At 43.3% G+C, this 288,358-nt stretch overlaps 1 protein-coding gene across 4 annotated transcripts; it reads left to right on the top strand.

Annotated features, from left to right (window-relative positions):
• Positions 1 to 47,900: 47,900 nt before the first annotated feature.
• Positions 47,901 to 230,608, top strand: ZBBX (zinc finger B-box domain containing). 4 transcript variants are annotated; one of them, XM_030217100.1, is made up of 22 exons: positions 47,901 to 48,265; positions 67,228 to 67,371; positions 70,104 to 70,217; positions 77,160 to 77,253; positions 78,942 to 78,990; positions 96,076 to 96,185; positions 101,328 to 101,423; positions 111,722 to 111,889; positions 116,189 to 116,363; positions 131,463 to 131,501; positions 151,356 to 151,476; positions 162,194 to 162,306; positions 162,446 to 162,555; positions 167,403 to 167,482; positions 177,909 to 178,096; positions 179,139 to 179,221; positions 190,417 to 190,582; positions 193,051 to 193,161; positions 193,427 to 193,588; positions 203,426 to 203,659; positions 228,036 to 228,171; positions 229,978 to 230,608. In XM_030217100.1, exons 2-22 carry the CDS (start codon positions 67,304 to 67,306, stop codon positions 230,051 to 230,053), a joined length of 2,493 nt encoding a protein of 830 aa, XP_030072960.1. In that variant the 5' UTR covers positions 47,901 to 48,265; positions 67,228 to 67,303; the 3' UTR covers positions 230,054 to 230,608. The 4 variants fall into 4 exon arrangements, with proteins under 4 accessions (XP_030072960.1, XP_030072958.1, XP_030072959.1 ...); XM_030217098.1 differs by having other exon boundaries at positions 193,424 to 193,588; XM_030217099.1 differs by having other exon boundaries at positions 67,207 to 67,371; positions 193,424 to 193,588.
• The last annotated feature ends 57,750 nt before the right edge of the window (positions 230,609 to 288,358 follow it).

Raw genomic sequence — 288,358 nt, 5'->3', positions numbered from 1 at the left:
CTACTTTGCACAGCAGCAGTATTCCTGGTGGTAATCGGCAGCGTGGCCACATTGGTGAATGCTGCCTGATTACCACTAGATCACTGGGTGGCGGTAAGGGCTCAAACAGAAAATAGCTATGCGCTACTTTTAATTTTAGCGCACGGCCATTTACTGCCCCAATAAAAAAGTCCTTTTTGTCTAGCTACAGTAAAAAAAAAAAAAGGCCCAGCACATGCCAATTTCACACGTCCAAACCACCGCAGGCTACTTTTTACCGTGTTTTAGTAAAAGGGCCCCTAATATTCTAACACGGCTTAGGTGCATTATAAAATTGACACCAAAAGAAAGAAGAAAAACCAAAAAGTCCTTCAAATCACCAAAATAGCAAAGGCAAAACACAGTGGGATTGACCAAACAACATTCCTACAGTCTTAAGCTTCCCTAGAAAAAAGAAAAAAAAAAACCCCTGTATATCTGCTAATATTGTGATTTACTTGCTGTGTTTTAAACTGGTTTGATATCTGTTTAATCTGAAAACTAGCAAAAGAATTAGATCTTTTGTTTGCTCCCTAAAAGTGTACCCTTCCCCCATCTGGCTTGTAAATCTGTAGGCTAAGCATAGGCGTCCGGTATAAGAGGCTTGGGGAGGCTAAGCCTCCCCAGCCGCAGCAGGAAAGAGTTAGGCGTCGGGCGGGCAGGCGAGCGGCGCCGTGAGTCTCCCCTTTCCCTCCCCTTGTTTACTATCTGCCCCGTGCAATCTTTAATTTACCTGCATCCCAGCGTCGGCCCGCCGCGTCATTTCAAAGCCCGCCCTGCTGCCTGTCTCTATTCTTCCCTCCCTTCGCGACGTGTTCGTTCAGCAGAGTCCCGCCCTCGAGGAAATGATGTCAGAAGGCAGGACTCTGCCGAACGAATCACATCGCGAAGGGAGGGAAGAATAGAGACAGGCAAGGCAGCAGGGCGGGCTTTGAAATGACGCGGCGGGCTGACGCTGGGACGCAGGTAAATTAAAGATAGCGCGGGGTAGATAGTAAACAAGGGGAGGGAAAGGGGAGAGGAGAATCGCGCTGGGTATGGATGGAGGGAGGGCAGGGAACAGAAGGGAATTCAATTGCTGGATATGCATGGAGGGCAGGGGAGAGGAGGGTTGCTGGAATGGGTGGATAGAGGGGATGGCAGGGGAGAGAGGAGGGTTGCTGGAATGGGTGGATAGAGGGGATGGCATGGGAGAGAGGAGGGTTGCTGGAATGGGTGGATAGAGGGGATGGCAGGGGAGAGAGGAGGGTTGCTGGACATGGGTGGAGGGGAGGTCAGGGGAGAGGAGATTTACTGGACATGGGTGGGTGGCTAGAGGGGAGAGGAGGGTTGCTGGACATGGGTGGATGGAGGGGAGGGCAGGGAAGAGAAAGGAGGGTTGCTGGACATGGGTGGCTAGAGGGAGAAGAGGGTTGCTGGACATGGATGGCGAGATGGGAAGACAGGAAGGAGATGCACATGAATGAAGGGGAGAAATTCTGGACATGCATGGAGGGGAGGGAAGACAGAGGAAGGAGATGAGATGAGGGAAAAGGGAGAAAACCTGCACATCGATGGAGAAAATAGGCAGAAGCTGGATCCACTGGACAGCCAAGTCTGCAGAGGACCCAGCTTTTACTTACGGATGTAAGGCAAGAAATGAAGAAGAAAGGCAGAAAGTAAAGAAATAAATGGAAAGGAAGCCCTGGAACCGGAGTTAAGAGGACAGATAGCAGCAGAATCGGATACTTGGCCAGCATGATCAGAAAAACAGTCACCAGACAACAAAGGTAGAAAAGATTATTTTATTTTCATTATAGTGTTTGGAATATGTCCACTTTGAGAATCAGGTGCTCAACATTAAAAGTTTATATTTATTTACTTATTTATGGCATTTTATCCCACATTAAACATGAATTAGGATGTTTTGTGGCTCTACATGAGAATTGTGATGTTATGATCCCTTGTTTCATATTATTGATGGTCTGCATTTTCCGTATGGGTGGTATATTGGTGTATTAGGTTCTGCCCAGTGTAATATTTATAGTACAGTAAGGTTCTGAGTGTGTTTTTGCACAAAGTTGTGTATAGTGTTTTGCAGTTGAGCGATTGTGGTTAGTATATGCTTTGAGCAACCACTTTATTCTTTGACATATGATAGCTAATATCTAAATTTAATAAAAGGTATTAATTGTGACTTTTATTTATTTTTCTGTGTTATCAGACAATTATGGATTTAAGCTCCACCCCTGGCCCCACCCCTAACCCCGCCCCCTTTAGCCTCCCCAAACAGTTGGGCCACCGACCGCCTATGAGGCTAAGGTGAGTTTGTGTTGTAGGAGGTGCAGTTAAACCACATGGTCTTCACTGGCTCCTGCCTGAAAGATACACACAGATAAGAATTGCTCTGCCTTAATTCTGCAAATAGATGGATCACTGTAGGCTCAGGCAGACTTCGTTATGTGACAAGAAAACATCCGACCTCACAAGTGTTACCCCTACAAAATTCTTTTACTCCATTACAGCACTGTGATGTTCTTGAAAACAGAACGGAAGCCAAAGAAAAAATAATAAAAGTGGAACAAAAAGATATGAAGGTACCCAAAGAGAAAAGAAACCCCCAAATCACTAATGTTGAAACGCTTACCAGGAAATGTAGATGGAAAGCGATGACCACAAATACTCGCAGTCTAAGCAATAAAGTTCATGACCTTCAGGCCCTGATGTTGGAGGCAGACTTGGATGTTGTTGCAATCACAGAGACGTGGCTAAATGGTTCCCATGAATGGGATGCAAACATACCAGGCTATAATCTATTTAGGAAGGATAGAGAGGGTCATAAAGGTGGCGTCCCCCACACCTCCCCATCACCCCCCTCCCCTTACTTACTACTGCCCTGGTGGTCTAGTGACCTCTTCTGCCTTTGGGGCAGGAAAGAGCCCCCTCTTTCCTGCCCAGAGCGCTGCCCTGCACGCATCCTTCCTTTTGCTGATCTCGGCGTCGATTCAAAATGGCCGCCAAGAGTTGAAATGATCTCGCGAGACTTCAGCTCTCGGTGGCCATTTTGAATCGGCGCTGAGATCAGCAACAAGAAGGATGCATGCAGGGCAGCGCTCCGGGCAGGAAAGAGGGGGCTCTTTCCTGCCCCAATGGCAGAAGAGGTCACTAGACCACCAGGGCAGTAGTAAGTAAGGGGAGGGGGGTGATCGGGAGGTGTGGGGATGGGGTGTGTGACGGGGAGGGGAAAATGTGACAGGGGGCGGAGCGAGGGCATGACAGGGGGCGGGGTGTGTGGTGGGGGTGGGTCATGTGCCCTCCTTTTGGTGGGACAAAATATGGTAACCTTAGTTACACCTCTCTAGATGCAGTCTAGCATCCTTCTTGCTTTGGAGGGTAGTGTGCGCCAAATCAACACAACCGCCAGAGTAGCACGGGCGCCCAGCGGTAATTCCAAAGTTGGTGTGCACTTCTTCCCGCTGTACAAAATATTTTTCTACTTTGCATAGTAGCAGTATTCCTAGTGGTAATTGGCAGCGTGGCCACATTGGCGAATGCTGCCTGATTACCACTTGATCAATGGGTGGCGGTAAGGGCTCAAGCAGAAAATAGCTATGCGCTACTTTTAATTTTAGCACACGGCCATTTACTGCCCCAATAAAAAAAGTCCTTTTTGTCTAGCTACAGTAAAAAAAAAAAAAAAAAAGGCCCAGCACATGCCAATTTCACACGACCAAACCACCACAGGCTACTTTTTACCGTGTTTTAGTAAAAGGCCCCTAATATTCTAACACGGCTTAGGTGCATTATAAAATTGACACCAAAAGAAAGAAGAAAAACCAAAAAGTCCTCAAATCACCAAAATAGCAAAGGCAAAACACAGTGGGATTGACCAAACAACATAGGAGATTGGCTGCAAATTAACCGCTCTAGGAAAATATACTGCTTTATAAAATTCCTAGACCCCTGATGCAGGCCGGTAGGGTTGAAACACAACTTGTGTCGGGTCGTTTTTTGCTTACTGTTTTGAATAAAGAATTTGCTGAGAGCACCATCTGAGAGAGGTTGTTTTTCTCCACTTTTCTTCGCTTGGCATCTTTCCAGCTGTCAACGGCTCTGCATTGCAATCAGCAATGATTAAGATAGAGAGAGAGCATGGGGTTGAGAGAGGGGTGAGAGACCATGGAGGTGAGTATTAGAGGGGGAAGAGTGAATTCAGAAGAAAGCATGAGGAGGAGTGTGTGGGAGCAAGTGGGGATGGGTTGCATGGAGGATGAGTGCAAAAGCATGAGGGGGAAGGGATGGAAAAAGGATGAGGGGGAGTGAGGGGAGGAAGAGCAAAAACAGATGTGAGGACAGAGGATGGGGTGCGTGAAATAGAGGCTAAGCAAATGAGAGTCTAGGAATGAGGAGGGAAAGTGGTGGCTGAAAAGAGCAAGTGAGGAAGTGACAGGAGGACCTATGGATCTTTTAAGTATCTATCAATATCTCTACCTACATAATATATCACCTAAAACCAACTGTTTAGTTGGTTCTACAATTATTATCTGTTCATCTGTCTTTCTACCTTTTGATTCATTTTAGAGTTTATTTAAAAACAACAGCTTTCTTTATGTGCCTTCAGGTGCCAGCAATGCAACAATTGTGAATACGGCAGCAGTTATGAATACGGAACCTTTGAAGATTGTGTTTAGTCGTCCATTTACACTCATTGTGTACGGGGAGAAACACCAGATGATACTGAAAGCCCAAGAGAGAGGTACGTCTGGCGAAAGCGCAAGCGGAAGAACAAATGGCTAGAAATGTAAGGAGGGGCGACAAAAATTTCTTCAGGTATATTAGTGAAAGAAGAAGGACTAAAGAGGGAATTGTGAGACTAAAAGATACAGCGAACCGCTATGTAGATAATGATGAAGAAAAAGCCAATTTACTAAATAGATACTTTTGTTCGGTTTTCACTGAAGAAAATCCTGGAGAAGGACCGCGAGGGACTGGCAAAAGTACACCTGAGAATGGAATGGATATAGCACCGTTCACGGAACAGAGTGTGTATCAACAACTTGGAAAGCTAAAGGTGGACAAAGCCATGGGACCGGACGGGATCCACCCCAGAATATTGAGGGAGCTCAGAGAGGTCCTGGCGGGTCCTCTTAAAGATTTGTTTAATAAATGCTTGGAGACTGGAGAGGTTCCGAAGGACTGGAGAACGGCAGAGGTGGTACCTCTTCACAAAAGTGGTGATAGGGAAGAAGCTGGAAACTACAGGCCGGTAAGCCTCACTTCGGTTATTGGAAAAGTAATGGAAGCCATGCTGAAGGAAAGGATAGTGAATTTCCTAGAAGCCAACAAGCTGCAAGATCCGAGACAACATGGTTTTACCAGAGGGAAATCGTGCCAAACGAATCTCATTGAATTCTTTGATTGGGTAACTGGAGAATTGAATCATCGACGTGCTATAGATGTAATCTACTTAGATTTTAGCAAAGCTTTTGACACGGTTCCTCACAGGAGGCTCTTAAATAAACTAGATGGGCTGAAGATAGGTCCTGAAGTGGTGAACTGGATTAGGAACTGGTTGACGGACAGACGACAGAGGGTGGTGGTAAATGGAGTTCGCTCGGAGGAGGGAAAGGTGAGTAGCGGAGTGCCTCAGGGATCGGTGCTGGGGCCGATTCTGTTCAATATATTTGTGAGTGACATTGCCGAAGGGTTAGAAGGTAAAGTTTGCCTATTTGCGGATGATACTAAGATTTGCAACAGAGTGGACGCCCGGGAGGGAGTGGAAAGCATGAAAAGGGATCTGAGGAAGCTAGAAGAATGGTCTGAGGTTTGGCAATTAAAATTCAATGCGAAGAAATGCAAAGTGATGCATTTAGGGAGTAGAAACCCACGAGAGACGTATGTGTTAGGCGGGGAGAGTCTGATAGGTACTGAGGGGGAGAGGGATCTTGGGGTGATAGTATCCGAGGATCTGAAGGCGATGAAACAGTGTGACAAGGCGGTGGCCGTAGCGAGAAGGTTGCTAGGCTGTATAGAGAGAGGTGTGATCAGTAGAAGAAAGGAAGTGTTGATGCCCCTGTACAAGTCGTTGGTGAGGCCCCACCTGGAGTATTGTGTTCAGTTTTGGAGGCCGTACCTTGCGAAGGATGTTAAAAAAATGGAAGCGGTGCAAAGAAAAGCTATGAGAATGGTATGGGATTTGCGTTCCAAGACGTATGACCAAAGACTTGCTGACCTGAACATGTATACCCTGGAGGAAAGGAGGAACAGGGGTGATATGATACAGACGTTCAAATACTTGAAAGGTATTAATCCGCAAAAAAATCTTTTCCGGAGATGGGAAGGCGGTAGAACGAGAGGACATGAAATGAGATTGAAGGGGGGCAGACTCAAAAAAGATGTCAGGAAGTATTTTTTCACGGAGAGGGTGGTGGATGCTTGGAATGCCCTCCCGCGGGAGGTGGTGGAGATGAAAACGGTAACGGAATTCAAACATGCGTGGGATATGCATAAAGGAATCCTGTGCAGCAGGAATGGATCCTCAGAAGCTTAGCTGAAATTGGGTGGCGGAGCAGGTGGGGGGAAGAGGGGTTGGTGGTTGGGAGGCTAGGATAGGGGAGGGCAGACTTATACGGTCTGTACCAGAGCCGGTGATGGGAGACGGGACTGGTGGTTGGGAGGCGGGAAATACTGCTGGGCAGACTTATACGGTCTGTGCCCTGAAAAAGACAGGTACAAATTCAAGATATGAGTTTATCTTGGGCAGACTAGATGGACCATGCAGGTCTTTTTCTGCCGTCATCTACTATGTTACTATGTTATGAAAGGGAAAGATCACACCATGGATGTTCTACAATTAGGACTCACAGGTTTGCAAAACAATAAAATAAAGTAAAATAAATTAATAAAAGTATTTTATGCTAGGTGTCCATGAGATACCAGTGCCGCCTAGGGTAACAGAATTGGGAGGCAGTAGCACAGTGCTGGCATTTGTCAGCATATGGCCCTAAGGCCAGCTGTACCCTGCCCTCCCTACAGGAAGTTTGCATTGGAGGAGTAGGTTGTGACAAAACTAGAGCAGGTGCATGTGCTGAAAGCCCATTGCTATGCTGATAGTGACTTTGGAGCTGCAAGAGCCATACAGCCCAGGCAGATGTAGGGGGAAGGGGCCAGCAGCAGAAGAAGGGAGTAAAAAGGGCAGGAGATTATGGTCATGGCAGAAGGAGGTGATAGAGAGGAGGAAATGCTGGGCTATAAGGAAGGAAAGGGGGAGATGCTGTACTACAGGGGTAAGGCCTTGAGCTCAGATAGAGGAGATAGCTGAAGGTTTGCCCGGAGGAGCGCAGCGACGTGAGGAGCGGCTGCAGAGCCAATAGCCAATGCCTGATGGCTGCCTGCGGTGCCGTGCTTGCTTCGTAAAAACAGCTGTTTGTGTTTTTGTAGCGGCCGCTGCTGCTGAACAGGAGAAGCAGCAGTGGCCAGAAATCGGAGTTGGCGCTGCCTGTGTCGCTGGAGACTTGGCAGGTCTGTTGGTTGGGTGGGCAGGCCTGGAGGGAAAGTGGCTGGGTGGACGGAGAGGGGGGAGCGGCGGCGACATTGGGGGGGGGGGGGGGGGGGGGGGGGGGAGCATGGCGGACCCCGGGCCCGGCCCAGTCTGCTCCTGCAACGTTCCAATGTCTCTCACTGCGTTCGTGATGTCAGGAGATGGTTATGATCCCAGTGAGACACATTCAAACGCTGAAGGAGCAAATTATTATATTAGATATGAAGGCAGCATAGGAGGGGGGTGGATATAATGGCCAAAATTCTATACATGAGCTGAAAAATCAGCGCCAATTAAACTTTGTGCTAAGAGTAGGGCGTGAGGATTTACACCAAGTGAAACATGGTGCAAATTCTTGTGCCTAAATTACATGCAGATTGCCCTTATTCTATAAAACTGCATGTAAATTCCAGAAATACCCTGATCTGCCTATGCCCCTCCCACGGCCACGCTCCCTTTGTGGATCCACATGTAAAATTTATGCATGGATTCTGGCACCTAAAAATCTGCGTGTACGTATTAATTAATGGCTGGGTATGGATGGAGGGAGGGCATGGAACAGAAGGGAATTCAATTGCTGGATATGCATGGAGGGCAGGGGAGAGGAGGGTTGCTGGAATGGGTGGATAGAGGGGATGGCAGGGGAGAGAGGAGGGTTGCTGGAATGGGTGGATAGAGGGGATGGCAGGGGAGAGAGGAGGGTTGCTGGAATGGGTGGATAGAGGGGATGGCAGGGGAGAGAGGAGGGTTGCTGAAATGGGTGGATAGAGGGGATGGCAGGGGAGAGAGGAGGGTTGCTGGACATGGGTGGAGGGGAGGTCAGGGGAGAGGAGATTTACTGGACATGGGTGGGTGGCTAGAGGGGAGAGGAGGGTTGCTGGACATGGGTGGAGGGGAGGTCAGGGGAGAGGAGATTTACTGGACATGGGTGGGTGGCTAGAGGGGAGAGGAGGGTTGCTGGACATGGGTGGATGGAGGGGAGGGCAGGGAAGAGAAAGGAGGGTTGCTGGACATGGGTGGCTAGAGGGAGAAGAGGGTTGCTGGACATGGATGGCGAGATGGGAAGACAGGAAGGAGATGCACATGAATGAAGGGGAGAAATTCTGGACATGCATGGAGGGGAGGGAAGACAGAGGAAGGAGATGAGATGAGGGAAAAGGGAGAAAACCTGCACATCGATGGAGAAAATAGGCAGAAGCTGGATCCACTGGACAGTCAAGTCTGCAGAGGACCCAGCTTTTACTTACGGATGTAAGGCAAGAAATGAAGAAGAAAGGCAGAAAGTAAAGAAATAAATGGAAAGGAAGCCCTGGAACCGGAGTTAAGAGGACAGATAGCAGCAGAATTGGATACTTGGCCAGCATGATCAGAAAAACAAAGTCACCAGACAACAAAGGTAGAAAAGATTATTTTATCTTCATTATAGTGTTTGGAATATGTCCACTTTGAGAATCAGGTGCTCAACATTAAAAGTTTATATTTATTTACTTATTTATGGCATTTTATCCCACATTAAACATGAATTAGGATGTTTTGTGGCTCTACATGAGAATTGTGATGTTATGATCCCTTGTTTCATATTATTGATGGTCTGCATTTTCCGTATGGGTGGTATATTGGTGTATTAGGTTCTGCCCAGTGTAATATTTATAGTACAGTAAGGTTCTGAGTGTGTTTTTGCACAAAGTTGTGTATAGTGTTTTGCAGTTGAGCGATTGTGGTTAGTATATGCTTTGAGCAACCACTTTATTCTTTGACATATGATAGCTAATATCTAAATTTAATAAAAGGTATTAATTGTGACTTTTATTTATTTTTTCTGTGTGTTATCAGACAATTATGGATTTAAGCTCCACCCCTGGCCCCACCCCTAACCCCGCCCCCTTTAGCCTCCCCAAACAGTTGGGCCACCGACCGCCTATGAGGCTAAGGTGAGTTTGTGTTGTAGGAGGTGCAGTTAAACCACATGGTCTTCACTGGCTCCTGCCTGAAAGATACACACAGATAAGAATTGCTCTGCCTTAATTCTGCAAATAGATGGATCACTGTAGGCTCAGGCAGACTTCGTTATGTGACAAGAAAACATCCGACCTCACAAGTGTTACCCCTACAAAATTCTTTTACTCCATTACAGCACTGTGATGTTCTTGAAAACAGAACGGAAGCCAAAGAAAAAATAATAAAAGTGGAACAAAAAGATATGAAGGTACCCAAAGAGAAAAGAAACCCCCAAATCACTAATGTTGAAACGCTTACCAGGAAATGTAGATGGAAAGCGATGACCACAAATACTCGCAGTCTAAGCAATAAAGTTCATGACCTTCAGGCCCTGATGTTGGAGGCAGACTTGGATGTTGTTGCAATCACAGAGACGTGGCTAAATGGTTCCCATGAATGGGATGCAAACATACCAGGCTATAATCTATTTAGGAAGGATAGAGAGGGTCATAAAGGTGGCGTCCCCCACACCTCCCCATCACCCCCCTCCCCTTACTTACTACTGCCCTGGTGGTCTAGTGACCTCTTCTGCCTTTGGGGCAGGAAAGAGCCCCCTCTTTCCTGCCCAGAGCGCTGCCCTGCACGCATCCTTCCTTTTGCTGATCTCGGCGTCGATTCAAAATGGCCGCCAAGAGTTGAAATGATCTCGCGAGACTTCAGCTCTCGGTGGCCATTTTGAATCGGCGCTGAGATCAGCAACAAGAAGGATGCATGCAGGGCAGCGCTCCGGGCAGGAAAGAGGGGGCTCTTTCCTGCCCCAATGGCAGAAGAGGTCACTAGACCACCAGGGCAGTAGTAAGTAAGGGGAGGGGGGTGATCGGGAGGTGTGGGGATGGGGTGTGTGACGGGGAGGGGAAAATGTGACAGGGGGCGGAGCGAGGGCATGACAGGGGGCGGGGTGTGTGGTGGGGGTGGGTCATGTGCCCTCCTTTTGGTGGGACAAAATATGGTAACCTTAGTTACACCTCTCTAGATGCAGTCTAGCATCCTTCTTGCTTTGGAGGGTAGTGTGCGCCAAATCAACACAACCGCCAGAGTAGCACGGGCGCCCAGCGGTAATTCCAAAGTTGGTGTGCACTTCTTCCCGCTGTACAAAATATTTTTCTACTTTGCATAGTAGCAGTATTCCTAGTGGTAATTGGCAGCGTGGCCACATTGGCGAATGCTGCCTGATTACCACTTGATCAATGGGTGGCGGTAAGGGCTCAAGCAGAAAATAGCTATGCGCTACTTTTAATTTTAGCACACGGCCATTTACTGCCCCAATAAAAAAAGTCCTTTTTGTCTAGCTACAGTAAAAAAAAAAAAAAAAGGCCCAGCACATGCCAATTTCACACGTCCAAACCACCACAGGCTACTTTTTACCGTGTTTTAGTAAAAGGCCCCTAATATTCTAACACGGCTTAGGTGCATTATAAAATTGACACCAAAAGAAAGAAGAAAAACCAAAAAGTCCTTCAAATCACCAAAATAGCAAAGGCAAAACACAGTGGGATTGACCAAACAACATAGGAGATTGGCTGCAAATTAACCGCTCTAGGAAAATATACTGCTTTATAAAATTCCTAGACCCCTGACGCAGGCCGGTAGGGTTGAAACACAACTTGTGTCGGGTCGTTTTTTGCTTACTGTTTTGAATAAAGAATTTGCTGAGAGCACCATCTGAGAGAGGTTGTTTTTCTCCACTTTTCTTCGCTTGGCATCTTTCCAGCTGTCAACGGCTCTGCATTGCAATCAGCAATGATTAAGATAGAGAGAGAGCATGGGGTTGAGAGAGGGGTGAGAGACCATGGAGGTGAGTATTAGAGGGGGAAGAGTGAATTCAGAAGAAAGCATGAGGAGGAGTGTGTGGGAGCAAGTGGGGATGGGTTGCATGGAGGATGAGTGCAAAAGCATGAGGGGGAAGGGATGGAAAAAGGATGAGGGGGAGTGAGGGGAGGAAGAGCAAAAACAGATGTGAGGACAGAGGATGGGGTGCGTGAAATAGAGGCTAAGCAAATGAGAGTCTAGGAATGAGGAGGGAAAAGTGGTGGCTGAAAAGAGCAAGTGAGGAAGTGACAGGAGGACCTATGGATCTTTTAAGTATCTATCAATATCTCTACCTACATAATATATCACCTAAAACCAACTGTTTAGTTGGTTCTACAATTATTATCTGTTCATCTGTCTTTCTACCTTTTGATTCATTTTAGAGTTTATTTAAAAACAACAGCTTTCTTTATGTGCCTTCAGGTGCCAGCAATGCAACAATTGTGAATACGGCAGCAGTTATGAATACGGAACCTTTGAAGATTGTGTTTAATCGTCCATTTACAATCACTGTGTACGGGGAGAAACACCAGATGATACCGAAAGCCCAAGAGAGAGGTACGTCTGGCGAAGGCGCAAGCGGAAGAACAAATGGCTAGAAATGTAAGGAGGGGCGACAAAAATTTCTTCAGGTATATTAGTGAAAGAAGAAGGACTAAAGAGGGAATTGTGAGACTAAAAGATACAGCGAACCGCTATGTAGATAATGATGAAGAAAAAGCCAATTTACTAAATAGATACTTTTGTTCGGTTTTCACTGAAGAAAATCCTGGAGAAGGACCGCGCCAATGCGGTAAGCCAGGTAAGCAATGCAGGGGGGCGCCTGCCTTCGAGGGGCACTGCTGCCCTGCGGTCCCTTACTTCCACTCACTTGCAAAATCTTTTAGCTGAAGTTGCGATCGCCCCTGCTCTCCTTTTCATGGCAAACCGGAAGTGAAAGCAACAGCAGTATTCACTGAGGCAGGCAGGCTCTTCAAGTTATTTTAAAGAATGCAACCAAATTGCTATATATGCTGTGGTTTGGGGCTAATTCCTCACTCAGGGTGAGCTTTAGAGCTTGAACCGCATTCAAATTAAAGACAACCTGAAATTTTAAAAGTGCTAAAAATAAGTTTTTAAAGTATTTGTATTAAATCTAATTGCAGAATTCAGGTGCTGGGAGTCTGTACTTGGTTGTCATATGCTCAGATTTGTTTAAATCGTATGCAAATTAGTCCGTTTTTGGGAGGTTCTCATTTACATATTTATGAATAAAAAATGATGGAAGTGTTTGCAGCCTTAATGTTAGGGCGTGGCTCTGATCAAAAGTGTGAAGTTTGGTCCAAAAACGAAGGGTTTATCTAGTGTTTTTCACTAAAAATTCCCATTACAGTGTCTGTATGTTAATCTGCATTCAAATAGAGCTCTCTGATTGGATGATCAGCTTTTGTTAGAAATCTGCCCGGAAGGGAACAGAGTGAGACAGCAACTGACCATCGGTTTGGCCAAGAGAGACATGCAGCTGTGAGTTCCTGTGTGTGTTGACTGAAATTATAAAAGACTGCCAGATTATGTGGTAAATGAGAAAATATGAATGAAAAGAGGTTGGTGGAGATTGAAGTTTGAGATTTCTCTAGTGAAAAAGGATCTGAATATTTCAGGATTACTTGAAGTTTATGAAGAATAGAAAAGGGTGAATTTCAGTTTAAGAGTGTTTAAATCCTATAAGCTATATAAAGGCTAGGTAGATTTAAGTGACTGTAAGCAAGGAAACCTTAATATTTAATCTGAAATAAATATTTGATCTGAGATAGTTGATCAGAGACAAATGTTTGATCTGAATTATATCCTTTGGTGCAAAGGAGATTAGAAAAAGAATCTTTGGAAACTAAGAGGACTTTGCTCACATTTTGAATTAGCATTCCTATTTTGAGTTGGAAATCTTTGAAGTGTTATGAAAATACATTTTGCTTTAATGAAATTGCTAAACTTTAGAGTCAGAGACTTATCAATGAGGGATACATACAGTGCTATTTTTTTCCTGAGGTCCAGCTTACTTGCCTGCTCCCTTCTGTTCCTGCTCTGCTAGACTGAGGGGGTGGGGGCGCCAACTGATAGTCTGCAGGGGGGCACCAGAGACCCTAGGCACGGCCCTGACCGCGAGGGACTGGCAAAAGTACACCTGAGAATGGAATGGATATAGCACCGTTCACGGAACAGAGTGTGTATCAACAACTTGGAAAGCTAAAGGTGGACAAAGCCATGGGACCGGACGGGATCCACCCCAGAATATTGAGGGAGCTCAGAGAGGTCCTGGCGGGTCCTCTTAAAGATTTGTTTAATAAATGCTTGGAGACTGGAGAGGTTCCGAGGGACTGGAGAACGGCAGAGGTGGTACCTCTTCACAAAAGTGGTGATAGGGAAGAAGCTGGAAACTACAGGCCGGTAAGCCTCACTTCGGTTATTGGAAAAGTAATGGAAGCCATGCTGAAGGAAAGGATAGTGAATTTCCTAGAAGCCAACAAGCTGCAAGATCCGAGACAACATGGTTTTACCAGAGGGAAATCGTGCCAAACGAATCTCATTGAATTCTTTGATTGGGTAACTGGAGAATTGAATCATCGACGTGCTATAGATGTAATCTACTTAGATTTTAGCAAAGCTTTTGACACGGTTCCTCACAGGAGGCTCTTAAATAAACTAGATGGGCTGAAGATAGGTCCCGAAGTGGTGAACTGGATTAGGAACTGGTTGACGGACAGACGACAGAGGGTGGTGGTAAATGGAGTTCGCTCGGAGGAGGGAAAGGTGAGTAGCGGAGTGCCTCAGGGATCGGTGCTGGGGCCGATTCTGTTCAATATATTTGTGAGTGACATTGCCGAAGGGTTAGAAGGTAAAGTTTGCCTATTTGCGGATGATACTAAGATTTGCAACAGAGTGGACGCCCGGGAGGGAGTGGAAAGCATGAAAAGGGATCTGAGGAAGCTAGAAGAATGGTCTGAGGTTTGGCAATTAAAATTCAATGCGAAGAAATGCAAAGTGATGCATTTAGGGAGTAGAAACCCACGAGAGACGTATGTGTTAGGCGGGGAGAGTCTGATAGGTACTGAGGGGGAGAGGGATCTTGGGGTGATAGTATCCGAGGATCTGAAGGCGATGAAACAGTGTGACAAGGCGGTGGCCGTAGCGAGAAGGTTGCTAGGCTGTATAGAGAGAGGTGTGATCAGTAGAAGAAAGGAAGTGTTGATGCCCCTGTACAAGTCGTTGGTGAGGCCCCACCTGGAGTATTGTGTTCAGTTTTGGAGGCCGTACCTTGCGAAGGATGTTAAAAAAATGGAAGCGGTGCAAAGAAAAGCTATGAGAATGGTATGGGATTTGCGTTCCAAGACGTATGACCAAAGACTTGCTGACCTGAACATGTATACCCTGGAGGAAAGGAGGAACAGGGGTGATATGATACAGACGTTCAAATACTTGAAAGGTATTAATCCGCAAAAAAATCTTTTCCGGAGATGGGAAGGCGGTAGAACGAGAGGACATGAAATGAGATTGAAGGGGGGCAGACTCAAAAAAGATGTCAGGAAGTATTTTTTCACGGAGAGGGTGGTGGATGCTTGGAATGCCCTCCCGCGGGAGGTGGTGGAGATGAAAACGGTAACGGAATTCAAACATGCGTGGGATATGCATAAAGGAATCCTGTGCAGCAGGAATGGATCCTCAGAAGCTTAGCTGAAATTGGGTGGCGGAGCAGGTGGGGGGAAGAGGGGTTGGTGGTTGGGAGGCTAGGATAGGGGAGGGCAGACTTATACGGTCTGTACCAGAGCCGGTGATGGGAGACGGGACTGGTGGTTGGGAGGCGGGAAATACTGCTGGGCAGACTTATACGGTCTGTGCCCTGAAAAAGACAGGTACAAATTCAAGATATGAGTTTATCTTGGGCAGACTAGATGGACCATGCAGGTCTTTTTCTGCCGTCATCTACTATGTTACTATGTTATGAAAGGGAAAGATCACACCATGGATGTTCTACAATTAGGACTCACAGGTTTGCAAAACAATAAAATAAAGTAAAATAAATTAATAAAAGTATTTTATGCTAGGTGTCCATGAGATACCAGTGCCGCCTAGGGTAACAGAATTGGGAGGCAGTAGCACAGTGCTGGCATTTGTCAGCATATGGCCCTAAGGCCAGCTGTACCCTGCCCTCCCTACAGGAAGTTTGCATTGGAGGAGTAGGTTGTGACAAAACTAGAGCAGGTGCATGTGCTGAAAGCCCATTGCTATGCTGATAGTGACTTTTGGAGCTGCAAGAGCCATACAGCCCAGGCAGATGTAGGGGGAAGGGGCCAGCAGCAGAAGAAGGGAGTAAAAAGGGCAGGAGATTATGGTCATGGCAGAAGGAGGTGATAGAGAGGAGGAAATGCTGGGCTATAAGGAAGGAAAGGGGGAGATGCTGTACTACAGGGGTAAGGCCTTGAGCTCAGATAGAGGAGATAGCTGAAGGTTTGCCCGGAGGAGCGCAGCGACGTGAGGAGCGGCTGCAGAGCCAATAGCCAATGCCTGATGGCTGCCTGCGGTGCCGTGCTTGCTTCGTAAAAACAGCTGTTTGTGTTTTTGTAGCGGCCGCTGCTGCTGAACAGGAGAAGCAGCAGTGGCCAGAAATCGGAGTTGGCGCTGCCTGTGTCGCTGGAGACTTGGCAGGTCTGTTGGTTGGGTGGGCAGGCCTGGAGGGAAAGTGGCTGGGTGGACGGAGAGGGGGGAGCGGCGGCGACATTGGGGGGGGGGGGGGGGGGGGGGGGGGGAGCATGGCGGACCCCGGGCCCGGCCCAGTCTGCTCCTGCAACGTTCCAATGTCTCTCACTGCGTTCGTGATGTCAGGAGATGGTTATGATCCCAGTGAGACACATTCAAACGCTGAAGGAGCAAATTATTATATTAGATATGAAGGCAGCATAGGAGGGGGGTGGATATAATGGCCAAAATTCTATACATGAGCTGAAAAATCAGCGCCAATTAAACTTTGTGCTAAGAGTAGGGCGTGAGGATTTACACCAAGTGAAACATGGTGCAAATTCTTGTGCCTAAATTACATGCAGATTGCCCTTATTCTATAAACTGCATGTAAATTCCAGAAATACCCTGATCTGCCTATGCCCCTCCCACGGCCACGCTCCCTTTGTGGATCCACATGTAAAATTTATGCATGGATTCTGGCACCTAAAAATCTGCGTGTACGTATTAATTAATGGCAATTAATGCCAATAATTGATTATTATCATCCAATCAGTAGCGTAGCCAGTCAGCCGATTTAGGGTGGGCCCAAGATCAAAGTGGGTGGGCCAAACATTTCATGTCCACTGCCCCCCTCCTTAAGCAAAACCCAAATTTAAATTCTGCCTCCCCTCCCAGTGCTCTTCCCTCCTATCCAAAGTACCGTATTTTTGCGGACTATAAGACGCACCGGACCATAAGACGCACCTAGGTTTTAGAGGAGGAAAATAGGCAAAAGAATTTTGAAGCAAATAGTGTGGCGGAGATCTGCTGGAGGACCACAGGTTGTGCAACACTCTTGTATGGAGACAGCAGTTTTGCACAACCTGTGTGGCTCTGCAGTGGAATTTGTCCTCCCCTGCCATCCATGTCCAACTTTTCTCCTCTCTTCCCTGCCCTCCCCTCCCCTCCATGTCCAGCAATTCTCCTCCCCTCCCCAGCAATTCGTTCAAACCCCTGCCCGCCCGCCTGCCTGTCCGCCCTCAGCTCCCTGACTTTCCGTTCATGCAACCGTGCTCCCTGCCTTGAAATCGTTAATTTACATACCCGAAGTCGCGGTGAACCAGCAATAAGTAAAAGCAGCAGGCAGGCAGGCTCGCCTCCTCGTCGCTTCCCTTCCCTCTCAGCGCATTCCGCCCTTGCGGAAAGGAAGTTACATCAGAGGAAGGCGGGATGCGCTGAGAGGGAAGGGACGCGACGAGAAGGCGAGCCTGCCTGTTGCTTTTACTTCTGGTTCGCCGCGACTTCGTGTAAATTAAAGATTTCAAAACAGGGAGCACAGGTGCACGAATGGAAGGGAGCGGGCAGGTGAGCCGGACCTCACAAAAAAAGCACTGGGCGGAGTTGAGGTGCGCCGTGCGGGGCCCCTTGGAGTGCGAGGCCCTATGCGGTCGCAGCGGTCGCAACGCTCGCCTCAGCCTAAGACCGGCCCTGGCTGCACCCCCCACCTCACAGCGAGCAGGTACGCTACATTCGGACTATAACACGCACCCACATTTTCCTCCCAAATTTTTTGGGGAAAAAGTGCGTCTTATAGTCCGAAAAATACAGTAAATAAAATACCTGCACTAGCGGGGATCCCCAAGCCCCGCCAGCCAAAGACTTCCTTCCTGCCAAATTTTATTTATTTATTTTGACGTTTACACCCAACTCAAGTTCAATGTGGCTTAAAATAAATAAAACGACAGGCAAGGTTTACAATACCAAAACCAAAATATCAAGTAAGAGCAGAGCAGCACAAATAAGATACAAAATAAGAACTAAATAATATGATTAGTAGTATATTTTAAACTGAATCTCTACACTACTGTCAGTCAGTGTAATGAAATGAATACAGAAGTAATATGGTCATAACACCACACTGCAACAATGACCAACATACTTACTTCATGGGCAGGTGCCAACATGGTCCCCAAACTGCTGTTGCCAGATGCGGACCTCCGCCGCCGCTCAATTTCTTGCATGTGTGAAAACTGAGCATGCGCATGGTGGAGGTGCCTGTTGCTGGCAGCAGTGGCTTGGGGACAGTGCAACCCATGGTACTTTTCAATGTTTTTTCCTATATAATGGATGTTTATGCCACCTGCACTCGGCACATAAATATCAATTTCTCCTGTATTTTAGAACAGCCTGTGTCAGCTGATTCTGTTCTAAAATACTAATGAAGCTTGAGACATACTACTACTACTACTACTACTTATCACTTATATAGCGCTACAAGGCATACGCAGCGCTGTACACCATACACGAAAAGACAGTCCCTGCTCAACGAGCTTACAATCTAAATAAGACAGTTAAACAGACAAAACAATTAGGAGGTAAGGGAATTAAGGAGGTGGGGTACGGGGCAAGTGAGTAGTGGTTAGGAGTCAAAAACAGTGTCAAAGAGGTGGGCTTTTAGCCTGGACTTGAAGATGGCCAAAGATGGGGCTAGACGTACAGGCTGTGGAAGTCGATTCCAGGTGTGAGGTGCAGCGACATAAAAGGAACGGAGTCTGGAATTGGCAGTAGAGGAGAAGGGGACAGTCAAGAGAGATTTATCTACAGAGCGGAGTACCCAAGGGGGGGGCGTAGGGAGATAGAAGAGTGGAGAGGTACAGGGGAAGCAGCAGAATGAATGGACTTATAGGTCAGTAAGAGAAGTTTGAATTTAATGTGGCAACGGATAGTGAGCCAGTGAAGTGTCTTGAGGAGAGGGCTAATGTGAGCATTAGCATCCTGACCTGGACATTTCATTTCTGACTTCTTCGTCCTGTCTAAAATGGAGTTGCCCATCTTCAATTGCTATTTATAGTTGAAGACCTAATGCAGTGTGTACATCTGTTTTCTGAATCACTCTTTTTTTTCTTCTTCTAGTGCTTACTGAAATGTAGCTGATGACAAATCCTGGTAAACAGAACTGACGAGAACGAGTTATGGAATCGCTGTAATTACAGTAGATCAACTTACGGAAAGACATTCTTAACAGTATCATTTATTTTACAAAAAGTTTCTGTTTCAAAATTATTAATCATTAGAAGCGTATGCCTTGTAGCGCTATAGAAATGCTAAATAGTAGTAGTAGTAGTAATTTAGATCTAGAGCCCTAGTTCGCAAACCCGTTCTGGGAAACCCCCAGCCAGTCAGGTTTTCAGGATATCTGCAATGCATAGCCATGAGAAAGATTTGCATGCACTGCCTCCGCTGCATGCAGATTTCTCTTAAGCATATTCGTCACAGATATCCTGAAACCCCCAGGACAGGTTTAGGAGCCAATATGTCCTATAGAAATAATCCTAGAATAGTTGAAAATGAAGATCATAGAATCTGGAGCATAGGTCAAAAAAAAACAGGAAGCCAATGTTCAGCAGTGTGGCCATCATTTATCTTTAAAAGAGATAATTTTATAAAGGTTTTACCCACATTTAAAGCCGGTTTTAGAAAAAGCCTATTACAAAATTGTGAGACTTCTTATGTAGGTGTTCCTGGAGGCATAGTTTGGGCACAGCGGATATGGAGTTGCATTGCACACGTATTATATAAAATACAAGGATATACACTTATCGGTCAATATTCAGCCAGCAATAACCAGTGTGTTTTTTAAATGCTGACGATTGCCTGCTAAATTAGCCCCAGATTTCCAATGTCGGGCCGTATCCAGACATAGCATTGAATGTCTAGGTCTCACCGGACTTCTTGTTGCCAGAACTTATACAGTTCCTCCCTCCTACTCTCTCCCTAGACATAGTCCAATCTCCCCTTCCAGCCCTCCCCTAAGTTGCAGCAAGTCCTCCTGGGCCTTCTAGCAGTAGTACCATGAGACTACTGCTAGAGGTCATGGTGACCATTTTGGACAGGAACCTCGAAGGTTTGCTTCTGCCCTGACCACTACGCCTACTAAGGGAGGCCCAGGGGGCTTGCGATTTGAGGGGAAGGCTGGGAGTGGAAATCAGAATGTATTGGGGGGGGGGGGGCAGGAGTGAGGGTGGAGCAGTTTCATGCTCCACCCATTCCTTAGCGTCCCTCCGGACCGGCCCAGGGTTGGACTGATGGGTTGTGCACGCCTTCCAGCAGGTGGAGAGTTAGAAACTTCTGACTCTAGAGAGCCAATAAGAGCCCTGGCCATGTGACCCTAACCTCAGTATTTTCTCAGTCTCCAGCAGGCGGTAGAAGGTGAGCCCATTAGTCTCTCTTTCTCTACTTAACAACAAGAAAAAAAAAATTACCCTTCTGTGCCTGGGGAATCTAGTATAGAGGCTAGGACCAGTGCAATTTTTTCCTTTTCAGCCTCTGGGGTGCTAAACTCGGGGGTCCCGGGTCCCTCCCCCACTTCTTCTCCATCTCCTTTTGGTGCAGGGAAGGGCTAACCCTTTCGGAGGAATGGTGTTTAGCCTTTGGGAGAGGCAGCCACTTTCTTTTTTGTTACCTTTCCTCTCCCCCAGGCACAAATGAGAAGCGGTTAAAAATATAAAATATTAACATAAAATCAAAGAAAAAAAATGCCATTATCAATAGGAAAGAAGACAATCATCCACACTTAAATAAGATAAAGTAACTATATTTAAAAATTAAAGTTATAGTGTGTGCAATCCAAACAGGAACAGGCAAGGTGAAATTAACAGGAACTAGACTGCAAAGCTAAGTGAAAAAAAAAATGAGTTTTAATTTGTTTTTTTTAATTTTATCAAAGAAAATTCAGACCTAATATCTGAAGGTAAATTATTCCGTAGACAGGAGTTAAAAAAATAAAATGCATAATTCCAGGCTTGTTTAGGGGATGGTAATACAAGGACAAGGGGGCATGCGATGAAGCTGGAGTGCAGTAAGTTTAAAATAGATAAGAGAAAATGTTTCTTTACTCAGCGCGTAATTCGACTCTGGAATTTGTGCTGGAGAATGTGGTTAAGGCGGTTAGCTTAGCAGAGTTTAAGAAAGGTTTGGACGGCTTCCTGAAGGAAAAGGTCATAGAATGTTATTAAATGGACATAGGGAAAAATCCACTATTCCTGGGACAAGCAGTACAAAATGCTTTGCTCCGTGAATCGTCAGGTGATTGTGACCTGGATTGGCCGCTGTCGGAGACAGGGTGCTGGGCTAGATGGACCTTTGGTCTGTCCAGTGTGGTGATGCTTATGTCTTATGACGATTGGTATCAAGTGATCAAAGGGTATGAGATGGGGAGTAGGGAATAATTATATATGCAGGCCTGCCAGAATGTAATGCCTTAAAAGTAAGAAACAAAATTTTAAACCAAATACGATACAGAACAGGTAGCCAATGAAGTTCAAGAAATAATGGAGTTATAGGATCAAAACATTTTGCCCTAAGCAGCATGCAAATTGCAGAATTTTGAAGCGATTGAAGTCGGCGTAATTTAAATTGAGGAAGACCTGTATAGATTGTATTGCAGTAATCTAGATGGAAGATTATGTACATTGCTTCATGCTTTTGTTATGAAATAAAATCTAAATATCATCAAAGTGAATGCAAAGAAACTGGATTTTGCAACATTAGAAACTTGCTTGTCAAATGAAAGCTTAGAATCAATGTATACCCCTAAATAACGAAATGAGTTAGGACTGCTGTTTATGCGGTCCTACATGCCCATTAGCTATGCGGTTACCGGTATTGAATATTGCAAGCACCTGCATAGCTCCCAGCTTCTCCTCCCCTCTTGCAATATGGTTGGTTAGTGCCAAAATTAAGCAGCACTGCCTGGTTAAGTGCTGTTAATGTTAGTGATAACTAGGCGCAGGCAATTTAACCAGGCAGAAGATTCTCCTGCCTGGTCAAATAGCTTTTGAATATCGACCCCTTGGTGTATACCCAGCCATTTCAATTGACTTTGAGCAGGTATAAACATGTGCATTTCAATGTGTGTGCAACTGGAACTCATTTTCAGATCCTATTTTACAAAAGCACACGGACACTTATGTTGCCTTTATAAAATACTAAAGACGGTCAAAAAAAAAATCCCAAATGTATATGGCAGCAGCTTCCAGACTGTGTGCTGCGCCACACCTGGGCGCTGCAGGGAACTTGCAGGAGTGCCGTGGCATATTTTCCGTACCTCTCTCCCGCCACCTCCCAAGCTGCTGCTACTGCTTCTCTAGATAAACGCCAACAGTAGCAAAACAAGCTTGTCCATGGTGTTCCTCTTAAAAGTGTCCCCCCCCCCCCACACCACCGTAATAGGGAACTCAACCTTCATGCTCCGGGTTGCTGGTTGGTTTGGTATGCTGTGGCTCCACATCTCAGTAGCAGTCTAAACGCTGTGCACAGTTTGGGAATCGCTGAGTTAGGCTGTTTTGGCATTACCGCACTGCTAGCTGCTAACGTGGCTTAGTAACTAGGAGGGTAAAGGACAAAACTGTTTATTAGTGACTTGTCCAAGGTTACAAGGAGTGGCAGAGTGGGATGTGAATCCTGGTTTCCTTGATTCTTAGGCTGAGGCATTAACCACTAGGCTAATCCTCCACTCCAGTTGTTGTTTAAGAAAAGCAGAACTGCAAGTCCATGTATGTGATAGGATACCTCACGACTAGATTGTTCTGAAAAAAAAAAAAATCAAATCAATTCTTGTGTACCGCTAATATCCCCTTTCCAGGGTTCAGTGTGGTTTACATTCTAGGCGAGACAAAAGCTGATAATATAAGTGTGTGAAGTATGAGAACAATTAGGGACCATTGGTGTAATGCATGAGACCAAAAACATTATAGGAAAGGATAAAAACACAGTGCACAGCTATGGAATGCACTTCCTAGAGACACCACCAGTCTGTGGGACTACCTGACCTTTGGCAAGGCACTAAAAACACACCTGTTTACCAAAGCATTTTCTCCAGTAACGATGTAGGCCATTGCCTCTGCCAGCTGGCATACGTGGATCCTGTTTCGTCCTGTTCTTTTGTACTGTTATCTGTAACGTTTCCATTCTTTCTTGCCCTTCTACTCTACTATTCTCATTTGTATCTGTTATCCCCGGAGTTCTCTCTCCGGTTTATGTAAGCCACATTGAGCCTGCATGTCTGTGGGGATAATGTGGGGTATAAATACCTTAATAAATAAATAATGGATGATACTAGGAAGTAGAAGACAATGGATTGTTATGAAGCGACCTTTGGGAAGGGAAAGGTTTTTAGCCTCTCCCTGAAGCTAAGGTAGCTTAGACAGGACTTAAGTGCTTAGACTGGACTTAAAGATGCAAGAGATGGGTCATTGGTGTCTGCATGAAACTACATAACAATGGTTAATATCATCTAAGTGTAATCTTTGTCCCATCAGTTACTTTACCAAGATGTTGATTTTTGCTACTGCATTGCATTGTGTTTCTAAACTTTAATTTGTAATCATAAAAGTCAATGTGGGTTAAGATTGGGTGCTGAAAACCAATAAAGGCTTTTTAAACATATGCAGATCATGGCTCATGGAATTCTTTCCAACTCCTTTGTGTGTGTGTGTCCTGTTGAGGAGAAGGATGATTTGAATGGAACATTTCCCAAATATTCTGTTGGTTTAGAAAGAACAATAAAATGAAATCAAGTATGTTAAATATTGTATCGAACCATTAGATGCTACTGTCAACAGATTTCAAAGAATGGATTTTACAGTTTAACTGCAGGGTGTCCCAAGAGAACAGGTATTGTGGTACTTTTCTACTGCTAAGTGAATACAGTGAAACCTCGGGTTTTCGTTGATTTTTTTCAGTGAAAAAGTCGTCTCGGATTTCGTTGGTTGCCTCGGTTTTCGTTGCTAATTTTGCGAAAACAAAGGGCGACCCACACGTTCTCCTGCTCATTGGATTTACATTGATTCATATGGAAATAATTGCCTCGGTTTTCGTCTGTTTCGGTTTTCATTGATTGTTTTCGGACGGATTATCAACGAAAACCGAGGTATCGCTGTAGTACACATAGCAACCGGTAGCAAACTACATGGCTCAGTCAATAGATGTCACTGTATACAGCAACCATAAAGAAGACTCCACAGTTCATTCATTAGGTTTTATAGTAGAATTTACAATGAAGAAACTGAAATACACATCTGAATGACAAAAGGTTTACACAGCATGGATATTTATGTGGCAACAGGGGGATGCATGCCTCATGGAATTATTTATAAACCTGGTGTGCGTGTGTGCACACATCTGTACTATTTAATAGTATTTACCATTTTCAACTGTATTACTAGGTAGACACAGTGTTGTAATGCTGGTAAGTATTAGGTACTTCTACTACTATTTAGCATTTTTATAACGCTACAAAGCGTACGCAGCGCTGCACAAACATAGAAGAAAGACAGTCCCTGCTCAAAGAGCTTACAATCTAATAGACAAAAAATAAAGCAAGCAAATCAATTAATGTGTGGAGGCAAGTGGTTACAAGTCAAAAGCAATGTTAAAGAGGTGGGCTTTCAATCTAGATTTAAAGATGGTCAAGGATGGGGCAAGACGTAGGGGTTCAGGAAGTCTATTCCAGGCGTAGGGTGTAGCGAGACAAAAGGAGCGCAGTCTGCAGTTGGCAGTAGTGGAGAAGGGAACAGATAAGAAGGATTTATCCATGGAACGGAGTGCATGGGAAGGACGAGTGTGGAGAGATACTGGGGAGCAGCAGAGTGAGTACATTTATAGGTTAGTAGAAGAAGTTTGAACAGGATGCGAAAACGGATAGGGAGCCAGTGAAGCGACCTGAGGAGAGGGGTAGTATGAGTAAAGAGACCCTGGCGGAAGACGAAGACGGGCAGCAGGTACAATCTGTCTCTGTCTCAAACAGCTTACAAACTAAGAGGCCCTTTTACCAAACAGCAGTAAAAGGTGGCCCTTGGTGGCACTGGCGTGTGGGATTGCCACACGCCGAGGCCACCTTTTACCACCATGGGTTGATCCCAAGGCAGCAGGAGATGAAGTTTTATGAAGGTGTTTCCAGCTGCCATTGGACAGGGACTATGGGGCACGCAAGGAAGCTACTAAGTAGTAAATATAAAACAAACTGGAAAAATTATTTCTTCACTCGGTGTGTAATTAAACTCTGGAACTTGTTGCCAGAGAATGCGATAAAAAGTTAGTTTAGCTGGGTCTGGATAATTTCCTAAAAGAAAAGTCCATACGATATTATTAAGATGGACTTGGGAAAATCAATACATAATAATACATAACCACCTAAACTTCAGGAAATCATTGAAAACCCACCTCCTCAAAAAAGCTTATCCCACCGATCCAACATAAATCCCCACACCAGCGACACAAGATAATCTATGATTGTACTGGACAACTTACTATCCTCGACCCCATGACGCTTGAAACACTTCTACCTGTGACCATAACACAACCTTGTATTTGTTATCAACCGTAATGGCAATCGCCATTACGATACTTTGTAAGCCACTTTGAGGCTCATTTTCAAAGCACTTAGCATCCCAAAGTTCCATAGAAACCTATGGAACTTAGCCTCCCAAAGTGCTTTGAAAATATGCCTCATTGAGACTGCAAATAGGTGGGAAAATGTGGGGTACAAATGTAACAAATAAATAACTAAATAAAATCCACTACTTTCTTCGATGAAAAGCAACATAAAATCTGTTTTTCTGTTCTGGGATCTTACCAGTTACATGTGACCTGGATTGACCACTATTGGAAACAGGATATAGCAATGCTTTTTCCTCTAGAACAGTGGTTTTCAACCCAGTCCTTGGGATTTACCCACCAGTCAGGATTTCAACAACGAATAATCATGAGATAGATTTGCATAAGAAGGGGTTAGTATATGCACATCTTTCTCAAGTATATTCATTGTGGATATCCTGAAAACCTGATTGGCTGAGTGTATTCCATGGCCTGGATTGAGACCCACTGCTCTAGGAACATGTTGCAAATTGATCACCGAGTGGAAAAAAACCCCATCTTCACTAGTTTGCTTTACATCTTGTACTTGTTAGTTTTGTGGAGTGGCCCCTGATTCTAGAACTAATTGAAGGAATAAATTACTCCTTAACATTTGTTTATTACAGTGCTTAATACACCAGTATTCACAAAGCGTCAAAATGGTTCACAAAAAAATCAAGGCAATAAAAACATACAACAATAGTCTAAAAAAAAGTGAGAGAAAACAGACAAGAATTAAAGTATTCACAGAACATCATAAAAAGGAAGTAATAACAGTAGAATAGTTTCAAAGCTGCAGTAGCCACAGATACTCTCAGACCTCACTCTCCAAATGCAGATGAGACCTGTCTTAAAGTTCAGCACGCAGGTGTTGATGCAGAAAGCAACCGCGGTCTGAAAGCGGAATTGTGCATGGGTGTTAGCTTGTGCAAGAAGACACAGCAAACATTTTAATACAACCTGCACCAGGGGTGTAGCCAGACCTCGCAGTGTGGGGGCATAAATTGGTTTCCCGCCCTGCCACCACCCCCCTGCCTCCTCCTCGCTGCCCTGCTGCTCCCTACCCACTGACGCAGCAAATACTTTGGCTGGCGGGGGTCCCCAACCTCTGCCAGCCGAAGCCTTGTCCAACGCTGCCATGTTGCCTGCTCTGCTCTCTCTTCCCCTCATGTCCTGCATGCTCTTTTTAGTGAAATTGAACATGCTCAGTTTCACTAAAAGGAGGGTGCTGGACGTGAGGGGAAGACAGAGCAGGGCATGCGGCGGCGCCGGAGACTGGTGCTGGACAAGCCTTCAGCTTGCGGGGGTTAGGGACCCCCGCCAGCAAAACCAGGGGCCCAAAGGAAATTTAGGGGGGGGGCCCAGGTCCCCATGGCCTCACGTAGCTACGTCACTGAATCCTGCGCTAATGAGCTAATTAAAGTATTCTGTGCAATGCACAGAGCATGCAGCCCACTTTTGATGCATGCACAATGCTAGAATTTTTCTGCAAGGGGTTGGGGTAATGTAGAAGGTTTTAAGGAGAGGATTTCTTGTCAATCCTTCACAACTAAGTGTGGAAGAAAAGCTGTGCAAGATTTCGAGACAGTTGATAAGCAAAAACGTGTGCTCCTGTCCAAATAAAACTGAAAGTGAAAGTTGGTACCTGTTCTTCTGCACTTAAATATGAGCCTCTCAAAAATTTCAAGGTCAAATAATGTTTGTAAGGCTTGGAACAAGGTGCTGATGTGTACTGACACTTTGGGTTTGGACATGTGCATGAGAAGTCGTGCTTACTGCGAAACCTTGTGGGCATGAATACAGCATATCCCCCCTACATTTGCAGCAGGTTTGCCATGTATAAAATTTGATTGCAGCTTGCTTCTTGCATGCCACGTGTGCGACTCTACCCTGATCCTTTACCGCATCAGGACCTCGATATGCAGAAATGTAGGGAAAGAGTTCCAAAGTAGGAGAAGCCAAAATGTAAAATGCAGAATGATGAGCAACTTGTGCTTTAGAAGGAGGAGGCCTTACACAGTAACATGTTCTTCTGTGAGTGTAGAGGAACAAGGCAGTTGAACAGAGGGGACCAGTATGTGGTATACTAAAATACAAAATAAGAATCTTATATTTCACTCTGTAGGCTACAAGTAAGCAATGGCTCTCCTTCAATAACGTCTAGCTCCATCTCTACCTGCCAGGGGCGTAGCCAGACTTCCGTGGGAGGGGGGGTCCAGAGCTCGAGGGGAGGGGGCACATTTTAGCCCCTCCCGCCACCATTGTCGCCCCCCCCGTCTCTGCCGACCCCCCTCCCGCCGCGAACCCTCCCCCGCCGCCGCCTACCTTCTGTTTTGCTGGCGGGGGACCCCACTCCCCGCCAGCCGACGTCCTCTCCGACCGTTCTGCTGCAGAGAAAAGTCTTCTTCCTTGCATGCAAAATGGAAGGTAGGCGGCGGTGGGTTCGCCAGGAGGGGGGTCCTGACTGAAATCTACGGGGGCCCAGGCCCCCTCAGGCCCCACGTAGCTACGCCACTGCTACCTGCACGTGTAGCTCCATCTCTACCTGTTTTCAAATCTATGCTGAAAACCCACCTTTTCACTGCTGCTTTTGGCTCCTAGTCACTACTCATTTGCCCTCCCCCCTTGTTCCTTCTCACCCAGTACTTCCCTCGCCCTTAATTGTCTTGTCTGTCTGTATTATTTTAGATTGTAAGCTCTATTGAGCAGGGACTGTCTTCTGTGTGTCAGGTGTTCAGCCCTGCGTGTGTCTGGTAGCGCTATACAAATGCTAATAATAATAACAACAACAGTGAAACATGGTCAGTCTTACTAGCATGATAAAGACTCCCTTCTTAGTATGTTTTTTTTATTTTTGTACCCCATGCTTTCCCACTTATGGCAGACTCAATGTGGTACTTATTTGCACCTGGGGCAATGGAGGGTTAAGTGACTTGCCCAGAGTCACAAGGAGCTGCCTGTGCCTGAAGTGGGAATTGAACTCAGTTCCTCAGGACCAGAGTCCACCACCCTAACCACTAGGTCACTCCTCCACTACCTCCTTTTGCTATGAAGTGACCAAAATGACACACAAAGGCACTATTATATTCTCCATGTTATTCTCTTGTTCCTTTCCACATAATTCCTAATATTCCATTTTTATTTTGTCTAGTAGCACAGACTGTGCTAAGGATTTCAAAGTATCATCCGCAATGCCTCCAAGATCATCTCCTGGTTGGTGACTTCATATGAAATGGTACCCAACATTCTGTACCCCTAGTTAGGATTATTTTTCCCTTTGTACATTGCTTTGCACTGGCCCCACGTTAGATTTCATTTGCCATTTAGATGCCCATTTTTCCAGTCCGGCAAGGGCTTTCTTTTTATTTTGCATCCAGTTGTCAATCCATAGTATGATACTGCCTGCTCCACATATAGTGCAATTTTTAATAATAGTAAAACTTTATTTATAGCCCGCTATATCTATAAAAATCTAAGAGGGGAACAAACCACATACACAATATAATAAAATATAACAATAAAAATTATTGTAATTTTTGTAACTTAATTTTGATTAGCACCATAATCATAGTCTACATGAATTATGTGAAGAATACGTGTTAAAAAGAACGCCATCACGTGTAAACAAAGTCATAAATTAGGCGTGGTCTCTGAACCAAAAAGATGTTCCACTGTTCCTGTTCAGCTGTGTGCTAGGCTGTGCACAATTCTGTGCTCCTTATTATCTTGCTAACTAAAACTGCTAATATCGTTGGAATTTAAAGAATAAATACAATCACTTTGTCCATTTAAGAAGACCTCAACCATGCAACTCAATGGGTCAAACTCATACCATCAAGAATTAAGCACCATTCTCTTCACTGGTCTTTTTCAATGTCATTTTTTCATATCTATAGCTAGATAGACCGTCAATAATTGCTTATATGGTCTCTCAATTTATAAATATTTATGAATAATACACTTATCTTTGTCGGCTCAAGGATCAAATGCCCGACATGAGTCATGTTTCGCAATGTACGTTATCAAGCAAGAACTCTCTCCTATTTAACCAGACTCATTTTACCAATATATGTTACTCCATCAAGATCATATTGGTTGCATTAGCCTCATGCACAGGCATAGCTGCGCTAAGTATTCTGGGGTCAATTTGTTGCAGGAATTGAGATAGGAATTTGTGATACTTCAGGAGTCAGACAGCACACACCAGAATGAGGGAGAAATCTTCTTTATTTGCCAGCAAACAAAGCAGGACATCAGTTCTAGCTCTCTTCTCTCTCTCTCAGCTCTCTGGATGTTATGGCTTTTGTCTGTCCTCTTCAGCTCTCTTCTCTTCTGTCTGTTCCTTCTGCTCTCTTTCTCTCCTGTTGTCTTCCAGCTTTCTTTCAGCTCTCCTTCCTTTCTTCTGACGTAAACTGCTTCTGCTCCTACTTAAATACTGTTCTATCCCCCTCCTAGCCTTGCCCCCCCTTACTCTCCAATTGGTTAAGGAATAGATTGATTACCTTGCCTCAACCAATCAGCTCCATACAAATATCAGTTACATAGGTTCCAGACATCCTAAACTGACCTGTGACCTGGGGCCCCTTACACCAGACATTTGGGCTCCAGTCTCTTACATGTTATTATGATTGATTTCTCATATTCCTAGTACTAACTGCTAACTAAACTCTGGCATTCATTAAAGGGGTCAAGGGCCAATCTTACTTAATAGCATACATATCAGGTTATTACTTTCAAGACCATTTCTACATTTTACCTATAATTAATCAAGGAGAAGAGAGCTGACTAGTCCTGACCTCTTTCACCTATCAGCTTATACATTGAACCAGCCAGAACTGCAGATAACTTAAAACACATGTTGGCCTCTTCACTGCAGCCCTACTCAGAACGTCAGACAGAGAGTTGAACAAATATTCTACATAGAAATTACAGAGAATAAAACATATTCTAAAATAAGCATCCTTATAAGACATATTCTAGATATCAAGAACTTCTAAATTCTAATCTATTGCCTCTCTCTAAACAGTATTTCTATCTAATCTTAAACTACAATATATCTGGCTCATTCCTTTGTCCATTCATAATAATATCCCCTCAAGATTTAATAGTATACAGATGTGCCAGCTAGCATTGGCAATTCACAAAGGACAGAGTTTCATTTCTCACTGACCTTTCCTAACCTTTTGCTCAACAGAGTTCTAGTAATTAATTCCAGCCTGCATTCCTCCACTGTACTTGCAAAACTGAGAATTTGCAGAAATAGTATTTTGAGCACCTTTAAACAAAATTAACCCTTAATATAATTTCTTAGAATTATTCTTTGCCCACTGCCTCATTCCCCCCTTTGAGACTAAAATCAGCTTATGCAGAGATAAGTCTCACAACTCAAACTCTGGAGATTATAGTGGTCCTAACTAGGAATAGACTTATGAACCACCATTACTCTACTTGTTAAGGTTCGACGGCATACTGCCGAAGCACATGAGGCCAGGAAACAAAACAACAACCCTGCTAGAACTAAGACTATTAGGGAAATGAACAAGGGACGTATCCAGGAGGTCAATGACCACCACCAGGAGGTAAGGTCTAATCCTCCTCGGTAATCCTCCACATTAAGGCTAGCCAACTGTAGGACTTTATCCATGGCATGCCTAACTACATGCATCCTATTTATGACAATAGTACAGCACTCTGAAGAATTTAACACTGTGCAGAGACCACCCTGGGCTGCAAAGAGATAGTCAAGGCCCATACGATTATACCGAGAAACTATACTTAATTCATTAATTTGATCCTGCAATGCATTGACTACCACGTTCAGCTCATGAACTAAAACATGGAGTAGGGACTGAAGTCTCCGAGTAGCCATACCTAGTTCAGTAATACCCGCTACCGGGCCTCCAATTGGAATCCAGGCCGTGGCAGAAAGGGCTACAAGTCTCTTTTTAGTCAGAGGATAAGTAGAATTGATATACTGGAGGGCTAATTCAATCGCCTCATCCTCTGTGGCAACGGAGGAGGGTAAGGACAAAGCCTCTCGCTTAGAGCGGTGCGGGGATGGTGGCTTGAGAAGAGGAATAACTTTAGGAAAATAATTCAAGGTTACCAATACACAAAAATCATATGTGGAGGGAAGAATCATGTGGAGGACATTATCACAGAGCCAGTAATGACCAAGGAGAGGGTGAGGAAAGTTCCCAATAAATGTTGGCTCAGGCTGGACAAGGTACTTAGGGTGCCCATAATGCGAGCCCCTATCCCAGGGGGAACGAAGACGAAATGGAGACTTTGCACACCATAGGCGCCAATCCCCAATTGTGACAGGCTGCTCATTTGTTAGTAACTCTTCATACCCCGGGGACTTATGAAAGTAGAAAATAAGCTTGGACACTATAGTCTTCTCAGTGGTACGCTTAGGAGCCAGATAATCACCTGGGTCATAATCTGCAGGTACGGTAGTAGGGCACATAGGAGTACCTGGAGAAACTACCCACACAGATTCTCCTTTTTCTGGGAGAACATTAGTATAGTTACAGGGAATGGGAAGAACAGTTGAGATGTTTCTTGTTAAACAAAACACTCCAGAGGCTGGATAGGGAGACGTAAAAACTGGCCTTAGAGAAGATTCAGAGGGGGAGGTAGCATTATAAAAGGACCACCAAGTATAATCCTGGCTCCAAGGGCCTGAACTCGAAAAGTAGGGAGGTATAAGAGCTGGGAGCTGCACAGGGACAGGAACAGCTGGGACATCTGTAGTATAAGGAGAAAATCGGGAACACACAATACAAGGGGAAGTAATCTTTGCCTGACTAATTAGTTCCTGGACAGAGTGTAACCAAAGGTTGGAACGAGTTGGGGTTTTAGGAACAAGGAGGCAAGGAGTAGAAAACAACAAAAGCATCCAAACTACTAACATTTTCTTTCTTCCTAATCTAAAACAAATACAGCAAACTAATTAAGCAATAATATTTCAACAGTCTGTGCTAATCACAGATTACTCTCATATAGTGTTCTCAGTCTTTGAGTTCTTATACCAGTTGGGATAGACCCTCAACTGACAAGGATCAAGCTTTCAAATTCCAAGAAAGCCAGAATCTGGGCAAGAAAGAGTCTCAGTGTGAAGCCGAAGTTCAGCCGCTCCTGCAGTATACAGTTGACCCTTCTTTTCAGCTAGTAGATTCTTTGGTTCGGGTCAGGCGCAACTTCAATGGCTCCGCTGGATCTCTTTCTGCTCTCCACTGTCTAGGCTCCGTCTGATCCGTGCTGGGCTCAGTCTGGTCAGCAGACTTAATTCGAGACCAATGGACCCATGGAGTAATCCCTGCGACCTTCACAGCTGCAGGGGTAGAAAGCAAAACAGTAAAAGGTCCTTTCCATCGGGGCCCCAGAGGCTGAAGCCTCCAATCTTTCACCCAAACTCTATCCCCTGGCAGGAAGGAATGTACCTGAGCCTGGAAGGGGACAGGGTTTATTTCTCTCACATAAGACTGAAGCTCAGAAATTATCTTTCCCAAGAGGGCTACCTGCTCCTGCACCTGGGCAGACCCTAAAATCCCTATGTCTCCCTTAATTCCCTGTAAAATGGCTGGGGGCTTCCCATACACAATTTCAAAGGGAGAGAGGGCTGTTCCTTTAGTTGGGGTGCATCGGAGGCGGAAGAGGGCTAGTGGCAATGCCTGTGGCCATTTCAATTGGGTTTCCTGACAAATCTTTGCTAGGCTATTTTTCAAGGTTCTGTTTGCCCGCTCAACCTGCCCTGAACTCTGGGGACGATAGGCACAATGCAATTTCCAGGTAATGCGCAATGCGCGGGACAGGGCCTGAAGTGTAGCTTCAACAAAGGCGGGACCATTATCTGAACCTATGGCAAGGGGCAATCCATACCTGGGGATGACATCCCTAAGGAGAGCTCGAGCTACTTCTGTGGCTTTCTCAGTGACTGTAGGATATGCTTCCACCCACCCAGAAAAGGTACAGACCATGACCAAGAGGTATCGGAGCCTACCGCTCCTGGGCATTTCTGTGAAGTCTATAACTAGGGACTCAAAGGGTGTTAGTCCTCTAGACTGAACTCCTGGTGGAATACGGGGTCCCTGATGGGCATTATTCTGGGCACAGAGAGTACATCGGGCTGAGGCAGTGGCAACCAGACTATCCAATCCTTCCAGCACCACTACTCGATTGAGTAGGCGGGCTAGTGCTGTTTTCCCTAAGTGTGATAGGTCATGAGCTTGAGACACTACAGGCCAAGCTAGGTGGCGTGGCACCAGAACTCTGGTATCAGGGAGATGTAACCAGCCATCAGGTCTCCTTACTGCACCTTCCTCTTGAGCCCATTTCTCTTCCGTTTGGGTATACATAGGCGTCCATTCTTGCAATCGAATTTGGAACAGGGGAGTCACAGTACTTGCTGGGGGTCCTCGAGCAGCTTCCTTGGCCACCCGATCAGCATGGCGGTTCCCTCGGGCCACTGGAGTATCTATCCTTTGGTGTCCCCTACAGTGAATAACAGCTACCTTCTTAGGTGCCCACACAGCCTCTAGCAGCTGAAGTATTTCAGGTCCATACTTAACAGGTTGGCCTGCAGCATTTATGAGTCCCTTTTCCTTATACAAAGCTCCATGAGCATGTAGAGTTGTGAAGGCATACTTGGAATCAGTATAAATGTTGGTTACCAGTCCTGCTGCTAGCTCCAGAGCTCGTATGAGGGCCACAAGTTCTGCTTTCTGGGCTGAAGTTCCTTGGGGCAGGGCTCTTGCTTCTATCACCTTGTCCTCTGTCACCACAGCATAGCCTGCCAGTCGCTTAGAGTTCTCCACATAACTGCTTCCATCTGTGAAATAAATTACATCTGGGTCCCTCCACGGAACATCTTTAAGATCTGGTCGACTGGAGTACACTTCATCCATAGTTTGGATACAATCATGATCCGGTGGTCCCTCAGATGCTGGCAAAAGAGTAGCAGGATTGAATGTAGCCACTGTTTCCAGGTGTATCCGTGGATTCTCACACAAACTGGCTTGGTACTTAACCATGCGGTTATTTGTAAACCAGTGGTTGCCCTTATACTCCATGAGGGTGAGAACTGCATGGGGGACTTTAACAACCAGTTCTTGCCCCAAAGTCAACTTATCAGCTTCCTGGACCAGTAAGGCTGTTGCTGCAATGGCCCTCATGCAGGCTGGCCATCCTTTAGCCACTCCATCCAGCTGTTTAGACAGGTATGCAACAGGCCTCTGCCAGGATCCCATCATCTGGGTCAGCACACCCAGAGCAACCCCCTGTCGCTCGTGGACATACAATGAGAAAGGTTTCTCCACATCAGGAAGGCCTAACGCAGGGGCTTGGAGTAGGGCTTTCTTTATGGCAATGAAGGATTGTTGAGCTGTAGGTCCCCATTCAAATGGTTCCTTTTCACCCCCCTTTGTGGCTTGGTAAAGGGGTTTCGCCATCAATGCAAAATTTGGAATCCAAATTCTGCAGAATCCGGCTGCTCCCAGAAATTCCCTAACTTCTCTTCTGGACTTGGGTTGGGGAATTGCAGCAACTGCTTGCTTCCTACTGACATCCAGTCTCCGACTTCCCTGGGAAATACAAAAGCCCAGATACTTCACTTCTGACTGACAAAGTTGGGCCTTTGAGCGTGAGACCTTATAGCCTGCATCCAAGAGTAGCTCCAGCAATTCTCTGGTAGCCTCAAAACACTCTTCCTGAGTCACTGCTGCAATCAGGAGGTCATCTACATACTGGAGTAAAACTCGCCTGGAAGGCTCAGATTTAAAAGTCTTAAGGTCTTGCCCTAGGGCTGTCCCAAAAATAGTGGGGGAATTCTTGAACCCCTGTGGCAGGCGGGTCCATGTATACTGAAGCTTCCTTCCTGTTACTGGGTTTTCCCATTGAAAGGCAAAAAGCAATTGACTGGCGGGGGCCACCCGAATACAAAAGAAGGCATCTTTTAGGTCTAGTGTCGTGAAATGGGTAGCTCCAGAAGATATCAATCCTAGCAGGACATATGGATTAGGCACTACAGGGTGTAATGAGATAGTGGATTTGTTGACCACTCGTAAGTCTTGGACTGGCCGGTAGTCCTCAGTCCCTGGCTTCTGAACTGGCAATAGTGGCGTATTCCATGGAGACTGGCAAGGACGAATAATTCCATGGGATAACAAACGATTCAGGTGTGCTTGGATCCCTTCCAGAGCCTTTCTGGGAATTGGGTATTGGCGAAGATGGATTGGCCGGGCATTTGGAAGTAAGTCTACATGGACAGGAGGAATATTTCGGGCCAACCCTGGGGGATTATCTTCTGCCCATACCCCACTGACCTGAAAGCTATCTGCCAGGGGTAGGTCAACTTGGCCATGCGACTGATGCAGCCGCCATTCTTCTTCAAGAGGGCAGCAGAAACTCAATATACCCTTAGGGCTGGATATCGGGGGCCGAAAGGAGACTGAAGTCTGGCCATCAGAATCAAAGGAAATTTGGGCCCTAAGCTTGGACAGCAGGTCTCGGCCTAACAAAGGGATTGGACAGTCTGGCATATACAGGAATTCATGAGTGACTGTGTGTGAGCCTAATTGGCATCTACGGGTTGTCAGGAAGGGCCTCCGGTTCTGCACCCCCGTGGCTCCCACCACTCGGACAGTTTTTCCAGACACAGGCGCTAATCGCTCCGTTACAACAGAATGTTCAGCTCCTGTATCAATCATGAATGGAATTGAGCGGCTCCCTATAGTTAACTTGACCATAGGTTCCTGGGAGCCCAGTTTGTAGGAACCCGGTCTGTCCTATTCGTCCCATTCTGCCATCTCGGCTATCCCGATGATGTCAGATTCAGGAGGCTCATATCTTCCCTCTCGAACTCGGCCTCGGCTTCCTCGATCTCCTGGTCCCCTTCTCAGTCCCTGGCGCCTCTGGGGGCATTCATCTTTCCAGTGCCCTCTTTCCTTACAGTAGGCACACTGATCCCTCTCCAATCTTGGTCTGGGATTCTCCCCCCTTGGCCGGGATTGATTGAAGGAATCTCGGGGCCTGGCTGGCGGTCCGGGGTCCCACTTTGGCTTCCCATTAGCTAGAGGTCGACCTCGATTAAGGGTGGAATTAGTAATGGCTGCCGCTAAGAGGTCGGCCTTCTTCTGCATCTTCCGGTCAGCCTCTCGGCGCACCTCCTGATCTCTATTAATGAAAACCTTGGTTGCGATCTCAATTAGCTGGGTGGTATTCATCCCTGCGAATCCCTCCTGACGCTGCAACTTCTTCCGGATATCTGGCATACTCTGGGCCACCAATGCACTATTCACCATTCTCTGGTTTTCTAGGGCTTCAGGGTCAAAGGGGGTGTATGTTCTGTAGGCTTCAATTAGTCGCTCTAGAAAGGCCCCAGGGGATTCAGCTGCCCCTTGGAGAATTTCAGAGACCTTTGCCAGATTAATGGGCCTCTTTATGCCTTTCCTCATACCTTCCAGCAAGTCCCGGCAATAGCCAGACAACAGTTCATAGTGCTGCCCATTATTTGGATCCCAAACTGGAGCTGCGCGAGGAAACCGAGCTCTAACCCATTCCTCTAGGTTCTGTGTCCCCTCGGGGGCACGCGCTCGCGTGATGGCCTCAGCATTTTGCAAAATCTTCCGCCTCTCCTCAGTTGTGAAGAGGGTCAGGAGAAGTTGTTGACAATCAGTCCAGGTTGGGTTATGGGTGGCCATAATGCTAGCCACTAGGTCCACCACTGCCTGAGGCTTTTCAGTATAAGAGGGGGTAATGCGTCTTCCAATTCAGGAGATCGGTGGTTGTGAAGGGTACATACTGATAGGCCTGTGCCTGTATAACCTGACCCTCATTATTAGGATCCGGTCGAGTGATGGTTACCTGTCGGAGTGGCAGAACTCTCGAGGAGGTGGGAATGGAACCTGAGGTAGAGCTAGGAGCTACCCTCCTATCATGCTCAAAAGTAATTGCAGCGGGTCTAACCCATTCAGTGGAGGTAGGTTGAACCCCTGAGGGATGGGGAGGGGTTCTCATAGACTGAGAGGTGGTCACAGGTGATTCAGTCCATTGAAAGGGATGCCGGGCCCCTAATGAATGGGTAGGGGTATTAGAGGGAGAGGCTGGGCTGTCAGGAGTTGAGGAGTCAGGGAGTGGAACCCAAAGCGGGTCTCAGAGGTTAACAGGAGAGGATGTGGCAGAGAGGGTAGAGGCCAGGTGAAAAGTCCAACCTAGGGTGTGGCAGGTTTGCACAGGAGGGGAAGAACTATCCGGAGAAGCCTGTGCTGGAGAAGCTTGGGCTGGGCGGCGTGGATCTCTAGGGGCGGCACGGAACCCCAACAATGGGCCAATAGGTGGTGGCTCAAGATCTGAGTGGTCATCAGAGAGTATGGGTTTCTCGGACAGGGGTAGGGGCGGAAGCCACCGATTGGGTGGTAGGCTTCCTGGGGCTCTTTCCTCTTCTAGTTTAGATTTTCTAATCTTTCTTTGAACTGGCCTAACATGAATTTTACTGGGGATCCATATAAGTTTTCAACCACAAGGGAGGGTCAGTCACAAGGCTGTCCCAGGAATCTATATAAGGAGTTGTTCAGAATATTCTGGTTCTCCTACAATTATGCTGTAGACCTTCCGGATTACTTCAATATCTAAGCTGCCACTAGGGGGCCACCCCACTCCATAGATGGCCACTCAACTTCACACAAGTTCTTAGAGTACTTGAGCTTAAAGTCTGTCCATAATCATTAATTAAAAATCCTTTCTTGAAATTCTTAAGCATACAGTCTAGGGGAGTATCAATTTGTCTAGACGATTTCCCTCCCATAATGCTTACAGTTACAACACACAAAAGGGAGGGAGTTTTTGGATTTGCGGTAAGGGTGTCCGCAGATCCGGAAACAAAAGGGTAGAACAAAACAACAATCGCTTCCTTCCGTTGCTGGTCAATTGAACTCGCGTTAATTGAAAACGCAGCTATAAGAAGTCCGCACTCAGTTATCATTCACGCATCACACATTCCATACAGAAAATCCCACCCAACAATTTCAGATTTCTCAGATACAGATAAGCTCAAGCGTTTTCGCTTCTAGTCCCCGCGACTAGAAGGTACTAGGGCCTTCGCTGAGAGTTGATCAGGCTCTCCTTCCTCAATTTTTGAGGGGCTGATTTACAATTTTCTAGCTAGAATTACAATACAAAATACAGAATACATACCCGGCGAATGTTCTCCAGTCAGTTGGGTGCTGGGATTAATGCAGGATTCAGGATCCCACCGCTGCCACCAAGAATTGTTGCAGGAATTGAGATAGGAATTTGTGATACTTCAGGAGTCAGACAGCACACACCAGAATGAGGGAGAAATCTTCTTTATTTGCCAGCAAACAAAGCAGGACATCAGTTCTAGCTCTCTTCTCTCTCTCTCAGCTCTCTGGATGTTATGGCTTTTGTCTGTCCTCTTCAGCTCTCTTCTCTTCTGTCTGTTCCTTCTGCTCTCTTTCTCTCCTGTTGTCTTCCAGCTTTCTTTCAGCTCTCCTTCCTTTCTTCTGATGTAAACTGCTTCTGCTCCTACTTAAATACTGTTCTATCCCCCTCCTAGCCTTGCCCCCCCTTACTCTCCAATTGGTTAAGGAATAGATTGATTACCTTGCCTCAACCAATCAGCTCCATACAAATATCAGTTACATAGGTTCCAGACATCCTAAACTGACCTGTGACCTGGGGCCCCTTACACCAGACATTGGGCTCCAGTCTCTTACATGTTATTATGATTGATTTCTCATATTCCTAGTACTAACTGCTAACTAAACTCTGGCATTCATTAAAGGGGTCAAGGGCCAATCTTACTTAATAGCATACATATCAGGTTATTACTTTCAAGACCATTTCTACATTTTACCTATAATTAATCAAGGAGAAGAGAGCTGACTAGTCCTGACCTCTTTCACCTATCAGCTTATACATTGAACCAGCCAGAACTGCAGATAACTTAAACACATGTTGGCCTCTTCACTGCAGCCCTACTCAGAACGTCAGACAGAGAGTTGAACAAATATTCTACATAGAAATTACAGAGAATAAAACATATTCTAAAATAAGCATCCTTATAAGACATATTCTAGATATCAAGAACTTCTAAATTCTAATCTATTGCCTCTCTCTAAACAGTATTTCTATCTAATCTTAAACTACAATATATCTGGCTCATTCCTTTGTCCATTCATAATAATATCCCCTCAAGATTTAATAGTATACAGATGTGCCAGCTAGCATTGGCAATTCACAAAGGACAGAGTTTCATTTCTCACTGACCTTTCCTAACCTTTTGCTCAACAGAGTTCTAGTAATTAATTCCAGCCTGCATTCCTCCACTGTACTTGCAAAACTGAGAATTTGCAGAAATAGTATTTTGAGCACCTTTAAACAAAATTAACCCTTAATATGATTTCTTAGAATTATTCTTTGCCCACTGCCTCAAATTCAGTAAAGGGCGCTAAAGTGCAGCTAGTATCCTATTACAGCGTGTTTGCATGCTAAATCTGGGACAGAATATGCGTCCAACTTCTCCTACATAAGCACACGACTATGGAACGCACTGCCTCAAGCTGTCAAAACAATTCACGACCATCTAAACTTCCGGAAATCACTAAAGACCCACCTGTTCGGAAAGGCATACCCTACCGACCCAACAAAGACGCCTCGACTCTGCAACACAGCAAATCCAAAGATTGTATTGGACACTATTTTCCCCTCCCTATCTTTGACCCTTATGTGCCTAATCTACCTACCTTATTCGACCCCAACATCTAATTGTATTTGTTCCTCTACCGATCCTGGCGATTGCCTCTTGGTACTATGTAAGCCACATTGAGCCTGCAAATGGGTGGGAAAATGTAACACTTTGCACTTATGCATATGAACACTTAGGTGCCTAGTTATAGAATAGAGTGTATGTGCACTCTTGCCTAACTGCTGCTTCAATCCCATTTTAGTGCTTAACTACCATTATTGTGCCGATAGGAATCTAGTAGGCACTATGTAGAATCAGGGCTTTTTTTTTTTGAGGGGGTACTGAGTACCGGCACCTTTTCCATTGTTTGCTAAAATTGACCCATGGTTCCCAAGTTTTAATGAAAGAGCTCAGCCTGTACACAAAAATTCTGCCTTGTCATAGATTCTGTGATTGGTTGCAGGGGGCCTGGCTATTCTGGGGTGGGTCCTCAGTAATCACCCCACCCCTGAAGGGTGGCCTGGCATTTTTCGCTAGAAAAATGCACTCTGTAGAATTATCCCCCTTAACACCAAAAACAGGCAAGTGCATTTGCAACATCATCCCTTCCCTCTCTCCCTCCACCCACTCCACTCTGACACTAGTTCCTCTTTCCACTGCAGCCTGGATGGTAGAAGAAGGCTTTTTATCCACTGATTCCAATCCAGAAAAGGAGAGGCAATAGAGGTCTGTAGATCACAGCAATGAAAGAACGGATCTCAGTCAATGTTCAGAAACCACAAAACTTTATTAAAAATAACCCATGTAAGAAGGAGGAGAAGCTTTGTTTTTGAAACTCTGATTATCAAGAATTTGTGCAGCAGCTGAGAGCAATTCAGTGCTGCTAGGTGACTAACCATTGCAAGGTGTATGTGCCTATAGGACCCCAGTAGTGTAAAGTAAATTCCCTGACGTAGCCTCTTGGGAGGCGAAACGTGGCCATATTGGGTTATTTTTAATACAGTTTTGTGGTTTCTGAATGCTGACTGAGATCCATTCTGTTCTTTGATTTTTATTCATTGATGGCAGGTGCTTGCAGTTCAGTTGATTTTAAACATCCCCTAGGGGCTTTGCACTTTAGGCAACTTTGCCTCTTGCCTACCCTAGTAACATAACATAGTAACATAGTAGATGACGGCAGAAAAAGACCTGCACGGTCCATCCAGTCTGCCCAACAAGATAACTCATATGTGCTACTTTTTGTGTATACCCTACTTTGATTTGCACCTGTGCTCTTCAGGGCACAGACCGTATAAGTCTGCCCAGCACTAGCCCCGCCTCCCAACCACTGGCTCTGGCACAGACCGTACAAGTCTGCCCAGCACTATCCCCGCCTCCCAACCACCAATCCCACTTCCCACCACTGGCTCTGGCACAGACCGTATAAGTCTTCCCAGCACTATCCCCGCCTCCCTACCACCAGCCCCGCCTCCCGATCTTGACTAAGCTCCCGATCTTGACTAGTACATAGACAAAATGCTAAAGTATTGTAAGCAGTAGCTTACATTCGCTTTAAAAAAATCACTGACGGTTTATAGCCTATGGCACAACTCCACCAGATGGATTTTTGCTGAATTTCAGTTTGATTTCTCAAACTCGTTTTATGCTTTTTGCACACAGCACTTACACCCTATACCAGGGCTTCCCACACCTGTACAGTCAGTCGTAGGTACCAACTTTTCAAAACGATTGTGGATGCCAAACACAAATTGCCCCCTCCCTCAGAAACAACGAAAAACTTTGTTCAATATTGGGGTGCTCAGTACCCATTGGCACCCACAGAGTTGGCTTCTGTGGGTGCCAGCCAGGTTTTCAGGATATCCACAATGAGTATGCATGAGAAAAATATCTGTATACAACAGAAACAAGACACACATCTCTCTCTCATATATTTTCTCTGTGGCTATCCTGAAAACCGTGATAGGCTTGGGAAGCCTACCCTAGATAAAAAAAGATATTTTATGCAGTTTCTCAAAATAAAAACATTCCAAGTGTTATTTTTAAGCAACACATCAGCATTCTTTAATAAGTAAGTGTCCTGTTTGCTAAGATGCGCTAGCATTTTTAGCAAACGCTAACACTGGAGACACCCATACGGCTGTTTTAGTACGCACTAATTTTTAGCATGTGCTAAAAATGCTAGCACGCCTACTGGGTCTTAGTAAACAAGGCCCTCGGGGCTTCTTTTACAAAGCCGCGCTAGCGATTCCCACGCGGCAAATGAGAGAAAGCCCACAGGAATTGAATGGGCTTCCTCTTATTTACCGCACCGGGAATCAGTAGCGCAGCTTTGTAAAAGAGGTCCTCAGTTTGGTGTCACTGAGTTCATAGCACAAGCCAAACCTTGGAAGCAGAAAACAACGTGCAGTTTTGCTGTTTTTAAATCTAAACTTTTTAATGTAACTTTATTGAGACAGCAAATTAACAATTCTTGAAGAGATGAAAATCAACAGTAGAAGACAAAGAGCTCTTAAAGGTGTAGCCCTGAAGCTATGGAATAAACAACTAAGTAGGTATTCGTGTGTTTGACAATTATTCAGATTTCAGACACTGAAAAATAAAGTTTTCAATTAACATGGACTAAATTACTATGTTCTACTTAATTTTGAGTGGGATCATCAAGTGCAAGCATTATGTACAGTTGGTGTCATGCGTTGTCCCATGGTGCTTTTTCAGTTTAAATATATTTGCCTAGATTAGGAGCCATTTTACTAAGGCGCGTAGGCGCCTACACGCATGCACAACATGCATCACATTGGAACTACTGCCCGTGTGTTCCCTGGCGGTAATTCCAATTTTGAAGTGCGTCCAAAACACAGTAGGCATTTTCTAGCATGTGGCGCTTAGCTGGCGGTAACCGGCAGGGTACGCGCGCGCTGATTACTGCCCGGTTAACGTGTGAGACCTTACCGCTACGTCAATGGGAGGCGGTAACGTCTCATGCCGAAAAACGGACGCGCGCTGGTTTTAATTTTGCTGCACGTCCATTTTCAGCCACACACACAAAAAAAGGCCTTTTTTGCAGGCGCGCTGAAAAATGGACCTGCTCGTGTCCAAAAACACACCTACACCAGCGCAGGCCATTTTTCCGGTGCGCCTTAGTAAAAGGGCTCCTTAGTGACTAAGCTGGAATAAGGGTGCTGCTATGTATTTTATGTTTGTAGAGACATCTAGTGGATCTACCAGGAATAAGATGAGACAATGTCAAATTCAGACTTTCCAGATTTGGGAGGCTTCCCCATTAGCAAATTCTCTCCCCAAAAAGGGAGGGAATTATGAAGCTAAAAATGGTGCAGCCCAAGGGCTGATTTCTATCTTTGGCAAGTAATATCACCACTCTGCTTTTGTGCTGTGGATGGCTAAGCCAATACTCCACGACAAGGTAACTGAGGAGTCCTTTTACTAAGCTGCGGTAAAAGATGGCTTTATGTCACGTTTTCACAACAGGAAACTGGGTTGTGAGCCCTTTGGCCCCTGCCGAGGAGCGGCAGTGGCAGGCAAAACCACCCCACACTCGAGGCTAGGCAAACCTCAGGCACGCAGTTAGGCTTCACCTGTACCTGGCAACTTTCCACCAGGAGTTGAGCTCCCAGCTTCAGGTGGCCGACAGGACTTTGCAGGACCGGGCAGGACTGGATAACAGCAAGGCAGCACAGGGATTGAGTGTCAGAGGGGAAAGGAAGGAACATGGGCAGCAAGGCAGGAAACTGGGCTAGACAATACAACACAAGGCAGGGACAGGACAAGCTAGGGGACAGAAACTGGAAGCTGCAAACAGCCACTGAAACAGGGAACAAAACACTGACTAACAAGACACAGAACTAAAAGCTGCAAGCAGCCACAAAGCCAGCACACAAACATAAAATAAACACTGAGATACAAACAAGAAACAAGGCTAGGAAAACAAGTAAAACCTAAACTAAACCAAACACAGACTAACTAGAAACAGGCAAGAATCAAGGCAAGAATCTCAGACAAATCACTGGACTAGCAGAAGTGCAACAAGCACCAACATACCAGGGCCTTAGACACAATGCAAAGGCAGAGAGGTTCCAAATGGCTAATAAGCCCAGCAGGCAGCAGAGACTCAGGTGCAACAATCACCAAGCAACTAAGGGTCGGGCAGCCTGGAAGATCCGGACGGGACTCAGTTGAAATCTGGAATGGGTGACAGGAGACAGAGACAGAACTAACTCACAAAGAACAGAAAGAAGCCAGCTCAGAAGCTGACCACAGGAAATAAGGTGAGTCTGAGAGGGGTCATGGCCACAGACGTGACACTTTAGCACACCCTTACGTGGGGGTTTTCCCACACCCTAAGACCATTTTTACCACAGCCAGAAAATTAATGTCCACAAGCTAAGATTGCCTTTAGCTTGCAGCCATTAAAAATAATTACGGAGAGATTACTTACCGATACCCATTTTGTAAGTGGTACGGGCTAATGCGGTAATCCTGTGCAAGGTAACCAGTTAGCATGCAGTAATGCTTCTGCGCTAATCAGCACATCTGTGCCTACAATCTGCCCCCTCCCCAACACACTCCCTCCAACAAAAAATAAAAATCATTTTTTAGCAGATGGGTAGCACGTGCAGATTTGGAACTTACCACAGGACACCTGAGCGTGTCCTGTGGTAAGCACACACTATTGCTTTTTTTTTTTTTTTAATTTATAAGAATTTAAATTTACAAGCAATAAAATAACTTGCCAGAAATACAGAGAAAGTAATACACAAGATTTCAATCAGATAATTCTATACTGTTCCTTAGACCACAAAATAGGGAGAGTGAAAAAAGACGAGATCAATTAAACAACAGTAAACAGAAAAAAACGTGGCATTAACCTGATTATCCCCAGTTATTATTTATCTGAATCATTATTCCACATTGATCGTCTGGTTGGCTTCTTCAAACCCAAAACGGTGTATGTATTATCCAATATTAGTAGAAATAATACACTTAATTTCATTTAGGAGCTTAACCGAGATTGGGTGGCAGAGCCAGTGGTGGGAGGCGGGGCTGGTGGTTGGGAGGCGGGGATAGTGCTGGGCAGACTTATATGGTCTACTACTACTACTACTTAACATTTCTAAAGCGCTACTAGGGTTACGCAGCGCTGTACAGTTTCACAAAGAAGGACAGTCCCTGCTCGAAGGAGTTTACAATCTAAAGGACAAAATGTCAAGTTGGGGCAGTCAAGATTTCCTGAATAGCAGTGTAGTGGTTAGGTGCCGAAGGCGACATTGAAGAGGTGGGCTTTGAACAAGGATTTGAAGATGGGCAGGGAGGGGGCCTGGCGTATGGGCTCAGGGAGTTTATTCCAAGCATGGGGTGAGGCGAGGCAGAAAGGGCGGAGCCTGGAGTTGGCGGTGGTGGAGAAGGGTACTGAGAGGAGGGATGTTTTGAGAGCGGTTTATACGGTCTGTGCCAAGGCTGGTGGTTGGAAGGCGGGGAAAATGCTGGGCAGACTTATACGGTCTGTGCCAGAGCTGGTGGTGGGAGGCGGGGCTGGTGGTTGGGAGGCGGGGATAGTGCTGGGCAGACTTGTACGGTCTGTGCCCTGAAGAGGACAGGTATAAATCAAGGTAGGGTATACACAAAAAGTAGCACATATGAGTTTATCTTGTTGGGCAGACTGGATGGAGCGTGCAGGTCTTTTTCTGCCGTCATCTACTATGTTACTATGTTAATTATTTAACAATGCGAACACTTGAGTCTCTAATCCAATTCCCACTGATTAAGGTAAACCCAGTTTCACAGGCTTCACTCCTTTTGAATTAATATTACTAAGTAATAATTTATATTACTAAGAGGAATCATTACAAAGGAAAATAACAAAATTTTCAGAAATATTTCTGAGGAAATCTTTAGGAGTCATACCCGGAACTCTGGGAAAACAACAATCTCAATACTAATCATCTGTAATAATATTCATTTTGTTCAAATTTCTGGTCTATTATCATTTTCAAAATCTTAACCGTTTCCTACTCCTGTAGAACTTCATTTGCTGTATCAATTTTTCTTTCTCAAACGGTTCGATTAGGTTATCCATGTAGCTCACTAATAAGATTATATTTAAAGCAAAGTTATTTACTACCACCGTTAGGTCCTAGAGCGCCTTCCAGATAATATTCAATGTAACCTCCACGGGAGCAAAAAACTCCAAGCTGATAGCTCTTATGGGTTTAGGAGTGGCACCGCCAACTCGGGTTCAGATGTAAACGACTTCCGTTTCAGCATGGACTCCTAACTCACTCCTGCACTCCTTTGGACATGGTGGTTATATGATTCGGGAGCGATGAAGCTGATATGGGTAACCCTTCAGCATATGCCTCTGAGTCATTGAAACACAGAAGCCCCTCCACCACTGCAGGGTGGTGTCCCTTGGAGGGGCACACACTATTGCTTACCACAGCTTAGTAAAAGGACCCCTCAGTAGGCAGTAAGAGGCTAAAGACACTCAGGTGAAAATGGAAGAAACCAGAAGAAGGGCTGGGATTCTATTCCAGGTACTTCCTTGTGCAAAAGAAAATGGGGAATGCATCCCATCCAGTGGCGTAGCAAGGGGGGGGGGGGGGCGGTCCGCCCCGGGTGTCTGCTCAAGGGGGGTGCTCCCTGCCAGCTCCTCCCCGGGTGCAGCACGATGACACCCCCCCCTCGGCGCATCAACACCCCCAGACTCAGTGCCTACCCTCAGCTCCGTCCAACCAGCTCCCGCACCCTACCTTTAAAGAAATCTCGGAAGCCGTGGCGAGGTACAGTGCCTCGCGCTTGCATGTAAAAGTGTGGATCATCTCATCGGGCCTTCCCTCACTCTGTCTGTCCCGCCCTCCACTGATGCAAATTCCTATTTCCGCAAGGGCGGGACAGAGAATGAGGGAAGGCCCGATGAGTCGATGCACACTTCTTTTACATGCAGGCGTGAGGCGCTGCGCCTCGCCACGGCTTCTGAGATTTCTTTAAAGGTAGGGTGCGAGAGCTGGTTGGACGGAGTTGAGGAGGGTAGGCACTGGGTTGGGGGGGGTGTTGATGTGCCGGGGGGGGATGCCATCGTGCTACAGTGAACCGCCCCAGGTGGCAGCCCCCCTTGCTACGCCACTGATCCCATCCTAGACCTAAGGGCCCTGAACAAATGACTAGTCCGAGAAAAGTTCAGGATGGTTTCCCTGGGCACCCTTCTTCCCATGATTCAGGAAAACGATTCGCTATGCTCTCTGGACTTAAAGGCTGCACATCTCAACTTCCAGCTCACACTGGAAATACCTTCGATTTCGGCTAGGAACACAGCACTTTAAGTACCGTGTACTGCCTTTAAGCCTGGCGGCTGCGCACAGACTGCAGCAGTGCTCCACCTTATTCTACCCGAGCTTTATAGAACACAAACCAAATAAAACACACTCCTCTACTTTAGAACACAAACGCAATCTCCTAAAACGTCAAAACCACCCTGAACTATACAACCGACCTACGGGGGGACACGACGCACCACGTGGAGGCATCGCAGACATGGTACATCCTCCTGGACCGCCACACAACCGCAACCCTTCGCGGGGGTGGGGGAGACTGAGGATTGGATGTGCCCCTGTAGGCTGGAAATGGTACGGTCTCCAGCAGCGGCGGCGGCGGTTGCTGCGGTAACACTGGGAGGGAAGAGGTAGGGCCGTCGCCATGGCAACCAGGGCGCGCGGGCCTTGTTGTGTGAGGCAGCGCCGCCACCAGCTGAGAGACGCGCGAGGTCCCCGAGTAACGCTGGAAACAGGACCGCCAACGCGCGCGCGAGAGGGGGGGTAGATTGGGGGGAAAAAAACAAAAGGTGTCTTCTTTCGTTTCAAGTGGCGCTCGTCCGAGGGCGTGTGGTGGACTTCGACAGAGGCCGCTTGTCCGCTCGCTCCTCACCCCACCCCCTCTCCTCTCTCTACGGTCGGCAAGCGCTGGCGGTCTCCGAGTGGCTTGACACCTGCAGGCTCCGGAGGTGGACGGAGAATGGGCGCCTGCTGCTCGTGAAGGGCCGGCAGTGATGGAACGCTTGCAGGAGGTCTTTGGGTGCTCACTTTATCAATGAACGGAAGGTAAAAAAAAACCACACGCGAGTTTTTCCAAGTCTAAAGCTACTGCTGGTATAACTTGGCCGGGGGGGGGGGGGGGCGTAGATGACAGGTGAAACTCTCCACATATATCCAGAAATGTTTAGTAATGCTTTCTGTTATATTACTATCATGTATTCCATTACCATGCAACCCCAAATCATTCTGGAATACCAAATGTATATTCTCTTTTTATTTCCACTATCCATGATGTATTGTAAACCACATTGAGCCTGCAAAGAGGTGGGAAAATGTGGGATACAAATGCAATAAATAATAATAATAATGATGACAGAGATTTATGCATTACCTGAGAAGCCTCAAGCTCATATTGGGTCTGTGGCCTTAAAGTTAGGACAGGAGGAGGGCATCAGATTATGAAAAGCAAAACTATTTTTCAAACATCAGTGTTTTGCGAGTGCATTTTAACTTTCTCTTAGGATCCACGAGACCCCCAACACACCCAGTGGGGTATGTGGGCCCGTGGAACGATGGTGAATTTGCAAAAAAAAATGAGTGTTCAAATCTCAGAAAAGGAAGAGGCTTCAAAAATTAGGCAAAATAACAGCAAACTGATACTTTTAATTTACAGTGTTATTATTTATTGCATTTGTATCCCACCTCTTTGCAGGCTCAAAGTGGCTTACAATACCAACTATTTTCTAAGGTGGTAAACCTGGTACATAAGTACATAAGTAATGCCATACTGGGAAAAGACCAAGGGTCCATTGAGCCCAGCATCCTGTCCACGACAGCGGCCAATCCAGGCCAAGGGCACCTGGCAAGCTTCCCAAACATACAAACATTCTATACATGTTATTCCTGGAATTTTGGATTTTTCCAAGTCCGTTTAGTAGCGGTTTATGGACTTGTCCTTTAGGAAACCGTCCAACCCCTTTTTAAACTCTGCTAAGCTAACCGCCTTCACCACTTTCTCCGGCAACGAATTCCAGAGTTTAATTACACGTTGGGTGAAGAAAAGTTTTCTCCGATTTGTTTTAAATTTACTACACTGTAGTTTCATCGCATGCCCCCTAGTCCTAGTATTTTTGGAAAGCGTGAACAGACGCTTCACATCCACCTGTTCCACTCCACTCATTATTTTATATACCTCTATCATGTCTCCCCTTAGCCGTCTCTTCTCTAAGCTGTATAGCCCTAGCCTCCTTAGTCTTTCTTCATAGGGAAGTCGTCCCATCCCCATCCCCGCTTTATTCTTCTTACTCTAGTTCAATTGTTATGGATTTTTAATATGCTGTGCTCAGTAACTCTGTGGTGCCCATAAAACCAATTGAATCTGGATAAGGGTACACAGTCTCCAACCATCATCGCACACACCCTTCCTTCCTCTCTACCTGCTTTCACTCTTCAAGCTACTCGCCCGAAGGTCTGTGTAAATAATTGTCTTAAAAGCGGACTTATCTTTATTGGCGTTGTGCGTAGACTGTGATGCTTCCAGATCACCCATAAAACTAGTGCATCGCGATTAAAACCTCTAACTCCATCGTAATCCCCAACGTGGAGCTGCGTTTCACTCTTTTCAAGGGGATTTATCATCAGTCTGTCAAAAAAACTGTAAAGGCATGATGTTAAGCACTGTCAATACATCTAAGAAACATTTTTTTATGTAATTATAAACATACCATTATAAGTCTTTTAAATGGCTTACCAGGGGAGAGTTACTCCACAGAGTTACTGAGCACAGCATATTAAAAATCCATAAAAATTGAATTTGAGTAAGGAGAATAAAGCCTTCTGGTGTTATAGAGAATTGATTGATCACCTGCACCAGTCATATTATTGGTTCCCTCACTTGATTATTGATTTACAATGGTTTTTGCCATGCCTTAGAGTCGGTGTCTCTTTGCAAGGGATAGGCCCTTTGAAAAGTTGCCTGTCCCCTGCACGGAGAAGAGCCAGATCGCAGGGCAAGCTGGTTGAGAATGATAGATGTGAGGATAACATTTTGAAATATTTGAGTGTAGTTATATAACATACATTATTTGAACCTGTAGAATAAGTAGGGTAAAAGAAAATGTCAGTGGTGGTGGTGGAATTTTCAGAGGGTTGGATGTTATGTATTTAGTGGCAGGGCTGGCTCAACCTGTGGGCCTGATAAGACACTGGCTCAGGGTGCCAGTGTTGAACAGTACCAAAATCCTGGTCTGGCATATATTCCCCTCTCTTCCTCTCTCTGTTCCCCCACCCAAGTCTATCTTCAGATTCCTACAGGGCGATGGCAGCGGTTGACTCACGCTGCTGATGCCCAGTCTTCTTCTGGGAGGCGGCATATGGCAGCGGGAAGGCTCTTGGTTGGGCACAGAAAATGTATGTGAATCGCTGCTGTCGCTCTCGAGCAGTCTGAAGGTAGACAGGAGGGAGGGTGTGGGTTTGACAAAGAGGTATGCTGGATTGCATATGTGTGGAGGAAAGGAAGAAAAAGGGAGAGATTCTGGATTGAGATTTTTGTGCCCTTTTTCGTTGAGGGAGGAGAGAGGGACTTAGAGAGAGACAGAGGGGTATGCTGGACTGCATGGAGGGAGGGAGGGAAGAGAAAGGGAGAGATTCTGGTTTTATGGCTGAGGGAGGAGAGAGGGAAGATGTTGGATCACAGGCAGGGAGGGAGAGATACCGGACTGGGGAGAGAAGGGGCATCATCATTGGTAGAAAAGTTGGCTTAGGGTGCCACAGGCCCTTGAGCCAGTCCTGCTTAAAAGATATAAATTAATTGGTGTTCAGGTTGCCTATGTATGAAAGCCACGTAGATGTTTCTCATAGTAGCTGAGTCCCAGCCTCTTCTGTACTCTCCTCCCCCCCAGTTCTCTTGTCACTCATGTCCCCTTTCTGTCTTCTGTTCTGTCCCTTCTCTTTTCCTGGGCCCCAACCATCTTCCGCTCTTCTTTTCCAAGGCCTTGGTTTTTCCTTGTCCCATACATGTGGGCAGGGACTGTGGCTCTGGTTCGTCATGCACTAGTGCCTCTTACCTCCCTTCTTTCTTTGGAGTGGAGGAGTAGCCTAGTGGTTAGTGCAGTGGACTTTAATCCTGGGGAACTGAGTTCGATTCCCACTTCAGCTCCTTGTGTCTCTGGGCAAGTCACTTAACCCTCCATTGCCCCTGGTACAAAATAAGTACCTGAATATATGTAAACTGCTTTGAATGTAGTTGCAAAAACCTCAGAAAGGCGGTATATCAAGTCCCATTTCCCTTCCCTTCCCTTCCCCTTTGGTTGCTGGGCTGTGAGATTGAAACATGTTCTATTTGAACTACAGGGTTCTGTATCTACTGAGCATTTGCGGTTCAAACATGCAGGCCCCACATGCAGTTCTGGATGCTGGTCTTTCAGATTGTGTTTGATTAACTCAGAGGTCCAAAGCCCCATGATTCAAACATAATATGCTTCAATTGCATTTCCCAACAGCCTTAGAAGTAATCTGTGACTGGAACTAGAGCCGCAGTAACTTAAGGTGAGCCTTTTGATATTGTGTAGCAGGATTTTCAGAAAACATTTGGCAAAGTACCTCATGAACAACTCGTGAGGAGATTAAAAGTCATGGTATAGTAGGCAGTGTTCTATTGTGGATTAAGAACTGGTTACAAGATATAGAGTAGGTTTACAGCCAATATTCTCAATGGAGAAGGGTAAATAGTGGGGTTACCCAGAGATCTGTGCTGGGACTGCTGCTTTTTTTTAACATATTTATAAATGATCTGGAAATGAGAATAACAAATGAGGTGATCAGATTTGCAGATGACAAAACGTTAACTCGCAAGAGAATTGTGAAAATTTGCAAGAGGACATTACGAGACAGGGCATCGAAATGGCAGATGATATGTAATGCGTAGGGAAGAGGACCCAAACTATAACTACATGATGTAGTGTTAATTAGAAGTCCACCCCTATGAAAAGGATTTAGGTGTCATCATTGTTGATACGTTGAAACTGTCTGCTTAGTGTGCGGTGGCTAAGAAAGCAAAGAGAATGTTAGGAATGATTAGGAAAGGAATGGAGAACAAAACTGAGAATATTATAATGGCTTTGTATCAGTCCATAGTGCAACTGATCTTCACATATTGTGTGCAATTTTGGTCATTGCATCTCAATAAAAGATATAGCAGAATTAGAAAAGGTACAGAGAAGGGTGATGAAAATAATAAAAGGGATGGGACAACTGACCTATATTCCCTAAATGCAAGGCATAAAATACAAAGCACTGCATGATCAACCTTCGCTTACATGAGCACACAATTCTGGAATGCACTGCCACGCAACCTGAAAACGATCTACGAGCTGACCGACTTCCGCAAACTACTGAAGACTTATCTATTTGAGAAAATCTACTGCAAGGATCAAAACACATGAAGTCTATACACAATTACAGATACGCATCAATACAAAATCTTCTGAACTCTCTTCCCCCGCATCATCACTACTCTTAAAACTCTATCCACAGATAAAATTGTTAGACCTTTATATTCCCTTGATATTGTCTTTCCCCCTCTCAATTCCCCTACCGTTACTTTCCACTGTTCTATCCCCATATGACATCCTGAATTTACTCTGTCTTCCCATAACTCTTCACAATGTAACCCATAATCTTACTGCAACTAATTGTATTACCATCACTCATAATGTATTGTAAGCCACACTGAGCCCGCAAATAGGTGGGAAAATGTGGGATGCAAATAAATAAATAAATAAATAATGAAAGGCTAAGAAGCTAGGGCTTTTCAGCTTGGAGAAGAGGCAGTTTAGGGAAGATGTGATAGAGGCCTATAAAATACTGAGTGGAGTGGAATGGATAGAAATTATTTTTGGAAAGAGTAGACAATCAATTCAAGGACTAGAGGGCACGCAATGAAGTTACTGGGTAGTAAATTTAGAACAATCAGAGAAAATATTTTTTCACTCACATGTAAGTAAACTCATTGCCAGAGAATGTGGTAAAAGTCAGTTAGCAGAGTTTGAAAGTTTATTTTTACAATAAAATATAACTACGCTTCATTGAGGCATGCTTATATGATGTGAGTGACCACTCATAATGCTATTCCTGGTACTCCTCCCACTCCAAATGGATTGACTCATTTGAACAGATAAATGGTGCAGCTGATCCTTGAGCTAGGCTCAGCCCTGGTGGAGGCTACATCAGAAGTACTTCCCATTAACCATCACATACTCTTCAACATAAACACTGTACATTATTTTTTTTATTAGTAAACTCTAGTTTTGATTGTCTAGCAGTTGGGTTGCATTTGTTTGGTGACAAGTGCTAACATATGTGTTTGTAGATATTGGTGAAATGTGAGTGGATTTTATTCCTGTAAATGTTGAATCTGTTGTGCTGAATACCTTTAAGAAGTGAAGTGCTATTAAAAGTTTAACAGGCTCTCACTCGCTCTCTTTCTTTCTCAACCCCTTCTCCCCCAAAACCCACCCGTAGATATGTATGTTACTGTATTGTACATTCTATTGGTACAAATAATATTCTCAGGCAGCATCCAATTTACAAATAATATTAAAACATATGATATTCTTTACTGTAAATTCCAAATGGCCAGTTGATTTTCGCAGAATGCTTTGGTTGGTTTTTACCGCACTCTTGTTTCTGTAGTCAACCTTTGTTTGCTATTCATCCCAGTCTGCTAATTCTTTTCACGATACATTTATTGACATTAAATCTGACATATGATTTACTATCAGACTATTTCTCACCCTATATACCAATATATCCACTAATGGGAAATTGGAACAAGCTGGACTGTTACAGATTCTGACACAAGACACTACGTGCCAGCAGAATCTTTCACCTCAGTCGCAGAATCAGAACATGGACAGACCCTCAACTGAGCCATAAAACATGCAGACAAAAACTGGAGACCCCCCCAAGAATGCCAGATTCTATATGCAGTGAAAATACTGGTAAAAGTAACAGAATTGCATTTTCTTCCATAATCCGCTAAATACAAAATTAGAAAAGATACTTCCAGTAACTGTGATGTTTTTATAACTTTTCTTACATACCATGTAAAACGAGTTTATCTTGTTGGGCAGACTAGATGACTGTTCAGGTCTTTATCTCCCGTCATTTACTATGTTACTATCTGTTTACTGATGTTGGTTATAAGGTTTATGATCAACCAAGCAAGTTTCAGCTCTGGACAACTAATTTCCAAAGTCATATTTTCAATATACTCAATATCTTTTATACTCAAAATGCTAAAACTGCACCATTGTTGTTTTTCCCACTACATCAGCAAATTGTTAATGCACTCCTGGATTTCATTGGGGGAAAACCCCCCTAAAATAACAGAAGTTAATTCTTGCACAAGGTGCATAGTACAAAAACAAGAACAGCAGAGGCATGACAAACTTATTGATGCTGGAACTCTGCTTCTTAAAATTAGATTTCTACATAAAGAAAATAAATTCCAGTATTTTCAGGTAATCAACCTATACCTCTACTACAAGACATATCACAAAACAGAATGGCATTAGGCAGGTTTATAAAATAGCTTTTCTCAACTGGCTATAAAATATTAGCACATAACTTGAGCAATATTGTAAGCCTTTAGCCTATATCTAGGTTTGTTGGTATCAGCAAAATCTTATATTATGAAAAATGCATGAGAAACCTTGATATTTCATATAATTACAATCATTGCATAATCAAATTCATATCAGATTTAAAGTTACTAATGGAACATTACATTTATTTACAGTAACTTAAAAGCCAGGATTCCTCGAAGTATGAAACTACAGGTAAAATTAAGCTTTCAAGAGGAAAAACAAAACCCAAGTACATACGTTCCCTAATCTTACCATTTTTACGCTTTCTAAAGCAGAAAAAAACTGCCTATAGCCAATTAACATCTCCCATATAATCCAACACTTTCTACCCGCTCCCACTCTCAAAACGAAGAGCGAAAACACGAAAAACAAAACTGCGATGTTTATCACCCCATAAGCACCCTGGAGCTACTCACGAAACGATACAAAACCAACTAAGAACCAGGCGGCCTACCAGCTCAGAAAAAAATGGAAGTTCAAAGTAACCAAGTAAAGGAAGAAAACATGTGCCCGATCATATTCCCCCAATGAACTTCAAAGCTAACGATGTCCCACTGCTTCCAGGTACAGAAGCAACTCCTAGCTAAAACTGGCTTAAAACGGTCCCCGCCTAGCCAAAAACTCATCACTCTGCAAAATATGACTAAAGTTCTGCAAATTAAAGCAACAAGGTCACAGGCATGCTACAGCGGATCCTATCCTTTCGTCCACAGCCTCTCGCGCCAGGCTGTGCCTGCTCTTGGACCCACCAACCCATGCTCCTGTGTGAATGAGGAAAAATAAATCTCTTCCTTACCTTCATGGTGGTCCAGTGATCAGCTGGGTCAGGAGCGATCCTCCTGTGCTTCTGCCCATGTATTGAAAATAGCTGCTGTGAGTTCCTGTGGCTGCAGCAGTGGCAATCTCACGAGACTGCCACTGAAACTTATGGCAGTCATTTTTTCAGTATGGAGAGCGGAGACTGCAGATGTGTAGGAGGATCGCTCCCTAGCTGACCTGGCGCAACAGCCGGTTTGCAAAAAAAAAAAAAAAAAAAAAAAAAAAAGACTCTTGCAAGCCAGCTCCAGCACACCACTGCCTCTGTAAGAAGGTATCAGAAGGCTGCCCCAGACACTTTTTCCCGCACTCCACTAGATTGAACTCCTCTTCAGTCCTCATTCCTCTATCCTCATACCAACTAAACTTCCCAAGCCTTTTTCTGCTGATGTGGGCTCTATCCTACACTGCAAGGTTCATGCTGACATTTCTGCCACTGCCTTCTGATCAGTCTGGGCCAGTGCAGATACTGTTGCCTGAACTTGCCTCCCACTGGACAAGGGTGGGGGGCTGATGAAATGTAAGGATCCTGATCCTCTGTCACCTGCCAATCTGCAGTGAACAATTCTAGTCGGAATGACAGGAAGGAAATTGTATGGCAATTTTACATTGCATAATTGTGCTGAATTCCCTAGGAGTATCATTCTATGATATGAACAATAATACGAGAGAGAAATTATATGATACATTGTGGAGTGTGAAGTGGGTTTGAACACAAAACAGGAGTGTCAAAGAAGGAAGGGACAGTAACCAAGTACTATAAGGATAGGTAAAAGTGAAGCTGGGAGGGTGAGTACTAATGTTCAGTTATTTATGCTAGTAACATGTTAGGTTATGGCTAAGTTAGATATACACAAAATATACTTTACTAGTAAAAAAGGCCCATTACTTGAACGAATGAAACGGGCGCTAGCAAGGTTTTCCTGGGAGTGTGTAAGTTTGAGAGAGAGAGCCAGAGTGAATGTGTGGGTGTGTGACAGAGTGAGACTGTCTGTGTGACAGTGTGTTTGTGAGAATGAGTGTGTGTGACAGGGCCCCCTCCCCTGTTCCTAATGCCCCTCACCCCGTTCCCTCCCCTCCTTTTCCTCCTCCTTCCCACACTTTGGGTTCCTTAAGGCTTTCAAAAGTCTATGTACCCCCGTGGCCCTAACGCCCAGTATCCGGATACCCCACCGCTTTCCTCCTCACCCCTCCCCCAAGATGTAATACTTTCATGTCCTTCATTTTTTTTTTTTTAAAGTGTCCTATCTACTCTGTGTACAAATGCCCGGCATTCAGATTGTGTTCCTCTCGTAAATTTTCATTTCTTTCATTCATTCAGAACTTGCCCCCCCCCTGAACACTTTTGGTTCCTTCAGTCTTTTAAAACTCTCCTATCTACCTGTGTGCTAATGGCCAGCATTGAGATTGTTTTCCTGTCCCAAATTTGCTTGTCTTTCAGTCATTCACAACTCCCCCCCCCCCCCTTCTCCAGTTTAACACTTTCGTTTCCTTCAGTCTTTTAAAACTCTCCTATCTACCCTGTGTCCTAATGGCCAGCACTCTGATTGTTTTGCTTTGCCAAATTGTCTGTCACTGATATCACTGAGGTCAGTGCCTGCCTGCCTGGCAGACCACTTCCGGCAGGCACAGTCCCAAGCACATCCTGTTGGAGGTGAGAATTATTATATAGGATATGAAAGGCAGATAACCTTGATGCATTTTCACATTTTTACTATAATTTGTTTTGTATAAATGTTTGGTATTTCAAAGTCTAGTATAGATATGTTGGTTGAATTTTTCAAAAGATAAAATGAGCAATCAAAATTTAGATTCTGATACAAATTATGATTTTGTATTTCAAAGTCTTGTATAGATACGTTGGCTGAATTTTTCAGATGATAAAATAAGCAACCAAAATTTAGACTGTTGCAAATTATGATTTTTTTAACAACTTAGTTCAAATTGCAGGAGGCTGAATGACGACTGACAAAATTATGGTGTGATCTTGGCAAGCTGATTATGTTTGGCATTCATGCATCATATATTTTCACTTAGCTTGACATTCAGAAAAGAATATAATACAGCCATTACATACTGCATTATAGGTTAGTAGCTTATTTCATAAAGGCTAGTTTCTAGTCTTGTAATGTATGTGCATGACATTGAATAGTTTAGAAGAGCAAAGGTCAACCAACAAGTTGTAGGTAATGTTTATTGGACTAACTTATGTTTGTGATTTGTTTTGAAGAATTATGCATTATCAGGTCAGTACAAAATGAGCTCACGGAAGATATTGCTTGAATATACACTTACATTACTACAGCCTACAGTTTATTTGTATGTTCAGGCAGCATCACCCTTAGCTCAGTTTACACTGACTTGGTGAAAGGGGAATAGTTCAGTTAGTCAAAACTGTGTCATGCTAGTCTAGTTAAGATATCGCCTGTTGTCTTGTTGCTTCACCTAATAGAGATGTATAAATCACTAGATAGCCCTAAGTCATTCAGTAATTTAGGTAAAGCTATCCTATATATAAAAATGAGTGGTTGTTGCAATTGTGCAAGTGCATAGACTGTACAGAATGGTGTTGCCAAACATGAGGTGATGTTGGTTTGGGGCACATGCTAGAATTTACATCCTTAACATGAATTCCAAATTGACTTTTGGAACTGGATGTGAGGAGGTGAGATGGCTAATGTGGACTACAGGAGAACTGAGAATGGTGTGGGCTGCTGGTATAGATCAGAGAATCCAAGGAATTTCTGGCTATGGATAGATGGAACAGAGTACTGGCCATGGCGAGGCTCTCATAGCAGGTCTAGGAGGACATAAATCACAGTAAATACTGGACTGTGCTCTAAGAGGTAGGGCAGTATCCACTGCTGTGGCCTGCACAGGTGGGTAGAAATGTTGGGACCAAGCTGGAAAGGGGGCAGAGACAGCTGGAGTTGCAGAAGTAATCTGAACGATGGAAGGAAATAGTCTGGGGTTGGAGAGGTGACGTGAAAGAGCTCAGCTTTTGAAGGTGAGAGTAAAGAGGTCCAGGCATGAGAGGAGGCCTGAAGGGGGATGAGGGAGGATGCCACCTGCTGATCTCTTGGCAGATTCATTTGTCTGGAAGGTGATAGACTTGTGTATTGGTTTGAAATAGATGGCATCAGGGATGGGGCAGGAAATATTGGGGAGACGAGAGGAGGATCCATGGTTGATGGTTGGGGAAAGTTTAGGATGCCCACTTAAGATGAATTTATGTAGAGTTGGAAGGGACTACGGGTGGGAGTGGGTTTGGACCCAATTACCTCCTTATGGGTTAAGCAGCAGCGCCAGGAGTTATTACCACTGGTGTTTGGTCTAATATGTAGGTGTTTAGAAGAAGGAGTAGTTCCGGCTCCCTGGAAGAAAGCAGTGGTGCGTCCCTGTCCTGAATGGATCTTGGAAAGATGTGTTAGATGTAGCTATATCGAACCTGAGTTTAATGGCAAAGTTGGTGGAGAGGGTAGTATTCCAACAGTTGGTCGAGTATGTGGATAAGGTTGGGGTGTTAAAGCCCTTTCCAATTGGGTTTCTGAGCAGGTTATGGAACTGAGATGCTATTAGCTTTATTGCTAAGTGATGTTCGGGTACAGTTGGACAAAGGTAGAGTGGCTCTTGTGGTGTCATTAGATCTTACAGCTGTGTTTGATGTGCTTGATCATTGTTTGTTAGAGCAACAGTAAGCTAGGAATATGAGGTTAGGTATTACAGTGGTTTATGTGTTTTCTGCAGGATCATTCATTTGGATAAACAGCATAAAATCTATTGTACTCTTTTGGGACCTTGCTAGGGACTTGTGACCTGTATCGGCCAATGTTGGAAACAGGATACTGGGCTTGATTGTCCTTTAGGTCTGTTCCAGCATGGCAACACTTATGCTCTCATACCTACCTAACAAGGTAAGGGGCTGGTACTTGGTGTGGAGCTGCATGTCTGCTGATTAAAAGGTCACCAGGATTGTGAGACTGTGAGCAGCCGGGGCTGCTTGTCTGCCAAAGGAGAGGTGTGAGGTGAGCCACCTTTCTTCCTCTGGAGCTCCCTTCCTGGAAACTATACCTGAAAGAAATGTTGGTGGCCATCCTCCTCCTCTTCAGGTCTGCACAGTTAAAAATTTGGAAAGAAAATCCTGTTAGGAGATTCTCTCCCTGTTCCTGCTGCCCATAAAAGAACAGTGATGGCTGTCATACCCCAGACAACATTTGGCGCATGAGAGGCCATGGAGGGAACACATAGAGCAGCTTGCTGGCCAAGGCTGAACCAGGGTATCTATCCCCTGAGAAGCCAGGTTCCTGCATCAACTGAAGAAGCGATCCACCTTCGCATTGGCTTGTGAGGCCATCAAGTCGAACTGAAGAGGGCCCCCAGCAGTCCACTATGAGCTGAAAGACCTGCTGTCCAAGCTCCCACTCTCCCTAATTCAGAAGAGAGCAACCTGAGAAAGTCTGCTTGCACCTTGTCCTTGCCCGCAATATGGACCACTGAAAGAACATGCAGAGGCTTGCCACTTCCAGGGACACTTCCTGACTTTAGGTCTTGGCTCTGCCTGTTGATGTACGCCACTGCTATCATATTGTCTGTTGTCACTCTGACCACTTTCATTTCAAGGAGCGGCTGAAACTCCAGCAGAGCCAACCGGACCGTCCAGGTCTCTGGTCAGTTGCTGGACCTGGTGCCCTGTGCTACTTTCCCCAGAGAGTGAGCTCCCCAGTTGGGGAGACTTGCATCTGTGGTGACTAAGCACTCACTGAGGAGGATCCAGAAGGCCCCCCCCCCCCCACCAATAGATTCACTGAACTGCCCCACCAGGCCAGACTGAGCCTGGCCCTAGGCGTAAGCAGAAAAGTTCTGAGAGACCAGAGCCCACCGTGACAACAGGGCCTGCTGCAGAGGGTGCATATGAGCTCTCGCCCAGGGCACCACCTCCAGAGTTGTTGCTGTGGAGCCCAAGAACTTAAGTAGTCCGAGACCATGGTCCACGGAAACTTGCACAACTAGTGCTTCCTTGCCCGCTCCTCTAGGAGAAACACCATCCCCTGGATCATGTTAAAGCAAACTCCCAGGTACTCCAGAACCTGAGATGGTTATAGATGGCTCTTGAGATGATCTCACCCCAGGGACACCAGAAGGTAGATCTGATCGGTGGCTTGAAGGGTCTCGCTGCTGTGTCCACCTGAATCAGCCAGTCATCCAGGTATAGGTGAACCTGAACCCTCTGACGCCAAAGGTGCAGTGTCACCACCACCACAATGACCTTGGAAAACATTTGTGGTGCCATAGCCAGGCCAAAAAGCAAGGCCTGAAACTGAGAATGCTAGCCCAACACATAGAAGCGTAGACATCACCTGCGATGATCCACAATAGGGATATGGCGATAAGTCTCTGTGAGGTCCAGGGAAGTCAGAAACTCCCCCAGCCATACCGAGGCTATGAGTGTTGGACCCTGAGGCAAACATTGACCTGTTTGAGGTCCAAGATAGGACAGGGGGCGCCACCTTTCTTCAGGGCGACAAAATAAATGGAGTACCATTCCTGGCTGTGCTCTTCTGGAGGCATCAGCTCCATTGTCCTGAGGGTGCACGGTTGCTGCAGAGTGGGCACAGTAGCCTGTTTCTTCAAAGCTGAACTGCAGGGCAAAGCCATGAGGCATCAGACATTGGATGGGCTAACTGTGTCAGGCTCTGGACCCAAAAAGCTCCAAGGTCTCCCCTCCCAAAAAGGCCCCAGGGGGGGTAGGGGAGGTAGGTCCCCCCCACCTACTTGAGCCTCAATGTGGAAGGGACAGGTCATCAGCGGGAGATGAAATCCCCAAGGGAAACAAATGGCAGACGTTCCTGCTGAAATTGGGCCCATTGCAGTGTGTGTAGACTGAACTGGGAGCTGTGCTGAGCTGTCGGTTCCTGCACACAGAGCAGCACTTCCTGGAGGGTATCCCTGGCCACATGCCAGACATGCTTAGGCCTGACTTTCTGGCTGAACCTTGCCTTGACCTGGGGAACTGGGTGCTGTTCCCCTCCGGCTCTGACACTTTCTGGAAGTGCAAATAAAGGGAATTCCTTTAATTACAGCCACAAGTCAAGGGATTTCCCTGTTAAGGGTTGCTCGGCTTCTCTTTTTTTTAATGACAGGAACAGCAAAAAAGCCTTATTCCCTAAAACAGGGAGAAAGGCTTCCCAGGACAATTTGGAGGGGCTGCAGAGGGAGCTTCTGGGGAACACACCCAAATAGGGTGAACGGGCAAGAAGGGTGTGGGGATGAGGACCTGCTCTCCTCAAGTGAGATCTCTTGGTTCCAAGCCAAAGCCAAGAGGCACTAAGAAATACAACTGGGGGCTGCTTAACCAAGGAAGTCCTGAGACTTTGACTTGGGAGCGGCCATTAGGCTCGACCATGCTGTGTGGCTGCAGCCAGCAGAGTGGGAGAACTAGGCCAAGGACAGAACACCATCTGCTGGAAGGTAGAGCAAAATACTGGATTGTTCCAGAGAGCACTACAGATTATAACCGGTGATGTCACTGGTTAAATTCAGTTTTCTGTACCTCCATCTGCTGGTGGGAAGGGATAACATCTGCTAGTTCAGAACAGTGTACGCTGATACTAAGAAAGTTGTTGTCACATTAACCAGCCAAAGTGCCTGCATGCCTTCCCAAGAGAGAAGCAGTGGGAGTCTGACAAGGTTCTCCAGTCTGTGGACATTTGGAGGTTTCTGCTTGATATTTGAAGATCACAGATTCTTTTCGTACGATGGGCAGTCTCAGTTGTATTTAGTGGTCTGCATAGGGGTGAAGCAGCATAGAAGTTGTCTTTGGCCAGGTGAACCAAGGAGGTTGTTGGGTCAGCCTGCATTTTGATTTGCAAAGAAATCCTGCCTGGTCTCTAGGTTCACTTGACTGGGGTACAGGTGACTTGGGTAGGGGTTGGTGTGGTTACGCTAGAGGATGTTTGCAGGGCAATGATGTGGTTATCACTGCCCTCGTTTAAGCATTACAGACTAGATATCTGTGCTGGGAAGGTGATGCCTAAGGGGGCTTTGTCTTCTTCCTTTCTCATTCCTGGAAGCTTGGGTACATCTCATCAGTCTGGGCTGTTCTAGCTGGATGATAAGGAAGGCAAAATTTGTTCTCGTCTGCTAATTTTCTTTTCTTGATTCCTGCTAGACCAGCCCAGGACCTGCCCTGGAAGACTAATTTTCCCTTGGGGAGGATGACCCATCAGCAAGTTTAATCTTAAGAGTTGAAGCATGATCTCAGCTTTGAACTTAGAGGTATACAGGAATTTTTCTTTTCACTTTTTAGGGGGTTTGTTGTTAGGTGGTTTGTTATACAGCTTTGTCAATGATTTACTGCCAAATCCCAGAGCTGCAACACTCATATTTTATTTATTTTAAAAACTTATAGCCTGCCTAACACCTAGGTGGGTTCCGAAATATGCACACATTTAAAAACATAAAACACAAAAATTACACAAATAATGATTTTACCAATATGGTCAACAAAACAATCTACATATACTGCTGCATATCAAAACAGTCAATATGTACTACTGTATAATAAAAACTTCTCTGAATTCTATCTGCTTAACATACAAGCTTTCATAAATGTGTTTCTAAAAATGTAGTAGTAGTAGTAATGTCTTAAACCGTTGCAATCCATTGCTCATCTGCAAATGTCCAGGTAATTAGCTCCAAGGGACAGGACCTGCCACCGAGATAGCTGTGGCCCTTGTGTCCACATTCTGTGTCCTTTAACAACTGATTAATAGAAAGCCGCATGCCTGCCTTAGATCTTGGGGAATGGCGAGGATGGTATGAAACCGAGAATTTGGACAAATACCAAGGTGTTTCTAAATAAATGGCCAGATAAATGTCAAACCTTTAAACAAAATTTGCAATTGTACTGGTAGCCAATATATTTGCTTCAACAGTGGACCAGCACATTCAAATCTAGTTACTCCCCAAATCAATTGTTCGGTAGCATTCTGTATCACATGTAGTGCTTTGCAATGAAAAAAGGCCATCCCCAAGTACAGAGCATTACAATAATTTAGCTTTTGCATCACCAAACATTGCACTAAATTCTAAAATCATAACTTGACAACATTTGGTTTTAATGTACTCAGTAGGTGCATTTGAAAGAATGACTTGACCACAGACATAACTTGTTCTTGCATAGATAATATGGAGTCCAACAAACCTCCTAACACTCTCATCTGCCTGTGAACAGAAATTTTAACATCACCCACAACAATTAGGACTCCCTCCCCTCTCTGCAGGTAAGGCCAAGAAGAATCTACACACCTCCCCACAAGCATCAACTCAAGTTTTTTGCTAAAACTAAGGCTAACTTAAGATGACTCATCCAGTCTTCCACCTTACCTAATCAAAGTGATAACTTGTCTACAAGCACTGTTGTCCAGTTGGCCATATGAAAAAAAAGCTGAACATCGTCCACCTAAAAATGGTAACTGACATTCAAATCCTGAAACACCCTTCCTAGCGATGCTAAATAAAGATTAAAAAGCATCCCATGGCACCCCCTTATGTAGAGGAACAATTTTGGAAACAGAACACCCACTCTTCACCTGCATAAAACAATCATTAAAATATTAAAAAAACCCATCATAAACCGAACCACCAATCCCCATCGAGAACATTTTTTCTAATAAAATTTGAACATCCACAGTGCCAAATGAAGAGGACACATCCGGTGAAACCAAACAAACAAAATTGATTTGATTATTTATTCATTCATTCATTTGCACACTTGATATATTGTCAAAGGCCTACACATACCACACTTGAGTTCATAGAATGTAGAGACCAACAATGACTTAACACTGACCCAGTTGAAATTCATACTGGTAGGGGTCTAACATGTGCTCTCTCCACAAACTGCGTCAACTGTTTCAATACAACTTTTTCAATCACTTTGCCAAAAACGTCAATACTGAAATTGGTCTCTAATTTCTCATAATTGTCTGATCCAAACTATCCTTTTTCAAAAGATTTTTTATTGTTGTTATTTTTAATCATATCTGATATAATGCCTGCATAATGTCACTCAAATCAGTGTTCTCTGCTGCTATCTGTTGGTTGAGGTTCTTAGTCTATCTGTCTGGACCAGGGGGTTCTCAACCCAGTTCATGGGACACACTCTTAGCCAGTTAGACTTTCAGGATGTCTGCTGTGAATATGCATGAGATGGATTTGCATGTCCCTACCTCCATTGTATTCAAGTTTATTTCATGCCATATTCATTGTGGGTATCCTGAAAACCTGATTGGCTAGGTGAGACCCAAGGACTGAGTTGAGAACCCTTGGTCTAGACTACTCTAGCAGGATTCAAAGAAAGGAAATGATCAGGTAAGAACAAATTTCACTTCTTGGTCTCAATAAAGAAATGGGTCCAAAAATCTCCGTAGTTGGTAGAAGGATGAATGATAGGGAATGTGAAGATTTAAGCCCATGCATATTGGATTTTTACTTTCCTTATTGTCTCAGTGTTTTTGTAGTTCTAAGCCAGTTTACAAGTGAGTATAGGCATCTTTTCTAAGCTTTTAGAGCCTCTGTAACTGTCTTTGAGTTCTGTAATTCTTTTTGACACATGGGACGAAACTGAAGATGCTTTGTGAACAGAAACACATAATTGTCTATCCTGCTCATAATGGAGCTATTATAAACTAGAAATAATGTTTTATGCTTAAAATGGATTCCTGAATGCAGTGTACCACAAGGATCCCCCTTTCACCAACCCTCTTCAACCTAATGATGACACCCCAAGCCAAGCTATTAGGTAACCAACAGCTCAACCCATATATATTTGCAGACGATGTCACGATCTACATCCCATTTAAACAAGACCTAAAAGAAATTACTAACGAAATCAACCAAAGCTTCCAAATCATGCACTCCTGGGTGGATGCATTTCAACTGAAACTCAACGCAGAAAAAAACACAATGACTTATAATCACCTCACAATAGAATACACACAAATTCAACACCATAACCACCCCAAACGTTACCCTCCCTGTCTCAGACAACTTGAAAATTCTGGGAGTCACCATTGATTGAAATTTCACACTTGAAAACCATGTGAAGAATACAACTAAAAAAGTGTTCCATGCCATGTGGAAACTCAAAAGAGTAAAGCCCTACTTCCCAAGGGCCATTTTCATGAAACTGGTGCAGTCATTGGTGCTAAGTCATCTAGATTGTTGCAATGCACTCTTTGCTGGCTGCAAAGAACAGATCATCAAAAAAGTTCAAACAGCCCAAAACACAGCAGCCAGACTCATATTTGGGAAAACAAAATATGAAAGCGCTAAACCCCTAAGAAAGAAACTACACTGGCTACCATTGAAAGAACGAACCACATTCAAAATCTGCACAATTGTTCATAAAATCATTTATGGAGATGCCCCGACTTACATGCTAGGCCTCGTAGACCTGCCACCCAGAAATGCTAAGAGATCTACCCGCACCTTTCTTAACCTACACTTCCCCAACTGCAAAGGAATAAAATACAAACTAACACATGCATCTAGCGTCTCTTATATAAGCACGCAGATGTGGAACTCTCTCCCAATAAACCTAAGAACGATCAAAGAACTGACAGATTTCCGCAAATCCCTGAAGACATACCTCTTTAGCAAAGCCTACCACGAAAACCCTTAACTAATGACAACACAATACCTAACCAAAATAGCACAGAATGTATTTTCCAATAATGACTTGTTCAAACCTACCTCTATTCGTTTACCTCTATGTAATACCAATTGTTTTCTCTAACCTGGTATAGTTATGCTATAACAGGTCTCCTGTAAGCCACATTGAGCCTGCAAATAGGTGGGAAAATGTGGGATACAAGTGCAATAAATAAATAAATAAAATTGTACTACTTTTCAGTACTATGTTTCTTCTATCTTGTATTGTGCAAATGTTTTGTATTTACAAACAGGCAGTCATTTACTAAAGATTATTAAATAACCTTTGCACCTTAAATGGATATGCTACCAAAGATATTTACTAGCTGAAAGGGCCCATCATAAATGGGTAGACACTACTTCTCATATACCATACCCTGGCAACACTGTATTGTCTCTTGAGCAGTCCAGTGCTGTACTGTTCCTCCATTGACATGCTGCTGTTTACCAGAGCCTGCTATGCTATGCCACACCACATCTCTCCCAGGCATAAGAGGGTCTACTATGCTGTCTCCTTGCTGTGGCTCTCCTGGGCATTCTGCTGCCACAGGGACCACCTCTTGTGCCATACCATGCCCCACTATGCCACCACTGAATGTCCCTGCACTCTGGCCTCTCTCATTGGCAGCATGCATGCTAGTTGCACAAAGACTGGCTAGTGTACAACACAATATATGCAGGCTGCACATCCACAATGGCCAGCTCAAAGTTGACAAATATGATCGAAAATATATAATATATAGTATATTTGAATTCGATTTGAGATGTATTTTACTCTGAAGATGTTTCTCTTTAACTCCTTTACTTGAAGATATATATTCACTTGTACAGATCTGTCCTTTTCTTTTTCAGTTCAGCAGATGACCTATGCCAATACAGTTTGCCAGAATAAACTTTTCAAGTTTCTGAGGCATATACTTTAAAAACTATGAACACCAGTGACTTTGTAACATGCCCTGGTTCCAAAAGTGGATATGCAGCAAAAATAAAAGCAAAGTAAGTGCATTATCTTTAATTCTAAGTGATTTTGTTAAAAATATATAGAATAGAAAATGATTGTTTTCAATAATGCACTAAAATGAAATCTAAAAATTTACATAGTAACCTATGGAACTTTGTAAGTCTAAGTGCTTTGAAAATGAGCCCCATAGTTTCATAAAAAATAAATAACAAACCAAGCACATAGAAAGGGATCAACAGAGAAAAACTGCCAAGCGATATTTTGGTTATTGTTCCTAAATCTGAGCAAACTTCACCAAGCACTCATGCTCCCATCAGTTAGCCTGGGAAACCAACAGTCAAGTAATTAAAGATAAAGCAGATTCAAAGAATGTTCTGATTTGGAAAATCCACTGGAGAGGACAGGTGACCAGTGCTATCAACAGAATGAGCAGATAAGGGGAATTCAGTTTTCGAAAAAGGTATGTCAGATGGTTTAGCTCTCTTAAATGTAAGTTAGCCAGTAAGAAATAACTGAAAATGGTGGCCAGTTAGCATATATCATGGGGCATATTAACAGATTAAAATGGTCTTGTAATGAGCATACTAATCGTAAGGTCATCATTGGTGCAGTGATCTGACCCTGTAAAATGTTCCTTTACCGAGATGTTTCCTTGCTTTTGTATACATCAGAAAGAAGAGCAACGTAAAGGCCTGTTCAAAAATATTTTTTTTGGGGGGGGGGGGGGGGGGGGGGTGGCAGCAAAGGAATTCATCAGTGACTTTGTGATCAGGGTACGAAAATGAAACTCCAGAACTATTTAAGAATATCAGACATTTGAAATTTTAAAATGATCAAATGCTTCAGAAGGAACCTAAGACTTATGGGGCCGTATGTAATAGACTGTGCTGTCCTTTAGTACAGTGGTTTACTTTTGATTTTCCTGTGCTAGCCTTAATCCTGAGTCAACAAGGGGTTTGGCACAGAAAAATCTGCAGTAAAATCATTGCGCTAAAGACTAGCTCAGGCAGCCTGCATGGAGATACACTGAATTGGGAAAGGGCTTATTTTTGAGGGTGATGGGGGATGGGGATGAGTCCAGTTGTCCTGAATTTATTTTTCTTTAGCACAGAATTTTTGCTTCAGCGCAGGACTGATATAAGAATCGGTATGGGTGGATCAGGGTTATATAAGGTGGTACACCACTTCATCTCGGAGACCTCGTGGCATGTGGGCTAGGTAGCCACCCTTGCCTCAGGCCTACCAGGTCTGGGGCACCATGGGTCAGTGCATCCTGAGCTTGGGCTTCCAGCACAGGTAGGACCTCAGTTACAGAGCCTCCATCCTGCTTGGTCCTCTGTGCACCAAAAGTGCTTCCTTGGTGTGGTGAGGTATCCCGTGGCATCTGTCACCACTGTCATCTTGTAATGCCATTATTTTTTATGCCTTTCTGTCCCCTACCAGTGTGTCTAGATGCACTGCTAGATGTCGGGCATTTCCATTTTACAAGGTACTGGCAGTGCGAGGGATGCTTCTGAAGGCCTCCCCAGACCAGGTAAGTATTATTGGTCCTGGAGGGATCCAGCACCATGAAGGTACTCGTGAGGGTTTTCCTGTGCTGGGTGTCGTGCAAGGATCCTGGAATTTTTGTGATAGGGGTAGGGGGTTGTGAGTGCTTCCAAACTTTTTTTTATTTTCACTTTCTCTGTTCCTGTCAGTGTATGAGCCAGACTCTGCTCATACACTTGACAGGAAGGGAGACATTTTTACTATTTAAATTGAAGTGGCAGTATATACTGTTTGAGTACATGCTTTTTAATGCTGTGGTAAATTTTTATATAAACTAGCAACAAACTGCTACTTTGCCTTTAGGTCCACCGGGAAAAAGGTGTCACTTAATAAAATAGTTACTGTTAAATGAGCCTCAACTGCCCTGGGCTGGCACCAAGCCAAAGCTTGTACACAAACACATAGCTCAATTGTGGATTTCTCTCACAGGCTCTGACCAGTAGATTGCAAAAACATCAGTGGAAAACAACTCTCAGTAACAGAAAAAAAAAACACTAATGAAAAGAACTAATACTCTGGTCATCTTATCAAGAGTAATTTAAAAAAATGTGATGTTCTTTTAACCGTGTCACAAAAAAAATTATAACATTCAAAAATCTAACACTCAATGAATATTGTCCCCCCACAGTCTACCTCGGTATCATCTGATGGAAAACATGGCAGCCAGATATAATCAACTCTTTTTTTCTAATTAGCGTGAGATTGGTTCTTCGGTGTAAATTTTTTCTTTGATTGGGGAAAAACACGCTGGCTTTAATTATATCTGGCTGCTATGTTTTGCTCACCTATTATCAGACATAATTCTGTTGTGTGCATTTGTCAGTTTTATCTCCATTCATACACACCAACCCTTTTTCTCCCCTATCCCCATCTACCCAGGCTTATTTTACGTCACTATTTTAGTGCATCTTGTGATTTACTTCCATATTTAGGCAGTATCTTTTACAGTAGCCAGCTTCTTTTCCCTGAACTTGGTAAATGGAATCAGTCTTTTGAAACCTGGTCAGACATGCATTTAAATAGTCAAATTAAAAGGTATTGCCTACATTTTGTTTTTGTTAACTTTTATATCAATACAGCCAAGTGGACTAACGGAGCAACCACACCACGTTACTTTTAAACAGGTAACACTGAAGGCAACAAGTCCATGTCATTCTTACTGATTTGTCATACTATAGATAAAACTTTATTATTACTGATAGACTTTTAAATTCTGTAGGCACTTAAGAGAACTGCACTTGGAAACGGTACAACTAGAGCTAGAAAACCAGGAAATGGAGGAGAAACTGATACAACTACGTCGAAGTATGAGCAGAGAAAAAGAAGAGAGAGAGTAAGGCTAACTTAATATTTACATTTAAAAAATGATTTATTCTTTTTATAAACTGAAACAAGTAGATTAAGCTATTTATTATAAGTACCATAAAGCCCATTGATGGCTAATAAGTCAGTTTCTTTGGCCCCAATTTGCTGTAAAATTAAAGTAGAACCTACTAGTCCTGCTGTAATGTTACCTTATACTTGGGCAAATATATATGACTAGTAAAAAAGCCCCGTTTCTGATGCAAATGAAACGGGGGCTAGCAAGGTTTTCTTTGTGCATGTGGGAGTGTGTGTGTCCCTGCCCTCTGCCCTCTCTCTCCCTTCCCCTGTGCCGTCTGTCCCCTCCCCCCTCGGAGTCGAGTCCTTCAGTGTTAAGTTTCTTGCTGTGCTGTGTTTGTGTTACAGAGATAGTGAGGGCTTCTGCCCTCTCTCCCCTCCCCCCTCTGAGTCCTTCACTGTTACAGAGAGAGCGATTTGATTTCGTGCTTTGCTGTGTTTTCCTTCACTGTTTGTGTTACAGAGAGAGCAAGGGCGGGGCAGACACTCATGGGGAAACCGGATATCTCTCCCCCTTCACACTTCCAGCTGGAGGCTTCATTTAGAACGTTGGTGGTGCCTTTTATATATAGAGATAATGTACAGGCCTAAAATGCTATTCAAGGTTCTGTGTGTTTTGGATGAGCTAGGATGGGGCAGAGGAGACAGACTTGGGGGCAGAAGCTTTGCTGTTATCAACTCCAAAATGGATTAATGTGGTCTTCCTGATGTCTGTTGTGTGTTGTGCCTGCTTTCTTTGGCTGCTGATGTCAAGCACCCCCCCCCCCCCCATTGTTAGTGATGTTCTCATTAGGGGACACAGCCTAGTTTTTGTTTTGTTTTTATTTTGATTTATAAGAATTTTTAAATTACGTATTTCAAGAGTAACGCTTGACAGAAAACAAAGGTACTATAAAGCAAAACAGGAAAACATTCCCAAGAACAAAACCAAACCCATATTCAGTCCTCAAATCAGAGTGAGGGAGCGAAAGAAAATGGGGGTTCAAATATTGAGCTGGTTGCTGAGTGGTAATAGTAATGCTTATCAATGACAGTAACGCTATATCTGCAGTAAAACACATTTCAAAGAAAATGAACTTTTCTAAACATTCGGCAACGCTGGTAATTGGAGAGTAAAACCAGTACTAGGTGGACTTTTACGGTCTGCGCCCTGATCATGGCTGAATAGATATGGATAGGCTGGCGTGTAAATTTTTAGGGGCTTCGACGTTAGCTTCAGAACTTTTAGTACAAGAACAGTGCTGGGCAGACTTTTACAGTCTGTACCCTGAGAAAGGCAGGGACAAATCAAACTCGGGTATACATTTAAAGTAGCACATACCATGTAAAATGAGTTTATGTTGTTGGGCAGACTGGACGGACCCGTTCAGGTCTTTATCTGCCGTCATTTACTATATGTTATTCCTCTGCCAAACTGACAATATAGAAAAAACTTTGCAAAACAAAATATATTGTCTGGTTGGCAGAGGAATGTTTAGAAAAGTTCATTTTCTTTGAAATGTGGTTCACTGCAGATAGTTCTTGTTTTCTTGAAATGTGATGTCCTGTAGATAGTATTCATGCTTCGCAGGGCAGAGCACTGGTGATGACTGAGCAGGGTAAAGTTAGGGTTTATTGATCCTGGCAATGCAGGGATTCATTATGGACAATTAACAATATCCATTGTAGGTAGGAAGCAAAATTTCATAATTGTTGATGTAGGCCATTAGATGTGGTGGTTGATTGGAGAGGTGGCCCAGCTGATAAGACTCACTGCTCATAGGATTTACCTGCTACATGAGGGGGCTGATGCTGAGTCTATTCAAAAGTCAGCACGTACTATGCCTGATTGAAGTGCTTGATAGAGCTCATACCCAGTATTGGTGGTTGCTGAAGGGTGTGTCAAGGAGTGGCACTGCTATTTAGATGCACTGGGTGAAGACTTTTCTATCAACAGGCAGGGCTTTTTTTGAGGGGGAACTTGGGGGTACTGAGTACCGGCATCTTTTCCATTGTCTGCTAAAATTGACCCATGGTCCCCAAGTTTTAATGAAAGAGCTCAGGCTCTACATACCAATTCTGTCTTGCCATAGATTCTGTGACTGGTTGCAGGGGGCTATTGTGCGGTGGGTTCCTCAGTGATTACCCCACCTCTGAAGGGTGGCCTGACATTTGAGTACCGGCACCGTCAACAGGACAATACTATTGAGGGTACTGCTAGTTGTAAATCAGGTGAATCTTTGCAGGAGGAGACCAACTTCATGGCAATGTCTATTTTTTCAAGGAACTTATGTCAGAATACTGACTGGGTAGGGCCCTCTGTGACTCCTCCTTTTAAGTCTTCTTGGCTGAGCATCTACTTTATGGCCATCTTGGAAGAAGATCTTTGTCTTCTGTATTTGTGGGAATCACTAGGACCAGTGCTAGCTCTGCTGCATAATTCATTCCGACATTGGATCCAGGGTGCATGACTTGGGCATTCTTCCCACAGATGTGGAAGGTGTTCAATGGACAGTTCAGAGGCTCAGGGGCCACACGCGCCTGAAGGTTTGCTCTTCTGACTGCTCCATTAAAGAGCAGCGAGAGTTGGCCCACATGAAGTATAACATTGGCTCCCTTTGCCAGAAATAAGGGACACAAATCACACATTTTTTCGGCTTAGACTAGGGGTGAGCCTGGGGGCATTCTTTAAAATTATTGGTTGTTCTCCCAAGCTAGGTCTGCTAAGCAAGACGGCAATGATGACAATACACAATCCAGAGTGGGTTTTGATCTTCTTGAAAAGAAATCCAGAATACTATGCCTCTGTATGGACAAGAGACAGAGCTTGAATCTGTGGACTAAGGGGCTCATTACAGTCCCTTGTGGTCTTGTAAGGAAGTCTGCCATATGAGAGTCCTAACCGGGTTCCTTAGCCATGGCTGTGGGTTTGGTCAGGGCTTCCTTGGCCTTGCAGGTCAGGGCCTGGATGGCACCCTGTCTTTTGGCAGGGAGTTCCATAATGTGCAGCCCCTTTTGAGATACTCCTTTGCAGATGAAGGAAGATATGCATTGTAAAAGATGTGATTCTAAAAGTATTAAGGACCAGATAAACTATAAATTCTGGTATATCCTATTTTATGCTTATCAAAAAACAATTTCCATTACGTAGCTTGCCACTATTCCAGAACATATGGGATAGTTATGTAACAGCTCAGTTTTTGGTTCTTTATCTCCACCTGCTGGTTGATGGACGCATCTCTCTTGGCATTCAGTCTAGTTCCTGTGTGTGTGTGTGTGTCAGCCTCTGGTTCTGAATGATTTGCTCCTGGTCCCCAGTTGAGCTTTGTGGGTGGCTAGAGACGTGTCTAGAGGTCTTAAGATCCCTGTCTTTGGTGTCCCTCAAGTTTACTTCTCCCCTCCCTTCACCTCTCCCCTGTTTCCTATGGAACTGTCCTTTTCCAGCACAGCAACCTTAAATTAAAAAAAAAGAAAAGAGGTTTGTTGAAGAGCGTGGGACAGAGTATCAGTCCGATTCTTTCTCATGTGGGCTAAGACTTGTGGAGACTGTGAGCTTGGGGGGAGCAGCCAGCAGCAGTAAATCTGACTAAAGTTTGTCTCAAAACTGCTTGGAGGGCTGCAAGTTCTACTAGGTGCAGGGGAGGGATACTGACTTGCCATTTGGGACTACATTGTGTTGTGCATGTTCCAGTCGGGGTGAATGACGACTCCTGCGGAGGCAGTTAAGTGGTTTTCCCCACTGTGGTACTCAATGGCTGGCGGGGTATTGCAGTTCATGCAAACCAGGAATCCTGTGGGATGTGGGGGAAATGGTTGGTGGAGAGGACAGACGAGAAATGCTGGACATGGGTGGTGGGGAGGGGAAAATGCTGGACATGAATGCAAGGGATGTGAGAGAGGAGAAATGCTGGACATGGAGGGGAGGAAAAAGAAAAGAAGATGCACATGGATGGTGATGAGCAAAAGGGAAGAGAGGAGAAAAACTGCACATGGATGGAGAAAATAGGCAAAAGCTGGATCCACGTTATACCTCCTCCAGTCAATTCCACGGAGGAGGACCCAGCTTTTACTTATGGATGTAGGGCAAGAAATGAAGAAGAAAGGAGGAAAGTAAAGAAATAAATGGAGAGCCCTGGAAACGGAGTTAAGAGAACAGATAGAGAGCAGCAGAATCAGAGACTGGGACCAATATGGATAGAAAAACAAAGTCACCAGACAACAAAGGTAGAAAAGATCAACACGAACATACCTAAATCTCCACCACCCAAGCTGCAAAGGATTAAAATACAAATCAACCTATGCATCCAGCTTCTCCTACATAAGCACACAACTATGGAACGCACTACCATACGCCGTGAAAACAACATATGACCACCTAAACTTCAAAAAACTCCTAAAAACTGACCTGTTCAAAAAGGCATACCCCAACGATCCAACTTAAATGCCTTAACCCTGCAACACAGCAAAATAAAAGCTCGTACTGGACATAAAGTAACTCTTCCTTCTTATGATTCCCAATGTGTCTGTCACACATGAACTTTACCATAACCTCACTCTGTATTTGTTCATATCGGTACTGGCGATCGTCTCTACAGTACTATGTAAGCCACATTGAGCCTGCAAATAGGTGGGAAAATGTGGGATACAAATGCAACAAATAAATAAAATTTTATTTTCATTTTAGTGTTTGGAATATGTCCAATTTGAGAATTGACATCTGCTGTCTTATTTTGCACTGGGTATGCTGGAGCTGTAACAGCTTACAGAAATTATTTATGATGAAAATAAAGTACAAGTTATTTTTTTCTCCTATACTGGTATAATATTTTCAGTGATGCCTGTTTATATGCACCATGGCTGGTATAAGGGGTGTGGTTAATGTGGGTGTGGCTATCATGGGGTGGAGCCATAGGTGGTGACCCACTCATAATGAGTACTAGTACCTTTTTTTGTACAAAAAAAGCATTGCAACTATCCTACAGGTTCTGGAATAATGGGAATGGGTAATGGGTAGAAAATTAACAGGTAAGACCTAATTTCTTCTTAATGAACTCTCAGAATGACAAGTTGTTTCTCTAATTTGAAATACCCATTATGACAGTGCAGTTGTTAAGAAGATAAATTTAAAAGTTTTGCTTTGAAGGAAGTTTCTACTGACCATTAGAAGTATTTGAAAAAGTACTTCACAAGTAAGGTGGATTAAAAAGTACCTTGCTGTAGATTAAATAGCAGCAACTGACAAGCGTTCTTACAAAGAGAGCAGTGGTAGCAGTTGATGATTTAGAAAAGATTTTGCTCTGTTAGATTATGTGGGAACAACCTTTTCTAAATCAGATATGTGGATAACATTGATAGTCAAGGACACTAAAGCCCTTTGAAATTGACATAATCTTAGATTCATCTTATCAGTCATACAGTATTTGGAATATAATCTGGCAATGTTCTGTTAGGAGGTTTCCTCAAAAGGTACCTAGAAATAAGGGCCAGCAAGCAAGTTGTAGGTAGTATATTTTTTACTGGACTAGTATATAAGGCATGTGGCAAGATTTAAAGAGTTATTCTTCCTTCTCAAAGCTAATCACAAATGTGTTAAGTTTGGTTTCAACACCCGCCCCCGCCCCCCCCCCCCCCCCCCCCCCCAAACCCTAGCATTTAGTTTGTTGGTATTTTTTCCTCCGTGGCCAAGTAGATTTTAATCCATAGAAAATAAAGAACATTTTTGGAAACATATAGAGGGGCATAATCGAACGAAAACGTCTATCTCCATGGGCGTTTATCTCCGAGAACGGGTCCGTGAAGGGGCGGACCGAACCGTATTTTTGAAAAAAATAGACGTCCATGTTTTATTCGACAATTTGTGAGCTGGGCGTTTTTGTTTTTCAGTGATAATGGAAAATGAAAGCGCCCAGCTCAAAAACGAATAAATCCAAGGCATTTGTTCGTGGGAGGGGCCAGGAGTCGTAGTGCACTGGTCCCCCTCACATACCAGGACACCAACCGGGCACCCTAGGGGGCACTTTTACAAAAACAAAAAAAAAAGGTAAAAGAGCTCCCAGGTGCATAGCACCCTTCCCTTGTGTGTTGAGCCCCTCAAAACCCACTGCCCACAAGTCTACACCATTACTATAGCCCTAAGGGGTGAAGGGGGGCACCTACATGTGGGTACAGTGGGTTTGGGGGGGTTGGATGACTAAGCATTAAGCAGCACAATTGTAACAGGTAGGGGGGGATGGGCCTGGGTCCACCTGCATGAAGTCCACTGCACCCCCTAACAACTGCTCCAGGGACCTGCATACTGCTGCCAGGGAGGTGGGTATGACATTTGAGGGTGAAAATAAAAAGTTGTGAAACATCATTTTTTTGTGGTGGGAGGGGGTTAGTGACCACTGGGGGAGTCAGGGGAGGTCATCCCCGATTCCCTCTGGTGGTCATCTGGTCATTTAGGGCACTTTTTGGGGCCTTAGTCGTGAAAAAACAGGGTCCAGGAAAAGTGCCCTAAATTCTAGCTACAAACGCATACTTTTTTTCCATTATCGGCGAAAGGCGCCCATCTCTGTTCGGGTGATAACCATGCCCCAGTCCCGCCTTCACCACGCCTCTGACACGCCCCCGTCAACTTTGTACGCTTCCGCGATGGAGTGCAGTTGAAAACGTCCAAGTTCGGCTTTCGATTATACCGCGTTATTCGTTTTTGTGAGATAAACGCCTATCTCCCGATTTAGGTCGCAATATAGGCATTTTTGTCTTTCGATTATAAGCTGGACAGTATGTGATGGAAAAAGCTCCGGAGCATGTGTTTATAGCTTAATATTTGAGTTATGAGATCTTGTGTTTCAAGTTGAAAAAGAAAGCATCAATATGTTTTCATTGTCAGAAAACGATTTGAGATCTTGCTTACATTTATTATGCATTTTAGGCGATCAAATGGCTGTCACTGGAAATCTGGACAAGCAGCCAGTGTGAGTAATCAAACTCAAGCACGAATACAAAATAAGGAAAATTCTGGGAAGGTAAGGGAATATGCAGTGTGTTAGAAAGCGTGCTGATATTCAAGGTTTATGCATTAATCTAATCCTTTGAGATTTAAATTTATTTTTAAACTGCATGCATTGTTTTGGTAACAATGTTACAGTATTAAGTATTCTTGTTATTGCATATACATTTTCCTTTTTTGTTGGAATACGAACAGAATGAAATGCATAATGGCTAGACGCAGAATAGCATATATGAAAGTAATGCACACAGCCGCTCAGGTTTAAGAGTGTCAGAAATGTTTAAAATAAATAACAGTACAGTACTGTAAAAAAAGAAAAAATATAGATAATATTTGTTTCTGAATAAACAAAATGTTTGCCCTATTTTCTTAGAATTTTGCTGAGATTGGAATCTGCTATTCTGGTAAAATAAATGTAAATGCAGGTTCAAAATAAAAATGGTTAATTATAGAAATAGAAATAAAAATAAGAGGTAAGGTACAAATATGGTGTTGAGTTATATCATAGTAGTTACATTACATCTTAATTGTCCAAGTGAAATTTAACAAGAAACATTCAAGCGTCCTTAACATCCCAGCCACACCAGTCTGGAGAAGTAGGATATCCTATGAGCATATGCAGGTAGACAGCTGAAATTTTCATTGGTATCTTTGGGATATAGGCTGGTGCTGTTTGGGAATTTTCTAGCGTTTCTCTACTGGAGTAGATAAGGGTATTTTAGGCTGGTGCTAGTCCTAGGCTTAGCTGTCTGGTGCACAGGTCCTTTAGCCTGTGGAACCTTCTACCATGTATTTATAATTTGGGCAGTTCTTTCCAGTGTGCAGCACTTTGCAGTTTTGACATTAAATTATCATCTGCCATCTGGATGCCCAGTCCTCCAGCCTCCCAAGACAGTCCGCATGCAATTTAAAAACTTCTTCAACTTGTTTTGTGATGTGCAGATTTGATCATTTCACTTGCCATTCCCATTTCCACCATTCATACACCTCCCAATACAAATGCATATACAGTCTGTTTTTGCTATCCGCATGTTTGGTACTCACGGATGTGCTTATTCATGCAAAATAAAGAATAACCCATTTTAGCTATTCACGGGCATTTTCACTTATTCACGGCCGTGAACAGTGTAGTGGAAGTGAAAGTGTGTTCCCATGAGGATGAAGATATTCTTAGAGCTGTCTGTGAGTATTATTACACCAAGACTGTATATGCTTTACCTTTATTTATAAAAAGTGTATAAAATACATTTATAAAATGCACAATATAATAAGTAAGCTGTTCTTTGCAAGAAGTGTACAGAAAATGATGAGTTTATTCTGTAAAGTGTACAGTGAACAGGGTTGCACAAGATCAGTGGTACCATATTCGCGTTTTCTAGGAACCTAACCCCAGTGAATAGCAAGAACAGACTGTAGCATTCCACCGTTTACCTTCCTCCATTTAGAGACATGGCCATTAACTCTATTTTCTATCTTTTAACCTGTTCCCAGTCTGCCATAGAACATCGCCTCTTATCTCGTGACTTTTTAATTTTCTCAGGAGTCTCATGAGGGACTTTGTCAAAAGCTTTCTGAAAATCTTGATAACACTACATCAGTGAAAAGGAAATATTGTTACAAGGCAATTGCTGCCATAGATAATTAATAGTACAGTAGTAAATGAGGAACTATCCCCTTGAAAGATTTTATGTATTTTCAATGCAGGCTTCTTCAGGAAGGATCAGACTGAAGATATTCAGAGACCATGTGCAAGGTAAATTAGTGTTTTTTTTCACTCTATTTCCTTATAGTTTATAACTTAACATATTTTGTTTTGCTGAAGACATTTTTATTATATTGCTTTTGAGATGCACTTATTCTTGTGGTGAGTAGTTTCATAACAGTATACCTATGCCAAAATTCCAAAATAGTGTCTCTTTTGTAAAGGCAACTTAGGTGCCTTTGCACATTTTATAAACAAAAACAACTAAGGCACCTTGACTTTAAATGCTGGATATGTACAATGACAATGTAGGGTGTCTACTATACTTCACAGACCTCTTTATACTCCAGAGAAATAAAACACCGTTCAAGGGTTGGCCGATGAACCTCAGCTGTCTCCTTGTACACAGTGTATAGGTCTAGTCAGCATAGGGGTTCTCTTCCGACATGGCACATGTTTCACTGTATTGCTTTATCGAGGAAGCCCCCTAAATATCAGCCAACTAGACCTATACAATAACATTTCAAAGATGAGTATATTAAGAATATAGTAACATAGTGAGATGAAACATTGAAAACGTTTTTCATGATTATCAAGAGTGAGTAAAATTAAATTAACACGGGAAAGTGGTGGTGGCTAAAGAACCGGTGAGGATTGGAATATGTAAGTCACTGTGTATAAGGAGACTAAACACAGTGCGTTATCGCTGAGGTTCATCGGCCAACCCTTCAACGTTGTTTTATTTCTCTGGTGTATAAGGAGGTCTGTGAAGTATGGTAGACACCCTATATTGTTGTCCTGTTATAAAATATGCATGCCAGACTATCTGTAGTAATACACTATTTCTCACACACAGTTTACTTCCAACTCTCTTCCCTCTGCAGAACTTTAAGAACAAAAAAGGAAAAGGAGGGGTGTTTTGTTTTTGGCTGCCTTAACTTTATTCCCTTTCTGAGGAACTAAAGTAACTTAGTAAAAAAAAAAAAAAAAAAAGCAGACTAGAGCAGGGGATTAAATTTCAGTGTCAGCTTTCCCTACCTGGTCAGAACCTGAGGAAATCCAGGTTCTTTTTAATTTGGCTGTGGCGTGGATGGATGAGGGGGGGAGCCTCCTGGAACAGCAGCTGTATTTAGTCATGCTGAGTTTGGCATCCTACTGGCCAGCAGGCACTGTGGGGCTTATGGGAGTCAGTGTTTTAAGTATGGTCACTTGCTATTTCTCCACATGTGATGGCAGAGCTTCGGGGAGCTTTTGGGTGGATTAGGAAATCCCCTATAGCCACCTGCTTTAGAGTGGCAGTTTTCAGGAGATGCCTCTCTTCTGCCTTGGGTTTCTCAGTTTTTGGCAGGAATGGTGACTGTTTTGAAGTCAGACCACAGTTCCTTGATCAGGTGCTCCCTCGTTGCATCATGGGAGAGGTACCTGTAGGGGGGTGGGGTCCACTGGAGGGGGCCCATGTTAGTTTGGAGGCCATAGTTGTTTCAGTCACTCTTGAAGTGTCTTAGATAGGCTCTTATTGGTCAGCAGGCTCTTGCTTTGAATGGGTCCTATGTGTTTTATGGCCTTTTATTAGTGCCCAGGGTCCTATTTATGGACTTTATGCTCAGGGAAAGTGGCCTAGGTCATACAGATGTGGGTCTGGAGGCTGTTGTGCACTCTCTCTCCCTTTGTTGTGCCTGGATGTTAATGGGCTTTCCTTGGGAGATTCCTCACAGGAGTCGGTATAACTGTCACTAGTAGAAGGGGACAACTCCCCAGTAATCTGCTTGTTTCTTCAGGAGGAGTTGCCATCTTATTGATCAGGTTGTCTCCAACCTCATCTCTGTTTTCACAGCGACAGACCTCTGATTGGGATCCTATGTTGGAGGGTTGTGTTTGAGACTTGAGCAAGTCTGCTAAGGCTTTTCCTTTTCAGAGTCATGATGCAGATGGTCTTTGTGGAATGGGAAGTTCTAGATTTGGTCCTGAGGCCTCCAAGTTGTACCTTCTTCCCCAGGCACGCTTAGATTGTTGTTTTAGAGATCCTAAAGTGAATGACTTGACAGAGGTGGTGACCAAAAGAACCACTACTCCAGTAAGAGGGTCTGAGAACAGGAAGATGAACCTGCTCCTTAAATATGCCTTCAGTGCTGTGGCCCTTTGTGTCCAGATGGCTGGCTGTGGAGGCTCTGTAGTATGGGCCATGGTACACTGGGTTCAGCACTCCCAGTCTCACTGGAGGTAACTTCTGGAATCAGATGTGGCTTTTTTCCTGATGTATTTATGATTTGATTCACATTTGCTGTATGGGTTGATGCAAAGTTTGACTCTTAGTTTGCTTAAAGTACAAGTGGCAGTCTCTTGTTTGAGGGACAAGATTCTTAAATTCTCCATAGCATCCCAATCAGATGTATGCTATGTGTGTTTTTTTATTTTTAACAGGTAGTCAAATATTTGTCTTCCTATCAGAATGTCCTTACTACAGTATCTTAATTTGGCATTACCGGCCTTAGCGATACCTCTGTTTGAACCGCTCTGTTGGGCTTCCTTGAAGGATTTTTCTATCAAGATGGTAATACTGGTAGCAATCGGTTCATCTAGGAGGGTTTTGGAGTTGCAAGCCCTTTCATGTAGCTATGCTTAGCTGTCTTAATGTAAGAATAGCTATACTGGGTCAGATCAATGGCCATCTAGCCTAATATCCTGTTTCCAACAGTGGCCAATCCAAGTCACAAGTACCTGGCAGAAATCCAACTAGTAGCAACATTGTATACTATCAAACCCAGGGCGAGCAGTGGCTTTCCCATGTTGTCTCAATAGCAGACTATGGACACTTCCTCCAGGAAATTGCCCTAACCTTTTTAAAATCCAGATAAGCTAATTGCTGTTACCACATCCTCCGGCAATGAATTCCAAAGCTTAACTATTCTCTGAGTGAAGAAAATATTTTCTCCTATTTGTATTAAAAGTGTTTCCTTGTGACTTCATTGAGTGTCTCTTCGTCTTTATACTTTTTGAAAGAGTGAAAAACCGATTCACTTCTACTCTTTCTACACCGCTCAGGATTTTGTAGACCTCAGTCATATCTCCCTTCAGCCATCTCTTTTCCAAGCTGAAGAGCCCTAACCTCTTTAGCCTTTCCTCGTATGAGAGAAGTTCCATCCCCTTTATCATTTTGGTCGCTCTTCTTTGAACCATTTCTAACTGCACTGTATCTTTTTTGAGATAACGGTGACCAGAACTGAATGCAGTACTCAAGGTGAGTTCGCATCACGGAGTGATACAGAGGCATTTTTGGATGCTGCTGCCGCCACACACTAGACAGATTATTTCAGCATATTGTCTACAACGATACCTAGATCTTTTTCTTGGGTGCAGACCCCCAAGGGTGGACCCTTGCATCAGGTAACTATATGATTCGGATTATTCTTCCCAATTTGCATCACTTTGCATTTGTCCACATTAAATTTCATCTGCCATTTGGATTCTGAGCCTTCCAATTTCTTAAGGTTTTCCTGCAATTTTTCACAGTCCCACATATGTGTTAACCTTGAATAGTTTGTCATCTGCAAATTTAATCACCTCACTTGTTCCAATTTCTAGATCATTTATAAATAAGTTAAATAGTACCAAGCACAGTACAGATCTGTGCGGCACTCCACTATTCACCCATTGAGAGAAACGGCCATTTAACCCCTATCCTTTGTTTTCTGTCCAATAACTAAATCTTAATCCACAACAGAACATTGCCTCCTATCCCATGACTCTTTAATTGGCTCACCATTATGTACATGTTTATTCACACCTTCAAAGAAATGAAGCAAATTGGTGAGGCGAGACTTCCCTTGGCTGAATCCATGTTCCATTAAACCATGTTTATCTGTGTTCCATAATGTTATTCTTTATAATAGTTTCCACTATTTTACCTGGCAGTGACTTCCGACTTGCTGTTCTGTAATTTCCCGGATCACCTTTGGAACACTTTTTTAAAACTGGCGTTATATTGGCCACCCTTCAGTCTTCAGGTATTACTGAAGATTTTAATGGCAGGTTAAGGATTACTAACAGCAGAGCAGCAGTTTCATGTTTGAGTTCTGTCAGTACCCTTGGATATATGCCATCCAGTCCCGGTGATTTACTATTCTTACAATCAGATCTCTTACATATTCTTCCATAAAGACTGAAGCAAAGAATTCATTGTCTGTCCGCTATGGCGTTGTCCGCCCTGAGTGTCCCATTTGCTCCTTCATAATCTAACAGTACCATGGATTCTTTCACAGGCTTTCTGCTTTTGATGTACTTAAAAAAGTTATTACTGTGAGTTTTTGCCTTTGCGGCAAGTTTCTCTTCATATTCTCTTCTTTATCAGTGCTTTGCATCTAACTTGCTAGTGCTTATGTTGCTTCTTATTTTCTTCATTTGTGTCCTTTTTCCATTCTTTAAAGGATGTTCTTTCAGCTAAAATAGCCTCTTTCACTTCTCCTTTTAACCATGGGTGTTCTTCGTGGATTTGTATAGTTTGTACTTTGTACCAAAGGTAGTATATCTGTTTCTGTGAATCAAGTGGTTTCTCTTCTTTCCTTCCAGAAGATTTTGAAGCAAGGTCGGGTATGACTCTGCATAAGCCAGTCATTTGTGTGGCTCTCATGTATTATCTGGAGGTTACTAATTGCTTTTTGGAATACAGGAAGCCAATGCTAAACCAGTCAAGATTAGTGGGATATATCAAAGTCTTTTTCTCAGGGTGTGGGAAGACACAGCCCCCTCCAAATGGTCCACTATCACTTCTGGCCCAGATATCAACCATACATGAAAGAATGAAGAAAAGACCAAGTTGCTGCTCTACAAATATCCCCCAGAATCACTACTCAGGCTTCTGTCCAACAAGCTGCATGAGCTTTTGTTGAATGGAGACATTGTGGAAATACCTTCTGGTTAAGAAAATACGCTGCTTCAATTGCTGCCAGCAACACCTTAGAGGCTGCCTGCCCTTTTACATATGGACCATGTATCATGAATTTATGTAACCCACTAAATTGAAGTTGGGGATATAAATCCCTGGCGTATAGCATAGAAGGACAGATTTACTCTTATCTGACAATTTCCTTGAGCCCTGTTATAGCAGTCCAAGACCCACACTGGAAGAGTGAAGGATTCAAGATATCCTTTGGCCTCTGCCTATCACTAAATTATAGTTGAAACTATAGTTGTTCTGCAGAGGTTTCCTGGAAGGGGATGATTGTTTTGTTGTCAAATATTTTCAACTGTTTTGTTTCTACTGTTGATAGGTTTTGCATTACCATACTGACAGGTTCCTGACTGCACCACCACTTTTTACCAGTGATGTTACTAGAATCTTCAACTTCTGTGTCTCCCATCTTCTGGCAAAGGGACATAATCCACTAGTTGGGGCTGGTTGTAGGACACGAGGAAAGGAAATTATCATATAAGAATAAATTTCCCTGTAAAGTCAATCCCCTGGAGTCTAAATTACTGGTTTTTAATCCATTCCATTTTTAATCTAGTAACCTACTCCAGGATTCACTTATACAGTGGTCTACAAAGTCAAAAAAAAAAAAAATGAGGGGGGAAGGGACAAAGAACTCGGGAATACACAAAAGGTTAACTATATTACAATAGATTCCAATAAATACAAAAGTTTACAAATGAAAAATTAATGTATGTAAAACACATTAGAAGAGAAGGGAGTGAGAACACAACACTAGTGAAGCTGCTTCAACAAGGAAATAACTACAATCCAGCCAAAAAATTTAATCTGAACTATGGGGGAAAGCCTGGGAAAAATGAGTTTTGAGTATAGCCTTTAACTTCTTGAGTGAAGGCTCCAACCTAAGGGCGAGAGGAATGGAGTTTCACAGGGTAGAGGCAAGAACATTGAAAGTAGAAGATTTGGCAAAGTGAGACTGGATTTCAGGTTGATAGATTGAACGAACCCTGCACAGTGGAGTATAGGGAGTCAAATGACTCAGAAGAAAATATGGCGAACTAGTCTGCATAATGTGGTGGGCCAAAAATAGGGATTGGAAGGTTATATGAAAAGAATTAGGGAGCCAGTGTTCTACCACAAAAAGCAAGATAACTTGTAATTTTTTGCACCATATATTTCCGAAGTGTTTTGAACAATCTGTAATCTCTGTAGAAATTGGGATAGACCACTAAGAAGGGAATTACAATAATTGATTCTAGAAATCACTAAAGAGTGAACAAAGGGACGAAGTGTCAAACAGTGAGCTTGCTGAAGCATACGGAATGACTTCTGCACTAAAGTAGGAATATGAGTGTCCACGGAGGTGCATGCAAGCTCATACGTCCTTATCATGGTAGAATGGTACATACAAGTGGGTTATGCTCCTCGACCAGCAGATGGAGGCAGAGAACTTTAAATTTTAGTGATGTCATCAGTATGAGGAGTTTTCTGTTGTCAGTTTATCAGGGTCAAAGGGCAACACTGTTGTTCTTCAGAGGTTCGTCAGGTGGTTGTTTACTATCGGGAATGGGTGTTGCTGTGCCAGCAGTGCAGGGATAGCTGCCTTCTCTTCTCTGGTGCTGTTTCGGTGGGGCTTCCATTAGTTCTGTCCATTTTGGCAGGATTATTTTTTGCATCTGCAGCATATGGCCTGGGCATATTTCCTTTTGGTTCTAGAAACTGACTCGGATGAGGTGCATTTCAGGGTTTCAGATCCTTTGGGTCAGAGTCCTTATTGGTGGTACTGCAGATTCGAAGTCCCAGGATCCAGTCCCACATGATCCTGTTTTGGAAGCCTCTTACTATTCCATTAATTGTTTTGGTGAACAGAGTAGTCATGGTAAGTCCTTCTTGTTTTAATCACAGATAAGGGTTGGTTGTAGCCTGGTTCATTACTTTGGATGTGAGCACAGAGGATTTTCCTTAATCCATGTTTTCCCTTAGCATCCCTCTGGACCGTCCCAGAAAAATGCTGATGGGTTCTGCATTCCTTCCAGCAGGTGGAGACCGAGAATTCTGACTCTTGTGAGAACCAGTAAGAGCCCTAGCTAGCTATAGTAAGATCCAGTAGTCTCCAGCAGGTGGAAGGTGGTGAGCCCTTCAGTCTCTTAACTCTTACTTAATATTTCACTATTTTCTACCATATTGTTTCTGCTATGTGTTCTTCTGTGCAACGTTTACAAAAAAAAAGCAAGCTTTATAACAGAGGCTGAGGCCTGTGGGAGTTCTCTATAGCCTCGGGGTGCTACACTCAGGTGGCTGAGTCACTCCTCCCACAACTTCCTCTCAACTTATTGACTTGATGCTCTTTGTAAAAAAAAAAAAAAAACCAACAAAAAAACCCAACAACAACAAAAAAACACACTAACCCCCTTCGAGGGAAGGAGCAGGAGCTCAGTTTTCAGGTTTGCCATATCTTTTATTGCAGCAGTAATTAGTTCTTTTTTGGAGCCATTTTTTTCTTGTGTTTAAAAAAGGGCATGCTCTAAAATCATGGCGAAGTTGTGGCGATGTGTACTATGCCAGTGCAAGGGGCATCTGGCATTTCAGATTTGGTCTGCTAAGGAGGTTCTGCCTACCTTTTCAAAGTCGGGACTGGTATCGGGAGCCGTGTTTCCTCCTCCAGCACAAACAGCTGTTCAGTCTCTGGCTCCAATTTTGGTGGGAAGCGCCACCATTTTGCAGCCACAGTCCTCAACTTCAGACCTCTCATCTGTACTACTACTACTACTTAACATTTCTAGAGCGCTACTAGGGTTATGCAGCGCTGTACAAAATAAACAAAGAAGGACGGTCCCTGCTCAAAGGAGCTTACAATCTAAAGAACGAAATGTCAAGTCGGGCAGTCTAGATTTCCTGGGTAGAGGTGTAGAGGTTAGGTGCCGAAGGCGACGTTGAAGAGGTGGGCTTTAAGCAGAGATTTGAAGATGGGCAGGGAGGGGGCCTGGCGTATGGCCTCGGGGAGTTTGTTCCACGCGTTGGGTGAGGCGAGACAAAGGGCGGAGCCTGGAGTTGGCGGTGGTGGAGAAGGGTACTGAAAGGAGGGATTTGTCTTGAGAGTGGAGGTTACGGGTAGGAACGTAAGGGGAGATGAGGGTTGAGAGGTAAGGAGGGGCTGCAGATCGAGTACATTTGTAGGTTAGTAGCAGAAGCTTGAATTGAATGCGGTACCTGATCGGAAGCCAATGAAGTGACTTGAGGAGAGGGGTGATATGAGTGTATCGGTTCGGGCGGAAGATAAGACGTGCAGCAGAGTTCTGAACGGACTGAAGGGGGGATAGGTGGCTAAGTGGGAGACCAGTGAGGAGTAGGTTGCAGTAGTCAAGGCGAGAGGTAACGAGAGCGTGGATGAGAGTTCGGGTGGTGTGCTCAGAGAGGAAAGGGCGGATTTTGCTAATGTTATAGAGGAAGAAGCGACAGGTCTTGGCTATCTGTTGGATATGCGCAGAGAAGGAGAGGGAGGAGTCGAAGATGACACCGAGGTTGCGGGCAGATGAGACGGGGACGATGAGGGTGTTATCAACCGAAATAAAGAGTGGAGGTAGAGGGGAAGTGGGTTTGGGAGGGAAGACAAGAAGTTCGGTCTTGGCCATGTTCAGTTTCAGGTGGCGGTTGGACATCCATGCAGCAATGTCGGATAAGCAGGCCGATACTTTGGCCTGAGTTTCCGCACTGATGTCAGGTGTGGAGAGATAAAGCTGGGTGTCGTCAGCATAGAGATGATACTGGAAACCATGAGACGAGATCAGGGAGCCCAGGGAAGAAGTGTAGATAGAGAAAAGAAGGGGTCCAAGGACAGAACCCTGAGGGACTCCAACAGAGAGCGGGATAGGGGTGGAGGAAGAACCATGAGAGTGTACTCTGAAGGTACGATGGGAGAGATAAGAGGAGAACCAGGAGATGACAGAGCCCTGGAACCCAAAAGAGGACAGTGTGTCAAGAAGTAAGTTGTGTTTGACAGTGTCAAAAGCGGCAGATAGGTCGAGGAGAATGAGGATGGAGTAATGACCTTTGGATTTGGCGAGGAACAGGTCATTACAGACTTTGGATAATGCCGTTTCTGTCGAGTGAAGTGGGCGAAAGCCAGATTGAAGCGGATCGAGGATGGTATGAGAGGCGAGAAGATCAATGCAACTGCTGTGAACGGCGCGTTCAAGTATTTTGGAGAGGAAGGGTAGGAGGGAGATGGGGCGGTAGTTGGAGGGACAAGTAGGGTCAAGTGAAGGTTTTTTGAGGAGAGGTGCGACAACAGCATGCTTGAAGGTGTCAGGGACAGTTGCGGTGGAGAGAGAGAGGTTGAGGATATGACAGATGGGAAGGGTGATAGTTGGAGAGATGGTGGTAAGTAAGTTGGTGGGGATGGGGTCTGAGGAACAGGTGGTGCATTTCGAGGAGGAGAGAAGATGGGCGGTTTCCTCTTTGGTGATATCAGGAAAAGAGGAGAAGGAGGCCTGGGTTGATTGGTTGAGGGAGTGGGAGATAGGATGAAGGGGAGGAGAAGGTTTAGTGGTGAATTCGAGGTTGATCTTCTGGACCTTGTCGCGGAAGTAGTCAGCCAGTGATTGAGGAGAGAGTGAAGGGGGGGGGGGGGTGGGAGCGGAGGGCACTTTGAGGAGGGAGTTGAGGGTGGCGAAGAGACGACGAGGGTTAGAGCTGAGGGAATTAGTCAAGTGAGTGTAGTAGTCCTGTTTGGCGAGGAATAGGGAGGACTGGAAGGAGGATAGCATGAATTTGTAGTGAATGAAGTTAGTATGGGTGCGAGATTTCCCTCATAGGCGTTCAGCCGATCGGGAGCAGGAGCGAAGGTAACGGGTGCAAGGGTTAAGCCAGGGCTGGGGATTAGTGCGCCTAGTGGGACGGGAAACAGACGGTGCAAGGGTGTCAAGGGTGGAGGAGAGAGTGGCATTGTAGTTGGAGACAGCCTTGTCGACGGACTCGGAGGACGTGATGGACGGGAGGAGGCCAGAGATACTAGCGGATAAGGTGGGGGGGTCAACTGCCTGGAGATTCCTGGAGGTAGTAGTTAGGGTTGGGCGGGACTGAGAGGGAGGGTGATGAAGTGTGAATGTGATCAGGTGATGGTCAGAAATGGGAAGAGCGGAGACGCAGAGATTAGAGGGCGTGCAGGTAGAAGAGAGGACGAGATCAAGACAGTGACCAGACTTGTGAGTAGGGGTGGTGGAGCTCAGTTGGAGGTTGAAGGAGGAGGTTAGGGTGAGGAATTGAGAAGTGTATGAGTCAGATGGGTTATCAGTGTGTATGTTGAAGTCACCAAGAATGAGGGATGGGGATGAGGGCTCGAGGAAAACGGAGAGCTAGGCATCGAAGTCAGTAAGGAAGGAAGGAAGGAAGAGAGGGACTTATCAGGGGGACGGTAGATGACTGCAACACGGAGTGGCAGCGGGTAGAATAGACGAATGGAATGGACTTCAAAGGATGAGAAGCAGTGAGACTGTGGTAGGAGGAGGGGTTGAAAACTGCAGGAGGGCGAAAGTAGTATGCCAACGCCGCCGCCACGGCTAGCTGTGCGGGGCGAATGGGAGAAAAGGTAGCCTCCGTGGCAAAGGGCTGCGACTGAGGCAGAGTTGTCGGGGTTGAGCCAGGTTTTGGTTAGGGCGAGCAGATGGAGGGAATGGGAGATGAAGAGATCATGGGTGAAGATAAGTTTGTTGCAGATTGAGTGGGCATTCCACAGGGCACACGAGAAGGGGAGGGAGGAAGGGGGGAGGAGGGGAATGGAGATGAGATTGGAGATATCGCGGGAACGTTTGCATAGATGAGACGAGGACGAGGACATGTGTGGTGGGCCTGGGTTGGGATTGATGTCTCCCGCAGATAGCAGGAGAAGGAGCAAGAGAGAGCGGAGAAGGGTGGGGGAGGTAGGGCGCCGAAGGCGGGATGCGCTGAGGAGGAATGGGGAAGGGTTCTTGGCAGGAAGGAGGTGTTGGAGGTTGAGAGCTAGGAAGGAGGAGGAGGACAGTAGGGATGGTGAGGTGGTGGGGGTTAGGGGTAGGTAGGGTATAGCAGTAGTGGGCAGGACGGGGGGGATGGGTAGTGAGTTCGTGTGGTAGACAGCGGAGGGAGGGGGAAGAGATTGGGGAGGGATAGGGCGAGAAATAGAATGTGAAAGGGGGCCATAGTAGTGAGAGAGGTACGGAGTGGGTGAGGAGGCAAGTTGGACAAGCTGGTGGGGTGGAGCAAGCTGGTGCAGATGGACTGGAAGCTGGATCAGGCGGGCTGGAGCAAGCAGGTTTAGGCGGGCTGGAGCAGCAGGAGCAGATGGCTGGAGAGCTGGATCAGGCTGACTGGAGCAAGCTGGATTAGGCGGGCTGGGATGGCAGGAGCAGGTGGCTGGAACGGCAGGAGCGGGTGGCTGGAACAAGCAGGAAGAGCTTGATCAGGCTGACTGGAGCAAGCAGGTTTAGGCCGCCTGGAGCAGCAGGAGCAGATGGCTGGAGAGCTGGATCAGGCTGAATGGAGCAAGCTGGAATAGGCGGGCTGGGACGGCAGGAGCAGGTGGCTGGAACAAGCAGGAAGAGCTGGATCTGACGGAGGCTGGAGCAGATGGACTGTAGCTCCACAACAGCCATTAGATTTGTCTTTAGTTCAGGGGACATCTCAGGGGACAGATATTCAAGGAGGTTTTCCTCCAGAATTTGTATTGCAAATGTATAAAGCCTTTTTAATTCACAAATCTAATCCTTCTACAGCTCTCCCTCCTGAGGAGTCAGGGGGTCTCAGGTTTTCTCTCAAACATCCTAGGGTTTCCTGGGCTGTAGATGAGGAAGCTGATTTTGGAGTGTGATCCTGAGATGCCTTTCCTAGAGGGATTTTGCTGTAGATGAGACAGGTTTTCTGAGGAAGCTGTTCCTGCAGATCCAGTCACAGGTTCTCTCATGCCTGGTGAAGATCCTTTCGTTGTAAGGATTTTTCATAAGGAGGATTTACAAGAGCTTATAGATTTGGACACTTCTACATTACATTTTGATGAAGAAACAGGTAATTCAACAGCATAAGTTGGATTTTTACTCAAGGACATTAGGAAGGCTGGTAAGACTTTTCCAGTGCACCAAGATATCAGAGACATTATTCAAACACAGTGGGATGTGCCGGATGCTCCTTTTCATCTTTCCAGGTCCATGATTCACTTATACTCAGTACCGGATCCAATTAAGGCTCTTCTTAAGCCTCCTGTATTTGCCATGGTTTTTGCGGTTACTAAGCGCAATGCTGTCTCTGTTGATGGAGGCACATCTCTGAAATATGTACAAGATAGGCATATGGAGTCTCTTTTAAAATCTTCGTTTGATGTCTCTGCTTTGGTAGTACAAGCAGCTATCTGTGGTTCTTTAGTAGGTAGAGTTTTTTTTAGGTGGTCCGAGAGAGTTTTAGATAGGTCTTCGGATGATTTCTCCTTAGTAGACATGGAGATGGCTAAAATAGACATGGCCTTAGCTTTCTTAGTGGATACCTTGAATGATTTGTTGAGAGCCTTTTCCAAATCTATGGCTTTTGAGTGTTGCAGCCCATCATTCGCTTTGGCTTTGAGGATGTTCAGCTGATGCGACTTCTAAGTCTAAGCTTAGTAAATTTCCCTTTTTGAGGTTATTTTCTTTTTGGGGACAAGTTGGATAAGTTAAAAGTCTAGGGGGTGCTAAAGTTCCTTGGTTGCCTGAGGATCATCCTAGGTCTGCTGGTCGTGGCCTTCTTTCTGGTAGAGGACGTGGCAGAAAATTTCATCGATTTTGACCAGGACGTGTAGCTACTGCTCAAAAGTCTCGCTATTTTCAGAGGCACCAGTTCTTTCTAAGTGCCTGATTCTGAAGTAGAGATGCAGGCTCTTCCTTCCAGTCTCCTGTTCGTCCGTCCCAATGAAGGTTTTAGGGCAAATCTCTTTTCCCAGTGGGAGCTCGGCTAGCTCAGTTTTATGGAAGGTGGGCCCAAATTACCTCTGATCAATGGGTCCTCAAGGTTATTTGTGACGGGTATGCCTTAGAATTTGCGCGGCTGCTGTCGGATGCTTTCCTAGAGTCTCCTTGTCGTTCTCAACTTAAAGGCAGGAGCAGTCAGGGTCACTCTGGAAAGTCTTCTTGTTTTACAGGCAGTCTGTCCTGTTCCTCCTTGAGACATAAGGACAGGTCACTATTCCATTTACATTGTAGTTCCCAAAAAAATAGGGGCACTTTCAATCAATTTTTTGATCTTAAGGCGGTCAACTAGCCACTCAAGGTCCCTAGTTTTCATATGGAAACTCTGCATTTGGTCATTGTGGCTGTTAGATCAGGACAGTTTCTTATGGCTTTAGATTTGACAGAGGCTTATCTGCATATCCTGATTAGTTTGTGGAGGAGTAGCCTAGTGATTAGTGCAGTGGACTTTGTTCCTGGGGAACTGAGTTCGATTCCCACTGCAGCTCCTTGTGACTCTGGGCAAGTCACTTAACCCTCCATTGCCCCTGGTACAAAATAAGTAGCTGAATATATGTAAACCGCTTTGAATGTAGTTGCAAAAACCTCAGAAAGGTGGTATATCAAGTCCCATTTCCCTACCCTTCATTTTGCAGTTTGGGGTCAGCATTTTCAGTTTAGAGCTCTTCCTTTTGGTCTTGCTATGGCTCCTCGTACCTTTACAAAGGTCATGGTGGTGGTTTCAACGGCTCTCAGGAAGGAGGGCATTCTGCTCCACCCTTACCTGGATGATTGGTTGATCAGAGCAAAATTGTATCAAGAAAATGTGCTAGCCACAGAACGAGTAGTTGTTTCTTCAACGGCTTGGTTGGGTAGTAAACCCTCTCAAGAGTTGCCTTGTGCCGTCTCAGACTCTTACTTAGTTAGGAGTTTCCTTTGACACTCTGCAAGGCCGAGTATTTTTGCCTCAGAACAGAATTGTTAAACTTCAGGATCAGGTACAGTCTGTTCTTTGCAAGTTCATGTGCAAGAGATTATCTTCAAGTCTTAGGATCTATGGCGGCAACAATCGAGGTAGTTCCTTGAGCCAGAGCACATATGAGGCCTCTCCAAAAGTCCCTCTTGTCCCGTTGGTCTACACAGACAGAGTATTTGACGGTCAAACTGATTCTCAGGACTTGAGAGCGGGGAAGTCTCTGTTGGTGGCTTCAGACACAAAATCTTGCCAAGAGAGTTCCTTTAGACACTCCTCAGTGGGTTATAGTGACGACAGATGCCAGTCTCAGAGGCTGGGGAACTCACTGTCTGGGACGCGTTGCTCAAGGTTTTTGGTCCCAGGACGAGGCATCCTACTTGATCAATCTTTTGGAAATGAGAGCAGTTCGTCTGGCCCTAGAAGCGTTCTGTCATCTACTCATCCACAGACTCGTGCAAGTTCTTTCAGACAATGCGATGGCAGTGGCGTACATCAATCGTCAAGGAAGAACGAGAAGTCATCTTCTGGAGCAGGAGGCAGCTCTTCTCATGTCTTGGATGGAGCTCTATCTCTCAGATCTGTTGGCCTCTCATGTAGTGGGGACATTGAATGTCCAGGCAGTCTTCCTCAGTCAGCGCACTCTAGACCCGGGAGAATGGGAGCTCAGTGCAACAGTTTTTCAGACGATTCTCAGTTGTTGGGGATTGCCAATCATGGATCTGATGGCTACAGCATACAACTTCAAGATTCCTCAATTCTTCAGTCATCAGAAGGATCTCAGAGCACAAGGAATAGATGCTTTTCTTCAGAAGTGGCCATCAGGCCTTCTTTAGGTGTTTCCTCCGTGGCCCCTCTTAAGGGGCAGTTCATTCAAAGGATAGAGAGACATGAGGGTCTGGTAATTCTGGTAGCACTCAGTTGGCCTCGCAGACCTTGGTATGCCGATCTAGTACGCCTCACATTCTGCTGTCCTCTCAAGCTTCCAGACTCTGTGGACCTTCTAGTTCAAGGGCCAGTAGCTCATCCAGATCCAGCTCAATTTTGTCTTGCAGCTTGTCTCTTGAAAGGGCGCAGTTAATTAAGAGAGGTTATTCCTCTAGTGTCATAGTTACGATGCTTTGCTCATGATGTCTTTCAACTTCTCTGAATTACATTCGCACTTGACGTATTTTTGAGGCTTGGTGTGCCAATTAATCTTTTTCTTCATTTCGTGCGTCTGTGGTCCAGATCTTAGATTTTTTACAGGAAGGTTTTGATACGGGTTGGCAATCGCTTCTGATTGTGACATTGTCTTGTTTTCGAGGTAGAATCAAAGGCAACTCTTTGGCTAGTCCTCCAGATGATCTTCATTTCCTTTGAGGAGCACTTCGTCCTCCATCTAGAGCAATTTTTCCTACTAGGGACCTCAATATAGTTCTCTTAGCCCTTACTAGGGCACCTTTTGAACCTTGGGTGACCTGCTCGCTGAAAGATTTAAAGCTTAAAGTAGTGTTTTTAGTTGCCATTGCCTCAGCTAGGCGAGTGTCAAGTTACAGGCGTTTTCCTGTAGGTCTCCTTTTTTGGAGTTTTCTAAGGGACAAGTAGTTTTGCGTCCTGTTTCTTCCTTTCTTCCTAAAGTTTTATCCAGGTTTCATTTGAACCAGTCAATAGTTTTACGGGTCCTAGGTTCATCTTCAGGGTCTGAAGAACCACGGATTTTGCGGAAGCTTGATGTCAAGAGAGTCCTTAAGCATTATTTGCGAACTATTGAGGATTTCAGACAATTGTCTTTTTCTGCTCATTGCAGGCACCCGCAAAGGTTTAGCGACATCTAAGCCTACTTTTTCAGGATGGCTAAAAGAAACGATTGCTGCTGCTTACCTTCTATCAGGAAAACCTATTCCAAAAGGAGTAAAAGCTCACTGTACTAGAGGACAAGCAGCATTGTGGGCTGAGCGCTTTTTAGTGCTGTCTGTGGACATATGTAAGGCAGCAATGTGATCTTCCTTGCATTCTTTTTCTAAGCATTACAGATTAGATGTACAATGTCGTCAGAATGCAGTTTTTGGAGCAAGGGTCCTTACAGTGGTATTATTAGAGTCCCTCCCTTAGGTGTACTGCTTTGTTACTTCCCATTAATATGTTTCTGGGCCAGTTTAGAGGGACGGTAAGGAAGGAGAAATTAGATCTTAACTGCTAATTTGCTTTCCTTTAGTCCCTCCTGACCCTCCCTGTGATAGGACTTCTTGGCCATTAGTTTCTGTCGGATACCTTAACAAAGATGTAATTTAGTATTGTATATTAGTTTCTTGGGTATTGAGCTGCTTTGAGCATTTGTAGCCTTAAAAAAAAATACACCCACTTACTTGCCTTAACCTCGGTCTTTACGAGGGTCGCATATATATCTATTTTCAAAGCCTGTAAGGCTTCATCTGTTGCCTATTTGGCTTTGCCAGTTGCACAGAAGTTACTTCCTTTCTTTTCTGCTTTATGCTAATACTGGATCTTACTATAGCTAGCTAGGGCTCTTATTGGCTCTTACAAGAGTCATAATTTTCAGTCTCCACCTGCTGGAAGGAATGCACAACCCATCAGTATTTTTCTGGGCTGGTCCGGAGGGACTAAAGGAAAGCAAATTAGCAGGTAAGATCTAATTTCTCCATATTGTAGTAGTAGCTCTTAGCTTGCTTGTCTTATCAGGGGAAGGTCTGGATGGCATTTCAGCTCATATGTTGAGAGCCTTGGTTGCCTTTTGCTGGGAAGTCAGCTTGTTTTTTTTTAATTTTATTTTATTTAGGAGCTTGTTTCAGAATAGTATTATGATCAATGCTTCCTGGGGTTAAGTGCTATATTTTCAAAGATCAAGCTAGTAGAATAAGCCAAGGTGGGTCTCGGTTAAGCCTGGTCTTTTCCTGCCTGGGACCTCAAAACTTTGGTACATCCCACTTGTCTGGACTGGTCTAGCAGGATAAGTAAGGAAAAGTGTTTTTACCTGAAAGTCTTCATCTTTCAACAGGTCTTGGACTAGGTCTAGTAGGAATAAAGGAAAATGTTCAAATATGAACAAATTTTACAGTTAATACATTTTGAATTGTATTTTTTGGACAATGGAATTCACAAAGATGTGAAGGCTTTTACAAAGGCATTGTATTGTTTTACACATCAGGCCTTTGCTTTATGATACTTTTCAAGTAATATTGTTTGGGAATTACAATCAGTGGGCCATACAATCACATTGTAATATGGAATTTAAAACCCTAGAATACATTTTTTTCATTTAACTTTGTCATTTTCTTTTTGTTTCACAGAAACAGTAAAGCAGTCAGTTATATCTAAAACATCAAAACCTGCTATGGGTGAAAGACCTAAAGGGAAGGGAAAAGCATGTGGGCAGTGCGAGACAAAAAGTGCTCTGCTGGTGAGTTTTCTGTGGGATGATGTTTGGGTTTAAAAAGCAGTAGAAATATGCATTATCCATACACTATAACAGTAAGGTAGTAGTATTTTAAGACCCATGACTTGACTTCAAATATTTGAAAATACTTGCTACTTTATGAAAATGAACCATGGACAGGGCTCATTAAATAGCACTCAGTGCTTACCTGTTAAGATTAAAAATTACTCTGCCTCAATTGCTACCTGTTAATTTGCTGTAGCTACTCACCCCTTTCCTTCCCTACAGGCTTTCATTTACCCTCCTATTCTTCCTGCAGCTACTACTACTTCTGCTATACTGTCTCTCCCCCACACCACATCATCCTTCTAAGCTATCGCAGTAATAAAAGAAAAAACTTTATTTATAATGCCCGACACGGCACCGTGTTTTGGCCAAGTGCCTACTTCAGGATCCTTTGTTTAGAGACGGTACCTAATATGAATGAATGGACTTGGTTGTGTTGAACACTTGGTGTATTGAAAAAGGCAGTCAATGTTGTGCATGGGTGAAACGCTGACATTCTGTGATCGCTGCTGAACAGGATATAGTGTCTGCACGGTGGTCAGTAGGGAAGTGTACTTATTTTTCTTTACTGTTGCAACTCTGAGCATTGTGTAACCTCTGTTAACCTTCACTTCCTCTTAATTATGGATCAGCTGAGTTCATCCTGTATTTTCTTACTGTTATATTTATTCAGCAGTTCTTGGCAGGAATGTGTACAGTCAAAATTTGGCTTATTTTCCAAATTTTTCACAGTTTTATTTTTTTGGTTTTTTTTTTCACACATTTGGTTTCTTTTAAATGGACATATTGAATTCACTATAAAGCTTTAAGCATGTAAATCAATTTGTATGTATATTGATTCATAGGTATACATGCATACAGGTTATTTGTATGCACAGATATTTTTTTTGGCACACAAAGAAGCCAAGTACACACTGACGAATGAATACGCTTAGTTTTCTGTTCCATTTCTCAAGTATACCCAGTTAATCAGGCTTTTAGTATATTTGCAACAAATATTATTCAGATGTTTGTATGCAGTTAATTTTCAAATCTTCTTAATTTGGGTACATTGAAAATCGTGCTTGTGACTTACTCCAGGACTAGATTTGAAAATCGTTGGTGTATATGGAAGTGTTTATAGTATTCATTACTTATCTTGTACTAAAAAGCAATGTAACAAATTAATAATGTGCGGCATATTGGTCTCTTGCTATACTATATTAGTTTGAGCTAGATAAGCTCTCGTCTATTTCTATTAAGATAGTAACACTGAAAAAATGTTTTAACAGCCATACAGCCAAAAACTGAAGAAGATGTCTGTAAAATTCATATCCATTTAAAAAAGCACCAAAGATGACATTGTTTAATGAGTGGAGTTGAACGGGTAGATGTGAAGCGTCTGTTTACGCTTTCCAAAAACACTAGGACTAGGGGGCACGCGATGAAGCTACAATGTAATAAATTTAAAACGAATCGGAGAAAACTTTTCTTCACTCAACGTGTAATCAAACTCAAATTCATTGCCAGAGAATGCGGTAAAGACGGTTAGCTTAGCGGAGTTTAAAAAAGGTTTGGACTGCTTCCTAAAGGAAAAGTCCCTTGACCATTATGAAATGGTATAATGTTTTGTACTTTTGGGGATTTTGCCAGATATTTGTGACCTGGATTGGCCACTGTTGGAAACAGGATGCTGGGCTTGATGGACCTTTGTTCTTTCCCAGTATGGCAATACTTATGTACTTATGTAAAGTTGCATACTTGTAGTAGGGTTTTCAGGATAAATCAGCCACACAAAAGTGGATGATGTTATTCAGTGTAGATGATATGGGAAACTGAAGAGGATTTTTTGAGTGTGCACAGGTGTTTCAGCACTATCTGCATCACAAGCTGCCTCAGTCATTATATCTTGCTTGAGCTGTATGGGGAAGGTGGGTGGGTTTATGTAGCTATTGTGGGATGATATCAGCTACAAACTGGGTCTCCCAGGGTTGTGCCTCTGTGAAAGTGTTATATCCCACTCAAATTAGCAGTTTGGGAAAAGGAGCTAAGGGATAGCCAGTACAGTTGAGATTAAACTAGTTTTGGAGAACTACCTGATTTGAGGACACAATAATTTCTGGAATCTTGGTTGAGGTAATAATGCTTGGCGAAGGTATGAATGGAAGACAGTGTGGTTGTTTACATATTTTTGTAAGCGGATAGCATATTGAGGCTCTTAGCTGGTGAGGTTTTGCCCTCTTGTGCTGGCATATCTGTGTTGGTAATAAAAATCAGATGCAGTCTGAATTCTAATTGGATATCATCATCTTAGATACAGAGAGCCAAATATTTTGGACATTAATGAAAAGGAAGAATTGTAAAGCTTTCTGTTGCAGCTTTGATCTATCAATATAGAATAAGATAGTGCTTCTGCAGTTCAGATTATGCAGTTCACTTCTTTAAATATGCAGTCTTGGGGGAAAATGCAGGCAGTGTGGGAACACCCATACATGTTCTGGTAAAACCATGTTGATTTTTCTGAGCTTTTAAAGTGCTAATCTTTTTCGGCAATACCAGATGAGTCTAGGAGAGACAGTTCTTCTCCTTGTTGCTCGGATACAACTGTTGATATGACTGTTGCCTTCCTTCCAAGGGGGGTCCTCTGGCATGAGTATATTTTGCTGCTTCTTTTGCTACTCTCGGGACGGGGGTACATAATTTTTCTTTTGCTCAGGACGTTTGTTTTACGTCCTATGGCTTCAGTTCCTTTTCTAGTATCTAACTCTGTTCCATTTTGGTGGTTCAGATATTCAAATCCTTTTCTGCTGATCAGTTTTTTGCTCTGTGTATAGCTTTGCTGAGTTTTCAACCTTCTGCATTCTTCTTTTCTCCCCTCCTCCCCCTCCCCTTTGGAAAACTGCTTTGCTACATCCCATTAGTCTGGACTGGTCTGGTATAGATGATAAGGAAGGAAAATTATGTTCTTACCTGATAATTTTCTTTCCTTTAATCATACCAGACCAGTCCAGATGCCCTCCCTGGTAAAAGTCTGTCAGAGTGTTGTTTCTTTTAGATACTGGCTGTTCCACAACGCTTCAATACGGTGGGATGTCCTACAGCACTGCCTACTTCATCTTCTCTATTCAATCGCCTGCCACTTGTTGTTGTGCCAGCTCTGTATGATTCCTCTTACTTGGGATCACGGAGTTCTTTCCCCGGATTCAGGGATAGATCTCTGTGTACTTAGAGCTCAGTATGGACCATTCCCCCCCCCCCCCCCCCTGCTTACTTTACTGTGAGGGGAGGTTGCAGTCGCCTTTGGCCGAGCAGGAACAGTGAGGTTCTGCTTATTGGCTCCAAGAGTTTGCCTGTTTGGTATTAACTGTGTTTTCTTCTAGACTTCAGGGCACCCATTGCTTGGCTATTTGAAATACTGAACATTCCAGGCTGCACGATACCCTTAAGGGGCGGTTCACTTGGAACTATTTTCTCTGTTTCCTTCCGCTGGTAGATGGACACAACCCATTGGTCTGGACTGGTCTGGTATGATTAAAGGAAAGAAAATTATCGAATAAGAACATAATTTTTCCATACAATGAACACTGATGAATCTAAATTATTACTTGGTGGTTGATATAATAACAAATACCCCTAAGAACCCAGTGCTAATGCATCAATGGCATTAGGAGTGTGAATCTTTCTGGGATTAATATAGTAAATATAGCAAAACCACCATTTGGCTTACAGTTCCAACACATATTATAGAGAGTAAATGTGAGATGACGAAACTGAATCAGTTGGTAATAACCATAATGCTTTAACACACAGAATATCAGGATCATAGTCTTTGAGTAGATTGCATGGATTGAGTTTAAACCATTAAGAAACTAATTTAGATTATCTTTTTGCCAACATAATTACCATTGAAGTTTGTTTTCTGTATTGGGATTAAACCAGAAGTCCCAAAGATAGTATGACAACAAGCCAGAGGGCGAAAACACCAACTTTGTTTTCAGAAGTAGCCATAATTAGAACAGCTAAACAGAAAAAACATCAGTGCTGTGGTACCTGAGTCAATCATCTTCAACAATCATATGTAAATGATCCAGTAGAGCATAGAAAGTGTGCCCTTTTGAGAATACAATGCCAATTATAGCTCTTACCAAGCTCAGGTGTCCAGCACGTCTGGTGTTACTAAACAGGGCCAAGCAGAGCTCATCACCCTATTCCTCCTCCCCCCCAGTCATTATAGTGCATTAAGAAATAAAGGCATGTTTCAAAATACAGCATATCAAAGATCTAAGTCTGCCTATGTGACTCGTTTGTTTTTGGATCTGCACTGGCTGCCAATCAAAACACAGGTTAAATTCAAATTATATTGTTTAATATTTAAAACACTCTTTGGTGATAATCTGGATAATTTTCTTCTTCTGATTAGTTTGCTGGGTAGTCAGTCCAGAACCTGTAATCATGAGCATTTAATGTTGTCTTTTCCACCTGTTAAAGGTATTAGATAGAAGGAAGTTCATTTAGGATCTTATTATTCTGTGTTTGAGTCCTGGAATTTATTACCCCTGTACGTTTGCCAAAGTCTATCTTATAGTATATTTAGGAAGAGACTGAAAACATGTTTTTTGAACATATTTTTGATTAGGCTGTGTTATGTATTATGAATAATGTATGTTAATTTTGGATGTATTCTTTTGGGCTAATGTAACCCGCTTTGAACCTGCAGTTCTAGGGATTTTGCGGGATATTTTGCGGCATAGCATATTCTCTTCACAGTGCTTTGTTTCAGTAAACTGCTTGGTAATTATTAGTCCTCTGCTCTGCATCTGGTTAAAATTGTGTATTTTGTTGCTATTGTTTTAGATAAAGTAGTTTAGAGGGTCAGTGCTAATCTATACTGTTTGTAGTTCCTGAAAGAAAGTGTATTACAGAATGAATGCTTTTCCTTTTTATTTCTTTCCTATTTATCTAATCTTACAATCTCTTACTACAAGACAATTTCATTAGATTGATTTTCTTGAATATTTTGAAGACTTGCACAAAATAACAGTTGATTTTAGAAGTAGCAGCAATTGAATAATGCTCTCACTTTTTTTTTCTAAGTACACTTTTTGCTTCCTTTACCTGAAGGTATGCTTGGAATGTGGGGAAGATTATTGTACTTTCTGCTATGCCAGGTTTCACCAGAAGGGAGCGCTGAAGCTCCACAGAACCATTCCTTTCCAGGTACATTTTTTTGAAGTACTATATTTTCTTATAGGTGCTTGTTTGTAAAGATAAAATATTTACTTCAACTGGTTTTAGGAATTTTACCTCATTTTTGTGGTCATTTATTTGTCATAACTTCGTATTGGTAATATTTAAGATTGTGTGTGTTACTGGAAAAAAAACTATCGTTCTTTTTTTTTTTTTTTTTGTGGAGCAGTTGTTTATTAATTTTCTTTAACATACCTATGCAGTCATTTAAGATAATTGGTGATCTGAAGGAATACATTTTTCTGTTGAATGTTTATTTACTTAAGTTATTGCTAGTATATACTGCATAACCTGGGTTTTGCTGGCACTTTCTGTTGTGTTAAGAGAATATAATTAGGGAACTACCCATCAAAGGTAAGTGTGCACATTAAAGGATTTAGCATATACTAAAAGTCCTTAGCAGAAGTGATTAAGTAAAAGCGTCAACAGAGAAATTACAATATGAAAATCCAACACAGTAAAGCTAGCACTAGCCAAAAACATGACTATAAAGATAAATGAAGGATATGGGATATAAAGGAATGTTATAAATGTGAAACCGTGGGCATAAGGTTGTACCTTAGAATGTCTCTGTTGCAAACTTTTAGACTTCAAGGTTTAAGTCTCTGTCATTGGAAATAGAAAAACGATAACTAGTTGTATTTGGAGACCCAAATAAGGTGAACATCCATATAGTAAGTAATCCTTATTATATCTACAAGTATCTAACATCCCATTGCTAGGAAGATTTATAGAACAGTCTGTGTACAGCTGAACAAATGACTAGAAGAAAGAAACTGGCTGGATCCATGCCAGTCTGGATTCAGACGTGATGCAAAATGAAGCTAACCTGCTTATGTTACTGAAAATTGAGCTCGCATAGCTGTGCTGGGAATTAGATTTTTCAGAGACCTAGGAGGCTCCATGGATATTCAAGGCCTTCATCTGATCTTGCCTTTGGCCTCACAGGGTGGTCTGTTTTCTCTTATCTAAAACTATTCATTTGCCCATATTTAATATGCCTCGCTTTCTCTACCACAGAATATTTGTTTTTTTTTTATTTCTTCAAGGACTTCACTTATCAGGCCTAATAATAGATAACTTTTTCTTTTCTTTATACGTGCACCAATTCTGGTTGGTTACTCTAGCCAAAGCCCCTCTACACAAGCAAAAGGTATTTTTGAACTAGGTATGGGTACTTTTGTTAGAGAGACATCTCCATATAGAATATTTGTTTGTCCTTCCAGTGCCCACCTTGTCTTGAGTCTTGCTGCCTTAGTGCAGATTTGGCAAGAGTTCTATGTCAGTTGTAGTCCTATCATTGTACTGCTTCTAAGATTTGCAGAGTGCTTGCACCTGATGAATTCTGCACACCAATAAAGGTATATCACTTCTAATTTTGGTGGGTGTTCTGTGTATGTGCTTTGTGTGGTTTATTCATACATGCTGGATTTTTGAGCTGCCTTTAAAGCAATGGACCAAATATAGTAGCATGACTGACAGAAATGATATTGGTGGCACAGTACTTACCTGGTTCAGACCCTATCAGATAGGCAACAGTACTATCTGGCAGCATCACATGAGTGCTGATCTGTGGGGAGCCACGAGGATTGATACTGTCACTTGCTTTAATATCTACCTCAAGCCACCAGCTGAGCTGATTCAGTTGATGGATTTTTACTTCAAACTCTATGCAAATGACATGAAACTACTCGTACATTGAACCAGACTTATCTACAGCTCTAAGTAAAGTGACTGCTTGTTTAACAGAAATTCAAGAATGAGCTAAAACACTTCGCCTGAACCCAAGTAAAACTGAGCTACTGTGGACCCTAACGCAAGCAGTCACACATCTGACAGCTAGAGTCTGCACTCAAGTTGATCCCCCAAATTCAACCTTCAAAAGCTGCCTCTATCATTTGCACCAACTCTCAGATCTTGTCACAGTGGTTCGCGCCATGAGAACATCAAGTTTGGATTACTGAAATTTACTCTACGTTAGTGTGACTACAAAGAGTTTGCATCAACTCTAAATTGGTTCAGAATCCTGCAGCATGACTGATGTAAGTGATGTGATTGTATCACACCATTCCTACAAAAACTTCACTTACCACTGCAATATAGAGCTAAATTTAAAACTCTGATCTCCAAGACCCTTAAAAGAAATGGACCACAGTACTTTAAAGAACAGGATCTCCCTCTACACGTCAGCAAGGTTGCTGAGGTCTTCCCAAGGAATATCCCTAAGTACACACTCCACAGAAAATCACCTAATATGACACTCGTCAACGAGCCTTCTCTGGAGTAGCCCCACACTTCACTTTATGCAAGGCTATCTCTAATTCAGGAAGCAGGTGAAAGCATAGCTCTTTTCACAAGCCTTTAATAGAAGAAGCAATTAGCTAGCTAATCACACACATAAAGGCTGACACCAGCAGCTGCAGGTACTGTAGTAGGACTTAACTTATGCACTCCTATTGACAGCTGAAATCATTTTCTTGTACATTTTCTGACTTCCTATGCAATTTTTTGTTAAGCTAGTCACCTTTATATCTATAAAACTTCTGTTAACTTTTATCTTATACCCTGTTTATACCCTGTGCTGTCTATTTAGATGTTTTATGTTTATTGTGTTGACATTGTTACTAGCATACTTTGCCACAGTGTATTATTTGAATACGTTTACTGCTGTAATTGCCTGTTGCTTGTATTCGGCTTATACTTGCTGTATGCTGCCTTTAGTGAATTTATTCAAAATAGCATGGTCACAAATCGCCTAGCCACCCACCTGGGGTTACCCCACAGCCACTTAGAGGGTCTATCCCCATCACATCCCAGGTCCGCCTGCACCTGCCACTAGTGCTCTAAACTTGCACCCTCCTCCTGCCAACTGAGTCACAACTACCTCTGGGTGTGTCTCTTGCTCTCCAATTATCTATCCCCAGTGATTTCTAGTTACTGGAGCCACACTCCCAGTGGTCCCACAGTTCCCAGAAAGCACTCACAGACCAAACACACAAACCACCAGGATTCTTTATCAATCCAGACAGGCAGATTGAACAAACAATTATGTTTATTCTCAGAACTTGGAACAGTGGACAAAAATGTGCAATTGGCAAACAATAACAGGTACCTGAAATATGGATCAATTAGAAAACTAACTAAAACATTTGTATACTGTCCAAACAGTACCTGGGAAGATTAGGACATATAATTGTTCACAGAGCCTTAGCACAGAGATCTGTCTCCTTCTTCTTCCAGGCTAAGACCTTAAGCAAAATCAGTACACTCTAACGGAAATGAGCTCCTGGACCAATTAGAGCCCAGTCAACAAGATTTCATATATATACATTTTCTTGCTTCCTGTTTGTGTCAAACTAAAGAAAAAAACACTCAGTTCTCTGTAACAGCTTTACAGCAAAGAAACACCACCTCCTGGCCAAATAGGAGAAGTACACTTCAGAACATTATCAATGCAGGAAAATATCCAATACATTTTACAGGCTTAAAACACACTGTTTCTTCACAAGCGTTAAATATGTCCAAATAAATATACTTTCTATAGATTTTATTTTTCAAAATCTGCATATGTTTTTGTATTTTTACTTGAAGAAAGTGCTGTCATTTAAGAAAATGGTTGTGCTCTTGTGGTATAATAGGTTTAAAAAAAGTGCACATTTCATGCATAGAAACATTTGTCCAGTTGATTTGAGAAAAGATGAAGTACTTTGGAAATTGTAACATAGTAACGCAGATGTCGACAGATAAAGACCTGCATAGTCCATCCAGTCTGCCCAGCAAGGTGGCCAGATTTGAATCTGGCACTCTTCACAGGTTCTACTTCTTCATGATTAAACGCTGGCATACTTAATCTCTATCTCTCCTACCAATTCTGGAGCACAAGCCTTAGTAGTCTGCTTGGCATTGGTCCTACTTTCAACTGCTGGAGTTGCTGGTGATACTTTTGTTTATTTGGTCTTGATTTCTTTGTCTTTCAGCTTCATTTGATTCTTTTCTGTGTTTTTCTTGTGATTTGTATTTTGTGAATGCTACAAAAATAAAGGCAAAAAAGGCGAGAACAAGCAAAAGTATACCAGATAAAGCTGACATGGCTAAAGATGTAAAACGAGCAAATAAGACTCTTTTTTTTAGGTATATTGGAGAGAGGAGCAAATGCCAGAGGTGGAATTAGAAGACTCAGATGCTGAGGGGTCAAAGTGTGGAGAATGATGAGTAAAAAATGGAACTGATAAATTTGTTTATATTCACAGAAGAAAATTTTGGAGAAGGACCGCAGATAATGGGCAAAGTTACATATGGGAATGCCATAGATTCTACACCATTCACAAAAGAAAATGTATATGAACAACTTGCAAAACTAAAAATGGGCAAAGCCATGAGGCCAAATGTCATAAATCCTAGGATACTGAGAGAACTGCAAGAGGTTCTGTTGGGTCCTCTAAAGGATTTATTTAATATATCCTTGGAGATGGGAGGTTCCACGGGAATGGAGGAGGCTACTTTGTTTCTTCTTCAAAAAGTGGTACTATAAGAGGTGGGAAACCACAGACTGGTAAGCCTTACCTTGGTGGTGGGAAAGTAATGGAGACTTTACTCAAGGAAAGGGTATTAAACTTCCTAGAATCCATTGGATTACAAGCACTGAGGCAACATGGTTTTACTGAAGGAATATCTTGCCAAATCTAATTTTTTGACTTTGTGACCAGAGAAGTAGATCAAGGGCATGCACTGGATATGGTCTACTTAGATTTCAGCAAAGCCTTTGATACTGAGCTGCACAGGAGGCTTAGGAATAAACTGAGCGGCCTGGCAGTGGATCTGAAGTTGGTGAACTATATTAGAAATTGGTTGACTGACAGACAGAAGGTGGTGGTAAATGGAATTCATTCAGAAGAAAAGCAGGCGAGTAGTGTAGTGTATCGGGGACTGATTTGGTTCAGTGTCATTGTGAGTGATATTGCTGAAGGGTTATAAAGAAAAGTTTGTGTATTTTGCAAATTGCATAAAGATTTGCAACAGTGGACTCCCTGGAGGAAGAGGACAATATGAGAAGTGATCTACAATAATTAGAGGATGTGCTAATGCTTGGGAGTTAAGGTTTAATACGAAGAAATGCAGAGTGATGCATTTCGGGTGTAGAAATCTAAACAAACTATATCTGATTGGAGGAGATAGGCTTATGTGCAGAAACCAGGAGGGACCTTGGGACATAAGAGTCTGAGGATCTCATGATGATAAAACAGTTTTAAGGTAGTGGCTAAAGCCAGAAAGGCATTAAGCTTCATAGAGAGAATGGAGAAGGTTCTTGGACCAAATTTGACAAAATTTCAGTAGATGAACTCTCACAATGGCTTAAAAAATATGGCAAGTCTCAATGCAAACTAGACATTTGCCCTGTTAGCCTAATAAGAGCTGCCCCCAAACAATTCAAGAAAGACCTTACGGACCAAGTAAACCACAGACTCCAAAACGGTTTATTCCCCACGAATAAAGGACACATCCTACTCACTCCTCTGCCAAAAGATGCTAAGAAAAGCACAATGGACCTAACTAATTATCGACCAGTTGCATCTATTCCGCTCATAACCAAAATAATGGAGGGAATAGTTACGAAACAATTCACTGATTATCTAACCAAACACTCAATTCTACATGAGTCACAATCAGGATTTCGATCAAATCACAGCACCGAAACTTTACTAGTGGCGGCAATGAACTCATTCAAAAAAACAATTGCAACCGGGAAGAACCTACTCGTACTACAATTTGACATGTCAAGCGCCTTCGACATGGTTGATCATGGCATATTACTTCATATATTAGAATACTTCGGAGTCAGAGGCCCAGTCCTCAAGTAGTTCGAGGGATTCCTCACCACCAGATCCTACCAAGTAATAACAGACGCCGAAAGATCTCTTCCATGGACACCAGAATGCGGAGTCCCTCAAGGATCCCGCCTCTCACCAACCTAATGATGACACCTCTAGCTAAACTATTAGCCGATCAAAACTTCAATCCTTACATATACGCAGACGATGTCACGATATACATCCCGTTCAAACATAATCTAAACTAAATCACTAACGAGATCAATCAAAGCTTCAGAACCATGCATAGCTGGGCAGATTCATTCCAGCTAAAACTCAACGCAGAAAAAACCCAATGCCTAGTACTCACTTCTCAATACAACACTAACAATTACTCCGCTATAACCACACCATACTGCACCCTTCCTATATCAGAAAACTTGAAGATTCTTGGAGTTATCATCGACTGAAACCTCACACTCGATACCCACGTGAAGAACATGACAAAAAAGATGTTCTACTCGATGTGGAAACTCAAAAGAGTTAAGCCTTTCTTTCCGAGAAACATTTTCCGCACCTTGGTACAATCTATGATAATTAGTCACCTGGACTACTGTAACACTCTGTACGCTGGCTGCAAAGAACAGACTATTAAGAAACTCCAAACAGCCCAATATACCGCAGCTAGACTCATATTTGGAAAGACCAAATACGAAAGTGCAAAACCCTTAAGAGAGAAACTTCACTGGCTACCACTCAAGGAACGGATCGAATTCAAGATCTGCACGATCGTACACAAGATCATTCACGCAGATGCCCCGTTGTACATGCTTAACCTTGTGGACCTACCGCCCAAAAACGCCAAGAGATCAGCTCGCAAATTCCTCAATCTGAACTTCCCCAGTTGTAAAGGACTTAAATATAAGCAAGCATACGCCACTACCTTCTCCTACAGAAGTACACAGATATGGAATGGATTATCCCCAGCCCTAAAAACTATGGACAATCTAACCAACTTTCGCAAATCTTTAAAGACGCATCTCTTCAATAGAGCCTACAAAAAGAACCCTTAAAGTCACGTCACCACTCAACCCACCCTAAACAGCTAAATAAAATACATCTCCTAAACTATCCTATCTAACACCATCTTTTCTAATTCCTCATCCATCTTCTGCCTACTCTTGATTGTATACAAGATCGTGTTATGACCTTGTCATAACAACACTCTGTAAGCCACATTGAGCCTGCAAATAGGTGGGAAAATGTGGGGTACAAATGCAATAAATAAATAAAAATAATGTCGGACAGAGGAGATACTTGAAAAGTTATTAATGAACCAACAAATCTTTTTCAGGATCTCGAACTATAGGACAGGGAGATAAACTTGAGAGAAACATCAGGATATACTTTTTCACCAAAAAGGTGGTGGATGTGTGGAATTCCCTCCCAGTGGAGTTGGCGGAGAGAAAAACTGTGATAAAATTCAAAAAGGTGTTGGACATAGAGGATCTCTATACAGCAAATGGATGCAATCAAAGGAAGAATTATAGATACACCGTACTGTTCTTTATATGCTGCTATCTTAGTTACAATTCCTAGTTCAGTCCATCAAGACTGACCTGTTTCCCACATTAAAGAATTTTTAAGTCTAATTGGACAACTCAGCTTTATCTTAATATCTGAGTGAGGTTGTTGCCATGCCTCTCTCTCAAAGTAGAATGAGTTACTTACTGGGAGTCTGTTTCTTCAAGGACTTTTCTCATAGACAAATAAGGGGTAGTTTAATAATGATTTTTCCATGTATAAAGCTTGTTTGACATATGAAAAATATTTAAAAAATTGTGTGGTAGTACATGCAGTATAGTTACATGCCGTTACAAGATGCATGCTATAGGCAGGAGTAGAGTTGCGACATGTACGTATTTTATAAACTATACAAGTTCATGCATAGAAAACATGTACGTATTTTATAAACTATACAAGTTCATGCATAGAAAACATGTACGTATTTTATAAACTATACAAGTTCATGCATAGAAAACATGCACTCATTTAAACCAACTTTGGAGCGGGTATCAATGTGTGTGCTAGCATTTGCATGCTACAGGGGCTGGTTCTCACATAGGCATTCTGTTTGTAAAATCAGGTCTAGATGAGGCAGAGGAGGAATGGGACTTTATTGAATCAAGTTCTATATTGTTAAAAGTAAAGGAAATTGTAGCACTGGTCATTTGTAAATTACAGCAGAATGAAGATGTTTGCTAACCTTGCTTTTGGATTTTAATTCTGCTTTCAACTGCACAATTTATACTTTAAAAAAGGCATGCATTCTAAATAAATGGGAAGTAGGAATTTGTAGTAGTCTATAGTTTTGCAAGGTTTTAGGTTTTGTCATTATGCACATGTGGGAGTGGTTATTTAAAAACATTAATCTATGTTAGTAAGCATTGTTTCCTACTAAAACATTATGGAGCATATTTTCTGAGCTGCGTTGGATGTTCAACTTTGGAATGACTGCATGCCAACATGCCGTTCTGTGTTAAGTTACCACAGTACTTTAACATTTAGGGGGAAATTATTAAGATGAGCTCCTGTTAAAACAGGTTATTTTACCACAACTTGTGCTATTTTAGCACAGGTCCTATTTTATGCTATGAGACCTAGTTACTAAACAGGGTTAACAGTAAAATCTGTCTTATCGGTAGCCCACATTGATCACTCCCCCCCCCTTAATGTATGGTGATTCCTGCTTTAAATAGCTAATGGAAAAGAGCTTCAGTAGATGGATGTGAACTATTCCTTAGAGTTAATGTCGAAGTAGTTACTCTGCATTAATTGTTAATATAACATGCTCTAAGTTACCTGTTATCTCAAGAGGAGTAGCTACCTGCATTGAATTACCTGCTGTGCAGTTAATGCACGGTAACTACATTTTCTCAATGTTAACTGCATGGGAAGATTCCGGGTACTGACCTAACAGTTGCTTGTCCATTTTGACAGCTTCCACTCTTAACTGTAAACCTTAGCATTGCTTGGCTAATGAAACCCTAAGTATGGACTATAATTGTAAGTAATATAGATATTTGTATAACAGTTCATTGTGTAAAAATAGAATACTGTAACTTTTTTATGAGATAATGAACCAAAAGTTTGACTTTACTTTTGGCTCGGAGTTAAATGTTCCGAGGCATTTTTATATGTTTAAGGGAAGGTAAAAGAGTACGAGAGATTTTTTTTAATGCCTTTTGTCAATAGAGAAAACTATTAGGCATTCCTTTTTACACTGTTTATTTACTTTGAGGATAGGTTTAAAACTTGTCTTTCCTAGGCACTCTTACTCTGAGTCCAGCTAAATAAAATAATTGCTGTGCTCACACTCATCTATACTTATTGTAAGCATTATACTGTTCACAGATGAGACAAGGACATTTTATAAAATAGGCTATGATCCTAATAAATGGTAAAAAGAAAAGAAAAAGAAAACGAAACAAAAAAGGAGGTAAAAACCCTCACGGAACCGTGAGATATAAAAAAGTGAGGAGAGTGAATAAGGATACCAAAAAATTATTTATTCACATGAAAAATACAAAATAATGTAATCTGCATTAAAAATGACCCGACACGGTGTTTCGGCCCAAAGGCCTGCCTCAGGGGTCTTTGTAACCTGAATAGAACAATAAAACAAATGAAGGATATTGTTACAAATATATCGTAGTCATGAATGTGGTGAATGAAACAACAGACATTAGCTAAATGTATAGCATAACTGAACTAACAAACAAACGGAAAATTATCTGTGATTCAATCTAATAACATAACATTGGGTAATAAAAGTCGAATATATGTGTAAAGTTTAAGAAAGTCTCTTTTTTTATATAAAAAATTTTTTTTGAACAATTATGGATTGTTAGAGCACATGGATTATACTTTAAACAATACATCAATCTGTGAAAATGAACATTGTGTTTATATGCAGGCTGTAAGAGAATGAAAAAATGTGTGTTATTTATATAATTAAAATTGTAATTAAAAAATTGAAAAATGTGTGTTGTTTATATAATTAAAAAATAATTAAAAGTATATGGATAAATATATGAATATATGTATTTAAATAAATGAATATAAGAATATTTGTACATTTATAGTAAACATATATTAGTCTAGAATAATCATGACAATGAACCAAATCTTATGTATTTTTTGGTATCCTTATTCACTCTCCTCACTTTTTGATTTATATAAAAAGAAAAGAAATACATGTTGAGATTAAAAAAAAAAAAGACCTATAGGGGCTCATTGTCAAAGGCTACTATGGAACTTCGTAAGCCTAAGTGCTTTGAAAATAAGCCCCTTAGTAAGAATAACCAAAAGAAAAATTAGTATTCAATGAATGGGCAATTGTTTGCAATTTAAATGATATAGCTGCTTTAATATCAATTATTTTTTGACATTTATTGACAGACAAAATCCCAAATGTCTATTGGAAAGTTAGACGTTGCCCATCAGTTCAAAAAAGATGTCAATCCGTGTAAATCAGCAGTAAAGCCTGAGCCGAAGAAGGAAATTAATAAGCATCCATTTTCTAGGAATAGTTCTTCATCTGTATTAGATCAATCAGTTGGTACTGAGGTAAATACAACAATATTATCCATTTATATTTGCAGTTAGAACATGTAATTCACCACCTCATTACAGTCAACTGTTTTACATCTGTTTGGAAAGTATTTAAAAACTGTTTATTTTTAACATTCATACATAGTAGATGACGGCAGAGAAAGACCTGTACGACCCATCTAGTCTGCCCAACAAGATAAACTCATATGTGCTACTTTATGTGTACACCTGACTTTGATTTGTGTCTGCCATTTTCAGGGCACAGACCGTAGAAGTCTGCCCAGCACTAGCCCCAACCACTAGCCCCGCCTCCCCCACCAGCTCTGCCACCCAATCTCGGCTAAGCTTCTGAGGATCCATTCCTTCTGTACAAGGTTCCTTTATGTTTATCCCACACATTTTTGAATTCCGTTACCGTTTTCATCTCCACCACCTCCCGCGGAAGGGCATTCCAAGCATCCACCACTCTCTCCGTGAAAAAATACGTCCTGACATTTTTCTTGAGTCTGCTCCCTTCAATCTCATTTCATGTCCTCTAGTTCTACCGCCTTCCCATCTCCAGAAAAGGTTCGTTTGCAGATTAATACCTTTCAAATATTTGAACGTTTGTATCATATCACCCCTGTTTCTCCTTTCCTCCAGGGTATACATGTTCAGGTCAGCAAGTATCCCATACCTTTTTTGTAGCTTTTCTTTGCACCGCTTCAATTCTTTTTTTCTACTTGGAAATTCAGGTTGGTCATTTGAGTTCTGTGAGGACAAGCAGGACATCACTGTATGTCACATCTGGGTGATATCATCCGACGAAGCCCGAAGTGGAGACACTCTGAAGCAGATGCAGACTCAAGTTTCTCCACAGCAGTACTTCAAGTCTGATTGGGACCCTTCCTGGGAGTGTCTGATCAGGAGTCTGAGGTCCTCATGGAAGAGGGGGGTCCCTTGGCATCCCATAAGATTCCTCTCCCCATCATGAAATCCCATAAGATTCCTCTCCCCATCATGAAAGTAGAAGATCTTCCCTTGAGAAACTCCTATACCGATTTTATTAAGGAGATGTCTAAGCCCATCCTATTTCAGTTGGATGATGAGGATAAGCCCAGGGACAAGGTGTTGGACAACCTTGACTTTGCTGCTCAACCTAGGGAAGCTGTTTTGATGCTCATGCACAGCATCCTTAGGGTAGTACAGATGAAGCATTGGGAGACCTCCCTTCCCTCTGTAGAGCCCATTCACAAGAGAACTGACTATGTATAGAGTCCAGAATACTCCCAGATTTGAGAAACTACAGCTCGCACACAATTCCATGATCATAGAATCTGCTTTTGGAGCTGAGAGCTCCAAGACTCACTCCTTGTTGCCCCCATGGAGGGACGCTCAGACATTAGAGTCTTTTGGGAGGAAGATGTTTCATAATCCTATTCTATCCTCCCAAATACAGTCTTACTAGCTCTTCATGAGCATGCAGTTGTGGAACTTAGTGCTCAGAGTAGCGGAATTTGCAGACACAGCTTGCCAGCTAGTAGCCAAACAGCAGGAGTGTAGAAAGCACATGACCTGGGCAACCTATGATGCTTTTGATGTGGTGTCTAGGGTCTCTGTCATAGGTATCAGGATGTGCAGATTAACCTGGCTACTTGCCTGTTACCTAGAACCAACAGTTAAGGAAAAGCTGGCTGATGTCTCATGCTGCAGAGATGATCTTTGATGATAAAGTGGAGGAAATTGCTGACCATATCAAGAAACATACTGATACCATCAAGTCGCTATCTTGGCCCACTTTTAGCTCAACCTTCTCTTATAAGAGGTACTCATTCGGAGGTCTTCTCTCATAGGAGGGCTTACTACACCCATAGGCATGTTTATCCTCCCTCTTGTCCATCCCAGTCAGCCCAGAGCTCCCACCCCTGACAGTGGCAGCAGAGAGCTCAAATTGACTCCCCAGTCAAGGGTTGGGCTTTTGATTGGCTTCAGGCGAGCATTTCAATAGTAAAGTATCCATCCCGGATGGATGGAGAGAGGCTGTTTCCTCTTCCCAAAAGGTAGACACATATAATCTTAGACCAGTAGGTTCTCAAAATAGTCCATATTAGTAACACTTTTCATTGGTGGAAAATTCCTCCAAATTGCCCACCAAGAATATTGAGGTTAATCTCTCAGCACTGGGAATTGCTTATAAAGGAGTATTCTTCTCTTTTATAGGCCTTTGTGGTCAAATTCATGCCACCAGGGGATTAAGGGAAGGGAATTTTACTCCAAGAACTTCCTGGTCCCCATCAGGACAGGGGGGATTTCGTCTCATCCTATACCTAAGGGCCCTGAACAAATATCTATTAAAACAGAAGTTCAGGATTGTTTTCTGGGCACCTTACTTGCCATGATTCAGAAAAATGATTGGCTATGCTCTTTGAACTTAAAGAATGCCTATACCCACATACAGATAAACACTGCTACCAGCATCACAATTTGCCTTTTGGCCTCACATCTTCTCCCAGAGTGTTGCAGTAGTTGCAACATCGCTACACAGACTTGGAGTGTACATGTTTCTGTACCTGAACGATTGGCTGGTTGAGAGCACATCAAAGAAAGGAGCTGAAGAACTGGTGCAAAGAACAATTCGGTGTTAAATCTACTAGGGTTCGTCTTAACCTATCCCAAGTCCCATCGCCTTCCTACACAACAGTTGGGAGTTCATAGGAGCCTTACTAGACATGGTTCATGCCTGAGCTTTTACAGACGTTCAGTTTATCCAATATATACGTACCTTCTGACCCTCTGATTGTGAAAACGCTTCTGAAACTCATGCAGAACCAGGGAACCATCTTCCACATCGTGCCTTATTGACCGAGACAGATTTGGTTCCCTCTACTTCTGGAGTTAGCCTCCAGAGACCTGTGGAGACTGGAATGTTTTCTGACTGTCATCACTCAGAACGAGACAGATTTGGTTCCCTCTACTTCTGGAGTTAGCCTCCAGAGACCTGTGGAGACTGGAATGTTTTCTGACTGTCATCACTCAGAACGAGGGGTCTCTTCTGCATCTGAGCCTTCAATCCCTAGCCCTCACTGTCTGTATGTTGAGAGGTTAGAAGACTCTCTCCAACTGAATGAGGGTGTCTCCCGTGTCCTGCTCACTTCTAGGAAAGATTCTACTAAGAGATTATTTAATTCCAAGTGGAGGTTTGCCATCTGGTGTGAGAACAAGGCCATAGAGCCTTTCTCCCGTAACCACACAAACTGCTTCAACTTGGTAAGGGTTCTCCTTGGTGAAAATGGCACTTACGTCTGCATGTGGATGGTAAGCCCATAACTACTATACATTTCTGAGCATCCACAGCTCTTCCCATGACAGTGATTCCGCATTCCTTCAGTTATGTTTTTCTGCTATGCTGAGCAGATGTAAAATCAGAGCTTCCCATCCTGGTGGGATTGGGCTTGAGCAGTTATTCACTGTTCTTATTATGGTTTTTTTGTTTGTTTTTGTTTAAATTTTTTAAAAAGATGCCTTAGACAAAGTCAGGGTTCAAACCTCAGTGTGGTGTAAAGATTCAGAATTGAGGCATTAATTCCAGGTGCTTGATTTGTTTGGGCTGAGAGCATAACTATGCTGACTGCAAATAGAGTATCTGAAAGCAAAAAAAAAAAAAATGCAGGGAATATTCTTATGCCACTTGGGAAAGATACCAGACCCTTAGACCACTTAGCTTTTGCATCCTAGAATACTTTGCCTATCTGCCCAAATTGCTGCTCCTATATATACCATCTTCTGAAGGAAGCAGTGATTCTCATCCATCTTTTCAAAAGTGTATTCTATAATTGGAGCCTAAATCTAGGCACCGATTATAGAATATGCTTGGTAATGATTTCGGTGCCAATTTTTAAGGTGCCATATATAGAATCCTCTCCCTTAATGTGTAATGTTTGTGCAAAAGGTATATTTTTATAGTATTTTCAGATAGTAGCTATATATGCTACTTAATTGTATTTAATTGGCTTGCAGCTTTTAACAAACATATCATCAACATAAAACAATGTTCTTTATTTAAAATGCAAAATACCATTTAAATGAATAATTTGGTTTCGTTTTTATAAACTGGTGATTAGAACACTTTTTCATCTCCTCCAGTAATGGCCATTCTTACTTATTTTTAATTTGTTGTGTCTAGTTATTCTATTGCAAGATAACCGGATATAATGTTCCAAGTTGGTTCAAAAGCCAAAATCATGTAGCTTTTGCTAATCCTGAAAGAAAATTGAGATACTTTAATACTGATAATGGTATAAATTTGATAACTATCATTTTGTGACTTTTAATTAGACAGTTTCTTCTGTGTCACCAAGAACTGAATCTAGAAATGAATCAGGTGGATTGCTATTAAATGGTGTCTTTGATGAGACAGAATCTGCAGGGTCCTTTAAAGAAATCTTAATGGATTGGAGAAAAGAAAATGAAGGACACAAAGAGAGAGAAAATTCACAGGAATCTGAACCAGGTATGATTTTTTTTCCCTATATACATTTTTCTCATTTATTTGCCTTTCCTTTAGGACGCCAAGGAATAATACAGTAAATGCAGACATTTTTAAACCTGTTAAATAAAATATTTAAAATCATAAATAAGAATCCACAACCAGCACAAATGTTAGCATTTACCACCCTTCTATAAAACTGCTAGAACTTAGGAATCTGGGAATGCTAAAGTGAAAAGCCATGTTTTTTGTCAGCTCCCTAAATAAATCTTAATTTATTTATCTTGCAAGACATAATAGTGGTTGTTTTTAGAAGCATCTCAATATGTAAATAGCAGCATCTGCATTTGTAAATCATGGGTGTAGTTTGTTTCGTTTGGGGGGGGGGGGCAAAAGGGTAGTGTTTGCCGTGTTTTCATATTCATTTGCATACAAACATCTCATACATATTCATGATTATTCCAAAGGAAAAAACAAACAGGCTAAGACTGAATATGAAGCAGCATACCAAAATAGTGAAGATAAATTTTTTTTAAACTGAAATGAGACAGCATCATGGAACATTTCTCTTATAAAGCCCCCTCTTGCAGTCACATGAATTGGCACAGAAAGAGCACACTTTCTCTTTTCTCTAGGCCTGACACTCAACACCTTCCTCTTTTCTCCTTTTCCAAATTCCCAACTTTCTCCCTTCCTCTCCTATCTCTCTCTCTCTCCTTACCAGCACTTCCCCATTTTATTTGTTTACAAAACTTACATTCCACAATATCTACCATTCTATGTGGTGTACAAACTAACATACACATTTTTATAAAAAAGCATAACATAACAATGGTCATTAACAAAACATTGCTTCCTGTTTAGTTCTTCTAATTTTAAAACAGCCAGATTCTGTTACATGGATAGAAAAGAATAGCACCCCCCTCCAGTCACCCCATAAGGCAGCCCTTTTTTTCTGGGGCCATCCACAGGCAGCATTTTATCCTGTCCTCTATCCCTACAGGCAGTACTTGACAGCACTTACCCCCAGGGGCGGCTCAAGGCAGTCTGGTTCCTGATGTGAGAGATGAGGTGGAATCTCCCTCCCAAGGATCCCAAAAGAGAAGGCCCTCTGAAAACTCTGGTTAGGAAGGAGAGTGAGGAGGTCCCCTTACTAGTCAGGAAGTTGTCCCAAGGAAAAAAAAAATTAATGCAATTTTTTTCCTAAGCTTTACTTAAAAAAAAGTAAACTTTATTAGCAAAAATTGTTTGAGATAAATTATGTTGCCTGGAACTGTAATATAAAAAATACAGACCCAGTGTTAAAAGCAAACATACATTTTGCATCCACAGAAGTCTTTCTCACATGCAATGTGTGCAGAGCAGAACTAGGGTATGTTCTTATAGAATTCACCATACCCCCCCCCCCCCAAAAAAAAAAAAAAATAATAAATAAATAAATAAATAATAATCTGATTCTAGTTTCATCTCAGTAGCAGCAACATAACCCCACTCCAACAGCAGACCTATTATGAATGAATATAAAACCCTACAAAAGTCAAATCTGTTATTCCATATCAGCACCAACAAGGACCTTCTTAGGAAAAGGAAGCATCTTAAATATCACAGTGATTCCTATTGAGATAACTGAACAAGCTGGAATACTATATCAGAATAACTGTCCCCAGTCACATATGCAGAACACAAATAGACCTTCTATAAATACAGAATGTGACCACAAACTAAAAGTAAAAATATGTAGACAAAATTAGTATGTTGCACATTACAGGAGCAAATGTATCTCTTTCTATTTCTCTGGTGTTGTGCTGCATGCAGAATCTGCCTCTTTGACATTTCACATTTGCTCCTGTAATGTGCAAACATATAAAGATAGCAGATGCCAGTTACCAAAACTGATACATTCTAATCAATAAATGGAAAATAAAATTATTTTTCTATCTTTATTTGGTCTGGTGTTTTTTCTTCTAAGCATATTGGTCCTAGTTTCTGTTTCTTCTTTCTTCTATCCTCTTAGTGTGCTGTCCAGGGCCTCCTGACCATTTGCCATTTCTTTTCTGTATTCCTATCTTCTTCATTTCCTCATTGATTTTTTACACTCAGCTGTCTCCAATTTATTTTCTGCCTCTCAAATTTTATGTCTCCTCATCCTCCAATATTCATGCTCTCTCTTTTTACTGTTTCTGTCTAGCTCTCCATCTCTCCAACACCCTTGTCAAACATCTCTCCTCTCTTCCCTTCTCCAGCCATATCAGGCATCTCTCCTGTCTTTCCTTTCCTCATGTCCAGTTATCTCTCACTGATCTTCCCTTTCACCTACCTCTATGTTCAGTACGTCCTCCTATCTCCCTTTCCACTATGTCCAGCATGCCCCCATGATTTCCTATGTTCCTCCATTTCCAGGATCTCCCCCTAATCTTCCATTCTACCTTCCTCTATGTCCAGTACATCCTCCCATCTACTGTTTCACCATGTCCAGTGTCTCCCCCTGATCTCTCCTTCCACTTGGCCTCCTCTCCAGCATCTGATGTCTATTTTCACATGGCCTCCTCTCCAGCATCTTCCACCGATCGCTCCTTCCATCCACCTCTCTCTAGCGTCTTCCCAATCTCTCCTTCCACTCACCTCCTTTCCAGCGCCTCCCCTATTCTCTCCTTCCACCCGCTATTCTGTTTGAGTAGAGGGTGGGATGGGGGAAGGAAGGAGGTGTTAGCTGCTTGTGTCCCAGATACCGGGTTGAGGTGGAACATTGTGGCAGCTGTGACGGGCCATTCAAGTGCGGCAAGCTTTAGGTGCCCCTACACTTGAGCTCTCTGAACCCATGTCTTGCTGGCTCTGGTTTCCCCTATTTTTTTTCCCTCCAGTATCCAGCATATCCCCTTTCCTAACCGAAGAAAGACTGTCATTTTTCTTCTCCCCTCCCCTTTCCCATTTGTTCCTGCATTTCCCCCCATCTCTCTCTCTCTTGCTTCCCCATCCAGCATTGTCCCTTCTTGCCCCCCCCCCCCCACACCCGGTCCACCACCTCCCCTCAAAACTACCCTTTGTCTCCCAATACCCTTCTTCCTGGTGACCAGCATATCTCCTCTCCCAACCTAGAACTGTGTGCCATCTTACTTCTCCCTCCCTTGCCCCACATGTTCCAGCATCCCTCCCCTCTCTCCTTCCGTGTCCAGCTTTATCCATTTTTGTCTCCCCTCCCCCAATCCGATCCCATCCCTCAAGCCTGTTCTCATCCTGCGGCTGGAATGAGTGCCTTACTGTCCCTCCCCTGCTTGACGTATCCCTTGGGCAGCACAAAAATCTACACTTGTGTACCTCATTTTACAAAAGGAATAGATGTTTATGGGAAAGAAAGTTCCCTGTCAGGTTTTCCACCAGCTCCAGGTCATTCACAGATTTTAAAAAAGTGCTTGTTCGGCCAGGGCTTTCCATGGGGGATTAAGAGAGGCATTCTCCTTAGTTCCTCATTGTATCTCAAAAATGAAGGAAAATAAAAATTGCAGCCTTAGCACTTAAATTGATGGCAGTTATGGAATGGCAGCACTGACACAAGAACGTTGCTAGATTGCAGCTTTAAAGTGAAAGTACTGGGGGGCCCTTTTACAAAGGCGTAAAAGGTCCTATGCGTACTCAGCATGCGCCAAATCAGCATTACCGCCCAGCTACCATGTGCCCCTGGTGGTAATTCTGAAATTGGTGTGCGTAGAACCCACACAGTAGAAAATATTTTCTATTTTCCATATCATCAAGCTGATCAATCCATAGACTGGTGGGTTGTGTCCATCTACCAGCAGGTGGAGATAGAGAGCAAACTTTTGCCTCCCTATATGTGGTCATGTGCTGCCGGAAACTCCCCAGTATGTTCTCTATCTCAGCAGGTGGTGGTCACACACAGCAGCAGCTCTGGCTAGGCCTCCAAGCCTAATTTTTAGGTTTTGTTGAGTGCCTGGGGTTGAGGGCTCTTTTGAGCAAGTGCAAACCTGGTGGTGCCAGGTCCCTCCTTTTCTCCCCCCTCCCGCTGGCTCCGTTAAGAAAAAAAAAAAGAAAAAATTTTGAACGTCCTTAAAGGCGTTTATTTCGACGTTTATTTAAACGTTTATTGCAGCTACTCACTGGGACACCAGGTCGTTACAGCTCGGAGCGGACAGCAGGTAATTTTTACCTTTTTATAGCGGGCAGGGGGTTCCCCGATTTATCTCCACGTGGCATATGGCGTCGGAGGGCGAGGGCGTAAAGAGTCGCTCCCCGGATCGCTTGGGCGCTTCTAGAGGGGATGCGGGGGTCTTAAAGCCTGATTCGCCCTTGTTGGGTGACAGTTTCGTGGCCGATGAATGTCCCGGTCCTTCCTCCGGCGTGGCGTTTTTTCCTGCCATAAACGCCCATCCCCCGCTCCTCGCCTCCGCCATCTTGGCCAGCCACGCAGCTCGGATGGCTTCTTCTTGGGCCGCCCTTGAGGTTGGAGACATTAATGCCATGAACGCCCTTAATTTGGGCGACGGCACAAAAGCGGCTAAAGTTAAGCGCCGTTCTTCCCGCGCGGCTCCTTCGCGGAGTGTCGCGCCGGACGCCATTTTGGATGCGCAGCATGTCTCTCCCCCGCTCTTGCGAGCGCCGGTTGAGGATGCGTCTAGGGCTGTTGCCCAGGCTGCGGAAGTACACAGTCTGGGGGGTTTCTCCCCCGAGTTTGTTTTGCTGCTGCATCAGGCCTTCCTTATGCAATACGCTGCCCCGGCTCCCTCGTCTGGTAAAGAGGTTGAGGTTCCCAGAGGTAAACGCCCTCGGGTTGATTCCCAGGCCTTGGAGGACTTTGTCTCCTCCGATGTAGATGAGGGCAGCGTGTCTGAGGTCTCCCAACGGTCCTTTGCGGATTCCTTGGAGGAGACGGATCCCCGCTCGGATGGAGCGGATGACCCCTCTGCAGCGCGGCTTTTTAGCTCAGAGGATTTGTCCAACCTGTTGGTACAGGCCATGGACACTTTGAAGATTTCCTCTCCGGAGGACGTCTCTCCCTCAGCCCCTCTTGGCTCTGCCATTATGCTGGGGACGAAGCGCCCGCCTAGAACCTTCCACGTGCATGATGGGCTAGGGCTATGTCCCGCCTCTATCCTTTGACTGAAAGTGAACGTGAGGCCTATCTGTGGCCTACCGTGGATTCTTTAATCACTGCGGTGACTAAGAAAACGGCGTTGCCGGTGGAAGGTGGCACGGCCCTAAAGGACACCCAAGACAGGAGGCGGCCTTAAGGTCGTCCTTTGAGGCAGCTGCTTTAAGTTTGCAGGCCTCAATTTGCGGCTCCTATGGGGCCAGGGCGTGCCTGACTATGGTGCAGCGGGCTTTACCCTCGGATCTTTCCTTGAGGGCTGATTGGCCGGCCCTGGAATCGGGCTTAGCCTATTTGGCAGACTTGCTGTATGATGTCTTGAGGGCCTCAGCGAAAGGCATGGCTCAGACAATCTCTGCGCGGCGGTGGCTTTGGCTGAAACATTGGTCTGCTGACCACGCCTCTAAATCCCGCCTGGCTAGATTGCCTTTTAAAGGCAAGCTGCTCTTTGGGGTCGAGCTGGACAAAATCGTGACCGATCTCGGCACGTCTAAGGGCAAGAAGTTACCAGAGGTCAGGGCTCGGGCTAGTACTCGCCCTGGTACCTCCAGAGGACGGTTTCAGGAAGCCCGTCGGTACCGCCCGGGCAGGTCGGGCTCCTCTGCCCCCTCTTCCTTCAAGAGGAACTTCTCCCCCAAGCAGCATTCCTTTCGCAGAGACCGCCGTCCCGGAGGTGTCCCCTCCGGTCCTCCCCCAGGGTCTCGTACCCAATGACGGGGCCTTGGTCCACGCCCCAGGGCAGATTGGAGGACGGCTGTCCTCGTTTCTGGGCGAGTGGACCACAATAACTTCAGACGCTTGGGTGCTGGAAGTCATCAGAGACGGCTACAAGCTAGAGTTCTGCCGACCCTTAAAAGACGGGTTTGTACTCTCTCCCTGCAAGTCTCCGGTTAAGCTGTGGTAGTGCAGCAGACCTTGAACAATCTGATCTGCCTGGGGGCGGTCGTTCCGGTGCCAGAAAATCAGCTTGGCAAGGGATGTTACTCCTTTTTCTTTGTGATACCAAAGAAAGGAGGTTCTGTACGGCCTATCCTCGACCTCAAAGGTCAATTGGGCCTTGAAAGTTCGGTACTTTCGCATGGAGACCCTCCGCTCTGTTATAGCGGCAGTGAAGGCAGGAGAGTTCCTGGCATCCTCGGACATCAAGGAAGCGTACTTGCATATTCCCATCTGGCCTCCTCATCAACGCTTTCTGCGTTTTGCAGTACTGGGCCGACACTTCCAGTTCAGAGCCCTCCCGTTCGGGTTGGCTACTGCTCCGCGGACCTTCTCCAAAGTAATGGTGGTCATCGCGGCCTTCCTGAGGAAGGAAGGAGTTCAAGTCCATCCTTTTCTGGACGACTGGTTGATCCAAGCCCCCTCTTATGCAGAGTGCGGCAAAGCTGTGAACCGGGTGGTTGCTCTTTTGAGCTCCCTGGGGTGGATCATCAACTGGGAGTAAAGCCAGCTGCGCCCGACTCAGTCCCTGGAGTATCTGGGAGTTCGATTCGACACCCAAGTGGGCAGAATGTTCCTGCCAGACAATCGGATTGTCAAGCTTCAGGCTCAGGTGGACTAGTTCCTAGTAGCCTCTCCTATTCGGGCTTGGGACTACGTGCAGCTGTTGGGCTCTATGACGGCCACGATGGAAGTAGTGCCCTGGTCCAGGGCTCATATGAGACCACTACAACAATCTCTGCTGCTGCGCTGGACTCCGATGTCGGAGGATTATGCTGTGCGCCTTCCCTTGGACCCAGCAGTGCGCAAGGCGCTGAGCTGGTGGACGCAGACAGACAAGTTGTCTGCAGGAATGCCTCTGGTGACCCCGGAGTGGATTGTCGTCACGACAGACGCCTCTTTGATGGGCTGGGGAGCCCACTGCTTGGGAAGGACAGCGCAGGGGCTCTGGTCTCCTGCAGAGGCAAGTGGTCTATCAACCTCCTGGAACTCAGAGCCATTCGGTTGGTGTTGTTGGAGTTCATCCCGGTACTGGTGTTGAAGCCTGTACGGGTCCTGTCGGACAATGCCACGGCTGTGGCCTATGTCAACCGCCAGGGAGGTACCAAGAGCGCCCCTCTAGCCAAGGTGGCCATGAATCTATGCCAGTGGGCGGAAGCGAACCTGGAACAGCTGTCAGCGGCCCACATTGCCGGAGTCATGAATGTCAAGGCGGACTTTCTCAGTCGCCATACCTTGGAGCCCGGAGAGTGGCAGCTATCTGCTCAGGCGTTCTTGGGCATCACGAAGCGCTGGGGCCAGCCGAGCCTATATCTGATGGCGTCATCGGCCAATTGCCAAGTGCCGCGCTTTTTCAGCAGAGGACGGGACCCTCGATCCCTGGGAGTAGATGCTCTTCTCCAACAGTGGCCGACACAAGAGCTTCTCTATGTGTTCCCGCCCTGGCCCAGGTTGGGCAGGGTGCTAGACCGGGTGGCAAAGCATCCCGGCAGGGTAATCCTGGTGGGTCCGGATTGGCCCAGATGTCCCTGGTATGCGGACTTGATCAGGCTCTCAGTCGGCGATCCTCTGCGGCTGCCAGTGGAGCAGGGCCTGTTACATCAGGGTCCCGTGGTGATGAAGGATCCCTCCCCCTTTGGTCTTCCGGCCTGGCTATTGAGCGGCAGCGTCTGAGAAAGAAGGGCTTCTCAGACAAGGTCATCGCCACTATGCTGAGAGCGAGGAAGCGCTCTACTTCTACTACTTACGCCAGGGTTTGGCGTATCTTTGCAGCGTGGTGTGAAGCAGGCTCACTTTCTCCCTTCACTGCTCCAATTTCTTCAGTGTTGGCGTTCCTGCAAGAAGGTCTGGACAAAGGCCTGTCGCTCAGTTCCCTGAAAGTTCAGGTAGCGGCTCTGGCTTGCTTCAGGGGCCGCCTGAAGGGTGCTTCCCTGGCTTCGCAGCCAGATGTGGTGCGCTTTCTCAAGGGAGTTAATCACCTGCGCCCTCCTCTGCACTCAGTGGTGCCTGCGTGGAATCTCAACCTGGTGCTAAGAGCATTGCAGAAGCCGCTTTTTGAACCCTTGTCGAGGGCATCTCTGAAAGACCTGACGTTGAGAGCAGTCCTTTTGGTGGCTATCACTTCAGCCAGAAGAGTTTCCGAGCTCCAGGCACTCTCATGTCGAGAGCTTTTTCTGCAGTTCACTGAGGCAGGAGTGACTATTCGCACAGTGCCTTCCTTCCTGCCCAAGATTGTTTTTCGCTTCCATGTGATTCAGCAGCTCTGTCTCCCTTCCTTTCGTAGGGAGGTCTACCCAGAGGAATACTCTGCTCTCAATTTTCTGGATGTGAGACGAGTCATCATCAGATACTTGGAAGTGACCAATGATTTCCGGAAATCGGATCATCTGTTTGTCCTGTTTACAGGTCCTCGTAAGGGTCTGCAGGCTTCTAAGCCTACAGTGGCAAGATGGGCAAGGAAGCCATTGCAGCAGCTTAGGTGGCCGCGGGGAAGGCCCATACCTTTGCCAGGCATTACCGCTTGACTGTGGCTGCTCGGGCGGAGGCCCGGTTTGGAGCTTCAGTGTTGCGGTCAGGGATTTCTATGTCCCGCCCTGGGTGAGTACTGCTTCGGTACATCCCACCAGTCTATGGATTGATCAGCTTGATGATATGGAAGGTAAAATTATGTATCATACCTGATAATTTTCTTTCCATTAATCATAGCTGATCAATCCATAGCCCCTCCCAGATATCTGTACTGTTTATATTCTGGTTGAATTTTAGGTTCAAGTTTAGCCTTCAGTTACTTCAGGAGGACTTCGTGTTCAAGTTCTTCTTTCACTTGGATTCTTCAAGAGTTGAGACGAGTTTGTGTTACAGTGAGCTGCTGCATTCCTCTCCCCTCCGTTTTACGGGGCTGGATTGAGATTTAAATTCTGCCGGCACTCCCTCCCGCTTCGTGCGGCTGTAGGGCAGCTTTGTACCCCTCCCGCTTCGGCGGTGTTAGGGTCAGTCGGCTCCTCCCGCGGTTGCGGTTGCAGGATAAGCCAGATCCCCCCGCATCGGCGGGTGTGGTGTCCCTCCCCCGCTCCGCGGGGATGAGCTGGACGGATTCCCCTCCCCCACGTGTGGGGATGAGCTGGGTTAATTCCCCTCCCCCGTTTCGGCGGTGGTGAGCTGGGCAGAGTGTCCCTTCGTGGGTGTAATTCTCTAAGTGCTGAGTCCTGCGGATGGAGCTTTGATATCGACATACTGAGGAGTTTCCGGCAGCACATGACCACATATAGGGAGGCAAAAGTTTGCTCTCTATCTCCACCTGCTGGTAGATGGACACAACCCACCAGTCTATGGATTGATCAGCTATGATTAATGGAAAGAAAATTATCAGGTATGATACATAATTTTACCTTCTACCATGTGGCACCTGATGGTTAAACGGCAGTGTGTGCGCTGCATGCCTATCGCCCAGGTACCACATGAGACCTTACCATAAATCCTGGAGAAGGACCGCGATGGACTGGAAATAGTACAAATGAAAATGAAGTGGATAGAGCACCGTTCACGGAAGAAAGTGTATATCAACAACTTGAAAAGCTAAAGGTGGACAAAGCCATGGGACTGGACGGGATCCACCCCAGGATATTGAGAGAGCTCAGAGAGGTTTTGGCAGGTCCTCTTAAAGATTTGTTTAATATATCTTTGCAGACGGGAAAGGTTCCGAGGGATTGGAGAACGGCAGAGGTGGTCCCTCTTCACAAAAGTGGTGATAGGGAAGAAGCTGGAAACTACAGGCCGGTAAGCCTCACTTCGGTTATTGGAAAAGTAATGGAAGCGATGCTGAAGGAAAGGATAGTGAATTTCCTGGAAGCGAATAAGTTGCAAGATCCGAGACAACATGGTTTTACCAGAGGGAAATCGTGCCAAACGAATCTCATTGAGTTCTTTGATTGGGTGACAGGAGAATTGAATCAGGGACGAGCTATGGACATAATCTACTTAGATTTCAGCAAAGCTTTTGACACGGTTCCCCACAGGAGGCTCTTAAATAAACTGGATGGGCTGAAGATAGGACCTGAAGTGGTGAACTGGATTAGGAACTGGTTGACAGACAGACGCCAGAGGGTGGTGGTTAATGGAATTTGCTCGGAAGAGAGAAAGGTGAGTAGTGGAGTGCCTCAGGGATCGGTGCTGGGGCCGATTCTGTTCAATATATTTGTGAGTGACATTGCCGAAGGGTTAGAAGGTAAAGTTTGCCTATTTGCGGATGATACTAAGATCTGTAACAGAGTGGACACCCGGGAGGGAGTGGAAAACATGAAAAAGGATCTGAGGAAGCTAGAAGAATGGTCTAAGGTTTGGCAATTAAAATTCAATGCGAAGAAATGCAAAGTGATGCACTTAGGGAATAGAAATCCACGGGAGACGTATGTGTTAGGCGGGGAGAGTCTGATAGGTACGGGCGGAGAGAGGGATCTTGGGGTGATAGTATCTGAGGATTTGAAGGCGATGAAACAATGTGACAAGGCGGTGGCCGTAGCTAGAAGGTTGTTAGGCTGTATAGAGAGAGGTGTGACCATGAGAAGAAAGGGGGTGTTGATGCCCCTGTATAAGTCGTTGGTGAGGCCCCACCTGGAGTATTGTGTTCAGTTTTGGAGGCTGTATCTTGTTAAGGATGTAAAAAGAATTGAAGCGGTGCAAAGAAAAGCTACGAGAATGGTATGGGATTTGCGCTACAAGACGTATGAGGAGAGACTTGCTGAACTAAACATGTATACTCTGGAGGAAAGGAGAAACAGGGGTGATATGATACAGACGTTCAAATATTTGAAAGGTATTAATCCGCAAACGAACCTTTTCCGGAGACGGGAAGATGGTAGAACGAGAGGACATGAAATGAGATTGAAGGGGGGCAGACTCAAGAAAAATGTCAGGAAGTATTTTTTCACGGAGAGAGTAGTGGATGCTTGGAATGCCCTCCTGTGGGAAGTGGTGGAAATGAAAACGGTAACGGAATTCAAACATGCATGGGATAAGCATAAAGGAATCCTGTGCCGAAGGAATGGATCCTCAGGAGCTTAGTCGAGATCGAGAGGCGGGGCTGGTGGTTGGGAGGCGGGGATAGTGCTGGGTAGACTTATACGGTCTGTGCCAGAGTTGGTGGTGGGAAGCGGGACTAGTGGTTGGGAGGCGGGGATAGTGTTGGGCAGACTTATACAATCTGTGCCAGAGCCGGTGGTTGGGAGGCGGGGCTGGTGGTTGGGAGGCGGGGCTGGTGGTTGGGAGGCGGGGATAGTGCTGGGCAGACTTATACGGTCTGTGCCCTGAGAAGCACAGGTACAAATCAAAGTAGGGTATACACAGAAAGTAGCAAATATGAGTTATCTTGTTGGGCAGACTGGATGGACCGTGCAGGTCTTTTTCTGCCGTCATCTACTATGTTACTATGTACCACTAAATCAGTGGGTGGTGATAAGGTCTCAGACTGAAAATGGATGCGCACTGTTTATTTTGATGCACGTCCATTTTCCATCCCCTTAAAAAGAAGGAAAAAAAAGACCTTTTCCAGGACGCGGCAAAAAAATGGCTCAGTGCGTGCCCAAAAGATGCGATCACACTGCTGCATGACACTTTTTGCCATGGCTTAGTTAAAGGGCCCCTGAGTTTAGGTTTCATATTTTTTTAAATATATATATTTGTAAAATGGCAAATACACATTGACTCCTGCATGTTCTTATAGGTATGCTGTAAAAGGCTCTGTGTTTGACAGAGCCTTTTGTAAAGTACCACCAGAGTTGAGCACATCCTAACCTGGACATCTGATTTCAGTGTTCTATGTGAAATAGCCATTCACACATTAAAGCTAATCTTTGTATTTTGCTCTGTATTAGTTGTGAGCCTGGGCTGAGAATTTATACAGGATTTTCTATCCAGTCACTTGGGAAACATGCTAATATTCTGAAACTGCATAGTGATAATTTTAGAATAGTTTCTACTCTCACTTGCAGTTTGGGGGGAAAATGAAAGGTCTGAGAATGCCTTCCCCAAATTAATAGTTGTTGACATTGTACTTGTTTCATTGCACTCAGCAATTATATGCGGAATTCTAAAATGAATGTTTCAAAAATATATTGTACCCGAAGGACTAGTAAGTTAGCATGTTGAAATTTGTTGTATAGGTTTCTGAAAATATTTCTGAAACAAAACGTTCGCATTTATTAACAAACTAGTAAACAAAGGCCCGTTTCTGAGCGCAATGAAACGGGCGCTAGCAAGGGTTTCATGGCTGCATGGCTCGTCGCGGTTTTACCTGGTTCGTGGCATGCAGCCCTGCTGTTTCCGTTGTAGCTCTATGAGGATGGCGGTTTTCGTGCCCCGCCCTCAACGTCATCGCGTTTTGACGTGAGGGCGGAGCAGAGCTACAGTATGGAAATCCGGAGTTTGTGGCTTGAGTAGATCGTTGGAGGTGAGAATCTGCTCCGCCCTCAACGTCATAACGTTTGACGCGAGGGCGGGGCCCAAAGACTGTGATTTTCGTGGCTTCAGAGCTTTGAACATACGAACTGGCTTCAGTGACGTCAGCAGACAATAGAACATTGAGGGTGAGTTTTATATATATAGATGTGGCCTAAGTGTTTGCTGCTGTCTTTATCAGTTTTCTTTGAATGTAGTAGGACTTCATTGTTCCATCATGGACTCTTGAGTACAAGTCAGAGTGCTTTCAAAGAGATAACCAGTTTTCAGTGAAAAACAATTTGCAGTTTCTTCATGTATAATTTTGTAATGCCCTTAAAAACAAGCTTACCAAGACTGTGGATGTACTTTGAGTCTGAAATCCAGCTTGATATCCATTTCACTCTTGCTTCTCTCAGGGCCTGGCCCGTTCAATTACTTGGGCTTTCTTTCAGTCTAATGTTGAAGTAAATTTGTAGTGTGACAGTGTGCTAAAACCTCAAAGCTGTGAACATGATATATAATTCATTGTGTATGAAATGTAAATCATATTTTACTTTTGTAGGGCACTTAACAGTAGGAATTGTTAAAATGTGGGTAGTTTGGGAAAAGGAACACATACCTTCTGAGGAGGTGTAAATTGGGAACAGACTTCATGAGCCCCAACATAATGAGATGCTTTCTAGTTTCCTCAGCTAGCAGAGATACAAATCAGATACTGAGTGCGATCAGAGAAGAGTAAGGATTCTAGAGTTTATCATTTATTATTTTTACTATACCGTAACTTACTGCAAAGCAAATCAGAACAGTTTACAAAGTATTAAGAACTCTAAATTAAAAATAGGAAAGGAGACCGATATACTTTTCATACAAGAAAACCAAATTAAAAAAACATTGAAACAATCATGTTTACCAATCATGCCAAAGCATACAAATATTGAAATTTCAAATCTAGCTGCAATGATTCCGTGGAAAAAAATTTGAAGGGAGACTAAATAGTCAACAAAGATCAAATGCTAATTTAAAATAATACATCAGTACAGTGGCACGATAAAGGGGATAAGATTTTTTCAATCTGACTTGTTGTGACAATAAATTCCACAGCGCTGATGAATGGAAGTAAAAAGCTGAAGCGCGAGTACATTCACATTTTGCATTGGAGGGTGATGGAACAAATGACCTGGCCAGGGATATCATACTTTTAGCGTAGAGACCTTTCCCAGAAGGTGGGGGAGGGGTGATGTCCTTGGTAAACTGTAGCTTTTTCGGAAATACCACCTGGCTATGGAAAGGATCAGGAAAGACTATATAATGCAGAGAACTTCAATAGATGGCTTAAAACCTGGTACCAAAAAGAGGGTTTTAGACACATAGGAGGAGGGACAATATATATATATATTTAAAAAAGGCTATTCTGTAATGATGGACTACATCTTTCTGTGACAAGAAAAGGGATCATTAATGAAAAATGTAGACAATATATTTCGGGGCATGCTCATTTTTAGTGAAATTGAGCCATGTGCATGCTTTACTCATGCTCAGTTTCAGTAAAAACGAGCATGCACACCGGGGTGTGAAAGCAGGGCAGGCAGAGTGGCAGTGAATATCGCCGCAGCAAAGCTGCTGCTGGTGAGGCTTGGGGACCCTCACCAGCCCAGGTATGTGGGATTATAGCGGGGTGAATCAAAATGTGCCCCCCCCCCCCCCAACACACACTTTGGGCTCATGCCCTTTCCCAAATCGTGGTCTTGCCATGCCTTTGCTCTGCTTATACAAATGGTGTGGAACCCATAAGGGATGGGGGCAATGCTGGATATTGTGCTCACAATTGGACATGGTGTTTCTAATGTCTTGGTGGGTTCCTACCTGGGTAGTAGTGATCATCACACTTTATGGTTTGATATAGGATCTAAAGCAAAGTGCAGCCGCACAGAACTCAAAGTCCTGAATTTTAAACATGCTGTCTTTAGTAAGATGGGGGGAGTACCTGAAGAAAGAGCTGATGGAATGGGAGGACGTTAAGAAAAATGGACTATCAGTGGTCCAAACTGAAAGGAGCTATAAAAAACAACAAATCTTTATATAAAGAAAGTAAACAAAAGAAAAAGGAAACCAATAAGTTTCTCAAAACAAGTGGCTGGAAAAATACAGGCAAAAGAGGTGTTTTTTTTATGAAATAAAAAAATAATGCAAGAAGAACACATAAAAGAATACTGGATAAAACTGAAAGAAGTAACAAGAAAAATAGGGCTGGGGAAAGCTCATATTTTTTTGTTGTTGTTACATTTGTACCCTGCACTTTCCCACTCATGGCAGGCTCAATGCGGCTTACAGGTACTTATTTGTACCTGGGGCAGTGGAGGGTTAAGTGACTTGCCCAGAGTCACAAGGAGCTGCCTGTGCCTAAAGTGGGAATCAAACTCAGTTCCTCAGTTCCCCAGGACCAGAGTCCACCACCCTAACCACTAGGCCACTCCTCCACTCATATGGAAGAACAAATGGCTAGAGATGTAAAGAATGGTGACAAGACTTTTTTTCAGGTATATTAGTGAACAGAGAAAGGGTAGAAATAGAATTGTAAGGGTGAAAGATGCTATGAACTGTTAGGTAGTGTGATGAGGACACATGCTAAACAAACATTTTTGTCTTCACAGAAGAAAATCCTGGAAAAGGACCTCTATCAGCTGACAAAGGTGCATATGTGAATGGAGTAGATATTGCAGCATTCATGGAAGAAAGTGTTTATGAAATAATTGAAAAATTGAGCTTTGTTTAGGTTTAAGTTTATTCATACTTGATATATTGCCAATCACAAACAGGTCTTAGTGGATTAGAAGCAATAAAATTAAAAGAAAAGAACTCATCATTGAATAGGATAGGTTCTTGGTATGAGTGGACGGGTCTGTCACACCACATAACTGAAAGTGTACAAACCCATGGGGCTGGATGAGATCCATCCCAGAATTTAAGAAATGGGAAAGAAACTGGATTGGAGAAGAGTGGATGTGCTTCCTTTTCACAAACCTGAGGACAGAATAGAAGTAGGTAACTGTAGGCTGGTAAGCTTTAATTGATGGTTGGAAAGGTTAGAGAATTTTCTGGAAACCAACGGGTTATAAGATCCATGGCAATGTGGTAAAAAAAGAAAAATTGTGCCACGATTGATTTCTTCGACTAGGTGACTAGAGAATTGCATCATGGACATGAGCTAGATGGTAGTTTACTTGGATTTCAGCAAAGCCTTTGACACAGTTCCTCATAGGAGGCACATGGATAAATTGGATTGGAAACTAGTTGACTGACAGACAGTCGTGTGTGGTGGTAATTGGAATTTTCTCAGACAATAGAAAGGTAAGTAGTGGGGATCGGTACTGGGGCCAATTCTGTTAAATATATGTGTGAGCAATATTGCTGAAGGGTTAGAAGGAAAAGTTTGCTTTTTTACAGATGAAACCAAGATTTCCAACAGTGGATAGGGAGTGAAAAATATGAGACGGGATCTTCAAAATTAGAAGAATGCCAAGTCTAATATTTGGCAGTTAAAATTTAATGCAAAATGCAAAGTGATGCCACTTGAGGTGTGGAAATCCAAAAGAGAAGTAAGTATACACTAGGAGGCAAGAGACTGATGGGTACTGATCAGGAGAGAGACTTTGGGGAGAGAGTGTCTGAGGATCTTAAGCCGGTAAAACAATATGAAAAGTCAATGGCTTTAGCCAGAAGGATACTAGGCTGCATATAGAATTGTAACCAGTAGAAGAAAGGAGGTGTTGATGCTCATTGGTGAGGCCCCACATGGTGTATTGTATTCAGTTTTGGAGGGTGTATTTCTTCAAGGACATAAAGACTTAAATTGGTTCAGAGGAAGGTGATAAAAATGATACAGAATTTATGCCAAAAGACACTTGAGAAAAGACTGGAAGATCTGAATAAGTATACCCTAGAGGAAAGGAGAGATGGGGAGATATGATTCAGACATTTAAGCACTTGAAAGGTGATGTTTCTATACAAACACATTTCTTCCAGAGATGGGGAAACAGTAGAACTAGAGGACATGAATTGAGGTTGCAGGGTGGTGAACTTGAGTAATGTCAGGAAATGCTTTTTTACAGAGTGGGTGATGGATGCATGGAATGCCTTCCTGGTAGAAGTGGTGGAGACAAAAATGCTGATAAAATAAAAAAAATGCATGGGATAAATGCAGAGAATCTCTAAATAGAAAGAGGATGGAATCAAAACATGACTGTTGAGATGTTATGATAGGTAAAAGTGGTGCCTATTCAGCAACTCTATTAGTTGGGATCTAAGGCCAGTGCCGGACAGACATCTTTGGTTTGTGTCCCATAAATAGCAAAAGATAGATGACAGTGATGTGTGCGTATTTTATATCACAATAATATCTTATGCAATGAGTGAGTGTGTTGTGCATTTCAAAGGGGGGGAGGGGAAGACATCTTAATGTTGAAATTAGCAAGTTAAATGCTGTTAGCAATATTATTGGTATACACATATACTGCACCCAGACAACATCATATTTAACTGCCTATATGTGTTTGGCATGATGGAAAATTGCTAACTACTGTTTAATCATGAATGACTGTAACAAGCATGGAGTGGTAGATGTGGCTCTCGCCACCTTCTTGACAGACTGGATGGACCATGCAGTTCTTTTCTGTTGTAATATCCTATTGTGAAGAAACAGGGTGTTTTAAGCCTGTAAAATGTATTGGATATTTTCCTACGTTAATTGTCTTGAAGTGTATTTCTCCTGTTTGGCCAGCAGGAGGTGTTTCTTTGTTATAAGCTGTTACAGAGTTTTAAAAAAAAAATGGGGTTAATTGGGACTTGGCACCAATTTGGATTTGTGTATGCATCTGTCCCAGTCACTATTCATCTGCACCTACATTTCATAGCGCGCAACTCAAAAGGGCATAGCTGTAGGAGGAGTATGGGCGGATCAGTTGGTGTTGCCAGACGTTAGGCCTGATGTTGTAAAATAATGTCATATCCTCAACTAAGTTGGGTGTGCAGATGCAAATATAGTAACAGAAAATTACTCTGCGAGTAATACTCTGGACTCATTTCATATACACACACATACCATGCTCCTGAGAAGAGATTACAAGTTACCAGATATTAGGCTATAGATCATGTGTCTGAGTAATAACCAGTCCTTGGCAAGCAGAAGACAAGTAACTGGCTAATCTTGAACCATAGAAGAAATCCCTTTCTCTCAACCTTAGAGGTCCACATCTTCAGCATCAGATACCATAGAAGAATCCCTTTCTCTCACCCTTAGAAGTCTACAGGTTCAGCATCAGATGGGTAATGAATTGTTTCCTCTTGAGGGCTGTAGCTGTTCCTCAGTGATTCCCCACTGTGTAAGTATCGGGTATAGTCCGACGAGTCCTTGCCCTGCACAGGAAACTGGATTCTGAGTCTGGTAGAAGCCATAAATAATCAGCTCCTGAATCTTTACTTGTGCTGAACTCAGCACAGAAAGATACCGTTCATTGGTGATACTGACAGTTCAGTCACTCTCCTCAGAGAGATGCGTATGTCTTCTTCTCTCTCATTCCGATCCAAATCTCTTTCCCAAGCCCAGTGTTGGCTCTTCCCTGATGGTCCACAGGTGACAATCCAGGACCAATCTGGCACCGTATACATCAGTCCAGCAGTTGATATACAATCACAAAATGAGGGGCCCTTGGAATGCTACAGGATGTCTAGCTAACGAGGATGACTTCATTCCCAAGTTTCTGTGAAACTCTCTGCCACAGCTTCACACGAGACAGAGCTAGTGCAGGTGGACAGCATGTCCTTGGATGATGTCAGCTAGCACAGTGCTTCCAGGAAATTATGCAGAATCCATGACGGTATTGTTCACAAAAGATGGTTCATGGCCTGTCCAGGCCTCAGGCCTACAAAAGGTGAGATACAGGGTATTGGCATTAAACCAGATTTCAGCAGGTATAAATCTAGTTCTCGTGCTAGTTGTGAGATCTGCACTAAGCAAGTATTCTGCCATGGGTGCATGCCATTTGTAAAATACTGATTTAGAGCAGCTGTTTGCAGTGGCCTAACTTTGGGCACTGTTTACTGAATCCAGTGCTAAGCTTATAGAATAGTGCCTAAGTGAAATTACTTACATAACTACAAATTATAGTGGAGGGGTGGCCTAGTAGTTAGAGCACCAGGAGAGTGGAGGAGTGGCCTAGTGGTTAGAGCACCAGTCTTGATATCCAGAGGTGGCCAGTTCAAATCCCACTGCTGCTTCTTTTTATTTATTTTATTTAGTATTACATTTGTACCCCGCGCTTTCCCACTCAAAGCAGGTTCAATGCGGCTTACATAATAATATGGATTACAGAATATTGATAGAGAAAATATAAGTTAATTATAGCAGACTAATAAAAGAGATAGGTAGGTAGAGATGGGCAAGGGTGAAGGAAGTAGGAGAGGTATGAGCAAAGGGTAGGAGGTCATTGGAGGGGGGGTAGAGAGGCGGGAGGGGGGATGGGACACGGGATAAGCATAGGGAAATTTGGGTCATTGTTGTCGTCGTCTCCTGGATATGTGTTGGGTAGATGGGTTCATAGGATTAGTTTGGGTCTGCTTGAACAGATGGGGTTTTTAGTGATTTTCGGAAGGCTAGATTAGATAGTCGCTGATAGATCGGATGGGTCTGGGGAGGGCATTCCAGAGTTGGCTGCCTAAGAAGGAGAAGTTGGATCCATAGTAGGTTTTGTACTTGATTCCTTTGTAATTGGGGTAATGCAGGTTATGGTAAGTTCGCAAAGTTTCATGTTTCTGGTTTGAAGGTCAACCAGATTGAGCATATAGCCTGGAGATTCACTGTGGGTAATCCTGTGGATCAATGTGCAGACATTGATGTTGATTCGTTCTCCGATAGGGAGCCAGTGAAGTTTTTCACGAAGAGGTGTTGCGCATTCAAATAGTGATTTGCCAAAAATGAGTCTTGCTGCTTTGTTTTGGGCGGTCTGAAGTTTTTTCAGGATTTAGTTCTTACAGCCTAAGAAAATACTATTACAGTAGTTGGCATGGGTAAGTACCATGGATTGCACCAAGTTCCGGAATGTTTTCTGGGGGAGATATGGTTTTACGTGTTTCAGTATCCACATCATGTTGAACATTTTCTTTGTAATGAATTTTGCGTGATCTTCAAGCGAGAGATGATTGTCTAATGTCACTCCAAGGATTTTCAGGTTGTCAGATATGGGGATTGTGATGTCAGAAGTGTTAAGATTAGTTGGGAGGAGTGTGGAGGCATTGCGTTTTCTCTTTGTTCATTTTCATCATAAAGGCATTGGCCCAACAGGTTAAGATGTTCATGCCCAAGGATATTTTGTCAGAGATTTCTGTTAGATCTTGGGCAAGTCACTTAACCCTCCATTGCCTCAGTTACAAAATTAGATTATGAGCCCTCTAGGGACAGGGAAATACCCAGTGTAACTAAAAAGGTGTAAGCAAAACCCAAATAAATAAATAAAATAAACAATCACCAATTAACTCCAGTTAGTCTGTTATTGGTACTTAATTCCAATTGGCACCTAATTTAACAATTTAGATGTGCAACAGGCACCATTCTATAACTTGCATGCCCAAATTTGCACACTAGTTAGAAATTTGGGTTCCCAGCTTTATAGAATTCGGGGGGGGGGGGGGGGGGGGGGGGGTGTCAATGTGATGTGCATTTTCCCTTCCTCAGTTTGCAAACTCATGCATGTGTGGAAAGACATGGTAAAATGTGTCTTATTAGGGCAGTGCTTGTCTATCTTTCTGTGGCTGGAACCCATGATGATGGCCAAATAAAATTGTGTAATCCTCCCCCCCTCTCCAGAGATGCAGAATAATGATGCACTTAATGGAGAGCTCACCCAGGTCATTTATTTATTTATTATCTCATTTGTACCCCACATTTTCTCAACAGATCAGGCTCAATGTGGCTTACAGTGCACCGCAGATGCCGATGCAGTAATATTAAGCTAATATATCAGAAAACCTGCATAAGTAATAATGGGGGGAGGATGGGGAAGGGACAAAAAGGGAAACCAGGAAGGAGGAGGGAAGGGTGGATGTGTCCAAAATTGTCACTAGATTCATGTGTATCAAGCAGAGGAGACACATGCTGAGTCCTTGGGATAAGCTCAAATGTAGGTTTTGTGACCCTATTTGAGGTCCTGACCCACAAATTGGGAAGCTTTGCATTAGGGTGACGGAGGCTGTATGAAACATGTATTTGTGTATGTCTTTGTGCCTATGTGCATGTACGACAAACAGATGGAGTCTCCCCAATAGGTGCTATTGCTTGGGCAAAGCATGTCTTTAAAAAAAAAAAAAAAGCTATTCTCTGTTTCTGAGAAAAATTATGCCCAGCGTATTTGAGAAGAAAATGATAGATCCTTAGTAGAAAATACTGCAAATAATAGCTGAGGCATCTGTAGGCAAAGAAAAACTGTTTGGGTCTGTGTTAAGACTAGTACAGTTTGGGTACAAGCCTTGAAATGATCCACTTACTCCCAAATATGATCTAAATAAGATCATGTGTTGTGGTGATTTGAAATAGGGTCGCCATGATGTTCAAATCTGGAGAAAAAGGGGAAGCTAACAGTGAGAAGTCATTCCCAAGAAACAGGAAGTGTGAATTTTTTTTTTTTTTTTACTATGATATTGCTTTTTTGGGGACCACCTGCAAGTGGAATGATTTGAGAGGTAGGAATAGATGAACTATATGAAAGCCAGAACAACTTGGGTAAGTTAAGTCAAAAATTTGTGAATTAAAAACAAACCAAAATTACTTTGAGCTTCATATAAATCTTTCCTATGTAAATCATTTTGGGGTAGTGGAAACATTGTTCTTCATAACTGCTATTTTTGTAATTTTTTTTTTTCACTCAGCATTGTCTTCATCAGTCGACCAGAACGGAGGCCTAGATTCCAGTCGGGGGACCTTACAGTTTAGTCCTTTGGTAGGAGAGGAAAAGTTGCCTGAAGGGGGTGAGGCGGCCGAATTAAATGTGGACCCTGAATCAACCATCCAGACTCAGCCTAGTAGTCAGTCAAGTCAGAAAATTAAAGACCCAGAGAAAGAACTTCTTTTGGCCCAGCAGCAGCAGTGCAGTCTAGTGGCATCTGGAATAGCTTCTAGAAACAAACATTTGAAAAGGATTTACTATGCTGTTCTCAGAGCCAATTCTGGAGTGCTTTCTTTGACTCGTAATATTGACATTCTAGCTAATCGTACCCTGACTTTGCATGCTGAACAAGTAAATGCCAATCATACAATGGCCTTAAGTATGCAATATTTCACAGAGCTCATGAAGAGACTGGAGTTTGCAATTAATAAATTTGGATTCAGATTGTTACCCACTGATGGCACGCTGACTCATGATTTGTCACACAATACTGGATACCCCATGTCAAGAACAAAATCTGCACCTAGCCATGGGAAAGCCTGTACCAGAGAAGGATGTCTCAGATCATCAAGAGCAGCTGCAGCACTTTAAGATCTTGTATAACAAAAGCAGTAGACACAGATAGTAGCTACTACTCTGTGTTTCTGTGAAAAATTAAAATGTTGAGTTTAACTTACAGTTCTAGTGTTGCTTTATTTTTGTGCACCAAGAAGCATAAGCATAATGAATCCATGTTACTATTATGTGTGACTGAATGCAAAAGATTTGCCTAAATTTTATTTTCTCCCCCAAATCTCAGCATATCAGTCTATGAATTGGGATCTAGCTCAAGTGTTAGCTGAAATTTTTAAAGAGTCACTTCCTGTTGGATTGCATCTTTTGAAGATTGTGCCATATGTAGGAATTTTGTACTATATATATTTGGGGATACAATAACAGATCCTTGCTGAAGAGAGCAAGGGCTCTTTCCTGATGTGAAGTAGTATTCAAACCTAATTGTCAATGTTGAAATTCTCTGCCATGGGCATATGGTATTCTGATATGGTCCTGAGAGAAAATGAATTTTGTTTAAATTTGAAGTTATGTGCTTCATGATTATGAGGGTAATTTAAATGCCAGGGACTCTTTTTTCCTGTGTTGGTAAATAGCATTTGGAGCTCTTTTGGAACTGTGCATCATGAACATCTCTCTGCTAGAAGTCAGAATGGATTTTAAAACTTTTAGGTGTAGTACTTGGAGCCTCTTCCAAAAGTTAGGAATTTACTTGATAATGGAAAGTTAATATATCCTTGGAATGGTTCACAAAACTACTACAAACCTCAGGGCATTGGTCTAGGAGGGAAAAGGAAAGTATATTTTGTGTTTTGACATAAGTTACACCTAACATTTCTTCAGAAATGCATTTATTTTAGAAGTAAATTGAGCATTCAGAAGTTTCTAAGCAACTTCTACGATTTAGTTGAAAGATATATATATATATACACACTCTCTCTCTCTCTCTCTCTCTCTCTCACTCAATTATAGGGACTTTTATTTACATGATTGTCACTATGGCAGTTTATCACAACATACGCTGGATGTCCCGAATAGAGGCAAAGACATTTGGCAGCAGAGTCAGTTGCAAGTAGATAACCTCCTTCAGTGACCTTCCTCATAGGAAATATATGCTATCCATGGAATGTGATAGGATACATACACATCTCTCCGTTATTTTGGAGGCATATACTTGAAGCCTTCAGCCTATGCAAAGTGGATATAATTCTTTGTACAGCTTGGCATATGCTGTGGAGGAGTAGCCTAGTGGTTAGTGCAGTGGACTTTGATCCTGGGGCTGCAGCTCCTTGTGACTCTGGGCAGGTCACTTAACCCTCCATTGCCCCTGGTACAAAATAAGTACCTGAATATATGTAAACCACTTTGAATGTAGTTGCAAAAACCTCAGAAAAGAGGTATATCAAGTCCCATTTCCCTTTTCCCCCTTATCCAGTCAGTTAGTTACTAGTAAATAGTTTTCTAAAGCATGATACTACACATTTAGAAGGTAATTTTGTAACCATTTGGATGCATAAATGCTATATATAATTTTTCTAAGTTTAATTTACACACAACAGGTGCATATTTTATAAAGGTATGTATATATATATATATATATATATATATATAAATTGCTAACCCCATCCTCATCCTTGTCTGTGAGAACACCTTTGTTCAGATAACTTTGTGCATAAAGACTAGTTGCATTTATCTTTTCATGCATATCGTGAAGACAAATTTCTGTCCAGCATAAATACTTTTGAAAATTATTCTCTTGGGTTTGATTTTAAAAAAAATAGCAATTTGTGTTCTGCATTTTAGGAATTTCAGGAGGCACCACTCTGAAAAGAAGTGATGCCTTCTACTGACTACCTACACTTATTAGATAATTAAAAATTGTGAATAATTAAAAATTAAAACAAGTATATACTTTAAAAATGAATAAATACATTGACATAATGTAAACATTTTGACAGATTTTGCTTTACTCCTTTGATGTTTAAATCCAAACCATAGCTTTCTTTTGTTTTGCTCTTTTTAATGAAGGTGTCATTATTTATTTGGATTTATTAACTGCCTTTATGAAGAGATTTACGCAAGGCAGTGTACAGCAGGTACAGTTTAACATAAAACTTACAATTTTGTTAACAGCATAACAATAGAAAAAAATGACTAAATACAAACACAGATACAATAAATGAGGTAAACTTGAGAACAGCAAATTAAAACCTAATAATCGGACTACCATGAAACAGTATAAAAACTATACACATTTAACAGCACTGAAATTCAAATAAGAGATATATGATGTCAGCATAATACTAATTAAACATCTGATAAGCATGAATTAGAATATTCAAATAGATATGATGCTAATGCTTTTCTACAATACAGCTTACCATATAGCCGAGGGGCCAAGTTCAGATATGTAGATGGGGACAAGATGGATGGTACAGAGTCAGTTGAGATAAATAGATGGGTGACTAAACTCAAGGCAAGTTCTTTGTACAGTTAAACAACATATAAGGAACTTGTCTAAGTTATAGTATGTGTAGTAATCTAGACCAGGTGCAGAGTGGAGTATATATAGTCAGTCATCCTGGGCCAAATTCTATAAATGGCGCCTTAAAAATCGGTGTTGAAAAACCACGTGGTTAGCGTGATTCTATAAACTACGCCTAAAGTTTAGGTGTTGTTTATAAAATATGCTTAACAGCTGTCCTTTTGACTAAAATTTAGGTGCACCCACTTAGGCCACCTAAAACCAGGCCTAAATACCTGCACCTAATTTAGGTGCAGATTGGGTGTATTCTATAATAGTGCTCATAGTTTTTTTTTTTTTTTTTAATTGCCCATGACCCACCCATTCCATACCCATGCCCCCTTTTTGGCTTCGTGCTTTAGAATTTATGTGCACCACGTTATAGAATACACTTAGAAAGTTGTTCACCTAAATTCTAATTTAAAGCCAATTAGTGGCACTAATTGGTTGTTAGGTACCATTATTGGCGCTGATTGGCTTGGTAATTAAGTTTGCATAATTTGGCCATGCAGCCAATTAATGCGCATAACTTAAGGCGCCATTTATAGAATTTGGGGGCCTATGTATTATAGGCTTGGGAGAAGAGCCAGACTTTGACCTGCTTTCCGAAGTACACATAGCCCGTCTGGGAGTAAATGAAATGATACTGAAAAATGGAATAATAAAGTGTGAAAAATGGTGTGCGCAAAGGACTTAAAAATAATTTGTTTATAGTTTATTAAAAATTTGCTATACCACTTTACCTTAATAAGAACACAGTGGTTTACAATACTAAATTAAAAAGGAAAAGGAAAGGTGCTCCATTAGATTGATAGGACAGCAAATGCACATACTACTAAGTAAACATAAAATCTATATATATAAAAGGCACTTTGAAGCCTCAAGCCGGAAACTTGAGGCGCCCGAGATATCCGGTTTGGCCTGCAGGCTCCAGTCACTGTAGCTCCGCCCTCGCGTCAAAACGCGATGATGTTGAGGGCGGGGCGGCCCTCACGTCAAAACGCGATGACGTTGAGGGCGGGGCGGCCCTCGCAACCACGTCACTGAGGGACGAAGAGGAGAGGTGTGCAACTCGGAACGGAGGCGGTGTCTGCAACTCAGGAGGGAGGACGGGGGGGGGGGGGATTACCCTGCTAGCGCCCGTTTCATTTTTGCCAGAAACGGGCATTTCTTACTAGTATAAAAGGCCCGTTTCAGTAGGCGATGAAACGGGCGCTAGCAAGATAATCCCCCCCCCTCCCGAGTGCCAGATCCCCCCTCCCTCCGTTCCGAGTTCCAGACCCCCCTCCCCAGACCCCTCCCTCCCTTCTTTCCTTCCTTCCTTTCCTTCCTTCTGAGTTCCAGACCCCCCTGCCTCCCTCCCTTCTGAGTTCCACACCCTCCCTCCTAGTTCAAGGCCCCCTCACGCCCCTACCTCCCTCCCAGTTCAAGACCCCCTCACGCCTCTCCCACCGAGTTCCAGACTCCCCCTCCGATTTCAACATCCCCCCTCCGCGTTACTGACCCCTGGACCCCTGTGCCGCGACCCTCTCGACCCCCTCTTCCTGCAGAAAACCCTCCCCCGCTGCCGTCGCGAACCTGTGCTGAAGACAGCCAAAGTTCTCTTCTCGTCTGCGCCGGCGATGCTTGTTGAATGATCATCTGTTGAAGTTTCTGTGTGTGCGTCTGATGTCAGACGCATGCACAGAAACTTGAACAGATGATCATCAAGCAACGCCCTGGCGCAGCCGAGAAGAGAAGTTTGGTTGTCGTCAGCACAGGAACGCGACAACCAAACTGGGAATCAGCTGTCAGTGACGTTACTGATGTCATTGCGTTCTAAGCGGCTTAGCGCAGACCACATCCGAGGGGTCCACGGTCCCAGGCAGGTTAGAACGTTGGAGGTGAGTATTATTATATAGGAAAAGAAGGCATTAAATAAACATACCACTTGAAGTATAGCTGTGTCTGAACAGACAGTTTACATCACACATTTTTGAAGTTTTCACAATTTATAACAAGTGTTTTAAAGTATGAGCAGCAACTAGGGATGTGCATTTGTGAGTGTGCATTTAATTTGTATGGGTGCCTAAAAATTTAAAGTGCATTCAAATATCTGCCAGGTGCTGGTCTCTAAACTAGAGGGTGGGGATGACAAATGAAAGCAGGGGGATTCAGCAAGGCATCACCAGCAAAAGCAAAAAAACATGACAGCAGTGAGGAGAATAATAAAACTATCTTAGTTAACACATCAGCAACAAAGTAGAAGGGAAGATGAGGTGAAATGCTATACAGGAGATGAGTGTCAATAAAATATATCCAAGTACAAACACTTGTAGTCTAAACAAAAAAATTCAGGATCTGTAAGCCCCGGTATTAAGGGCAGACTTGGATATTGTTGCTGTCATAGAGACATGGTTCATTGACTCCTATCCATGGGATACATATTTTAGAATAATAGATGTGGCTAAAAAGGTGGAGTAACAACACTGTATGTGAAAAGCAATATTAGAGAGGCTTGGTGAGGCTCCACTTAGGATGTTGTGTTCACTTTTGCAGGCCGTATCTCACTAAGGACGTAAAAAGACTTGAGGCAGTTCAGAAAAAGACAGCACAAACAGTATGGGCTTTGTGCCAAAAGACATATGAGAAGAAGACCTGAATATGTATACGCTAGAGAATAGGAGGGACAGGGAAGATACTAAAGGTTTAAATACTCAAAAAGAGATTAATATACAACCAAATCTTTTTCAGAGGTAGGGAGGTGGAAGAACTAGAGGGCATGAATTGAGGTTGCAGGGTAGTAGACTTAGGAATAACATCAGCAAATACTTTTCACAGAGACTGTGTGGTGGATGCCTGAAATATCTTCCCTGTGGAGGTGGATGGGCATAGTGATAGAATTCAGAAAAGCTTGAGATAAACCCACAGAATCCCTATATGGAAAGAGGAGGAAATCAAAACAAAATGTAAATGTCCTTCATACTGTAAACATAGCATAGAGGGGGGTAACTTCCATAGTGTGACAGGTACAGCTCTGGCACCTTGTTGGGTAGACTGGATGGACAATACAAGTCTTTATCTCCTATCACTTTCTTACTTTGTAAATGTACATGTCATGACATGATGGTGTGTACTTTGCCAGTAGGCGTGTACAGGGATGGAGTTCACAAATATGTGCGTAGATTATAACATAGTTAATCCAGCCATGTACATTTATACCTGCACCAAGAACAATAATAAGTGTGTACTCTTGGTAAATAAGCACAACTTCTACTGCTTAGGCTAGTATTTTATAAAGACTATCACGTAACTTTGTAAGTCTGTGTGCTTTGAAAATGAGTTTCTTTGTGTCTTGATAAAAAAACACTTAAGTAGGTGCCTACTGTCCCTTTTAAACCAGGCGCCCTGTTATTGTTCTCAGTAAGCGTGATTATGCATGTACATTATTCCCTGTAAGCAGGAGCACATTCAAGGTTTCTTGCTTTACTCCATCATTGTTCACCACAATGTACCTGTTGCTTCAACTTGCGTAAACTTTGATGGAACCATAGGGCAGGCTGTTAAGTAATAATGGTCTGTTCTTACAAGTCTGCTATTCCATGTAATGGCCTGAGATTCCACTGTGCAGGTAGAAAACTCAGCCAGTACTAAATTACAGGCTGTAGCAAGGCCTTCTTTGTTCATGCTATGCACATTTCCGAATTGCTTAGTAAGCTTTGTACTATCTTGAATATATAGATAGCATGTTATAGAAAATTAACACCAGCATCTGATTAGACTGAGGTAATGGAAGATAGGAATTAAAAACCAGATAAACAATAAGCTGCACACGCTTTATGTCAGGGACACAAATCTAGAAGGGCCTACAGCTCACAGTTCTTTGCAAGATTCTTCTGCAAGGAGCAAACAAACCCACTCAAATATCCTAAAATAGGTATAATAATATACTAGCTCTCTATTTTCTGTAGGTGATAAATCTGGAATCATAGGGATCTGGCACAGCTGCTATTCAACAGATGGTAATCACAGAGCAATTAGAAGAGAAGCAATTAGATCTGGTAAAGCTAAAAGGTAGATGGTGCAGAAACAGCAGGGACATTCCTCAACCCGCAGATCATGAACACTAGCTCCGTTACAAGGCCCTGCACAAACTTTGGCAGCAGCGTCTGCACACAAGATGTTTCAGCAAATTGTCCCAAAACAGTGAAAATGTATTGTAAGCATTATACTTTCTGCATCCAAGTGGTGGGTAGTTTTTGTAGCTAATCAGGAAGCAAAATATATATATTTTTTAAATGGGCTTGAATCTTCAAAATAACTTAAATGGTCAGGAGAAGCTCCTGCCCGTTTAATCACCTGGTCAGGGCTAACCAGCAATATTCAGTGGTATGTTAAATGTCCAACTCCTAATTGGTGAGATTAGGAGTGGGCCAGGAGGGTGAAGAATGGGGAAACTTTGGCTCTAGCCAGTTAGCAGATATTCAGACCACTAACTGACTTATTAAGCATATTAAGGTAGGACAAAAAAAAAAACACTGCCCTAACTTTATGCACTAGTCATTTGAAAATCTTGCTGTGGTAAAAAAAAATTATATATATATATATAATTTTTTTGCTTTTTTGTACACATTTAGCTTCTCCAGAATATTTGCTAGAAATATTTCAAAAAGGTTCTTGCTCTTTCTGATACAGATGGTGTAGGACTCTTTAAGGGGAGAAATTAACACAAGCTATTGTTAAAAATGTTATTTTTACTGTTAACCCAGTTATTAGGTCTTATTATATAAACTAGGACCTTTGCAAAAATTCTTTCACCTGAAGAAAATTATTTAAATTCTGGGATTAAAGTTGCACCAGATCAATTTTCTGGTTTTGTCTTTAAAAAAGATACTCAGCCTACACAGCTTATCTGATTGTTCCTCACTATTTTGCTTCGCTGCCTCTTTTGGGTAACACTCAGAATAGTCAAGGGAATAGCTCTTTGATTCGTGTATGCTCCCATTTTACTCCATTATCTTTAATGTTGGGCAATTTGCTTTCATCAGTTAATTGTCATTCATCTTTGTCAGATATAATTCCCCAGAAATTGATCAAGGAATCCTGGTGTAGGTTTTCCCTCGTTTAATTGAGGGATTAGTCCCTGACCTTTTGGAAAAGGTAAGTGGCTAGACCACTGCTAAAAAAAAAGGTCAACTTTACTAAAATCTGTCCTAGCAAGTTTTCACCAAGTGTCAAACCTTCCTTTTCGTTCACAATTATTAGAAAAGGCAGTTGCAGAACAAGTTCTACACTTTTGAGACATGAGTAATGCTTTTTATCCTTTTCAGTCAGGATTTTGTAGTGGAAACAGTTCAGAAACTTTATTAGTAAGAATGTTGAGTGAGATTGTCATTCAAAGAAACAATCAAAAAGATGTCCTAATAATCCAACTAGACTTGACGGCTGCATTCGATGTTATTGATTATACACTGTTCCTAACAAGAAGAGACAGGGCTCTCAGGAACAGTACTAAATTGGTTCAGGTCTTATTTTTAAGGAAGGACTTTTCAGGTTTCAATTGATGAAAAAGTAGACTCTTTATTGGAATAGACTGACATGGCCATGTTTCATCAAATAGGCTGCATCAGGGGTTACCAAACCCTATGTAATATACATACAAAGATACAAAAAAAAATACAATCTAAATTGTTGCACATGAACATGCATAAATAATTAAAAATAAAAACATGTAAAAATAAAATACTCAAAAGATAAAAATTAGAAAAGTCAAAAAGTGACATACTTAAAAAAAAAAAAAAAAAAGAAAGAGGACTTTCCACCAACAGATGTCATACTTACAAATATGCAACCAAGAATTTTGGCTTCTTATTCTTGGTTACTTTTTTAGTAGATCTTCATACTCTCTCTCATAGCAAATTCAAATTAGCTCCATTTCCACAAATTGCCTTAATGAGGACCATGATAAGTAAAATGGGTCCAGATTTGTCCGATTATAGTAGTTTTGCTGATTTTGAAAATGCCTAAAAAATCAATCTGTTTTTATTCTGTGAATTGACTTTGAAGCAAAGGTCTAAACATGTTGAACACAGTGCTGCTGATGAGCTCCAGTATGAAGTAACCCAAAAGTATAGATTGAGAGTGAGTTTTAAGAAAATTATGATGTGTTTGAATACCCCTTCGTCGTCATAAATTGGAAACACTTTGTCATTACTTTTAACTGTTTAAAGAAACAACTGAAACAAGCTACTATGAGGATGGACTTTTACAAAGCTAGAGGAATGGTCTGGAATTTGGTAGCTTAGATTTACTGCTAAAAAACCCCAAAGTTATGCATTTGGTCTGCAAAAACACAAGGGAACGGTAGAGTTTAGAGGGTGAAGAATTTTTGTGCATGAAAGAGGAGCAGGACTTGGATGTGATTGTATGTGATGATTTTAAGGTGGTCAAACAGGTAGAAAAGGTGACAGCGAAAGCTAGAAGGAAGCTTGTTTGCATAAGGAGAGGAATAACCAATAGGAAAAAGGAGGTGATGATGCCCCTGTATAAGACTCTAGTAAGACCACATTTAATATATTATGCACAATTTTGGAGACTGCACCTTCAAAAAGATATAAACAGGATGGAGTTGGTCCAGAGGGCGGCTACGTATGAGGACAGACTTAAAGATCTCAATTTGTGCACTTTGGAAGAAAGATGGGAGAGGGAAGATATGTGGACCATATACGTATGCACAGGAGGCGAGTCTCTTTCAATTGAAAGGAAGCTCTGGAATGAGAGGGCAAAGGATGAAGGTGAAAGATTAGATTCAGAAGTGACCTGAGAAAATACTACTTCACGGAAAGTGTGGTGAATTCGTGGATCAGCCTCCCGGTAGAAATGGTGGAGATGAAAACAGTATCTGAATTCAAGAGAGCTTGGGACAAGTACATAGGATCTCTAAGGGAGTGATAGGGAGAGTTGATGGCATGGATGGGCAGACTGGATAGACCATATGGAGGCATATTTTCAAAGCACTTTGGGAGGCTAAATTCCATAGGTTTCTATGGAACTTTGGGAGGCTAAGTGCATTGAAAATGAGCTTGATGGTCTTTATCTGCTTACATTTTTCTCTGTTTCTATGTTTATTTCAAAAGCACTACAGATGAGTTTGGTCAAGACTAGGAAAAATATTGACTGTTCAGCAATTTAAGATTGCTTCATAAACATGACCTATATAGGAGGGTGGTAAGAAAGAATCTACTGTATGCATGAGGGAGAATGTTATGTGGTTTGATGAGGTAAAAGTGAAACTTGTTTTGGTCTCAATGCTGACGTGTGTTGCATAAAACAAACACTAAATCTCTTTAACACCAAACCTACAATAAAGGATGGTGGTGGCAGCATTCTGTTCTAGGGACAGGGAACTTGTGAAGGTAGAGTGAAAGACTGGATGATGCAAAGAGTAGTTGGCAAAACAAGAGAAGTTTGTTTGATCCACAAACAGTATGGATATGTAAAGAGAGCAGATCACAAGGTGGTGATTTATTATTCCTTTGATAAAATGTTAGAGAACATCACCTTGCAATCTGCTCTCTTTTTTATATAGATGCAAAGTGCAAGTCGGATCCTGATGGGAAAAATGTTCTGTAGTGGAATGTGCTTAGGAAAATACAGCTAATTGCAGAACTAGTAATATTCTGCCAGTCAGAAATTCAACCAGCCTAGCAATTCTCTGGACTCATGTGACTAGGGAATGGTACTACAGGATATCAAATAGGATTCATTTCCCACTGGTAGTACCCAATGAAGATATATGCCAAAGTGGAAATTAAAAAAAAATATATATATATATTCTTCATTATATAATAGTAATTAGCAAAATGGCAAACAAGCACACACAATAAATACTGCTAGGATACACAAAAATATCTAAGAATTTCACAGAAGTAAAAATCTGCATATATATTCTGTTAAGTACTATGAATTATTCCTGAGAAGAGAATACTAAAAGCCAAATATAGCCCTGAGCTAACACAGCCTTTGGCAAACTAGGAACATTAACTATCCCCAAACTATAGGAATGAACTCCGGATTCTCACCATCACAGACCATTTGCCTTGTAGCAGAATCTCTCTGGATGAAAGGCAGAATCTTTCCTTTTGGTTAGTGCAGAGGTACGTAACGTTACTGATCTTGCCAGCACCAATTGCTGGTCATTTGCACCAAGTTAGAAGCAGTAATTATCAGCTTACACTTTTTTGTAATGTTATACAGAGATGCTCAGTACATAGAAGGCACAGAGACAGTCTATCCAGAGCTATTAGCTGTGTGCTTGCTCTGGTGCCATGCCAAAAACTCTTCTCCCTTTGTTCTTCTTCAAGTCCGGTCCCAGACTTTGGTCCAATGTCCTCAGGTGACCATTTTGGCCATACATACAGTCCTCCTGTCCAGGAGATGAAATGCAGGCCTGGAGAACAATGATGTCCATAGTTGATTGAGACACATTCCCTGTTGGTGCTGACACTGACCAAGGGGCCCACAAGCCTTATCTGTAAATCTGTCTTATCAACTTCATCCCCAATGATGTAGTACAGATGTTCTCTGTAATGTTATTGTGTCCTCAGCTGGCAGGCAGTGTAGAAATGCAGGAAATGTTGCAGCCATGACAGTTTTGCTCTGAAAAGATAGTTCCAGGCCTGGTCAGAGTTTGGTTCATAGGCCTCAGTACACAAAAAGCGATACACTGGGAACACTCCTACAGGTCCAATCTGACATAGATCCTGCAGTGGGAGAAAGATTTGCCTTTCAGCAAGATAATGATCCTAAGCAAAAGCAACAATGGAGTGGCTTCGCAAGGAGAAAGTGAATGACCTTGAATGGCCCGATCAAAGTCTACGCCTGCATCCAATAGAAAATCTGTGTGAAGACATGAAGGCTTCATGCCACAGATGATTCCAAGCCAAGTTGAAAGAATTTGAGCCATGGGCAAAAACCTGGATCATCTTACTGTGCAAAGTTGATAGACATTTATCCTATAAGACTTAGGGTGACTGTTGCTGCAGAAATGGGCTTCCACCGAGCACTGAGCTTAGGGACATGTGCAATCAGGACTTCTTGATTTCCTGATGTTAATTGTTCATTCACATTGAATGTATAGTATATATGAACATAAGAATATCTATACTGGGTCAGACCAGTGGTCCCATCTAGTCCAGTATCCTGTTTCCAACAGTGGCCAATCCAGGTCACAAGTACTGGCAGAACCCAATTAGTAGCAGCATTCCATGCTACCAATCCTGGGTCAAACAGTGGCTTCCCCTATGTCCATCTCAATAACAGACTATGAACTTTTCCTCCAGGAACTTGTCCAAACCTTTTTAAAACCCAGATATACTAACCACTGTTACTACATCCTCTGGCAGTGAGTTTCAGAGCTTAACTATTCTTTGATGAAAAAAGTATTTCCATGCAATTTCATTGAATGGCCCATGATCTTTGTATTTAATGGAAGAGTGAGAAATTCACTTCTACCCGTTCTATACCACTCAGGATTTTATAGAGCTCAATCATATCCTCCTTCAGCCGTCTTTTTTCCAAGCTGAAGAGCCCTACCTCTTTAGCCTTTCCCTATATGGGAGGAGTTCATCCCCTTTATCATTTTGGTTGCTCTTCTTTGAACCTTTTCAAATTCCTCTATCTTTTTTGAGATACGATGACCAGAATTGAACACAATACTCAAGGCATTATAATATTCTTGTCTTATTTTGCATCCCTTTCCTAATTATTCCTTATATCCTTTTTGCTTTTTTGGCCACCACCGCACACTGGGCAGAAGATTTCAGCATATTGTCTACAAATTATTTATTTTGAATTTTGCTTACACCTTTTTCAGTAGTAGCTCAAGGTGAGTTACATTCAGATACACTGGGTATTTCTCTGTCCCTGGAGGGCTCACAATCTAATTTTGTACCTGAGGCAATGGAGGATTAAGTAACTTGACCAAGATCACAAAGAGCAACAGTGGGATTTGAACAGGGCACTTCTGGATGTTAAGGCTGATGCTCTAACCACTAGGCTACAGTGCTGACTCCTAAGATGCGCACCCTAGGATCAGGTAACTATGATTCTGGTAATTCTTCCCAATGTACATCACTTTGGCATTTGTCCACATTAAATTTCATCTGCCATTTGGATGCCCTGTCGTCCTGCAATTTTTCACAATCTGCATGTGTTGTGACAAATTTGAATAGTTTTATGTTATCTGCAAATTTAATCACCTTGTTCGTTGTGTTTCCAGACCATTTATAAATATGTTAAATAACACCGATCCCTGCGGCACTCCACAAACACCTGCTTTAATTCATTTTGAGTTTAGGATTCTGGGCAGCAGAATGCAAAAAAGCATGAGTTTATAAAACACTTTTATTCAATACTATGTAATTTCTGCAAAACATTAATAAATGTTACCAAAAAATGCTAGTAGTGTTTAATAGCTTCTGTTCAGAGTCTATTAAATGTATCATGCAGGTGAGGATAGCTAATAAGTTTTCTGTTTTCTTTTTTTTTTTTTACAGAAAATGTTGGAAATTCGGAGGTACAAACTATATTGACGCTTGTGAAAAAAACAGTTGACATCGATTTTAAAGAAAATGGCCTAACTTATTTGGAGAAACTATTGCTTAAGAAGCACAGAAGGTATTCAGTACATTATTATTGAAGGAAGTGAAACTAGGAAATCAAGTACGCTAGCGTTTAACTATAGAAAAGGTGATTACGACAAAATGAGAAAAATGGTGAAAAAAAGACTGAAAGGAGCAGCTCGCAGAGTAAAAAACTTGCATCAGGCGTGGATGCTGTTTAAAAACGCCATCCTGGAGGTTCAGGACAAATATATTCCACGTATTAGAAAAAAGGGAAAAAAGACTAAACGTCAGCCGGCGTGGCTAAACAGTAAGATAAAGGAAATCATTAGAGCCAAAAAACAATCCTTCAGAAAGTGGAGAAGAGAACCAACTGAAAGTAACAGGATAGATCATAAGGAATGCCAAGCCAAATGCAAAGCGGAGATAAGGAGGGCAAAAAAGGACTTTGAGAAGAAATTAGCGTTGGAAGCAAAAATACATAGTAAAAACTTTTTTAGATACATTAAAAGCAGGAAACCGGCCAAAGAGTCGGTTGGGCCGCTGGACGAAAATGGTGTTAAAGGGGCGATCAAGGAGGACAAAGCCGTAGCGGAGAAATTAAACGAATTCTTTGCTTCGGTCTTCACCGAGGAGGATTTGGGGGGGACACCGGTGCCGGAAAGAATATTTGAAGCGGGGGAATCGGAGAAACTAAACAAATTCTCTGTAACCTTGGAGGATGTAATGGGTCAGTTCAGCAAGCTGAAGAGTAGTAAATCACCGGGACCTGATGGTATTCATCCCAGAGTATTAATAGAACTAAAAAATGAACTTGCGGAGCTACTGTTAGAAATATGCAATCTGTCCCTAAAATCGAGTGTAATACCGGAAGACTGGAGGGTAGCCAATGTTACTCCGATTTTTAAGAAGGGTTCCAGAGGAGATCCGGGAAATTATAGACCGGTGAGTCTGACGTCGGTGCCGGGCAAGATGGTGGAGGCTATTATTAAGAATAAAATTGCAGAGCATATACAAAAACATGGACTGATGAGACAAAGTCAGCACGGATTTAGTGAAGGGAAGTCTTGCCTCACCAATCTAATGCATTTTTTTGAGGGGGTAAGCAAACATGTGGACAATGGGGAGCCGGTTGATATTGTATATCTGGATTTTCAGAAGGCGTTTGACAAAGTGCCGCACGAAAGACTCCTGAAGAAATTGCAGAGTCATGGAATCGGAGGTAGGGTATTATTATGGATTAAGAACTGGTTGAAAGATAGGAAGCAGAGAGTAGGATTGCGTGGCCAGTATTCTCAGTGGAGGAGGGTAGTTAGTGGGGTCCCGCAGGGGTCTGTGCTGGGTCCGTTGCTTTTTAATGTATTTATAAATGACCTAGAGATGGGAATAACTAGTGAGGTAATTAAATTCGCCGATGACACAAAATTATTCAGGGTCGTCAAGTCGCAGGAGGAATGTGAACGATTACAGGAGGACCTTGCGAGACTGGGAGAATGGGCGTGCAAGTGGCAGATGAAGTTCAATGTTGACAAGTGCAAAGTGATGCATGTGGGTAAGAGGAACCCGAATTATAGCTACGTCTTGCAAGGTTCCGCGTTAGGAGTTACGGATCAAGAAAGGGATCTGGGTGTCGTCGTCGATGATACGCTGAAACCTTCTGCTCAGTGTGCTGCTGCGGCTAGGAAAGCGAATAGAATGTTGGGTGTTATTAAGAAGGGTATGGAGTCCAGGTGTGCGGATGTTATAATGCCGTTGTATCGCTCCATGGTGCGACCGCACCTGGAGTATTGTGTTCAGTACTGGTCTCCGTATCTCAAAAAAGATATAGTAGAATTGGAAAAGGTACAGCGAAGGGCGACGAAAATGATAGTGGGGATGGGACGACTTTCCTATGAAGAGAGGCTGAGAAGGCTAGGGCTTTTCAGCTTGGAGAAGAGACGGCTGAGGGGAGATATGATAGAAGTGTATAAAATAATGAGTGGAATGGATCGGGTGGATGTGAAGCGACTGTTCACGCTATCCAAAAATACTAGGACTAGAGGGCATGAGTTGAAGCTACAGTGTGGTAAATTTAAAACGAATCGGAGAAAATTTTTCTTCACCCAACGTGTAATTAGACTCTGGAATTCATTGCCGGAGAACGTGGTACGGGCGGTTAGCTTGACGGAGTTTAAAAAGGGGTTAGATAGATTCCTAAAGGACAAGTCCATAGACCGCTATTAAATGGACTGGAAAAATTCCTCATTTTTAGGTACAACTTGTCTGGAATGTTTTTACGTTTGGGGAGCGTGCCAGGTGCCCTTGACCTGGATTGGCCACTGTCGGTGACAGGATGCTGGGCTAGATGGACCTTTGGTCTTTCCCAGTATGGCACTACTTATGTACTTATGTACTTATATTATTGCAGTTTTAGAACAGAAGGAACATTTACAATTTCTATAAGTGTGAACATCTGCCTGAAGTTATTTGATTTGTATCCTTCATACTCTTTAAAAAAGACTAGGTCAGTGTAAGGTCTTCCTTACCAATGAGAACTGTAGTAATTTCATCTCTCTCTTCTATTATTTAGTACTTCCTTTTTACAGGAGACTTTGATATACCATCAAAAATTAAAATAGACATCCTGTACAGTACATTATTTGAAGTTTTCAAAAGCTTGCTAAAAGAATGTTATAGAGTTGTGCAAACTCTATTGCTTCTCTCTTTTGTATAAAATAGTAGCACAAAGCCACATTTGTGCACTGAAAGTTAAGTGCACCTACTTAGGATAGATCAATGGTCAAAATTAGAAGAATGATCAAAGGTCTGGCAGTTCAAATTTAATGTGAAGAAGTTCAGAGTGCTGCAGTTGAGTCGTAGAAATCCAAAGGAGATGTACCAGATAGGAGGAGAGAGATTGACAGCTCAGGAGAAGGACTTTGGGGTGATGGTGTCTGAGGATGTCAAGGTGACGAAACAGTTTACAAGATGGTGACCATGGCCAGAAGGATGCTAGAGTGCATAGAGAGGGGTATAACCAGCAGAAGGAGGGGGGGGGGGGGGGATGCCCCTGTACAAGTCGTTGGTGAGGCCTGTAAAAAGACAAAGCAGTTCAGAGAAAAGTGATGAAAATTGCATGTTATGTGTCACAAACCCCATATGAGGAAAGACTTGAAGATGTATACCCTGGAGGAAAGGAAAGATGAGGGTGATGTGATACAGATGTTCAAATATTTGAAAGGTGTTAATCTACAAACAAACTTTTTCCAGAGATGGGAAGGTGATAGAACTAGAGGACATGAGTTTGCAGGGGAGACTTTCTCAGCAATAATGTCAGGAAGTATTTTTTCATGGAGAAGGGTGATAGATACCTGGAATGCTGTCTTGCGGGAGGTGATTCACGCAGACGCCCCAATCTACATGCTAAACCTCGTGGACCTACCTCCCAGAAACGCCTCAAGATCATCCTGCACATTTCTCAATCTGCACTTCCCCAGCTGTAAGGGACTAAAATACAAGCTGATGCATGCCACTACCTTCTCCTACATGAGCATGCAGCTATGGAATGCATTACCTACAGACCTGAAAACAATTGACAAAATAACAAACTTTCGCAAATCTCTGAAGACATATTTCTTCAACAAGGCCTACAAAGAGAACCTATAGCCTCACTAATCCACCTCACTAACCCATCCAGTTATGAAAGTCCACCTTCTATACTTACCCGCCTAATCACTTCCTTCTTCCTCCCCTTACTTATTCTCTGCACATTACTAATTGTATCAGATATCCTGGAATGACAATGTCATAACTAAACTATGTAAGCCACATTGAGCCTGCAAATAGGTGGGAAAATGTGGGATACAAATGCAATAAATAAATAAATAAAACAGTAACAGAATTCAAAAATGCATGGGATGAACACAAAAGAATCCTATATGGAAAGCATGGAACCAAAGAAGCTTAGTGGTGATTAGATGGTAACACCAGTAATTGAGAAGCAAAGCCAGTGCTGGGAAGACTTCTGTGGTCTGTGCCCTGATCATGGTTGGAAAGATTCAGCTTCAGTAATAGGAGAAAAAGGTCAGTGCCAGTCTGTAGACTCTATAGAGATTACACACTTTTGGGTGTTATTAGAGTACCTGACACTTAGCTTAGATCTCTAGCGATATCAGCCTTAGTGAGTGAAGTATCAGAAGCAAATGTAATCCTTCTTATGCTTAGATCCAAGCTCACTGTGCCCTAGACAATAAAAGAACTAATGACACACCAAGGGTATTATGAAAATAAGGCAATTATTTTATTTACAATAGCAGCAAAGATAATGTGCAAAGAAAGCAAAAATAAAGACATAGGAAGTCTGATTATAGAAACAGCTTGGAGTAAATGTACATAACTAGACTTCTAAGTAAAACAGTCACTATGAACCCATGGCACATGTACAAAGGTACATAGCAAACATACAACCTGATGCAGTTTAGGCTGCGTGCACCCAGCTGCAGAAGGTTTGGAACTCTTCACAGGCTGTGTTATCTTTGACCTGCGCCCTGATCGTGGCTGGACAGATTTGGATGGGCTGGAGTGGGCTTTGATAACAATTTAATTAGTTGGAGAATAAGGCCAGTTCCAGGCAGACTTCTGTGGTCTGTGCCCTGAAAACGGCAAGCACAAATCAAGATCGAGTATGCATATATAGCATCACATCATACTTTATGCTATGAATTTATCCTGTTGGGCTAACTGGATGGACTGTCTTTATCTGCCATCATCTACTGTGTAGGTGGTCGAGCCTAAGTGTGCTATAACATATTACACTCCCTGAGACAAGGCAAGAGAGGAGGCAGCCTTGCTCTCATTCATAAGTTTCCTTTGAATCTCACTTGTCACCTCACATCTTTCTCCTGCATTGGAATGCATGATGTGCACATTTGAAAATGACTCAAAAACAGTAGGTCAGATTGGACAACTTCTCATATATCAGCCCCCGGCTTCTGGACTAAGACAGTACACAAGGTAACTGAAATTATCTCGGCTAAACTATCACAATTTTTAAGAATAGTCATTTTAGGCAATCTCAATTTATACGTTGATGATGACGCTGATACCAATGTACATAACTTCATATCTTTTCTAGACATGAGTGGTCTCACCCTATTCAACAACAGTTCCACTCATGAGCAAGGACACTCCCTCGACTTTCTCACCTCCTACCCTTTTAATTTGATCAGATCGTTCAGATGGCAGGCAATTCCACTACCAGCGAGACCATCCATTGACAGTTGCCTATCATGACCATCCAGACACAAACCCTACAAGCTGGTACATAGAAGAGGAAGAATAAATGAAACTAGCTTCTGGTTCGAGTTAACAAAGGCTACCAATACCTGCTACCCAACTCAAGTCTCAAATGAAATCCTTCTGGGACACCGCCATAACCAAGGTCTTAGACAAGATTGCTCCACTCTCCATCAAAAAAGGTTTAGACAATCAAACACTCCCCATAGTTTTCAGACTACTTATCCAAACCCAAACTAAAATGCTGTGAACTAGAAAAACTGTGGAGAAAAAGCCATTTGTCCACGAACAAAGCAAACTGGAAAAGAGTTTCAGTACTATAAACAAAAGGTAACAGCAGCCAAACGCACCTAGTACACCTTACTAGTAGGCCAAGACCAATTAGACAACAAGACGTTATTCGCGTTATTAAGGAGTCTAACGACCACCATTACGCTAGACAGCACACAGTAAGTCTCCCGCTCAAGAATTAGCAGACTATTTTGCCAATAAGGTCATCCTGTGAGCTGATATCCTGAAGACTAACACTAAGATTAACAAAACCACTGACCAGAACAAGAGCATAACAGCAGCATCATACCTTATTCACACATTCTACTCTGACCAAAACTGGGCCACATTTCAACTACTGCCACAGGACAAAATAAAAACTCTAGTAATGAAATGCTCATGCTCTTACTACAGTCTTGACAGCTGTCCTACATCTCCCCTCTCATCGATCCCATCAGAGATAATTCAGTGTCTAACTGCGAGACTCGATGAGCTTCTTGAGACTGGTTTCCTCCCTTCAAACATGGGTAAACTTGTTCTCACGCCACTGCTGAAAGTCTCTGGCCTAGATACAACTCTAGCAGCAAACTATTGTCCTGTTGCCAACATACCCCTGTTCACAAAGATGCTGGAATCCTATGTCAGCAAACAACTGTCCTCTTACCTGGAACGATTTTCAATTCTACACCGCTCGCAGTTCAGTTTCAGATTGGCACACAATACGGAATCCCTACTGCTTATACTAACCACTTACCTAAAACAACACATCTGCAGGGATGCCCAGGTAATTCTCTTCCAGTTTGACATATCAGCAGTCTTTGACACAGTTGAACAGTTTACTATGGGAAAGACGGGACTAAACAGGCATCTCCGGACTGATTCTCAAATGATTCAATGAATTACTGGCTAGTAGAAGTTACTCAGCTAATGAAATCAACTCCTCTCCCGCTATTGGTACTCTGAATGGTGTTCCACAAGGATCGCTCCTCTCTTATTTTATTTAACTTCTTCATGTCCTCGCTCAGATCAATTAACCTAGGCCTAGGTGAATTATTACTGTCTTACGCCGATGATATCCTACTTCTACTACTGATACTCCAACCTGGACACAACCCTACCCAGACCATATCCATTGAGATGGACTCTGTCCAAAACTGGGAACAAAGAACAAATTAAAGCTGAATCCTCAAAAAACTAAAATCCTTTAGTTCCAGAATCCAGAGATCCAGATTCCATCCTCAATCATGATGCACAGTGGCGAGTCATTTACGGTCAAATCTGAAGCAAAAGTGCTCGGAGTACTCCTAGACTTCTCCCTAACATACTGCTGTCAGGAAGAAAACACTATTAAAATGAGACAGCTCTGACTTGGACGGCCATTCTTTGACCAAAAAGCTATTGGTACAAATGTTGATCCTACCACATCTGGACTATTGCAACCTCCTATTCCTGGGAATAAAAGCTAAATATATAAAGAAACTGCAATTAATCCAGAACACAGCAGCCAGACTAATCTTTAAACTGAACAGGTATGACAGTATCTCACCATACCTGGCCAAACTACATCAATGAAAGGATCAGGTTTAAAGCTGCCTGTACAGTCACCTCCTGCTTGCTGACTGATATCGCTACACCTACCCAATCTAAAAGACTGAAGGATTAACTGTTCCTATCCTCTATATCCTGCAAGGGGACTAGATTCCTGAATACATTCAACTCACTCTTCCCAGTGGTAGGCACCTCCCTATGGAACTCCCTTCTTATCGCAATCAGAACAGAGCAAAATTACACCAGCTTTAGAAAGACTAAAAACCTATTTCTTCCCCACATCTCACTCACCTCCCTCTCAGTCACAGTCATTCTTTCTAAGATCCGGATCACGTTCCTTCTTCCTCTCAAGCTATCAGCAATCCCTTCCTGAGGCATCTCATCATTCTGCCCTAATCGTTGTAAACCACACTGAACCCTGAAAAGGGGATTTTAGTGGTATAAAAGTTCCAAATTTGATTTGATATTCTAGATGTTGCACACATCGCTTGGTGACATGCCCATGCTCCACGCATATGTATGCCCCCCCCAACATTTGCGCTCTAAGGGGGTCTTTTACAAAGCTGCGCTAGAGCTTTTAGCTAGCTGAAAATGCTGGAATGCCCACTATATTCCTTTGGGCATTTCAGTTTATACCATGAGCTAAAAACGCTAGTGCGGCTTTACAAAAGGTCCACTAAGTGATCTAGGTGAATTGTTTATAGATTAGCACCCATCACGTATGGGCCTAGCTGCCTGTTATTGGCACCAATCATGTGCATAAGCACAACTATTCTATAAACTAGGTGCCAGTTTATAGAGCTGGCTTTTAAGAAAGTAGAGGGTAGAACTGCTACCTTTTGGTTTATAAGTTTCATGATGACTGTTATTTTTTTTTTCAAGATTATTTGCCCTAATACTTTTTGTTTTCTTTAAAGTATTTTGTTTATATTTTGTTATAAATGTATTCCCTTTTTGGTTTATCATATGTCCCTGCCTTTAAAATCAGCTTTTCACATTTCTTTTTCTTTTTTTTTTACTGTGCAATATGTGAAAAGCAAACATGTCCACTTTCTGAGCAGTCAATTACATAGGATTTTGTTTTGAAAGGAATGATAATATATCATTGGATCCATACCTTTCAGATTGCCTTGTAATCCTGGCATAGAAAAGAGATATGATCCAAACAAAACCAAAATTTTATATTGTAAGCCGTTATGTAATTTCCTGATGTTTTATATACAGTTTGCATATTTTCCCTTAGAAAGGCATATAATGAAACTAGCTATGTATATAAATTGTCACTAAATGAAGGCACATCTGGAATTAAAACAGAACCATAGGATGTTTCTGCAGACATTTTCTGCATAAATTTAATCTCTTCTTTTATCAAAGAGGTCATATCAAAAGTATTTGTCTTATTGATTTCACTTCCAATCCTAACAAAGCCTTTGTTCTGCTTATGACAATAGTGACGACTGTCTTTGTTCCACATGTTTGTGTTGCTAATGAACATCATAGGAGAAGAGTACTGCACAGATTCTACATTAGTACAGATGTAACAAGTTGTTGCAAAGATATTTCAGTTGAATATAGATGAAAAGGTGATGCTGCTTACAAGAGTAAAGGGTCAAAAGTTGTAGTGAGAGAGCTTCTATGCTTAAAATGGAGATTTCAGACCCTGGAGGAACAATAGCATACCTTCAATGACTGGGGTGGGTGTTAGGGGGAAAAGGAACAATAGTGTTAAAAGCTCATTCAGAGCTTGGGAATATGAGCAGAGAGATTCCAGTTGAACTAGAGCCAATAAGTCAAATATAGTATTTGGACCTGTGAGATTAAAGATTATCCCCCAGATTCTATATAGGTTTCTCAAAGTTGGGCATGCAAATTTAGGTGTGGATCCCAGATCAGCACATATACTAGTTAATGAGCTGTTAATAATTGCTGTTGATTGGCAGTCATTTGGTTTTACGCACCCAGTGCTCTATTCCATAAAATGCATGTCAAAAGTTTATAGCACAAAGCAGGGAGTAAGAAAGGTAGGCTCTTCCAAAACAACTGGAGACAGCGTACGTAGAAAATCAAATCTTTATTCAACTGAAAAAACTGTGACACACTTGACTCTGACTTGACACAGCTGTGTTTCGGCGCAAAAACGTGCCTTCATCAGGAGTCTATAAAATGAGATATATAATTATTTTTAAAAAATCATAATAATATAATAAAACATCTGTACAATAATATCACATATATAAAAAATGCATATTTATAAAAGAATGGTCACATTTATAAAGAATATTCAATTATTTAAAAAAAGTTATATGTAAAATACCGCATAATATCTATATCTATCTATCTACCTATCTATATATATATATACGTATATTTGAAACACAAGTATATTTAAAAATTGGTCTGTCTGTTTGCCTGTCCTATTTAGATTGTGAGCTCTTTGAGCAGGGACTGTCTTTTGTGTATGGTGTACAGCGCTGCGTATGCCTTGTAGCGCTATAGAAGTGATAAGTAGTAGTAGTAGTAAAAATATATATATACACACATACATATATATGCATACATATACATCAATTCACAAAACGGAGTTGTTTATAATTAAAAGCTATACAATCCCATATATAAACTCGTTTAGGTCTCTAGCAGAAACAAAAAACATAATTACTGAATAAGTATATATAGACATAAAGAGAACAAATTCAAATCAGATAGACAATAAAAACAAAAAAACAATAGTGTCTAAATGAAGTGCATATAGATGAGCCTACTGACCTTATAAGATGATAGTCGATGGTGTATATTCGATCATTAATTCTGTGATAATTGTTGTATCAGATATGGCTATCATCCTATAGATAATGGCAAATAAGCATTTAATCATATAACCATCTAGACAGACAGCGCTCTTAGGTATAAAGGTATGTAAGGATATGTATGGATAGAGTGATGCTGTGGATAGAAGGTATTTGTGTTCACATGCTTATGATAGAATAAAATCCTCAAAGGACATCCTCTCTGTGTATGTGTCATTATTTCTCAAAAATATATAGAGAATATAGAGCTGATCGAATATACACCATCGACTATATCTTATAAGGTCAGTAAGCTCGTCTATATTCACTTCATTTTCTACATACGCCGTCTCCGGTTGTTTTGGAAGAGCCTACCTTTCCTACTCCCTGCTTTGTGCATATGTTTGCGTAGGATTTTAGTGTACCTTCACCCTTGTGGTGGTTTTTTCCCCCTCTAAAAATTTATAGCGCACAACTCAAAAGGGGACATGGCCATGGGAGAGGCATGGGCGAATCAAGGGCATTTCCAGAAATTAAGCGTGATATTGTAGAATAGAGTCATTTACATGCCCAACTGCCATTAGTTGCATGCCAGCACTTACACCAGGATTTAGTAAGTTAGGTGTGAAATCCACGCTAAGCTGGTGTTCTGTAAAGGGTTCCCTACACAGAACGCCCTTTACAGAATACTAGTGTAATGTGGATCTTGGATCTTCTTGGCGGCTAACTTTGGGCGCCATTTATAGAATTCCCTCTATATGAAATTTATGGATGCCTGCGCTACACAGGTCATAGGGTGTCATCATAGCATAACATATGGAAACATAAGTTGTGTAAACAAAACAGTGGTGGTAGTTCCGCGATTGTTTTATCTATTTCTCCTTTATGTTTTAGAACTTCAGTGGGTCCTATGCCTACAATGCATCACCAGGTTGAATTCAAATGTTCTCATTCCCTAATGGATGAGTCACAGTATGAAATGAACGAAGAGGAAGATGGTTTAACAGGTTGGCTGGCTTTTTTTTAAAATGTGTTTATTTTTTTCTTAATTATTTTTTCCTACCAGAGTAGCTAGTTAATTGTATCATTGATTCCCTTAATGTCAGGTGAATTTTAACTGATATAGTTTGTTTACTTTCTGTCTAGCTGAGGAGATCGAAGCTCATGAACAGTATGCAGCTCTTTTTAAAACTGAAGAATCTGACAAAGATCCCGAGAGACAAGAATCATCTTTGAAAATTGTTATACTGGATGATGTACAGTATACATTTGCTAAGTCTAAAACAACTAACAAGTCAGATATTTCTTTTCCATAAGCAAGTGGTGTAGCTTAAAAGTCTTTGACAAATTAAAAATGAATATTTAGGGATCATTTTAAAAAGCAATGTTATGGCAATTAATGCATATTAAAGCATGGCCCAGTACACATTGAAACATAAAGAGGGGCATAATTGAACAAAAACGTCTATTTCCATGGGCGGTTATCTCCGAGTACGGGTCCGTGAAGGGGCGGACCGAACCGTATTTTCGAAAAAAAATAGACGTCCATGTTTTATTCGACAATTTGTGAGCTGGGCGTTTTTGTTTTTCAGTGATAATGGAAAATGAAAGCGCCCAGCTCAAAAACGAATAAATCCAAGGCATTTGTTCGTGGGAGGGGCCAGGAGTTGTAGTGCACTGGTCCCCCTCACATGCCAGGACACCAACCGGGCACCCTAGGGGGCACTTTTACAAAAACAAAAAAAAAAGGTAAAAGAGCTCCCAGGTGCATAGCACCCTTCCCTTGGGTGTTGAGCCCCCCCAAATCCCCCTCAAAACCCACCGCCCTCAAGTCTACACCATTACTATAGCCCTAAGGGGTGAAGGGGGGCACCTACATGTGGGTACAGTGGGTTTGGGGGGGGGCGGTTTGGAGGGCTCCCATTTACCACCACAAGTGTAACAGGTGGGGGGGGATGGGCCTGGGTCCACTTGCCTGAAGTCCACTGCACCCCCTAATAACTGCTCCAGTGACCTGCATACTGCTGCCAGGGAGGTGGGTATGACATTTGAGGGTGAACATAAAAAGTTGTGAAACGGCATATTTTTGTGGTGGGAGGGGGTTTGTGACCACTGGGGGAGTCAGGGGAGGTCATCCCCGACTCCCTCCAGTGGTCATCTGGTCATTTAGGGCACTTTTTGGGGCCCTATTCGTGGAAAAACAGGGTCCAGGAAAAGTGCCCTAAATTATCGCTAAAAACGCATATTTGTTTTCCATTATCGGCGAAAGGCGCCTATCTCTGATCGGCCGATAACCACACCCCAGTTCCGCCTTCACCACGCCTTCGACACACCCCCATCAACTTTGTCCGCATCCGCGACGGAGTGCAGTTGAAAACGTCCAAATTCGGCTTTCGATTATACCGCTTTATTCGTTTTTGTGAGATAAACGTCTATCTCCCGATTTGGGTCACAATATAGGCGTTTTACTATTTCGATTATAAGATGGAAAGTGTGTCACATACAAATGCTTGCAGAGAAGCTCATAATTATGTTAAATGGAGAGGTTAACACAAGCTTTATTATTCAAGTTGTACTATTTATGGAAAGTTACCACTGCCTAAAGAGGAGCATCTTTAAGGGACTCGCCTGTTGCTTTAAAAATATGCTCATCCCCTCTGGCCAGAATAGATATGAGCTAGTGGTGAGGACCATTGTATCCTGTTCATGCCCTTCCACCCCCCCCCCCCCCCCCCGATCTGCTAATTTTTAAAGTTAACTGTAGCCTTCAAGCCCCACCCCTATTTTTATATATTAAAATAAATCGTACCATAGTTGATTTAGCTATGAGAAGACTAAAAAGTGCATTCTGATATCCTACCTGGAAGAGATCCAAAACTCATAGACTATTTGGGGGGAAAAGATCTTTCATAGCTCTTTGCTCTCTACAAGAATTGCATTCCTGCAGCACTATATGGTAGAGATATCCATGCTGGAAATGGTATTCAACGGTGACAATTTGAAGGAATGGAATTAGATCTGTGAAACTGGAAGATATATTAGGGAAAATCAACAAACTAAGAAGTAGCAAATCATTTAGAGTGGCCCTCAGAGTACTGAAGAAATTCAAAAATGAAATTCCGGATCTGCTATTAATAATTTGTAACCTATCACTAAGTTTGTAAAATCCTGAGTTGATTGGAATGGGTAAACATAATTTGGTTGTTTACTCTTGCAAAAAGTAAAGTCTATGGAACATACTGTGACTTTACTAAATACCATATTTAGAAACAACTTGGAGAAAATATTTTTCACACAGTGCATGATTAAGCTTTGGAATTAATTGCCAGAGGTTGTGGTAAAGGGTTGGACAAGTTCCTGGAGGAAAAGTCCAAACTGTTATTAACAAGTTAAAACTGTGGAAAGATACTGTTTATCCCTGTGGGTAAGCAGCATGTAATCTGTCTACTGGGATTCTGCCCATACTTGTGACTGGGATTTGTTATTGTTGGAAATAGTATACTGAGCTTGATGGACCTTTGGTCTAATCTAGTATGGCAGTTCTTATGTTCGTATGTATGTGTGCACATTGATCCAAAATATACAGAAGGTATCTAAACACTGTTTGTTCCCAAGCTCAGGATGAGCTCAATACTGTAATATTAGAAGCTTATGAATGTGGTACTCATTCATATTCTGCATATGATGCATTCAAGACATTTTGCAAGTTTCTGTCTTGGGCATTCCTGCCCAAAGACTTGCCTGGTTAAGGACCTCAGGGCTTAGAGAAGATATCCGTATCAAAACTGACTTGACACTCCTTGCATATGTGATAATCATTTCAAAGAAATTGGTTCATAGTATCAAAAAAACATTGCACTACTATTTAGGATTTGTCTGCTCTGGTCTCAGAGCCTGCATCATCCTTTAGACATATAAGTACCACTCAATATAGAAGTTTGCTTTTGTACGAAAGAGCTTCACCCCCTTTGTACAAGTCCATCATCCCTAGTACCAGGCTTATTTTAGGCCTCATCAGAGAGTCAAGAGGCCACCAAACAGATGGCTCTCACTCAGTCTAGTTTTGACGGAAACATCTAAACACTGTCACCTCAGTACAATTCATTATTGAGGAATGGGAAAATATGACAGACACTCCTGGGTGCTCAGCATCAAGTCAAGATATCACTTATGGTTTCTCCATTCCTCTGAGAAGAATGCTCAGCTGGGCTCAACCATTGCAGTCTCTCATACCCAGCTTCAAGAGAAGGGCCATACACTTTTTCAAAACAATACAATAGCTCCTATTCCATCTCACAGTATGAATGAGGTTTTTCTTCTAGATATTTCCTCCTCCCAGAGTTCCTTATAAACTTCAAAAATTCCAATTTCTTACCAATACAGAGATGTCCTCATTGGGGTCCTTTGAACACAGATGAAGTGAAAGCTTTTCTTCAGTAAGACGGACCACAGTGATTTGCCCAACTGTTTAAATGGTGCAGTGCTCTCCCTGGTTTATATTCGGAACCTACTTTAAAATGCTGGGTCATATGGCTTCCATAATGCATATAGTCCTGCTGGCTCATCTCAAAATGTGAAGACCCCATGGGACCTAAAGTTTCAGTGGAATTAAACTCTCTAGCCCTCATCCTGTGAGGTCTTTCCTTTTGCTTGTCTATGAACTACACTCCAGTGGTAGATAGTTGAAACCAACCTCCTCAAGTTTCTTCCCTTTGTGCTTCAGTAGCAACATTGTATACTCACTATAGAGGTTTCAAACATTGGTTGGGGAGCCCACCTTACAGGTTATCTGTTCATGGGCCAAAATAACTAGAACTAAATGGAATATTTCACAATCTTTGACGCTGACACAAATGGACAAATACGTGACAGTATTCTGTGTCAGCAAATAAGGGATGAGGAGGTTGGATTCCTTCAATTACGTTGAGAGGCAGGATGAACATAGGATTGCGAGATTTTGCAATTCTCAATCACACATCTATTCAAGCCAAAACCTGCTAGCAGAGAGACTTATCAGTGTTCTTCAACCCCCACAAGTAGTCACATGATCCAGAAGTGATACAATTTCATTTTCCAGCAGTGGAGACCTTCTTAGACTGATTAAGGTGGACATCTCTAAGTTGTCCTATACAAGATGCACTCACCATAGACTGGGTTGATTCTTTCTCTGTGTATATTCTACCGTAGCCTTAATATCTAAAGCTTTACAGAAATTCTAAATAAGGCCAAGTGTGATTATTTTTAATGTGGCGCAAGCTTTGGCAAAATTGGTTTCTTTCTACCCCCCCACTCCACCAAGAGGCTATCAGTTCACCCTCTTCTCAGATTTCATGTTTCCAGCCCAAATAATGTCAGACTGAAGGTGTTCTTCTGCATCCCAACCTCAAGTTGCTGGCTTTGATGGCCTAAAAATCGTGCAGTGCCTAATTGCTTCTTTGGGACTACCACTTCCAATTCAAGAAATTCTAGTGACAGCAAGAAAACCTTCCATAAGAAAATCCTATGACTCTAGTGTTCTATCAAAGGCCAAGATCTCTTGTCCATTAAATAGAACACTCAAATACTTCCATTATTTCTTTATCAGTTTGGTGTTTAGGTGTTATTTTCTTTTTTGTATCCTCCACTGTATTATGCCTTTTCTGCACTGAAGATGGTGCTAAACAAATGTATGTTAATTGATCCCTCCAGGAGAGGTACCTAGCAAGAATATCTGTGGTGTGAAAATACCAAAGAACATTATTTTTTGCATCCTTAAAGAACTTTTGATTAGCTTGAAACTAACCACCTAAATTTACAATTTATAGACACCTAAAAATATGAGCCCTAAATATGTTTATATAACATAGTTTTGTTCTCTCAAAATGAAATAGTTAATCAGATGGGCACTTTAAGTGAACTGATTCATACATTGTTTAGCTCTGTTATGTGTTTGAGAGAAAAATGAATTATATTGAGCAATTTATATTTTAAGTGATGCAAATTCTACAGATCATATTACATAATGGCTAACTCGGCTATTTTCTTACAGAGAATTCTACTGAGCTTTGTCTTGATTTCACAATCTGTATTCCAATATGATACTAAGAATATTTTTCTGAATTAGGTTTGTGAGCATGATCTGGAAGAATCCAGGATCTTTACAGTAGATGAAACAGAGTGTAGTGATTCAGACATTGATCAAAGGTACTTGAAAAAATGGCTTATTTTTATGTTGGTAGAATAAGAAGCAATGAAATTGCTACTGATTTACTGTTGTGCAAATATTTAACAAAACCTTTATATCTTGTAAACATAATTAGTTTATGATACTTACATTCTGTTTGACTAAGTGTGCAAGTCTAATGTTCATCTAACGTCATATTTATTACAACTGAATAACTTCAAATAATATGTATAAATTAGCTATTATTTAAATTTTAATGAAAAATACCTGATTTACAAAACATTTAGTGGGTCTTTTACAAAGGCATGATGGCGTTTTTAGCACACGCTAAATGTTAGAGACGCTCATAAGAATATATGGGTGTCTCTAGTGTTTAGTGCACGCTTATTTTTAGTGTGTGCCAAAAACACCGGCATGCCTTTGTAAAAGGCCCACTTAGTCTTGCGGCGAGCAATTCTAAACAAATTGATCGGAAAAGAAAAGTTAGTGCTAGGTAGGGATCCAGTCTCCACATTTTCTGATTTAAGGGACTATTAAACTCAGTATCAATGTCATCCTTTCTCACACACGCCTCGCCAAAAACACCCCACTCACACTCACCCATTCTAATACAGCACTCAGCAAAACACCCCACTCGTACTCACCCGTTCTCACACACCCATCAGCAAAACAACCCCAGTCATATACCCCAGAATAGCACCCCCCTCCCACTCACTCCTCTACCACACCCCCACTGATACTCGCCCGTTCTCACGTACCCCAGAGTAGCACATCTCAACACACACTTACCGCTCAGCATACTTAGACAGTATTATTACATACAAATAAACCTTGTTTTTCTCAGTTACAAAGTACTAACCTATCGCTGAGCAGTGCCACCAGGGACAGCTTGTGAATTTACATTCCACTTAAATACTAAGTGGATCACAGTAAAACATCCATAAAAACTTTACATATACACAACACAAAATGTATTTATTTTTAAAAATTGTATTTTCATTTCACAGATCATGGCAGAACAATTAAAACATACATAATTGAAATTAAAATGACAAAACATGATTAAATGAACAGCATAACATAAAACAAAACAACATGAGAGCTTTGTCGATTTCACAATCTGAATCATATTAAGTTGTTCTGTGCTGAAATAAAAACCATCACAGGTATGTCTTGTGAAACAAACAGGTCTTGAGTTGTTTTCTAAAAAAACATGAGAGAGTCAATTTTATGTAAATTCAAAGGTAGTGAATTCCATAAATGTGGGTCAGGAAAGGAGCCTGAAATTATTTGTTTTTCCTGTGTCGAAAATATTGGGTACTGTTTGTGAAGAGGGTAGACTATACTTTCTGAAGAGTGCACATTGGGCCCCATTTACTAAACTGCGTAAGGCTCTATGCATGCCCAACGCATGCCAAAATGAACTTACTACCCAAGTACCGCGTGCCTCTTGCGGTAATTTCATTTTTGACGCGCGGCCGGAAAATATATTTTATTTTTGGATGCATGCAGGTTGTTACCATGCAAATTCCTTACCGCTAGGTCTATAGCTGGCGGTAAGGTCAGACACCTGCCCAGTGTAAGCTTAGGTTGAGGACTGTGGGTTCCCTAGTTGGGGTATTTGTGTTCAACGGCAGTGGTTATTTTTCTGGATGAGATGTCCCTGAAGAAAAACCCTAGCAGCTTAAAAACGTGCACCTGGTGCAACAGGACCATATCCATTACAGTTACCCATATCTGGTGCCAGCAGTGCCTGGAACCCAGTCATGATCTCTCTCGTTGTAAATTGTGGTCACAGATGGCAAGGAGAGAGGTCTTTGTGGTCAAGAAAAACAGCACAAATGGATTTTTGGTGCTGAGAAGTCTGACCCATCGATTTTGGCTTTGGAAACCTTGTTCTCCATGAGCCCCAGAGCTACATCAGATGCTGGGGAGATTTAAACATCAAGAGTGCACCTTTTATCCTCAACACTGAGCATTGATAAAGGCTGTTGGGACCAGTCATCATCCAAGTCATGGCCAGTGAAGAGGAATGATTCATCCTCAACTATGATACCTATTCTCCATTCTAACATTTAACTCTTAATACTCCCTTCTGTACCAGGAGGCACCATTCTTATAGATGTTCTCAGCATCATCATCCTCAGAGAAAATCCAGTTACCTGTAGCAGGTGTTATCCATGGACAGCAGGATATGAGTTCTCACATACACACCAATCTCCCCAAGGAGTTGTATTCAACTTAAGCTGAATAAATAAATAAATAACTCAAAACACAATCTAGAAAACTTGAATGAGTATGGAGAAAGACAAAAGATGAACACATACTCAACGCATGGAAACAAATACATAGAAAATACAAATACGCAATAAAACAAACCAAAAGGTCCTACTACAAAACCAAATTAGGACTGGGCTGCAAAGATATGAAGAAACTATTCCAACTCGTAAATAAGTTGCTAGACACCACCCCTATCACCACAACCAACACAGACATCCCACCCGCAGACAAACTTGCTAACTACTTTAACGAAAAAATAATAAAACTACGCAGCACACTTCCTTATCACAATACCGACATCGAAATCTTCAACGATCTGGACCCATCCTCTGAAGGATACCCAGCTGACCGCATTTGGATAACATTTAATCTCCTCAGCACCGAATCAGTTACACAAGCGACTCACAGGTTCGCCAAGACCCACTGCAAACTGGATACATGTCCCAGTCATCTACTCAAGTCTGCCCCAGACCGCTTCATAGCAGACTTTACATCCCATCTAATCTTACAACAAGGTCTCTTCCCTGAGGAACATGGCAACATCCTACTCACCCCAGTACCAAAAGATGCCAAGAAAAGCACAAACGATATCACCAATTATCGCCCAGTTGCGTCTATCCCATTAGTAGTAAAAATGATGGAGAGCTTCGTGACTAAACAGCTTACGGAATATCTGGACAAGTTCTCAATACTACATAATTCACAATCAGGATTCCAATCCCACCATAGCACCGAAACTGCCCTAGTCACCCTCCTGGTCAAATTCAAGCAGGAGATTGCCACAGGCAAAAGCATACGCCTCCTCCAGTTCGACATGTTGAGCGTATTCGACATGGTAAACCACAACGTACTACTAAGAATACTAGGCCACTTCGGGATTGAAGGAAACGTACTTAACTGCATCAAAGGCTTTCTAACCACCAGAACTTATCAAGTAAAATCAAAGTCAAACATATCACCACCGTGGAAAGCAGTCTGCAGAGTACCTCAAGGATCACCATTATCACCAATACTCTTCAACATGATGATAATTCCACTGGCACAATCCTTATCCAACCGAGGTCTTAACCCATTCATTTACGCAGATGATGTTACAATATACATCCCCTTCAGACAGGATCTGACAGAAATAACCAACAAAATCAACGATAGTCTGAACATCATGGGCTCCTGGGGAAACTCATTTCAACTGAAACTGAACACCGAAAAAACACATTGCCTCATCCTCTCCATATAACAAATACAAACCCTCAACCATAAATATTCCAGGGCATACCCTCCCTACCTCAGTCAGTTTGAAAATACTCGGTGTCACACTCGATCGCAACCTTACCCTCGAGAGCCAAGTAAACTCTGTAACAAAGAAAATGTTCTATTCAATGTGGAAGCTCAAACGATTAAAACCTTTCTTCCCAAGAGCAACTTTTAGATACCTAATACAATCAATGGTCCTAAGCCATGTAGATTATTGCAACAGAATCTACTCGGGCTGCAAAGAACAATTCATAAACTCCAGACCACCCAAAATACAGCAGCCAGGCTGATATTCAGCAAAACATGCTTTGAAAGTGCCAAACCCCTCCAAGAAAAGTTGCATTGGCTCCCAATCAAAGAACGGATCATCTTCAAAATCTGCACCTTAGTCCACAAAATCATATACGGCATAGTCCCAGAATACATGACAGACCTCATAGACTTACCAATAAGAAACAAAGTCAGATCATCAAGATCCTATCTAAACCTACAATACCCAAATTGCAAAGGACTGAAATACAAAACAACTTACGCAGCCGGCTTCTCCGACATAAGCACATAACTATGGAATGGGCTTCCAAAAGCTGTGAAAACAATCACAGGTTAATTTTTGCTTCTAACATGCAGAAAATGCAAAACTTTACCTCACTTAACTGAAAGGGCTTTTAATGTAATAAAGTATGCCCAGAAAACTATGAATTCTCTGAAATTGCATATTACACAAGAACGTTTGTGATTTTGAAGGGGTATGTGTGTATTCTTTTGTGTCTCTTTGTGAACGATTTTGCTTTTGTGCTGCCTTGTGTTTATGACTGTGTACTAATTAGATTGTAAGCTCTGTCGAGCAGGGACTGTTTTTCATGTTCCAAGTGTACAGCGCTGCGTAACATAGTAACATAGTAGATGACGGCAGAAAAAGACCTGCACGGTCCATCCAGTCTGCCCAACAAGATAACTCATATTTGCTGCTTTTTGTGTATACCCTACTTTGATTTGTACCTGTGCTCTTCAGGGCACAGACCGTATAAGTCTTCCCAGCACTATCCTCACCTCCCAACCACCAGCCCTGCCTCCCAACCACCGACTCTGGCACAGACCGTACAAGTCTGTCCAGCACTATCCCTGCCTCCCAACCACCAGTCCCGCTTCCCACCACCGGCTCTGGCACAGACCGTATAAGTCTGCCCAGCACTATCCCCGCCTCCCAACCACCAGCCCCGCCTCCCGATCTTGACTAAGCTCCTGAGGATCCATTCCTTCGGCACAGGATTCCTTTATGCTTATCCCACGCATGTTTGAATTCCGTTACCGTTTTCATTTCCACCACCTCCCGCGGGAGGGCATTCCAAGCATCCACTACTCTCTCCGCGTACATCTAGTAGCGCTTTAGAAATGATAAGTAGTAGTAGTAGTACGTCTCTGCATATATTATGTTCTTGTATATGCCTTTGTGTTTGTGTGCATATGTGTTTCTACTGAGAATTAGAAGGCAGAGGGAAGGGTTGGAGCATGTGTTGCTCCTGGTCCCATTAGTGTCTCACTGACTAATTAATATGAGGGCCCATCCAATGCTCACACTGATTGGTTGGTAAGACTTCATGATATCACAAACCTTCTAGTATGATGTCAGGCTGGAAAGCCAGCCATACCACCCGTCTTATTTGTTTTATATAGAGAGAAGCTCATGGACGAGGGGTTATCTGTCATGTGAAGCTGAAAGGAGAGAAACTCAGAAAAACCTGAAATGGACTTTCAGCAGAGGTGGTAGGAGCTAAAGTAGTGGCAAAATTCAGGCGTATATGGGACAAACAGAAGGGGACTTCAGTAGTGAGAGAGAAAGACGATGTTAACTTGAATAAAACATACAAAATTGTAGCAGACAGACACAGATGACTAAACCGGGTAGACCAAATAGCCTACCCAAAAAACTCAACACAAACTGTTCAGCCAGTTCTTCCCTTAGACACTTTGCAGAGACTCTTTCTCATTATTTTCCCATTAACTCCCAGCTCATGTAACAATATTTCTTTCTCCGTGGTTCGCCTTTATTCTAAGTTTTTATCACTCTCCAAATTAAATGCACAAGCAAACAGAGGCTAATCCCACTGAAGCCAGCAGAACAGAATAATACAAAAGTAAGGGGGACACAAGCCCATAAATAGAACAAACAAGCTAGGAAAAACTTTAATTGAAAACCATTATTAAAACCACAAATCAAACACTATATACAGCATTTAATTAAAGATATTCATTTATGAATCAACAAGCCTTCCTCATGGGAAGTGACTTTTGCACAGTTGATGCCCAACAGGGACAGGAAAATAGAGTAGAAATATAGTGGGTGGTGGAACCCTTTAAGGATTGCCCCTTTTTAGATATACTATGCCAATGACTTGGAGAGTATCAGGAGCTCATCACTTTTCAAAGACTTAATGTCTGGATGCATTTTCCAATGAATTTCAGTTATCAGTATGGCAATAACTTTTTTGTTTTGTTTTTATAACATCCATCAGTGAAAAATGAAATCATCAGTAAGATAGGAATTGGGATTAAGGTAGGAATATTTTTAATGTAAATGTATTCTATGATTTAAAGGGTAGTTGTACAAGACGGCATCTAGTGCAAGCCCATTTTCAGGCACCTCTTTTCAGTCAACTTTATAAAGGCAAATAGACACCTAATTTTTCTTTATTGAATACTAGCGGAAATGGCAGAAAATGTGCTTCAGAGCAGTCGTAAATGTCCACCCCTAGATTATTTAAGTACATGTGTAAATTAACTTAGTTTATAAGAACATAAGAAGTAGTCATACTGGGTCAGACCAATGGTCCATCTAGCCCAGTATCCTGTTTCCAGCAGTGGCCAATCCAGGTCACAAATAACTGGCAGAAACCCAAATAGTAGCAACATTCCATGCTATCAATCCCAGGGACACAGTGGCTTCCCCATATCTGTCTCAATAGCAGACTATTGACTTTCCTCCAGGAACGTGTCCAAACCTTTTTTAAACCCAGATCTACGCACACCACTGTTACTACATCCTCTGGCAAAGAGTTCCAGAGCTTCTAATATTCGTTGAGTGAACAAAAAATATTTCCTCCTATTTGCTTTAAAAGTGTTTCCATGTAACTAGTGTCCCCTAGTTTTTGTACTTTTTGAAAGAGTAAAAAATCGATTCCATCCTACTCGTTCTACACCACTCAGGATTTTGTAGACCTCAATCATATTTCCCCTCAGCCATCTATTTTCCATGGTCATTTTTCAGCAGGTGGCATTCAGCATTTCCTTAAACACTGACTACTGTGGACTGAATTAGTTCTGATATTTAGTTCCAGCATCCACCTGAGTACCAGCACAGACTATTGAGATATTTGGCACGGCACAAAAATTATGCGAGTGTGGCCGATGTTCATTACTAACTGGGCAATTAGGACCACACTATATGTGATCCATCATATACCAGGTTAGTTATCTGGGCACCGCTATTGAATATCTGCAGTGCGTGGATAATCTCTGAGTTTGCCCTTATTTCACCCCCGAACTGCCTTGGCACTAATCAAATAGTGCCACAATAAATAAATAAAATCATACATACAAAATATACTATAGATAAATATATTTAAAAAACTATGACTATAAATAAAAAAATTCAAACTCAATTAAAAAAATAATAAAACATAAAAAAACAAGATGGCAGCATGAGAGAATATCTGTAGCGGCTGCTCATGTAGTGTCCTCTTGACTTGGCATGCTATGGGAAAAAGGAAGGTGAAACCATGAACCTACCCCTCTGGTTCTGGTAAGCCCCCCCAGGATGGTCTAGTCGACATTGGATTTTGTGGCCGTCCGCTCCAATCCGGCGAATTAGGCGACTTTGGGCAGCCCCAGCATCTCTCCTGGGCATAGCTTGGAAGGGGCTTTCTTTAGCCCCATACAACGCACTGCACTGCTTCAACCCAGAAGTGTTTCCACGGAGAGATCGGAGGAACACTGGAGGAACCCTGTTGGCTGTGTCTTCCCTGAGAGATGATAATGCTTCAGGAGAGGTAGAACAGAGGGAAGGTTCCCTCACCAAAGTAAAGAATACTCAACCTTCCTGTGAGCTGGAGCTTTTGCCTAAGAAAACAGTGCAAGTGATATTGGATTCAGTCCGGGAAGCTCTTAAAATGCTGCACAACTAGGTACAGGTTTGTGCTTCACATTTTTCTGGTAAATTTGACTTAAGTTCTCAGTTGTCAGTCCAGTCTATAGCGCAGGTTGGAGAGTCAAATGCAAGAACTGAAAGTGGTAAATGTGCAACAGATTAAAGAGTGTGATTTGTTGCTAAGAAGGATGGAATATCTTGAAAATCAGGGAAGAAGAAACAATCTCCGTTTTTTTAACTTTCCCAGGTCTCCGCTGATATCATCAATTGACATGGTTAGGAGATATCTAAAGGAAGTATTAAAGTTTTCAGATGATAATTTACCACTCATTACAAGGGCTATATATTTATTATCACCTGGTAGAGAAGCATCTAGTAGTAAAGCATGTGAGCAACCACAAGAAGAAAATTTGAATTTAACTGACCACCTTGAGTCCATCTATGGAATTGGTAACTGGAAAATCAACTGTGTTAGTTAAACTTGTGCTAGAACCAGACCGTAATACTATATTTGAATGAGCAATTCTTAGGGTCTTATGTTCATTATATTTCCTGATTTGTCTAGGAGGAAGGAGTTCTTGTTTATGAAACCAAGAGTTATAGCTCTGGGGGAAACTTTATATTAAAATTTCCTTGTAGTTGTTTTTTTGAATATTGATGATGTTAGTTACTTATTCTCAGGCCCTAAGTTGCTCAGGGATTTTCTTATAATGACAGAGGCCAACATTAATTAAAGGACTTCTACAGACTTTTCCAAGTTCACTGGTAGACTTCCTGAAGATATTTTGACTATATTTTCCTTATTTATTATTCGTTGTTGGTTTCCCTGTTTGGTGGGCTAAAGTATTTAGTAGTAAATTGTTTGATATTATGTCAATGCCGTATTTCTAATTTGCATTCAGGTGTATGTAATAAGTGTAAATTCATAAATAAAATAATTAAAAAAAATGATAAAACATGCAATCGAAAACCTACTACTCATGAAACTGTAAACACCAGGCGAAATCAATACATACCAATAACGGCAATTACACAATGGTTATAGTCGTGTAATGAGAATAAAGAACTGCACTAAAAAGACTCTTTTTGCTCCAGTCTTGACTGGATGGAATAAGCTTCACCAGGCAGCTGGCGCTCTATTTGGAGTGGATGCATCCTTGAGACAGCTCTTGCAAAACATGAATCATGTCCGATTATTGGTCCCTGACCCAACATTGAAACAGAGATCTCTTTAAGATGAGCAATTTTAACAGCGCATTTTGAATAGTGTAAAACAGAGAGAATTTTGCATACAAGCTTTAAGAAGAGGGATATATATATGAGTATTTTTGAGCTAGAAAAATGTTAGGAGTCTATTGGTCAATGAGGAGGTGGGTGTTGTAGATCTTGCAGTGTAAAGTTGACACTCCAGCAAGTTACATCCCTGAGGCCACTAAACCAAGTTAGATACATCTGTGTAAAGAAATATACTGTAATGCGTTTGAGATAAATTTCTACAGTGACTAATTTGCCATTTTTAGTGTGGTAATACTGAAATATATACGTACCATGGGCAAACTTATGGCTATGCATTTGAAGGCTTTGATGAAACGGGAAAAGTCGTGGGGTCCCCTAGCTCAATTATGTTTGTAAGAGAACACTCTCACCTTATCTTGTTCTGGGGCGTGGAGGAAGAAGTTTGTACAACCCTGGTGGATTGGGGGGGGGGGGGAGAGTTGGGGGGAGAGGGCATTTAACATAAAACATATAAAGTGAGGTTAAACTGAGCTTTCTTTTTGTAATACTAAACTGTTTGCTATAAGTGCGCTGTATTTCTTGGATCTGTGTGGCCATAACAGATAGCACACATAGGAACACTTCCTCTGTAGCCTAGGTGCTCTAAAGCCTGAAGCACAAGCCTTCTAAGAATTCTGTTCCTGTGTTTAAAGATTGGATTGCTTTTATTTTGTTATGATGTTTATTTATTTATTTACTTCATTTGTACCCCGCGCTTTCCCACACACAGCAGGTTCAATGCGGCTTACATAGTAAAAAGAATTACAAGGTTCTTGTAAGGAGAAATATTAACAGACTATAGTAAACACAGTAAAGGCCTTAAGAATATATGAATTGATACGGAAAAGTGCAACAAAGAAAGTGTAAGTAGAAGAAAAGGGAATGGGGGGGGGGGGGGGTATGGTGCAGGGAAGATGGTGAAGGACTATGGGATAAGCATGAAGGAAAATTGGGAGATATGGTCTAAGATATCATCATGTTATGTTGTCAGTCTGGTTTGTTCTTATATTATAAATGTAACTGTGATCCGCTAAGAATTATGGATTAAGTGGAATAATAATTTTGTAGTAAATATGTTTATGATTGCTTGTTTGTTTACTGGTTCTTAGTATTGTAATTTTTTTTTTGTTTGTTTTGTTACATTTGTACCCCGCGCTTTCCCACTCATGGCAGGCTCAATGCGGCGGGCAATGGAGGGTTAAGTGACTTGCCCAGAGTCACAAGGAGCTGCCTGTGCCGGGAGTCAAACTCAGTTCCTCAGTTCCCCAGGACCAAAATCCACCACCCTAACCACTAGGCCACTCCTCCACAGGAAAAGCCATGCTGCCCTTATTTCAATAAAAGACCTTGATAAATTACAAAAAAACAATGTATTTCATAAAATACTATATACTGTTTAGTTAGTTTGCTAATTTTCAGTTAGGGGGTCTAATTTCTTTATGTGTTCTGCTTCTTCCCATCTTTTTTTTTTTTTTTTTTGCTTTTGAACACAGGAATGGTCCACTGACAGAAAATCAGACTTCAACATTATGGCTTGAAGAAAAGTCAGAATATACACCTATCCAGCCTAATGACAATGCGTACCAATTTCCTCCTCCCTCCACGTCCATATTTGAAATTGAAGATCTTTCACCTGGTTCTCTTGATAAAATTACCACATCTCTTGAAGTTATTGCTGATGGTAAGATAGCATAATGTTCAGCTGGCTGCGGTCAGTGTTTCTTTAAACCTTGACCATTGCTGGCTAATTAGGCCTGGGTATTCAGTGCCAGGTCATATTCAGTCACTGGAAGTGAATAACAACATATTATGAACAAAGTGTAATTTGTAGTTATATATAGCAGATCCCGTAGTCATTAATGTGGCATATGAGGGGAGGGGTTACTAAACCTCACTAAATAGCTAGGGTTTTAGCATGCGGTAGCCATTAGCACAGGTTCACATGAACATCTATCACATGTTAAAACTAGCCAGCGTGCAAAAGTTTTGTGATATTTAGTACGGGTAGGGGTGGAACTTGCTGAGTCTTCGACGAATGTGGGTGGTGCAAACTCTGACAGAATGCAAGATGTTACTGCACACTGGGGGGTCTTTTACAAAACGTCAGTAAGCCCAACACGGGCTTACCAAACACTAAATCGGAACAACCGCCTGCCCAACACGGCTGCCGGCGGTAGTTCCGGAAATGGCTTGCGTGGCGGTAGCCCAGCAGTATCGGGCAGGTTACCGTGGGAGCCCTTATCGCCACCTCAGTGGGTGGCGGTAAGGGCTCCCTGCAGCATGACCACGCGGTAAGAGTTCTCTTACCACATGGCCATGTTTGGAGGCTTTTTAACCACTGCAGTAAAAATTTTTACCGACTATGATGACGACTTCACCCAAAATTGCTTCCGACTCTGACTTCACAGTCCTGGTTCTGGCATATGCCAGTGTATTAACTAATTTGCTCTTTAGTGTTAAACTGCTAAAGAGCATCAGAAGTAGGTTGAATTCTTTGGCCCTCTTGCTGCTTTCTAGCCTAGGCAGAATGTGTGATGCAAAAAGATGTTTAAATGAAGATACAATGGGGCTCATTTTCAAAGCACTTAGCCTTACAAAGTAACCTATGGAACTTTGTAAGGCTAAGTGCTTTGAAAATATGCCTCAATGTGAATTAACTCTTCTGTGTTAATTTGGATAGCTGCTTGCAAAATGAACACCAATGTTTTTTTATCATTCATCAGAATGTACGGGGCATTCACTAGAAGAGAGATGGTCACGTGACATGTTATGTTTGGATAGAGCGGCAAGTGCAGATTCATTAACGGTAAAACATAGTTTTGTGCATATTCAGACTAAGTGGCCGTTTTGCTGCTGTTTTCCTATTTTAGGAGCGCTTTTACTAATGTTCGGTATTTATTGCAGTTACTGCATAGTTAACGCAAATTGTAATAAGCAGTAAGTAAATGCTTGGGGTGTGCCCTGGATCTGCCCTGCAGTTAGTGCAGGGCTACTACATTACAGGTATAACAGAGAAGAGACGCATGGCACCCCCTTCCGCATACTTCCTCCTAATTTCTTCTCCAACACCATCATACCCATGACCACATCCCCCATATCTAGTAACCCCTTCCCCCTGATCACCTCCCTGAAAACGAGTCATATCCCCCAACCTAAGGAAACCCCACCCCACAGTCTCGTTCCTTACCACAGGAATCTTCCCCTGGTCTCACTCCTACACCAAGACACTCCCTAATCCTACCCTGACTACAGGCTCTGCCCCTGACATCAAAAGGCCCCCTCCCCTCCAAGCCTCTACCAACCCTCTTCCCCCCACCCCAGAGCTTCAGGGGTGCCATGCAGCAGCAGTTATCCTCTGCTGCAACCTAGGTTAGTGTCATCATCTAAAATAGTGCCCATTGACCCCTAGCAATAGTTTTTTTTTGGGGGGGGCATCTACTGCTGGGGGTAATTGGGTGCCATTTTGGATGACACAACTGGCAGCAGAGTGTGACCACAGTTTCATGTGGTTGTGGGTGGGGCTTGTCGGGGATGATTGGGTAGTGGGGGAGAGTTACTTTGATAGAGTACCTAAGCACTGTCAGCCTTTTTGGACATGTCTCTTATGCTGAAACACAATTTGAATTAATCAACTAAAATTTTCTTGTTAAAGAACTTAGATAAAATACATTCATGAAGAACTATGTATGCGAGTGCTAAATAAATTCATAGTATTAAGTATTTACATGCTGTCATTTAAAAATGCTTACTGTACCTTTTAGACAGAAAACTGTTACACTATGTTAAGAATGAAATCAAATACTCATGAAATCCTGAAATCTTGGTTGTTTGCCAAAGAGGAAGATCTCCCTGACTTATCTGCTTGGAACTAGGTGTTATCTGATCTTCATAATAATGCATGTTCTATTATTGTAAACCACTTTGAGCTAATAGTCCAGGTAGTGTAAAAGCATTGATTATTATGTTAAATAATTTGCATCTATTGAGTTCAGCTTTCCTATAGTTGTCTATAGCAGTGGATCTCATTTAGTATTATATAATATCACATTTTGCAATGCTTCAGCTGCTTATGAAATTCAGTTAACTCTTAAAACTATCCAGTAATTTTTCACGCACAGCAGAAAATTCACCTAATTAGCATACTGATACTATGACTTATTTTTACATTGATCTTAGAATACATGCAGTGCTGTAGAAAATGGTGGATTGCATTTTTTACATGACCATATTACAAGTGGTATATTTCTCTCAATCCCCCTCATCATCCCCAACACTCTTTCCTCTCATCCTGTTCTGACCCCCACTATAAATCCCAGCAGTCTCTCTTTCTCAGTCCACCATCTCAACAGTCTCCCCTTCATCATCATGCAGTATTAATACAGAGAAAGAGGGCGTGAGGCATGGACATACAGTAAAAGATAGAAATACATTGACACAACTGAAAAACTGGAGAAAGAGTGAGAGAGAGAGAGTTATACAGGCACAGAGACACTATGCACATGTTATTTATTTTATTTTAAAACATTTATGTTCTGCTTATTCCACTGCTACTACTACTACTACTACTATTTAGCATTTCTATAGCGCTTCAAGGCATACGCAGCGCTGCACAAACATAGAAGAAAGACAGTCCCTGCTCAAAGAGCTTACAATCTAATAGACAAAAAATAAATGTCTATTTATAATAAATGTGTACAGGAAGGAGGAGAGGAGGATAGGTGGAGGCGAGTGGTTACAAGTGGTTACGAGTCAAAAGCAATGTTAAAGAGGTGGGCTTTCAGTCTAGATTTAAAGGTGGCCAAGGATGGGGCAAGACGTAGGAGCTCAAGAAGTTTATTACAGGCGTAGGGTGCAGTGAGACAGAAGGCGCGAAGTCTGGAGTTGGCAGTAGTGGAGAAGGGAACAGATAAGAAGGATTTATCCATGGAGCGGAGTGCACGGGAAGGACGAGTGTGGAGAGATACTGGGGAGCAGCAGAGTGAGTACATTTATAGGTTAGTAGAAGAAGTTTGAACAGGATGTGAAAACGGATAGGGAGCCAGTGAAGCGACTCGAGGAGAGGGGTGTTATGAGTAAAGCGACCCTGGCAGAAGACGACACGGGCAGCAGAGTTTTGAACCAATTGGAGAGGGGAGAGGTGACTAAGTGGGAGGCCAGCAAGAAGCAGATTGCAGTAGTCTAAACGAGAGGTGACAAGGGTGTGGATGAGGGTTTTGGTAGAGTGCTCGGAAAGAAAGGGGCGGATTTTACGGATGTTGTAAAGAAAGAAACGACAGGTCTTGGCGATCTGCTGGATATGAGCAGAGAAGGAGAGAGAAGAGTCAAAGATGACCCCAAGGTTTCGAGCTGAGGAGACAGGGAGAATGAGAGAGCCATCAACGGAAATAGAAAACGGGGGAAGTGGGGAGGTGGGTTTGTGGGGGAAAAAATGAGAAGCTCGGTTTTGGTCATGTTTAATTTCAGGTGGCGTTGAGACATCCAGACAGCAATTACAATAAAACATACTGAATTAAGAATAACAACAGGTTCAAAAAGTTTACAATGTTAAAATGTTTGTGCATTTAGTTTCTCCCCTCTCCTCACTCATGAGTGATATTGCGGAAGGACTGTCTGGTAAGGTTTGTCTCTTTGAGGATGATACCAAACTGTATAATAGGGTGGACACCCCTGAGGGTGTGATTGGTATGAGTAAGGATCTAGCGAAGCTTGAAGAATGGTCCAATAATTGGCAACTAAGATTTAATGCTAAGAAATGCAGGGTCATGCACTTGATGTACAAGAATCCAAAGAAATGGTACATTATAGGGGGTGAAGTGCTTCTGTGTACAAAAGAAGAGCGGGAATTGGGGGTGATTGTGTCTGATGACCTTAAGGTAGACAAACAGGTAGAAAAGGCAACGGCCAAAGCCAGAAAGATGTTTGGTTGCTTAAGGAGAGGAATGACTAGCAGGAAACAAGAGGTGATAATGCCCCATTTAGAGTACTGCGTGCAGTTCTGGAGACAGCACCTACGGAAAGATATAAACAGGATGGAGTCGGTCCAGAGGGCAGCTACCAAATTGGTAAACAGTCTCTGTTGTAAAACATATAGGGACAGACTTAGAAACCTCAACAAGTATACGCTGGAAGAGAGGCGAGAGAGAGGAGATATGATAGACGTTTAAATACCTCAGTGGCGTCAATATACAGGTGGCGAGCGTTTTTTCAAATGCAGGAAAACTCTGGAATGAGGGGCATACAATGAAGTTAAGAGGAACTGGACAGGAGGAATTTAAGAAAATACTCAATGGATGTGCCATTTGGCCCCCGTCATGCTTCTATGTTTCTGTCCTGCAATGTTCTTCTTGAAAGAGAGGAGGCTTTTTTTGTTTTGTTTTTAGCAGGACTACAGCTTTCTCCTGCTCTTTGTAGCAGCAGCTGAGGCTGCCCCTTTCTTATGTTCAGCACAACCATGCCTTATCATGCTCTGCACAGAGGGACAGCAGCTGCTTTCGCTTAGCGTATAAATGCAAAGGGTGTATGCGTAGATAGAGCATGGGCAGAGCTCCCACTTACAGAATACTGTAAATTACCTGCTAATGTGCCGCATGTAGGCACACATTTACATTTGCTATTAACATGGCATAAGCAGGCACACCTAATTGTAGCACTTATATTCTATAAACGTGTCTCGGCTCCTAGATGCTGTTATAGAGCACACTGCATTTGGCGCCCAGTTACAGAATTTCCCCCTAAGGGAGTAATTCTGAAAACATAGCTGAAATTTAGGCACTTGAGGATGCTGCAAGCTAAGTGCAAATTCTATATTGATGATTATGCATGTTAATTGCCATTGTAGAATAGTAGCATAAGTGGGCATTTACATGCCAACACTTAGGTGCAGCCATACCATGTCGATGGCTAGGGTAAATGACTAAATGTTGCAGTTCCGTGCGTAACTGACAGTACTCTAAAATCATAGCATGTAAGTGCTGGACGTGCCCCTCCCACATCCATACCTATCCTTGCATTTAATTGCTATAGTTTTTAGAATAGTGACTAAGTGTAGTTACGTGCATAACTGCACATTAGTGCTTATTAACACTAATTAACTCCAATTATCAGTTATTGTCAGTTTCAATTAGTGGTTAATTTGCCAATTAACTTATGCAGGTAACTAGCACTAATCTGTAACATGAATGGGACTGGGAGTCAAGGTTGGCTGCATCGATTTCCATTTTCAGTACATCAGGAAAGAAACTTCAGTGAGGCACCAGGAATCATTGGTGTCTCAGCCGGATGCACTAACTCCACGGAAAGAGCCCTTCCCTTACCGATCCCTTAGCGAATCGGTAAAAACCGGCATACATGAAGGAAATCTCATGCAAATGAGCTGCTCGCTGTTAGCTCATTTGCACGCGATTTCCTTCCTAAGCAGGGGAAGCCAGTCGGCCAGCTGAGCATGCGCAGAGCAGCCAGTCGTTAAGCTGGCTGCTGTGCGCATGCCAAAGACGACTTCATACAGGTCCTTCACTCAAAAAAGGATGTCCCTGACGAGCACTTGGACGTTTTTCCCATCAGATTTTGCGATGGGCGTCCTTCTCTTGGACGTGTTTTTCTTATGTTCCCGAAATGACCATGCCGGAGAGAATCGGAGATCGGGACGTGCGAGGACGTCCAAATCAAATCTATTTGGACGTCCCTTTCGATTATGCCCCTCCAGGTCTCTCTCAGCCAATCACAGCACGTTTAGCTGTCACTGGTGTCAGCTAAACGCGCTGTGATTGGCTGAGAGAGACCTGGAGGGGCATAATCGAAAGGGAGTCCAAATACTTTTGATTTGGGTGTCCTCGCACGTCCCGATCCCCGATTCTTCTCTCCGGTGGTTTTCGGGCACGTAAGAAAAACACGTCCAAGAGAAGGACGCCCATCATAAAATCTGAAGAAAAAAATGTCCAAAGTGTTCATCAGGGATGTCCTTTTTTTTTTTTTTTTTTTGAGTGAAGGACGTCCAAGTGTTAGGCCCTTGAAAGGACATCCCTGACGAGCACTTTTCTTCCGATTTTTGTGAAGGGCGTCCTCCTCTGCATGGGTCCGGCTCACAGCAGCCCCAACGAGAGGTGCAGACCTCCCGTTAGGTTTTCCACGGTGCATGGGGTCGGAAACATTAGTGCATCGCATTCACGTTATAATAGTAATTAGCTCATTTGCATTCCGTTTTTGTTAGCTGCTACCATGACAGGAAAATGGCTCGAAGAACCCTTTTGTGCATGTCCTGGTTTAGTACTTTGCGCGCTAAACTGGCTAGAACCAGTTTAAAAACCACGTTGCTGGCTCGTTAAGTTTAGTGCATCTGGCCCTCAATACCACAGAAAGGCTGACAATTCTGTGAGTAGTGCTAGACAGGCAGAAACAAACTTCACCAGCTGATGTTTTCTATGAGTCTCCTAGGAAGCTGACGAGCTTAGGGAACTTCTCAGAGGAGGTGAGAGATCCACTGGTCTCCTGTCAGATCCTTTCCCACCATATGAGAGACACACATTAGCTGTTTTTCATTAACATATGTGAGATGGCTCAGTCTGTCCCATTTCAGTTATAGATGGAGAAAGGAGCCCAGGGCAGAAGCATTGGTTCTCTGAGGACAAGCAGGCTTACAGTTCTTACAAGCGGGTGACTCTGATCTGCGTCACCTGGTCCGGCATTTACCATAGCTAAATGAGAGCTTTGTGGAGTGTGAGACATGCTCCATTGTTCAAGTGCGAGTGCCTTCCCGCCCACTGTGAGAACACGGTCTCCTCAAAAGGTATTAATCCGCAAACGAACCTTTTCCGGAGATGGGAAGGCGGTAAAACTAGAGGACATGAAATGAGATTGAAGGGGGGCAGACTCAAGAAAAATGTCAGGAAGTATTTTTTCACGGAGAGAGTGGTGGATGCTTGGAATGCCCTCCCGCGGGAGGTCGTGGAGATGAAAACAGTAACGGAATTCAAACATGCGTGGGATAAACATAAAGGAATCCTGTTCAGAAGGAATGGATCCTCAGGAGCTTAGCTGAGATTGGATGGCAGAGCCGGTGATGGGAGGCGGGGCTGGTGGTTAGGAGGCGGGGCAAGTGCAGGGCAGACTTCTACGGTCTGTGCCCTGAAAAAGACAGATACAAATCAAGGTAAGGTATACACAAAAAGTAGCACATATGAGTTATATTGTTGGGCAGACTGGATGCACTGTGCAGGTCTTTTTCTGCTGTCATCTACTATGTTACTAGTTCTTCTTTTTCCACTTGAGAAGGTGTTTTTATCATCTCCTCACGTTGCTGGGCCCTAGAGAGGTAGTTTTGTGCCTTTTCGGATATTTTTTCATTTATATTTCACCCTATTGTGTTCCTATTGTTGAAACCTCCATCTTTTTCTTTCCATTTCCACGAAGATCCTCAATGGCTTCAAACGCTGTACCCGGTGCAATCGGATAATCTCCGGGAAAGACACCCATTCTTGGTGTCTTGGGCCCGACCGTAGCCCTGCTAAGTATGTTCTCTGTCTTCACATGAAGAAGAGGACCCAGGTTTCCAGAGAGGCTTAATGAGAGAGGGTTTTTGGAGCCAAGTCCAGATCGTCGGCATCAAAGTCGGAGGTATCGACATAGACGTCGAGCATTGCATCGGTATTGGGAGTGTTGGTAAGCATGGCTGCTACTAGACCCTTAGACACTGGGAGCAGTGAAGCATTGAGTGGGTCTCCACTTGCCTTGAGCCCTCCTGCTGTGCAGGGCCCCCAGGACCGTCATCGTCGGACCCGACGCCGAGGCAACGTGTGGATTCAATGTTGTTCTAGTTGGCACCGAGGAGCCTCGGTGACATGCTTTGGGCAAAGGCCAAGAAGCATCCTCATCGATCACCCTCGACACATGGTGCCCGGAGCTCTGGGGCATCAAAGGATTCAGAACCCGAGAAGCGTCTGCACCAGGAGGACTTCTCCCCTCCATACAGGAGGGTACCGATGCACCTATCTCCTACGAGCCAAAATCCAGCTCGTGCATCGAACCCAGCGGTTCTGCTTACAGGACCAGCTCAATAGGTTATAGTGCAAAAAAAAAAAAAGGCATAGGTCACTATAACCTATTGAGCTGGTCCTGTAAGCACGGGTCCCAGTATAGATCCAAAGGGCACACCATACCATATGTGCAATTGGCCATATGCAGGACTGGTATATTTGATTGTTAGTGACCACTATTGCCATGCGGCTTCATTGCTGTTAACTCTTGCAGCAGATCTTGTGTTTAATTGAGAACTATATCTAAATTTGCGCCTCTCTCAATTCTAGGACCAACTGATCCATGAAACAGTCATTTATGGCATCTATAGGTTTAACTTGCTTGGTATGACCCAATAAAACATTAATATCGATTAGGTATATAATCAAAATCTTCTTTTATGACTGTGTTTCAACTTCTAGTAACTTGTCTATTCTCTGTTTCATTTCTATTTTAGCAAACACCCACAGAAGGTGAACTCTCCACAGGAAAACCAATGAAAGGCAAAACACACAGTGGATCCAAAAAAGTCCTCTCACAATGAGTGTCTTCCTGAACAAGGTCTTTATTGACAGTAGCAGAAATGACCCGACACGTGACGTGTTTCGGCCGTGAGGCCTGCGTCAGGGGTCTATAAAATAATATAATATACAAAGACATGCATAAAAATACAATTATAATTAAAAACATGAATAAAAACTTGAACATCCATATACAATTTCTTGTACAAATTTAGACAAATAAAACATCAGAATGAAAGATGCAAAGTATATATAATAAAAAATATATGATAAAAATATAAGAGTATATGACTTTAAAAGAATAAAGAATATTGAATTCTATTGAATTTCTATTTTACCATCTTGATCAGGTGGTCACTAGTAAACTGTTGTACTCCTTTTCCATCAACATGGAATTTCTGTTTATAGAGATTTCAGATTATACTTTGTTTCCTATAGAATTTCTCTCCTCCTTGACAATTTGACTGTTCAGTTTCCAGTACTATCTCACAATCTCTGGTGGCCACTCTGTCATTGTGATATATTTTGTTCTTTATCACTGAGTCCCACTGGTTTCCCTTTTTCTGCCAAGATGTCTTAGAATTCCTATTCTGTCTATATCTTCATTTAATGCTATTTTCTTTTACTTCCCAATATTATTTTTTAGGTTTCCTTGTTCCATTATACAATTTGCTTATTAGAAGTTGATTCAGATATCTCAGAACTGTTCATATTTGTTTATTTATTTAAATCTACCGTGAATTTTCTTACTCTTATTATCAGGATGCTCTAACTTCTCTATTTTAGCAATATCCTTTGCTACAACTTCAGTCTGAACCATGAATTCCGGAGCACCTGCCAGCTTCTCTTCCCTCCCCCTCCCTCCAGTTATCTAGTTCAAAAGCTGATCTGTAATTGTTAGCACTAGCAGCGTCTTTTCATTTTGGTTAAGGTGGAGCCCATCTAGTCAGAATAGGCTTCTTTCTTCCCAAAAGGTTTCCCAGTTCCTAATGAATTTAAAGCTTTTTTTTCCTTCACCATCATGTCAGACACACATTGAGTTGAAGAAGATCAGTCTTGGAATGTTTGGGAATGCTAATGGGGGAAAGGGAAGAAATAGATTCTTGGTGTTTAGTTTTCTACCTTAAGCTAGCCCTCAGAACCTTCTTCCTGCAACTTCCTCTGGTTGGTATCCACATAGACCACAACAGCCGACTCTTCCTCAGCATTCTTTAAAATTCTGTCCAGCTGATGTGTGGTCTGATACCTTCACACCAGGCCGTCTAGTAACCAGGTGATTTTCGTGGCCAACAGTTACATAGCGATCTGTTTTCCTAATGGTGGACTCACCAATAACAACTACAGTCCTACTCCTCCATATGGCCTTAGAGTGCCTCCTTAGTGCCAGAGGAGAGCATGACAGCTAGAAAGGATTTTCCAGCCACAGAATGAATTCTTGCCACTTCAGGAAGGAGAGCATCACCTTGTTGACCTTGCTCCTTCAAAGCAGCACAGAGTGCAGGTAGGCCTGCTCTGTGTCTTGAAGGTTTCCTCTTGGCTGCTGTTCTGTTTCAGCTCTTCTGACTCTGGAGATGTTTCGCTTGATGGAGTTCAACATTCTGTTTTGTAAGCCTCACCAAATTTCTTAGATCCATGTTCAGTATATTTTATAAAAGTAGGTTTACAGCCCAGATACTGGAGGTGAACATTTTAAACAGCTGAAGTGGATTTATTTGAACAGAGGTACTTCTGATCTGTTTTGAAGTTAGAGCTTTGAGTATGGCCACATTACCAGTGCTACTGTACATCATTTATGAAATTAGCCCCTGATGATATAACCTATTAAAATAATGCCTTGGTGTCTAAATCACTGGAATACAGTGAAAGAGCTCCATAGCATGTGAGTAGGGGTGACCAACCAAAGCAGAAGGACTATCAAGCAGGACCATCCAGCCACTCTATGAGAAGGCTCTAAGATCAAGTAAGGCAAGCGCCAAAGGATCCGTCCCTGGGCACTGGCGCTGATCTGGGTTCAGAGGCAGATGCGCTGTTAAGGATGTCTGACGCTGACATCAGCCAGCCACTCCCTGCACTTAAGGATGTCTGACGCTGACATCAGCCAGCCACTCCCTGCACCATACATATAAAAATGAAAGGTAATTTCCTTTAAATCCCTACACCTACCCCTTCCCAAAATCACAGGAATATTAGCACACACTTTGCAGAAACCTCACCCCAGTCCACCCTACATAAGCATCCAACCATCCACACATGCCTACACAACCCAAATTATATAACACAACCAAGCAGACTGTAATACAACAAATCACTCATAATGCCCCCAATGTAATCAACCTCACGAGCCGCCCACAAAGGTGTACACTAAGATGCGTGACATGCCCCTTAAGCATGCCCCTTCAGCAACATGCCTCAGACTGGGCTCGCTGTTAAAACCCCACCAACTGGAGGAGTTATGTTGATGATATCACTGGTGGGTATGGCTTTGTGCTGCTCTGCCAAAAGATGCAAGCTGCTGCAGTGATGATAGAAACAAATTCCTACTGCAGCCAGCAGATGCTCACTGTAGTTAAAGTAGAACAGACTCCGTCTATGTACAAGCTTCTTAATTTCTTCCTTTGTTGACATTAATGCTTAATCTATTTGTATTAAACCTTCTGCTCAGTGTGCTGCTGTGGCTAGGAAAGCTAATAATGTTGGGTATTATTAGGAAAGGTATGGAAAACAGGTGTGAGGATGTTATAATGCCGTAGTATCGCTCCATAGTGCGACCGCACCTTGAGTATTGTGTTCAATTCTGGTTGCCGCATCTCAAGAAAGATATAGTAGAATTGGAAAAGGTGCAGTGAAGGATGACTAAAATGATAGCGGGGATGGGACGACTTCCCTATGAAGAAAGACTAAGGAGGCTAGGGCTTTTCAGTTGGCTGAGGGGAGACATGATAGAGGCATATAAAATAATGAGTGGAGTGGAACAGGTGGATGTGAAGCGTCTGTTCACGCTTTCCAAAAATACTAGGACTAGGGGGCATGCGATGAAACTACAGTGTAGTAAATTTAAAACAAATCGGAGAAAATTTTTCTTCACCCAACACATAATTAAACCCTGGAATTCATTGCCGAAGAACGTGGTGAAGGCGGTTAGCTTGGCAGAGTTTAAAAAGGGGTTAGACAGTTTCCTAAAGGACAAGTCCATAAGCCACTACTAAATAGACTTGGGAAAAATCCACAGTTCCAGGAATAACATGTATAGAATGTTTGTACGTTTGGGAAGCTTGCCAGGTGCCCTTGGCCTGGATTGGCCGCTGTCATGGACAGGATGCTGGGCTCGATGGACCCTTGGTCTTTTCCCAGTGTGGCATTACTTATGTACTTATGTAATTTCAGTTTTTGTATGATAAACATTTATAGTTATTTGGGTATAATATTTAATGAGATGATCAGCAATGGTACATGTTTTTTTCTTTTCAATAAGGGATTACAAAGAATTGCCCTTCGAGATAAGAAAAGTTCTACCTCAAAGTATCTTGGACTTGAGAGATTCTTCATCATAGGACTGGATCCTGGACATGCAGTTCCCAGTTCAGTTCATTCACAAAACTCCACTCTTAGCCTTAAGAAAAATGAGATTTCATTAGCAGGTAAAATGTTAAAAGGACTACAAATTGTGAAAGGTGATGTCACTTGAAGACTGAATTTTAGAAAGCACAAATACATTAAAGTACATTAAATACTGCTAATAATTATCTGATTGCATTTTATCCAATGCTTCTTATTAATTAGCTGTATGAAATGAGTAGCATATTGTCCTTGAGAATAACCTGTTTCAAAGTGTTCAGAACAGGGGCGTAGTCAGACCTTGCCGGGAGGGGGGGCCAGAGCCCGAGGTGGGGGGGCACTGTTTAGCCGCCCCCCCCCCCGAGCCGCTGCCGCCAAATTGGACCCCCCTGCCGGCCTGCCAACGATCCCCTTGAACCCCCCTCCCGCCACAAACTCTCCCCCGCCGTCGCCGCCCGCCCCGCCGCTGCATCAGATACCTTTTTTTTCTGGCAGGGGTCCCCGAACCCCGCCAGCCGAAGAGAGTCTTCTTCAGCGCCGGAGTAGCGCCTTCGTTCAACGAAGTTCCTGGGCGATCAGCTGTTTCGACGCCTTACGTCCTGCACCGTGCATGTAGCCCCGTACAGGACGTAAGGTGTCGAAACAGCTGATCGCCCAGGAACTTCGTTGAACGAAGGCGCTACTCTGGCATTGAAGAAGACTCTCTTCGGCTGGCAGGGTTCGGGGACCCCCGCCAGCTAAAAAGGTATCTGATGCATCAGCGGGGCGAGCGGCGATGGCGGGGGAGAGTTGGTAGTGGGAGGGGGGTTCAAGGGGATCGTCGGCAGGGGGGGCCAGGGCCAAATCTACGGGGGCCAGGCCCCCCAGGCCCCACGTAGCTACGCCACTGGTTCAGAAAGACTAAATAATGTAACGTGCATGGATAGAAGGAAATCTTCACTTGGGCTCACATTGTTATAAACGCAATATCAATTCTTGAGGGAAAATGCACATAAGGGAAAACATAAGGGAAATTAAGTCTATGAAAGCTCAGATTTAGATATAGGATTTTAAAAACAAAATTGGTACTTTTGATGCTCATTTACATATAATTTCCATAATACTTTTAGACTCATGCACCTGCCTCAAAGTTGCATGTTCAAAGTAAACAATGTGTTTAGCAAACATGTTTTCATTTGTTATTTGTGTTTTGCAAACTTGATTATTTAGACAGTAAGACATAAACTTGTGTGACTCAAGCTAGTTTTTCCAGTAAGAAATCCAGTACGCCCATGCACTGCAAAATGCTTTGACTTTTCACATAACTGTGATATTTAATATTCAATACCCTTTATTATAATCTGTGCTGTCTGAATATTTTGTTTTCTTTTGTACTGTTGTGAATCTCATCTGGTAGAGGGTGATTTTCAAAGCCAATTTATATTGGTAAATAGTGGCTCAGCGAATTGGCTGTCTGAAAATTACTTTCACTCAGTCCATCTATAGTCTGCGTACTTTTAGGAGAAGGGTAGAAATAGTTTTTTTAAAAATGGACTAACAAGCCCTAGGTAGTTGTGATTGAGTGTTCTTTGTGCAGTAGACCCAACAGAATTTTATTCCCACTAAACACGTCTGAAGGAGCAGAATGGAACTGTTGTGCATTCTATCAAATACATACTGCGGCAAATAAGAATTATCCCTACAGTATTCAACTTACTGTATCTGTGCCAGAGCCAGTGGTGGGAGGTGGGACTGGAGGTTGGGAGGCAGGGATAGCGCTGGGCAGACTTATACGGTCTGTGCCAGAGCCGGTGGTGGGAGGTGGGGATAGTGCTGGGCAGACTTATACGGTCTGTGCCAGAGCCGGTGGTTGGGAGGCGGGGATAGTGCTGGGCAGACTTATACGGTCTGTGCCAGAGCCGGTGGTTGGGAGGCGGGGATAGTGCTGGGCAGACTTATACGGTCTGTGCCAGAGCCGGTGGTTGGGAGGCGGGGCTGGTGGTTGGGAGGCGGGGCTAGTACTGGGCAGACTTATACGGTCTGTGCCCTGAAGAGCACAGGTACAAATCAAAGTAGGGTATACACAAAAGTAGCACACATGAGTTGTCTTGTTGGGCAGACTGGATGGACCGTGCAGGTCTTTTTCTGCCGTCATCTACTATGTTACTATGCTAGATTATAAACCTATTTGAGTATAAACAGAGAAGTTTTCCCCCCCTTTTTTTTGGGGGGGGGGGAGCTGTAAACTCGAATAAACTGGGGGGAGGGTGTATAGTAACTTCTCCACACACCCACCCCTTATGATGTTCATTTCTTCCTCCTCAACCTCCTCCATTCAGTTTTACCAGCACTTTATTTCATTGGCTCTGAAAGGTCTCTTCTAAATGTCCATCTAGTGGCAGCGTGGTGGCTTTCATTTTTCACCAGGAGCCCTGATCCTTGATTATATGTTCTGCCAAATATCAGCATTTCTTTCTTCCCCTCCCCCTGCCTCACCTCAGGGTTGTCAGCATTTATTCCTCCACACCATCCGCCACCGATTCCTCACGATTGCCGATATTTATTCCTCCAGGTCCTGCCCCCCTCTCAGAGAGGACGGAAGCCAGCAGATCTTGGGCATGTGCAGATGATGAAGGCTCTGCACCAACCAACATACGACTTCCTTTGTCAGCGTTTGCCAGAGGTAGGAACCGTTGCAATGCCAGTAACTGGAGGGGGGGGTAGGGAGGGGGAGGGGGGACTTAGGGGGTGGAGGAAGAAATGAGGCAATTGCCGGGGGTGGGAGAATGAAAAGAGACTCGAATATAAACCGAGATCCCCATCTTTGGGCCATTTTATTTGCTCAAAAATGTCAGTTTATATTCGAATATATATGGTATTAATTTTAACAACTTGCTAGTTAACTATGATCAATAAGGCCTGCCCAACCTGTGGTTTTGTTTCAGCAGATGAAGAATGGAGACCAAACAGTAGTTTGAGTGAAAATGCAGATGATTTAATTGTACAGCATATATTGTTAGATTCAGTCAAGAGATCCTCAGAAAGTTTGGGACCTCAGAATTTAAATAAAAGAGTTGCTGTCTTGTCCTCAGTTCACAAAACATCAGTTGGTAAGAGCGTTTGTGCCATTGCTTTTATTTATTTTATCTTTGTGTTCATTGCATTCTGAATATTCCTTTTTACTAAAGTGCGCTGAAAAATGGGCTGCGCTAGTGTAGGCGCGTGTTTTGGGCGTGCGCAGATCTATTGTTCAGCACGCCTGTTAAAAAGGCCTTTTTTAAATTTTTGACGAATATGGACGTATGGCAAAATAAAAATTGGTGCGCATCCGTTTTGGGTCTGAGACCTTACCTCCAGCCATTGACTTAGTGGTAAGGTCTCTCACGTTAACCGTGGGTAATTCATGAGTACACCTTAGTAAAAGGACCCCTGTGTCTGTTAAGATTCAAACCATGCTGAAAACCTTAGGGGCCAATACAATAAAATTCACACTATATGATAAAGTAACATGATAATTCAAAAATCTTTAATCAGTGTGAAGAAATTCTACTTGTTATACAAATTATTTTTGTGTCAGCATATTACATTTGGCAGCTCTATGAAACTACAGTAATAGTATGCATGTTACCCCCCCCCCCCCCCCCAAAAAAAAAAAAACGAGTATCATTTCAAATCTCCCATGTTAACTGGCCCAGAATGGAAGGTCTGTTTAGGACTCTCCCTCCTATCTGCAGCAGAAATATTCTCTCCTTTCCCCTACACAGATAATTCTCCTTCATAGTAACATAGTAGATGACGGCAGAAAAAGACCTGCACGGTCCATCTAGTCTGCCCACGATAAACTCATATGTGTATACCTTACCTTGATTTGTACCTGTCTTTTTCAGGGCACAGACCGTATAAGTCTGTCCAGCAGTATTTCCCGCCTCCCAACCACCAGTCCCACCTCCCACCACCGGCTCCGGCACAGACCTCGTATAAGTCTGCCCTCCCCTATCCTAGCCTCTCAACCACCAACCCCTCTTCACCCCGCCACCCAATTTCAGCTAAGCTTCTGTGGATCCATTCCTTCTGCACAGGATTCCTTTATGCCTGTCCCACGCATGTTTGAATTACGTTACCGTTTTCATCTCCACCACCTCCCGCGGGAGGGCATTCCAAGCGTTCTCCTTCATCTGCCCCTTGGGAGGAGAATTTCACCATCATGGCACCCACAGAATAGGGACTTTCCTGATGAGGCAGATTAAGCAGCGTCTTCTCTCTGTAGGATAGGGAATACCACTTTAGCAAAAACAGCTTCTCTATATGCCACCAGAATCTGGATCCTTCACCTCCTATCTCCCCTCCCCCTCCAAGGTACTCATCTAATGCAAATAACCCCCTCTCTTTCACTTCTGGAACTATTTTGGAAGGTCTAAAGTTCTCACATGCAGAATGGATAACAAAACCTTCATGCTAGCCGCACCACTCTTGGCCAAGTGGCAATAATAGCTGGGTGAAGGTTAGGTCATTTCCAGTCAATTTACCTAGGTGAGTAGCTATTCGCCAGAGAAAATGCCCTTTAGAGGATGGTCTCAAGGCAACTCTGAGGCTGGGTAGTTGTGGTTATAGCAGTCACAGGGGTAGAGAGGCAGCAGTAGTGGCAGCAGCAAGCCCAAGCGGGGGTTGCTGGCCAATATATACACACACACACTGAAATATTAAAAACATTTTTAAAAAATTTAAATTGGACTACACTTATATGTTTTAAATATAAATAACAAAATTAATGAACATTATAAAATCCAGTAAAAACATTTAAAAATGAATGTGCACAAATGGCTAAATTTGGAATTAAGGTATTGCAATACATACAACATGTAATAAAGCAACATCTCTCTATATAAAAAAGGCAACACCAACGTTCTATGAAGCCTCCAGCCGGAAGTGTGAAGGGGGCGAGAGATCCGGTTTCCCTATGAGTGTCTGCCCCGCCCTCTCTATAACACAGTCAGTGAAGGAAAACAGCAGAGCACGAAATCAAATCGCTGGCTCTGTAACAGTGAAGGGCTCAGAGGGGGGAGGGGAGAGAGGCCAGAGGGCAGGGACACACACACTCCCACATGCACACAGAAGAAAACATTGCTAGCCCCCCGTTTCATTTGCATCAGAAACGGGGCTTTTTAGAGCACGAAATCAAATCGCTGGCTCTGTAACACTGAAGGACTCAGAGGGGGGAGGGGAGAGAGGCCAGAGGGCAGGGACACACACACTCCCACATGCACACAGAAGAAAACATTGCTAGCCCCCGTTTCATTTGCATCAGAAACGGGGCTTTTTTACTAGTTGCATATATTTAAAATGAGGTTCAAAGATAAAGGAATTGGTGTGCATGTATAATTTAAAAATGAATATATATATAAATATATAAAAACCTGACTGATTAGGTGTGCCCCCAGGAGAGAAGGCTGAGAAATACTGTTCTAGTAGATAAGATTCTTTATTTTTGTAATTGGTAAAAACACAGATCTAGGCAGCATTTTTAGCTTCAAGACATTTAAGTTATCTAAGTAAAAATGTGCCCCACTGGATGCCTAAATTTAATCATAGTGCTGCTGCTTCTTCAGTGGATAATTTTTTTTTTCTCTCTGAGTTTAGATTATCTCTCAGCACAACTCTGTTGTCTCTCTCCAGTCATACTTTCATTCCCATCCCATGCCCCTCTTTCACCTTAATAGACCTTATCAAAAAGTCTACATCCATGACTGTTCCCCCATGAGTCTCACAAAAGTTTAGAGAACAAGCAGGAACATGACTTTCTTTTTATTAAAAAGTATATTAAAGTTAATTTCTGATCTGAAGGGCATATAATATCGGAGGACCACAAGGAGGAGAACACAGAATTGCTTTTCTGTTGGTTAGGGATGAAATTGAGCTGTAAGCGATAGGACAGTTTCCATTCTTTATCTTGTTTTTTCTTTCTTATAACTTATTCCAGAATTTCCTAGGTGCACCTGCATTAAAGGCAGTTATATACTCTGATAATTAGACACTGAATCCTTTGCATAATGGCACAGACTATAGCATGCTTAAGCTGTACCTGTCACGCCTCGTTTGGTTAAATGTATATTTATTTCAAGGCTTTAAATTTAAAATATACCTTTCAATCTTTGTAAGAAAAATTTTGGTCTCCCTTATTAACTGGTGTAGATCAAACTTCCGATAGAGAATCTAATAGGATACTCTGATTTATAATGAATTAGAAGTTAATTTCAGGAAGCAGGTGAAAGCTTGGCTGTTCAACCAGGCCTTTAATGGAAGAAGTAGCTAAAGTGTTAGTCTCACTCACACACACAAGGAGTGACTCAGGCTGCACATACTGCAGCAGGACATGTTTATCCACTCTTACTCTAGCTGAGATAATATTTAACCATCTCTCTGATCTCATGTGCAGCTTTCTCTAGATCAGTCACTAGCTTTTTAACTCTTCTTATTCTCGTACCTATATATATGTTCCGTCTTTGCTTTACCCTTCACTATCATTTATAATGTTCTATTACATAATGTGTTGACGTAAGTAGTATACTATGCCATACTTTGTATTGTTATTTCAGTATTTTGACTGCTGTAATTGCCTATTGCTCATGCTTGATCTATTCTTACTGTACACCACCTTGAGTGAATTCCTTCAAAAAGGCATTAAATAAATCCAAATAAATAAATAAATAAATAATGCGGGTGCTTCATCTTAGCCAAGTTGTATTCCGAAAGTTTGGTATCTAAGCCTGAATCTCAGCATAATGCAGATCTGAGAACATTGATAGCAATTGGAAACTGCTTATTTGAAAGACTACTGTGGTCAGGGTTTTCTTCTGTGAACTCCGAAGAGAAGTAATTGTTCAGCACGTTTGCTTTATCTTCACCACTCTCCACATAGCCATTCTCATTATCTTTCAGTCTTGCAATTCCATTCCTATCTTTTCTCCTTTCTGCAATATATCTGAAAAAGGTCTTGTCACCTCTCTTTACATCTGTAGCCAATTTTTCTTCCGCTCGCACTTTCGCTAGCCGTATTTCCCTCTTCGCTTCTTTGAGTTTAATCCGATAATCTTTGCCGTGATCCTCTCGCGTTCTTTTGTATTTCTTGAACAAAGCCTCTTTTGCTGTTATTTTTTCAGCTACTTGTTTGGAGAACCATATAGGCTTCCTGCTTCTCTTGTTTTTGTTTACTTTCCTAGCATAAAGATCAGTTGCCATATTTATAGCAGCCTTTAGCTTTGACCACATCTCATACGCCTTCCCATGCTAACAGCTCCTTCTTCAGGTATTCCCCCATTTTATCAAAATCAGTACATCTGAAATCCAGTCCGCATTGTGCCTTTGCCCTTATATCAAACCATATGGTGTGATGATCACTATTGCATAGGTGTGCAGCCACCCGGGTACTGCAAATACTTCCTCCATTTGTGAGCACTAGATACAGCATCGACCCTTCCCTCGTGGGTTCCATCACCATTTGTCTGAGCAAGGCACTTTGACAGGTCTCCTCAATCTCCCTACTTCTTTCTGATTCTGCAGACGGGATGTTCCAATCCATGTCAGACAAATTGAAGTCTCCCAACAGTAGCACCTCCCCTTTCATACAAATCTTTTGAATATCTTCTATCAGATCCTCGTTTAACTTTGTCTGTGTCAGAGGTCTGTAGATAACCCCTGTGTTCCATCTTCTCTTTCCAGGACGATCCATAAAGCTTCTTCCTTTCCCCGGGTTCCCCGCATTTCAGCCGCTCTGATATTGTCTTTCACATACAGCGCCACTCCTCCACCTCTTCGGCTCTCTCTATCCTTCTTAAAAAGATTATAGCCTGGTATGGTCACATCCCATTCATGGGAATCATTGAACCATGTCTCTGTAATAGCAACAATATCCAAGTTTTCTTCAAACATCAGGGCTTGCAAATCTTGAACCTTTTTACTTAGACTACGAGCATTTGTGCTCATTGCTTTCTATGTGCTTAGTGAGTTTAGGTGGGTTTCTATATTTACATGACCTTTCCTTCTGCCATAATGTTTATTCGGGGGGGGGGGGGGTGACTTTCCGAATTCCCTTGTTTCCTTTTGTCACCCCCGCCCTCTAGTTTAATGTCTAGAAACATACTGTCTGAATTTCTCCTCAAGGATCCTTTTTCCCATCACAGAAAGATGTAGCCCATCATTACAGTACAACCTGTTATTTTTCCACATATTACCCCAATTCTCCTATGTATCTGAAACCTTCTTCTTTACACCAAGACTCAAGTCACTTATTGAATTCCACTGTCTTGCGTAGTCTTTCCTCTCCGTTCCCCCATGTAGGAATTACTTCAGAAAAAGCCACAGTCCGAACCAAAGATTTCAGTCCCTCCCCAAGCTTCTGGAATGCTCTCTGTGCTGTAAACTTGCTATTGTTGGCCAGGTCATTTGTCCCCAGGTGAATTACAACATCAATGTTTAAAGCTTTGCTCGCTTCTCGGATCACTTTCAGTATTTGGTCTGTATGTCTTGTAGCTGAAGATCCTGAAAGACATTTCACTAGATTGGAACCTTTGAACTTCGTTCCTAAGTTAATGCCTCTGATAATGGAGTCTCCGAGCAGTAAGATTTTTCTGCTTTTCACCAATCTGTCATTATTTGGGGGATGTTTCTTGGGTTGTGCTTCTTTCACTGCCTCTGGTTCCACCACAGCACATCTTTTTTTCAGCATCATAATGATGCAATGCAGCAAAAGAATTTTGACAGGGGCAAAGTTTGGGAGGGTGAGTGTTTCTGTGTCACAGATCTTAGTCTACCAGAGCCTACTGTGATCTGTATAGCAGGTGCCGTTATCCAGAAAGTGCTTTTGAATATTGACGCATTGATTGTTTCTACATTTTTGTGGGGATGAAGTGGCTATTTGATGTACACCACGTTGAATTAGGTTTGGTTACAGAAAGTGACGTACAAATGATGTCAATAAAATAAAACAAATTAACTGAAGTCTGCTTTTATAAAGTGAAAAGGTTTCTCGTAACTGTATTCTAATGGAAAAGTGGTGACCAGTACTTCTAGGTTGTGCATAACTAGTCTGTAGAAAGAGAAGTTTTTTCAAAGTATAGTTAAAAGCCTGTTTTTATAAGTTCAACAAAAACGCTTCTAGAGATCTAGTTGTGCGTTGGTGCTGTAGCATATATGAATTTCCAAAGGTGAAAAGCAGATGATGTATCTCTTGATGCTCCCTGCAGAGCTGTCAGAGGGGATAGGTGAGCTAGAAGACTGCATGTGGCATTCATTCCCTGCAGCTGCTTGGAGGTGTTCACTGAGAGGCCAATGCAGAAATTAAGAGTCGCTTACCGCCCACGGGGTTATCACAAAAAATTGCATCAGCGTGCAGTAATCAATGAGCAAGCATATGACTTTCCTTGTTAAAATTGTGCTAGTAATCTGCTGCTCATTGCCAAATGTCACCCTTCCTGTCAGTGCCAAGCCGCGACTGGCTTAGGGATTGACAGGGTGACATTAAAAAAAAAGTCATTTAAGTTGCTGAGACGCTCACAGAGGGTCCTGTGCTGGACTCATGATTCCTAAGGGAAATGTTCCTCCTGAAGAAGGAGTGTTCGAAATGCGGTCTCCCATGGAGGAACAAAAGAGAGAAGGTGTGAAGAGTTAGAAGGTGCTTAAAGTCTGGAAACAGTATGTAAATTCCAGGAAGCCCTTGACACACTGCACCGATTCACTCTGCTGAACTAACACTACTCCAAGAAGAGTGCTGGAGAGACTTTGTTGTGAACACTGTGCTCCTGCTTGATGTGATTTAGAAGATTTTTATGATTTATAAGGACTATAATTTGAACCTTTAAGGACAGTATCTAAGACACAAGTGGAAGATTTGAAATTGAGGAAACAACAATTGGGGAGCATGTACACAGATTGTGGATATATAGAAATGTGCCCACACAAGGTTTATGTGAATGGGTGGTGAAGTGAAGGGTGTGACTGGGCAAGTTCCAGAACTTACACAGCATAAGTGGTTTTATGTGATATATGTATTGTAATAAAAGAAATTAAATATTTTAAAGGAAGAACGTTTTTTGTGATATAGATATAAAAAAAAGGCCAGCGATCTGCACCTGCCCCTGACTGATCTCCCTTCCCCCTTTACTTAGCTTGTTTCCTTCCACCCTGCCAATATTTATTTAAAAAAAAAGCAAACCCCTGGTGATTAGTGGCCATGCCCCCCTACCCCTAAAGTGACCAGCAACAGTTGACCTCACTCCCCCTCCCATTAAAAACTGCCCTTATATATAGTGGCACCCCTCCCTTACAGACCTTATTTAAAAATTTATATCCCTGGTGCCTTGTGGCTCCTTCCCACCCCCCAATCCCTCCCAATATACCTAATCGGAGAGGCAGGAGTGATGCCCACTCTCTGCCTCCAGCGTTGCCATTTTTTCAAGATGGCGACGCCTTGTCTTGCGCAGTGCATCCTGCCATAAACAGGAAAATTCCCTTATATGACAGCAGGCCCCACCAGGTGCATCTCCAGGATGCACTAAACAGGGCAAGATAGAGCTAAAGGCAGGAGTGAGTGGCATTGCTCCAGCCTTTCCTATTAGGTACATCAGGAGGGTCGGGGTGGGAGGGTGTCACTAGACACCAAGGATTTAATTTTTTTACTTGAGGCAAGGGGTTTGGGTCCAGCGTAAGGAAGGGGTTTGGGGCAGGGGGGAAGGGGTGGGCCACTAGACCGCCAGGGAAATCTTTTAAACTGGGGAGGGGGGTTACTCGGGTCATATCAAGGTCATTGGGAGGGAGCCTGCTAGACCTCCAGGAGGGCTGATACAGGCATCTGGGGGCAAAATAGTTGGGTCAGGGGAATAGTGAGGGTGCCGGTAGAAATCCACTGCTCTCAACCAACCCTTCTACACTCCCCTGGACCCTGGCATAATTTTTTCTGGAGGAGTGGCCTAGTGGTTAGGGTGGTGGACTTTGGTCCTGGGGAACTGAGGAACGGAGTTAGATTCCCACTTCAGGCACAGGCAGCTCCTTGTGACTCTGGGCAAGTCACTTAACCCTCCATTGCCTCATGTAAGCCGCATTGAGCCTGCCATGAGTGGGAAAGCGCAGGGTACAAATGTAACAAAAATAAATTAGATACTATTGGAGATTCTACATGGAATGTTGCTACTATTGGAGATTCTACATGGAATGTTGCTATTCCACTAGCAACATTCCATGTAGAAGTCGGCCCTTGCAGACCACCAATGTGGCCGCGCAGGCTTCTGCTTCTGTGAGTCTGACAACGTCAGACTCACAGAAGCAGAAGCCTGCGCGGCCACATTGGTGGTCTGCAAGGGCCAGGCACAGGCAGCCCCTTGTGACTCTGGGCAAGTCACTTAACCCTCCATTGCCCCATGTAAGCCGCATTGAGCCTGCCATGAGTGGGAAAGCGCGGGGTACAAATGAAACAAAATAATAGTACTGCCAGAGCTTCTTTTTTTTTTTTTTTTTTTGCGTGCCTCGGGATAGCAAGTGCACCACGTTTGCATTAATTTCAGTGCAATTAGTGTTTCTGTGGGTTAACACCCACGCTGAAATCCTTTCTGCATTGCTATTCTGTTATAAAACTGTTAAATCTGCAGTAACCATGTAGGAAGCTTTCTGTATTGGCCTCTGAAATGCCTGTGCAGCTGCTAGGGGAGGGGGGCAGGACCTGGAGCACCCTGCTGGATCAACTGAGTGCTCATGGACTGCCTGTGGTATCCTGTTGACAGGTGATAGGCCTGGCTCCAAGGCATCTATATAAATAAAATCCCCCCTCAAACGTTCTGAAGCTCACTCCGTGGCAGTGAAGTACTGAACTCCTGTAGTCTGTGTAGGCTAGGCTATGTGGACCACTCACCCTCACTCATAGACCCGCCCTCAGCCACGCCCCATGTGCACATAAAAAGCAACCTCAACGTTCTAAACTTTGTGGCTTCAGGGTTCGTAAGTTCGAAGCTCTGTAACCACTTTTACAAACCATCTAACTCTGCCCCGCCCTCACATCAAAATGTTATGACGTTGGGGGCGGGTCATAATGAACACAACTACACTAAGCTAGGAAGCCCATTGCTTGATCTGTCTTTTCACTCCCCAACGCAGCCGTCATTTCCATACACTGTAAACGAAGCACGCGTCGCCCCCCCCCCAAAATCCAAACCCCCCTCTCTCACAGATGCCCGTGCACATCACCCCCCTCCAAAAACGCCAAACCACTCCCATGCCTCCACCTGCCCAACGCCCCTCCGCTCCCCGACATACACTCCGCCCATCCCCAGTATGTGCATGTCAGCCCCCCTCCAAAATCGGCAACCAACCTCTACTACCCTCCCCTCCTCTTACTGGAGTCCCAGCCGCAGAACTGAAGGGCAACGTACTTCGGAGATTCTGCTGCCTTCCGTTCTGTTTGCTATGAGCTCTGTGCCCTGATTGACTGGTCCCGCCCTCATTTCCTGTTTCTGCAAGGGCGGGACCAGCCAATCAGGGCACACAGCTCATAGCGAACAGAACGGATTAAGGCACCAGAATCTCCGAACTACCTTGCCCTTCACTTCTGCGGCTGGGACTCCGGTAAGAAGAGGGGAGGGTAGTAGAGGGGGGTTGCCGATTTTGGAGGGGGGGCCAATGTGCACGTACCGGGGATGGGCGGGGCGTATGTCGGGGGGCGGGGGGGGGATCGGAGGACTTTGCTAGCGCCCGTTTCATTTGTGCCAGAAACGGGCCTTCATTTCTAGTCTAAATATATTGTGTGATTGAACAAGCATAGGTATTTGCCATTAACTACTTGCTTCATTAATGGGTAGATAATACCTGTGGTAAATGCCCATATACATTAGATTATTTAACAAGCTTTAAGTCTAGCAATTAGATTGGATAAATCTTTCTTTCTTTTTTTTCAATACTAATATCAGGATACAGCCATCCACGATGTTTGTCAGCAAATCCTGGTAGGCGAAGTTCCATAAGTTTTCTAAGCCCTCGACCAAAGACAGCTGTTCCACGGCCATTATCTAGAGCTGCTTCTGAAATTTCAGAAATTGAATACATTGATGTAACACAACCTGATAATTCCTTATTTGATGAGGCTGATCAACAAACACTAACTGGGTTGGAAAAAGAATTAAATATATTAAACATTCATGCAGGTAAATATAATCAAAATGTCTTTCTTCTTTAAGGTTATAATATACTGAAATATAAATTTTATATTTTGCATGGATATTTGTCAGGTAAATGACTTCAAGAAATACTATATAAGTCTAATGTTCTTCTACAGTGCATTCAAACGAAGCTTGCTGTAAACAAGTGAAAGTATATATTAGTGTTTCAGGGTCTAAATTAGCACACGTGAAACAATAATATTGATGGATTACAGAAGCTACTATAATTTAATTGCAATGGCATCCAGAACAAATGTACCATAATATTAAAAGCTTACTATCAGGTCACACAATTTTTGAGCTGCCAGCTAAAACGTCAGAACTGACAATAAGTTTCACACAGGTACTCCATCTAATTACTGATATGTAGGAATGAAATGAGTTTCTTCACTGATTTTGCCTACCATTTACTCACAGAAAAGACTGTATTTTCATACAACGGAGACTTTAACTATTAAGAAATATTCTCAGAACAACCTGGATTTGCCAGCTTCTGCCAGTAGACACAGAAGAGATTAGCATAATTGCCCCCTGAATCACTGTCAGAAACCCCATAGCATAGCAGCTGCAATGTACTAGGTAGGTGTATATGACATGCTGGGCACTTTTCTATTGGTTATGAGCTGTCCAAAGGGTTTCCCCCTCCCCACTTCCTTTTCATGTCATCTAATAGGTTGGGGGTTGGCTGCAACACATTCTAGTAGATATGGGAGTTGTGGACACACTGTAATGAGGGTAGCTGCATACTCGGGCCTTGATCAGGGACAAAGCTTTTATAAGGATCCTGATGTAAGTACCCCAGACAGCACCCTTATAAAAACTCCCTTGTGCACCTAATTAGAGCAGAGGTATTCTTGTCAGACACACGTGTACCAGCGCTGGAGCAACTCAAGGTCCCGATGTATCCCAAAGTGTCTGCAAAACACAAGTTGGTAGAGACAGGGTTCAGGTGATGGGCTTCACTCACCTTTCCAAGCTGCTCCTTATTGATCTCCATGCCTTCATAGAGACATTGTGTGCAGGCAGGTAGTGGTAGTACTTCATGGTTTGTCAGGCACAAGAGGACCAGGAGCTCTGACAACTGCATGGAGAAATTGGACTCCCTTCCTTCTCAGAGACATAACTATGGTCACTGAGGAACGTGCCTCCACATGCAGAGGTATATATGCACGTTTTGCATGTGGAGGGAACGTCCTGCCGTTGGTGTGGACATTTTCTCGACACAGGGACCGGTACCGCCACTGGGACCACTATTGCATATTTTGCGTAGTGTATTTTCGAATGGCAGAAACGTTTATCTCTGAATGTCTATGACATTTTTGATAAGCCCTCTTTCAAAATAGTTTTTTTGTGTGTTTTCAAATATTGGAAAACCTTTAGGGCCCTGTTTACTAAGGCGCACTTTCGTTTTTAGCACAGTCTAATGCTAGAGACACCCATAGGAATATATGGTGTCTCTAGCATTAGCACGCACTAAAAACGATAGCACGCCTACACCGCAGCTTAATAAACATGGCCCTTAGTTTTTTTTTCTCTGTTATGGACTTCAGCTTTTAAACCTTTTCAAATAAACGTTTATTTCACCATTTGAATGCTGTATCAAAAATGCCCCTCTAAATCATACAGTTTTCCTATTTGTTACTATCAGGCTTATTTTCGAAAGAGAAGGTCGGCCATATGCCGACCCAAATCGGGAGATGGCCGCCCTTCTCCCGTGGGAGCCCAAATCAGTATAATCGAAAGCCCGATTTTGGGCACCCCCAACTGCAGTCCGTCGCGGAGACGAACAAAGTTCCCAGGGGCGTGTCAGAAGGGTATCAAAGGCGGGACAGGGACGTGCCGGGGCGTGCTTAAGAGATGGCCACCCTCGGCCGATAACCGAAAAAAGAAGGGCGGCCGTAGCGAAAATTTGGTCCACTTTTTTTGGACCCTTTTTTTTCACGACCAAGTCCCAAAAAAGTGCCCGAACTGCCCAGATGACCACCGGAGGGAATCAGGTATGACCTGCCCTGACTCCCCCAGTGGTCACCAACCCCCCTCCCACCAAAAAAAGAAAACAACTTTAAAAACATTTTTTGCCAGCCTGTATGCCAGCCTCAAATGTCATACCCAGCTCCATCACAGCAGTATGCAGGTCCCTGGAGCAGTTTTTAGTGAGTGCAGTGCACGTCAGGCAGGTGGACCCAGGCCCAACCCCCCCCCCCCCCCTACCTGTTACACTTGTGGTAGTAAATGGGAGCCCTCCAAACCCCCACCAAAACCCACTGTACCCACATCTAGGTGTCCCCCTTCACCCATAAGTGCTATGGTAATGGTGTAGAGTTGTGGGGAGTGGGTTATGGTGAGGATTTGGGGGGCTCAGCACCCAAGGTAAGGGAGCTATGCACCTGGGAGGTATTTTAATGTTTTGTTTTATTTTTAAAAGTGCCCCCTAGGGTGCATGGTTGGTGTCCTGGCATGTGAGAGGGACCAGTGCACTACGAATCCTGGCTCCTCCCACAACCAAATGCCTTGGATGTGTTCGTTTTTGAGATGGCCGCCTTCGGTTTCCATTATCACCGAAAACCGAGGCCAGCCATCTCAAATCCGCCCAAATCCTAGGCGTTTGGCCATGGCCACCCATCCTTTTCGATAATACGGTTGGGACTGCCTCTTCTCGTAGCTGTTCCCGGAGATGGGCACCCTTAGAGATGGGCGGCCCCTTTCGATTATGCCCCTCTATGTGGAAAGGGGGAGTAGGAGGAGTAGGCTCTTGAACAACACTAGTAGGCGACGTAGGTTAGGAACAATCTCTTTATTTAAATATACACTCGACTCAACACAGCTGTCTTTTGGCGCTACAGATGCCTTCTTCAGGAGTCTTGTGATATATAAATATATAAATATTAAGCTCAAAAAGAATGAAAGCCAGGCTTCTGCTACAATTGTAATCCACTGCCGATGCAGGAAAAACAGCTCCATTTCTGCTACAATTGTAATCCACTGCCGATGCAGGAAAAACAGCTCCTCTATGCAGAGCCTCTATGTGTACTGCCAACCAGTATGTGTTGCCATGAGCATGGTCAGAATAATACCTTTCTAAAATAGCCCCAGTAGCGTACAGATCCTCATGTACAAATTTACACCTGTTCTGAAAGTGTACATTTGTATGTTATGTCACATATTTTATGAAATAAATGCATACGTTGCATGTTCGCCCATACTCCCCCCCCCCCCCCCCCCCCCCCCCAAATTACAGCTATGGAAATGCCTATCTGCAGATCGTGTAAAAGTGGACTCACACTTTCTATTCACTTATTCATTGCTTGCTTATACTCCTGCAGGTTTTATATAATGAGTCCTTTTTTTGATATAAAACTTGATTTACATACAGAGCACTTTATAAAATTATTCCATAATATTAATGTAGATATGAAATTCCTGCAGTGCCATTGCTATAGTTTCATATACAGATCTACATTGACAGTGAAATGAGAAACTAGTCCCCACTAGTGCAATTAAACTTATTAGAAGATTAAAACATTTATTGTGTGATTCTAATTTTAGACTTGTTCAGAGTGTTATTTTCCCCTGCTTTGACTATTGTAACTCTTTGTTAATTGGACTACCTAAAAATTGTTTCAAAGTGTTTAAGTCGCACAGAATGCCACTGCAAGAGTGTTAACTAATACTCCTCGGTTTCTTTGTATTACTCCAGTCTTAAAGATGTTGCATTGGTTGCCAATTGAATTAAGAATTTCATTTAAGGTGCTTTGTTTAGTTTTTAAAACATTGAATAAATGCAATCTCTCCAAATGTTGCAGCTAATCTAAAAATATATCAACCAGTGAGGACTTTATGGCCCGCAGATAGAGTGGTGTTGGCGACTCCATCGTATCATATTGTTGGTTTGGAAGAATATCGAACCTAGGGCTCTGTTTACTAAGCCGCGCTGTAGGTGCACAAACATTTTAGCGCGCAATAAAATTTTGTGTGTATTAATGCTAGACACCCATAGGAATAGAATGGGTATCTCTATCGTTAGTGCATGTTAAAAAGTTAGCATGCCAGCGCAGCTTAGTAAACAGGGCCCTAAGTGTTAAAAATTAAAGGACCAAGGGCCCTGTTTACTAAAGTGCGCTAGTGTTTTTAGTGCATGTTAAAAATTAGCACGCACTAACGCTAGACACCCATAAGAATATATGGGTGTCTCTAGCATTAGCACGCCTACAGCGCAGCTTAGTAAACAGGCCCCCTAAACTTTGAAATGCTTTGCCCCTTGAGATGAGGAAACTGACGAATCTTGACTGATTTAAGAAAGAGCTAAAAACACGACTGTTTCAGCAATATTATGGAAATGACCAGGAGTAATGAGATCTGGTAAATGGAAGCAATTCCTAGATTTAATTGTTGGGAGATCACATGGAATGAAGTTAATTGAAGATGTTATGCAGCTCTTGACTTAAGTGTTGGAATGTCTTGTAATATATTGTTGTTACTTTTATATTATGTATATTTTTATTGTGAGCCACCTAGGATTGTTAGATTGGGCAGGATATAAATCTTGAAAAATAAATACTGAGGGCAACAATTTGAAGCGCCATATAAATACAAAAAAAAAAAAAAAGGACTGCCAGTTGAAATGCATGTTTCCAAAATCATACCTTTCTACACTGGCAAATAATCACTAGGATTGTTTTATAGCAACATTTTAACAAAATGCATGTAGTACCCCTTAAGCATATGGCCACGTTAGTTCTAAGTCACTGGATTTATTAATGCTGAACAGATTGGTTCAAATCTTAGCACATTTTAAGCTGCATTTCTACATGACAAATGTTTCTTGAGTATGCTTTTCTTGCCTTGTTCCCATATGTTACAGCTTCATTTTTCTTTATTATGTTTTACAAGCTGAGCACATGGTTGTTTGCAAACTGGGCTGGCTATGCACGATTTAAACTTGTGATTTAAACTTGCACGATTTAAACTGTGTGATACTTTGTGTGCCATTTGTAGGTGTTTCTACTAGTGTGTTTAGAACATTACTTCATTGTGCTGCAATACTCAAGAAACAAAAGCGTGTCATGATGTAGTAATATCAACCAGATTTAACTGGAAGCTGATGGTTTATAGGAGCTGAGTGGGCATCAGTTATCTGATGATTCCATTGATAGAAAAGATACATTTTATTGAGATGAGAGCTTTATTTTTCTCTCTGGCTGGTCCATTTATGGAACAAGTTACCAGCTGATTTAAGAACAATAGCCGATATGATGAATTTTAAGAAACTTTTAAAAATTCACCTATTTAAAACAAGATTTTGAATGCGGAAGGTTTCATACTTAAAAAATAAGAAAAACCCCACAGGGGATAAGGGAACCACCTGGCCCAACAATTTAGTAAGATAAATAGATATGTCATTCCAAAAACTCCTAATCTTCAGACAACCCCAAAATGTGTGAAAAAAGGAATTTTGACCTTGCCTGCACTTTTGACAAATCGGAGAATCTATTGCCCCCACCTTAGAGTTGTTCCTCCGTGAAATATGCTCTTTGTAGTGTACGAAATTGACATTCCCTCAGCTCCACACTCACCGACATCTCCGGGATACGCTTAATAAGCTTATACGGATCTACGGATGTGTCTGACAACCCCAGATCTCAACCCCATTTAGCACTCAGATCCACAAATTTCTGAGGTGGTAAGATAGATTGCAATTCTTCATATAAACCAGACACTGACAGCTCTCCATCCTGAAACTTATCAAAAAACGTCTGTAAACATGTGGCCAGAGAAAATGATAAAGCGGACATATCCAAGGAGCGTATATAATACCTCAACTGATTATATGCCATAAAATCATTAGTCTCTACTACCCCCCATTCACGCAATATATTCCAAGAGAGCATCCTGCCTTGCCCATCCAACACATGTTGTAACAGAAAATAACCCCTATCTGCCCATCATCTAAAACTCACATTATCAAGCCCTGGTGAGAACTGCAAATTACCCAAAATCGGTAACTGATCTGAGATCTCAGGCTGGCCCCCCAAAAGTGGAATCAAATAATACCACACCTGTCTCAATGACAGAAATATTACACTGAGGCGGACACTTGAGGGCAAACAGCCCGTTGGGGAATGCAAGAGAGAATGGACATGCCACGGAGAATAAAAGGCTGCCTCGTACCTACGCGGCATATAACTTTGCTCCTCCAATATCCAATCCCCCAGGTGTCGAAGAAGACAAGCGTAATTATATAAGCGTAATTTTAGAAGACCTAATCCTCTGTATCTCCAAGAACCAAGTAGATATTTAAAAGACAGTTTCGGTTTCCGCCCGACCCAGCAAAAACGAGACAGCAATTTCTGTAACGTGACCAAATCTCTTTTCAACAACTTGAGGGGCAATAATTGAAGAACATACAACCACTTAGGAAATAATACCATATTAAAAAGTTGGATTCTACCGTGGATCATCAGCGGAAGATGTATCCACTTAGCCAACTGGGCACCAGTGTGATCCAGTAATGCTGTAAAATTCACCTTATAAAGAGTGGTTGTATTTTTAGGGAGCTGAATACCCAAATAACGAAAGGAGTTAACCTCCCATTTATTTATTTATTTATTGTATTTGTACCCCACATTTTCCCACCTTTTTGCAGGTTCAATGTGGCTTACAGAGTATGGAAATGAGAACGTCATTACATGATTTAAGAAAACAGTCAATCATAAGCTGAGGTGAAAGAGGAATTTAGGTAGAAGGTGTTAGGTAAGGTCGTGTGAGAGGTGTTTTGGTGTACTTGGGTGGTTTAAGGAATGATTTGTTTCATTGAGGGTGACTTTTGTAGGCTCTGTTGAAGAGATGTGTTTTCAAAGCTTTGCGAAAGCTGGTTAGATTGGTCATGGTTTTTAGGGCCATGGGTAGTGTGTTCCAAAACTGTGTACTTTTGTACGCAAAGGTAGTAGCATAAGCCTGTTTGTATTTCATTCCTTTGCAGCTGGAAAAGTTCAGGTTGAGGAATTTGCGGGCCGATCTTTTGGCATTCCTGGGCGATAAGTCCACTAAGTTTAACATATAGAGTGGGCATCTGCGTGAATGATTTTGTGTACAGTCGTGCAGATCTTGAACTCAATTCGTTCCTTGAGCAGGAGCCAGTGGAGTTTCTCTCTGAGGGGTTTCGCACTTTCATATTTAGGTGTTCCAAAAATGAGTCTGGCTGCAGTGTTCTGGGCTGTTTGGAGTTTTTTGATGGTCTGTTCTTTGCAGCCTGCGTACAGAGCGTTACAGTAGTCCAAGTGGCTTAATACCAATGACTGTACTAGGGTGCGGAAGATGTTTCTTGGGAAAAAAGGTTTTATTCTTTTGAGTTTCCACATCGATTGGAACATTTTTTTTCATCGTGTTCTTTGTGTGGGTGTCGAGAGTGAGGTTTCGATCAATAGTGACTCCAAGGATTTTCAGATTTTCTGAGATAGGAAGTGTGCAGTAGGGTGTGGTTATTGTGGGGTATTTGTTTGTATTGTATTGGGGAGGTGAGAACTAGACACTGAGTTTTTTCTGCGTTGAATTTTAACTTGAATGAGTCCGCCCAAGAGTGCATTGTCTGGAAGCTCTGGTTGATCTCGTTGGTTATTTCGTTTAAGTCACTTTTGAACGGGATATGGATCGTAACGTCATCGGCATATATGTAAGGGTTAAGGTTTTGATTGGCTAGGAGTTTGGCTAATGGTATCAGCATTAGGTTGAAGATAGTTGGTGAGAGGGGGGATCCTTGAGGAACTCTGCATTCTGGTGGTGAGGAATCCTTCAAACCATTTGAGAACTTGGCCTCCGATTCCAAAGTACTCTAGTAGGTGTAATAGTATTTCATGATCCACCATGTCGAATTGTAGTTTGAATATGTTCTTGCCGGTTGCGATCGTTTTTTTGAATGTGTTCATTGTCGACACTAGTACAGTTTCAGTACTATGATTTGATCGAAATTCTGATTGAGACTCGTGTAAAATTGAGTGTTTGGTCAGGTATTCCGTGAGTTGTTTCGTCACTATGCCTTCCATCAATTTTGTTGTGAGTGGGATAGAAGCGACTGGTCGGTAGTTGGTTAAGTCCATTGTGCTTTTCTTGGCATCTTTAGGCAGTGGAGTGAGTAGGATATTTCCATTTTCCGTGGGGAAGAGTCCATTTATGAGTCTATAGTTTACTTGGTTCGTGAGGTCTTGTTTGAATTGTTTGGGTGCGGATCTTATTAGGCTGGTAGGGCAAATGTCAACTTTGCATTGAGATTTGGCATATTTACTGAGCCAGTGTGTGAGTTCATTTATTGAAATCAGGTCAAAATTGGTCCATGATCGATCGGCTGGGTATTCCCCAGGATTTGGGTCTAAGCATTCAAGGATGCTTGTATACTCAATGGTATTGCTTGGTATCATACGTCGGAGCTTTGTGATTTTTTCATTGAAATATTTCGCTAAGTTGGTGGCCGATGGGGTGTCTGTGCTATTCGAGGTGACCCGTGTGGTGTTTAGGAGGTTGTTTACAAGTGAAAAGTTTGTGCGTGTCCTTGTAGTTTGGTCCTATTATAGTTTTGTAGTGCATTCTTTTGGTATGTCTGATTTTGTATTTGTATTTTCTTTGTACCTGTTTCCACTCTGAGTGTGTGATCATCTTTTTTTTTGCTCCATGCCCTTTCTAGTCTTCTGACCTGTGTTTTTAGTTCTTGGCCCCTCCAGTTCTCCTTGACCGAAAGCCTGGTAGGCAACACCAGGGACTTATTCAAATTCAATTTAAAGCCTGAGAAATCCCCATATTCACCAAAACTCTCCATCAACGTTTCCAAAGGATCCATGGGGGTTGACAATGGGGCTGATTTTCAAAGCATTTAGACTTACAAAGTTCCATAGGTGACAATGTTCCATAGGTTACAATGGAACTTTGTAAGTCTATGTGCTTTGGAAATACCATATGTACCAATAAATCATCTGCAAATGCGGAATGTTTAAACTCTTGGGAACTTATACTGACCCCTTGTATATCTGGATTGCTAACAATTTCCCTAATCAACGGGTCTAAAGATAGGAGAAAGAGCGGGGGTGACGGGACAGGCTTGACGAGTACCCCGACGAATCTCAAATTCCGAGGAAAAGACATCGTTAATCTGTAATCTTGCTTTAGGAGCTTTATAGAGAGTTCACACAGCATCCAATAAAAAAACAGTTACCCCATATTGTGAAGAAGGGGATAAGGGAACAGAGAGGGGGGTACCGGCGGAGGGGAAGATAAGGCCCAGAGGGAGGGGACAACCCAGATTCTTAGCTCAGGGAGTTCCACATGTCAGGAGAAGGCATAGATCATTTTCCCCAGAGGGCTGGAGGCAGGGTAAAAACTATGATTCCCAGCAGCCCTTGAGGAGGTCTTACAACAGAATCAAAGACTTCCTATCCTAGCAGCCCCCAGTGGAGCCCAAGGGAAAGGCAGGTAAAGGTGAAACCCAAGACGCGGTCGGGAGGCCAGGAATGGAGGGGGAGCCTCTAAGCAGAACTGATCAGGGGGAGGAGGATCAGCTGGAGAAAGGGTGGGGCGAGGAGCCTATGGAATGGAAGGGGGAAGAAGTGAGGCAAGAGGAGCCGATGGATATTGCAGCTCTGGCAAGATCCAAAGGTGGAAAGTTCAAACAGCAGGTGACCGCTTGGTGTGGGGTCTGGGTAAAAAAAGGAAGACAGTGGCTATCGTGGAGGAGCCAGGAAGCGAAAGGGTCAAGTGGGAGGAAGCCAGGAGATAGAGCTGGCCAGAGAAGGGTGGGTCCCCTGGAGGCTCTCTCCCTCTGAACTGCTGGGGAGGGGATTTTTAAACTGCTTGTTTTTGAACTGCCTGTTTGGACGTGCTTGTTTTCTTTGAACTGCTTGTTTTTGGGGGACGGTTTTTGTTTTTGGAATCGCTTATTTTGAATTGCATCATTGTAACTGCTGAGATTCATGCGCTGTTTGTGTTGAACTGCGTTATTGAAACTGATGGGGGATTTCTGAGCTAGGTGTTTATGAACTGCATTTTTTGAAGCTGTTGAGATTCCTGAACTGTTTTGCTTTTGGAACTGCATTATTGAAACTACTGGGTTTTTTTTTTTTTGAACTGTTTGTTTTTGGAATTACATTCTTGAAACTGCTGGAGTTATTTTCCTGACTGTATATTTCGGGAGCTGTGCTGAAATAGTGCTGCTGACGTACCCCAGGTCGAAGGGCACATCTGGGGATTACAGGGTGTTGTATCTCAGTGGATTATCATATATAAAACTTGGGCCGGAGGCCAGAATTTTCCTTAAAGGAGCGGAGGGATTCTTCACAATATCTAGGAAGCACCGCAAAAAGAAATCCCCAAACCACTTGATAAAACACCTTCTCTGCGTCAAAACTGACAAAGAAGGCTGACCTACCCTCTCCTTATGTTCCATCGACAGTAAAAGCTTTCGCATATTATGAGTTATTGGCCTTCCACGGACAAATCCCACCTGTGGTTCTGCTATTAAGTCCGGAAGCACCCGCGCCAATCTATTCGCCAATATTTTTGCGTATAGTTTAGCCTCTATTCAAAAGAGAGATAGGCCTATAGGAAGAAGGCTGCGTAGGGTCCCTTCCGGTTTTCAACAGTAGTACAATGTGTGCCAATTGAAGAGATTGTGGGATGTCCCCCGAAGCTACAAATTGGGTAAAAAAAAAAAAAGATTGCAAAGTGGGAACAATCGATGGGGAAAGCAATTTATAAAATTCAGCTCTAAATCCATCCGGACCTGGCATCTTACCCAGGGTGCTTTGGATTACCAAAGCCATCTTCTGAAATGGGGGCATTGAGCTTAGCCAAATCTGCTGCATCACAGCAAGGCAAATCCAAACTACCCAAATATATGTCCCCCTCCAAAGTATTCTTTTCCGGGTATGCTTTCAGCAATCTCCCGATCCGTACGTACCTTCGTACCATCGCCCCTGTCAATCTGAGGTATAACCCAAGACCCCCTAGACTGCCTAATCAAATGAGACTTGAGCTTCCCAGCTTTATTCCTGTGAAGATACAACTGATATTTGTAGTACTTAAATAATTTCAGCGCCCTCTGATGAAGAAGTTCATTGAGGGAAGATTGAAACGCAATTAGGGAACTTCTCAATCCAGGGTCGTGGCTACCCCATATTGACGTCGGACCTGCACTAGTTGTTTTTCTAGTTTCAAAATTTCTGTATCTTGAGCCTTACGCATGAAGGAAGAATAAGCCATTATCTCCCCTCTCAACACAGCTTTAGCTGCCTCCCAATACAAGATTGGCTGATCCCTATGACCTGCATTATGAAGCTAATCCATCCATTTCTGCATCAAAAAAATCTTGAAATGCTGGGTCTCAATATAACTGTGGAGGGAAATGCCAAACAAACTGTGCACCATCAGGGCCTTTTAGATCAATGGAACACCAAACACATGCATAATCTGAAACACTATAGGCTCCAATCCCTGTCGAGACCACTGAGGAAAACAACCCCGTGGACAAAAGCCAGTAGTCAATCGGAGATTGTGAACTATGTGCCCTCGACAAGTGTGTATAATCTCTTTCCAGGGGGTGCAGCGTACTCCAAACATCCAATAAATCCAAATTTGAACACAATAAAGGAATACCTTTAGCTGGGGATCCCCCTCCCCCACAGCCACGAGATCTATCCAGAACAGGATCATGAACCATATTGAAGTCACCCCCCATAATGATGGGTATATCCACAACCCCGATCACCTTACGTATAATAGTTTTAACCTAGGTATGGTCATAGACATTCGGTCCATATACATTACACAGTAGTAGGGGGTTTTTGTTAACAGAAACCTTGACCAAAAGAAATCTACTTTGGGGATCTCTCCATGTCTGATGGATCACTTAACCATCCATTGTCCCAGGTACAAAATAAGTACCCGTATATAATATGTAGCTTTGATTGTAACCATAGAAAGGCGGTATATCAAAGACCATCCTCTTCCCCTTTCGAGAGTGTGCCCTATTGCATACTATTGATGGCACTGCCCCCAAAATGAAAAAAAATTAGGGAATGAAATGAAAAATAGAAAATAGAAGATTGTGGAATAATTTCTATCAAACTCTGCTAAACAAATTCCACTTAAATCAGTTCTACTGAAAATTAGAATGTGGATATTAGTGACTCAGATGGAAGGAAAAAGCCTCAGAACCCAAGTCAGGAATAAAACTGAAATACCTGACATTAAAGGGTGCTCACCTCATTGACTGAAAAAAGCTTTCACTTTATATTTAAGGGCCCTGTTTACTAAACTGCGTTAGAAGCACGCTAATGTTTTTAGCACTAAAAACGTTAACACATCTTGGTAAACAAGGCCCTAAATGATTACTTCACAGTCTGTGCAACCCTCAGTGCAATAACCTTTAAAGACATATCTGTATTTCAAAGAGAGCGACTGCAAATGGGAAAAAAAAAGACAGGGTCCCACAGACGTGGCCAATGTTTGCTAGTAAGCTGCATCAGAGTTTATAGGACCTTGCTTCCTAAAAATAGAACAAACGTGTAAGCAACATTAAAAACAAAATGTACTATTTCACCCACAACCTGCTCACTGACTCTCAAAGATGGCCATGAGTCACTCAACTTGCTCTTTATAAATGCGGGTGATTTCATAATTGTGTCACTTCCGCTAAAACGCTGAAATTTCTCAGTGACACCCATTAATTAAAGTAAAAAATAAAATGTATATATTAATAAAAATGTTGCCATTCATTTATGAATAATCAGTTGTGAAGATTTTTAAGCATATTCATATTTCATATCCATATGTAATTTTTCAAAATGTAAATTGTGATTAAAATGTGGTTTTTCGCTATAACATAGGAATTCATTCTTTTGATCTTCCTTAAGTCTACCCATTATTATTAAATAAAGCTATTTAATAATGTATATTTCAGATGAGTGGAAAGATAAACATTACAAATTAAAGCAAAGGTTCCTTTTTTCTAAGTGGACCTACAGATGCGTGACAGCTATTTTAATTACCTTGGAGCTGAAAGAACTCTTCATAGCCTCTCTCTCTCTTCCTCCTTCTGCTGCTGTAACACTCATGCATTCTGTACCAATTCAGATAGGCATGCACACACACTACATTCACGTTGAGAATCTCCTCTTTATTGCAGACCTCTCAGGTTCTATGAGCTTGATCAAATTCCAGGCTTCATAATTTTTGCTCTTCGTGCTCACTGTTAGGAGTTAATACCTCAGCACTATAAACTTGAGTTAAGAGCCAGTATGGTTCAGAAGTTTTACAGAAGTAGAAGTTCTAAGGAGCAATGAGGAGCACAATTAGCTACAGTTTTTGTTGCAGGTTGATATGTACAGTGCACTCCATTTAAGTTCATGTCGGATAAGCACATGCTCTGTTTAACTGCATGCTGTACTTCGGTCCTGTTTTTGGCACCATCAGTTTCTTTGGGGACAGACTTCGGTTTTGCACACCACTGATAAGTGCAAGATTCACTATGCATGGTTCAAGACCACTCCTCTGCAGGAAAGACTCCGCATAAGCATGTGCATGGAATATGGAAGCTGATTGGCGCGTGACAACCAACGAGATTTCAAATTTACTGCCTCTTTGCCACAGGCAGTATAAGCGTACACCGGGGTCGTTGTCGCGGCGGAACTGTAAGACTTTAACAATGGCTGAACGAACAGAAGTTCTTAAAATTAGAAAACAAAGTCAAGCATCTATTGCTAAAGAATATGGTGTCAATCCCAGTCAAATTTCACGTGTCTTGAAGCAGAAACACCAGCTTCTGGAAGACTGGCAAAACAATACAAATCCACAAAGGAAACGAAAATGGGCGGTAAAAGCTGAGGAGGTAGAAGATGCTCTTCTTCGGTGGTGTTCTCGAGTCAGGAGCAGACAGTTTCCTGTCAGTGGTCCACTGCTTATGGAGAAAGCTAACCAGCTAGCTGAAAGTCTTGGACTAACTGAATTCAAAACCACTGTTGGATGGTTGGAAAGATGGAAGGAGAGGAACAGCATAAAATTCAAGAAACAGCATGGTGAGAAACAAGACGCTGATGACTTTGGTGCTGAAAATTGGGTTGTTTCATTTCTTCCTACCATCTTGAACGAGTTTGCACCTCATGACATTTTCAATGCTGATGAAAACGGTCCCTACTGGCGAGCGATTCCTGATGGAACACTTACATTCAAACATGCCGAAACTACTGGAGGTAAAACGTCGAAGGACCGACTGACGATCCTCCTTTGCTGCAATATGGATAGGTGTGAGAAGTTGGAACCCTTCATCATTGGAAAGCGCAAACAGCCCCGTTGCTTCAAGAATGTTAAGCGACTTCCTGTGTCATATGAGGCTATCGCAAATTCATGGATGACTGGGGAAATTTGGAAGCAATGGCTAAAGAAGTTAGACACTAGAATTCGGACACAAAGCGTCTGATTTTGCTGCTTTGTGATAACTGTGCTGCACACAGGGATGATGTCAGGCTGTCTAATGTCAAGGTGGTGTTCCTGCCACCAAACACTACCTCTCTGATCCAACCTATGAGTCGGCATAATAGCCAATTTCAAACAACATTATCGGGCTCTTGTGCTACGTCATCTGATGAGCGTTATGGATGACCAGACTGGCAAGGATAAAGGTGCTGTTGAACTGACTCGTAATCTATCACTGTTGGATTCCCTACATATGCAGAAAGAAGCCTGGAATCATGTTACACAGGCAAACATTGTGAACTGCTACAAGCGGGCAAGCTTTTTTATGGATGTGGAGAGGGACAAAACAGATGTAGCTGTTTCAAAACGCGTCAGATGAACAGGTTATTGACATCCCAGCCGGTGTTACTGAAGACAGCACTGATGTCGAGATATGCACCTACACGCAGGCAACAACGGCTGATGATGGAACAGATGAAAAAATGAGCAGCGAGGCACATGCTGACAAAATTCAACAACCTCCTCCTGTCACTTTTGCAAGAGCGCTGGAGAGTCTCAACACCATGCGGGCCTATCTGGAGGCCACTGGATGCAAGTGCTATGACAGTTTTTACCGTCTGGCAGACGTAGTGTATGGAACTCACAGACCCAAGATTGTACAGAGGACTGTGATTACTTCAAGTAAGCCTAATGTCAGTTAACGGAGACTGTCTACTGTATGTATAATAAACAGTACTGTCCATGTTTATCAGATGTCAAGCTTATTTGGGTCACAACAGTTAAGTGCACGCTCTGGTTAACTGCATGCATTTCTTTGGTCCTAGACCCTTGCACTTAAGCGTATTGCACTGTATTTGCTCACACCTTTTTTCAGTAGTAGCTCAAGGTGAGTTACATTCAGGTACACTGGATATTTCTCTTTCCCAGGAGGGTTTATAAATCTAAGTTTGTACCTGAGGCAATGGAGGGTTAAGTGACTTGCCCAAGATCACAAGGAGCAGCAGCGGGATTTGAATTGGCCACCTCTGGATTGCAAGACCGGTGCTCTAACCACTAGACCACTCCTCCAACCAATGCTTTGTAACAATAGATGAGCCATTTTGAAATTGCTTCAAATTCTTTCTGAGTTAAGGAAAGGGGAAGGGGTCAACTTAACTTAGTTTGTGACCTGGTTTGGCTGACTTGTAGAAGAAATGTTATTCGCAGATCTAATTTTGATCTTTACATGGTATTAATATTTCTACTTGGTGAGCTGGGCAATACAATAGTTTGCATTGAAGTTTAAGCATAGCTGCTTAACAAATTCTAAGTTGAATATAAGAATTTGAGGGGGGGGGGGGCAAAATTCAGAGCCACATCTGCTACATGAAGATAAGCAAATGTTGACTCTGCTTATCTTTATGCCCAGTATTCAGTGTCCTTAAACTGATCACTTAACTATTCAGGTTATGACTACTCTTTGCACAGTACCCTTAAGCCTTTGGCTTTTCTTAAAGCAAAAGATCTATTGTGGCCAGACACTGAGTTGTCTAGCCGAAAGTGGTCTGTTAGCTGGCACAGATTTTTTTTTCTGAAAGCACTTATGTGATTAGCATCAGGTTCTGAATACATAAGTGTTTTCAAATATCAACCTGTTAGTTTTTAGTTCAAATGAGGTTACATTTGGTTTGGAAATCTAGAAGAGATTTCTACTGGACTGAGTACATACTACTACTACTACTACTAACTAGCGTTTCCATATCATCATGCTGATCAATCCATAGACTGGTGGGTTGTGTCCATCTACCAGCAGGTGGAGATAGAGAGCAATCCTTTTGCCTCCCTATATGTGGTCATGTGCTGTCGGAAACTCCCCAGTATGTTCTCTATCTCAGCAGGTGGTGGTCACACACAGCAGCAGCTCTGGCTAGGTCTCCAAGCCTAATTTTTAGGTTTTGTTGAGTACCTGGGGTTGAGGGCTCTTCTTGAGCAAGTGCAAACCTGGTGGCGCCAGGTCCCTCCTTTTCTCCCCCCTCCCGCTGGCTCCGTTAAAAAAAAAAAAATTTTGGACGTCCTTAAGGGCGTTTATTTCGACGTTTATTTAAACGTTTATTGCAGCTACTCACTGGGACACCAGGTCGTTACAGCTCGGAGCGAGAAGCAGGTAATTTTTACCTTTTTATAGCGGGCAGGGGGTTCCCCGATCGATCTCCACGTGGCCTATGGCGTCGGAGGGCGAGGGCGCGAAGGATCGCTCCCCGGACCGCGTGTGCGCTTCTAGCGGGGATGCGGGGGTCTTAAAGTCTGATTCGCCCTTGTTGGTTGTCAGTTCGGAGGCCGGTCAGTGTCCCGGGTCTTCCTCCGGTGCGGCGGTTTTTCCCGCCATAAGCGCCCATCCCCTGCTGCTCGCCTCCGCCATCCTGGCCGGCCACTCTGCTCGGACGGCTTCTTCTTGGGCCGCCCTTGAGCTGGGAGACGTTAATGCCATGGCCGCCCTTGATTTGGGCGACGGCAAAAAAGCGGCTAAAGTTAAGCGCCGTTCTTCCCGCGCGGCTCCTTCGCGGAGTGTTGCGCCGGACGCCATCTTGGATGCGCAGCATGCTTCTCCCCCGCTCTTGCGAGCGCCGGTTGAGGGTGCATCTAGGGCTGTGGCCCAGGCTGCTGAAGTGCACAGTCTGGGTGGTTTCTCCCCCGAGTTTATTTTGCTGCTGCATCAGGCCTTCCTTATGCAAAACGCTGCCCCTTCTCCCTTGTCCGATAAAGGGGTTGAGGCCCCCAGAAGTAAACGCCCTCGGGTGGATTCCCAGGCCTTAGAGGACTCTGTTTCCTCTGATGTAGATGAGGGCAGCGTATCTGAGTTCTCCCAACGGTCCTTTGGGGATTCCTTGGAGGAGACGGATTCCCGCTCGGATGGAGCGGATGACCCCTCTGCAGCGCGGATCTTTCGCTCTGAGGATTTGCCCAACCTGTTAGTGCAGGCCATGAGCATTTTGAAGATTTCCTCTCCAGAGGACGTCTCTCCCTGAGCCCCTGTTGGCTCCGCCATTATGCTGGGGACGAAGCGCCCGCCTAGAACCTTCCACGTGCATGATGCCATGCACACCTTAATTTCAGCTCAATGGGATGTCCCGGAAGCGAGCCTCAAAGTGGCTAGGGCTATGTCCCGCCTCTATCCTTTGCCTGAAAGTGAACGGGAGGCCTTTCTTTGGCCTACCGTGGATTCTTTAATCACTGCGGTGACTAAGAAAACGGCGTTGCCGGTGGAAGGTGGCACGGCCCTAAAGGACGCCCAAGACAGAAGATTGGAGGCGGCCTTAAGGTCGTCCTTCGAGTCGGCTGCCTTAAGTTTGCAGGCCTCAGTTTGCGGCTCCTACGTGGCCAGGGCGTGCCTGACGATTGTGCAGCGGGCTTCCCCCTCGGATCCTTCCTTGAGGGCTGATTGGCCGGCCCTGGAATCGGGCTTGGCTTATTTGGCAGACTTGCTGTATGATGTCTTGAGAGCCTCGGCTAAAGGTATGGCTCAGACAGTCTCTGCGCGGCGCTGGCTTTGGCTGAAACATTGGTCTGCGGACCACGCCTCTAAGTCCCGCCTGGCTAAGTTGCCTTTTAAAGGCAAGCTGCTCTTTGGGATCGAGCTGGACAAAATTGTGACCGATCTTGGCACGTCTAAGGGCAAGAGGTTACCAGAGGTCAGGGCTCGGGCCAGTGCTCGCCCTGGTATCTCCAGAGGACGTTTTCAGGAAGCCCGTCGGTACCGCCCGGGCAAGTCGAGCTCCTCTGCCCCCTCTTCCTTCAAGAGGAACTTCTCCCCCAAGCAGCATTCCTTTCGCAGAGACCGCCATCCCGGAGGTGCGCCCTCCGGTCCTCCCCCAGGGTCTCGTACCCAATGACGGGGTCCTGGTCCATGGCCCAGTGCAGATTGGAGGACGCCTGTCCTCGTTTCTGGGCGAGTGGACCAGGGTAACTTCAGACGCTTGGGTGCTGGAAGTCATCAGAGACGGCTACAAGCTAGAGTTCTGCCGACCCTTAAGAGATGGGTTTGTACTCTCTCCCTGCAAGTCTCCGGTCAAAGCTGTGGCAGTGCAGCAGACCTTGGACAATCTGATCCGCCTGGGTACGGTCGTTCCGGTGCCAGAAAATCAGCTTGGCAAGGGACGTTACTCCATTTACTTTGTGGTACCAAAGAAAGGAGGTTCTGTACGGCCTATCCTCGACCTCAAAGGGGTCAATCGGGCCTTGAAAGTTCGGCACTTTCGCATGGAGACTCTCCGCTCTGTTATAGCGGCAGTGAAGGCAGGGGAGTTCCTGGCATCCTTGGACATCAAGGAAGCGTACTTGCATATTCCCATCTGGCCTCCTCATCAACGCTTTCTGCGTTTTGCAGTACTGGGCCGACACTTCCAGTTCAGAGCCCTCCCGTTCGGGTTGGCTACTGCTCTGCGGACCTTCTCCAAAGTAATGGTGGTCATCGCGGCCTTCCTGCGAAAGGAAGGAGTACAAGTCCATCCTTATCTGGACGACTGGTTGATCCGAGCCCCCTCTTATGCAGAGTGCAGCAAAGCTGTGGACCGGGTGATTGCTCTTTTGAGCTCCCTGGGGTGGATCATCAACTGGGAGAAAAGCCAGCTGCGCCCGACTCAGTCCCTGGAGTATCTGGGAGTTCGATTCGACACCCAAGTAGGCAGAGTGTTCCTGCCGGACAATCGGATTGTCAAACTTCAGGCTCAGGTGGACCAGTTCCTAGTAGCCTCTCCGCTTCGGGCTTGGGACTATGTGCAGCTGTTGGGCTCTATGAAGGCCACGATGGAAGTAGTGCCCTGGGCCAGGGCTCATATGAGACCACTACAACACTCTCTGCTGCAGCGCTGGACTCCTGTGTCGGAGGATTATGCTGTGCGCCTTCCCTTGGACCCAGCAGTGCGCAAGGCGCTGAGCTGGTGGCTGAAGACAGACAAGTTGTCTGCAGGGATGCCTCTTGTGACCCCGGAGTGGATTGTCGTCACGACGGACGCCTCTTTGACGGGCTGGGGAGCCCACTGCTTGGGAAGGACAGTGCAGGGGCTCTGGTCTTCTGCAGAGGCAAAGTGGTCTATCAACCTCCTGGAACTCAGAGCCATTCGGTTGGCGCTTTTGGAGTTCCTCCCGGTACTGGCGTTGAAGCCAGTACGGGTCCTGTCGGACAATGCCACGGCTGTGGCCTATGTCAACCGCCAGGGAGGTACCAAGAGCGCCCCTCTAGCCAAGGAAGCCATGAATCTATGCCAGTGGGCGGAAGCGAACCTGGAACAGCTGTCAGCGGCCCACATTGCCGGAGTCATGAATGTCAAGGCGGACTTTCTCAGTCGCCATACCTTGGATCCCGGAGAGTGGCAGTTATCGGCTCAGGCGTTCTTGGACATCACGAAGCGCTGGGGCCAGCCGAGCCTAGATCTGATGGCGTCATCGGCCAATTGCCAAGTGCCGCGCTTTTTCAGCAGAGGACGGGACCCTCGATCTCTGGGAGTAGATGCTCTTCTCCAACAGTGGCCGACACAGGAGCTTCTCTATGTGTTCCCGCCCTGCCCCATGTTGGGCAGGGTACTAGATCGGGTGGCAAAGCATCCGGGCCGAATAATCCTGGTGGGTCCGGACTGGCCCAGACGTCCCTGGTATGCGGACTTGATCAGGCTCTCAGTGGACGACCCTCTGCGGCTGCCAGTGGAGCAGGGCCTGTTGCATCAGGGTCCCGTGGTGATGGAGGATCCCTCCCCCTTTGGTCTTACGGCCTGGCTATTGAGCGGCAGCGTCTGAGGAAGAAGGGCTTCTCAGACAAGGTCATCGCCACTATGCTGAGAGCGAGGAAGCGCTCTACTTCTACTGCTTACGCCAGGGTTTGGCGTACCTTTGCAGCGTGGTGTGAAGCAGGCTCACTTTCTCCCTTCACTGCTCCAATTTCTTCAGTGCTGGCGTTCCTGCAAGAAGGTCTGGAGAAAGGCCTGTCGCTCAGTTCCCTTAAAGTCCAGGTAGCGGCTCTGGCTTGCTTCAGGGGCCGCCTGAAGGGTGCTTCCCTGGCTTCGCAGCCAGATGTGGTACGTTTCCTCAAGGGAGTTAATCACCTGCGCCCTCCTCTGCACTCAGTGGTGCCTGCGTGGAATCTCAACCTGGAGCTAAGAGCCTTGCAGAAGCCGCCTTTTGAACCCTTGTCGAGGGCATCTCTGAAAGACCTGACGTTGAAAGCAGTCTTTTTGGTGGCTATCACTTCAGCCAGAAGAGTTTCCGAGCTCCAGGCGCTCTCATGTTGAGAGCCTTTTCTGCAGTTCACTGAGGCAGGAGTGACTATTCGCACAGTGCCTTCCTTCCTGCCCAAGATTGTTTCTCGCTTCCATGTGAATCAGCAGCTCTGTCTCCCTTCCTTTCGTAGGGAGGACTACCCAGAGGAATACTCTGCTCTCAAATTTCTGGATGTGAGATGAGTCATCATCAGATACTTGGAAGTGACCAATGATTTCCGGAAATCGGATCATCTGTTTGTCCTGTTTGCAGGTCCTCGTAAGGGTCTGCAGGCTGCTAAGCCTACAGTGGCAAGATGGGTCAAGGAAGCCATTGCAGCGGCTTATGTGGCCGCGGGGAAGGTGCCGCCTATTCAGCTGAAGGCTCACTCCACTAGAGCTCAGGCGGCCTCGATGGCAGAGGCCGGGTCCGTCTCCTTGGAAGAGATATGCAAGGCGGCAACTTGGGCATCGGCCCATACCTTCTCCAGGCATTACCGCTTGACTGTGGCTGCTCGGGCGGAGGCCCGGTTTGGAGCTTCAGTGTTGCGGTCAGGGATTTCTATGTCCCGCCCTGGGTGAGTACTGCTTCGGTACATCCCACCAGTCTATGGATTGATCAGCATGATGATATGGAAGGTAAAATTATGTATCATACCTGATAATTTTCTTTCCATTAATCATAGCTGATCAATCCATAGCCCCTCCCAGATATCTGTACTGTTTATATTCTGGTTGCATTTCAGGTTCAAGTTTAGTCTTCAGTTCCTTCAGGAGGATTTTTTTGTTCAAGTTTTTCAATTGGATTCTTCAAGAGTTGAGACAAGTTTGTGTTACAGTGAGCTGCTGCATTCCTCTCCCCTCCGTTTTACGGGGCTGGATTGAGACATAAATTCTGCCGGCGCTCCCTCCCGCTTCGTGCGGCTGTAGGGCAGCTTTGTACCCTTCCCGCTTCGGCAGTGTTAGGGTCAGTCAGCTCCTCCCGCGGTTGCGGTTGCAGGATAAGCCAGATCCCCCCGCATCGGCGGGGTGGTGTCCCTCCCCCGCTCCGCGGGGATGAGCTGGACGGATTCCCCTCCCCCACTTGTGTGGGGCTGAGCTGGGTTAATTCCCCTCCCCCGTTTCGGCGGTGGTGAGCTGGGCAGAGTGTCCCTTTGTGGGTGTAATTCTCTAAGTGCTGAGTCCTGCGGATGGAGCTTGGATATCGACATACTGAGGAGTTTCCGGCAGCACATGACCACATATAGGGAGGCAAAAGGATTGCTCTCTATCTCCACCTGCTGGTAGATGGACACAACCCACCAGTCTATGGATTGATCAGCTATGATTAATGGAAAGAAAATTTATCAGGTATGATACATAATTTTACCTTCTAAAGCGCTACTAGGGTTACGCAGCGCTGTACAATTTAAACATAGAAGGACAGTCCCTGCTCTAAGAGCTTACAATCTAAAGACAAGTGAACAATCTAGAGGACGAGTGAACAGTTAATCATTCAATTCAGAATTTGAACTGGGACAAACTCTGTCTTTAAAACTTGAGATCAGTGTCCAGCTGAAATTCAAAAAGATATCTTATTGAGTCTGGCTGTTTCAAAATACTCAAAAGTTAACCAGATATTTAGGGATAGATTTAACAGGCTAAACTTAAACGAATAGTATTGAACATCAGCACTACCGCGTTAATTTTTAGTTATACCCTCAGTGGCGTGAAGTGACATTTATAGCAGGGGATTCATGAGGTGTGCATGTACTCACTGTTTGTGCTGAACAAGGTCTCATCTTCGTCTCTTTCTGAGAGTCATAACATTCGCCACTTCTCATTTTGACTTCTGTGTTGATCTGAAGAAACTTAAATTCTGTATCACCATCACCTTTCCGAAATCTGTCCTTCATAGTTATACACAGATTGCCGTTTCTCACAAAAATTAAAAATATTATCCCATTATATCTCAGGATGTAGAAATGGTGAGGGTACTGGGCTATATGAGCCTAAAGAAGTAGCACAGTAGGAGCAGGAAGAGGTGGCAGGAGACCATTGATAAACTTGGAGGGAGGGGAGAAGGGACATATAGAGGGGCATAATCGAAGGGGACGCCCAAGTTTTGCTGAGGACGTCCTCAGCAAAATGTCCCGATGTAGGGGCTGGGAAACCCGTATTTTCGAAACAAGAGGAACGCCCATCTTTCGTTTTGATAATACGGTCGGGGACGCCCAAATCTTGAAATTTAGGTCGTCCTTAGAGATGGTTGTCCCTAGACTTGGTCGTTTCTGATTTTTGGCGATAATGGAAACTAAGGACACCCATCTCAGAAACGACCAAATGTAAGCCCTTTGGTCGTGGGAGGAGCTAGCATTCGTAGTGCACTGGTCCCCCTGACATGTCAGGACACCAACCACTACCATAGCCCTTACGGGTGAAGGGGGGCACCTTGATGTGGGTACAGGGGGTTTGTGGTGGGTTTTGGAGGGCTCACATTTACCACCACAAGTGTAACAGGTAGGGGGGGATGAGCCTGGGTCCGCCTGCCTGAAGTGCACTGTACCCACTAACACTGTTCCAGGGACCTGCATAAAGCTGTGATGGACCTAAGTATGACATTTGAGGATGGCACAAAAGATTTTTAAAGATTTGTTTTGAGGGTGGGAGGAGGTTAATGACCACTGGGGGAGTAAGAGGAAGTGATCCCCGATTCTCTCCGATGGTCATCTGGTCAGTGTGGGCACCTTTTTGTGCCTTGGTCGTAAGAAAAACAGGACCAGGTAAAGGCGTCCAAGTGCTCGTCAGGGACGCCCTTTTTTTTTTCCATTTTATGGATCGAGGACACCCATGTGTTAGGCACACCCAAGTCCCGCCTTTGCTACGCCACCGACACACCCTCGTAAACTTTGGTCGTCCCCCGATGGAAAGCAGTTGGGGACGCCCAAAGTCGACTTTCGATTACGCCGATTTGGGCAACACTGTGAGAAGGACGTCCATCTTCCGATTTGTGTCGAAAGATGGGCGTCCTCTTTTGAAAATAAGCTTGATAGTCTCACAAACTGTGTGTTTCTTGGTTTGGCTCCTTAGGTGAACATATTTGTGGGCTTCCCCCCATCTCCAGAGATCCCTACCCCCCACCATCATGTCACCTCTCCAGAAGTAGCCTTGCCCAGCTTCCCTGGTTGGGGATGGGGCCCCATCAAATTGGTCTGCACAGGGCCCAATACTTGCTAAGACCGGCCCTGCATGTACCTACAACAGCGCAGGCCATTTTTCAGCGCACTTTAGTAAAAGGACCCCAATATGTGTTATGAGATCCATATGTGCTTTTTAGCATCTCTGAGGAAGGCAGTTCAGAGACAGGAAAATTACTTGGGTAACTTATTTATTAGGCATGTGCACAGGGAACTTTTAGTCCATTTTTGAAGTTGTGATCCTTTGTTCATGATTCATACCTTTTTATTCTTCATTTCATTTAATGTGTATAAGAATATTTCAGTACGTACAAATTGATTTTATGTGTGTCAGTTTGTAAGTTACCATGTTAAATTGATTTTTTATGCATTACATTTTTAAGGTGCACTAATGAACCAAATACATGCTAATAAATGCATATCCCTACTGTATACCTTAAGAATTGTCCTTGCCATGACAGAAAAGTGTCTACAATACAAAAAATGACATATACTAAATTGTTTCAGATTCCCAGAAAAATCTTTACAGTTTAACAGCTGGAGATTTATCAGGCCACAACAGATGTTTAAAGAATAAAAGTGAGACTACTGAAGTTAATGAGAGGCCAGGAGATAAAGATCACATCATTGCAATTGCGGCAAGGTAAGTTGAACTTCCTGATTAAATTGAGGGCATGGAGCAGTGAAACATATGATGTAGAAAAGTTTGAAGGTGGGATACTACAGTACTGATCTTCTATAAATGTATATACATTTTACTTGCCAGACTATACATTATTGAATTCCCATAATGTCATTCTGTTATATCAATTAATAATTTTGTCTGAAAGTAAACTAGTCATTGAAATGTTGGCTTAGTTTATTCAGGTGTATAGGATAGTCTGTTGATAGAGTGGACAGAATCAGGGACTGAAGGATTTCCAAATTCAATTCAGTCTTATTCTGTTAAAATCACTTCAAGAGCTTGGTTCAGTTCTTGATACTGGTGGAACCGTAACAGATAAAATCAACATGCATGCAGTCATGATCTGTATGGTAGCCATATCGCTAAGGTTCTTTTTGACCCTTTTGCGTATAAATGGATCCTCTATTGTGATCCACCAGGTATATAAAATGGGGACATAAACAAGAGTCACTGTATCTCAACTGTAGTATATTTATTTATCCCTATTGTCATGGTTAGCCCTTGTGGTCTCCTTATCCAAGTTCACTGCACAGGTGGGGACCTTCCACCCTGGCTTACTGATTCACAATTCCCCATGGCTCAAATCTTTCCTTTGGGCAGCTTAAACATCACTCCCACGAGATAGCCATGTATGCTTCCCTGTAGAAAGTTCTAGAAATGCTTGTTAGTGGTTTCAGCTCAGAAAGGCCATTATAGAAGAGTATTATTAATTAATAGCAGACTCAAATTAAAAAGCAAAGTTCAAAAGTATATTGCTTTTGCTAGCCACTCTTGAGTAGCACAACTGAAACAACTCCATTGGCAAACTCAAGTTATTCCACGCTCAAATTTATAATAGTTCTATCTTGCTTTAGCATTTTCACTCTTCTCTTCAGGGGTTCTTGGCCCATGCATCAACGTCCAGATTCACTGGGTATGAATCAAACTTACTTAGTTTGCGGCCTTTCCTCTCAACCACTGTATGTGTGTATATCCCATATTAGCACAATCTGCCATCAGTTCCTCCATTTCAGGGTAACTACAGTTCCAGGTTCCAACTGATCCTTAGCGGCTTGAGACACTCCTTTATAGCAGCTGACAGTTGCAGGGCTCCACTCGCCCCTCAGAGCCCAGTTGTCTTCTCCAGTTGTCACTCAGTCATCATTAGTTATCCTGCTCTGTGTTTCTCTTGTGTTTCCTCCTTATAGCCCACATACTTTGTGCTCTCAACTTCAACTCTATCATATATAATGGCATCTTAAAATGAGTGGAAGTATATATTTACTTCACCATTTGCAAATGATATGACCAGTGCGTTTTTTTCGAGTGAAAAAAGTGCCGGTACTCAAATGCCAGGCCACCCTTCAGGGGTGGGGTGATCATTGAGGGACCACCCCAAAATAACCAGACCCCCTGCAACCAGTCTCAGAATCTATGACAAGGCAGAATTGGTGTGTAGGAGGTCTTTCATTAAAACTTGGGTACTGTGGATCAATTTTAGCAGATAATGGAAAAGTACTACTACTACTTATCATTTCTACAGCGCTACTAGATGTGCGCAGCGCTGGGTTCTGGTACTCAGTACCCCCAAGTACCCCCTCAAAAAAAGCCCTGGATATGACAAAAAAAGCAGTGGATTATTTCTTAGAGCAAATTATGCTACTTATATTATTATTTTTATTAGTGATTCATTATAATCTAGCTGAATTCTAGTCTGTGTATTGTTTGTTCATGTTGTCTATGACCCAGCCAAGCTATTGAATATCATGCTGTCTTGTCTTGCAGAAGCTCAGATGAAGAATGTGAGAGAGAGAAATATGAGATTCTTTGGGACAAAGAAAGTGTTAAATCACTACAGTAACACTCGGGGAAGTGGATCAATAAGCAAATCATCAATTAGCTTACCTGTTATGTAGCAAGTCAAAATATTTGCACACACTGGTGGGGAATTCAACAATCGTTCTACATTAAATTTAATTTTGCATAGCCTTTTTCTTTGAATTACTGTATGTATTGTAAACTTGGGTTATGAGTAGTTTAATCAGATTGATGGCCATTACCAAAGATATGTGGTATGTTTATTAAATGTCTGTTTTCTTATGAATTGTGTCGTAAGTAGTTTTTGTGTTTCAAATAGAGGAAGGCATATTTTATTAATAATGTACAATAAATATATGTTCCCATTTAATTATTCTTATAGAAACATAGACAAAATGTAGGCAGATAAAGACCATATGGCCTAGCCAGTCTGCCCATCCATGCCATCTACTCTCCCTATCACTCCCTTAGAGATCTTATGTACGTGTCCGAAGTTCTCTTGAATTCAGATACCATTTTTGCCTCCACCACTTCTACTGGGAGACCATTCCATGAATTCACCACCTTTTCCGTGAAGAAGTACCGTATTTTTCGGACTATAAAGACGCACTTTTCTCCCCCCAAATTTGGGAGGAAAATGGGGGGTGCGTCTTATAGTCTGAAGGTAGAGATTTAGCAGGCCGCCAGTCCTCCGAGTTCGGGATCGCCCTCCCTAGGGTTACCTCCCCTCCCCCCGGCCCTGTCACCACCTCTCCCCTTACTCACGTGATCTTCCCTGGTGGTCTAGTGACGTCAGGGCAGGAAAGAGCCCCCTCTTTCCTGCCCAGCGCGCTGCTCTGCATCCTCCTGTATGCTGCCTGTGATGGTCTCGGCGAGATTCAAAATGGCCGCCAAAAATTGAAGTGGCCTTGCGAGACTTCAATTCTCGGCGGCCATTTTGAATCTCGCCGAGACCGTCACAGGCAGCATACAGGAGGATGCAGAGCAGCGCGCTGGGCAGGAAAGAGGGGGCTCTTTCCTTCCCCCGACGTCACTAGACCACCAGGGAAGATCGCGTGAGTAAGGGGAGAGGTGGTGACAGAGCCGGGGGGGAGGGGAGGTAACCCTAGGGAGGGCGATCCCGAACTTGGAGGGAGGGATTCGGACAAGACGCACTGGAGCACCTAGGTTTTAGAGGAGGGAAAAAGTGCGTCTTGTAGTCCGAATTTTTTTTTCCTATTTCCCTCCTCTAAAACCTAGGTGCGTCTTATGGTCCGGTGCGTCTTATAGTCCGAAAAATATGGTATTTCCTTAGGTTACTTCTGAATCTATTCCCTTTCACCTTTATCCTATGTCCCCTCGTTCTACAGCTTCCTTTTATTGAAAGAGACTCTCCTCCTGTGCATTTATGCCGCGTAGGTATTGAAACATCTCTATTATATTTCCCCTTTCCCGCCTTTCTTCCAAAGTGTACATATTGAGATCTTTAAGTCTTTCCCCATATGCTTTATACCGAAGACCAATGACCATTTTAGTAGCCACCCTATGAACCCACTCCATCCTTTTTGAAGGTGGTGTCTCCAGAATTGTACGCAATATTCTAAATGAGGTCTCACCAGTGTCCCCAACAGGGGCATCATCACCTTTTTCCTACTGACCATTTTTCTCCCTTTGCGCTCCAGCATCCTTCTAGCTTTCGCCGTTGCTTTGTCACACACGATCATACCCAAGTCCTGCTGCTCTTTTGTGCACAAAAGTTCTTCACCCCCTAAACTGTACCATTTCCTTGATTTTTAGCAGCCCAAATGCATGACCTAGCATTCTTTAGTATTAAATCTAAGCTGCCAAATTCCAGACTATTCCTCTAGCTTGTGACTTGGCATTGAGGGAAAGTTTATATTTTCAAAAAATATTGAGAATATTGATCATTGATATAGTTCAGGCAGTGAAATGTTAGACACTATTATGTTACATTGGTGTACCTGAGCAAAGGGGGTAGATAATGGAGCTCAATTTACCCTACAAGACACTAGCCTGTGGGACTCTAATACCGCAGGTTAATAACTTGCACATTCTGGCTGCAGTAATGCAAAAATGGCAGCACCTAAGGTGAACCTGATTTCTTTTAAATGGGCCAATGTGAAGTAACCCCCCAGGTGCCCACAATTTACTTTCTACCATCCCATGATATGTCCCCACCTCCAACATCCCATAGAGGCCAAGCCATCCACCTCCCTGACATCCCATAGATGGCAATTCCCAACCCCTTTCCTCCAGTCTCGCCTTTAGCGATAGTACTGCAAGAATACTGCAGTGGTAGATCAATGTCATTTTGAAACCAGCAGGTAATGGGGCAGGAGTGACTTGGAATTGCTCCTGCTCACCCACTAGATGAGGGAAATTCCGAGTAAATATCAAGGGTCGCAAGCAAATCCTGTATGGGATGTCGGGAGTATGGAATGGGATTTATTTATTTTTATGATAGTAGAATATTTAAGATGCTCCTCAGCGACAGGGAAGAAAGATGAACCCAGTTGAAAGTTGATATTATTTTTCCACAAATAATGTAGCTTGCAAGGTTAAACACAAAACTACATGATTCAATATTTATAATAATGAGGTACATTGCATGCATTTGCATACTTTGTATCTCATTATTATTTAGCTTGCATCACACTAGCAAAACATGCATTAAGGGCAAATAATGCTTGCTTGTGTTAAGGGAATAACGCATATTAGTAACTTATCCGCTTGGTTAGACAAAGTCCACCTGGCTCGGCATCTCATCTTTCACAGTGGCAAGCAGCAGCTGCCAACAGGAAGGTATATAAGGAACAAAATATGTAACGTGGAACTGCATAAACTGCAGGATCAAGAATTTAAAATAAATGGTGTAAAAAAATTGTAATCAACTGTGCAGGATTTTGTGTTGTAATGTTCTTTGCCATGAATTTAAGTCTATGGTGCACTTCAAAATTCCTTGCAGTCGACTTGTAAAATTGTTTTCTAAATTCTTTGTCTTCTGATTATTTCTAGATGTATTTCATAAATTGCTCTGTGCCTCCGGGTTAATAAAAACCTATTTTTCCATATCCAAAGAGCATGCTTTTCTTAAACACTTTGTGAGAGGTGTAATACTGATTCATAATATATGGATGGGTAGGAACTGACAAGTCTTTATCAACCAGATATTACAGGAATAGCGTATGTTATTTAAAAAAAAAAAAACCCAACCCTAAAGAAAATTAGTTAATGGGATCTGGCTTGTTTTGCAAAGAATACGTTACCCATTACAACCCAGTAATGCCATAGGCCTTATCCATGAAAAACTAGTGCCATACGATATTCTTTGCAACTTTAATAGAAACTGTAACATAACGTTTCTCATTGAAATTCAAAACAGGTCGATCTATCTATCTATCTATCTATCTATCTATCTATCTATCTATAGTGTGTGTGTGCAAGGGGAAAAAATCAACCTGTTTTGAATTTAGGATGCATCCTAGTGGAAGTAGAGAAAGACTGCAGTCATCAGTGCCATTTATGTTCCTGGTACCAACCCAGGCAGCAGTGGAGGGGAATTCCTACCGCTGGGGACCACCGAATCACCAATGCTGACCCTTGAGTAGGCCCAGAAGGGTGAGGGTTTTGAGGTGTGGGGGTTACATGTCTTATCAGTGGGACATCTGATCTTAGGTGGAGATTAGGAACAAGATCCAGTCTTATGGGGGAGTTTTAGGAGGGTGATCTGACCTCTGGAAGGTGGGGATCGGGAACGAGTGGGGACAACCCCAGGGAGTTGCCATTTTCACTGCACTGGGGCTGCACAGGCTTTGCACATATGCACACTAATCTTTGCTGTTAATATGCAGTAAGTACTAAATCTACCACACTTCAGTAAACGGGCCTCTATCATGCTAGAAGAAATTTGTGTACTGTTAGTGAAGCATCTCATGCAGTTTCCTGGTGGGCCTTATATGCAAAGATATGCATATGATTTTTCTACCAGGCTTTTTTTGTTGTTGTTGTTAAGGAAATGTATCGGGTGTGGTTATTTATTTCTTTGTTTTACAAAGTTGGCTTCGTAAAACAAATTTCATGCTTAGAACTACTACTATGCCTTCCTAGCTAATGAGCTACTTTGTGTAAGTTTTCATTGCATTAACTCAACCATTAAATAATATTTTGCAAGTGTAAGCTATATTGGAAATTATACCATTTGTAAAGTTTGCTTCACACACTTTAAAAGCAAGTAGTGCACAGTATCACTAATAACAAGCACTATTTGCCATTTTTGTTCCTGAAACAGACTTTCCAACATTTTTCTAACAATTTATTGTCCTCTGTCTCTCTAATGAAAGTTCATTGAAACGAGCAGCACGTTACATTGTTACCCTAACTAGCGCTGATTCCTTTAAATTGTAAATGTAAGTTAAAAAATAGCAAAAATAAAAGTGAACTGTACTCTTCATTGGTTTATACTAAAATAAGATATAATGTACACGGGACATTTTCAATATGGCATGTAAGTCAGACTTTGGACGTTTTGCGCTAAATGTCCAAAATCTGAATAGGAAATATGGCCATTTTTGAAACCACAAAACGTCTATTTTTAAAAAAATACCATTTGTAACAAGGTTTTGTGCTCTGTGTTTTTATTTTCAGGCCATTACAAAAAAAAAACAGACAAGTGAAAAATGTAGAAAATCAAGCTTTTGGGATGTAGGAAGGACCAGCATTTTTAGCAGACTGGTCCCCCAGACATTCCAGGAGTGCAATGGGGTGCCCTAGGGGGGCACTGCTGTGAACCTGATGTAAATGCTCCCAGGTATACTTCTCACTGTTGCTCCCTTATCTTGTCCGCTAAGCCCTCCAAAACTCACTATCCCCCAACTGTACACCACTACAATAGCCCTTATAGGTGAAGGGAGCACCTGTATATGGGTACAGTGGGTTTCTGGTGAGTTTTGGAGGGCTCACAGTTTCCACCACAAGTGTATCAGGTGTGTGTGTGGGGGGGGGGGGGGGTCCTCCTGTCTATAGTGCACTACACTACTCCAGGGATCTGCATTCTGCTCTTATGGACCTGGCTATAACATCCGAGGCTGTCATAGAGGCTGGTGAGAACTATTTTTATTCACATTTTATGGGGTGTGTGGAGGGAGTAAGGGGAGGGGTCATCTTTAATTTCCTCCACTGGTCACCTGGTCAAGTAGGGCACCCTTTTATGCCTTATCTCTCTATATAAAAGGCAAAACCAACGTTCTATGAAGCCTCCAGCCGGAAGTGTGAAGGGGGCGAGATATCCGGTTTCCCTATGAGTGTCTGCCCCGCCCCCTCTGTAACACAGTCAGTGAAGGAAAACAGCAGAGCACAAAATCAAATCGCTGGCTCTGTAACAGTGAAGGACTCAGAGGGGAGAGAGGCCAGAGGGCAGGGACACACACACTCCCACATGCACACAGAAGAAAACATTGCTAGCCCCCGTTTCATTTGCATCAGAAACGGGGCTTTTTAGAGCACGAAATCAAATCGCTGGCTCTGTAACACTGAAGGACTCAGAGAGGGGAGGGGAGAGAGGCCAGAGGGCAGGGACACACACACTCCCACATGCACACAGAAGAAAACATTGCTAGCCCCCGTTTCATTTGCATCAGAAACGGGGCTTTTTTACTAGTTCTTTATAAAAACAGGTCTAGCCCAAAAGACGTTTTCATCCTAGAAGTTTTGTTCCATTATGGCTATAAAATGTCCAAGTGTTAAGAACACCCTAATCCCACTTCCACAACGCCCCAGCAATACCCCCTTTTGATTTGGATGCACTGCAGAAGAAATACATAGATAAACGTCTGCAAAACAGGTTTCGAAAATACCAATTTGGATGTTTTGAGAAAAAAATCTGGCCAAATGGTTCTTTATGACACTTTCTGGGCGTTTTTCTCTTTCAAAAATTAGCCCCATTGTCCCTGAGATTTCTGATAAACTTTCTTTCTCCACATAAACCAGAAAGTACTACATACCGTGTTTCCCCGAAAATAAGACAGTGTCTTATATTAATTTTTGCTCTCAAAGATGCGCTAGGTCTTATTTTCAGGGGATGTCTTATTCGGGAGTAGTAGGGGGACAGTGGCGGTCGGGAACAGCATTGAAGTGGGGGGCGGTATCCTGCAGGAGTAGGCCGTGGCTCGCCTATCTGCCCACAGTGACCGCAGGACTCGAGCGGAGCAGAGCCGCCCTGGCCGGGCTGGGAATGGAGGAGGGGAACTAGGGAAGGTAATGGAATGTGGGGCCGGGCTGCTCTGGCTGGGGTTCTCGGGAGGTTGTGAGAGGGCTTAGGGCACAGGATCATCCCTAACATATTACAAATGTTAAAAAAAAAATTCTACGGTAGCTCCGTTCCCCGTTGGTGGTGATTTATGCACTCCTCCTGTACATTTGCAACACTTTCCATCCTTCTAGTCTGACTTAGCCCTTGGGCGATGGAGCAGCGCCGAAAGGGCTCAGTTACTCATTTTCTTTTCTTTTATTATTTCTGCAAGGGGGATGTTTCTTTTCTTTCCGGGCTCACTTACCGGTAGTTGATCTTCACAAAAACGTGAAGGAGGATGGTAGGAGTCCGCTGGATGATAGATTTTCCAACTCAGTCTTGTTTCTTGCATTTCTTTTATGTTATTTCGTCTTTGGGTTGCAGCAAAAAAAATTAAGGTTTCTGTGTCCATGTCCCATCGGTGCCAAACAAAAACTTTGCTAGGTCTTTCTTTCGGGGGAGGCCTTATATTTAGCAATTCAGCAAAACCTCTACTAGGTCTTATTTTCAGGGGATCTCTTATTTTCGGGGAAACAGGGTAATAATCTTCAAAATAGAAAATGTGTTTAATTCTATTGCACTTTTATGTTCATATTGCTTTCTACTATGTATGTTTTATAGCATGGCTAGATGGCAGTTATTTAAAATTCTGCTTAGCCATTTTATTCATGTTTGATTTAAAAAGCTCGGATGCTCATGCTGTCACAGCCAGCATATTTAAGACTAAATGAGGTTTTCAGCTTTTGAAAGGTAAGCATTCATCTTTAATACATTCTATAATGATTCTGTTTAGGTTGTTTTAAAACCTCTGCGTACAGTTTTTGGGGTTTAATTGAAGAGTGGCAAATGCTACTGTAGAAATAAGCAATTTGATGAAATATTGCAAATTTCTGTTAACTCTTTGATTGCAATCTCTTGATGTTTGATTTATAGCAGCCCATTCTTGATTTCTAACATAACATTTTAAACTTGTTTACCATAATTATATATTTTTAAAAGCGGTCTTCTCTCTTCTACAGACTGTCAGGAATACAGTAGATCAGCATCTCTGTGGTTTCTTAAAACCCTGAAATTTGAATATATTAACTTGTCATAAAAGTTAGGTTGTTGCTTAGGTGAGAACTGCTAACCTAAATCTCAGAAGAGGGCGGTGTTTACTGGGTCACCCCTGACCTTTGTCTTAACAAAGGCAACTAGACAACAAATAAAAGAAAATTAAAGTAGTACTTTTCAACCTTCTCCTAGGGCACATCTGGGTAATCAGGTTTTCAGGATCACTGCAATAAATATGCATGAGGTAAATGTGCATATAGCAGAGACCCATTGTGGCTCATTTTCAAAAGAGAAAAGCATCCAAAAAGTGTCATAAAGCATCGTTTGGGCTTTTTTCTTCTCAAAAAAAATCCAAATCAGTATTTTTGAAACCTATTTTGCAGATGTTTATCTATAACTTTATACCTGGTACTTGTCAGCTATCGTTGTCTAGGGTGGTCCCGGAGTCCACTTCACAGAGGCAGTGGGTTCCCAAAGAATACGCAATCCACACAGATTTGGATATATAAAGTATATTATATTTGCATATATGTATTGGCTCACAGCACTTAGTACAGGAAAAAAGGGTACAAGCTGTCTTGGGGTGTGTATTTAGAGGGAGGGAGAAAGAAAGGATAGGGTGTTTGTTCATAGGGAGAAAGAAACCTTGGACTAGAGTTGTCTGAGAAGGGGGGGAGCAGAGCCAGGTGCTCTGGTGGCTAAAGATGGAGGTGTGCAGAGAAAGAAGAAGAAACAAAGACAGCCCAGCAGAGTCCCATGCCCTCTGCTGCAGGGAGAAAGAAAGAGGGGAGAGCTAGTGCCCTGGACACAGAGAAGTGCCCGGGGACAGAGAAAGGGGGGGCAGTAGACCCCAAGCTGAGCTCTGTGCTCTGCTGCACAGAGAAAGACAGAGAGAGCAGGAGAGCCCTAGTGAGCTCTGCTTTATACCTAATAAGAACTGAGAGGGAACAGGAGCAGGGTTGCCAGGTAGAAATTTTTTTTCCAGCCCAATCCAGGCCAGAAACCAGCCCAAAACCCGCCCAAACACAAACCCCGCCCCTGACACCCCCACCCCCGCGTCACCGGCCCCGCCCCCGCCATCACCGGCCCCGCCCCCGCCGTCACCGGCCCGCCTCCCCGTCATCAGCCCCGCCTCCCCATCATCGGCCCCGCCTCCCCATCATCGGCCCCGCCTCCCACGTCATCGGCCCCACCCAAAACGTCACTAACCCCGCCCAAAAACGTCACTAACCCCGCCCCCCGCGGCCGAAAAAAATCAAAAAGCCGCCCAAAAAGCCGCCCGGAAGTCCAAAAAACCGCCCAAAAAACCGCAACCCGCCGCGGCCACATTGGTGATCCGCAAGGGCCGACTTCTACATGGAATGTTGCTAGTGGAATAGCAACATTCCATGTAGAATCTCCAATAGTAGCAACATTCCATGTAGAATCTCCAATGGTATCTATTTTACTGTCATAGTAATGCTTGAATGTTTTCACTTATATACACTGTCAGCTAGCACATTTGCTTATTTCCGATCTGACGAAGAAGGGCAACCTTCGAAAGCTAATCAAGAAATGTATTAAGTTATGTCCAATAAAAAAGGTATCATCTTATTTTCTTTTCCATGTTTTATTTTGTTTGATTTATATTAATATAAGTATGTCCAGCAATAATTTTGACCTCCTGCAATCCTGACAGTACTTGCTTGAAACAAGATAATGTTAAGTCCACTGCTAGCAAGTGAATCTCTCTGCTTGATATTTTATATGCTTCGAGGAAAAGACTTCAGATACTCCACTGTTGCTGATATAACTAGCTCAGTGGATCACTTCTTCGCTCAGCGTATACCAGTGGCGTAGCTATCTGGGGCCTGAGTAGATTTGGTCCTGGCCCCCCTGCCGATGATCCCCTTGAACCCCCCTCCCGCCACCAACTCTTCCCCCGCCGTTGCCACCCGCCCCGCTGCCGCATCAGATACCTTTTTTTGCTGGCAGGAGTCCCCGAACCCCACCAGCCGAAGAGAGTCTTCTTCAGCGCCGGAGTAGCGCCTTAGTTCAACGAAGTTCCTGGTGCGATCAGCTGTTTCGACGCCTTACGTCCTGCACCGTGCATGTAGCTCCGTCCAGGACGTAAGGCGTTGAAACAGCTGATCGCACCAGGAACTTCGTTGAACGAAGGCGCTACTCCGACGCTGAAGAAGACTCTCTTTGGCTGGTGGGGTTCGGGGACCCCGCCAGCAAACAAGGTATCCGATGCAGCAGCGGGGTGGGCGGCGACGGTGGGGGAGGGATGATGGCGGGAGGGGGGGTTCAAGGGGGTCGTCGGCAGGGGGTCCAATGTGGCGGTGGCGGCTCTGGGGGGGGCAGCTAAACAGTGCCCCCCCCCCCACCTTGGGCTCTGACCCCCCCTCCCGGCGAGGTCTGGCTATGCCCCTGGCGTATACTTTGAAATATTTCTTTTCATGAGGTAAGTCCACTGGCGAGTATCGTCATGAGTCAAAAAACCTCTTTATTCAAACCATTAATTCAAACTTTATTAAACTTTTTTTTAGTTGTATTTAATAATGTAAATAAACTAATACTTAGCTGCTGCACGCTCTGAAACTTATGGGTACGCCTGACAGCGAGCTCCTGTTTCGCAGCATGCAGGTCCCTGGGGGGGGGGGAGGTATGTGTGTGTCGGCGAAGGCATAACGAGGGCGTGGAAATTTTGGATGTCCTCAACTGCCCCTCCCCACAGGGATGGCCAAATTTCAAGGGAGTGAAGTGGAGGAGTGGCCTAATGGTTAGAGCACTGGTCTTGCCATCCAGACGTGGCTGGTTCAAATCCCACTGTTGCTACTTCTGATCCAAAATACAAATAAATAAAGGGGGTGTCAGAGGCATAGCAGGCATGGACATCCTTCTCAGAGAAACATCCAGGCATGGACATCCTTCTCACAAACATCCACATTTTGGACATCTTCAACTGCCGTCGCAGGGACAGAGGCATCAAAGGACATCCTCAACTGCCGTTGCAGGGACGGAGGCATAGAAATATCCAGTGTACCTGAATGTAACTCACTTTGAGCTACTACTGAAAAAGGTATGAGCAAAATCTAAATAAATAAATAGCGAAGGACATCCTTCACCCATACTCTAAAAAAAAAAAAAAAAAAAGACAAAGGTTTTTAAAGATGTTTTTTTCGGGGTGGGAGTTGGTTAGTGACCACTGCATGCCTTTTTCCATTCAGTTAGTGCATCAGTTAGTCCACTACAGTGACCCCTAGGGTGCCCGGTTGGTGTCCTGGCATGTCAGGAGGACCAGTGCACTACAAATGCTGGCTCCTCCCACGACCAAATGACTTGGATTTGGTCGTTTTTGAGATGGGCGTCCTCGGTTTCTATTATCGCCAAAAACCGGGGATGACCATCTCTAAGGTCAACCTAAATGTTGAGATTTGGGCATCTCCGACTGTATTATCGAAACAAAAGATGGATGCCCATCTTGTTTCAATAATACGGGTTTCCCCGCCCCTTCACCGGGATGTCCTTAGAGATGGGCACCCTTAGAGATGGTTGTCCCCGTTCAATTATGCCCCTCCATGCCAGCCATCAGGGAAGTAGCTCTTCTTTGCTGTTTCTGAGGCCCACTAGGCTCCAGCGGCCCTTCTGCCACTCCTCTAAAATGCACAATACCACTCAAAACCACTTCCTGCAGCCTGGTTATGCAGGGCATTTTATAGTTCCTTCCAAGCTACAGGAAGAGACACCCCTTGGCCAATGATGGTCCAAGCTCTATTACCTCACTGTACATAGGGTCATATAATAACTGCTAATTGGAGTTAACAAATTATTGCCTATAATTGGTGTTAATTGGCACTAATTAGCAGTTACATATGAAACTGCCCTTAGTATTCTGGAAATTGAGAGTGCAAAATCCATAGCATGCAGTTAACTGAAAGCAGTTAGGCGTGGGCATCTACACCAGTCATTGAGCTAGTGTAAGTACTCGTGCTTAAAGTTAGGTGCATAACGGCAGACTTAAGCTAGCATTCTTTACGCACACAGTTGGCAATATGGAATTCATGCTTGTGGGGAATGTCTATAAATGGTGCTAAAGTTAGGCACTAAGGGCTAGAGTCTATATATGGTGCCTGAAAATTACGCATTGGAAAAATACGCCTAGGTGTATTCTTTAAAGCATGCCTATATTTTAAAGAATAGGCTTAAATTTCTACATGGTATATAGAATATGCCGCGCGCTGGTCCATGCCACTAAATTTTAGTCACTGTCGGTTACGCCAACAAAAACCTGGTGTAATTCCCAAAAGCTACATTATGCGTAGAGCGGGTGTATTTTATAACAACACATACAGATTTTAGACATGCCCATGACCTGCCCACTTTTCAACTATGTGACTTAGAATTTACACACTATGTTAACAGAATATATTGACAGTAGTGCACCTAAATTCTAAGTAATGCCAATTAGTGCTGATAATTGCTTGTTAACATCCAATTATCAGTGCTAATAGGCATCTTAACTAATTAAGTTATGTGCATTGTTATGGAATATGCTCTGATTTCCATGCAGAAATCTGGGTGCGATATATAGAATCCGGGGCTAATTTTGTGTCCAAATTTCAGAACGAAAATGCATTCCAACGGATACAAGGTACAAAAGCAGGGCTCAAATGGCAGACTGGCAAAGAAATATCCTTATGCACCCAGTTATAGGTTAGCGCCTAAGTGTATCTGGTGTAAATGCAAAGGGGGCATTCCCATGAGAGGGGAATGGGCAGGTTAGGGGCATTCCAGAAAATTGTGCACAGTATTATAGAATACCATGGCTGTGCGCTCAATGTGTGCACCAGGATTTATACCTGGTTTCAGTTGGTGTAACTCCTCACGTCCAATGTTCGGCGTAGAATTCAGCGCCCAGTACTATTCTATAAAGAGCGCTCATCCCAGAGCACCCTTTATAGAATAGTGGTGGGTGCCAACTGTTTTGGCATCCATATTTGGGTGGCATTTACTGAAGCTATCCCTTAGGGTTCCTTTTACGAAGGTGCGCTAACTGATTTAGCGCACACTAAATGATGATACCCATGGAATAAAAGGACCCCTTAGTGCGCATCATCCCAGTGTCGAACTTTAAGTGACCTCTTGATAATTACTCCCTTATTGAAAATAGTCCCTGAGCTGTTTCACTCCATACTGAAATGCATATACCAGTCTAATCCCTCCTCACTCAACTAGAACAACAATTAGAATCACCCTGATTTTAATTACAATTTGTTCTTTTCAGTTTCAGTAATAACTTGTATAATATCAGACTAATTAGTATGAGCTAATTCAGCCCCTATAGGCACATGGAAAGATGAATTTCTGTTTTTGTTTTGTAATGAACATTGCCAATTAGAGGCCATCAAGAAAAGGGCATTTGTAAATTACTTTGGTCACAGTAGAAGTTTTTTTCCTAACTTTCCTTTTAAGTACATTTGCTTTTTAATTAGGCTGCTGAAATTCTTTGCTTATAGGATTGCTGAGCTTGGAAGTGTGGAGGAGCATTTTCGATAAGCCATCTAAATCCGATTTTGGACGTTTTGTGAAAACGTCCAAAAATCCAATAGCGAACATAGACATTAAAAGGCATTTTCGAAAGAAATGTCCAAGTTGCGATTTGGCTGTCTTTGAAAAACGTCAAAATTCAGGGGCGGGGAAACCCGTATTTTAGATAAAAGATGGACGTCCATCTTTCAGTTTGAAAATACCGTCGGAGATGTCCAAATCCTGAAATTTGGATGTCCTTGGATCAGGACATTTCTGACTTTCGGCGATTTTCGAAAACAAAGACATCCATGTCAAAAACATCCAAATGCAAGCCATTTGGATGTGGGAGGAGCCAGCATTTGTAGTGCACTGGTCCCCATGACATGCCAGGACATCAACCGGGCACCCTAGGGGGCACTGCAGTGGACTTCATAAATTGGTCCCAGGAACATAGCTCTCTTACCTTGTGTGCTGAGCCCCCAAAACCCACTATCCACAACTGTACACCACTACCAAAGCCCTTACGGGTGAAGGGGGGCACGTATATATGGGTACAGTGGGTTTGTGGTGGGTTTTGGAGAGCTCACTGTTTCCTCCACAAATGTAACAGGTAGGGGGGGTATGGGTCTGGGTCCGCCTGTCTGAAGTGCACTGCAGTACCCACTGAAACTGCTCCGGGGACCTGCATGCGCTGTCATGGACCTGAGTATGACATCTGAGTATGACATCTGAGGCTGGCAGGAGATATTTTTAAAGATGTTTTTTGATGGTGGGAGGGGGGTTAATGTCCACTGGGAGAGTAACGGGAGGTTGTCCCCGATTCCCTCCAGTGGTCATCTGTTCATTTCGGGCACCTTTTTGTGCCTTATTCAAAAAAAGAAAACATCCAAGTGTTCGTCATGGACGTCCTTGCTTTTTTCGTTTATGGATCAAAGACATCCAAGTGTTAGGGATGCCCGAATCCCGCCTCCCGCCTCCGACACGCCCCCTTGAAATTTGGACGTCCTTGCGATGGACTGCAGTTGGAGACGTCCAAAATCGGGTTTCGATTATACCAATTTGGACGTCTCTGTGAAAAGGACGTCCATCTTCTGTTTTATGTCGAAAGATGGACGTCCTTCTCTTTCGAAAATGAGCCTGATTATCAAAACAGAAAAACATCCAACTTTTTTTTTTTACAAACATGGCCATTTGCTAGATGTTTTTGTGCTCAGTCTTTCTATCTTTTATGACCATTAAAAAAAAAGGCCAAGGGAAAAACGCACAAAAGCAAGTCATTAAGGCATATGTGGGGCCAACATTCTTAGTAGACTGGCCACACAAACCTTCCAGCAGAGCAGTGGGGCACCCTAGGGGGGCGCTGCAGTGGACTTCACATAAAAGGTCTCGGGTACACATCTCACTGTTACTGCCTTATATTGTATGGTGGGCCCTCGAAAAACCTACTGTACTCAACTGTACACTATTACAATAGTCCTTATGTCTCTAGATGTCATATATGGGTACAGTAGGACTCTAATAGGACTGGTCATAACATCTGAAGCTGTTATAGAGGCTGGTATGTACTATTATTTTCACATCTATGGAGGGGAGGGGTGGAGGGTCAGTCACCACTGGGGGAGTAAGGAGGTGGGGGTCGTGCTTTAATCCCTCCAGTGTTCATCTTGTCATTTAGGGCATCTTTTTGTGAGGGGCATGATTGAAACAGGTCTAGACCAAAATGTTTTTGCTGGCAGAAAAATGTCCAAGTTTTGGGTACGCCTGAATCCCACCCCAACACGCCCCCTCATGATTTGGACGCACCAGAGAGAATAATGACAAATCTGAGTTTTGAAAATCGCAATTTGGACGTTTTTCTCTGAAAATCATCCAAATGCCACTTTATGCTATTGTTCAGATGTTTCCTCTTTCGAAAATGAGCCCCATCGTTATTGTAAAGGAATTGATTTTGAACAAGTGAGAAACGAATCTTAAAAGCACACGTTGAATATGTTTTCACAGTGAATTTTATGTTTTATTTTTACTTATTAGCTGCTTTATGAAAGGTGTAGACTCTTTATAGAACAGTGCTTAAGCCCGGATCTTGGGCCTAACTTCGGGTGCCAGACATACGATTGCTAAAACCTGATGTAAATGCTGGTGCTCAAGTTAGGTGCACCGACCTAGTATTCTATAACTATACATGCAAATTTTCAGAATGCCCTGGCATGCCCATTCTACTCCTGTGGCCATGCCCCCTTTCAAGACACATGTGATGGGAGTTAAGGCCCTGATGCTCAAAACTCTGGCACTGTTCTGAGTAGCACCGTAAAAATACCGCTGGAACAGCGCAGAAGAACACCCTAATGCTCAACATTAATGAGATGTAAATATAGGCAAGCTTATAGCATTCAGCATTAGGGAATTTGGCAGGAGAATTGTACTTTGCACATGCGCAAAAGAGTTCCATGATAAGCTCGGCTCTTGTGCGCATGCGCCTGGTAAAACCTAAGCATGAAACACATGTTGGCATCTGTTTTCTGCACTGCATTATAGAATAGCGCACAGCCCTCACATGGACCAAGGGCAGGGCGGTGGGGGTGGTCCATTCCAGGTGCAAGTATCAAGGGGGTGCGTGGAGCAAGCGAGCGGCTGTCAGCTCAGCCAGTCCACTGCCCCCTCTGACATCAATTTCCTGTTCTGGGGCAGGAGACTGGTAGAACCAACAGCCGCACACCTGCTCCATGCTCCCCCTTGCTCGGAGGAGGGGGTGCCCTACCCAGGGGGGTAGTCTGCCCCGAGTGGCATCTGAGGTAGGTATGCTACTGGCACAGTCAGCTGTGCTTGCAAATATTGAGTGCCAATCAACAGCAATAATTGTTAGGACTCAATTATTGATACCATTGAGCTCATTAAGCAATTAATTGATGTGTGCACGCTAACAAATTTGGGTTTGCACATCTGGTTGCTATATATACAATCTGAGGGCTTATCTCCACTAATCCAGGTCACAAATACCTGGCAAGATCCTGAAAAAGTTCAATACATTTTATGTGGCTTATCCCAGAAATAGCAGTGGATTTTTCCCAAGTCAATTTAATAATGGTCTATGGACTTTTCCTTTAGGAAGCCGTCCAGACCTTTTTTAAACCCAGCTAAGATAACTGCCTTTACCACATTCTATGGCAACGAATTCCAGAGTTTAATTCCAAGTTGAGTGAAGAAATATTTTCTACAATTCGTATGAAATGTACTACTTTGTAGTTTCATCGCATGCCCCTAGTCCTAGTCACTACCAGTTCTCTCCCAGCCAATCCCTAATTTTCCCCAGCCAGTTCCCTCTCTGATTTCCCCAGCCTCATCGATCCCCTCTCTTACCACATCAAATGCCATCTCCTCTTGCTTGTACACCTCTCAGAGCCCTTGACACCACTCCATGGCACACTAACCAAGAGATCAGACTGTTCCTCAAGTAAAATGTGGCTAATGTCCTGGTTTTCATTGCTTCACCTCAGCTCCTACCAGGACACTAAGCCCTTCTACTATCACTGCCCCCCTACAGGTACACTTGAGGTAACATATGCCTCTGTTAATACTTAAAGTTGCTGCCACCAGTGCAGCCTACATGGGCATCACTGGCTTTTACTATCCCACAATGATCCTCCCTCTGAAAGTCTTCTCCAGTGCCATGATCCTACAATCCTACAATGTAGCTAGACCTCTCATCCCTACTCATGTGTTTGCAGCCCAAACTGGCTATTTCAATAATAACAAATAGTGACACTTTGTGGCCACTGCTGGTACTGCAGCCTCTCAAATTCCCCAGACAGACAAAACCAAAGGTTAATAAGCGATGACAAAAATATAAAGCAAAAAGTGAGTGATATTTGCTAGTAGTTGTTTGTAAAAGTTTTAGTTCAGTTAAGTAAACTAATTTTGCTTTATTTTTATTATACCACATACCACTCATGTACTTCGCATCTTACTCTCCAGTTATCACTTATTGTGTCCCATGTTCCACTTTGTCCTGAACAATGTCTCCTATGGTGATAGGATTGTCTTTCTCTGATGGTTCTGCAGTATTTTAAGCAGGCGCTTAAGTTCCAATTGTTTTTCCTACAGAAGCCTGACATCGTTGCCAAATTCAGCCCCTTGTCTATTATAATCCCTGGGTTCTTTTGTTCCTAGTAATTAGTGATTTCACGCTCACGAAGGCATAATGCTTAAATGCATCATAATCTACATTACTCTTATTTAGTTAATGTGCATTTAACTGTTCAACAACTTTAATTTATGAGTGCTAATCTACTTTGTACTTTTATATTATTTATTACTCCAGTGATCTTAAAATTTAACTACTTTGTTTTCATAATACCTTGATAACGTTTCTCCTATCGACTGTACCTGCCTCACCACCGATTACATCAACCTTGTCATGCTCCCTTATTTATTTATTTTTGTTACATTTGTACCTCATGCTTTCCCACTCGTGACAGGCTCAATGCAGCAGGCAATGGAGGGTTAAGTGACTTGCCCAGAGTCACAAGGAGCTGCCTGTGCCAGGAATCGAACTCAGTTCCTCAGTTCCTCAGGACCAAAGTCCACCACCCTAACCACTAGGCCAATCCTCCACTCCTTGTCTTATCCTCATGATCTTGTCCCTCCCTGAACTGTACCCTTTTGTAACATTGTAAGCCACATTGAGCCCGCTGTTGTGGGATAATGCGGGGTATAAATGTACCTAAATAAATAAATAAATACATAACATTGAAATTATTAATTGTATTTAACACGTTAAGGGCTAGATTCTATATAAGGCATTGTATGTAGCACATGTCAAATTGTGTGTGTGGCCAATTTACATGCACTAGTCAATTGAGTAACAAGACAATCGGTGATTGATAATTGGCCGATAATCAATTATCATTTGCGTGCGCTTCTTTTTAGTTGTACTCTAAAAAGAGGCGCGCACAAATTCCAATGCGTCTAGCTATAAAGGGGGTATGGCCGTGCGAGGAGTGGGGGCGTGTTGGGGCGTTATTAGAATTTATATGCATTGTTATAAAATGTGTTTTCCATATGCCAGATGGGGAAATACACACATATGGGTCAATATTCAGCCTAGGGCGGTGAGCAGCTGATAAGCCACTTCCAGCAGTGGACTAACCTAACTCTGGATATTCAATGCTGGGGCTTGTGTGGATCCTGGCATTGAACATTTGAGCATGTCCGCTGACCTGGAAGTTAACTGGGCATTGACAGAAATTCAGGCTAGTGCCCGGTTAACTGGCCACATAAAATTAAGACTGCTGTTTTTCTGTCCTATCTTTATGCAGTTACTTAGGGGTCCTTTTTCTAAGGTGCTCTGAAAAGTGTCCTGTGCTGGCATAGACATGTTTATTGGATACACGCAGGGCCATTTTTCAGCGCACCTGCAAAAAATGCCTTTTTGGGGTGGCCGATAATGGACAAGCAGTGAAATGAATATTGGCGCGCGTTCATTTTGAGCCTGAGACCTACTGCCATCCATTCACTTAGCAGTAAGGTCTTAACCGGGCGGTAAGCATCAGCAGCTTAGTAAAAGGGTCCCTTAGCCAGTTAGCAGACTGAAAATTGCTGTATAATTTTCCTCTCCACCCTACGTCTGCCCCTGGACCGCCCACAACCTAGCTGGTTTTGGCATAGCACCACTGAATATCCCTGGATAGCCCTATACAAATGATTTAAACATCCGAGCCTCTCCAGGCTGTTTTAATTGCTTTGAATATTGACCCCGACGATTTTAAGCCCACCCAAGCCGTGCCCACACTATACCTCTTTAAAATCTATGCATTGTGTTGCTATATAGTGGTTTTTGAGAACTGCCATTTACATGTATGTAATCTACATGTGTAAATGCTGCTATGTACATGAGGAGGTGCTTCTGAAATAATCTCCAAAATCTTCAGGTGCTTATTTTAGTGATGATACTGAATCGTATGACTCTGGATGAATTTCTTCTCTATCTGTTTTGGATGTCTCCACTGTAGTCAGATTCACTCCCTCTTCAAAAACTTTATTTCTCCAACTTCTTGATACATAAATATTAATGGAATTGCCAACACAGAGAAGATCAATAGAATATAGATCTCTGTTAGAACCTTCATGGCTATCTTACCTGCTTTATTGCCCATTGGATATGATTTGGGTAATTAAACTCTTGCTGTTCGATAGTTTTCAGTAACCTAGTCAGAAGCTTTCCGGCTTTATTTCCCTATTGATATAGTCTGAACTGAAACTACTGTATGTTTTGCATAGCTCTATATTCCAGTAAAGCATTCAAAAAATGTAATGCTTATTGTCCTTATCTTTCATTATCTGTCTCACATTTTAAGATTTTTAAATTTGCCATTTTTATAGAAGATATTTATTTCTGGAAGCATGGCCCCCTTTTGGTAGTACTGTAAGAATTCTGCTAGGAGGCTTTGGTGGCCATTTTAAATGTGGGAGCTGTCAAGGCAAGGGCACTCAAGCCACTAGCTGAGCTGATTCGGTTGATGGACACTCAGTTCTTCATTTACGAGGATGATGTGCAGCTACTCATACCCATTGAACCTGACTTACCCACAGCCCTAAATAAACTGACTACCTGTTTAACATCAGTTTAAGAATGGGCTAAAAACAGCAAACATTACTTGAACCCAAGTAAAACCAAGCTTCTCCGGGTCCTTGATACAGGTGCGCATATACAGTGATACTTCGGTTTTCGTTGATAATCCGTCTGAAAACAATCAATGAAAATCGAAACAGACGAAAACCGAGGCAATTATTTCCATATGAATCAATGTAAATCCAATTAATTCGTTCTAGACACTCCAAAATACATACCAAAACCACATTTTATAGAGAATAAATATAGTCCCGTGATGGAGCTAAAGGGAAAGGGTTAACTTATTAGCAAGGGAAACACTTAACAGGGAAAATCAGATTTGAGCACATGTGATTTTATCTTGCGTGCGTTCCGTTAGACGCAGCGGGGTGATGCTCATACAATGAGAAACAATGCCACAATGAGCAGGAGAAAGCGTGGGTTGCCCTTTGTTTTTGCAAAATTAGCAGCGAGGTCACGTGGGCACATCAACGAAATCAACTAAATCCAAGGCAACCAAAGAAATCCGAGACAAACTTTTCACTGAAAAAAATCAACAAAAACCGAAACCGACGATAACCGATGTCAACGAAAACCGAGGTTTCACTGTACCTGACATCAAAATCCCCCTCAACACTTACTCTGATCCCCCAAATCCAAGCAACCTTCAAGAGCTGTTTCTACCATTACGCTGACTCTCCCCTTACATTGAGAAGGCAAATCTTGTCTCAGTTGTGCATGCCATGATAACATCAAGGCTGGATTAGTGTAAAGCACTCTACACTGCTATGATTACAAAAGGTCTGCACCAGCTCCAGTTGATTCAGAATGCTGCAACAAGACTAATAGGTTGTAAGCAGTGTGACCACATCACACCATTTTTGCAAGAACTTCACTGGCTACTAGTACAACGCAGAGCTAAGTTTAAACCACTCTGCTTGACCTTCAAAGCTCTTAAAGGAAATGGCCTGGAGTGCTTGAAGAACAGGATCTCCCTCTACACACCTGCAAGATACTAAGGTCTTCCCAAGGAGTTTCCCTAACCACACATCTCCAAAGAACATTACACGATGTGATATCTGCAACTGAGCTTTCTCCAGAGTAGCCCCCACACTCTGGAATGCACTCCCTAAAAGGCTTTGCTTAACACAAGACTTTCTCCACTTGAGGAAGCAGGTGAAAGCTTGGCTCTTCAACCAGGTCTTTAGTTGTAAATATTTCTATTGAGCAAATAAAAGACAGTCAAAATACAATACAAGGCTAAGAAACAATTGAACATAGGTAACCCTCATGAAACCCCCACCCATCCTCCCCAACCGAATTCCATAACAAAGAATGATAGAGCTGCAACAATGCAGAGTATCAACCAAATGTGGGGAGCCTGGAGTCTAGTGACTCTCCACCAGGTGATAGTAACACGAGAACAACTATATGTGGTAATGGGATAATATCTAACTTCTCTTACTCTCTTACACATCTATATGTTCCATCTTCGCTTATTCCCCACGCTGTCTAATGTTTTATTACATATTGTGTTGACATTGTAAGTAGTAAACTATGCCATACTTTGTATTTTAATTCAATATTTTTACTGCTGTAATTGTCTGTTGCTTATGTTTTACTAGTAAAAAAGGCCCGTTTCTGTTTGAAAGGAAACGGGCGCTAGCAATGGTTTATTTTTGTTTGTTTGTTTTTGGTAACTACAGAGTTGTTAGAAAAGTATTATAATGTCTCCATATTCTTCTCCTTCCAGCAAGCCCTTGCAGGAGTACGGGGGTGGGCAGTGAATCAAAGTGTATATGTGTGTGAGAGTGTGGGTGTGACAAAGAGACTAATTGTGTGTGTGTGTTTGAGTGTGTGTCACAGTGACACACAGCGAGTGGAAAAGTGTGAGTTTGTGTGTGAGAGAGAGTCTGTGTGTGACACTGAGGTACAGTGTGCCATAGTATGTGTGTATGTGTGTGCATGACCCCCTAATACTGTCAGAAGTGCAGGTACCCCCACCCTTTGTGTTTTAAGTTCTGGGACCATAGCAGCGAGCAGTGAGTCTGAGTGTATGTGTGAGTGTGTGTGAGAGAGTGTGTGTGACAGTGAGACACAGAGAGTGAAAGACTGGTTGCAAGTGAGAGAGAGCGGTTATGTGTGTGTGTATGTGTGTGTGTGTGTGTGTGTGTGTGCGTGACCCCTTTCTTCTGTCCGAGGTGCAGGGTCGTTCCCCCCCCCCCCCCCCCCCGTGTTTGGTTTTTCAGTTCCTTTTCCTTTTTTTAATCCAGCAATTGTGTGTGTGTTTGAAAGAGTGTGTGTCACAGTCAGACACAGAGAGTGAAAGACTGTATGTGAGACAGAGATTGTGTCTGTGTATGACACTGTGCTACAGTGTGCCAGAGTATGTGTCTGTGTGTGTTCATGACTCCCTCATTCCTTCGAAAGTGCAGGTACCCGCACCCTTTGTGTCTGAAGTTCTGTCACCAGAAGGGCGGGACTGAGACAGAGTGTATGTGTATGTGTGAGACATAGTGTGTGTGACAGTGAGAAACAGAGATTTGTAGAGTGGTTGTGTGTGAGAGAGAGCGTGAGTGTGTGTCTCCATATCCTTCCTTTAAGCTGTTGCAGGACCACAGGGGTGGGCATTGAAACAGTGTATGCCTGTGTGAGAATGTGGGTGTGACAGTGAGACTGTGTGTGTGTGTGTTCGAGAGAGTGTGTGTCACAGTGACACAGAGAGTGAAAGACTGTGTGTATGTGTGCATGGCCCCCTCCTTCTGTGTGAAGTGCAGTCCCCCCCTTTCTGTTAGTTTTCCCCCCTTCCCTCCTGTGAGTGGCAATGTAAGGGTGCCCCCCCCCCCCATGTTTCTGTTTTGAATTCTTTCTTTTATCCAGGGATTGTGCTCTCTTTACCATGCCCTCCATCTGCATAATTTTTCCTCTCCCCTTCCCTCCCATTCTGTTCTCTCACCCCCTCTCCATGTGTTTGTCTGTCTCCCCTTCAAGTTCCATGCCCCCTCCCTTAAAGTTTCTGCCCCCTTAATTGTACCTATTGGTTTACACGTTGCACTGCTGTCTGCAGGATCGGTGTCTGTGAACCTCATCCAGCTTGCCCTGTTAGTGCTGCAGCATCAGGGCGGTTCAGGGCGGCTGTGAACCTCGTCCAGAGAAGACTGCAGTTGGTTTTATCTTCTTGCTTTGCTTTTTGTGAAGTCCCCTGTTGAGGCGGCTGGAGGCTGTTTCTTCACCTTTTTTTTTTTTGTTTTGTTAGTGTGGGTCCCGAAGGCTGCTGGAGGCTGTTTCTTCACGGGGTTTTTTTTGTTTGGGTTAGTGTGGGTCCCGAAGGCTGCTGGAGGCTGTTTCTTCACGGGGTTTTTTTTTTTGGGTTAGTGTGGGTCCCGAAGGCTGCTGGAGGCTGTTTCTTCACGGGGTTTTTTTTGTTTGGGTTAGTGTGGGTCCCGAAGGCTGCTGGAGGCTGTTTCTTCACGGGGTTTTTTTTGTTTGGGTTAGTGTGGGTCCCGAAGGCTGCTGGAGGCTGTTTCTTCACGGGGTTTTTTTTTGTTTGGGTTAGTGTGGGTCCCGAAGGCTGCTGGAGGCTGTTTCTTCACGGGGTTTTTTTTTTGTTTGGGTTAGTGTGGGTCCCGAAGGCTGCTGGAGGCTGTTTCTTCACGGGGTTTTTTTTTTGGGGTTAGTGTGGGTCCCGAAGGCTGCTGGAGGCTGTTTCTTCACGGGGTTTTTTTTTTTTGGGGTTAGTGTGGGTCCCGAAGGCTGCTGGAGGCTGTTTCTTCACGGGGTTTTTTTTTTTTTTGGGTTAGTGTGGGTCCCGAAGGCTGCTGGAGGCTGTTTCTTCACGGGGTTTTTTTTGTTTGGGGTTAGTGTGGGTCCCGAAGGCTGCTGGAGGCTGTTTCTTCACGGGGTTTTTTTTGTTTGGGTTAGTGTGGGTCCCGAAGGCTGCTGGAGGCTGTTTCTTCACGGGGTTTTTTTTGTTTGGGTTAGTGTGGGTCCCGAAGGCTGCTGGAGGCTGTTTCTTCACGGGGTTTTTTTTGTTTGGGTTAGTGTGGGTCCCGAAGGCTGCTGGAGGCTGTTTCTTCACGGGGTTTTTTTTGTTTGGGTTAGTGTGGGTCCCGAAGGCTGCTGGAGGCTGTTTCTTCACGGGGGTTTTTTTTTTGTTTGGGTTAGTGTGGGTCCCGAAGGCTGCTGGAGGCTGTTTCTTCACGGGGTTTTTTTTGTTTGGGTTAGTGTGGGTCCCGAAGGCTGCTGGAGGCTGTTTCTTCACGGGGTTTTTTTTGTTTGGGTTAGTGTGGGTCCCGAAGGCTGCTGGAGGCTGTTTCTTCACGGGGTTTTTTTTGTTTGGGTTAGTGTGGGTCCCGAAGGCTGCTGGAGGCTGTTTCTTCACGGGGTTTTTTTTGTTTGGGTTAGTGTGGGTCCCGAAGGCTGCTGGAGGCTGTTTCTTCATGGGGTTTTTTTTGTTTGGGTTAGTGTGGGTCCCGAAGGCTGCTGGAGGCTGTTTCTTCACGGGGTTTTTTTTGTTTGGGTTAGTGTGGGTCCCGAAGGCTGCTGGAGGCTGTTTCTTCACGGGGGTTTTTTTGTTTGGGTTAGTGTGGGTCCCGAAGGCTGCTGGAGGCTGTTTCTTCACGGGGTTTTTTTTGTTTGGGTTAGTGTGGGTCCCGAAGGCTGCTGGAGGCTGTTTCTTCACGGGGTTTTTTTTGTTTGGGTTAGTGTGGGTCCCGAAGGCTGCTGGAGGCTGTTTCTTCACGGGGTTTTTTTTGTTTGGGTTAGTGTGGGTCCCGAAGGCTGCTGGAGGCTGTTTCTTCACGGGGTTTTTTTTGTTTGGGTTAGTGTGGGTCCCGAAGGCTGCTGGAGGCTGTTTCTTCACGGGGTTTTTTTTGTTTGGGTTAGTGTGGGTCCCGAAGGCTGCTGGAGGCTGTTTCTTCACGGGGTTTTTTTTGTTTGGGTTAGTGTGGGTCCCGAAGGCTGCTGGAGGCTGTTTCTTCACGGGGTTTTTTTTGTTTGGGTTAGTGTGGGTCCCGAAGGCTGCTGGAGGCTGTTTCTTCACGGGGTTTTTTTTGTTTGGGTTAGTGTGGGTCCCGAAGGCTGCTGGAGGCTGTTTCTTCACGGGGTTTTTTTTGTTTGGGTTAGTGTGGGTCCCGAAGGCTGCTGGAGGCTGTTTCTTCACGGGGTTTTTTTTGTTTGGGTTAGTGTGGGTCCCGAAGGCTGCTGGAGGCTGTTTCTTCACGGGGTTTTTTTTGTTTGGGTTAGTGTGGGTCCCGAAGGCTGCTGGAGGCTGTTTCTTCACGGGGTTTTTTTTGTTTGGGTTAGTGTGGGTCCCGAAGGCTGCTGGAGGCTGTTTCTTCACGGGGTTTTTTTTGTTTGGGTTAGTGTGGGTCCCGAAGGCTGCTGGAGGCTGTTTCTTCACGGGGTTTTTTTTGTTTGGGTTAGTGTGGGTCCCGAAGGCTGCTGGAGGCTGTTTCTTCACGGGGTTTTTTTTGTTTGGGTTAGTGTGGGTCCCGAAGGCTGCTGGAGGCTGTTTCTTCACGGGGTTTTTTTTTTTTTTGGGTTAGTGTGGGTCCCGAAGGCTGCTGGAGGCTGTTTCTTCACGGGGGGTTTTTTTTTTTTGGGTTAGTGTGGGTCCCGAAGGCTGCTGGAGGCTGTTTCTTCACGGGTTTTTTTTTTTTTGGGTTAGTGTGGGTCCCGAAGGCTGCTGGAGGCTGTTTCTTCATGGGGGTTTTTTTTTTTGGGTTAGTGTGGGTCCCGAAGGCTGCTGGAGGCTGTTTCTTCACGGGGTTTTTTTTGTTTGGGTTAGTGTGGGTCCCGAAGGCTGCTGGAGGCTGTTTCTTCACGGGGTTTTTTTTTTGTTTGGGTTAGTGTGGGTCCCGAAGGCTGCTGGAGGCTGTTTCTTCACGGGGTTTTTTTTGTTTGGGTTAGTGTGGGTCCCGAAGGCTGCTGGAGGCTGTTTCTTCACGGGGGTTTTTTTTTTTTGGGTTAGTGTGGGTCCCGAAGGCTGCTGGAGGCTGTCTGTTCACTTTTTTTGTTTGTTGGTGCGGGTTCGGATGGCAGTTCGGAGCGGCAGGTTCTGCAGGATAGCACTGTCACAGTCTGTCAGGGCAGTGGTATTCTCCTCAGCTGGCCGGCAGTCTCGTGCTGTGCGAGCCGTAGGTCCGCCCCTTCTTTTGTTTGAGTTGTTTGATAGGTGCATGGCGCGTGATTGCATTCCGTTGCATGGCAACGGCGACTGACGCCTTCGCCTCAGACGCTCCTCCCTTGTTGTATTCCTATTGGTGTGACGCTCATCCGTGTGTGTTAAAGCTGTGACGCTCGTTCAGATCATGGCGGCGCACAGATGTAGTGTGCTTAAAAGTGGTTACAGAGCTTCGAACATACGAACTTTTGAAGCCTCAGAGTGTGGTTCAGAATGTTCATGGTGCTTTTTATGTCCAGTTGGGGCGTGGCGTAGGTCGCAGATGGGGCGTGGCTGAGGGCGGTGGTGAGTAGTCCGAATAGCCAGGAGGACTACAGCAGTTCAGGACTTCACTGCCACAGTTGGAGGGAGTTTCAGAACGTTCAAGGTGGGATTTATTTATATAGATTTATTCTTGTTGTACTCTGCCTTGAGTAAATTCCTTCATAAAGGTGGTAAATAAATCCTAACAAACAAATGTGTGTATATATATATATATATATGAGGTTTGCTGTTGTCTTCCCTGCTAGACACAGTTTTACAACTGTAGCCTTCTTTGTATTAGTTGATTCGATATATTTTTGCCTGTATTTATTTGTCCTTTTATAGACACTAGTCCACAAAGACTAGCCCTAGCAAGTAACAAGATAAGGCACTGATACAATAATACACAGAACAGCAACAGACAAACAAATAACGAACCATAAAATAAAATCAGGGTCAAAACCATAAATTTGCATCGCTAGGCAAAAGAATTCCAAATTTGAAAGTTTGCATGTTTTTAGGCATTCAGATTACTGTGGTTTTTGCCAACTGTTAAGAGTGAGGGAATGAATGAAGAGGAAACCAAAGCTAATCCAGATAACCAGGTCTTTATTGCTTCTAAAATGATGTAAGCCAATTATCGAAAGGCTCGACATGGCCATGTTTTAGCAGACATGCCTTTGTCAGAAGCCTTATCCTATTAACCATAGAAACAAATGATTAACAGTGAAGACTGGTACAAATAATAGTACACATTAGACTAAGATATGACGAGCAGTAACACCCAGCATCAGTCTCGCAGTGTTTCACATCCTGAAACCCTATGTCCAAAGGATTGTATTGTGAAATTACTGGCGTAGCCCATTTTTTGAATTTGTCTCCGTCTTACCAATATCTTTTGCAGATGCAGTCTCCCAAAATGCACACAGTACTCAAGATGTTGACAGGTCAGACCTTGCATACATAAAATTCTGTCTTTTTATGCACTTAGTTATACTCAGGGCTTAAGTGAGACAAAAAGGAAATGGAACTATGGAGCCAGGTGAAAGGTAGGCAGGCCAAGTGCAGGAATGACAGAAGAGGAGCTATATTAGGCAGTAGACGGATCCTTTTACAAAGGCGTGCAAGTGTTTTTAGCATGCGCTAAACATTAGAGTCGCAAGAAAGAGCACCAAGGGCCTCCAGGAATGAGATAGCAAGAAGATCTTTATTATGAGACCTGACATGGGCTGTATTTTGGCATCTGTTAAAATAAAAGCTATGTGAACATACAGAAACAAATCACCAAAAACCATTACATATATAGAGATTGAATGCGGAAACATGCATTTTTTGCTAAATTTTAACATTTTTATTAAGTTGAGGTTAGCGTGCGCTTACCACAGCTTAAAAAAGCAGGACATGCTGAGGTGTTCTGCAGTAAAATCCCAATGTGCATGCGCAAACCACACGCAGAAAAATTTCTGAATTTTTCTCAATGGTGGCATGTCTGAGAACGAAGAATGGATGTGACAATATGAATCAGTTAGCTCAGCCACATCACTACACGCTGATTAGTGTGGGATTACAGCCTACAAAATGGGTAACGATACGGGCTCATGCACTAATTTTTATCAATAGCCACATACTAACACGACATTAGGCTTCCTGACTGAAAGATCCTATCAAGTGAAGACAATTTCCTCTCTCTCTCTTCCTTGGAAAGCAGAAAGTGGGACTCGTCGCTCTCACCACTGTTATTCAATCTGATGATGCCCCCCCCTTACCCAAACACTATCCAATCAAGGCTTCAACCCCTCGTATATGCTGATGATGTGTCAGTTTACATCCCCTTCAAAAAGAATTTGAATGAAATCACAATCAGGATCATGGACGGGGTAAACATAATGGAATCTTGGGCATCATTGCTCAAGCTTAAGCTGAACAAGGAAAAAACACACTGCCTGATACTGACATCATTACGCAACACCAAACACTTCCCAAACATCAACGCTATGGGCATATCACTCTCAATATCTGACAACTTAAAAATCCTAGGAGTCACTATTGACCACTATCTATCCTTCAATATACAAATCTCAAACACTACGAAGAAAATGTTCCAAACCATGTGGAATTTATTTCCCACATTAGTCCAATCCTTGGCCCTCGTTCATGCAGACTACTGCAACGGAATTTATGCCGGCACAAAATACAGCTGCTAGACTAATATTCGGAACAAATCGATTTGAAAACACAAGACCACTGCTCCAAAAACTACACTGGCTACCCATCAAAGCACGTATATCATTCAAGATCTGCTCCATCGCCTATAAAAAAATTTTCGGCCTTGTACCAGAATACATGACAAACCTAATCAAACTACCTATATGCAACGCAATAGTAGGTACAAGAACCTACCTCACCCTACATTTCCCAAGATGTCAAGGCCTAAAATACAAATCTTCATACTCAACCAGCTTCATATACATTTGTCCCCAAGATATGGAACACAATACCAAAAGTCCTAACATGCACGACCGACTACCTAACTTTTCCGAAAACATTGAAAGCTCACTTCTGCTCTATTAGATGATCCCGCACAGCAAAACTGAGCATGAAACTTGAATCACGAACAGAAACTGAACAAAACACACGTTGACTTTTAATGACAATGTAAAATGCTTTCATTATTGTAAACTGTACATTGAACCAACACTTAGACTGGAAAATGTGGGGTACAAATGCAGTAAATAAATATATTGGGAAAATGGAAAATTGGCCATTTTCCGGCTGCAGTAAAAATGGCCTTAGCACATGGGAAAGACCCACGTAAGGGCCACGTAAGGACACTTTTTACCATAGCCTAGTAAAAGGAACCCTTAAGCCTGCAGATCCTTTTCTAAAATACTATCAGAACTGACCCGAACGTCTCAATTCCAATATCTACATACATTCTATGCAAAATTTGGTTCCACGTTAAATGCTTCCACTGTCTGAGCGGTTTGCAAAGCATGCTTCTCATGCATTTCCAATTCTAGTTATTTTATTAGCATGTTGTAAGACATTTTTCTGATAAACTAATTTTCTGTCTAGACTTTATTGTGCTCCTTTTCTGGAGATTTGGAGGTTTTATCTACCTGCTCTATTTCACACGGTTTAAACAAAACTAGAACACCACAAGATGCTTTAGAGCAAATAGAAAAAGCACATAGCCAACAGTGAACCACCATAAAAAGCACTCATTAAAATCATCAATTTCCACCTGGCACTCAGTAGCTACTCTCAGTACTGCTGGTTTGCAGTTAACGTTTCTGTTAAACTTGTGCTTGTACAGAATGACATTTTAAACACATATTAGTGTGAATAAAATGCTGCCCTATATTCCCGCCAATAAGTATTCTTTTCAAAACATTTCTGTAGCATTTCTGCTTTCACTCAGGTCTAGCTTATAGGTTGGTACTATGATAACATTGGTATGGGTCATAGTCTGCCATTTTTAACCCTGTCCTTAATCTCTAGATTGCTTCAGGTAGGCTTTGAGTGGGGGGAGGGTCTATGGGATCTTGAGGTGGGTCTAGGGGAAACCAACAGGTAGTAGGATGGAGTCAGGGCTTGAACCCTTTGCGTCTGATGTGTTTTTGGTGGGGTGGGAGTCCTGGAAGGCTGAGGGTATGTTTGGGGGTTTGTTGCTGGCGGAAGGGGGGGGACCACTGGAATATACATCTTTTTGTTCCATGCTGACCCTTTTACAAAGGTGCCTGGGAGCGTTGAGCTGTTTGTTAATAGCCTGATGATCTCAGGCAAGAAAAATAATACCAGCTGTGAGCAAAATGTAGACACTGAGGAGAAGATTCTATATATGGGGGTAATGAGAAGTTCATAATCCTGCTTAGAAGGTGATGATCTTCTTTTTACATAGGTACAGTAATCAGATGATATCACATAAAGGGGCCCTTTAACTAAGATGCATAGGCACCTACATGAACCCAATGTGCGTCAATTATGAGCTACCGCCCAACTACCGTGTGGCCCGTGCAGTAAGGTCTCAGACCCAAAATGGACGCGCAGCAATTTTCATTTTGCCGCACGTCCATTTTTGGCAAAAATTTTAAAAAGTCATTTTTTTTACAGGTGCGTTAAAAAATGATTCTGCGCGCGCCCAAAGCACATGTCTACACTACTGCAGGCCATTTTTCAGCGAGCCTTTGTAAAAGGGCGCCAAATAGCCTTAAAGAACAAATATAAAACTTTAAATACAATTCTACAAGCTTCCATTGGTAACCACTGTAGGACAAGAAGCAATGACATGATTCTATCCCATTTTTTCTTACATGTTACTATTTGGTTGCAATATTTTGAATTGATTGCAATTTTATTTCTCACTTTTTTGAGGAGGCAATCCTATGGATGCAAGCATGGCCTCAGTTGTAATGGTAAATTTAATTTGATGATTTCTAGATCATTTTATCAATTTGAGATTCCCATGTAAGTTGAGAGGAGGCTCGTTTTCGAAAGAAAAGGGCGTCCAAAAAGCGACACAAAAGGTACATGGGCGTCCCCGTGAAAGAAGGTCGCCCAAATCCAATAATCGAAACACGGCCGTAAGGGCGTCCTCAGCACAAGGACACCCATCTATGGTCGTCCCCACAGGGGGCGTGTTAGGGGCGTGTTATGGGCGGCGTTACGAGATGGGCACCCCCAGCGTATAACGGCTAGCAAAATGGTTTCGCATGGGTCGGAACATGGGCGACCAGGGTAAGGGGGAAGAATTCTTTTGACTCATTAGCGATTTTGTGCAGTTGGAGAGTGGCGACAGCGTTGTTGGGAGAGAAAGCTGAGAGTTTGTTGAGTACCTGTTACCCTTTGTCTGTGTGTCGTAGTCGGAACGTTTTCACCCTCACCTGCCTCATTTTTGTTTTACCTTTTCAGCTTTCCCTACCCCTTCTAGCCCCCAAACACAGACACCACTACTCCTTCCTCTATCTCCATCCCCTCTCCCTATCCCTCTCCATCCACTGTCCCCAAGTTCATAATTCATTCCCTTACCTGTTTGTAGTCTCTGTTTGTCTCTTTGTCCTGTGTACTGCTGCAGCCTGTTTGTGAAGACTGTTGTTTGCTGCTTGGAGAGTGAATGGCTAGAGGGTATGGCAGGAGAGTTTGTAGTGGGTCAGAGAGTGCTTGCAGTGTGGCTCTGCTGTGTGTGACCGCATTGTTTGTCGGTGGTGGGAGAGTGAGTGTCAGCTTCTGTTTGTTGCTGCTGTGTTTCACCAAGTTGGTAGGGAGAGGTGAGCACTGGTGTCACTGCATTGCACCTGTAGTGTGGGGAAACGGAGGCACTAAATGCACAGGTGGCTTACATGTTGGAGGAAGAGAGGAGGCACCGCAGGAGGTACTCACGCCCCAGAGTTTTCGGGCCCCATAGCAGTTTCCTAGACTTCACTGACCTGCAGTATCTCACTAGGTACTGCTTTGATAGGGCTGCCATTCAGCACCTTTGTGGCCAGCTCAAACTCATCCTGCAGCCTAGGACCCATAGGAACAACCCCTTCTCTGTGCACCTAAAGATCACTGCTTCTCTATCTTTTCTGGCCACTTGGAGTTTCCCTCATGGGAGAGTAGCTGCAACCTCAGGCCTTGATCTTGGACAGAGGTGTTATGACTTACTATTTGCCTATTAGCCACATGGAAACTGAACATGAAATTTGCAGGTGCCCTGTTTATAATACTTATGTTGAGCCCTGAGGTGCCATCACACGCTCCTGATGAGCCAAGGGTTCTCCCTCCGTATCTGACGGTACCTCCTTCGCAGGGACTCAAGGTCCCTGTGTATGCCAAAACGTCTGCAAGATACAATTTTTCCCCTTTCTTCCCTTTCTTAATTTTCCCCTTTATCCCTAGTCTTTCCTTTTAAGTTATCATTTCTTTTTATACAACTTCCATTTTTGTATACCTGTTGTATACTTCGAATTTTTGAACTATCTTTCGAAAATTGCTGAAAACATTCCTCTTCAACTAGGCCTACAATGAGCACCCACAACCTCATTAACTCACCTCACCAACCCTCTCAACTATGAAAGCTTACCTTATACAGCTATCCAATTCACTCCCTCCTTTCTTCCCTCTTCCCTTCTTGATCGCTACACACTACTAACTGTATCTGATATCCTGATATGACAATGTCAACAAATCTATGTAAGCCACATTGAGCCTGCAAATAGGTGGGGGAATGTGGGATACAAATGCGATAAATAATAATAATAACTTTGACAGTAATCTAGTTATATGTTTGTTATCATATGGTTCTTCTCACGGAATGGAAGTTTACTATATTCTGTACTGTATTTGGATGGATGTTATATTTAAAATTAATAAAAAATAATGAAACTGAAAAAAAGGGGTTAGATGGTTTCCTAAAGGACAAATCCATAGACCGCTACTAAATGGACTTAGGAAAAATCCACAATTTTCGGGAATAACTTGTATAAAATGTTTGTACGTTTGGGTAGCTTGCCAGGTGCCCTTGGCCTGGATTGGCCGCTGTCAGGGACAGGATGCTGGGCTCGATGGACATTTGATATTTTCCCAATATGGCATTACTTATGTACTTATCTATTTTTGTTTACACTTTTCTCAAACCTTCATTTAGTTTTCATCAGATTTAGTGCAAGCTGTTTACTACACCAGTCTGAGTACGTAATATTCCATCTGGGTGTCCTTGTGTGAATTGTTTTGCTTCTAATATTGCAGCCAAATGGTAATATGTAAGAAAAAATGGGATACAATCATGTCATTGCTTCTTGTCCTACAGTGGTTACCTATGAGGAAAGGCTAAAGCGGCTAAGGCTCTTCAGCTTGGAGAAAAGACGGCTGAGGGGAGATAAGATAGAGGTCTATAAAATAATGAGTGGAGTGGATCAGGTAGACGTGAAGCGTCTGTTTACTCTTTCCAAAAATACTAGGACTAGGGAGCAATGAAGCTACAAAGTAGTAAATTTAAAATGAATCAGAGAAAATGTTTCTTCACTCAACGTGCAATTAAACTCTGGAATTCGTTGCCAGAGAATGTAGTAAAGGCGGTTAGCTTAGCGGAGTTTAAGAAAGGTTTGGATGGCTTCCTAAAGGAAAAGTCCCTAGACCATTATTAAAATGGACTTGGGGGAAAATCCACTGCTTATTTCTGGGATAAGCAGCATAAAATGTTTTGTACTTTTTTGGGATCTTGACAGGTATTTGTGACCTGGATTGTCCACTGTTGGAAACAGGATGCTGGGCTTGATGGGCCTTTGATCTATCCCAGTATGGCCAGGGCTTTTTTTGAGGGGGTACTGAGTACCGGCACCTTTTCCACTGTCTGCTAAAATTGACCCATGGATCCCATGTTTTAATGAAAGAGCTCAGGCTCTACACTACACACCAATTCTGCCTTGCCATCGATTCTGTGACTGATTGCAGGAGGCCTGGCTATTGTGGGGTGGGTCCCTCAGTAAGTACCCCATCCCTGAAGGGTGGCCTGGCATTTGAGTATGGCAATACTTATGTACTAAAGAATTCATGTTCAAAGTAAACATACTTTTAGCTGCACTGATAAGGAATCTTCCTTTGAGTGTTTTTAGGTCAGGGGAGTAAAATATCATATGTACTTCACATTTTGAAAAGTATACTGCTAATGTCTACATCTTACACCAGAATAAACAACGCGGGCAGTCGGCACATACTCATATATACTTCTTGTTAACTAATCATATATACTGGAGTCCATTTCAGATATCATTTGGAGTTTATTTGGCCGCAGCCAGGTGCATTAACATTTACCATCTTAATCCAACACATAACACATATCATTTCTAATACTTCACATTATAACTAGTAACATATGGGTACACAGCTTCCTTTGTCCGACAGGTCGTGCCGTTAGTGCAGCCTGTTCTCCCGCTGTAGTGCCTCTTGCGGCACCAATTGTCTCTCAGGTGTATCCCGTTAGAGGACACACCCACAATCCTTTTCTTCGGCGCATCCCGTTGAAGGAAGCACCCCGGCCTCTCTCTCTTGATCTGATGATGTGGGCCTCCTGGCCGTCCGAGCCAGAAGACAAGCTGTGACTCAGCTACCATGCGGCATATGCCTCTTGTTTACATTTCAACTTTACACTCAGCTGTTTCACTTAACAGTATCACATTTTTTATCGTTTTGTCTGTCCGTCGGCTGTGTACCCGTCGCTGTGCCCGTATCACTGCTGTAACTTTACGCTTGCCTAGCTGCGACAGCGCCCCCCCCCCCCCCCATGCTGGGTGGGTGGGTTGGGTCAGCGTTGCTTCCTGCACTGGCTGGATGAAAGGGGGCTGCCTGTTCCCTCCCCGTGCCTTTTATATCCTTCACGCCCTTCCTCTTCATCCCTGTCCCTCTCCTTTTTAACCCTTTCCTTCCTTTTACCTGCCCTCTTCCCTAACTCTATCTCTGTCTATCCCTTCCTTCTTCTGCCCCTCCCTCCCTTCCCTCCTCTGCTCCCCTGGCCTTCCGCCCGTTTGTGTACGGCATTCCCTTAAAGGGGTCTGCCTTCTTCTCAACAGGTGCAAGGTGGTTTGTGGCTGCTAATTCTTAAAGTTCTACAATGTACGTACGTTGTTTCTTTTTAGAAACTGACGGTGATGTACATGGGATCAACTTGCCTGTGTAGACGGCAAGTAATACAGGCAATCCTTCAAAATTGCCTCTTCAAGTGTGCAGTAAAACAAGTTATTTATTTATTGCATTTGTATCCCACATTTCCCCACCTATTTGCGGGCTCAGTGTGGCTTACAATACATTAAGGGGCATAATCGAACGGAAACGTCTATCTCCATGGGCGTTTATCTCCGAGAACGGGTCCGTGAAGGGGCGGACCGAAGCGTATTTTCGAAAAACATGGATGTTTATCTTTTTTTGAGCTGGGCGTTTTTGTTTTTCAGTGATAATGGAAACCAAAAGCGCCCAGCTCAAAAACGAATAACTCCAAGTCATTTATTCGTGGAAGGGGCCAGGATTCGTAGTGCACTGGTCCCCCTCACATGCCAGGACACCTAGGGGGCACTTTTACAAAAAAAAAAACAAGGTAAAACAGCTCCCAGGTGCATAGCACCCTTCCCTTGGGTGTTGAGCCAGCCAAATCCCCCTCAAAACCCACTGCCCACAAGTCTACACCATTACTATAGCCCTAAGGGGTGAAGGGGGGCACCTACATGTGGGTACAGTGGGTTTGGGGGGCGGTTTGGAGGGCTCCCATTTACCAGCACAAGTGTAACAGGTGGGGGGGGGATGGGCCTGGGTCCACCTGCCTGAAGTCCACTGCACCCCCTAATAACTGCTCCAGTGACCTGCATACTGCTGCCAGGGAGGTGGGTATGACATTTGAGGGTGAAAATAAAAAGTTGTGAAACGGCACATTTTGTGGTGGGAGGGGGTTTGTGACCACTGGGGGAGCCAGGGGAGGTCATCCCCGATTCCCTCCAGTGGTCATCTGGTCATTTAGGGCACTTTTTGGGGCCTTATTCGTGGAAAAACAGGGTCCAGGAAAAGTGCCCTAAATTCTAGCTAAAAACGCATATTTTTTTCCATTATCAGCGAAAGGCGCCCATCTCTGATCGCCCGATAACCACGCCCCAGTTCCGCCTTCACCACGCCTTCGACACGCCCCCATCAACTTTGTCCGCATCCGCGATGGAGTGCAGTTGAAAACGTCCAAATTCGGCTTTCAATTATACCGCTTTATTCGTTTTTGTGAGATAAATGTCTATCTCCCGATTTGGGTCACAATATAGGCGTTTTTCTATTTCGATTATAAGCAGGATTGTGAGTTATCCAGACTGATCTTAAGAAGTCTGTAATTTCTGTCTTTTCTTTTCTGCAGGTGTCACTGCAGTACAGCAGATACAAAAATCATCTACTTTGCAGTGTGAAGATCAAGATCACTGCGTGAGAAAAATACAGGAAAGCTAGAGTGACTCAATTTTGTTGGCATATCAACCGTGAGGTTTTCCAGCAGTAAGTACCCCCTATTTATTTTATATATTATCTGTCCTTTGCAAAAAATGCAAGATGTATATTTTTCATCGTGGCTATAAATAGCATGTCTAAAGATGCCTACATTACAAGGGCATCAGTTTTGAGAATTCATTATAAGTAATGTTCATGTAATTAACAACAAAGGAATTAATAATAAGTTTTTACTTATAATGTGTTAGGGATCAGCGTTTTACTAACCTTCTGATAATTGATTTCTGAGATGCAGGCATAATATAGGCTAGTCTTGTCTTGAAAAAACCTGCTGATTAAGTTATTCTAGGTTATGAACTGTAAAAAAAAAAAAAAAAGAGAGAGAGATAGATATTCAGATTTGGAAATTAACCACAAAAATTTTGATCTAAAAACTACTCTGTTGCTGACCAGATACAACATTTAACCAGATGTTTCAGTTTAGGCATTCTGAGGCCTAAAATTTTACTTTAGGTGGATAACACAGACTAACAGCCCTATCTAGCTATATAGTAACATAGTAGATGACTGCAGAAAAAGACCTGCACGGTCCATCCAGTCTGCCCAACAAAATAACTCATATGTGCTAATTTTGTGTATACCCTACTTTGATTTGTACCTGTGTTCTTCAGGGCACAGACCGTATAAGTCTGCCCAGCACTATCCCCGCCTCCCAACCACCAGCCCCGCCTCCCAACCACCTGCTCTGGCACAGACCGTATAAGTCTGCCCAGCACTATCCCTGCCTCCCACCACTGGATCCCTGCCTCCCACCACTGGTATGTTACCTTATAACTAGTCACACCTGAGGGATGCCTTATTTTAATTAAATACTAGCCGTTAAGCCCGTAACAATGGGCTAGTGTTTTGTTTTCCTATGGCTTCCCCCGTCCACCAACCCTGCTGTCTCCCCTGCCCTCCCCCATATCCAGCAACCCTCCTCTCCCCCCTCCCATCTGCTCCATCCACCTGTGACCATCGTCTGTATCCCTCAGTTCCGCCCCCTCCTTCCCTCCCTGCTCCCTCCTCCTCCGATTTCCACGCCCATGTCCAAGCCCTCCTCCCTATTGGGCTGTACTGCTGGTGGAGGCGGGGCTTGGACTTCTACACGCTCAGCGTTCCGACTCTACTGGGCATTTGCAGGTGAATCGGTCACTTGCCGTTTATATGTTTGATTGCTTCTCCAAAAAAAAAAAAAGCTACCTGCCCCATGCCCCATTTTGCCCTTTCTCCCAATATGCTTTAAAAAGAAAAAGAACCCCACTGCCCCATCCCCCTTAGGTCTCAGGGTCTGGATTATGGATTTGATATACCACCTTCCTGTGGTTCAACTAATGTGAATTGCATTTATTATATGTAGATACTTTCTCTGTCCCTAGTGGACTCACAATCTTAAGTTTTGTACTTGAGGCAATGGAGGGTTAAGTGATTTGGCCAGAGTCACAAAAAAGTGTACAATGCGTAGAAGTGAATTGATTTTTGACTCTTTCAAAAAGTACAAAGACTAGGGGACACTCAATAAAGATATATGAAAATATATTTAAAGCACATAGGGGAAAATATTTTTTTCTCTCAATGAATAATTAAGCTCTGGAACTTGTTGCTGGAGGATGTGGTAACAGTGGTTAGTGTATCTTGGTTCAAAAAAGGTTTGGACAAGTTCCTGGAGGAAAGGTCCATAGTCTGCTATTGAGATAGACATGGGGAAGTCACTGCTTGCCCTGGGATTGGTAACATGGAATGTTGCTACTATTTGTGATTTTGCCAGGTACTTGTGACCTGGAATGGCCACTGTTGGAAGCAGGATACTGGGCTAGATGGACCATTGGTCTGACCCAGTATGCCTATTCATATGTTCCAGAAAGATTTGGACAAGTTCTTGGAGGAAAAGTCCATAGTCTGCTATTGAGACTGACATAGGGGAAGCCACTGTTGTTCCTAGGTTTGGCAGCATGGAATGTTGCTACTATTTGGGATTCTGCTAGGCACTTGTGACCTGGATTGGCCACTGGTCCAAGTCCAAATGTCACTAGAAGTGTAGACTGCACACTTTCCTCTTCTAATGATGGCTCCAACAATTTAAACTGTCTTCTGATAGGTCTTCCCGTTTGATATCCGACATCTCTTATCTGGTAAGAAGTATACTCGTAATGTTGGTGGTAGTGCTTCTTTTGCAACCTCCATATAAATTTTTTTTGAACATCTCTATTGGCACAATATTTTGTGATTTCGGAAAGTTGACAAATCACAAGTTTAATCTTCTAGATAGGTTTTCAAACTTTTCCATTTTATTGGCCTGCCTAACAATCTTTACTTGCATATCCACTAAATTATGTTGAAAGCTGTCCAGTACTACTACTACTACTTATCACTTCTATAGCGCTACAAGGCATGCGCAGCGCTGTACACCATACATGAAAAGACAGTCCCTGCTCAAAGAGCTCACAATCTAAAAAGACAGGTAAACAGAACAACTAAGAATTAAACAGAATTAAAGGGAGGCCCTTGACCAGAAAGCCCCTATGATGTGGCATCCCCAGATCAATAACACTTACCTGGTCTAAGGAGGTGTCCAGTGGTATCTTGCTTCTCCCACCATCTTGAAAAATGTTGCCACCAAAACTCCAATGGTGCATCAGGATGTACCACTAGGGGTCAGTAAGAGGTACATTCTGACCTTCACTCCAGATATCATGCACTGAGATACATTCTCAAAGATGAGGATTTGCCCACCAAGAAAAAAAAGCAGACCTATGGATATTTCTAATTCTTCACCTCTTCAATGCTAGAAAAACCCAGTTAAGCAGATGGATTTTGAATGTCCGGGTTTATCAGAGTTAAAAATCAGTGAAGCTTCTAAGAGCAGTTAGTAGCTTCTCTGATTTTCCATACTCATGATTTTCTAGTGATGCTGGGATCCAGCAGCGAAACCAATAGCTTCCTCAACAAAATTTTTAGTGACTCAGTAGCTATGAAGAAATGTGCTGGAGTTTGGTGCTAGCAAACTTGCAGCATGCACACATATTTGTAAGTATCCTTATTTCAGATTTAATTATGACTGCCCTGGTAGTGTGTCGCCAGTATAATCTTAATTTATAATCTTATAAACTTTTTTTTTTTACATAGGGACAGAATGGGAAGATGTCCTTATTGAATATGGCCCCATGCTGCTTGTTGTTTCTATTCCTTAATTGTCCTCGCTATTTTGTTTATTTTCTCTAGCACATTTTACTGATGACTCAGTTTCTATAAAACATAGAAACACTGCCTAACGTTTTGAGGGGCCATTTTACTAAGCCACTATGGGCTTACCATGTGGCAATCCGGAACTACTGTCGGCCCAAGGCGGGCACCAGTGGTAGTTTCACCCCCAGCGTACGCCATTTCTAGTGCTAGGGAAAATAGCTCCCTATTTTGTACTGCAGTAGTTACTTGGTGGTAATTGGGCAGCGCTGCAAGCTGCCTGGTTACCGCTGGGTTAGCACCAGGGGCGTAGCTAGACTTTGGCGGGAGGGGGGTCCAGAGCCCGAGATGAGGGGGCACATTTTAGCCCCCCCCCCCGGTGCCGCCGACCCCCCCCCCCCCCCCCCGCCAATGCCGACCGCCACCACCACCAACAACTTTGACCCCCCCGCCACCAACCCTCCCCCGCTGCCGCCATTGCCTACCTTTGCTGGTGGGGGACCCCAACCCCCGCCTGCCAAGGTCCTCTTCTTTTTTTGTTCTGTTTCTGAGTCTGACGAAGGAAAAAGAGGACCTTGGCTGGCAGGGGTTGGGGTTCCCCGCCAGCAAAGGTAGGCGATGGGGGCTTGGCGGCAGGAGGGGGGGGTTGAGAGGGTCATCGGAAGGGGGTCCAGGGCCAAATCTATGGGGGCTCAGGCCCCCGTTGCCCCACGTAGCTACGCCACTGGTTAGCACAGGAGTCCTTACCGCCACCTCAGTGGGTGGCGGTAAGTTCTCCCCGCCGCATGGAAAATTTTCCAATGCACACTCTTATTGAATAACAGACTCTGGAACAGAAGTTCTATGCATATGGTCCCCCCCCCCCCCCCCCCCCATATTCAGCCGGCATCAGGCTGCATAGTGATTGCCCAATGTCGGCGCTCAGACCAGATATTCAATGCCGGTCCATATCTGGCAACCAGCGTTGAATATCCTGTTTCAGTTTTGACCGCGGCAGCTTAACCAGTTAAGATGATATTCAGTGCTAACCGGTTAAGTCCTTAGTGGTTAAAGATAGGCCTGCTATTATACGGCATATTTTAACCACTAAACATAGCTGGTTTGGTGCTGAATATCTGTGCCTAACTGGCTAACCGTGAATATTTAGCAGAGATACCCAGTTATCTCCTACTGAATATCCATGGTTAGGTGCTAAAATACTATTTAACCAGCATTCCTGGCCGGTTAAATAGTTTTGAATATTGGCCAGGGTATGGTCACAATAAAAGATATACAAATGAAACATAGGGTATCTAATGGAGGGAGAGAGAGAGAGAGAGATTCCAGTTTGACATCAAACATTGGTTTAAATTTTCATTGATGAAGTTAAATCTTTCGTACCAAAAAAGTAAAGATACACTGGAATAAGTGTGATGGAAAATATCTTAAGAAGTTAATATTTATAGCAATATAGATAGTACTTCTTCTACTTTTGTATTTGTCCTCGGACAAAAAAAAAATGATAGAAAAAATTTTCTCAGTTCCCTTTGTGTGGTATGCACTTTGTATTATATTGATTGAATGAAAGAATTCCAGCTACTTTTTTTTTTGAACTATGACAAAATTATCAAAGAGTTGCTTTTTATTCTTTTTTTTCTATTAACAAGACTTCATCCTTTATTGACTCACTTTTCAGAGTTTTAGAAAGCCAACAATGCCCCCAACCTTGTGATTCATTAGATGTATCCACATAGCATGATTTACTACACATGCAGCTTGACCTGAGTTGAATTGATCAAAGATTGTTGAATAGACTCCAAAAAATAGTCTGAGTCGGTTTCTAGATATTCAATATAGTAGAAAGGGAAGAGCCTATTCTTCTGCTATAAAATTGAAATGTTAGTTACTTTTTTCTATCCATTGGATTTCCCATGTTCTAAAGTTGTTTAAAAATATATCTTGTGATCAAACAAGAATATCTGTTGTCTGTGAATGATAAATTCAAGACTGTGTTGTTTCTACCTCTTCCCTGACTTTGAAACTTTGGGATATGTGGAAGGGTATTTTAGAAAGGATGTCCAACTCAGAATATCGATGTACCAGAAATAGTTTTCAAGAGTGATGATACGGAGGAACTGAAAGAAATCTTGGTGAACCTGGAAGTCATACTGAGTCAAATTGACAAATTAAAGAGAAGTAAATCACCTGGACTGGATGGCATGCATCCAAGGGTACTGAAAGAACTCAAACATGAAATTGCTGATCTGTTAGTAATCTGTAACCTGTTATTAAAATCATCCATAGAACCTGAAAATTGGAGAGTGGCCAGTGTAACAACGATTTTTCCAGAGTGATCCAGAAAATTACAGACCTGTAAGCCTGACGTCAGTGTCGGGTAAATAGGTGGAATCTATTATAAAGAATAAAAATGTTTTCATTATTTTTTTCATTGTTTTTCAGATCCAGAAGCAGGTTCTGTGGAACTGAAATGCCATGCCTTTTTTGTAATGGGCGTCAGGAGCTTTGCTTACCTTCAGCGCTGTGCCAGCTTTGTGTCAGTTAAGTACTGGGTTTGCTGATGTTGACTTTTAAAATTGCGTTAAAGACTGTTAATAATTAAAAAAAATGTAAAAGACATTATACCATTGGAGGCAGATGATTAGTACGTATGAAGTGCTGTAGATCTGGAATAGCTTTGGGTATAGGAGATTTTATAGCTGATATAGGGGTCCTTTCACAAAGGTGTGCTGAGAAATGGATTGCGGTAGTGTAGGCGCGGGTTTTAGGTGCATGCCGATCCATTTTTTAGCACGCCTGTAAAAAGGGCCTCTTTTTTTTTTTGCTGAAAATGAATGTGCGACAAAATTAAAATTGCCATGCGTCCATTTTGGGTCTGAGGCCTTAGTGCCAGCCATAGACCTAGCAGTAAAGAATCTGGGTGGTAATGATTTACGTGCATCAAATGCCACTTGGCTCGCATCCGTTACGCACGGCCGAAAATAAAACAATATTTTTCAGATGCGCGTAGTGGACGTGCGCCAAAATTGAAATTACCGCAAGGGCCACGCGGTAACCGGGCGGAAACTCCAATTTGGCGCACATTTGGCATTCGTAGGCGCTTATGCGGCTTAGTAAAAGGGGGCCCTCAATTGCTATGTGATGCCTCCAAGCTAGATTTACTTCAGCAAGTTTTCCCTGTTGATATTTAGGATTTTTGAGTAGTCTTATTGTTACGTCTGTGCTTTCCTCACCCTCTGGTGGCCAGAACAGGTGGCTGCTATGGACCATCACCCATTCCAGATTTTAGCTGAGTCCGGTCCGGATCTTCCAGGCTGCCAGGTTTGCTTGCTTGGATTGAGCGTGCACAGCTACCATAGCTTCCTGGTGATTGCTGCAGCTGAGTCTTACCTGTCTGGGCTTATTAGCCATTTTGAAACTTTCTGGCTTTGCCTTTGCATTGCGTCTAAGGCCCTGGTATGTTGGTGCTTGTTGCACTTCTGCTAGTCCAGTGATTTGTCTGAGATTCTTGCCTTGATTCTTGCCTGTTTCTAGTTAGTCTGTGTTTGGTTTAGTTTAGGTTTTACTTGTTTTCCTAGCCTTGTTTCTTGTTTGTATCTCAGTGTTTAGTTTCTGTTTGTGTGCTGGCTTTGTGGCTGCTTGCAGCTTTTAGTTCTGTGTCTTGTTAGTCAGTGTTTTGTTCCCTGTTTCAGTGGCTGTTTGCAGCTTCCAGTTTCTGTCCCCTAGCTTGTCCTGTCCCTGCCTTGTGTTGTATTGTCTAGCCCAGTTTCCTGCCTTGCTGCCCATGTTCCTTCCTTTCCCCTCTGATACTCAGTCCCTGTGCTGCCTTGCTGTTATCCAGCTCCTGCCCTGTCCTGCAAAGTCCTGTCGGCCACCTGAAGCTGGGAGCTCAACTCCTGGTGGAAAGTGGCCAGGTACAGGTGAAGCCTGTTGTCAGAGTTCTGCCTTGCCCCTGGTGTGGGGTGGTTTTGCCTGCCACTGCCGCTCCTCGGCAGTGGCCCAAGGGCTCACAACCCAGTTCCAGCTTTGAAAGCGTGACACTTATATGGTTTCCACTACTTTTGCTCGATTAGAACACTCTTTTTCATTGTTTCAATTTCACTATTTTGGTTTCTGCCAGGTACTTGTGACCTGGATTGACCACTGTTGGAAGCAGGATACTGTGCTAGATGGAATATTGGAGTGACCCAGTATGGCTATTCTTTTCCGGAGATGGGAAGGAGGTAGAACGAGAGGACATGAAAGGAGATTGAAGGGGGCCAGACTCAGGAAAAATGTCAGGAAGTATTTTTCCACGGAGAGAGTGGTGGATACTTGGAATGCCCTCCCGCGGGAGGTGGTGGAGATGAAAACGGTAAAGGAATTCAAACATGTGTGGGATAAACATAAAGGAATCCTGTTCAGCAGGAAGGGATCCTCAGAAGCTTAGCCGAGATTGGGTGGCAGTATAGCGCTGCGTGAGTCTGGTAGCGCCTTGGAAATGTTGAGTAGTAGTAGTAGTAGAGCCGGTGGGGGGAGGCGGGGCTAGTGCTGGGCAGACTTATACGGTCTGTGCCCTGACAATGGCAGATATAAATCAAGGTAAGGTATACACAAAACGTAAGCACATATGAGTTTATCTTGTTGGGCAGACTGGATGGACCGTGCAGGTCTTTTTCTGCCGTCATCTAATATGTTACTATGTTATGTTCTTAAGTTCTGCATGCCACATACGGACATCCATTTCTCATGTATTATAGAATAGGATATTCCCAGTTACAATCTGTTCTGGCTCTTTCTGCTGCTTGCTTTCTTAACATGCATTAGTCTAGAGCTCTTCATTGTCCCCTTAATATCTCCAGCAGTTACATTCTCCCTATTTCTAGAATATTCCTAAAGTGATCAACATTCACCCTTAATGCATGTTAATTAGCATACATTAACTCATTTAAATTATTTTGAAATGAGTTTTGCATTAATGTAGTAGCTTTAAAGTCAGTGCCTTAACTACAGATACTCAGGGAGTGGTTAGTTATTCACATCAAACAGCTCTATATCTGTTTTGGAAGTTTTTTTTAATGCAAGTCATTCTTTTGTGTGCTATTAGGTCATGAATGCATTTGTAAAGTTTTGGATCTGATTAGCTCAGCAGAGGTTTTGCATTAAAAAAAAATCGCATGAGTTAAATCATACGCATTGAAAGTGCCGTTAATGTTTATAAACTAGATTGTCAGGCCCATTTTAGATAGAACGTAGAAATCAGAATTGATAAATTCAGGCTTTATTTTAGAAAAGGATCTGATGACGTACAGCCTTTTGTGTAATACCGGCAGGAGCGCATGAATATCTGCCTGCCAGTGGCGTAGCCACAGGTGGGCCTGGGTAGACCGGGGCCCACCCATTTAATGCTCATGCCCACCCAACAGTAGCACACATTTAGCGGTAGCTGATGGGGATCTCAAGCTCGGCCAGCTGAAGACTTGCCCCCTGTTGGTGACAAAAACACTACTCTCCACGATACTGGCACCTGCACACGCTCAGTTTTCAGCGCATGCCTGCTGCATACTGCCAAGGTGGAAAGAAGCATTTTCCCGCCAGTTGAAATATATTTTTTTGGTGGTGGTTGGAAGGGGGAGAACACTTGGTGCCCACCCACTTCTTGCCTAGGCCCACCCAAAATTTGTTGTCCGGCTATGCCCCTGCTGCCTGCACATGCAAGGGGAATAGCAGCCATTTTACAAAGATACACTTGAAAAACTGAATGGAGGAACTCACACAGGCAAGCTGGTGTATATAACTTACATTTAAGGGGAAAGGGAGTGGGATTTGATATACTGCCTATACTGAATTTTGAAAAATGTTGAAGACTCAATTGATTATATAAGCATACATGTGACATAATGTTGAGGAAACGACATCACAGGAGGATATTAATTTGCGCTATGTATGTCTAATTTACTTTAAGGTATGCTTACTTGTACAGTTGTACCCCCCACCTAAGTGATAGGCAGGCTATAAATATAGCAAATAAATAAATAAAATGGCTTACATATTATGTATAGGTATTTATTTTGTACCTGGGGCAATGGAAGGTTAAGTGACTTATCCAGAGTCACAAGGAGCTGCTGGGGGAATCAAACCTGATTATGCTGATTCTTAGGCGACTCCTCCACTTCTGTATAATTTATTGGTGCAATTCTATAACTTGGCTCCAAGATGTATGCATCCAAGTGGGGCATGTTTAGCGCCAATTCCTTAACAGCTTCTGAATGTGGTTAAACCATTATAGAATACTAGCACAATGTCGCTGTGGTATGCCGAAAGTTTGCCAAGCCAGCATGTCATGTCAATGGCTTGTGTAACTTGGCATGCCTGTATGCATCATAGACCATTATTAAATGGACTTGGGAAAAATCCACTAGAATGTTTTGTACTTTTTTGGGATCTTGCCAGGTATTTGTGACCTGGATTGGCCACTGTTGGAAACAGGATGCTGGGCTTGATGGACCTTTGGTCTTTCCCAGTATGGCAATACTTATGTACTTATGCTGCTTTTTGAGATTCTGAATGGAATGTTGCTACTCTTTGGGGTTCTACATGGAATGTTGCTATTGTTTAGGTTTCTGCCAGGTACTTGTGACCTGGATTGGCCACTGTTGGAAACAGGATGCTGGGCTCAATGGACCTTTGGTCTTTCCCAGTTTGGCAATACTTATGTACTTATGTTATGTACTTATGAATGCAACTGATATGCCCATTCTCCATGACACACCCATTCTCCACCCACAGTGGCACACGTTGAGCACCCAAATTAGGGCGTGGAGGGCAGATGCACGTGCAAATTAATTAGTTAAGGAGTTGCTGACAATCAAATGGGGAATATGCATGTAGATCTTATTTCTGCCCAAGCCCCCTCCCACTGTAATTTACACATTTAGAAGGACATTTTCAAAAGGACATCCAAGTTAGAATGGTGACAACCAAGAACGTCTCAAATGGATGTCCATCTCGCATGCATTTTTGAACAGAAAATATGTCAAGATTTCCTGTTTGAAAATATGTGAGACAGACATCCATACACTGGAAACATCCAGCATGAACATCCAAACAAGGGACATTGACATCTGTCTGGCAGCATTCTTTGAAAATGGTCACACAGTCATCCACGCAGTGCAAAGGGGCAGACTTGCGATTACTGCAGTGGACTGTAAACCAATGGACCCAGATTCAAATCCCACTATAACTCTCTGTTTTTTTTTTTTTTGAGGGGGTCTTTTACAAAGCGGTGGTAAACCCAACACAGGCTCAATGTGGCCACCAGTGGTAGTTCTGGCTGGAGCCCCTGCCATTTCCAGTGCTCCGGAAAATTTTTTTTCTGGCGGTAATTGGGCATTGCTACGTGCTGCCCGGTTACCGCCAAGTTACCATGGGAGTTCTTACCGCCACTTCAATGGGTTGGCGGTAAGTGATCTCCACCGCATGGCCATGTGGTAACGGCTGTGTGGCCATTTTTTGGGGTATTGTACCTGCTGCGGTAAAAAGGGCTCTAGTGTGCTGGAAAAACAGCCCCCGCCACTACCGCAGGGCCCCTTTTCCCACAGCTTAGTAAATTGTGAACCCTGCAGGACGAGAAAAAATTCTTACTGTACCTGAATGTACACCACCTCAGCAGTCTTTGGGCTTGCAGGTGTCCCTCAGGGCTCTCCACTATCACCCGTACTGTTTAAAGTAATGATGTCACTACTCGGTAACAGACTAGTAATCGCAGGATTCAAAGCATTCATATATGCTGAGGATGTTACCATATACATAACTTCAAAAAGAACATTAAAAACATCTTACAAAGCTTGGCTTAAATTAAACCTGGGCCTCACAATCCAAACTAAAGCTAAATAAAGAAAAAAAATAAATTCATGGTCATTACCAGCCTACGGGGTCTGTTTACTAAGCCGCTAATGCCGGCAGAGCCCATTCGCTTTGAATGGGCTCTGTCGGCATTAGCGCCGGGACAGCCGCTAGCGCAGCTTAGTAAACAGGAGCGTATTTGACCAAAATGACTTCAACAGTTTCACAACTGATAACCCTTCATTCCCCATTGACAATAATCTGAAAATTCTAGGTATAATTATAGACAAGCATTTAACGTTTGATACTCAAGTTTCCTCAGTGATCACAAAAGCTTTCAGTTTGTTGGGCATGACTTATTGACCTTTATATGATGGTCCCACCATACTAAAAAAAAAATGAAAAATATTCATATGAATTATCATCATTAAGAGTCTATTTTTTTGAATAGTTCAAGTTTTTTTTTTTAATTTAAAGGCAACATAAATGCCTACATGTCTCTATTTTTCTAAAATAGGCAGTGGCGATCCTAGGTCGGCTGCCACCCGGGGCGGATCGCCGCTGCGCACCCCCCCGCCCGGGTGGAGGACGACACCCCCCTCCCCGGCACATCAAGCCCCCCTCCACGGCGCATCAAGCCCCCCCAGATGCATTCTTGGGTGCTGGAGGGTGCAGAGAGCAGCCGCGTGCCTGTCGGCTCCACTGACTCCCTGCTCCCTCTGCCCCGGTACAGGAAGTAACCTGTTCCGGGGCAGAGGGAGCAGGGAACCAGCGGAGCTGACAGGCACACGGCTGCTCTCTGCACCCTCCAGCCGTGCACCCGGGGTGGACCACCCCCACCACCCCGCCCTTGCTACGTCGCTGAAAATAGGCACTCAGAACCAACTCAAATAACATGTAAGTGCTCACCTACAAATTTACACCTCCTCTTTTCTCTGTTTATACTGGTTCTCTGTTCAGTTTAGAGTGTAGTTTAAAATTTTTACTTTAACCTTTAAGTCTCTCCATGATATTATCTAGCTAATCTCACCAAACTTTGGGCCCTGTTTACTAAGCTGCACTAAAGGTATGCTAGCATTTTTAGTGCATGCTAATGATTAGTGCATGCTAAATGCTAGAGACACTCATAGGAATACATTTGTGTCTCCAGCGTTTAGTGTGTGCTAATGTTTATCACGCACTAAAAATGCTAGCACACTTTAGTAAACAGGGCCATTTATGTTCCTTCTCGAATTGTTCGATCTTTAAACGATTATCAATTAGTTCTTCTGTCTCCATCGTTAGCTCACTGGGAAAATCTCTCTTATCTGCACCCTTCTCCTCCACCGCTAACTCTAGACTCCGTTCCTTTTATCTTGCTGCGCCATATGCCTGCAATAGACTTCCTGAGCTGGTACGTCAAGCTCCATCTCTGGCCGTCTTCAAATCTAAGCTAAAAGCCCACCTTTTTGATGCTGCTTTTAACTCCTAACCCTTATTCACTTGTTCAGAACCCTTATTTCATCATCCTCACTTTAATATTCCCTTATCTCTTATTTGTCCTGTTTATCTGTCCTAATTAGATTGTAAGCTCTGTCGAGCAGGGACTGTCTCTTCATGTTCAAGTGTACAGCGCTGCGTATGTCTAGTAGCGCTTTAGAAATGATAAGTAGTAGTCTTTGGGATTCCGGAATCTTGCTGCTCTTTGGGATTCCGCACAGAATGTTGCTACAGTGGGATTCCAGAATCTTGCTACTCTTTGGGTTTCTGCACGGAATCTTGCTACTCTTTGTCCTTATCCCTTATTTGTCCTGTTTGTCTGTCCTAATTAGATTGTAAGCTCTGTCGAGCAGGGATTGTCTCTTCATGTTCAAGTGTACAGCGCTGCGTACATCTAGTAGCGCTTTAGAAATGATTAGTAGTAGTCTTTGGGATTCCGGAATCTTGCTGCTCTTTGGGTTTCTGCACGGAATCTTGCTACTCTTTGTCCTTATCCCTTATTTGTCCTGTTTATCTGTCCTAATTAGATTGTAAGCTCTGTCGAGCAGGGACTGTCTCTTCATGTTCAAGTGTACAGCACTGCGTACGTCTAGTAGCGCTTTAGAAATGATAAGTAGTAGTAGTAGTAGCTCATTGGGAACCCACAAGAATGGGTGCTTTTTACTTTTTAGCGCCTTTTCTTTGGAACAATTTGCCTCTGAGACTTTGTGTTGAAACCTCTTATAAGAATTTAAAAACTGGTTTAAAAATACACGTACTTTCTGTAGCTTTTAACCTTCCTTAATGCTGGTGGATCTAGAACAAGAGCAAACATGATGATGTTTTTATCTATTGGTAGATTGTATACATTTTTTTTAATGTAAGATTGGATGCTTCTTTGTGTGCAGGGGAGTACTTTCCTATCATCAGTTGGAGTTGCTCTCTCTCTTTTTCTGTAGATTGTATATCGCTTAGGCTTAACTTGTCCAAAATTTGGCAATTCATCAAAATCATAAATAAACATAAACAAAAACATACCGGCACTGAAAAGGCACAAACGTGTGCATAAACCTGCACATTTTATAGAATACCCATAATCAGTGGCTAAGTTTCATTCAATGAAATTCGATACAAATCCCAAAGGTACATAAACTAAAATATTATTCTTATGGGATCCAGTAGATATTCAGTAAAGTAACTTTTTATTCAAAACCACAGATTCTTCAGCAGAATATTCTCACTTTCACTTTTACCCAATTTTGGTGACCTCAGCGGTGCTCATTGCTCAAGATGTACATATAGCAATGTCATTAGCACCAACGTCTTCATCGTCACACCCGATTATTCAATTTTTATACGATTTTTATATATTTTCACTACTTATTTGTACTTATCTTTTTATATCAGACCCAGGGGCTCTGTTGCCCGACATGCATGTTTCGCTCAAGTGTGAGCTGTATCAAGGACATTCCCCTATAACAAAGAGAAAATAACATGAGGATTTTATCTCCCATTGCTAGACAAACCAACATTAACGGCTTCTCAAGCAGGGGTAGCTTTGAGCTTAATCTATTAAAGTTCTTACCTCAAGTCTACCTTAGTGCCAGCTCTGCTATTATTTTTCGGGACCAAACCCTTTTCAAAGATGGTGCCGGCGTTCCTTATACCCCATTTAAATGTACTAACTGTCAATGACATAATGGAACCTCCCCTTGACTCCTATTGGACCTAAGAGCTGAATTTGCTCAAATCAATGATACCCATTCTAACTCTGCATTTAAGCCGGCCGGCACCACTGTTCCCTGTAATTTAGTAACTTTTTAACCGATCCCCCATCCTCCCCTGGGCCCACATGTTCTATTATTCTCCATCTTATATCCTCAACAGTATGGTGGTACTGTAACCAGTAGTCCACTAATGGTGCTTGAGCAGTCTGAGTGGTAATTCTAGATTTGTTCCCAGTTAGACGCACCTTAATAGGTCGGGCGCTCCTCCCTACGTAAATCAACCCACATGGGCATATTATACAATAGACTAAATCACTCGTATCACAAGTGACTATATCACTAATTTTCACAATCCTATACTCTGCCTGGAACATGCCAGGCATAACCTGTAATCCCTGTTTTGCACCATTGACAGTGGCCACATATGCACATACACTGCAATTATACCTCCATTCTATCCAGACTGTGCTTCTGTGAACTCCTAGGGGCCAATTGAGTAAAAGCAGGCACACTGTAGGGAATTCTATAATTGGGGCTCCAAAATGGGCACTGAAAAAAATAGGTTCTAAGCACTATTCTATAAAGGGCACACGCTTAGCGCCAATCCCCACTTAAACCTGGTATAAATGATGTTGCCCAAGTTAGGTGCACTGAGGGGTCCTTTTACTAAGCTGACACACCCATGGCCACCCCTCCCTTTTGAATTACACACTGGTACCATGCCTTATAGAATAGCGGGCAGTCAGATGCATGCACAAATCCTAATTGGTGCCAATTAACTTCAATAATTGGTTGTTAGCATCCATTTTTGGTAGTTAAGGGTCATTGCTGAATTAGGAGCCCTTTTACCAAGACTCATAGGTGCCTACGTGTGTACAACATGCGTCAAATTAGAATTACCATCCAGCTACTGCATGCTCCGAGTGGTAATTCTAATTTTCAAAGTACCACTTTATTCAATGACTCGACACAGAAACTGTGTTTCGGCCACAGGCCTGCCTCAGGAGTCTTGGATGATCTTTATAGTTCGAAAAGAAAATCTTGAAATTGAGTGGTCTTAGCTGATCTTTATGGTTCCAAAAAATGGATCTTGAGGTCAACTGGTCTTAATAAAGACCTTTGTGATTCTCTGCTGGCGTAGCGTCTCAATATGCCTGTATACTCAGTTTTGTCCTATACTGAGTATACAGGCATATTGAGACGCTACGCCAGCAGAGAATCACAAAGGTCTTTATTAAGACCACTTGACCTCAATATCAATTTTTTTGGAACCATAAAGATCAGCTAAGACCACTCAATTTCAAGATTTTCTTTTCGAACTATAAAGATCAACCAAGACTCTTATATCCCATTTCCCTGGAGTCATTGGTCCACTTCCCACTCCTTTTACGCTGTTACATTTACGTGGGAGTTAGCGTTCATCCACTTAGGTGGATTATCTTCTCTCTGTAATTCTAATTTTGCCATGTGTCCAAAACATGTGGCAGAAAATAATTTCTATTTTCTACCGCATGACGCTAACTGGGTGGTAATTGCCAGTGTACACACGCTGATGATTACTGCCCAATTAATGCATGAGACCTTACCACTTAGTCAGTGGGTGGGGGTAAGGTCTCAGGCCCCAAATGGACATGTGCTGATTTTTATTTTGCCGCATGTTCATTTTTGGGGAAAAAAAGGCCTTTTTTGTAGGCTCGTTGAAAAATGGATCTACGCACGTCCAATACATGCGCTTACACCAGCGCAGACCATTTTTCGGCGCGCCTTAGTAAAAGGGCCCCTTAATTTGCATGCACATCTTGGGCACGTGCCCACATTTGGGTGTGGAAATCTGGGCATTTAGGGGACTCTGTGTGCACCTACTTTTTACATGTGTATGCAGTCACACAATTTTATAAAACACTTTCACATGTAAAACAGGCTCTACACATATAAAAAAAACTTTATAAAATTACCCCTTATAAGTGAACTTTTAAGACTTACATAATGCACTGAGCAGTAGACCATTGTGACTCACTTTTGCTTTTCTATATATGCAGTTTTAATTAAAATGATTTTATACATCAATTTTCATGATTTTCAAGCCAAAATAGTTAACTAATATTATTTCTGAGATTAAATTTATGGATTTTTCTCCAGTTCCTTTATTACATATTCCTTCCGTTATGCCTTATAAACAAAAGAGTGAGGTGACTCTGCAAAAGTACACTTTGTAGAAAAAAAATAGCACAACATGCTAGAAAACACAAAAATGTCAAATTTCAGGAACAGTCAGAAACATACTTCAAGGGGGTCAGTAATTTGACAAGATGGCCGCCATGGAATCACTCCTTCCCCCTTCCACCCAGACACTTCTAGGGAGAGTCATGGTTGTCAGGGGGCTGAGGAGTTTCCAGAGGGAGCGAAGCTTAGGAAGGTAAGAGGGGTTTGAATATTTTAGCCCCATACTGGGGATGGTGGGGAGTTAGGGGTTCTACCAGGCTATTAAAGAACTTGAAGGGGTTCGGGGAATTCTTTTTAACATTTATGCCTTGAGTCAGGGTTGACAAGTGGGTTGGGGGAACTGTTCACCAAGCATCTTAGACACTCCCCCCCCCCCCCTCCCCAGGTAGCTGGGGGCAATTAAGAGCCTCTGATTCAAGCCATATGGGCTCTTTAAATCCTGATGCTGCCATATCAAGGGTGAAACATTTTTAAAAACATGTTTTGCATGTTGCCACAGCCGGGAATGTGTGGAGGTCCAGCCATTGTAATATGAGAGCATTTTTTTGTGTGAAATGTAGCTGCGGATGTGGAGGACTCATAAGCTAATTTCCATCCTTTAGCTAAATTTCTCTAAAATGGGCACTGACCCACAAAAATATTCATAGCTTAGTACGCGAGGCCCTTTGTCCTTGCTATTTTTTTATGCATTAATCATGGTTCTTTTTCTGTTCAATAAGCTTAATGTGTGTAGTTCTAATAGTCTATTGATCCTGAAGGAAATTAGACTCTGCAGGTTGTGATAACTTGGCTTTGACCAGCATAAGAGTTATGCAAAAATGATGTTATTCATGAGTTAAAGACTACATAGGTCCGCTCTTTAGATTTGACTGCGTTTACAGATTAAAAGTAATGTTCAGTTTGTATTCCTGTCTAATTATTGTTTTTGTTTTGCTTGTTGAGTGTTTACGTTTGCAGATAATTCTATGCTGGCGTAATAAAAAGTTTCATAACCTGCAAGCATCCAACAGTATGTGTCATCTAAGATAGCGCACATTGCAAATAATAGCTCATGCCAAAAAACTAAGGGGTCCTTTCAGTAAGCTGCAGTAAGCGCTAGCATGCTCAGACATCCTTGGGTACGTTCTCAATCTGCGCATTAAAAATGTTTTAATTTCTCCATGGAGGGGGTGTGTCATGGGATAGAGAGTAGGCTCACATGTAAAGTTTTGTTAATGGCCACATGCTAATGGCCCAAAAAGAACCACAAAGGGCCCTCAAGAATGGATCAAGCACTGTGTATTAATGACCCGACACGGGCCGTGTGTACTAACACCTGCCTCAGGGGTCAGTTCTTCAATCAAGCACCACTAAAAGTGTTTGAGTGGTTACTCGCATTTCAGTGATACGTAACCATGAAAATCCACTCGAAAGACAGGGGTCAATTCTTCAATCAAGCGCATTTTTTTGGCGTCTTGAATCGTTACAGGAACTTTTTTTCCTGTCCTGCGAATGGATTTTCAATGTGATGTATCATTGAAACGCGAGTAACCACTCACTTAGTGGTGCTTGATTGAAGCATTGACCCCTAAGGCAGGCGTTAGTACACACGGACCGTGTTGGGTCATTACTACTACCACTACTTATCATTTCTAAAGCGCTGCTAGACGTACGCAGCGCTGTACACTTGAACATGAAGAGACAGTCCCTGCTTGACAGAGCTTACAATCTAATAAAGAGTGTTTATTCCATTCTTGAGGTCCCTTTGTGCTTCTTTTTGGACTATTGTGTTGTGTACTTTTGACCCTCTCCATGCTAACATTTTTTTTTTTTGGGGGGGGGGGGGGTAAATATTCTATTGCAGACTGTGTGCTAATGTTGTCATTAACACATGGTACCTGTCTAGAACAGGGGCGTAGCCAGACACCCAATTTTGGGTTGGCCTGGGCCCAAGATGGGTGGGCAGAAGAATCCCGCCCCATTCTACAGGTGATATGGTCTCTCCTTCTCTCACCTGCATGCCATATGGTCTCTCAAACATCCCCCCTCTCCCGCATATCTTTTAAATAACAGATTTTCACTGGTAGCGAGCAGCAACTAATACACACTGCTCATGTTGGCCCCACAGCCTTCCCAATGATGCAAGTTCCTATTTCCACATAGGCAGGAATATGTCAGAGGGAAGGCTGTGGGGCCGGTGCAAGCGCTATGTATCAGTCGTTGCTTGCTGCAGGCGAAGATCTGCTATTTACAAGGTATACAGGAGGGACAGTCGTTGGGAGTTTTCAGCTGGTGGGGCGTGGGAATCCCTGCCAGCCACACAGTGTGCTGCTACTGGATGGGCCTGAGCCCAAAGTGGGTGGGTCTGGGCCCACCTGGGCCCACCCTTGGCTACACCACTGGTCTAGAATCAACATGAGAGCCTCCTACTAGGCCAACTTTCTTTCCCTTATCCCTAACTGACTGCCTGGGGATGTGGGGGGGGGGGGGAGTGTTTATTGTTCTACAAACTATTCTATATTGTTTGAATGCTTTTTATGAGTCATTTAGATTTATTTTGCCATCTTTTCTTTATTCTGTTCTGATTTGAGGAAGGGGATGTTACCTTCCTAAATAATGACTTTCAGCTTTCTTTTCATGTTTGGCTGTCTATTAAACACATGTGTTTATGCCTGGGTATATTTTATTACATTTGTCAACCAGATGCTATATACCATTAGAGTTTCATAAGTAAATTCCCACTGTATAATAATCCTGCTAATTATATTTACAATTTAGATGAATAGATGTACATTATTATGAGCAATAATCATTTTACTCATTGCATGATGTATCTTTGTTCATGTCTAGAGGTACATCAATTAATTTAATTTTACTATGGAAACAGTAGGATATATCCTTTAAGGAATTGCAGGACATCTGCTATTCATTATATGATACTAAAGAAGGTTAACAAGAGTAAAATCGCAGCTCACCATGAGAGAACTAGAACAAAGTAATCAGCATTACTGTGTAAGCAAGCTACTGTGCACACAAGGTAGAAACTCGTTGCCAGAGGATATGGTAACAGCACATAATGTATGTGGGTTTAAAAAAGGTATGGATAAGTTCCCGGAGGAAAAGTCCATAGTCTGCTATTGAGACAGACATGGGGAAGACACTGCTTGCCCTGGGATTGGTGGAATGGAATGTTGCTACTATTTGAGATTCTGATTGGAATGTTGATACTATCTGGGGTTCTGCCAGGTACTTATGACCTGGATTGGCCACTGTTGGAAAGTAGGATATTGGGCTAGATGGACCATTGGTCTGACCCAGTATGTCTGCTTTTATGCTCTTATGTAAACATTTTGCTTTTTGGCAGGGAGTTCCTAAATTGCCATGGAATGTTTACGATTAGACAAGCCCTCTAATTTTAGCCAGGATGTTGAACTGATTGACAAACCAATTTTGTATTTCATGTTTATTACATAAGGGCCCGTTTTACCGAGCTGCGACAAAAGGGGGCTTGTGTTGGCGTCAAGGCCCCCTTTTACCACAGTGGGTAAAAAGGAAGTGTTTCCTTCTTGCAGGAAATGGCCATGCGGCAATTAAAGCACTTGCCGAGTGGCCATTTGAGGGTGGCGCCCTTACTTGTCACCTATTGAGGTAGCAGTAAGGGCTCCTGTGCTAACCTTGACATTTCGTCCTTTAGATTGTAAGCTCCTTTGAGCAGGGACTGTCCTTCTTTGTTAAACTGTACAGCGCTGCGTAACCCTAGTAGCGCTCTAGAAATGTTCAGTAGTAGCAGTAACTAGGCAGCTTGCGGCACTGCCCGATTACTGCTGGGTACACCAGGGGCGTAGTCAGACTTCGGCAGGGGGGGGGTGTTCCAGAGGTGAGGGGGCACATTTTAGCCCCCCTGGCGCTGCAGGACGTCAGACTCAGAAACTGAATGAAGCCTTGCGCCGGAATAACAGGACCGGCTGGCGGGAGTTGGGGTCCCCCGCCAGCAAAGGTAGGCGACGGTGGGTTGGCAGCGGGGGGGGGGGGGGGGGGGTCGAGAGGGTCGTTGGAGGGGGGTCCAGGCCCCTGTGGCCCCACGTAGCTATGCCACTGGGGTACACTCTGGCACTACAAAAATAAATATATTTTTGTAGATATGACAGAGCGCTAGGGATGAGCAGTACCACCTGGAAGCTGCGGTAGCCCGGTGATACTTCCTGTTTAGCGAGCGGTAAGTCCTTAGTAAGTTACCTTAGGTAGATGGCTTCATCACATTTTGGGGTCCGTTCAATTCCTATGGGCTTCCTCTCATTTGCTGCACAGGAATCGCTTCCACAGCTTTGTAAAAGAAACTTTAAGGTTTGTTTGTTTTTTTTTTCAGATTATCTCTACTGCAGTTTAAATCTCAGTTGTTCTATTGGTTAATGAGTTTTTCCTAAATCTCACCTGCCAACTGACATCTGAAACTCAGAAGAATATTAGGCAAATGAGAGAGGATAATATTCAAAACCAGGTTATTTATTTATGTATACCTAGTTGTTCGGAAACCTACAGGAAAGTTATAGAATTGAAACAGTGCATTCCAAGAACACAAGAACAAGTCTAATATATGAAGTGAGATAACAAGAAAATATATTCAGTCAGTGCTCATAATGGTGTGTCAGGATAATACGAAATGGATAATCTTGAGACAGGCATGTTCTAAGTACAAATGACAAACTGGTTGATATATTTTTTTATTGCTGTCACTGCTCTCTTGCAAAAGAGGAAATAATTTCAAAGATGTACACATGAATGTAGAGTGCAGAATAAGCCAACGTTGGTGCTCCCTGTTAAAGAGAAAATCTGTGATATTTCTCCATATGGTAGAATAAAGTATTATAAGGACAGATTGGATTATAGTAGAATTTATTTAATTGTCATTGACTATCAAAGCAGTCTTATGCATATGTGTCAAGCTGACTGCATTGTAAGCGTGATGAAATGATAGCGTAGTGTATTTTTCTTCATCCAGAGCTGGACAAATGGTAATCGGATGCTGCAACTATTGCGCTGGTAAGGCCACTTTATAAATAGGGTGTCAGGCAACCAGTGCTGCTGAGTCAAGATACTTTATTTTAATGGCATCCTAAATTTGTATGGGTTATCAAGATTGAAAAACAAGACATTTAGGTCCATACATGTAAAACTGCAATAGTATTTTATGATAAGAATAGTTTAATAGTTTAAAACACTCGATATATCACTTTTCTAATACAAGCCAGAGTGGTTTACCATCCTAGTATACAAGGCAGAAAGGAATGCTAATATAGTACCCATTCATTAAATCATTGATCCAAGAATTAACAAATTTCAACCATCCTCAACAATCCTGCAGGCCTCTAAGCAGCGGTAGGGCTAACGCACCGGTAGAGTGTGCCAAATCGACCCTACCGCTGGGGTAGTGCAGGCGCCCTGTGGTAGATTTGTAGCTGGTATGCACTGTTTCCCACGGTAAGAAATATTTTTCTATTTTCCACCACAGGGGGGGGGGCAGGGGCATAGCTACAGGCGGGCCTGGGTGGGCCCAGGCCCACCCAAACTTAGCTGAGGCCTGCTCAGTTTGTCCTGCAGCCCAGCCACTTTCCCTCCAGGCCCGCCCATCCATGATCCAACATCCTTCGTTCCGGAGCGAAGCTGCCTGAATGGCAGCGCTCGCCTCGTCGTAGCTGCGGAGTCCTCAGCTGATCTACGCGGTGGCGCTCTCAGCAGCCTCGTTATCACTCCGCCAGATCATCAGGCTAAAAAAATAGTTGCACGCACGCAGTGCACGTTACAGGGAGGAGGGTTGAGGAGGTGAGGAGCATTGAGTTTGCTAGTGCGAGGAGGCGAGCCTGGAAGGTTCCTCGTTTGAGCCCAGGAGCTCAGACAACCCTTCAGGTAATAAAAGTTTAAGTACTTTTTTTTTTTACACTACTCATGCCTCTCTATCTATCTATCTATCTATCTATCTATCTATCTATCTATCTATCTATCTATCTATCTATCTATCTATCTATCTATCTATGTATAGTGCCCACCAATATTAGCTCTGGGCCCAGCCAAAATGTCAGGTC

The sequence above is a fragment of the Microcaecilia unicolor genome, chromosome 10 (assembly GCF_901765095.1).
Source record: "Microcaecilia unicolor chromosome 10, aMicUni1.1, whole genome shotgun sequence".
Taxonomy (NCBI): domain Eukaryota; kingdom Metazoa; phylum Chordata; class Amphibia; order Gymnophiona; family Siphonopidae; genus Microcaecilia; species Microcaecilia unicolor.
Note: the sequence above shows the minus strand (reverse complement) of the source record. Positions and strands in the feature narration are given on the sequence as shown.

What these genes read in the sequence shown, in the direction of transcription:
- ZBBX (XM_030217098.1), top strand. Translation starts at nt 67,304, where the DNA reads ATGAACACCAGTGACTTTGTAACATGCCCTGGTTCCAAAAGTGGATAT. An exon ending in ATAAGGAAAATTCTGGGAAG is followed by an intron (nt 77,254 to 78,941) that starts GTAAGGGAATAT and finishes TTTTCAATGCAG; the next exon opens with GCTTCTTCAGGAAGGATCAG. An exon ending in GATTCAGACATTGATCAAAG is followed by an intron (nt 167,483 to 177,908) that starts GTACTTGAAAAA and finishes TTTTGAACACAG; the next exon opens with GAATGGTCCACTGACAGAAA.